This window comes from Aulonocara sp. 'chitande type north' Nkhata Bay, linkage group LG23, assembly GCF_057382095.1.
Source record: "Aulonocara sp. 'chitande type north' Nkhata Bay isolate Kocher_YH1m ecotype deep benthic linkage group LG23, A_spYH_male_GT1.1, whole genome shotgun sequence".
NCBI lineage: Eukaryota > Metazoa > Chordata > Actinopteri > Cichliformes > Cichlidae > Aulonocara > Aulonocara sp. 'chitande type north' Nkhata Bay.
The window spans coordinates 50,015,014-50,219,254 of NC_141365.1; the positions used below are offsets into that span (position 1 = coordinate 50,015,014).

The 204,241-nt window shown below is 41.4% G+C and overlaps 13 protein-coding genes across 23 annotated transcripts; 3 read left to right on the top strand and 10 right to left on the bottom strand.

Annotated features, from left to right (window-relative positions):
• The first annotated feature begins 8,734 nt into the window (after positions 1–8,734).
• On the top strand, positions 8,735–14,461 carry LOC147302926 (ribonuclease inhibitor-like). The gene is made up of 4 exons (XM_086283611.1): positions 8,735–8,796; positions 9,818–9,994; positions 12,370–12,543; positions 13,219–14,461. The coding sequence occupies exons 1-4, from the start codon at positions 8,735–8,737 to the stop codon at positions 13,226–13,228; spliced, it is 423 nt and encodes a 140-aa protein (XP_086139737.1). The 3' UTR covers positions 13,229–14,461.
• A 9,158-nt stretch (positions 14,462–23,619) lies between these two features.
• Positions 23,620–26,361, bottom strand: LOC147302927 (uncharacterized). Of its 2 annotated transcripts, none has more exons than XM_086283754.1 (5): positions 26,286–26,361; positions 25,779–26,090; positions 24,376–24,492; positions 24,064–24,122; positions 23,620–23,772 (listed from the first exon to the last, which is right to left on the bottom strand). In XM_086283754.1, exons 1-5 carry the CDS (start codon positions 26,359–26,361, stop codon positions 23,620–23,622), a joined length of 717 nt encoding a protein of 238 aa, XP_086139880.1. The 2 variants fall into 2 exon arrangements, with proteins under 2 accessions (XP_086139880.1, XP_086139881.1); XM_086283755.1 differs by having other exon boundaries at positions 24,064–24,109; positions 24,375–24,492.
• Positions 26,362–28,879: 2,518 nt separating this feature from the next.
• On the bottom strand, positions 28,880–31,891 carry LOC147302928 (uncharacterized). The gene is made up of 5 exons (XM_086283751.1): positions 31,815–31,891; positions 31,122–31,442; positions 30,706–30,838; positions 30,435–30,492; positions 28,880–29,855 (listed from the first exon to the last, which is right to left on the bottom strand). Exons 1-5 carry the CDS (start codon positions 31,876–31,878, stop codon positions 29,673–29,675), a joined length of 759 nt encoding a protein of 252 aa, XP_086139877.1. The 5' UTR covers positions 31,879–31,891; the 3' UTR covers positions 28,880–29,672.
• Positions 31,892–53,975: 22,084 nt separating this feature from the next.
• Positions 53,976–56,906, bottom strand: LOC147302929 (uncharacterized). Its single transcript, XM_086283752.1, has 5 exons — positions 56,775–56,906; positions 56,276–56,596; positions 55,823–55,961; positions 55,418–55,487; positions 53,976–55,333 (listed from the first exon to the last, which is right to left on the bottom strand). Exons 1-5 carry the CDS (start codon positions 56,836–56,838, stop codon positions 55,241–55,243), a joined length of 687 nt encoding a protein of 228 aa, XP_086139878.1. The 5' UTR covers positions 56,839–56,906; the 3' UTR covers positions 53,976–55,240.
• A 5,949-nt stretch (positions 56,907–62,855) lies between these two features.
• On the bottom strand, positions 62,856–64,275 carry LOC147302930 (uncharacterized). The gene is made up of 4 exons (XM_086283612.1): positions 63,957–64,275; positions 63,452–63,772; positions 63,151–63,289; positions 62,856–62,919 (listed from the first exon to the last, which is right to left on the bottom strand). The coding sequence occupies exons 1-4, from the start codon at positions 64,012–64,014 to the stop codon at positions 62,856–62,858; spliced, it is 582 nt and encodes a 193-aa protein (XP_086139738.1). The 5' UTR covers positions 64,015–64,275.
• A 4,999-nt stretch (positions 64,276–69,274) lies between these two features.
• Positions 69,275–70,897, bottom strand: LOC147302931 (uncharacterized). Of its 3 annotated transcripts, none has more exons than XM_086283757.1 (5): positions 70,803–70,897; positions 70,278–70,598; positions 69,824–69,950; positions 69,475–69,523; positions 69,275–69,390 (listed from the first exon to the last, which is right to left on the bottom strand). In XM_086283757.1, the coding sequence occupies exons 1-5, from the start codon at positions 70,861–70,863 to the stop codon at positions 69,325–69,327; spliced, it is 624 nt and encodes a 207-aa protein (XP_086139883.1). In that variant the 5' UTR covers positions 70,864–70,897; the 3' UTR covers positions 69,275–69,324. The 3 variants fall into 3 exon arrangements, with proteins under 3 accessions (XP_086139883.1, XP_086139882.1, XP_086139884.1); XM_086283756.1 differs by having other exon boundaries at positions 69,824–69,968; XM_086283758.1 differs by having other exon boundaries at positions 69,325–69,523; positions 69,824–69,968; positions 70,803–70,878.
• An 11,509-nt stretch (positions 70,898–82,406) lies between these two features.
• On the bottom strand, positions 82,407–84,801 carry LOC147302932 (uncharacterized). Its single transcript, XM_086283614.1, has 4 exons — positions 84,726–84,801; positions 84,195–84,515; positions 83,741–83,885; positions 82,407–82,518 (listed from the first exon to the last, which is right to left on the bottom strand). The coding sequence occupies exons 1-4, from the start codon at positions 84,784–84,786 to the stop codon at positions 82,407–82,409; spliced, it is 639 nt and encodes a 212-aa protein (XP_086139740.1). The 5' UTR covers positions 84,787–84,801.
• Positions 84,802–85,435: 634 nt separating this feature from the next.
• Positions 85,436–87,170, bottom strand: LOC147302933 (uncharacterized). Its single transcript, XM_086283345.1, has 5 exons — positions 86,870–87,170; positions 86,475–86,783; positions 86,271–86,394; positions 86,062–86,116; positions 85,436–85,926 (listed from the first exon to the last, which is right to left on the bottom strand). The coding sequence occupies exons 1-5, from the start codon at positions 86,931–86,933 to the stop codon at positions 85,729–85,731; spliced, it is 750 nt and encodes a 249-aa protein (XP_086139471.1). The 5' UTR covers positions 86,934–87,170; the 3' UTR covers positions 85,436–85,728.
• A 1,051-nt stretch (positions 87,171–88,221) lies between these two features.
• On the bottom strand, positions 88,222–91,435 carry LOC147302934 (uncharacterized). Its single transcript, XM_086283346.1, has 5 exons — positions 91,241–91,435; positions 90,769–91,077; positions 90,388–90,505; positions 90,077–90,110; positions 88,222–88,602 (listed from the first exon to the last, which is right to left on the bottom strand). The coding sequence occupies exons 1-5, from the start codon at positions 91,389–91,391 to the stop codon at positions 88,396–88,398; spliced, it is 819 nt and encodes a 272-aa protein (XP_086139472.1). The 5' UTR covers positions 91,392–91,435; the 3' UTR covers positions 88,222–88,395.
• A 6,037-nt stretch (positions 91,436–97,472) lies between these two features.
• Positions 97,473–99,748, top strand: gemin8 (gem (nuclear organelle) associated protein 8). 2 transcript variants are annotated; one of them, XM_086283927.1, is made up of 4 exons: positions 97,473–97,595; positions 97,858–97,922; positions 98,114–98,456; positions 98,590–99,748. In XM_086283927.1, the coding sequence occupies exons 2-4, from the start codon at positions 97,920–97,922 to the stop codon at positions 98,847–98,849; spliced, it is 606 nt and encodes a 201-aa protein (XP_086140053.1). In that variant the 5' UTR covers positions 97,473–97,595; positions 97,858–97,919; the 3' UTR covers positions 98,850–99,748. The 2 variants fall into 2 exon arrangements, with proteins under 2 accessions (XP_086140053.1, XP_086140054.1); XM_086283928.1 differs by having other exon boundaries at positions 98,117–98,456.
• A 1,865-nt stretch (positions 99,749–101,613) lies between these two features.
• On the top strand, positions 101,614–153,098 carry LOC147302936 (neuronal membrane glycoprotein M6-b-like). 2 transcript variants are annotated; one of them, XM_086284105.1, is made up of 7 exons: positions 101,614–101,718; positions 142,748–142,934; positions 146,080–146,239; positions 146,770–146,938; positions 148,913–148,986; positions 149,078–149,143; positions 149,790–153,098. In XM_086284105.1, exons 1-7 carry the CDS (start codon positions 101,715–101,717, stop codon positions 149,940–149,942), a joined length of 813 nt encoding a protein of 270 aa, XP_086140231.1. In that variant the 5' UTR covers positions 101,614–101,714; the 3' UTR covers positions 149,943–153,098. The 2 variants fall into 2 exon arrangements, with proteins under 2 accessions (XP_086140231.1, XP_086140230.1); XM_086284104.1 differs by lacking the exon at positions 101,614–101,718 and adding an exon at positions 123,540–123,720.
• An 832-nt stretch (positions 153,099–153,930) lies between these two features.
• Positions 153,931–176,173, bottom strand: LOC147302937 (ras-related protein Rab-9A-like). Of its 4 annotated transcripts, none has more exons than XM_086284107.1 (3): positions 176,038–176,173; positions 159,968–160,198; positions 153,931–155,954 (listed from the first exon to the last, which is right to left on the bottom strand). In XM_086284107.1, the coding sequence occupies exons 2-3, from the start codon at positions 160,172–160,174 to the stop codon at positions 155,370–155,372; spliced, it is 792 nt and encodes a 263-aa protein (XP_086140233.1). In that variant the 5' UTR covers positions 160,175–160,198; positions 176,038–176,173; the 3' UTR covers positions 153,931–155,369. The 4 variants fall into 4 exon arrangements, with proteins under 4 accessions (XP_086140233.1, XP_086140234.1, XP_086140236.1 ...); XM_086284108.1 differs by lacking the exon at positions 176,038–176,173 and adding an exon at positions 162,548–162,562; XM_086284110.1 differs by lacking the exon at positions 176,038–176,173 and adding an exon at positions 157,829–157,866 and having other exon boundaries at positions 153,935–156,060; positions 159,968–160,095.
• On the bottom strand, positions 160,185–176,173 carry tceanc (transcription elongation factor A N-terminal and central domain containing). 3 transcript variants are annotated; one of them, XM_086284100.1, is made up of 3 exons: positions 176,038–176,173; positions 166,127–166,337; positions 160,185–164,658 (listed from the first exon to the last, which is right to left on the bottom strand). In XM_086284100.1, the coding sequence occupies exon 3, from the start codon at positions 164,651–164,653 to the stop codon at positions 163,682–163,684; it is 972 nt and encodes a 323-aa protein (XP_086140226.1). In that variant the 5' UTR covers positions 164,654–164,658; positions 166,127–166,337; positions 176,038–176,173; the 3' UTR covers positions 160,185–163,681. The 3 variants fall into 3 exon arrangements, with proteins under 3 accessions (XP_086140226.1, XP_086140228.1, XP_086140227.1); XM_086284102.1 differs by lacking the exon at positions 166,127–166,337; XM_086284101.1 differs by lacking the exons at positions 166,127–166,337; positions 176,038–176,173 and adding an exon at positions 164,815–166,091.
• Positions 176,174–204,241: the final 28,068 nt, after the last annotated feature.

Below are 204,241 nucleotides of genomic sequence, written 5' to 3' on the forward strand. Positions count from 1 at the left end.
CTCCTTGAATGCACAACAAGTACGGTGCTGGTCTTTCTCGGGTGGAGCAGAGACAGATTGAAGTCTTTCAGGCTTTAGTGCCGACTTCCCTGACAGAGGCTGGACTCCATGGTCTGCACAGGAGGCTTCTACACTGTGTGGAGGTGACTCCTGGACTCGAAGACAGGCTGCAGGTACATGTGTGATGAAGAGGAGCTACAGCAGTGTGATGGAGCTGCAGGTCTGAAGGAAGTCCTGCTGTCCTGTCCCACCCTCATCTTTGCTTCCTCTGTCTTCTCTGGACTTGTCCTCCTGTTTCAGAAACAGCACTGCTTCATGCCGAGGGTGGACGGGAGCGTTGGCTCTGATTCTTTTACCGACCACCACAAGGAGACACTGATGCTGACCTCCTGATTCATCTGCATGTGTTCTGCTTCACACTGCTCACCTCCACCAAAGACTTCACAAACATCTTCTTTCTTTGAGTCCAGTTTGTCCCACAAACACTTCCAAATCTCCTCCTCTGAGATTCTGCAGCTTCTTGCAGTGTGACTCAGCTGACTTCTGACAGACCACAGACTGGCACAGCATCCACATGTGTCTCCTTTCAAACAGGCTCTTGATGTTTCCTCCGACATCATTCTGGCCTCTCAGTCTCCTTTGTTCTCCAGCTCTGTAACTCCAGCTGGTGAAGCTTCAGTTTTCCATGTTGGTAACAGTAAACTACAGCCTCTGCTGTCAGCTGGGTAACTAAACAGAGCTGCAGCACGTCTCTGCGGTGGTGCTACATCCAGCCTGCAGACGGCCGTCTACATGTTGTAGTGGTTTACAGTCACCAGGGGGCGCTGTCCCAGCCATGCAGGCAGTGGGCTGCTCTGCTTGTGCTGTTGTTGGTGAAGCTGAAGTGAAAGTGATAGGTTTGTAGTTTGAACCTATCCACTGGAACGTTAAGGACAATCTGCTACGCAGCAAAAAGCAAGACACAAGGCACCAAAGTTCTCTGGTTTACTCATGCATGAGGGAGACCTGGCTGGAGCCAAGCGTCGTTCCACCACTTGACCACCATCAGACTCTCAGCCAGGCTCCCCATAGCACTCCTTTTATTGTGGTTACATGAATATGCATAGGGTCATTAACATATAGCATCTCACATAGGTATACATGTGAACAAAGAATACTGTGTGTGTGTGTGTGTGTGTGTGTGTGTGTGTGTGTGTGTGTGTGTGTGTGTGTGTGTGTGTGTGTGGTACTGCTGATCAAAGGGTCATATAACATCCTTGGTCAGGAAGAGGGTAGACCCCCCTTCACCCTAGATGGTTCACCCTAGATAACATGGTGAGGAAGTCCAGCAGTTCATCTAAACAAAAAGCACTTAGACTAGAACAGACGTAGCTACGTTAATCCTGCCATAAAACAATAAGAGAAGGTACGACCTCTCTCGTGCTCCCAGGATGTGGGTGTGCATTCTAGTGTGGAATACACACCAAGCCCCTGCAGCCTGCTAAAGATCACACATCCTATCACTACACAATTGATTATACACCTCTAAGAATATATGGTTAAATATTTCCTAATACAAATGACAATAATAAAATCTAAACCCATCAGAAAGCGAGAGTTAAAACACTGAACAGTGTCCACTGAGCTTCTCATGCTATTCTCATGCTCAAAGAAGTTTAACAGGAAGGACGACTCGTCCATCAGGCGTCCAGCTGTCCGTGACCGTGTCCACAGCAGAGTGTGACCGAGGCTTCATGCTAACACGCACACATGAAGCTAATACCACCACGAGCAGCTGCTCAGTGGATTTGGAGGACAAATGTCTGCAGCTTCTCACAGGCAGTATGCAGAATGTGGCTCTCCACAAAGACTGTGGAGAGCTCGTCCCACACTCTAAATCCACACTTGTCTGCACAAAACTTCTCACACGTTCCCGTCACAAGTGTCTTCTAAGTGAAGCTACCAGGTTCAGGTCCAGCTTGTTTATCTGGAGCTGCAGGAGATGATCCATCCTCACAAAGCAACACAGCAGATATGCAAACACACAACACAACCAAAGGATTCTCTATGCATGTCTGTGGCTGATGCTGCTGGAACGAAGCTGTTTGAAACCTTGTTGTTCTGCACTTTGGGACCAGAAGAGGAAACTGAAGCTCTGTGCAGAGGGTCCAATGGAAGCAGCCAAGCGCTGTAAGTGTTTGCTGTACAGGGATGCTGGTTCAGCTGTGGCTCAGTTTCACAGTGTGACTCAATAAAAGCAGCAGGAAATCAAAGCTTGATGCTTTCATCAGTGTGGAAATAAGAAAGTTTCCTGTGACAGACGCTGGAGCTCTTTCACTCTCAGCTTCACAGTTTCAGCTTCAAACTTCTTGCAACATGTTTCTAACACGGCCACATTCCACCTTAATGGAGCTGATATCTTGTGCATCAGCACATTTTCTAAAGGCAGCGATCACATCTTTAGTTTTGGATGTTTAACTGCAGATTGTTTATGTGTTTATAGCACATTAATTACAGCAGCAGCGTTGACCACAGTGCTGTACAAGAATCCAAGATAACGATTAAAATAACTCCTAATATTAATATCACACATCAAATATCAAATAACTCTCATGCTGTATTAAAAGCCAGTGAATACAAATGTGTTTTAAGAGCAGATTTACAGAGACTGACAGCAGGAGCTGGGGCTGTTCGATAGAACGATGTATATATGATGACCATATGAAAACGTCTATCGTTTCATATCACGCTCTTTGTTTCCTGCTTATGTGTTTGTGTTTTCCAGATAAAGCTTTCAAAATAAATCTGAAGATCCTGTTGAGAGTTTTCAAAATAAACACAATACAGTACTGCGGTCGCTCGTTTATCGAGTTACGTTCTAAAAATAAGTCTCAGAATGAAGTAGCAGCTTTATGTTTTACAAGTATTATAGAAGTTTTAAGGCAGTTAAACCCTCACTGCACACTTTCTACACTTTTCTCAGACAGGCATGAACATTTTCACACTTTTCTCTCTTGTTTAAACAAAGTTCAAACCTTCATAGAAAAATAAGTTCATTATTAAAGAATGAAAGCAAAGTGTTTCTGAAACGTGTCAAATCAGCCTTTGCTGGCATTAAATGAGCTTCTGTGTGAGGAGCACTCGTCCATGGCCTGGGCTCCTCGCTGTCAGGTAAAGTTTCATAAAGCTTTTGAGTTTTTCTGCAGATAATGTTGGTGTCCAGCACGATGTTCTTTTTCCTGCGGTCACTGAGCCACAAAGCCAAAGCTGACTCCATCCTTACGATGTTCTTGTTGTGGACAGTTACAACCTTTTTGCCTCCTTGTTGAAACTATGATGGTCAGCATCTTCCTCTGCCTTTGGCTGCTACCACAGGTGCAAAACGTCTCGTCATCATTGTTGTTTGTTGGGACAAAACGTACAAACATACAGTGCAGCACTGCAGAGTCACACTGCTGTAAATTTGAACACATTCTGTACTGTACAGGAGACACGGCACGAGATTGGCTGACAATGGTCTACAGCCAATCAGGACGCAGAACACAACGCGCTGTACAAAACAAAAACATGCAAAATTGCACAAAAAAGATCAGCGAAACAGCGAGGCCGCCAAAGGTGAACTGTGTTACAGCGAGGGACCAGCGTATATGTGGTTGTTGGGACGATAAATGTCTTTGAGCTTGTGTCAGAAGACGAGCTGCAGCTTTCTGGACCAGCTGCAGTCTTGCCAGGCAGGTCCCACTAACTCCAACATATAAGGAGTTACAATAATCCAGCTGGGACGTCATGAAAACGTGGATCGCCCGTTCAAGGTTTTTAAAAGATAGAAATGATCTCACCTTAGATAAAAGCCTCAGTTTGAAGAAAGACCGCTGTACAACTAAGCTCAGCTGTTTTTCAAATTGCCGTCAAATATAAGCCCCAAATGTAATAATGCGATTTAATAAAAGAGCTGAACCAGTCTAATAGAGCGCCCTTGATGCCGCCATGCTCCAATGGTGAGGTCAAGATGCTGTGGTCAAGGCAGCGGTCAGATCCAAAAGCACAGCTGAGTCTCCTGATCATTGGCTGATAAAAGATCATTAAGAACTTTCCAAAGTGCAGTTTCAGTGCTGTGAAGAGCTTTAAAACCAGACTGAAACCTTTACAACAGATTGCAGCTGAACAAATATAATCTTTTACAAAATCTTCGACAGGAAGGGAAGCTTTGAAATAGGCCTGAAGTTTGAGCAGACAGAGGATCCAGATCAGGTTTTTAGTACAGGCTGTACAACAGCATGTTTAAAACAGGCTGTACAACACCTGAACTAAGACTGCTGTTAAAAATCGCTAAGATGTCAGAACCGACAACCTTTAAAATCTTTTTAAACACGTGTTGGAACAACTTCATTTGGACAAGATGATGTCTTTATAGCATCACATCGTTCCTCCACCTGATCAAACCACACAGGCTCAAACTGATCAAAAACAGCTGAGCAGGTGAATATTTTAGCCCCGGTGCGATCTCGGGCGAGAGTATCGATGATGGCCAAAGGGCAGCGTCCAGCTCTACGGCCGCTGAAGAGCAGACTCAACAGACGCGCGTGATGTGGATCCTACTGCTCTAAAATTGGAGCTTCTTCAATCCATTAAAGAGGACATTAGTACGCTGTTAAAAGAAGAACTCAGAAATGCATTGAAAGAAGATTTTGACAATATAAGGGCTGACGTGCAAGGACTGAGAAATGAGATCGCTAACAGCATGGCGGCGACGTGCGGCAAAGTTGATGGAGTAAAGGTTACAGTGAAAGAAGCTGAGGATGGGCTGTCAATGTGGAGCGATGAGGTGACCACCCTGCAGTCTACAGTAGAGAGTATGAAGGAGGAGCTGTCTGACCTGAAGGATAAATGTGATGAAGGCAGGAAGCGAAGAGCTAACATCCACATCATAGGGATCCCAGAGGGCCTGGACTCGAGCTCCTCCACGGCCGTATCCGTGCTACTACGTGAAGTGCTGGGTATGGATAAAGACGTTATTGTCGACCGCTCACACAGGAGCCCTATCCTGAGAAAGCCAGCTGGTGACCCGCACGCCGTCATAGCCGAGCGTCACTACTACCAGGATTGTGTGGCTACGCCGTGCCAGGGCCCAAGCCCCGCTTGAGTTTAACGGACAACCTATTGCAATATTACGACTGGGCGATATGACCCAAAGTTCATATCTCGATATTCTTTAGCTGGGTGGCGATATACGATATATATCTCGATATTTTTGAAGCCAGAAAGTTCGAACAAAAAGAGAGTTCTTAGTCAAAGCTGTGTCCCAAATCTCACACAGGCACATTTATTAACATACAGCGTAGATGTACATGAAACAATTACTCAGAAATAAATGATCAGCATTTATTAAATAATAATGCTCCATAAATAAAAGAAAACAATGTTGTTTTTGTGCATAACAAAAAGCTCACAATCGTGCAGTCAAAATGTAAACAGACGCTGAGCATAATAACAAGCAGCTGCTCTGTTCCCAGGTTCTACTGCGTGACTGACAGCCTGGAGTTTGAAACCCTCTTTGTAACCGAGTCAGGAGTGGACAAACATCTTGAGAAAGTTGAGGGTAAACAGGAATGTTTCCTCTGGATGAGTCTGACTCTACCAGAGGAAAAGGGGAAAGATGCAGAGAAGACAGCGCGAATGTAACAGGTGCCATTTATGGTCCTTATACACACTCAATACAGTAATATTACGTTGAAGCAGAGTACGTATCACTCCGCGAGGCTCCTCGTAGCTGTAATGCTCCAACAATCCATCAAGCGGTGCAGCCTCGTAGCTGAGCAAAGTCGTACCAAAACATCTTTTGAAAGGTTTCTGAGCGCCGTGTAGCACATAAAATCGGTTCGAGGTCAGTAAGCACAACCAGAATTCATCCATAAGCCGCACTGTCGATTTATGAGAAAATTACAGGATTTTAAGTGCAGAAAATATAGTTTATGGTTTTCCTTTGATCTTAGCAAATATCTACGCCTCTAATTGGGACGATCACAGATTTTTCACTAATGTCTTTGCGCGGCTCCCCAATAAGTCATCACACAATATCATCTTTGAGGGAGACCTAAACTGCTCATTATCTGCTATGGACCACAGTTCACACAAAAGTACACTTAGTCCAAAGTCAGCATGCGTCATTCAGAGCTTTCTTGATAATTATGGGCTGGCTGATGTATGGAGATTTCATAATCCTGCTTCACGTCAATACTCTTTTTTTCTAATGTCCATAAAACATATATTTGTATAGAAAAACGTCTCCCTTTAGTTACAGAATGTGATTATAAGACTCTGGTGATTTCTCCTCTTGTTTTTTCAATGTGTATTCCTGATGCCTGCTCCAACTATCAGCCATGGAGATTCAACTCAGTGTTGTTAGCAGATGAAGAGTTTGTCAGTTACAAAAGGTCTCAAAGACATTTTTTTTCTATCAATCAGACCCCAGAGATGTCATCATCAGTCATTTGGGAATCTCTAAAAGCATCTGAGAGGCCAAATAATTTCATTTTGTGCCAAACAGAATAGAATAGAATAGAATTAGAATAGAATTCAACTTTATTGTCATTGCACATGCACAGGTACAGGGCAACGAAATGCAGTTTGCATCCATCCAGAAGTGCTTTAGTGATATAGATATATTACAATATATATTAGCAATAATATAGATATGTGAGTATATTACAGAAATGGGTCTATTATGGTATGTTATAATGTACACGGTATGAAGTATGTTGTGAATATTCTATAACTATAAGTATGTACAGGCTGTAGTGAGTACGAGCTATGTACAGAATATGAACAGGATATAAATATGAAAAACTATACAGAATATGAAATAAATAACTTTACAGAATCTGGGATATACAGCTATACAGAAATGGGAACTATGCAAGTTGTAAACAGTTGTAGGATTAAAGATTATCGAATGTACAGAATGATTATTTACACAGAGCTATACAGTAGTGCAGTTAAGATAAGTGAGGGTGTAGATAGTTTCTACAGAGGCTATATAAAGTGCTAGTGGTTGTGAGTGGTGATTCAGTCCATGTTATTATTGTGTGTTTGAGGGTACAGTTGTCCATTGTGGGTGTGTGTATGTTCAGTCCATGAGTTTAACGTGGGTCAGATGTCAGGAGGCAGAGTTCAGGAGTCTGACAGCTGTGGGGAAGAAGCTGTTCCGGTACCTGGTGGTCTTAGTTCGGAGGCTCCTGTAGCGCCTCCCGGAGGGCAGGAGGGTGAAGAGTCCATGTGATGGGTGACTGGGGTCTTTGATGATTTTCCCAGCCCTTTTCAGACACCGCTTCCTGTAGATGTCCTTTATGGCAGGAAGTGGTGCTCCGGCGATGCGCTGGGCAGTTTTCACGACCCTCTGCAACGCCTTCCGGTCCGAGGCAGAGCAGTTCCCGTACCAGACTGTTATATAGTTGGTCAGGATGCTCTCGATGGTGCAACGATAGAAGTTCACCAGGATGTCTGAGGACAGGTGGTTCTTCCTCAGAGTCCTCAAGAAGAAGAGGCGCTGGTGAGCCTTCTTGACCAGCTTGGAGCAGTTGGTCGTCCAGATGAGATCCTCGGAGATGTGGACTCCCAGGAACTTGAAGCTGCTCACACGCTCCACAGCTGTCCCCTTAATGTGGATGGGTGGATGTGGGTCAGCATTCCTCCTGTAGTCCACGATGAGCTCCTTGGTCTTCTCAGTGTTAAGCAGCAGGTTGTTTCTGTCGCACCACTCAGCCAGACGATCCACCTCCTCCCTGTAGGCGGCCTCATCGTTGTCACTGATGAGGCCAATCACCGTGGTGTCATCTGCAAACTTAATGATGGTGTTGGAACCATCAGCAGGTCTGCAGTCGTGGGTGAAGAGGGAGTAGAGGAAAGGGCTCATCACACAGCCTTGTGGTATACCGGTGTTCATTGTGATGGTAGATGAGCAGTGGTTATCCAGCCGGACATGTTGGGGGCGGTTGGAATAAAATAGGGACCGAGCGCCTCTCTCAGTTAGCTGATGAAATGACTAAACTACATGCTGTGTACAGCCACTCTCCTGAGCCTGTATTATATACACAGCGGTTACAATGACAAACTGAATACAATCTCATATCTACAAAACAAGCTTAGTCAAAGTTGCAGCTACGCTTATGAACATGGAGAAAAAACAGGCGAGTTATCAGCTCACCAGCTACGACTAAGAACAGCTAACCAACTATCCTTGAGATCTACAATGACCAGGGAATAAGGTCTACAGACAACCAAACTATCCTTGAGATCCACAATGATTTCAATAAGGTGTTTTATATTCCCTCCTTGGGAGAAGATGCGATCGCTAGTCTGGAGGAACCTGTCTCTAATGTTGAAATTGAAACGGCCGTACGGAGCATGCAGTCTGGAAAATCTGCTGCCCCGACGGGTATCCATCTGATTTTTTCATAAAGTTTTCTGACCGACTGAATTCACTGTTAAAATCAACTTTTGAAGAATCCTTCCTCTCACAGTCGTTGCCTCCAACAATGCATCAAGCAGTGATGTGTTTAATTGTAAAACAGGAAAAAGACCATTTAGATTGTCGTTCATGTCGTTTAATATCTTTGTTCAACACAGACACCAAGATCCTGGCTCAAGTGTTGGCCCGTCGCTTACACAAGTATTTGTCCTCCATTATTTCACCAGACGGGCTTTATTAGGCACTCTTTTTTGAACATTAGAGCTCTATTAAATATCATTTATACCCATGTTAAAGGTGATACATTGGAAACTGTCATTTGGCTTGACGCAGAAAAGGCGTTGGATCAAGTGAGATGGGATTTTTTTTTATACGCTTAAAAAATGTGTCTTTAATTTTGTATCTTGGATAAAAGTATTGTATTGCTCCCCTCTAACAGCCGTCCAGACTAACAATAATCTGCCCCCCAGGACAGGGATGCCCTCTGTCTCCTTTTTGCCATTGAACCGCTAGCTGTTGCTCTGAGACAATGTGTTGGTGTTGAGGGAAAACATCGAGGGGGTATCGAACATGAAGTCTCTCTTTATGCCGACGACATGATTTTATTTATTTCCAACCCATCGAACAGCCTCCACAAACTTTTGGATAGACTTACAATAATAATAATAATACATTTTATTTATAGGCGCCTTTAAGAGCCTCAAGGTCACCTTAATGCATACTTAAGGAATTTGGGACAATTTCTGGATATAATGTGAATTTTGGGAAGAGCGAGGCAAAGTCTATCTGTACGACAACTGGGGAGTTTTGTGTATTTTAGCCCCTTTTAAACCCAGCTATAACAAGTTTAAGTACTCGGGCATCTGGGTGACAAGAAAACCACAAAGACTTGTATAAAACTATCTTCCTTTATTGTCGAAGCTTAAAGAGGATTTTGGAAAATGTGAGTTTTGCCTCTTTATATTTATGGTGGGAATGCAGAACAAGGAGCAAAGATGAATGTGATGCTGAATCAGCAGCAGACTTGGACTCATTTGATTCCAGCTTTGATATCATTGATTTCAATATGTCCATTTCTGTCACACTTCACCTTTAAAAGTGAAGCCATGTGGTTCCTGGAAGGAAAAACACGACTTTTTCAAGTCTTTGTCCTGTTTTTATGAGAAATGTACGACTTTAATGTGAAACATTCAGAGTTTTTTCTCTTGTTGTGTTTGTTTGAAGCTGCTTCCTGTTGGCTTCAGCTGTTTGGAGTTTCCATTTTCTAAACTTCTACATTCTGAACCTTCTTCAGCTCTGAACAGATGATGAAACACTGAATGATTTCAAGCACTTTGTCTAATAAACTTACATCTTTCATTCTTTATACAGATTGATGGGCTGTGGTTTGTCAGAGATCAGCTGTGATTATCTGGCAGCAGCACTGAAGTCCAACCCCTCCCATCTGAGAGAGCTGGAGCTGAGCTACAACAACAACCTGCAGGATCCAGGAGTGAAGCATCTGTGTGGTTTCCTGGAGAGTCCAGGATGTAAACTTGAAACTCTGAGGTCAGTCAGCATGTTTTAGTTGTGCTGAGATGAATATGATGTGAAAGTTGTGCTGACACTAAACTGCAGACATCAGGCTGATATTATACTGATCCACACTGAGGATCTTCATGGTAAAGTCTGTTTTCTTCTTCTCTGGTTTAGTCCATTGACTGCAGCAGAACAATGTTCACATTTCAAACCTTCAAAGAAGAAGAAAAATCCTCCACTGGAAAATTCACTGTGAAACTCTCAAACTCTTCATTGCACCTTAAAGTCTGTCTGACACTGAAATCCAAAGCAAAATGTGCGTTTGCTTTACAGACAGCAGTCCAACACAAACATACACACATCATCCAAAACACAGTCCAACATCCAAATCTCCTCCACTGCCAGCATGAATGATGGGAAAGAGAAGGAGGAACACTCTGACATTCAGGGTTAGAATGAGTTTCATCAAGCAGACTGTGAAGATCAAAGCTGCATTAGAAAGCTTACATGAATGAATGAGTGGACAGAAGTGGACAGAGATCATCTGAAGCACTTCAAAGGCTTTAAATCAGCACATTTCTCTTTATTCTTTATCAACTCTGTTAGTTTCTCTCAGTTTTCTGTGGAATGAAGCTAACAGCAGGCCAATAAGATGCTGACCAATAGGTTTCTATTAAAGGTTGTAATTTGTATATGAAAAAGTGCTTTGGCTCAGCAGGGATCAGCTTACAGGTAGAATACAGCTGCTGGATGGGATTAGCATGTCATAGCTATCTACCAAACTGCTAACTGGGGGATTTCAGGCCATCTATGGATCATTTTTGCTAACTGTTTATTCAGCTTAGGCTCACAGGGCTGCAGCCTGTGCCCTAGCTGTCATAGGGCAAGAGGCGTGGTCCACCTGCACAGGTGAGCAGTCCATCACAGGGCCAACAGAGAGCGACAGAGAAGCACTCCCTCACATCCACACCTACAGCCAATGTAGAAGCACCAATGAACCTAAGCAGCATTTCATTGGACTGTGGGAGAACATCCAACCTCCACAGAAAGGCCCAGCTGACCAACAAGCTTCAACCTACAACCTTCTTGCTCTAAGGCACTAGTGCTAACCACTTTTGCCCATTTCAGCCCAAATCCTGCATCTTCCTGTTTCTGACTCCAGGCCAGCTCCACTAACACTTTCTCATCAGACACTGCCACCTAGTGGAGGAAGTCTTAGTTCCATTTGAAGCTTCAGATTACAGTTAGTTCCTTTACAAAGAGGTGGAGGTGGTGGGGCCACAGCACCATCATCACTGAGTGCCATAGGACACTTAACCTTTGTTTCCATATGCTGGGAACTTCCTGTTGTTCCAAGGAGGACTGGAAAATGTGTGAAAATCTCCCAGTCAGTTCCTCACAGCACACTTCAATCATTTCCCTCCCACAGCATCAGGACCAGGGCTTTTTCTCTCTTTGGTCCCACTAAGAGATTTCCACACAAACACCTCATCAGTGGGACTCTCAGAGCTACCAGCCCTTTGCTACAATCACAAAGCTCTTCATTGAAATCAATGATATCAAAGCTGGAATCAAATGAGTCCAAGTCTTCTGCTGATTCAGCATCACATTCATCTTTGCTCCTTGTTCTGCATCCCCACCATGGACTTCGTTCCTTTCCAAGCCAGCCTTGAGTGTCCTTTATTCAGCTCATCCTCTGCTTTACTTTTACACCTGATTTTAGCTGCTTTATCTCTCTTTCAACAGGTTTCTGTGCCTCAATCTTTTTCTTCTCTCCCTCATAACAAGACAGCTTCTTCTGCCTGAGAACATGTTGGAGTGATTTACTAATCCAGGGCTGCTTATTGGGGAAAATACTTCCTGTTTGCAAAGTAATCCCCATTTTTCCCAGAAAGAAATGTCAGTAGAAATCGATGATCTAAGTGAGAACATGAGCCTTTCAAAAGTCCCAGTGGGTGCAGTCAAAGCAGTCCCTCAGTCCCAGTATAGAGTCTTTGGTCCAGACTGGAACAGCTGTGTGCCCAGTTTGAGCTCTCTTCAGTGCTGTGACCTGACAGACCCAGAGGGGCCATCACATCACATTTAGAAGCTCCCCTGATGGAGCCACAACACATGTCCAATACTTAGTCTGTCTTGTTGGACCAACTGGAAGAAATGATTCAAGGACTTAGTCACAGAACAGAGATTCAAATCTCCAAAATCCAACTGGCTGCATCAGGACATATAGTCTGAAACTCTGCACAGTTTCCTGTTTGAAGCTGCTTCCTGTTGGCTTCAGCTGTTTGGAGTTTCCATTTTCTAAACTTCTACATTCTGAACCTTCTTCAGCTCTGAACAGATGATGAAACACTGAATGATTTCAAGCACTTTGTCTAATAAACTTACATCTTTCATTCTTTATACAGATTGAGCTGGTGTGGTTTGTCAAAGATCAGCTGTGATTATCTGGCAGCAGCACTGAAGTCCAACCCCTCCCATCTGAGAGAGCTGGACCTACAACTTAACAACCTGAAGGATCCAGATGTGAAGCAGCTGTCTGATCTTCAGCAGAGTCCAGACTACAGACTGGAGACTCTGGAGTAAGTAGAGTGATGGAGTGAGTGGGTGGTGCTGTCAGCAGTATTGTACTAAACACAGTCAGTATGAAACAAAGATCCAGTGTTTCCTGTAAAGCTGCAGCTTCTCAGTGAAGCTGTGAGAGGAGAACGGTGACAGGCTTCAGGATTGGACACAAACACTTCCTGTTTCTCACCTTTATGGTCACCATAGTAACGGCTGACACGCTCTGATCAAACACTGTCAACAGCCAATCAGCTCTCTGAACAAAGCAGCACGCAGACCAATGACTGCATTGATTTCCAAGTTTAAAGCAGTGAAGAACACAGTCTGTAGGTGAGGAAGAATTTAGTGAGAGCAGATGTTTGGATGGAATTCCTCCAGTTAACAGCTGGAACCGTCCATCTGGATTGTTGGGCTTGTTGTTGGGGTTCCTACAGAGCTCAGAGTGGACACACCAAGGTTCTTCTAATGAATGAAAGTCCAAACTCAAACTAGGAGGGAAAAACATTTTCAGCAACTTCAATAAAAATCCAAAGATTAGAAAAAGTGAAGCAACAATGAGTCCTAGTACAGTCCCAGCACTGACGTCCCTGCTGCTCTTTATACTGGATGTGCTGCATCACTGACTGACAGCTGATGAAGAGTCTCTGGAAACACTCGTTTATCTCCTCTGCTCTTCCTCCTTCTCTCTGCAGGTGGAGGTGATGATGGTAAACAGGACGGTGTGTGTGCTGAGAGAGGAGCAGCTGTGTCCTGATGATCCAGAGAGGTTGAAGCAGCAGCAGCTTGTGTGTAGAGACTAGAGATGGACCGATCCGATATTACGTATCGGTATCGGTCCGATACTGACCTAAATTACTGGATCGGATATCGGAGAAAAATAAAAAATGTAATCCGATCCATTAAATATCATGAAAGCACCTCACAAAACTTGCAACACGCCGTAACTCGCCTCAGAACGTTAGCATGTCGGAGCAGTATGCATCACGTGATAGAGCAGCTGTGGCATGCGGGACCTGTCGGTGGTCTGGATAGCATTTGGAGCTTCGCTAGCAACCCGGCATTTCATCTCCGACAAAGTTATCCCCGAGAGAAGTAAAGCAAGTGTGTAAGTCCATCTCTGAATGTTTGTAAAGCATTCCCACGTTAAGCTTAACGAGCGACTGCCTCTCGCTCTCGCTGCTACTTCAATCATGAAACTGCTTAAATGATCAGCTGATCGGCTTTTCTGTCGTGAGTCCGTCTCTCTTGTTTGTTTTTGGTCCACTTTGCGCCAGAAAGAGCAAACCAGCGGCTGAACAACAGCAGCATGTTTAAGCTTGATAAGCTGTTGTTAGAATTTATTTAATATTTCTTTCTACACCAGGATCTTTTTCTACAGCTGACGCTGGTAACTGTGCAGGGGCGGATCTAGCAAAGTTTAGCCAGGGGGGCCGACAGGGCATTAACAGGGAAAAGGGGGCACAAAGACATACTTTTCTTTCTTATTCTCATTTAAAATGTCGAGCTTTTAATAAATAATTATCTGACACCCAAAGTTTTAATTTGATGCAAAATAAATAGAAGTCCATTACTGTATATAGTGACTATTAAATCTAATATATATACCCTAGTAAGCTATAGTACTTTTTACTTTGGGAAGGTACCATCTGTGCAGTCTGCAATTTTGTTGAAGAAAGATGTTGAATCTATTTAATATTTCTTGAAAAATAATTGATTTCTGTGCCTTTTTTTTCACACTGCATCAAATTAAGGTTGATTACGTCGATTAAGCATCATGCTACAACTACACATGTTTCTTTTCCAAATATTTATTTATAAGTGACTTATGTATGTATGTATGTATATATATGTATATATTGTACTATTCTTAGTTAGCGTATTGTCTGTCTTGTCTTAATGTTGGTTTAAAATGGAGCACTGTAACAAAAAATAATTTCCCCCAGGGATCAATAAAGTATTCTGATTCTGATTCTGATTCTGATGAGGTGGCGCGTGAGGGGTGGTTCCCTATTTTTTATTTATTTATTTTTGTTGTTGCTGGGAGTTGGAACCCTATTAGTTAGGTTGCTTAATATTTACGCTAAGTACTCTTTAAAATACCAGAATAGGGAGGATGGTGTAGGTTTATGTTTATTAGATTGATCAGTATTGCTGAACTATGAAATATTTTTTTTGTATACAGGTATAACAGAATAGCTTTAGTGTAGTTGTTGTTTTAAACTTGAGTATGAACTTGCAGACTTGCAAAATGCAGCAAGATATTTTAAAAAACAGTTTTGTTGATTAAAAAACACTATATCGGATTCATATCGGTATCGGCAGATATCCAAATTTATAATATCGGTATCGGACATAAAAAAGTGGTATCGTGCCATCTCTAGTAGAGACGCTCTGACTGGGCCATGTTACTGGGAGGTGGAGAGGAGAGCTTCATCCAGCAGTGACTGACAGAGGAATGAAGTGCAGATGACTGTCAGTGCTGCAGAGTGAACTGCTCTGAGAACAGCTCCACTGTCAGACACAATGTAGAGTCCAGCATCAGCCCTGTGTGTCCCTCTGGATCTGACAGAGGATCATCAGTGTATCTGGACTGCTCTGCTGCTGCTCTGTCCTTCTACAGTCTCTGCACAGTCTCTGTCTCACTCTGGAAAGATTTTACAACTTGTTGTAATTACAGAACGTTAATATAATATTCAAACATGTGATCTTCTCTTTATTTCTGAATCTTTACCAAATAAAGAAAAACCAAACTAACAAACAGAAGCTGTCGTGTCCTTTTTCACCACATCTGTGAATCTTTTCTGTGTTTTTCCTCTTTTCCTCCTTCCTGCAGCTCCATCTTCATCATTCTGTGTCCAGTATATGTGAACACGTCCAAAGCATCTGAGCCTCATGTTACCCGTTTGTGTGAGTTACGCCTGTCGTTGTGTTGTGGTGTATAAATAAGGGGCAGGAGACAGCGCTGGATCTCTGAGTTCTTTACTCTCAATTTCTGCAACATCTGCAATATCTAGAAATGCAAACCTGTGAGCTGTGTGTGTTGTGCGTCTGCTCGGCCACCTCTCCTCCGGCCGTGCTGGAAGCAGCTGTGCGTTTGACAGTTTTATCGACTCGACAATAATCGAACAAATTAAATGTTCAAAAATATCAACTTAAGCACTTCAAAGTCAACAAAAAGCTTAAAACAATGAAATAATATTTCACTGACAAAACAACAGCTCATAAGAACGATACACAAAATAATACAGAAACAAACAAATAAAAGTTATTAACCAGGATCCATGTTTTTGTCACAAACACTGAATCAGCTGATTCACTCTTTATGTTTCTGAGTTTGTTTTGTGATTATAGTTCTGGTTTCTGTTTCTGTGTCTTCACTGTGTCCCACGTCTCCTTACTTTGGACTCTGTGTTATATTTCCTGTTTTACTTTGACAGTCCTGTGTTACTGTTTCCTGTCTCGTGTGTGTAATTGGTCCCAGCTGTGTTTCCCTCCTGTCTCCCGTTCCCTGATTACTAAACTGCGTCCACGCCGCCGTCGCTCCTCTCCACAGCTGGATTCCAGGATTTCAGAGCATCCAGCTGTGGTGAGTGATGGAGACACTTTCTCTGCTCCCTCAGTAATCAGGACAGTTTATTGAACATCAGAGGACATAAAGGACTGTTTTTCACCTGCCCGTTCTGAACCTGGACATTAAAGACTGCTGGCTTCAAGGACATTAATCCCAGTGTCAGCCAGCCAATAACAGCCTGTGTTTTTCAGCTCTTTAGGAGTCAGAAATGAGAAAGACACAGACTGCTAACCGCTCCCTGCAGGAAATAAGCTCCGCCTCTTCCTTTCCTGTATATGAGTGATTCTGACATGAGACACAATGAGTTTCCTGTTTATTGTGACTTAAAGCGAGCAGCAAAGACACTAAACTGTGTGTTTCCAGCTGAAGCTGCTTTTTGTGTTGCTCCCACAATCCTGTCTGAAACAGTCAGTGAGGAAAACTCAATGTGACTTCAGAGTGACAGAGGTAAGCGACTCATGTTGTAACTGACGTCAGACGCCGGAGATTTTGGCGGAAAATTAAAGCGAATGGTAGTTTAGAATTGAACAAATTCCTTTAAGCTTCAGTATTACCAAATACACTTATCAATAGTCTTCTAACTAACAATATTTGTCTAAATCATCTCCAACACCCTGGAGAACAACGGGGAGAGTTTAGAGGCTCTCCAAGATTACACTGATCAGTGCTTCCAGGATCTTGTGATGAAGAAGGCTCAGAGTGCAAAACCTTCATCAAAACCCACCTGAAGCTGCTGGAGGACACGGTGAAGAACATGGCCTTTGATAGAGTGCATCGCATCGGCCCCATGCGGGCTGCGACCAGGAGACCACGTCCTACTGTGGCCAAGTTCGGCCACTTCAAACAAAAGGAACAGGTGAAAAGTCTCTGTGTCCATCGGTGTTTCTCCACGTCTCTCTGCCTTCTTCGTGTCATCTCTGTGTTTCCCTGCTGCCCTCATGTTTTCTGCTTTGTCTGTTAGTTCTTCCCAGTTTAGGTTGATGTTCACTTCTTCCCTCACCTTTGTTATTTTCACTGTAAATAAATCTCCACTCGCATCTCCACCGCCGTCTGCATCTTGGTCCTCATTCACTCCACCACACGACTGCTGCCCCAGCCGTGACAACGTTTGATGTTTCCTCTACATTTACCTTTAAAAATTATTTACTTTGCCTTGTTTGGTATCTTTTGGCATCAGATGGCCGACTTCTAAATGGCCACCATGGTCACCACCGAACTTGAGGAGTTTGCCCCCTCACATATACTAATGTGCCACAAACAGGACTTTAACATCACCAACCATTCCTATGTTATTACGGTGTATCCATATAACTGGCCCACCCTGTACAGTTATGCTTTCATGTTGACATACTGTATTAACACAATTCAGGGAGGATTCTAGGATCAGAGCTTCGGGGGGCTGAGCACCCAGAGAGCTGCCCAGCCAGCCAAGATACACTTTACTCGTCACAATGAGACTTCTTCCCCGTCTCTGTCCCTGCATCCTCCCTGTCCTCATCGTCTGTTGTCTTCATCTCCTTTATCAGTCATCATAATTTTACCATCTCTGTGCAAGTCTGCAAATTTCTTTATTAAATCAAAAGATTCTTAAATCCATCAAGTCTCTCTGTGCCTGGGTCCTCGTCACAAAACATGACATCACTGTTTTGTACTTTTTAACAATTTAATCCCACATTTGTGAAAGAAAAGCAAAACACTTTTTTGAAAAGTCTGTAACAAAACCATCAATTCTGATCAAGGTTATTTAAATGCTGCCAAAGAAGAATGGATTGGAATAAAAAAAATACATATCCTAACCTTAATTACTGGAGGAGAATAATGAATGATGCTCATAGTGAGTAAGAAGTAAACTGAGTGCATATTTTGGACAGAGATTCACTTTTAATGTGTTTGTATAATATAATACAGATGCATAAAAACACTCCTGAAACAGAATAAATTATTACAAATAAATTATTACAAAATATTAAAAAATATTATGGATACTTTTGTTGTTAAAATGTTACCTCTCAACCAAGTTCTGCCTTTTATATTTTTAGTAGTGTGTCACACAAACAGGAAATATTGTCAAAAAAAAGTAAGTAAGTGCTGAAGCACCCCAAAAATGAACCAAAGCACCCCAAAAATGAACCAAAGCACCCCAAAAATGAACCAAAGCACCCCAAAAATGGGCTAAAATCGCCCCTGTTAACAAATAATAGCCCAACAGTAACTTTTATGCTTACTGTAGCTGTTAGCTAAAAACACTAATTTAGCCTAGTTTGCCCTGAATTCAGCTTTGACAGACATGATCGACTGTTTCCAGTAGAATTCCTCGTTGTCATCTTGTTCCCTCTCAGAGCCCCGTATGCTTGCAGAGACCCCTACAGTAGGGAAATGTGCCAAAGAACGTCCAAAACATTGCATTTTAGGTTTATTTATGCCTTACACACAATCCCAACTCTTTAGCTAACTTAACAACTTTGGCTAAAGTCTATAGTTAGTCTTACTCGTTTGTACAACATTTCTGGATCGCCACTGTTTGAAATGATATGACATATGACTCTCACTGAAACAGCAAACTTTGTAGAAAACACAACACTTCTGATTCTCTATCTAGCTGTTTGGTCACAGCTGTAGATTACATTATAAGTGGTTGTTCACTCTTGTCAATAATTACATTTCTAAATTCTATTTGTGCAGTTACATGTAAACAAAGTCCAATATTGTATCTAAATGATTGTGTTATGGTGGGACAGTTTTCAATTTTGTTGTATTATTGCACTAGGTATGACTGTGCAAGAGTTATCTTATCTTCCTTGCTTGCACCACACTCTTTGCAGAAATGGTGCACAGCAGCACTGCATCATGTTATTGTGTTGTATAATATACCAGAACTAATACAAAGCAATATCCATGTACACTATAGGTCCATGCCAATGTGCCCAAATGGGACCTCCATAAATGGTAAGGGGCGCAAAGGCACTTTAAGACCAGTGGGCACACCGTCGGTGCACATCCGCTCGGATGCTTTTTTCTATTCATTTATTTCCCTGTTTATTTATCGATGCACAAAAGCAATTATCTCAGAGACACCATCCTCTTAACAGAGACTCAAATCAGGAACCTGCAGATTATTAGTCAGCAGCTTTAACTTCCTGTCTTTGTCTCACTAAACCTTCCACGTGGAAACTTGAGCTGCCCACTCAAGCACAGTAGGCTTTAACTGGCTCTGCTCAAGTCACTTCAGTATCTGAGAAACTGCCTCGATGCATGCCAAAGAACACTTTGACAATACGCTTGTGTTGAGTCAAATCCACCACAAGCATATTCTATGGCAGTTTAATTCCACTCCACATAAAAATAGTCACGTATTATTTCCCCCCACCACACTTCCTGCCAGTAGCTGGTGCCCCCACCCACAGTGCATTAGTGGTTCTCTGTGTTTAGTGGCTCACTCTGGGCGGCTGCTCGGTGGGGCCCGGCCCCCTGGCTCTGTTGGGCCTGTGCTGCGGGTGGGGTGCCCTCAGGTCTCGGCCCTCTGGGCCCATTTACTGCTCAGTAACATTTAATATCTATTATTTACTACTACTTACTAGCCTACTTACTGCATATTATTGGTTGTTGCTGTGGGTTCCCCACTGTGTTGGTTTTTCCTTGTGTTTTTCAGCAGATGATGAAATAGATTTTCAGTATGTTTTCTCTCTTCCTCTCCATCTATTTCTCTTCTTCTCTATTTTTCCCTCTTCTTCTGTTAACTTTCTCCCCAGCTTATCTTTTTTCTTCTTTCCTGACCCCCGTTCTGATTCTAATGACTCAAAATAAAGTAAAATCATCATCAAATATGACTATCAAGTGGACCAGTATAGCAAAAACCATAATGGTGGCAGAGGCCACAGAGCCAAGTGGAGGATTTTCAACGTTCAAACCAGATAAAAAACAGAAATTAAATGGTGTTAAAAGCCATGAATTCAGGCAATTCATTCACAACATAATTACAAGTTTTACTGGACGTTAATATTTTTCTCTTTTTTCAGTGCAAAACAAACTAACAGTACACATGATGCTGGCAAGTTAAAATGTCAGTGTCTTTTATAGATAGCATGTCTAGCATCATAGTTTTATAGATCACGTAGTCAGGGTAAAAACTCCATCTCTGATTATTATTGTACATGACTGTGACATGCAGTGGCCTCAGCATCATGATGAAGGCGACCGGAGGAGATAGTTTGGTAGACATCGATGTTTTGCTGATGAAGGCTCATGTAGCGGTCCTCTTTGTCCTAAACAACAATTTACACTGTCATTTACATTTAATTAAAGTGCAGCTTAAAACACAGACATAATGCACTGCAGCCTCGGCACAATTAAGTGTAAAACAGAACTATGGAAAACTGACAAACATCTGGCGAGTTTCAGATCCTGTTAAGTTAGTTAGACCTGATCTGTTTTCTCTGTTAGGATAAAAACATCAGAGGTCATGGGGTGAAAAATACCTCAAAAACAAGACTAGCTATGTCTACAACTAATGTGTGGTGTTTGAAAAGAACCTATGAGATACTTTGAACACCACAGTGGCTGCTGTATGCAGTAATGTGCTCAAGTGATTTCAAAGGGTCATTTCATGAGTTTAAGTGCGTCAGTAAAAGTTTTCACCTGCGAGGATTTCTCCTCAGGCTGTAACCACAGGTTATCACAGCCACACTGATGAGTGAAGCAGCAGCAGAAATGATGGGAACTGTAGCCATGAACTTCATGCCAGAAGAATCTCCATCGTCTGTTGAATGTTGCCACACACACAAAAAAACTTCATTTTGAAAACATGAAAAGTCACGAAATTTGCATTAGCCTGTTATATTAAAGTGGAAAACATGTTTATCTTTTCATTACATTAGAGTTACAATTGCATCATTCAAACATTTCACTGATGAAATAACACCAAAGTTGTGATTGGAGCAGTTTTATAATGAAATTTTAAACAAATTAGCCAGAAGAACAGCTTAAAAACATTCCAGATGTTCATCTCCTGACTGAAACCTTTCATTAATCCGCTGCAGGCGGGAATGACGACCTCAAACCATGTATGACAGAAAAGAAAGTGTTAACGCAGTTCCAAACATCCACCTTGAATCTGCGGTGTGGGTATAAATAGAAAATGTTTTTACCTCTCACAGTCACACTGAGATGGAGAACATACAATCCACCACGAAATCCACACTCACAGGTGTAGTTCCCACTGTCTTCAGATGTTAAGTTGAGCAGGTGGAGAAACACAGTCTCATTTTCTTTGATCAGTGTGAACCTGGAGTCACAGCCATGAATAAAGCCTCGGTCGTAACGATAGAGCAGACGACGCTGTTCTCCTCGGCTCCTCTCTGTGCTGATCTCACACAGTATCATCACAGTAATATTCAGAGTTGTTTTGCTGCATATTTGAGTGGAATCGGGTTTCTTTCCAATTGTCTTCACAAGAGTCTCTATAAATTGTTCCAGTTAAAATTAGAGATGGACCGATCCGATATTACGTATCGGTATCGGTCCGATACTGACCTAAATTACTGGATCGGATATCGGAGAAAAATAAAAAATGTAATCCGATCCATTAAATATCACGAAAGCACCTCGCAAAACTTGCAACACCCCGTAACTCACCTCAGAACGTTAGCAGTCGGAGCAGTATGCATCACGTGATAGAGCAGCTGTGGCATGCGGGACCTGTCGGTGGTCTGGATAGCATTTGGAGCTTCGCTAGCAACCTGGCATTTCATCTCCGACAAAGTTATCCCCGAGAGAAGTAAAGCAAGTGTGTAAGTCCATCTCTGAATGTTTGTAAAGCATTCCCACGTTAAGCTTAACGAGCGACTGCCTCTCGCTCTCGCTGCTACTTCAATCGTGAAACTGCTTAAATGATCAGCTGATCGGCTTTTCTGTCGCGAGTCCGTCTGTCTTGTTTGTTTTTGGCCCACTTTGTACCAGAAAGAGGAAACCAGCGGCTGAACAACAGCAGAACGTTTAAGCTTGATCAGCTGTTGTTAGAATTTATTTAATATTACTTTCTACTCGAGGATCTTTTTCTACGTAGCTGACGCTGGTAACTGTGCAGGGGCGGATCTAGCAAAGTTTAGCCAGGGGGGCCGATAGGGCATGAACAGGGAAAAGGGGGCACAAAGACATACTTTTCTTTCTTATTCTCATTTAAAATGTCGAGCTTTTAATAAATAATTATCTGACACCCAAAGTTTTAATTTGATGTAAAATGAATAGAAGTGAATTACTGTATATAGTAACTATTAAGTCTAATATATACCCTAGTAAGCTATAGTACTTTTTACTTTGGGAAGGTACCATCTGTGCAGTCTGCAATTTTGTTGAAGAAAGATGTTGAATCTATTTAATATTTCTTGAAAAATAATTGATTTCTGTGCATTTTTTTTCACACTGCATCAAATTAAGGTTGATTACGTCGATTAAGCATCATGAGGTGGCGCGTGAGGGGTGGTTCCCTATTTTTTATTTATTTATTTTTGTTGTTGCTGGGAGTTGGAACCCTATTAGTTAGGTTGCTTAATATTTACGCCAAGTACTCTTTAAAATACCAGAATAGGGAGGATGGTGTAGGTCTAAGTTTATTAGATTGATCAGTATTGCTGAACTATGAAATATTTTTTTTGTATACAGGTATAACAGAATAGCTTTAGTGTAGTTGTTGTTTTAAACTTGAGTATGAACTTGCAGACTTGCAAAATGCAGCAAGATATTTAAAAAAACAGTTTTGTTGATTAAAAAACACTATATCGGATTCATATCGGTATCGGCAGATATCCAAATTTATGATATCGGTATCGGTATCGGACATAAAAAAGTGGTATCGTGCCATCTCTAGTTAAAATGAAACAAAATCAGGATTATAGTTTCTATATATTTGTTGTTGTGGGAAAATCAATCACATATATTATTTCACTAACCTAACTAAAGCTTTCTTCTTAAACACCTGGCTTTACAGCTTTTCTTTTTTAATTATATATATTTACCTTCACTGCTAAAAACCACAAGCAGAAGCAGGAGAAAGCAGAGTTTCCGTGCAGTCATGCTGGTGAGGAAGTAACTGTGGCTGACAGTGTGAGGTAGACTATAGTGAAAGCAGGAAGACTTGCACCCTCCTTATTTCACCTCTTGTGTCTACACTGAAACTTTTACTATGTCTAAAATAGAAGTGCATAAAAGTGGAAGGACAGTAGAAGGTAAACCACCAACATTGTTTAAGCCAGACTGATCTCTCTGTTTATCTGGATGGACATTGTGTTCAAATTATGATGAGATGTTTGTTCAAAAACAAAACTAGTCTGATACAAAGAGTCATGTTTGCCACAGTTTATTGTGTTTGTATTGTATTAAATCTGAGAGCCTGAGTTGGAGTATTATGACTGAATGGTCTCCATTACTGGGAAACAACTATCCAGTGTGAAAAGATGGACGTTTATTATAATATATGAATATTATTATATTAGTATGTCACCTAAAGTTTTATATACTTTAAAATGTTTCATAGAGCTTTATTATCCACTCCCACAGTTCCTGTGCTTCTTGCTGAGCGTGTCTTGTTGTCGTGTTGCTGGTTCACTGAGATGATAGTCTGGTAGGAATCACTCGATGGCTGCTGAAGGTTTGTATAGGGCTGATCTGGCTCATCGTCATCCTTTAGAAAAGTGAAATATTTTAGGTATTAATCAAGTTCAACCCGGTCTACCCACACACTCTATTGATCTTTAAATCTCTCCATCTGTTGCCTGGATTATTTAATGTTTCTGCTCATTTCTGTAAGAGCTTCTTCACAAAATAAAGGACACTGAAGTTGGCACTAATAGTATTATAACACTAATCTGTAATTATCTATATAAGTAACATCCTAAAACATAAATGTACATGTTTTATGTTTACTGGCAAACTTTTAACTAGCTGCTGTAGATCGTAGCAATAAATTGCTCACCAAACCGTTGGGATTTTCAGGTACAGACACTCCAGATGTTCCTGACCTTAAGCAGCCACGTTGATAAGAAAGGATGTCAGCATTAGTGTAACACTATTCACATTCAAACAGAGAAAAATCAAGTAAGAACATCTACATTTATATTATCTTCTCTCTTAATAATGATAATTATTTTTGGAAGGATAAAAAGTGTTCATTCTAGACATGATGTTTAACATACACCGAATTCTCATTTATTGAAATGTGATGTTTCCTTTTACTTTCTCTACATCTATATCATCTTTGAATTACTGCAGCAAAAATAGTCTCACCCATTACTTTTCCTCCAGTAGATAAATCCCACGATAACTCCAGTTATAAAGATGATCACAACACCGGGCAGATAAACGGAAAAAGATTTGTCTGCTGAAGTGTGGGCCTCGTTTGTGTCTAAATCATTGAAAAGATGCATTTGTCAGTAAAATCATTTACTTTCATTTCCTGGAAATCAAAACACAAATCAAACACAGTTTACGTCTACTGAAACTCTGAGTGAAGTAATGAAACCCCAGTTTTATAACCACAGAGCTTTAAATATTGTCACTGTGCTCTTTTCTTTTGTCTTCTTCTTCTTCTTTTGCATCTTTTCTGAATATTACTATGAACTGAAATTGGTCCAACTGCTTATATACATTCACTGGCCACTTTATGAGGTATACTTGTTCAGGGTGTAACACAAATATTTCAGTGTTCATTTCATTTGTCAATCACATGTCAGCTTCATCTTCCTGGTTAAATAAAGGTTAATAAAATAATAAAATGTCAGCAAATCAATGCTCAAACAGAGCAACATGGCACATGTTACTGGTCCCAGTGCTTCACAAACTGCTGATCTGCTGGGATTTTCCCACACAATCATCTCTGTTCACAGACAATGGTCTGAAAAATAGAAAATATCCAGTGAGCTGTGATTCTCTGGGTAAAAATGCTGTTTACACATCAAACCTTGAGGCAGAGCGGACCACACTGGATATCACTGCTGTCCTCTAACAACAGCAAGCTGAGGCTACAGTTTGCAAGTCTGGACAACAGAAGACTAAAAAAACGATGCCTTGCCCGATGAGTTGATTTCTAACAGTTCAGACTGCTGGTGGTGTAATGCTCTGTGGGGGATTTTCTTTGCAAACTTTGGACCCTGTAGTAACCACTGAGCATCATTTAAACACCACAGCCTGCCTGAAGGTTGTTGCTGACCACATTCATGTCTTTATGCCCAAAAAATACCCATCGTCTGATGGCTGCTTCCAGCAGGATACCACACCATGTCACGGCGCTCAAATCATGTACGGCCTGCGCAGTCACCAGATCTCAATCCAGCAGAGCACCTTTGGGATGTGGTGGAACGGAAAGTTTGCTTCAAGTAAGAGCAGCTGACGAATCTGCAGCAACTGTGTGATGATGTAATTTCAATATGTCTTGAGAATCTTTGAGGAATGTTTTTAGCGCCTTGTTGTGCCACAAAAAATGAAGACATGTTTGATGGCTGAAGGTGGTCCAACTCGGTTCAAAGATGTACCTGATAAATGAGTCAGTGAGAGTATTTAAACTGCTGTCAGTGAAAATAAGAAGAAAAGAAATGAACAAATTACAAGAATAAAAAACACATAAGCAGGTCAATACAATGCTAACACAGTGCTGAATAACTGTGTCAAATAAAGAAACCAAAATGCATTTACCTTCCACAGTGACACTGATATGGACAATATATGTCCCTTCAGTGTTTGTACACTCACAGGTGAAGTTCCCACTATCAGCTGGTGTTAAACTGGTCAGCTCCAGAAAGGCAGTCTGATTTTCTTTTGTTATTGAGAACCTGGGGTCACATTCCTGAGTAACGTTCTCTCCGTGTCGATACAGCAGATGACACTCTCCTCCTGTGTCCCTCTGTCTTTTGATCTTACAGATAATCAAAACAATAGTAGTCTGACTTTCCTTGTTGCAAATCCGAGTGACATCGTGTTCTCTCCTGACTGTCTTCACAACAGTCTCTGTAAACAGGGACAGCAAAATACGGTAAATACAAGATTCAGCCTGTGTCAGAGAGGACTTTAGTTTCTATATTTTGTGAATGTTAAACCATCTTTTTAATCCCATAATAATGTGTTTAGTTTAAACTAAAAGCAAGGAGGTTATAAATTTAAAAATATTAATAATGCATAATGAAAATAGTTTCCTTGTATTACCTTCAGCATCATGGGACACAGCTAGTGGTAACAGCAAAATCAAGCAAAGTTTTGATACGTCCATGCTTGTTAACATGTCTATGAGCCACCGACAGTGAAGAGGAAGATGTGCGGAAAGAAACAAGCTGAAGCTTTCCTGGCTAAGCAGACGTCAGACTGTTGCCCTTCACGGGGCAAGTGTGAAATGATGTAAAAAGGAAGTGTACTGACAGGACTTTCATATTAAAAGGCTGTAAAGTTGAAACACTGTGCCAGCTCCCACACAAAAAGAAAACAAGCTAATTTTTCTTTATCACAGAGGAATTATTACACTGCTAACTGTCATGTTCGCTGAAACTGAAGGATGGATAATATTGTAAAAGTAACAACAAAACTACCATTTATCATAACATTATAAGCATTTTAAACTAAAATAGCGTGTTACGTCATCAAACCGCTTCATCCAATCACTCAGATACTTACAAAGTTTTGACTGCATTACCTTTAAAATTTGTACGAAGATGAGCATAAAATGAATAAAACTGACATGCTTGCATTTGTTGTGTAGTGCAACAGGTGTATGTGGCTGAGGGATTCCCATGATGCAATGCGTATTTCTTCTTCAGTCACCTTTCCTACTCACTGTGTGTTAATGCAGCTCTCTGCATTGAATCATACCTGTTATTAACCTCTGTCTCTCTTCCACAGCATGTCTTTATCCTGTCTTCCTTCTCTCATCCCAACCAGTCGCAGCAGATGGCCCCGCCCCTCCCTGAGTCTGGTTCTGCTGGAGGTTTCTTCCTGTTAAAAGGGAGTTTTCCCTTCCCACTGTCTCCAGACTGCTCACTCATAGGGAGTCATATGATTGTTGGGCTTTTTCTCTGTATGTATTATTGTAGGGTCTGCCTTATAATATTGTTGTGATTTGTCGCTGTGCAAATAAAATTGAATTGAAAATTGAATTGTGAAGGCCACACCAGAAGCCACACAATTGGGAAGTCAGTAACGTCAGACACCAGCATCTTTATTTTAATTTTAATGCACATTTCCACAAACATAAATAACAACACATGTCCCATAAACAATTTCTGGTTAATGTTTTACTGGTGCTGGAGGTCTGTTGGACTGCTGAGGGTAACTGGAGAGAAAATGATGTGTTGTTTTCAATGCAGCACAGCTATCACTGCTACAGGAAGTTTTGTTTACGTCATTTCTCATTGGGTGGGGGGGGGGGGGGGAATCTAAACCATTCATCTTAAATATATTATTTGGGGTTTGTTTTTGTTTTTTTATTTCTGAGTTTGATATTTGGTCAGTTTTGTGTTTGATTACTTTTAATTTGAAGTAAGTATTAAATTAACAGTTGGTTTTCATTCTTTGTTTTTAGATAATTTTTTCTATTTGTATCCCCTCGTGTGTTTAGCTGGCCAGTTCTGTCCAATTTACTGTGGGAAATATTTAATCTGAGGTAAACATTTTGCTTTTCATTTGACCCCTGACCTGTCTGCTGTAATGCAGGAGGCAGGTTTATGACCTATACTGCAGCCAGACACCACAGGAAGCCTTCCTCCATGTTTTTTAACAGTAATTCAGCCAGTTTAAGTCTCCTTTGTTTTTGTGCATTAGATCACTGTGTGGGTTGTGTTGAGTGCTTATGTATTTGTAAGTAGCCATTATGACTTGACTAGTGGTGTTTATCTCTTTTAAGGGTCTAGTATCATCAGTTAATTAGTTTTTACACTTTGCAGGCACTTTGCTGTAAATACAACAGCACTGCTGAAAACTCTAATTTAAATAATTACTACTGATGCACCTATCAAATAAACTAACATTTGCACAGGTGTTGAAATGCTGGACTCTTCCTCTCCTAAATCTGTGGCAGAGAAAAAATGTTGCAGGAGTGTTTTTTTTACATGATATGTAAGAAAAATAAGAAAAAGAAAGAAACCCTGTGATTTTAATGTGAATGCATTACTGACATCTTATCCAAACACACATTGTGCACACCACTTTATCCCCTATTACAACTGCAGCTTTTATTAGTGCATGTTCACGGGACTTCTGATTCTATAGGGTCTTGACAAAAGTCTCTGCAATCAATTGATTACAATCAAGTGATTCAATTGAAACATGGAAATCAGCATTTCACCATTTTATACTATACATACATGTTTTGCTTTCAAGACTGGACAGGAGTGGCATGTGGGCGGCATTGTAGAGTGTGTTGACAGGAGGAAAACTTACACGCTCAGTAAATCACCCCCGTCACTACCTAAACCTCAAAGTCTCTAAACAGGAAGTGCATCTGCATGAAAGCTTCTGTTTTATATGCAGACAGATGACCTTTTGATGTAAAACCTTTCTCTGTATCTAGAGAAACACTTTAACTATATATTCAACTATATAGTTTAACATTTGGTCCGTAACTATCATTTAAAAACAATAAAAAGGTTTAAAAGAATATACATAGGCGGCTATAAAGACTGCAGGTCAAACATCGTGCAGATACAGAAGGACCTCCTGGGGTCCAAAATGTCGCACTATTACAGAGCAATGCTTACAATAGTCTTGCATGGTTAGCCAGTTAGACAGATGCAAATGTTAAAGTGCTAAAACAGACATGTAAATAAAATACAACATCATGTTAGCAGCTTATTGGTATTAATGTCTTTTGATAAGAGAACTAACTGTCACACAGTGTTGTTGTAACTTAATATCGTAATGGTGGTAGTGCAGTGGCAGTCTCCGGGCAGTCTGTGGTCAGCTTCAAACCACCCGTCTACCTGCAGAGAGCGTCTGTTGTCAGATGGGTGCAGTGTTACAAATATACGGCACAAACGGTCTGTGGGCTGCTGTTGTTGGTCCATCAGCCAGCCATGGAGGAGAGTGAAGTTATAACATACAAAGCACTGAAGTGAAACTGAGGTAAAAACAATGAAAATGTCTGCTGCAGCTCTTGTCTGTGACTCTCATGCATCTTTTTTGATCTGTGATGTTTTTTTCACCCGTTTTGCTTCATCCACATCATGCACTGTGCAGTTGGTATTTTGGAAAACTGCACAGGAGAACATCTGCATTCACTGAAAACACTTCTCTGTTGACTCTTTGACACATACCTCCCAAGCTGGACACAAACTTGTTAGTATTGAGTCAATGCCTCTGTTGATTGTTGACAGCTACTCCAGTTTTGTCCCACGGGCCAAAGACATGCCTGGTTTAGGTTAAGTGCACTTCTAAATTGGCCACTTATTGTGAGCATGAAGATTTGTCTATTGTCTGCTCGCACTTTGACAGTGTATCCAAGAAGTACCTTGGCTTTTGGCTTTGCACAGCTGGGACAGGCTCGAGCACCCCTGTGAACTTCAACTGGATGACTGAAACAAACTAGAAGTTAACTTGAGTTCTAGTTCAAATGTTTTCATAGTCATTAGACACCTGATCCATTTCCAGATTATCCTTGCAGACATTTTCAGCACGTCTTGCTGCATGTGTCCTGATGTTACGCTGATAGCGGACTGAGGCGATATTTTGATAGAGATCATTTCCTGGCTGCCGAAGGCTTCTGCACTGGTCCCCCAGGTCATTGTCATACTATAAGAAAATATATAAAAAATTATACTGCATCACAATGCAGTTCAATTTATTTATTGAGCATCAGTTCACAACAGTTGTCTCAATGTGTTTATATTGTAAAACACTCTAAGGCCCTGCAATATTAAAAGCAAAACCAGACGACGTCCTATAAGCAAGCACATGGTGACAGAGAGAAAGGACAAAAGGCAAAATATGGGAGAGTTTAATTATTACTAATCGTTAAATTCAGTCGTATAAAAACACAGAGAGTGAAAAGAGTTTAGTGAAGAAGAAACACTCTGCTGCACATTAAAGGACATCTCCTGGTCCAATATTCATCTCAGTGACTCTGGAGGCCAAAGTACTGCTGTCCGGGGTAAGTATCTCGTTAGAAACCATGTTCCTGAGACTTCTGAATTAAATAAAAACTGGTGGGTAAAAGTGCTTTTGAAACCTCAGCGTTCCAACTGTGTGCACAGAGTGCACTGTAGATATACTGTAGATACTTCAGTTGTACATCTTTGTAACTAAAATGACAAACATTAAACGTCTCACTACTTTGACTGTACAGGTAAAGCTTAAGAATCGATTACTCACCACAGAAGATGAAGTTTTACGTACAGATATTTCAATTGTTTCTGAGCGTGAACGGCAACTTTGGATAAGAAAGGATGTCAGTGTTAATGAAACATGCAGTCACATATGTGCAGAGAGAAATGCTAGAAAACCATCTGAGAGATTTACAGAGTGAATATATCTGGCACAAATTTTTATTAATTTCATCTATTTTTCACTTCATCTGCCAGCAATTTGTGATGAACACAATAAAGTAATTCTTCAAACTATTACAAGAATGAAAGTTTCTCACCCACGACTTCTCAACCAGTAGAAAAATGCCAGGTTAACTCCAGTTACAATGACGACTCCTGCTGCAGTGATCAAATAAAGAGAAATAGACGTGTCTGTTGAATTGATGTTCTCTTCCTCCTCTGAGATTGGCACTGACATTAAATATAAAGAAGCATAACAATGATATTGTGCTGGCATCATCAGGACATCTGTAATCACAGCAATGAATATAAAAACGATCCACAGACAGACGTAAACAAGCTACACAAATCAAATACTGTACTTGGGTCCACTTTCTTATGTTTGACTAGCTGTGAATGAAAATTCTTAATAATCCTCATGCAATTAAACGAAGTATGAAAGAAAATATATCTAAAAAGAAAACTGATTAAATACAACATTAGCGCAGCAGGAAATCACATAAAACATTCCTACCTTCCACAGTGACATTGAGCTGGAGCTTATATGTTCCTCCAGTCTGTACACACTCACAGGTGTAGTTCCCGCCGTCCTCTGCTGTTACATTTGTCAGGTGGAGAAACACAGTCCCGTTTTCTTTCATCAGTGTGAACCTGGAGTCACATCCATGAAAAAAGTTGTGTCCATGTCGATACAGCAGCCTGCACTCTTCTCCTCTGCTCCTCTGTGTGCTGATCTTACACACTATCAGCATGATCACGTTCAGCGTTTCGTTGCTGCATATTCGAGTAACATCTGGTTGTTTGTCAATGATTTTCATAAGAATCTCCGCACCAGCTGAAATATGTAAAACTGGAAGTCAGTTCTGTGTGATATACAGTTGCTAAGTTACCAACATTTATTGGTAAATACAGGTAATAAAACCTAACACAGATTAACTGTAAAAAAACAACAACAACAACAAAACAATCCTACATAAATAAAAGTAATGTTGCTGCATATTCGAGTGACATCTGGTTTCTTTCCAGTCTTCTTCACGAGCATCTCTGCAATCATTCATTTACAGTAAATATACAACCAAGTCTGAGTTCATCACTGCTATAATTGATAACATGTGATTATGTTTTTGTGAAAGCACATCTCTTTTTTATGTAACTGCAAAGAAAGATAGAAAATAACTGAAGACATGATTAATAAAAAAATATTTACCTTCATCACTGTAACACACAAGTATAGGCAGAAGCAGGACAAAGCAAAGTTTCCGTAGAGTCATATTGGTCAGGAAGTGACTGTAGCTGGTGTCAGTGTACGGTAGATTATATTGAAAGGAGGAGACTTGCCCCCTCAGTAATTTCTTTTCTGTGGCTAACTGAACCTCAAAGCCTGTTTAAAAAGGAAACGCATTTAGAAATTAAAACTGTGTCATGACATCAAAACACACACTTGACGGAAGTGACTTTGTTCACACACTGACTTCAAAAGTGACTGGAAAATTAGGCCCCACTTTGTGCGACTTCGTATTTGTGTGATTTTTTGAGCAGCAGCATGGCCTACTTTCAAAACATAATGCTTTTCCCTTTGCGCTGCATGCACACTCCACTGCACTCCACAGGCCAAATATGACCTATGTAGACCTATATATCAGGGAAGGCCAGAGGTAAGGCACAATACAGGATAATGCAGCATCTCTGATTCTCAGTGTGCAACACGTTACTGATTTCCAGCAGTGGAACAGATGGGGCACAGCCAACCGCAATGCTCTACTTGATGAGCTGAATGCTTCGCTTGCTTGACTAAACACCAACCAACGTAGAGACATTCTACTAGCCGAGGCAGCATGGAGCTCTTCACACACTGACTTTGACTGAGGCATCCAAGGGTATGAGGAGAATTCACCCCCAAAAGCAGCTACCCAGGCAATGTCTGTAATAGGTTTCTCAGTCATTTTGTGCCTGCATGCTTGAACCCCACCACCACAGTGCCTCTCTCTGGAAAAAAACAGCATAACCTGTTTGAATGACTATGGCCCTGTCATGCTCACTTCGATTCACCACCTTTGTACATGCACCAACCAGCACGCTGCTGCTTTTACTAGTTTAGCTTTTTTTCTTACTTATTCTTTTTCTTACTTGTTCTTTCATCTGTTTTATTATCGGTCCCTCAATCATGTGGATTCAGAGAGTTTTTGTTCCACATAATTTCTCTTGGGAAATTAAGCTCTTTAGCCTTGGACTACCACCATCCGTCTGCTGCTAGTTCCTGAACTTCCTTATAGATAGACTTTATGTAGCCATAGCTGGTACCAGGACATCAGGCACAAAGACACCGAGAACAAGGATCCAAAGGATCCACAAGGCTGTGTGTTCAGTCCACTCCTGTACGTGTACAACCTCCTCGCCCAAAGAAACACCTCCATCAAGTTAATTGACTACACAACCGTCATCTGGCTTATTATTGACAGCTTACAGGGTAGAGGTGGCACAGCTGGTGTCCTGGTGCAAATAAAATGATCTCTCCTTAAAGGCTGAGAAGACTAAGGAGATGATTATCAACCCAAGGAAGATACAAGACCAGCTCACCCCATTTTACATCATAGAGATTCAGGTGGACTGAACTGATCACGTGGTAGTGAGTCAGCTGGCGGGAGAGCATGCTGGACAGACCTTGTGCACTCTCTCACACTGGCAGAGACCCTGGTCTCTGAGACCTTTAACTCCCACCTCCAGCAGAACTTCAACAACTTTCAGAGGATGGGCAGGGGCTGGGGACACTGGACCAAGTTCTGCACCTTTGGGGTGGGGTGTTGCTGACTTGAACAGAGGATGTAGTCAGGCAGTGGAAGGAAAACTGACACACCCATCACTGGGGGTAAGGTCACTGAGGCAGTAGCTGAGCATCTGGGGAGGATGAAGTTTGCCTTGAGATGGGGTGTCTGGCTCATTTCAGTACAACCATTGCAGGAACTTGGTCCACATTGCCAACAATTCACATTCAACATTCACAATCCTGTGTGAAGCTCTGAGAATGAAAATCATCACCAGGTCTGAATTGCTGTCCACTTTTAGAGTGATGCAGACAAAGCACCAGTCTGTGTAGTAAAGAGAGTGCTGAGTATAAAGGTGAGGCTCTTGGTGTAGAGGTTGATCTACATCCCTGCCCTCACATATGGTCACGAGCTAGTAGGTAGTTACAGAAAGAACAGGATCACGAATGCAAGCGTCAGAAAAGAGGTTCTGATCACTGCAGGTCACTTATAATACCCTGTTTATAAAAAGGGAACACAACATCATCAAGGACCTCCCCCGGTGTATATGACAATAAACTTCTTGATTCTTCAATATTTTTTCCAACTAGCATTTACAGAGACACAGAATCAGAGAGATCTGTGAGTAACTGTGCACAATTGATGATCATGAAAAAAAAGGAGTCATATTCCAAACATTTTGTTGTATTTAGATTGCATTACGAGTTTCACCCTGTGTTATGAATATTGGTTCATATAAGTGTGTGGTGAAATGTTTTGGGCTGGGATTATTTCAGTCGATCGGGTCTAGGTTAACAACATTTTACAAAATTCTATGCCTAAAGAAATGAGGTCAGCTAAATGATCAGTGTTTCAGGAGCATGAGACATTCCCCATAATCAATACTGCAGATGGAAATAAATTTGTTGTCAAACTGGTGTTTTTGAATAATGAACAAAGGAAGACAGATTTAAATACACACAGGAGGTGATCAGGGGGAACACATGGGGAAACAGCTGACTGGAATAAACATAATGATGCCACAGGGGGAGTGAACCTAAACACAATGACAAAAACACACTAGACCCTTCAAAATAAACCATGAAACAGAGAAAATAACCATAATCAAAGAATAGAACTGAAACACACAAAACACTGGGTCATAGACCCAGTACCATGGCATTTGTGACATTGCCAAAGTATATTTTAACGATGTGGCAAACAACAGTCCGTAGTAACCGAGCTTTTGGTTTGGGACAGTTTCTGTGCTGAGTGTGTCTGGGTGTGATGCTGGTCAGAGGAGAGTGTTTGGTGGAGATCATTTGCTGGCTGATGAAAGCTTGTGTAGGGGTCATCTGGGTCATGTTCATGTTCTTGAAAAATAGCATATAATGCTTGTTGTCACACATACATAATCAACTCACAGCCACTTCCTATTTGTGCAAGTAACCAAGCTAAAAAGTCATAGGCTGAGGTAAGCGTGGGGAAACCGCAATAGTCGATTCAACAAATAATTATATATACTTTATAAATATACACGTAACCATGTAACCGTAGTGTGTTAACGCAATGCCACGATCATAACAGGAGTAGAAATCCTGACAAATTCACCCCCGAGGTCAACCAGTGCAATGTTCAGAGAAACAGAGCTGCACCTCAGACTCTAAAGGCTTCAGTCAGGATCTGCATATTTTAAATTCATGACAGTACAATTAGAAAACACTGAGCAAGTACGGTTCATTTGGGTGAGATGCTGGGAGAAATCCTCTTTTGACTGAAAAGGCCATGGCAGCACATCTTTGCAAAGCTGCTGCTGAACAAACCAAAAGACTTTATGCACCTTTGGACAGATGAGACCAAACTGAAGATGTTTGTTCATAATGCAAAAAACCAACCACAGCATATTAGCACAAACACCTCAGACCAACTGTTAAGGACGATGGTGGCACTGTGGTGATTATGGCTTGCTCTGCAGCTACAGGACCTGGGGCCCTTGCAGTCATTGAGTTGTCCATGAACTCCTCTGTATACCAAAGTATTCTAGAACCATCTGTTTAACAGCAGGAGGTTGGGTGAAACTGAGTCATTTGAAAGAACAATGATCCCAAACACAGCATCGAATCTGCAGCAGAGCGGCGGAAAAAGAAAAAATGGAGTCAAAGTTCAGACCTCAATGCTGCAGTGTGACCTGTGCTTGCAAATTTACCTACATGGTTCTACAAGCTACTAAATCATGTGTGTATTTAGTTTTTCAGCGGACTACATCGTCTTTCGTTTTTTCTTCACAAGACTGTAAATGTGCATTTCTGTGTGTCTAGTAACAAACTTTAAACTAGCTGGTGTTTAGAATATGAGAATATGTTACAAAGAGCTGTGAGTTTCATGCACACACTGTCCGGATGCTTCTGACCTCAAACAGCGCCTTAACAAAAGACGTCAATCAAAATGGTGTAATGAGCTTTAATACCATTACAGTCAAAGATTATCTCACCATAGGCTTTTCACTTGGTAGATGAATCCCAGAATAACTCCACTTATTATGATGACGACAACACCACACCAATCAAATAAATGGGATTAGTCATTCTTTCTGATTTAATCTTTTCTGACTGACATCATCTGTAAATCAAACACACATCATGCACTGCGTTATCATATCAGACATATTTAAAACAAAGATTCATTCATTTAAACAAATATAAATTTAGTCACAGTGTGGTCGATTTAAACAAAGAACAAAGTGACTTTACCTTTTACGGGGACATTAACATGAAGATTAAATGTTCCATCAGGTTTTATGCACTAACAGGTGTATCTCCCACTGTCCTCTGCTGTTAAACCAGTCAGGTGGAGAAGTACAGTCTCATTTCCCATCATCACCGTGAACCTGGAGTCACATTCATTAACAAAGTCCTGCCCATGATTTTACAGACAATCAGCGTAATAACATTCTGAGTTTCATATGGAGTCATAACCGGCTCTCCTCTCAATCTTTTCACAAGACTCTCTGCAATCAGTGACAATGAAATACAAACAGTGAAATGAATCTGTGTCAGAAGTTATTGCGATGATTTTAATCCCACCACAAAATATTTACATTTTCACCTTTTGACCACACTCATCGAGACGTCTTTACGCTACAGTGTAACACGTGCCAACAGTGCAGAGGATTAAAGAGCACGACACTGGTGAACCTGAAACGACCACTTCTCACAGACGTACATCTAGGTGAGACTTTTCTTACAAAGGAAGAGCATCTGCAGTAATTGTAGACTGAAAAAGAAAGCAAAACAGCAGATTGGCGCAGTGATGCCAAAAAGTGACATCACTAAACACCAGGTCCACAGTCATATGTTCCCACTACTGTCAGAAAGTAATCCCTTTCACTTTCACTGTCGTTTTAACAAGATAAACCTCATTTACTGGAAAAAGGTACAGAAAGTATAAACCTATTGCTAAGAAAGTTGGGATGCTGTGTAAAATGTAAATAGAAGCAGAATGCAGCATTTTGCAAATCACTATAAAGTTATTTGTAGTTATTGTTTTCTGTTTTAGTAAAACATAAACTTAATAAATTTCAGCGCATTCAGAAACACGTGGGAAACTTTAATAGTGTTAAAAACTCAGGAGATGAAATATCTGCCAGCTCACGAGGTCATTGATTGACTATTGAAAAAAACAAAAATAACATCAGGGCCGTTAGTTATTATAAGTACAGTATAATAGGTACCACTCCAAGCCTCAGGAAGAGTGAACACAGTTATCACTGAATCCCTAAATGCAAGATAAAACTGTTGCATGCAAAGAACAGGAAACCTGCTGAAGTTTAAACCAAGCATCAGAATCAGGAAGAAAAGCATTTTGAACATGGCATGGTTGCTGGAGGTCTTTGTACATCACAAACTGCTGATCTACTGGGATTTTCACACAAACCATCTCTGGGGTTCACAGACAAATGGTCTGAAGGAGAAAGGCCAGAGGTGAGAGGAGAATGGCCACATTGTGTGGGGCTGAGATGAAGGCAACACTTGATACAACCAAGCTATGCAGAAGAGTTCTCTGAACTCCTTGTAGCAGATGTGCCACGACAGCAGAAACCCACACTGGGTACCACTCCTATGAGCTCAGAATAGGAAACTAAAGCTACCGTTTGTGCAGCCTCACCAAAACTGGACACCAAAAGTAGACAGTAGCAACATTCACAGTTTAAGGTCAGAGTTTTGTGTGCCATAATTGTTCATGCACTCGTGGTTTGAGCTGCAGGTGTGAGTTGGTGATTTTCTGGGCATCCGATTCGCCCTTAAGTCTCATCTCTGAATTTATAGCACATATGCAATTCAGTGACCGGCTCTTTTAATTTGACATATTTTAAATTGCTGTCAATAAATTGTTGTTCTTACACCTTGTCTGAGGTTTAACAGACCTGAGTGAATTCTTGGTCATTAGCATAGTTTCAAACAAGATATTCTCCAAGTGAATGTCCCAGGGTGGCATTGTCGGGTTTTTCCCAATAATTTTAAAAGTGCCAGGATTCTAGTTTTCTGACATTTAACACAATTTTGCTCCTTTTTTTTTTTTTCAAACAATAAGAGCAAACATTTCAGGTTTAAAACTGTGACAGTAATAATGTAGGGTTGTCATTTGTACTTAAAAACATATAATCATTTATGCTTAGAGATATATAATCGTTTGTATGTTGATAGAATGTCTCATCCTTAGTAGGTCTGCTAAGATTCTGTGTGCACCATGAGATGGGAGGACGTTCACTCCCTGTGGTGTTCTGGCATACCTCATATGCATCTTAAGTCCATGGGAAGGTCGCATCCTGTCTTGTGACATATGGTGTGGTGGAATACATACTCTGTATCTGTTCAGTTACAAGAGTCCTTTGTTTAGGTGGACTGCTGCAAGGAGGACTCCCAGGAGACTCCTGGTGCCAGCTATCTGGGGAGTCATTCACAGGGTCATATTGTGACCCACACACACACCCACACTTACACACAGACAGGTATACTCTGCTCACACACATGCCTGTGTAAGATGTCACATATTCATGTAACCACAATAAAAGCAGCGCTACGGTGAAGCCAGCAGAGAGTTTGACGGGGTTCAAGTGGGAGGAACAGCGCTTGACCTCAGTCGGCCTCGCTCATGCGTGAGATTACACAAAGAGCTTGGTCATGTGTCTTGTTTAGCTGCTGCAGTAGGTTGTCTCGTTTGTTCCAGCAAAGGTTTGTGCTTAGATAAACCTAACGAAAACTATTGAGACTGGTCTCCTCACTCCCTTAAATCTGATGCAGTGTTGCAGAAAAACAGTTGAGTGATGCTTTGTGGTGCATTTTTTAATTTGCTAACATCAAATTCACTATGAGCAACTAAAAAAATTAAAAAGTAACTTTTTAATGACCAAGGGTCTTACCATATCTGATGAGAAAATAAGTGAGATGTTGCTGCGTCAAGTAAAGTGCTAAAACTGACATGTTTGCTCTGGTGGTTTTCAGCTAGAGGCCTAAATTTGATCTGTAAATAGAAGTCTGCATCCTCTATGCAGCTCTTTGCAAAGTCACTTTCATATAGCACCCTTAAAACACAAGTGCATGATAAAAATGCACTCTGTGCAATGCAATGGCTTAACGTTTATCAAATTAAGATTTCATGATTAAAATTATTTTGCATGCCTTCAAAACTTAAACATTAAAATCGTTTGGTTTATTTTCTTCTACAATAGTGATTACATATGAGTCATTTATAGCCAACACAGCACAATCATGATCAGAATGCTCAGACTTAACTCTCTGTTATATTCATGGAGTCTGGCAGTGACGAGTCTGTGGGAGGCAGATCTGAAGATGATTATACAGAACTGAAGGCATGAAACAGCTTCTGGAGCGAGTTATATTTCAGTTTGTTGTCTTTGTATTGTAAGAAAGAGAATATGTGATCACAGTTTAAAGACGTTTTCCACTAGAACAGGGGTCCCCAACCTTTGTTGCGCCACGGACCGGTTTATGCCCGACAATATTTTCACGGACCGGCTGTTCTAAGGCAGCGGTCCCCAACCCCCGGGCCTCGGTCCGTGAGTCGTTTGGTACCGGGCCGCGAGAGTTGAGGCTCAGGTGTGAAATGTCTGGTTTTCAGGGTTTTTATCGGTTTTCAGTGTTATTTTGTTATCGTTTTTATCGTTAACTCGGTTTTCCTGGGTCTTTTCACGTGTGTTATGAATAAATCTTCTTTTTTTCAGTACCGGTACTAGTTTTGATTTGTTGTATTTATCCGTGACACCTTAAAGGCCGGTCCGTGAAAATATTGTCCGTGGCGCAAAAAAGATTGGGGACCGCTGCTCTAGAATATTGTGTTGAACTTACCGGTCACTCGTCATATATATACATATTTGTGAATGGTGAGAATAGTGGTGATAGAAAATGCTCAGATGTTTATGAGGGGCCGTGTTGGATACTATATTGACTTTAACTTTGAATGTTTTCATAGACACTGTAGTCTGGATCATTGTCCTGATCATCACAGCAGAAATTTTCTGTGGTTCTTGTTAAGTTTTTCCCGAAATTGTGTTGATGATGAACCGGGCTGATAGTTTGGTAGAGGTCATTTGTCGGCTGCTGAAGGCTTGCGTAGGGGTTCTCTGTGTCATGTTCATCCTGTAAGAAGATTTTTTTAAATTCTTTTGAATCTTATTTTTAATAAACCAAAAACAAGACAAGGACATAGAATAAGGAAAGGGGGGAGAGATGTAAATGAAATCAAATGACATAAGAAAGAAGGAATATCCACGGTGATAACAATCATTAACCTGACATCGAAGTTTATCCACATATATACATATATAACATGTAAATATATACCTGTACATATGTGCACACATACATGAACATTTATACAAATATATAAGTAATAAGGAAAACAAATAAATTAAATGTCAATATTAGTAAACAACAGAGGAAGGGATTTGTTGGGAGTATCTGAGAAGAAGAAGAAAGGAGCAGCTCATAACACACAAAAGAGCAGCTTTCGGTGGCACGGGCCAAGAGGAGAATGAAGTGTAACTAAAACAGTTAGAGATTTCCAAAAATTGACACCATCACTATTTTTTGGACAGCAGTCAGCCAGCTCAAAGGATGAGCACCACCAAAAACACCCCCCATACCCTGGGGGCCTCTTTATATATCAGTCACTGGGACTAGGAACTACCATAATTGGAGGTATCCCAACGTACTTCGTTGTACTGAAGTATGTTTAATTTTTTATTGTTTTCAAAGAAGAATAAAAACAAATACACTGAAAAAGAGAAAAAACAAATAAAATAAAATAATAGAAATAATAATGGAGCAGTGTGGGGAGAATCTGGAAGTCGCTTTTCCACCCAAAACACAATTATAATAATTGCATTTTAAAAACAAAATGCCACTTTGCACACATTACTTAATGTAAATAATTAACTAATCTTAATTATGTTGAGAAAAAGTTATTGCAGTCTGCATAGTTGTCCCTTATGTGTTGCATATATTCCGTGGTTATAGGAAAACAAACTTTAAATGGACAGAAAATGTATATAGTACATGGCACGACTGCTTTTGTGTCAGAGTACGCTCACACACAGGCTTCTTTCTACTTTTCACTCACGGTGTGTTAATCAGTTGATCATTTTCTAATGCTCATTGTGCCACTCAAAGAAGCATCAGCTGAAGTCAAAATCTAAAACTTTATTGTCTTCTTTAACCCAAACTAGACTTTAAATACATTACTCACCAAAGAGCCGGGACTTTCATGCACAGATAGTCCAGGTGTTACTGGTACTGAGTAGCTTTAGATAATAACAGAGGATAGTGTTAAACGTGAAACGTGAAACATGCACATGCATGAAAATCAAGGTTTAGAAGAGTAACTTGCTCCAGAAAATTTTAAAATTAAAAACAAAAAGGTTAATATTCAAATTAAGCTATTGCAGTAACACATAAATAAATTTGAAGTCTGTTACCTGTGTTGAGTTTTCTTCCAGCAGGTAAATGCAAGAATTAATCCGGTTATAATGATGGCCCCTACTGCACCAAGGAGTCCAGACGAGATTAAAGTTAATATTTTTGTTGAACCGGTCGACTCTTCCTCGCCTGAAAAAAACATCAAACCATGTATGAGAGAACAGCTCAAATCAAAAGATTAATAATGAAAAAGAGGTGCAACACATTAAGCATAATGTTAACCTGTGTTCACCTTCCATGAGAGCCCTCTATGTTTTGTACACCCACACATGTAGTACCAGTACCCACAGGAATACATTAAGTCTGGATTGAAAGGCGTTTAATAAATCCACACTTTACCTTCCACGGTTACATTGAGTTGGAGCGCATATGTTCCTCTGTTGTGTACACACTCACAGGTGTAGCTTCCACTGTCATCTCCTGTTAAATTCGTCAGATGGAGGAACACAGTCTGATTTTCTTTCATAAGTTTGAACCTGGAGTCACATTTGTTTAACACCTCTGGTCCATCTGGATACAGAAGACGACACTCTCCTGTCCTGCTCCGCTCAGTGCCGATCTTACACACTGTCTGCGTGATATTGTTCGGCGTTTCCCCGGAGCAAATTTGAGTAACATCTGGTTCTCTCTCAATAGTCTTCACAATAGTCTCTGCAAAACATTACAATAAGCATGAACTACAGCGTGGGTTAGCAACTGCTGCTGCTGAAATGACAGAAAATGATGTCATCTGAATAAAAGAGATGAAAATAGAGGAAAAACCTCATTACCTTCACTGCTAAAATAAACCAATACTGGCAGAAGTAGGAGAAAGTGCCGTATCCATACACCCATATTGGTTTAGAATTAACTAGTACAGCAGGTTTTAGCGTACTACGTCTTATAGTGAGAGAGGAGAGGACATATAGAGGAGGACAGTAACGCCCATCTGTGCTGTTCTCTAGGGACCTGAAATTAGTTGCATCTCTAAAAAGGAAGTGCTTTGACAGGACTGCTTACTTGTGCCATATTAAGACAACTGCAAGCAAGCATGTGAAAACAATTCACTAAAAGTCAGAGGCACACAGAGGCAAAAGCAGAATTACTGTATGTCTTCGGACAAAAATATGACAAAAAGGTTGAGTGGGCATTAACCATCTAAGACTGTGTGCACTGCGCTCTACTTAAGAGACAACGGAAAGTACAAACAAAGGTTTTGCTGCCAAAACCTCAAACTAGCACCTTTTTCTGTAGGTCAATGATACAGCTTCACAGAAAGTACAAGACACAACAGATTCAACTTTCACGGCGATCTGACTGAACTGATGGCAAGGTTCTTCAAATTTTTCTATATTAAACATTTAAAACTAGCCGACGCCTGCGTCTTTCTACTTTTCTGAAGAAGTGGGGTTCTGCCCTTGATTCACATCATGATAAATTTTGGGAGAGGTTTTTTTAAAAGGAGGAAAACACTCTGATATTCTAAAAGCTAATTTCAAACCTTCTTTCCAAAGAATGTGACTCTTTTTCAATTTGAGAGACAGTGACACACAAGTAGCTTGGTCTAAAGTTTCCTCTGAGAGCATCTAAAGTCTTTGACCTTACCAGTTCAGCATCAGTATAGAGTGGGCCATTTATATGGATACACCGTAATAACACAGGAATGGTTGGTGATATTAAAGTCCTGTTTGTGGCACATTAGTATATGTGAGGGGGCAAACTCCTCAAGATGGGTGGTGACCATGGTGGCCATTTAGAAGTCGGCCATCTTGGATACAACTTTTGTTTTTGCAATAGGAAGAGGGCCATGTGACACATCAAACTTATTGGCAATGTCACAAGAAACACAATGGTGTATTGGTTTCAACGTAACTTTATTCTTTCATGTGTTATTTACAAGTTTCTCTTTGTTCACAGCCATTGACATGTCGAAGAGGTTAACACATCATTGCAGCAGATTTCAATGCAAGACACCCTACGAGACCACCCATCTCCCATGCTACAGTTAGCAAACTGCTTGCTAAGTTTCATGAAACTGGTTCAGTGTTGGATTTGCCAAAATGTGGACGCAAGGAAACTGTCACTAATGAAGAAACATCAGTGGCTGTCCTAGCTTCATTCAGCAAGAGCCCACAGCGTAGCACTCGCCGCATGTCACTGGAGAGTGGCATTAGTCCAACATCCCTTTGGCGGATATTAGCTACTCACATTTGGCACCCTTACAAACTCCAGCTGCTGCAGCATCTCAATGAGCACAGAATTTGCAGAATAGGCAAAAAAAAATTGGAACAGGACCCTCAGTTCACGCAGAAGATTTTGTTCAGTGATGAGGCAAACTTTTATGTGAATGGTGAAGTTAACAAACAAAACCACTGCTACTGGTCTGACACTAACCCACAGTGGATGGATCCCTCCAAGACTGTTGGAACAACAAAAGTGATGGTTGGGTGTGGTATATGGGGCACAACGATAGTGGGTCCATTCTTCATCAATGGAAACCTCAAGGTCGCTGGATATTTGAAATGCTACATGATGATGTGTTTCCCTCTTTATGCACTGAAGCTGGCACGTTCCCTGAGTTTTTCCAGCAAGATGGTGCACCACCACATTATGGGTGCAGGTCCAAGCATTCCTAGATGAACAGTTTCCTGGAAAGTGGATTGGTCGTCGTGGGCCAGTTGAACGGCCCCCAAGGTCTCCCGATCTGACCCCCTTAGACTTTTATCTTTGGGATCATCTGAAGGCAATTGTCTATGGTGTGAAGATACGAGATGTGCAGCACCTGAAACTACGGATACTGGATGCCTGTGCTGGCATTTCTCCTGCGGTGTTGCTATCAGTGTGTGAAGAGTGGGAGAAGAGGGTTGCATTGACAATCCAACACAATGGGCAGCACATTGAACACATTTTATAAGTGGTCAGAAACTTGTAAATAACTCATGAAAGAATAAAGTTACGTTGAAACCAAGCACACCATTGTTTTTCTTGTGACATTACCAATAAGTTTGATGTGTCACATGGCCCTCTTCCTATTGCAAAAACAAAAGTTGTATCCAAGATGGCCGACTTCTAAATGGCCACCGTGGTCACCGCCCATCTTGAGGAGTTTGCCCCTCACATATACTAATGTGCCACAAACAGGACTTTAATATCACCAACCATTCCCATGTTATTACGCTGTATCCATATAAATGGCCCACCCTGTAGATTCTTAGACTTTATTCAGTGAATCTGACATTTTCACCACATTAAACCATAACTACAACTATAGTGAGTAATATATGGTCTTAAACAGAGACCAAATTTGCTCTTGGTGACCAAATTTGCATATAATCTAAACCTAGGTCAGTGGATGATGCTTTAAAAATAGGACTGGCTTACATCCACCAACATCCCAACTGCCCAGGGACATATGTTAGCGTCCTGTTTGTGGACTTCAGCTCGGTGTTCATTAGTAGCAATAGTCCTGCACTCCAAATTGTCTGTGAACTACAAACTTTCTGACAGATCCAAAAGCTGGAGAGAATCACATCCAGAACCTGTAGAATCAGCAAAGATGCGCCCTCTCCCCTTTGTTCTTCTCCCTGTACAAAAATAACTAAACCTCACAAGACCCATCTGGTGAAACTGTGATATCTGCAAATGATGGTCATTGGACTCATCAAGGAAGGCCATGAGTTTGCAAACAGATGTAATGTTGAACAACCCCTGTGGTGCACTGTCCCAGCTGAGAAAGTCCAGCTTGCCTCTGAATTCCAATCTGCAATAATCCAGTCTGTTCTCTGCACATCCATCACTGTGTGGTGCGTACCAGCCACAAAATGGGGAAAGAACAGACTAAAAAGAACAGTCAGGGCTTGATATTGTCATGTCCTGACTCAAGTCCTGACTCATTTGATGAACAGATATTGTCTACTCATCAAATAAGCAGACATTATCACTCCAGATCCATCTCACCCTGTACACAACTTGTTCCAACTCTTCCACCTCTGGGAGGCGCTAAAAAGCAAGTTTCTTTCCACAGGCGTTCCCTTTTATGAGCACTTAAATCGCTCACATAGTGTCTGCACTAAACAGTCACAGTCCTGCTGCTGAACCAAATGCATGCTGCTTATACTGCATGTTGTACATACCTGCACAGTGTTACTCACCGTTTTTTTTGCACAGATTTCTGTTGTTTCTGCTTATTTAGGGGCTTAGTTTCAGTGTCTTTGGTTTGGTTTTACCACTGAAGAATTAAGTATATTTCATTGAAATATCGCTGATTTTGTTTCCTTTTTTTTGGCCTTGTGTATTGAAAGCAACACCTTTAACTGAAAACTTCTCATTACACTGTGGTTTGAGGAGCTGAGGGGACTTCCTTTAAACCCTTAGTGGTAGACATAACGCCTTATTTGCAGGGTTTTGTGTTTGTTTTAATGTTCACAGCTTTTCAAAATGTTTCATTGTGTGTATCTGTAAGTAGCATTAGTTCTGAAAAACATGCAGAATTCTCAGATCCATGCACAGGTTCACAAACTGATAAAGGCTCCTTTTGTGCCAGTTCTGTCAGCATCCTCCTGACCAACTCTGCACATTATGTACGTGTACATTAAAAATGCACAGTATAGAGTATGGAAATAAAAATATTTATTCATGGACGTTAAGTAGCTTTTGCTGGGGAGTCTCTCTTTAAAACCTTTTGCATGCGAAGGAGCTGAATGCATGTATCAGGACAGGAAGCTGATGCAGGAAGCATCATGATGGTGTAAGGTCAAGGTGACAACCCATCAACCGCTGCTGCTATTGTTTTAGAGAGAGGCCGGAAATCCCACAACCCCCTCTTATGTCACTGATGAAGAGATAGTCAGTATTGTTTCACAGTATTTTACAGTGAAATGGAGAGATATGAGTCAAGGAGTTGCAAGGTGTTTGTGAACACTGATAGGCAGGAAGTCCGACGTTAGGTGGGAATCTATGTGAATTATAAGGTTTGACAATGTCATTACAATTGTCCCGATTCTCAAAAATTGTGATCTGTAGTGAGAATAGGGAGTGGGTGGAAGAGGGCCTGGAGAGGTGTAGTAGAAGAACAATGAAAGTCAGTAGAGCAGTAGAGAGATTGAGCATTTTGGAGACAAAGTCAGAGAAAAGCTGAGATGGTTTGGACATGTGCAGAGGAGGGATACAGGATATTCTGGAGAAAGGATGCCGAATATGGAGCTAACAGGAAGAAGGAAAAAAGATGAGTCTCGGAGGAGGTTCATGAATGTAATGAAGGAGGCCATGCAGAGGTTTGGTGTGACAGAAGAGGGAGCTAGAGATACAGATGAGCTGCTGTGTTGACCCCTAAAGAGAGCAGCTGAAAGAAGAATGCTTGTTTACAGTGAAATCTCACTGTGCTTCAAGATGATATCTGGGTGGCGCTGTTTTACAAATAATTAACATGTAATCATGTTCTCTTTAATCAAGGTAAGATAAACATGATTACATCAAATCTTATGCAACAGAATTCACATTAGATGCAATTTCTATACTGTAGATGTAAAGCTTTACTACTGATCAGTCTATTCCCATCTGTGCTATAACAATACCATTTAATTTCTGTAGGTCAATTCCAGGATAATGCTGGACAGATATGGCAAAGAAGGTTAACTTTACATTTTGTGAACTTGGGGGTTCCTTCGTTTGCTGCTTCAAGGCAACAATGTGCTACACAGGTGCACCAGTTCTATACATACTCAAGCATCTGATTCAAAATGTTTACTTTTATTTTTACAAACTCATTTTCATACAAGCATTTATAAAATATCTGTGTGTGCACAAGCATGGGTTAGTGAGCCTGTGCCTGTTTGTGTGTCTGACACTGAAAATGATTCTTTCAGGAAGAAGTTGCTGGGGGATGTGAAACTGACGTGGATGTCACATTTCTGGTGTTTCTAATGTTTGGAAAAGCATTTCATCACACTACCTTTCATCTCCCTTCATCTCACTCTCTGTGCTCCAGACACAAAAATCTGTAAACACCATCATCACCCACATACGCACACTGTTACTTGGACAAACATCTCATGTTTGCCCCTTAACTGCCCCCTGATCTCCTAACTCATCATCCGACCTGAATCTGAAGGGAATCCACCAGCCTCACTGTCTCTCTCATCACAAGGAATAACTCTGTCCTATTCTCTTATTTGTAATAGTGTTGCATTTTACTGTCATTTTATTGTGTCATTTAGAGATTGTTAATCACCATTTTATGAACATCATCTGATAGCATCTCTGGTTAGAGTTGGTGACACGAATGGACAAATTGTACCTTTGCATTGGATGAAGATGTTCTGTCCAGTGTACATGTTTATGTGGATATTCACATCTTGGATGTGCAACTGACAAATCTGCAGCAGCTGTGTGATCCCATCATGTCACTATAGACTAAAACCTCTGAGGAATGTTTCCATCACCTCATCACTCTATGTCATGAAGAACTCGGGCAGCTCTGAATTACAGGAGTGGCACTCAGTGTGGTCTTCAGCTGCTGTAGGTAAACTGCTTGAAGGTTTAATGTGTGTTCAGAAATGCCCTTCTGTATTGCTGACTTTCTCTCAGCTCGAAGATGTTAAGCCATTCTCTTCTGACCTCTGACCACTGATATCAGCAAGGCGTTTTCACCAAGAGGGGGATATTTTCTCTTTTTCAGGCCATCCTCTGTCAACACTTCCACATCCTTAAACTCAGTCTAAATTCAGTAGGATACCATAGTCATGTCTCCAAGCCTAAACTCATCGAGTGTCTCCCATATGATTGGCTGATTATTTATTTACATTTACGTGCAGGTGAACAGGTGTGCTTTGTATCTGCATGCCTTATAAGTTTTAGGATGACCTGTTTTTGTGTCCATGAACTGAGATCAAATGATTGTTGCTCAAATGTGCAAGAAAAGGCATGGTAACAAACTTACAGTACACGGAACAGTAATGTGTTGCATCACCATTCTGCAGATAAATGCAGCGATACTTTGCATCACTTTGTAATGAGGCATGAATAAAAGGTGCAAAGTTTCGCCAAGCAGTGTAATGACACAACATGTGTGATTATCAAGTTACTGAGATGAAGTAAAGGGCTGAAGCTGATCCATTTGCATTTGTGGTTCTCTCATATTTGGAGGCCTGAATTTGATCTCTAAATAGAGAACAGCATCTGCTGTGCAGCTCACTGCATTGCACATAATAAAAAGCAGTGTGCAATTTTTTGCATCACAGCGTTATAACTTAGTAGGAAACAAAAACTCTTTGTGTAATGTTACTTAACTTTGCTCAAGTGAAACTTCCATGAGTAAAATATAGGCCAGTTACACATTGATGTTTAACAAACATTACTCTCAGTTCTAAAAATAGGAGACAACAATACTTTCTATGTATTCAAATCGATGCAGTCATTTATTTTCTTTCTCAATAGTAACACAGTGGATGATTAACACATTTCATTTAATACCAAAACTTTGACTGAAAAGGGTAAATAAAGGAACAGACTCAAGGCCACTGTATTTGTTGATATTTGATATTGGACTCATTTTTGGTTTACATGTTTTCATAGTGTTCATGATTCAGATCAGTTTCCTGATCATCCAAGTCAACCGTTTCTGTGGTTCTCACGAGACGACAGTTTGATCGATATCATCATGTCCTGGCAGATGAAGGTTTTTGTAGGAATATTCGAGATCAACATCATCCTATAAGACAATAACACGGATGCAATCAATAGATAAAAAAAAATGAATTCTGGATGTCAGTTAGAATAATAACCAATGAGAGAGTCACTGCTGGGTCAGGGATCAATCTCTGCTGAATCTAAACCGCACACACTTACTGATCCTTAAAACCCTCTTCATACGTTCCATTGATTATTGGGCCTTTAAAATAAAGTCTTAAATAGAAAGGGAATGTAAAAGAAATCAGTAGAACTCACAGTTATGTTTGTGCTATAAGCTAACCAGAAATAATTTCTTCGGTTATACTAGGAAGCATAGTCATTGGGCTCTGGTTCAATAAATAAAGATCAATATTCACCGGCACATCAGGGCAAGACGAGGTGGATTATTCACCCATCATCTCGGACTTCTAGCTTCAGCAATGCCATGCATCAAAAAAAAAAAAATAAATAAACTGACTGAGTGACCAGATTTCTCCATCTTGGATTTTTTTTATTCCCAGGTTGGCACACAGTTACATTGAAACCAAGCACACCATTGTTTTTCTTGTGACATTACCAATAAGTTTGATGTGTCACATGACCCTCTTCCTATTGAAAAAACAAAAGTTGTATCCAAGATGGCCGACTTCTAAATGGCCACCATGGTCACCAACCATCTTGAGGAGTTTGCCCCCTCACATATACTAATGTGCCACAAACAGGATTTAATATCACCAACCATTCCCATGTTGTTACGGTGTATCCATATAAATGGCCCACCCTGTAGTATCCTGTTTGTGCCAGTTGATGAACTTCCTGGGCTTTGGGACTGTTTGCTGTCCCTCGGCTCCTCATGTGTGCTCCTATTCCTTGGCATCCATGCTGCCTGGTTGGGACTGGCTTCTGCTGTCTGGCCTCTGTTGGCTCTCGGCGGGGTGCCCTGGGGATCAGTGGAGACCTTCCTGCATGTTTCTTGCTCAGGATGCTGGTCTCCACAACACTTTGGTCTTCTCTCGGTTTGGACATTTGGGGTTTCTGTGCTCATGTGGTTCTCATCACCCACCCTGTGTGATGAGAACCACATGAGCCATCACCCTCAGCAGAGCCATCTCTGCTGGGGGTGTGGGTGTCCTCACAAAATAAAAGACCACACTGCCTGTCATTGTTATTGCTTATTATTGCTTGAGTGTTTTGTTTCTGGGTTTCTCTGTGGTGCATTTTGCTCTCTTTGAAGGGAATTGGGATATCACTGATAGCATACTGGGGAAGGTCAAATTCACATGTTTACAAAGGCAGGAGAGGACGTGAGTAAATCCTGTGACATATTGTGAAGATTACTGAAATGTTGCCAAAAGTGGCTAAAGGTAGGTAACTAAAGCTAAAGCCAGACAAGCAAATATTAGAATGTTTTACTGTTTTATTTCTTTTGGCCAGATGGTGTACTACTCACCAAAATGTGCGGCGTTTCATGTATATATAATCCCGGTGTCTCTGACCTTGCATTGCCATTTTGGAAGAGAAAGAACGACATCATTAGTGAAACACGTATTCACAAAAATAGAGCTAAAACTTGTAATAAAATTTTGATTTACTCTACATTCTTAAATAAAATAAGTAAATCGTCCTGTCCTTTTATCTGGTAGATCTGCACTGTGAATATTTTTTAAGTCTTTTACCTGTGACGTTTAAAACAGTAGATAACTCCCAAAAAAAATGGAGTTACAATGAAGACTGTAGCTGCACCAACTGAGGAGAGTAAAATTACAATTCTCTTTAGGCTGCCGCCACCATTCTGGACGTCGTCTGCAAAGAAAAACATTAACATTAGCTCAGCTAGTTTATTACAGCTGATGTTTCTGTCTGCAGAAACTATGCTACAAACACAGCAATGAACATAAAAAGCAAAACCTCATGAATTTTAACTGCTAACAAAACCTTTAAAAAACCATGTAGTACTACCTTCTTATGAAAGCGTGGATATCACATCACTGAAACACTTGATAAACACTGTTAAAGCAGTGGAAAGTAACAACCTTAACTCACATGAAAAGTAAGGAATAAGTTTGCACAGTGTTACCTTTGTGCTTGTGTTCACCTTCCACGTTCACCTTCCTTGAGAATGCATCAAGACCTTTCACGGTAACAATGAGATGCAGAACAAATGCTCCATCAGCAGTTCTACACTGACAGGTGTAGTTCCCGCTGTCCTCTGATGTTAAATTGTTCAGGTGGAGAAACACAGTCTGATTTCTTTTTATCAGCGTGAACCTGGAGTCACAGCCATGAAAAAAGTCCTCTCTGGTCTCATACTTCAGGAGACACTCTTCTCCTCGGCTCCTTTCTGTGCTGATCGTACATGCAATCAGTTTAATATTCAGTGTTGCACTGGTGCATGCTGGAGTTTGGTCTTCTCTCCCAATAGTCTTCATAATAGTCACTGCAAACAATCAATTAAGAGTTTATGTATTGTGCAATATAGTCTGGGTTAACAAACCCAATAGTGAAAATTACAGATAATTGTGCTCGATGTGAATGAAAGATGGGCTGCAAATTTGTAAACAGAAAACATTACCTTCACTTTTAAAACACCCAGAAAGCGGCAGGAGCAGGATAAAGCACAGCCTCCATTGATCCATATCAATAAAAGAAATAAACACTAATGCAGCGCACATATGCCCCCTCATATACTGAAAACTGGAGGACAGTGATGCCCACTTTAATACTTCTCTGACTATCTGAACATCAAAGTATTGGCACTTCAAAAAAGGAAGTTCCTGTGCAGGCGTGCTATAGTAGGACACTGAAAAAGTAAATAGCAAGCACGTGAATACAAAAATAACCCCATTTAGACTGCACTAAAATGACCTGCGTAGACGTAGCTTTTATATATAGATATATATAAAACTAAGTTTTACAAGCTAGATGTGTGAAAAATAGCATGCAATAAATAGCCTCTGTAGACAGAGGGGTAAATAGCTTCAGCTTCATTTGCTCCATATTATAACAAAGAAGTTCAGTGAGCATGCACATCATCTGGATTTGTACACATTATACTTTATGTAACTGATAAGCGGAAGTACAACCACAGATTTTACTGCCTAAACCTCAAACTAACACCTTAATATGTCTGTGACGCTGCATCTTCTCAGAAAGTGTAAGACTTAAGTGTAAGTTAAACTTTCCATTAATAAAGGTTCACAATTCACATCACAAAGTCATTCATGGTCTTTCTTCAAAAGCAGAACAGCACTTTGATGTTTGGTCTAAAAGCAAATCTCATGACAATTTCATTCAGAAGGTAAACATCTTCAGCGTGACACAAACTAAATACAACTAAAATGACATTTTATATACACCATTACCTGTCAGGCCTAATAATGTATAATGTATTGTGTAATAATGTGTTGTATAGTATCACCACGACTTCATGGAATAAATGAAAAATATGCTTTACTTGCTGTTTCAGGATGTTTTTCTCATGTCTTGTTTTGTGTTTCACTTCCTCTTGTTGTTCTTTTTCTTCTTTTGGGATTTTCTGGCTTTCATTGGTTTCACCTGAGTTTGCTTCTCTCTGCTGTGTATCCTCACTCTGCCTTCTCCTCTTTCCTGTTTTCAGTTCACTCACTTTTTCTCCTGTGCTCTTCACATATGTTTCCGAGTTCACGGCTTTGTTTCCTGTGTTATTTTGACTTATTTTTAGTGTATTTTTGTATCTTTTTTTACTCATTTGGAAAAAAAGCCAAACCTTATTTTAAGATTGAGTTTCTTCATTTTCCATCTCTGACCCGTGGTGGATGACCCATCCAGTGTGGCCCACAGAAAAGAAATATTTATTTCAACTTTTTGATAAAATGTGCGCTCCCATTGCTATTGTGGGGATAACAGCATCACTATATAGGAGTGCAAATCCATGAAAATGTTAAATTCTGAATCATAAAAATGTGAAATACTTCAGTTTTAGTTTAGTCAAAACACTAGACTAACGGATGTCCTGTGCATTTGTGGATACACTTTGATCTATAAATTGTAAAGCACATGTTGTGGTAAGTTGTTAAAGTTAGGTATGGAGTTCAGATTACTCATACATTACAGTAAGTTATGCCAGGACCGTGACGGTAAGACATTGCACCATGAAACAAGTTCAACATACCCAGGACGTCTTTCTGTTATGGGGCTTCTCTCTCTAACTTCAACAATCAGGCTAAGCGGTCACTTAAAGGTGGTTATAAACGCCATAAATGAATCCAGGGTTTGTTAATCTAGGTGCTACCATGTCCACATGGAAAAGGTAGCGAAGTGGCTAATTTTACAAAGGGAGCAAGCTACAATGTTAGAAAAATTATGCATAATGCAGAGTGAAACTAACACAGTTTCTGAAATCAGCAGTATGATTGTGCTGTGCAGAAGTACAAAGTGCTGCACAAGTGCCCCTGTGGCTCATTGGGTTGAACCAGTGACCCACATGCTCAAAGACAAGCAGTTACCTGGGTTTGACTATGCCCCAGGCAATTTCCTGTGTGCCATTTCCCCTCTCTCTCTCTCTTGACTTTCTTAAAAATGCTACAAAATGCCCATAAAAAAGCCCAGTGTGTGGTCTGTAAGCGCTTCAGTCAGCAAGACCAGAAAAACACCATGATATGCAAAAAGTTGAGGCAACACAAAAAGCATTCAGAAATGCCAAATGTGTAAAGTAACATTATGTAAGTATCTATGCTTTGTCATCAAGACACAGGAGAATCTGATAGATTATAATTAAATTAATAATTAGATGTGATTAGTTTCATTTTCCTCACCTGTAGCCCTGGTGGCATTCAACAGACTTAAAGGATGAATATAAAAAGTTTTTATGTAGGCTTAGTATATGTGCAGCTTTGGTCACCACGTGCAAATCTGAGAAATAAAATGAATATGATTGTTTTAAAATTGTTTGCAGTTGACAGGCAAAAGAAAAAGAAAGAAAAAAGTAAAGGAATAACTTTGCGTCTAACATGAGGTATTTTATTAGGGTCTTTTTCAGATGATTTCTTTTAAATTACAGGACGAAAAAACAACAAAAAACCTGTTATGTACAGATGCGTGCACAATTCACGAAACAATAAAGGCCTTTTCTTTCAGACACAATATTTTCCTGTTGGCCTTTTCAGTAGTTTCATATATATTAAATTCCAGGAAGAGAGCCTGGAAAATGCACTTGTGTACAGAGGTTTGGTGGTTGTTGCTGGGGAGTCCCTGTTTAAAACCAACTGCGTGGGGAACATTGGTAAAGTGCAAAAGAGCAAAATCTGTCTGTGAGAAGAGGAAGTTGATACAGGAAGCTCGACGATGGTGTGAGGTCAGGGTTATGGCTCATTAACTGAAAAAGCCCTGAAACACTCAACGACCCATACTTAGATAACGATAAGCGGAAATGCTAATTATTGTTTCACATAGCGGTTTAAAGTGGGTTACAAATCTCAGCGTAGTGAACTCGCACCATGGCTCAAAAAAGATTTTTGCATGACGCTGTTTGACATAATAACTTGGTTTTGGATTATCATTATTTTTATTAACTGATATATCAGCTGAGCTTATCTATCAGTCAATATATTGTATTTATATTAACTAATAAATAAAAAAATTTAAAAGTAGAGACGGGAGATTCATTCAACATTCAACCATGACTGTTACATAGTTTGTCCATAACTCTGCACTCTGAAGATCCCCTGTTGGCTACAAAGTGCAGAGAACAAACGAGTAATCCATGACCTGTTAATATAAAAAAACAGGATTTTGTTTTAGACTGTATTATGATATTATCTTAGTGAGGACTCACATATAGATCACCCTTAAAAAATGTTTGGGAAATTTGTTTGTCTTTGTGTGTCTCAAAGACAACAACACCAGAATAAATATCTGAGTTTGAAATTATTACATATTGGTATCAGTATCAGTCTTAAACATCCAGCATCAGTCAAGATCTAATTATTGCTATAAAGCTATTACAGCTCTGAAATCAACAAACTGAATATGTATAAAAGTCTATTTTGTCACTCTAGACAGTGTGACTTGATATTTAAGTTTCAGATATAAAACGTTACTCTTAAAAGATTAAAATAAACTGTACTTCTACTAATGCAACAATAAGTGAAACTAATAGTAAAGCATCATTGCTTTGGAGATTGCAAGTCCAGCTTCACTGTTTATTCACTAGGAAATAGATACTTATTATAAAAGTGCTGCAAATTCATACCTCAATTTACATCAAATGTATTTCAAGTAATATGATTTAAGTTTATTTTAGAAGTTGAATAAAGCCCATTTTCTGTTTGGATGAAGATACTGTATGGCTCAATTTCTCCCGCTGCCTGTAAAGTGAAACACACTCAGTTAGAAAAAAGTTCTAAGTCAATGAAAAGCAGGTACAAAATGCAGTAAGTGCAACATTTTACCATGTACGCTTCTGTGTTTCCAGGATCAGTTATTATTTCAGGACTGGTTATTGGCAGCTGTCGTCTTCTGCTGGGAAAACAATTCACCAAAAAAATGTTTTTCAAAAGTTCTGCATTTTCTTAGAACCGAGATAAAAATATTTATTTTATATATGTGGATTTTAAATAAAGAGCTTGTGCAGGAGAATTAAAAAAATAAAGCCACATCGACCATAAGATGAGCGTCAGCGTAACATAAATGTTACATTAAATAATATGTGACAGAGTTTGCATGAGATGTTGTGAATGCCTCAGTAAATATGATTATATAATATGATTATAATATGGTTATACTCCCTAACCGTGTTATAATACTGAGAACTGACTGAGAACCTTCACAGACATTATAATATAATAATCTCTTACCTGCTGCATTTTGTTACGTATATAAATCCAAGGATGACTCCAGATATGATTAAGACTACAAGCACTCCAAATAAAACATAGAAAGACCATTTAAAATGTATTTCTGTAGGACTGGTGGTGACTTCATGGCTTTCAGTGCCTAGAAAAGAAAAAGAAATGAGAAAATCACCAGTGAGTTAATGAGTTAATTATAAAGCAACATCATGATATTAACCTCTGTTGCTATAGTGTCATATAATATGTTCTTGAAATTAAGTGATTTTTGATTTTATTGTTTATACTGTTTAACAGCAGATTTTGTTGATTTAATTGCTTTTTTTTAAAGATATGTGGGCAGTCGTGAGGTGACCCCAGCTTCATACAAACCTTTGTTGATTGATATGATACCAGTTATCAATAACCACAGTAATACAGTGAGGCTCGGTTATAAAAAGTATTAAATCCACACTTTACCTTCCACAGTGACATTGAGCTGGAGCTTATATGTTCCTCCAGTCTGTACACACTCACAGGTGTAGCTCCCGCTGTCCTCTGCTGTTAAATGTGTCAGGTGGAGAAACACAGTCTGATTTTCTTTCATCAGTGTGAACCTGGAGTCACATCCATGCTCAAAGTTTTGTCCATGTCGATACAGCAGCCTGCACTCTTCTCCTCTGCTCCTCTGTGTGCTGATCTTACACACTATCAGCATGATCACGTTCAGCGTTTCGTTGCTGCATATTCGAGTAACATCTGGTTGTTTGTCAATGATTTTCATAAGAATCTCCGTACCAGCTGAAATATGTAAAACTGGAAGTCAGTTCTGTGTGATATACAGTTGCTAAGTTACCACTTGCACATTACCAACATTTATTGGTAAATACAGGTAATAAAACCTAACATAGATTAACTGTAAAACAACAACAACAATGCGCTGCATAAGCGATCCTACATAAATAACTGTTTTGCAAACCTTTGTTGTCCATACAGGAAGTGAGGAGCAGAAGCAGAGCAAACCCGAGTCTCCATTTATCCATACTGGTCAAAACATCTAAATAACAGTGCCACTGCTGCTGACAGTTGACACTGTAGATCACTGTAGGGCAAAGGGTTTATGCACCCAAGCCTCAGATTCTCAGCCTTCACTGAGGTCTGTGTTGGTGTGGAGGAAGGAAGTGCTGACGACGCTTCTGTTTTCATGTGAGCGCTGGAAGAGAGAGCCGGCGCATAAACACAGAAAATATATTCTGGCTGAGGAAAACAAATAGCAACACTTGTATACAGGTTAATTTAAAGGACTTTATGATCACTCTGATAGTGATGTCTGATAGAATTGAACACAAAAGCTTTTGAGATTTTGCATCTGCGAGCATGTGCCTTTCAAAGTCATACTGCGTCAGTAATCTCCTTGAAGATGCATGAAAGACAGATGAAAGAATCTCATGTTTGAACAAATAGACATCACTGTCCCATTACCTAGAAGTATCTGAGTTTCCTAATCATGTTATCTTGACTGTTGACTGATGTGTGATTTACTAGCTGGAGTTTCAGTATCTAGAAGGTTGCAGTGTTGCGCAATTCCAAAATCCACCGAGAGATAAGATGGAAACACGTTTGCTTCAGCCGGAAGGCAAATTCCCTTTTTTCATTTATTTACAGATTCCTCTGTAGCTACACGTTGTATACTAAGTGAGCATTGTATTCATTATAACATAAATGATTAAACATCCTTATCTGACACATGGCTTGTTGTAAATCTACATGTATGAACTTTGAAATATGTTAAGGACCAGTATAGAGATTCAAATCAACTCTGCAAAAACACACTAAAGACAGACGAACGGTTGATGAAGGATTTTGTATGCATCATCTTGATTGACTTTATCCTTTTAAAAATTACAAATAGATGTTAAAACAATGTCTCTTAATCACTTATTAAATACTTTATCATTTGTACATCTCATGGTCCTCATACCAGAGGCTCCAAGCCAGAGCGGTCCCTGACCTCCTCAGTCTCAATGTCACTTGTGGCTTCCAGGTCCAGATAAGTGACAAGGATACAAAGCTCCACTCAGAAAAAGAGTCTGATCACAGACACGGGGGCAAGTTTACATATCATTATGCCAAGCTCCAAAAAATTAAGTTTCCAGACTGAGACACCAAACCGATATCATGTTGAATAATATGGTATCGGTGTTTATTCCACGCTTTGACTCTTCAAAACCTGAAATGGGCATGCATGCTGCAGAGGTGGCATTACCAGCAGAGGGAGACAGTATATTCAAAGCCAAGAAGTCGGTAGTGAGCAAGGTAGGTATGATTAAGCACATTGCAGAAGCAATGATGGTACGCAGCAAATATGTGTTTACATGTAAATGTGTAATAATGCCTCAAACACTTTCCTATGATTGTTTTAATGTTGGCTTCAAATACAGTATCAGCCTCTGCTGGTACTGCAGCTCACTACAACTTATTGCAACTTCTGCCTCTCCAAAGTGTGATACGACACAGTGGACTGGCGTGTCTATTACACGTTTTGTCGTGATACTGGGCTGAGGACACACTGCGTGAAGTTGGCTCATTGTACAAAATGCAGTTTAGTCTTAGAGTGCAGTGAACGGGCACTGTACATCCCCTTATAGTTACAGGACATCTTTTCTGTGAAAGCAGCTGCTTCCCAGTTGGGTGATGTGACTTTCAACAAAGAGAAAGACGCCATGCAGCACAGAGACGGCACAAAGTTCCACATCTATGAATACAACAGACAGCACTACCTGCATACAGCGAGTGACCAGTGTAAGGGTTGATATGTTAAGCAGACACAGCGTGTAATACTAGGGCACTATAATTATGATGACATTCAAAAATAGGAAAATGTTGTTGATGATATGACAATCAAAGGTAACAAACAAACCTGCCCTACAATGTGAGGTGTGCACACAGGGCCACACACAGACCTAGCAGGACCAGCAGGACCAGAGATGGGTTTGCATTATCATTCACTCATGATTATTCCAGTGCAAAAAATAAGAACGACCAAGTGCAAGCTACAGAGAAGTTTCTGTCTGATACCCTGTATGGGCAGATTAAATGTATCTGAGTTTATGGTAAAGGATAACCAGGCAAATAATGTCATGAAGCATAAGACTTCCACACCATACTTATCACATCAAAATGCTACTGCTGAGAGAAACTGCTGCACACCGTTTAATAGGGATGGGTACCGCTATCCGGTACCATTATGGCACCGGTTCTGACATAAACGATAGTAACCAGACCGAAAAGCAGCGCACATTTTGGTGCTTTTTTTTTTCCTGAGATGTCATACACTTTAGATTCTAGCCAATCATTTTACCTTTGCGAGCATAGTAGGCAGGTCCAGGTACGTACGTTCTTTTAGAGCAGAGCTACAGATTAAAGCGAAGCTGTCAAAGTCTGGCTGTACTTCACAGCAAAAGATGCAAACTCAGCAGCAACAAGTGCTTTAAGCTGATACTGTGATACTGTCAAAGGAGGTAACACCTCAAATCCGATGAAACACCTGGCGACGCATAGCGTTTTTTTAAAAGCCGAGAAATGCGCCGTATTTGACAGCTTGCTGCGAGACCTCACACCGAGCACATCTACTGCGGGTGTGGTGCCTGTTATTGGACCCGGAGTTAGCAACATCCCCCAAGAACCCGAAGAGGAGAGTCCTGGCCCCTAGCCCTGCCAGTGTAGCAGAAATGATGAGGATGATGATGCAGCAGCAGCCGTTCTTCTCTGCGTGAGTAGCTTAATGTTGTTCGTGTGTAATTTACATTGAGTAGGCTAACCACGTTATTACATTAATGCATGTAAGGTGAACTAGCAAACATCATCATAGCTACATGCGGCTGTCTTCTTGTTTGATGGCAGATACTCCCTTCACCCTGGCTAAAAAGGCTAAAATGACCAAAGAAAAAGTGGAAAACAGTTAAACATGAGAGGTTTTTGGATAAAGTTTGTGTTTTTTCCATTGTTTAAGCTTCCAGCCAAGAGTGATACCATATATGCCCCATAGCTGCAGAATCCATGGATGCCTGGATGTTAAACTTACTTGTTAGACCTGGTAAAGCAGCCACACTGATGTTTTTATTAACCCTTTAAGACCTACCATAGAACCAAGTCTGCCAGAGCTCATATTATATTTTTACATGCTGTAGGGCTATTTTTGGGAGCATTTCAAGTTGATATACATCAATACAACCATTATAGCCCAAATTCTAATAATATGTCTGCATTAAGTGCACAGTAATTACATAAATTGCAAAAAACTGCAATAAACTACAAAAAAATTGAAAATCGTTTTTGTTTTTTAACATATATTTCTAGTTAGAGAAATTTAAGAGGCTTATCCCTCAAAACTGCAAATACAAAAAAGTTGCACAAACAAGTTTCCCACCACAGGAAATTTATTTTGAGTGTCTTCATAGTTTTATTTTTGAAATACACCAATTTTTATATACTGCAGGAAAAACAAAAATAAATATTATAATGCAAATTTGCAAAATACCAGCATATGCATCAAAATAAACTATTTCCAGCAGTGCAATATGAGTCCTAAGCATCCCAGAAACGACACAGAAAGTCCTAAAGTCAAACATAACTTTTAAAAACACAAGTATAGGCTCATAAGGCACCGATGATAAAAAAAAAACTACATTTCCGCAAAATGACGTCACTTCCGGTTTTGGGCAGGTCATTGCAGACATGCATAGTTCACGCCGATGGACGTAGGAAGTGTTAGGAACAGCTGATCGGATCGGCAAAGCGTGTTTCTGGAATATTATGTTTTTGTTGCTGCAAGCGCTTTTTATGCAGTTTTTGCAAAGCTTTATGTGGAAGGAAACTGTGACCGAGGACAAGCTGATGCCATAAGATGCAAGTACAACTGCTCCGGTTTCATATGCAAAAAAAATTATTGTGCTAGCTTACGTGGTTGCAGAGCTACCGGGATTTAAAAATAGTTACGCAAAATGGAGCGTGTCCGCTCTGGCCTGCTTTAAAGGGTTAAAGATGGGAGAATTTAGACAATTTTCCAACTCTCAGTGATGCCGCAGTGATTATTTGACTTTGGGACCTGCAGCGGACTTTAAGCCCAGACATGGCTAATGACTTCAGTCTTAAAGAGCGGATACCTGTAGACTGGACAAGAGTAAACTGGACTTGAGATGTGAGAAAAGAGCTTTTGTTGGGGATGGCAAGGCCAGTCCAGCTCACATCTTCTTCCAGTGGGAACAGTGGGAAAGTGTAAATGTAACTTGTAAATATGACAGATATACGTGGATTTTATACAATAAACTGCTTGTGTAGGAATAATTACAAAACGAAAGATACACATCAATCTCTTCTAAGAGCTCAGTGTAAGATAAACGGATTGCATTTAATATTATGTGATAGAATAATTTCATTAGATGCTGTTTATAAAGTTGTTAATATATGTATATATTGGTGGATGTCAACAAAGTTTTTACTAAGGGGTTCAAGTCCAAAAAAGAAGAAAGCCACTGTGTTTATTCCTCTGTAATCACTGCCGGTGGGAAAAGGGATGTGACCCTAAAAATCATCAGCTTTAGTTTGGAGCGGTTTTACAACTACCTTTGGAAAGTGCTCTGGCAGATACAGATGAACTTTGATTTTGTTTCATGAACTCATCAAGAGGAGGTGGGGCCAGGCCATGAAGAATTTTATATACAAGTACAGTAACTCCAAATGTGATCATGTTTTCCCAATTTAAGAAACCGTACTTTGTTAAAGGTTTACAGTGATAGTATGAAATTGTCTTTTTAACAAACTGATTTTAGTGAATTCTCATCTGCTATTGTTGTTTCTGTTTACATTCAAGCATCAGGTGGTGCAGAGGTACAATGTGACATCACTGTAGACTGTAGACCGCCTGCTAACCCAGCATCCGCTGTTTTTACGATTACTGCTGAGCGTAACCACATCTCACTGAACAGATGCAAAGTTTTTGCACAAAGTATATCAGTTACCAGGCCTGCTGTATGGAAATACTAATACATACAGTCCAATCCCCTTCTTCTTAACAGGCATTACCATAATCTAGTCTAATGTGAGTTACTGCTTTCAAATGACAACTTGTATCCACAGTGGACAGAAGAGGAACTGGAGGCACTGCAGGGCTGCTTTGAGTCTACAGGCAAATTACATATACTCTATTTTTAGGACTAGTCTCAAGACTTTCCTTTTTCATGAAGCTTATACTTGGGCAGGGACGATGTGATCTTTTAGTAATGCTGCTATAGGCTCAGACTACTGTGGGCGTTCTTGCAATGTACTGTGTACTTCTCCACTCACCCCTGCAGCATGTCAGTACATTTTTGTCTTCTTTCTTCCACCGTCGGTTCTGTCCTGTCTTTCTATGGTCGTTTTTCTTTCCTTTCCCTTTCCCCTCACTCCCCAACAAGTCACAGCAAACAGCTTTCTGCCCTAAACTCTGAGAATATTTTGGTTATAAAGCCACTACAGTTTGTAGATTGTTGTTTATAGATTAAGCAAAATCACTGAATCACTGTGTGATATTAAAATTTCATTTTATTTTTGTTACAGAATCAAATCAAATCACTTTTATTGTCACATCACATTACTGGTGCAGCACATGCACACATGATAAAACCAACCTTTATTTGTCCGGTTTTAAACATTCAACATGAACCGTAAAACAAACTGTAAAAAACAACTATTTCCTCAAACAGCTACAGATGAGTGAAATGTAAAGTGAAGCAACACAGATATGGACAAGAAAAACCTGCATCTTATAGAGGTAGATGTTACATAAAAAGATTACAAATACAAATTCTTCAATTTCAATTACTTATTAAGAAAAATCCCTAAATTTGGATTTTTATTCAAACACTGAAATAAGTGGTACATGTGTTGACTTTAGAAATGAAAAGAAGCTCACTTTCTGTTGGCATGAAGACAGACGGCTCAGTGTATTCTGCACGCTGCAAAAGAAAACACGTCATTAAAAAATACTTTTAAAACTAAATTAACAGCAGACAAACGTGCACTAGGTGAAACATTTTACCGTGTACAGTTCTGTGTTTTCATGACTGGTGGGCACCTGCTGTCCTCTGTGAGGGAAAATACGCACACATTCAATTGTCTTGGCACTAAGATAGAAACCGTTTGTTTAAACTAATGTACAAATAAAAGGCACCAAAATACATAAACAAGTCAGGTATAGATGGATTTTAAGAAGCCAAGTTAAGATTAACATACTTGACCTTAAATAATATGGGATAGAATTTGTAGCCATTTCTCTGACCATTATCTAACCTCTCTGAGCTACAATAATCTCTTACCTGTGGCATTTCTTTGTGTGAATAAAACCAAGGATGACTCCAGATATGATGATAACTACAAGCACTCCAATTACAGCATACAAAGAGAGAGATAAAGGTGTTTCTGTTGGACTGGTGGTGACTTCATGGCTTCCATTGGCTAAAAAAAGAAAAACAAATCAGAAAAGTACGATAGGTGCGCTTATTTATAAATCGAATGTGGGCACAGCTCACTGTCCACAGCTTCATTGTTGCTTCTTATGTTACTAGTTATCAATAAAAGTGACTCACAATTATAAAAGGTATTAAATCCAGGGTTTACCTTCCACAGTGACACTGAGCTGGAGCTTATATGTTCCTCCAGTCTGTACACACTCACAGGTGTAGCTCCCGCTGTCCTCTGCTGTTAAATTTGTCAGGTGGAGAAACACAGTCTGATTTTCTTTCATCAGTGTGAACCTGGAGTCACATCCATGAAAAAAGTTGTGTCCATGTCGATACATCAGCCTGCACTCTTCTCCTCTGATCCTCTGTGTGCTGATCTTACACACTATCAGCATGATAACGTTCAGCGTTTCGTTGCTGCATATTCGAGTAACATCTGGTTGTTTGTCAATGATTTTCATAAGAATCTCCGTACCAGCTGTAATATGTTCCAATAGAAAACATTATTAAATAATATCATTTGCTGTATATCTATAATACATGACCAACATTAACTGCTAATATATTCCTTTTAAAAACTTTGACAAGACAAATTAACAGCAGAAAAACAACTTTACATGAAAGTTATACATTTTAATAAAAAATGAGTTCTTACACAATACCTTTGTTGTCTGTACAGAAAGTCAGCAGCAGAACAAACCACAGTTTCCATCTACCCATACTGGTCAAGACATCTAAACAACCGTTAACTGCTGCTTGAAGTGTAAACTGTACTCTACTGCAGGGTTAAAGATATACACACTGCACACATACACCCAAACCTCAGATCACCAGCTGTCACAGAGGTGAGTCAAGGAAGGAAGTGCTGATATTTCTGCTTTTTATGTTCGAACTGGAAGAAAGAAGAAATGCAAAAAAAGAAAAAAGAAAACATACAAACATACATATTTATTTGAATTTCCTTATGGTTACTTTCAACACCTCGTCTAATGAAATTCATGAAGCAAAAAATTATTTTCAAAATAAGACCTAACATTAGTAAATGTAACAATTACATATGATTGCTCCGTTACCTACGAACAAACACAACACAACATCAAACACACACCCAAAATACAAGTAAATATGTAGGCCCCCCCACACCTTTGTGAGCAAGAAAGCTGCATGCACCTCACTGCACCATGCATATCTGCATCTGTGAGTGTGTGTCTGCCAGAAAACAGTGTGGTATTAATCCACCCTTGTCATAAGTCAAACCAGTCAAACCAGGCACAAACACGCTCTACGATAGTTTAAATGTCAGTCTATGTGAATTATTTCACATCCAAGAAGTGGGGGGGATGTCCTATTCTTTTTGTCAGACAGACAGACCACAGGTGGTGAGGATGGGAGGATGCATGTCTGCTGAGCTCACCGTCAGCACTGGATCTCCACAGGGCTAGGAAGTGTATTACCACCCTCTCTGTACAGTGTTTTTGTACATAGTAAATACTATGATTCTTCCATTCATTGTTTTATTTCTTTTTCCTTTTTTTACTTGCTTTGTCTTTATCTTTAAAAAGTGTAACTGACCTGGAGAGCTCTGCACAAGAATTCCAGTGTGCACAAACTGTTGGTCCTGTGCACAAATGGCAAATAAAAATCTTGAATCTTGAATATTCTAAACTGTCAGGGATGTAAGAGATGACATTTTTGTATTCAGCCTCATCAGTTTCCTCCAAGGTTTCTCTCTGGACTTCTCATCTAACTCAACCGGTGCTGGTGTGTTCTTAGGTGAGTGACTTTTAAGCTTATTTGCTTTAGATGGGGCAGCACAGCGGCACAATAGCTAGCACTGTTAACTGATAGCAAGGAGGTCCTGAGTAGTAATTGGTAATTCTCAGTTGCCCAGTGGTGAATGTGAGTGTGTATGGTTGTCTGTTTCTATGTGTTGGCCCTGCAACAGGCTACTCTAGCCCTATGGTAGCTGGGTCGCCCCCCCCAGCAACCCTGACAAGGACAAGTGGAAGAGAATGGATGGATGCCTTCGACCTACTGACTACACCACATAAACTCTTTTCCCTCTCTGCTATAAGATCATACAATAGGGAGACCTGTTCCCAACAGACTAGGGTAGAGCAATTTGGGAGCTACACCTATTTTTAGCAGATAGACCTGATTATTGACCTCTATGTAAATCTCACCGTTCCTTTTCCTCAAACTTAAATTGATATTTGATGGTTTGTTAGATGTCAATCATAGTATGTTGTTAGTCTGAGAAGATGAACTGCTGAAAGAACCACTCCTTTTCCCATACTCTCTGGCTTACCCTTCACCTGGCACAGCAGTCCAGCATATCGATGTGTTCCTGGGCCTTTCTGTGCCAAGAAGTAGGTATCCACTAGTTTTCCTGCCTTTGTTGCTGTGTCAGGGTCATGCTCCTTGACCTACATCTTCACTTCTAGATAAAGCGCTCCAGCACAACAGCTACCATATTTTCCTCTTTTGTGTATGTACAATAACCAACACCTTTGCAAGTCCCTCAGATGGGTGTATATCTTTTGGGAGATTTTTTCGCTGGGGTGTCAAGGGACCTGGATCATCGTTATCAACAAATATCTCTACAGAGTTCATATTTATTCAACACTGCTTCTTTCCGTCTGTCATAGTTGTAGAATGAGCTGGATCCATGGCCACAAAGGCACTCCTAGCTTTGCATGTTAACAATTGAATGAGACGAATTGCCCACTCATGCTTTGGTGATTTATAAACAGTTTCCAGCCTTTCAAAAGTTGTCAAAAATTGTTCAACATCATCATCTTCCTCCAATCTCACCAGTTTAGGCTCCCCAGGTGGCAATCTCGTGGTTCATGCTGTGGACCAGCCTACCCTGCTTACCTCTGAATCCGTTTAGAGCTGAGTAACCTGGAGGCTGAAGACCCTGAGCTCCTGTTCTTGTTTTTCTGTTTCTTTCTCTTTTATCCTTCCCAATGTGAAACTGCATGAAGGTCTCAAATATCTTGGCTGAACTGGAGGGTCTTGCTTCTGATGTTTTATCAGGGTTCACTGTAAAATGGCAGTCATCCTCAGTGGCTCGCCGTACAGCCCCTTCTTGCTCTGTTATGGTGGCTTGTTATACTGTTGCTGCTTCTCCTGTCGCATCTGTAGATTCGTAGGAGGCATTTTTAGAAGTTTCTTCAATGACATCTACAGGAAGCGGTGTCTGAAAAGGGCTGGGAAAATCATCAAAGACCCCAGTCACCCAGCACATGGACTCTTCACCCTCCTGCCCTCTGGGAGGCGCTACAGGAGCCTCCGGACTAAGACCACCAGGTACCGGAACAGCTTCTTCCCCACAGCTGTCAGACTCCTGAACTCTGCCTCCTGACATCTGACCCACGTTAAACACATGGACTGAACATACACACACCCACAACCACTAAAACTTTATACAGCCTCTGTAGGAAGTAGCCACATATTTCACTGATCTTAACTGCACTACTGTATTATTCTGTATAAACAATCATTCTGAGCAATATGATAATTATAATTCTACAGCTGTTTACAACTGTTCATAACTTGCATGTTTCTGTATAGTTTCATATTTATATCCTGTTCATAGCCTGTACATAGCTTGTATACCCACTACGGCCTGTACATACTTATAGTTATTGCATATTCATAACATACCTTCATGCTGTGTACATTGTAACATACCCATAATAGACCCATTTTTGTACCCTCAGACCTATAACAGACCTATTTCTGTAATATATCTACATATATATTATTGCTAATATGTATTTTGTAATATATCTAAATCATGGCTAAAGCACTTCTGGATGGATGCAAACTGCATTTCGTTGCCTCGTACTTATGACATGTGCAATGACAATAAAGTTGAATTGTATTGTATTGTATTGTATAGCCAGTGGCTCCTCCCACTCCTTGAAATAACAATTAAATATCAATTAAGGATTACATAAGTTAATAGCAATGCTTAAGCTGTCGTTCAAATATAATGATAATGAATTAACACTGGGAACATTAACACCAGTATATTTAGAAAGTGCTCCAGTTCCGTAAACATTTAAAATCAACACACTCTTTAACCCCCCCCCCCTACTACACTTGGCACATTCCCTCCCATGAACTTAACCATAGAAGGAGACCAAAAAACTGTTACTGGGTTTTTGCCAGATGGAGGAGAGGTGAGAAACAGATTAGACAGGAATCTTACAATCTTAACCAATTCTCTTCATGATGTTAAAATTAATGTGGCATCAATATAACAACAATTAGATTTACAACACTGCAGTATGCTTAGAGATCACAGGACTCCCTGTGACATTGTTTACCATGTGAACCTCCCACTTTAAGTACAAATCTAGGTCATAAGACTCAGTAGTTGTTGATTGATTTTAGAAGGAAGTGGCAGTGGTCAAGGGAGGGCTCCTAGGTGTTTCATCATCTGCAATGGAGACTAACCTTTGGGAGATGGAAAGTTGCCTCTCTGGTGCTACCAACAGAAGTTGGTATACTTGTATCCTCCCAGTTTACTTCCTGTACATTGGAGGTGGAGGTCTTGTCATGTGTGTTACATATTATTACTATTATTTCAACTGCTATTAAAAAAAACCCTGAGCAATAACTTCTTTTTAGCAGTGTGTATGATAGTGGTTTCTGAAGCCTTAACGTATAGACTGCAAAACTGGTTCACACAGGCCGGTCCAAGTATTGTCAGGAAACCTGAGTCATACTGAAACTCTGAGCTTATCGCTTCACCACAGCTCCCTCGGCCTCTCTCACTCCTGACCCACAAAAACCTCTGTGTCTTTAACGTATGCATGCAGGCGCTACTTCAAAAGCCATATTTGCTTGTCTTTAGTAATCTCCTCCACAACACAATATGGCCATCGTGTGGCTTCAAAGCATTGTATTGTATTCTGCAATCCCCACAAGTTGCCTCAATCTTAAAATCAATAAATCATAAATATATAAATGTATTAAAAACCTGTTTGTTTGATGGTGTTGAGACATTTGAGCTTTTAGCATCTTCAGTATTTTATGCTATGTAAAAATTATTGCCACACCATCCTCTGACAAACTGAATCACTTGTAAGTCATGTAATCATGTAAGTTCTAATGTGGCTCAGTTTGCCATGTTAATTTGGGTAAGAGCACTTGCAAGATGCCAAAATATGAATGTATTCGTATTGAGTTTTAAGAGTTTAAACAAGAATAACGAATGAGCAGGTTAATGCAGTGTTTACCCTGTGACAGACTGACCACTCACCATCCTGCAACCCTGAATTATTATCATTATAAGCTTTTCTGTATTTATTTATGTAATGGCATGTATGCTATTGCTAATTGTTGAAGAGGGGAAAAAAGTCTGAAGAATAAAATCCAGGGGCCATCAAACATTTGTGCTCAGGGGGTCTGTAGGTGATGATCTGCATGTTGAAGGTAACTGAAGTGCAAATGAGTGCGTAAGGACAGGAACTTGATACAGGAAGCATGATGATGGTGATCAGTCAAAGCGACAACTCATTTACACCTGCAAAAAAAACAACAACCTCTACATGTGTCACTGGTGATTATTGTTTCACACAGTGGTTTACAGTGAAATCTCAAAGTGCGTCAAGATGACATCCGGTTTCTTAAAGTTTACATTAAACTTTAAGAAACTTTTGATTATTACTGTACTGCTACCACAGCATTGAAGGTATTTGACAAACTGAATATGTGATTTTTAAAAAGTCCAAAAGACCAATTGTTTAATTCTGTTATACAACACAGTACGCTTTAAAACACTTCAGCTTTAATTTCAAAGTTTGAAACATTAAACATGAACTTTAAAACATTAAAATAACATGTAGTCATACAAAACAGATAGCAAAGCAACATTGATTTGTATACAGCAGCTTCTGCTTTAATTTGTATTGTGAAATAATAATAACAACATTAATAACAATACATTACTCCTTAATGTGTATCACCCCTCTTCAGACATTTAAATAAATAGTATGCATGTTAAATTTTAACATGTTAGAGATCGTAAATTGAATTCTCTCTTTGCATGAAGACTTCGTATGGCTCAATCGGTTCTGCTTGCTGCAAAAGAAAACACGAAGTCAAAGTGAAGCCAAAGTAAAGTAAAATGCACATTATGAAAAAGTTCAACGTGCAACATTTTACCGTGTACAGTTCTGTGTTTTCAAAGATGGTTATAGGGACATGTCGCCTTCTGTTGGACAAATAACATGAAAACATGGTGATTGAACCTTCTGTATTTGGCACTCAGATAAAACAAATGTTTTATGCATTATGTTATATTTACTTATGTCAGACATGCATGGATTTTTTTTTAAAAGAGCCTTTGCATGATAAAAGCTCACGTCTCCTAAAAACTACATTTATTAAAGATTTTTAAAAAGAAAATTTCATTAGATATTATGTGAAAGAATTTTTATTAGATGATATTTAAATGGCTGTTATGCTTTACTAATGAGTCCTTCCCCCTGCCTGGGTAACAAAAATCTCTTACCTGTTGTATTTCTTGCTGTAGACCAGTCCAAGAATAACTCCAGATGTGATGATGAATACAGCTGATCCAGCTGCAGCATAGAAGAAAGTTACTTCTGCAGAACTGTTTGTGGTGGCATTGACTCCGTCTACATTATTTAAAAACTCTGAAAAGTAAAACAGGTTCTAATCAATTATAAGGGAACATTAGGATGCTACGCATTCTTGCCTGTCATGTAATATTCATTTGTATTAAGTGTGTTGTCATATATTTAAATTCTGAACATTGTTTTATAATTGGTTTGGTCAGATTAACTGCTTCACATTTTTCGTTAAATAAAGCAGTTTGATTTCTTTGACAATTACAGCAGACGTGTCAGTGATGATTATTATCACAATGTCACCACTGCAGAAAATTAACAGAGAAATACATAAAGTGTAAATCATAAAAGTTATTAAATAAATCCACACTTTACCTTCCACAGTTACACTGAGATGAAGCTTTATTGATCCTCCAGTGTGTACACACTCACAGGTGTAGTTCCCGCCGTCCTCTGCTGTTAAATGTGTCAGGTGGAGAAACACAGTCTGATTTTCTGTCATCAGTGTGAACCTGGAGTCACATTCATGCTCAAAGTCGTGTCCATGTCGATACATCAGACTACAGTTTTCTCCTCTGCTCCTCTCTGTTTGAATCTTACACACTATCAGCAGGATAACTTGTGTTGTTTCATTGGTGCACAGTGGAGTGACATCTGCTTCTTTACTAATGGTTTTCACACGGTGCTCCTGCACAGCTGCAGTACAAAAAAATAAAAGTCAGTTCAGTATGAATTACAGCTGCTAAGTTAGCACTTCCTGTATTAAAGTAAATAAATAAATAAAACATTTATTGGTAAAGGAAATATTCTCCCTCTAAAAACAACATATATTAACCGTTCAACATCAAAACGCTCTACATAAGCGATCCTTTAGAAATAAAAGTAACTCGTGCACGATACCTTTTCTGCCTGTACAGAACGGCAGCAGAAGCAGAGCAAACCACAGTTTCCATCTACCCATACTGGTCAATACATCTAAACAACTCTTTAACTGCTGCTGGTTGTGTACACTGTACTCTACTGTACTGCAGGGTGGAAGTCAGATACACCCCTTTGCATTTATCTGCAGCAGTCAAAGAAGGAAGTGCTTTTATGGATTCAAATGTAGCCTCACCCATTTGTGTCAAATTAAAATAACTTTAACTATCTTGTTTGAAGAAATTCAAGAAGTAAAAATGTTGAATGAAGATCAAACACTGATAAATGAAACTATTATATGTGGTTGATGCGTTAACAAATAGCACTCACATCACATCTCTTACACGAAGGAAGACGTCTGTCTTAAAATAGCAGCTTAGAAGCTACGCAATGACTTTATAGCAAACAGAACAAATATGTATGAAGACATTAGTGCAAAACAGGCATAACTTGATGTTTACCAAACATTTCAAAGCAGCAATAACAAAATGTCACTCTGCCAAGAATAAAGAAGACAGTGGGTTTGAAAAATAAAATCTTCCAGGCCCTGAAATGCATATGAAAGATTCCCACTCAGACCTCATGTCAGTGTATAAATTGGTTGAGTCGGGGTTAAAAATTAGTTTGCAATAGAAACTTGTCAATTAAATTTGATATAATTTAACACATTTTCAGTTTTCAATTTTACCAAAATACAGCATGACGTAAAATGCAAAAAGTTGTTTTTGATGGAGTTGACAGAGATATTAATTTATATACACTACCAGTCAACAGTTTGAACACACCTTCTCATTTATTGATTTATTGATTGAATTATACGACTGTCTACACTGTAGATTCATAGTGAAGACATCAAATATATGGAGCGAGATACATGGAATTATGTAGCAAAGAAAAAAATGATAAATAACTCTAAATATGTCTGATATTTTAGATTCGTCAAAGTGGCCGCCCTTGGCTTTGTTGACAGCGCTGCAAACCCTTGTCCTTCTTTCAATAAGCTTCATGATGTAGTCACCTGATATGGATTTCACTTCACAGGCGTGCCTGTCAGGGCTCATTTGTGGAATTTATTGCCTTCTTAATGGAGTTGGGACCATCAGTTGTGTTGTGCAGAAGTCAGGTTGGTACACAGCTCACAGTCCTATTTGACAACTGTAAGAATTCATAATATGGCAAAAATCATCAGCTAAGTAAAGAGAAGTGACAGTCCATCATTACTTTAAGAACTGAAGGTCAGGCAGTCTGGAGAGTTGCTTTGAATGTGTCTGTGATGGTTGCAGTTAAAGCCACAGATAGTGGTAATATCTACCAAACATCACAGTGCTACAACAGACTTATACATAACGCTACATTTATATTTTTCTTTCTTTAAAAATAGCAATTAATTTACAGGGTAATAAAACTGGTTTTGGTTTACAATTATTTTACTTGTACAATGACATGATACTGTATTCTAAAATAAGTGTGCACATTTTAGTTTACACTGTTATGTGTATGATTTAGTCTTTTTTTGACTGAGTGACCTCAGTAGCAGCTGCTCCCAGTAAAAGGGGCGTACAGTATATGGAGACCTGCAAATCATATCACAACTCTGGATCATGGGGGGTGGGACGTGTCATGGTGGTTTCACCTAGGTTTTTGTGTGTTGTACCCCTTTTTGTGTCTGTCTGGGCTGATCAGCCACTATTTAAATTTCACTTTTGTCTCATTTAGATAGGTCAGTTTGTTTGAGTCTCTAGTATTGGTTGTTGCCAGCTTTTGAGAAGAGTTCTGTTACTTCGACCTCTTTTGTGGGCCCCAAATGTATTTATTATTTGTATAATTTAACCAGGTTAGTTTTTTGAGTTAAATTAAAACTTAATTAATTAATTAATAAATAAACTGGACTTTAACCTGTGCCAGACTTTCCTTTACTGCTCGGTCCATCACAGTGTCTCCAAGTGCAGTAGCAAAAACCTTCAAGCACTACGATGAAACTGGTTCACATGAGGACCGGCCCAGGGAAGGAAGACCAAGAGTCCCCTCTGCTGCTGAGGATAAATTCATCTGAGTCACGAGCCTCAGAAATCGCAAGTTATCAGAACCTCAGATTAGAGCTCAGATAAATGCAGCACAGAGAGTCAGTAGCAGACACATCTCTATATCAACAGGACACTGTGTGAATCAGGCCTTTATGATCAAATAGCTGCTGATAAACTACTGCTAAGGAAAAGCAACAAGCAGAAGAGATTTGTTTGGGCCAGGAAACACAAGGACCAGATATTACTGGTAGACATCTGTGCTTTGGTCTGATGAGTCCAAATTTGAGATCTTCTGTTCTGTTCCCCATGTAATGGTCTGCAAGAGGATGTAGCGAGCTATAGCCCCGTCCCCCAGGGCATGAAGCAGGCATGCAGGAGATCCAGGCTCCAGACATCCAGAGGCCCCAGAGTGCGAGAGCCCAAGGAGGACCACCAGAGGGGCATCCGTGCCACCCTCCTGGGAAGAGCTGAGGAGAGCCCCAGATGAGGGGTCACCCAGTAGCCACGGAGCAGAAGCCAGAGGGGGCTGGACAGGCGTGCCCTCCGGCTCTGCCGGCAGCCAGCTGTGCCAGAGTGAACCGAGCCGCAGTGCTCAGAGGCCGGAGGCCCGAGGGCCCCCCGCACCCCAGAGGAGGCCTGACCGAGCAACAGGCGCCAGGCCCCGCCAGGTAGCCACCGGGTGTGAGCTGGTACATACCTGAGCGCCCAGCCCCGGACACCAAGAACCACCAATGCACCGACCCCTGAGGGCATCAGTTACCGGCAGGGAGTGTGGTGAGGGGAGATAGGCCTTGGAGGGCCTGGGAGTTCCCAGAGAGGTGGAGTCTAAGACCCGACCTGACATATAGACACAGACAAACAGGCACACACAGACACAAACATGCATTCCCACCCTCATGCACACATATACAAATACTTAACACTCACCCAACGTAGGGATAGACATACATGGACATGTACACACAATCACACTCCCCAAACATACTCTATACCCCGGGTCCAGGTACCCTCGCCCCGAGAGGGGGAAACGGCACCCAGACCCAGGAGATGTTACCCTTCCCCCGGGGTGGAGGCAAGCAGACCGTCCCAGGCTCTGCAGCAGCAGGGAGGCCCCGCATCCCAGATCCCAATTGGCCGGCCAACACCTTCTCCCAGCCCCCCCGCCCCGATGGCCAGCAGAGAACAGAGGTGTGTGAAGACCCCAAACCTCCCTCCTCCCGCTCATGTGTAGTGTTGCTGCGTGTTGTTCTAAGGTGCATTTAAAACACGGGAGAGCATGGTGCTGCTGCCAGAGAGCAGCAGGTGTTAGCACAGCCCCTCCCGAGAACCCTCAATGTCTACATGGATTTAAAATTGAGAGGTGGGGCGCCAGAGGTGGGGTTGAATACACAGACCGTTAACGTGCCCACCCTCAAGGCCCTATATGTATGTGTTATGAGAGTGTGAGTAATGTGGATGTCTAAGTTGTGGAATAAAATTGAGGCACCGGTGGCCAGACGGGGACGGGGACGGGGGGGGGAGTGCCTCCCCTGCACCCTGGTGACACACCCGCACCTAATTGTGTGGGTGTGTTGGAGCGGGAAGAGGGAGGCAGCCGGGGATGGGGAGGAAAAGAAGGGAGGGGCTAGATGCCCCTTGCTGGGGTCAGCTCCCCGCTGACCCCAATAAATGGTAAGTGGCTTGTATTTGTATGGCGCTTTAATAGTCTTTACACACCCAGTCATCCACCCATCCTCACACACATTCACACACTGGTGATAGCAAGCCACAGCCACCCTGGGGCGCACTTACAGAGGCACGCCCGTCCTTCGGCACCCACCAAGGCAAGGGAGCCCAGGCCCATCCAGACCGGGGCCAACGGCAGCAGGACCGCCCAGCCCCACAGGACCCGGAGCAGCCCACCCGACCCCACCGCAGAGGAAACTGTACCCACCCTAACATTCAATCATCTCCCAGACTACACAAGACAACAGACACCCAGGTTAAGTTTACTCTCCACCTCTCCTATGTCTCTCCCCCACCTGCAGAGTCGCTTGACCTAAACCCAGTACACATGGTTTGGGGTGAGATGGACCACAGAGTGAAGGCAAAATGACCAACAAGTGCTCAGCATCTCTGGGAACTCCTTCAATACTGCTGGAAAACCATTTCCGGTGACGACCTCACGAAGCTCATCGAGAGAATTCCAAGAGTGTGCAGAGCAGTAGTCAAAGCAAAGAGTGGCTATTTTAAAGACTCTAAAATATGAAACATTTTTTGAGTTATTGAGTAAATTGACACAGTGAGCATCATATTTGATTTCTCGAGTTCATTTAACACAATCCAGTCACTGTTTCTGAGACAGAAACTACAGAAAATGTCAGGGAACTAGTCTGTTATCTCACAGGTTACTGATTACCTGACAGAAAGGCCACAGCCTATAAGACTAGACAGCATTCAGGCTCCACAGGGGCTGTGCTGTCTCCACTCCTGTTCAGCGTGTGCACCTCACACTTTAGATGTATTACTGGTGGGCAGGTGGAGGAGTACAAAGAACTAGTGTATGATTTTGCGGTGTGGTCTCAGAGGAATCATCTGGCCTGAATGTGAAAAAGACCCATTAGTTGGTGATCGACTTCAGAAAGAAGACGATGATTACATGGCTGGCATCTATAATAGGACAGGATGTTGATTTGGTGGTGGAATGCAAGCACCACTGACAGCAGGCTGAACTGGAAGACCAACACAGAGGCTGTAGACAAGAAGAGTATGAGCAGTCTGCTTACTAATGAATTGGAGACTTTTTAGCATATACAGTAAAACTGGATAAGCGCACTCGCTAGATGCCTAAATGTAAAGTGCCATTCATAATGATTTAACACTGCATGACCGTAATGTTATAGCCAATTGTTGAAGACGGGACAAAATGTCTGCACATTAAACTTCAGGTGGTTTGGGCCCATCAAGCGTTTGTGCTCAGGTGTCTGTAAGTTGATGGCATGTTTAAAGCCTAATCAGTGCTGAACAGTGAAAAAGAGTCATGTGTGTTTTAAGGACAGGAGCTTGACACAGGAAGACTGAAGATGGTCAAGGTGACGACTCATTAATTACTGGGGAAACACTCAGCTTGAATCAATCATAAACATCACTCTTAAACAAAACATGAATATTTGTTTAAGAGTGAAACATCAGTGTTCCTCCAGATGACGTCTGCGTGAGCCTCTTTTTAATAAAACCTTTAAAATATGCAGATTAGTAACAGAAGGTCACTAATGCTTTGCAGGTAATAGACAAACTTTGTGGTATGAAAAAGATCAACAATTTATTTTTGTTATAGACAAAACTTTCTTTGTAAAACTTTGAATGTTTGAAATATTCAACATGATCATGTAAAACATTAAAACAAAATTTACTCAAACATCTACAGGTGAGTGAAACAGGTAGCAAAGGAACAAAGGCAGCAAGCCTGCCTCCGTTTTTATCCACCAGAAAACCATTCATCATGTTATACTAAAAATAAATCTCTTTAAATGCAATACCTTAACAACAACAACAACATAACAACATAATAATAATAAAACGATAACAACAATAATAACGTTCCCTAATCATGTCTCTTCAAACATTTACATAAATAGTAAGCGTGTTGATTTTAGAAGTCGTTGTAATTAAAGCCCATTCTTCGTTTGCATGAAGACACTGTGCGGCTCGGTATTCTGCTTCCTGCAAAAGAAAAGATGAAAAAATACATTTTTGAAGTAAAACGAACAGCAGAGAAAAGTTCGGCAAGTGCAACATTTTACCGTGTACAGTTTCCATGTGTCGTTTCCACGACTGATTATTAGTGCATGATGTTTTCTGCTGAGAAAAAACACAATTAAAAAAGAAAAGGTGGTTATAAATTTGCTATTTCAGACTATTTATACAGCCGTTAACTATTTGAGCTATAAAAAGCTCTTACTTGTTGTATTTCTCGCTGTAGACCAGTCCAAGAATAACTCCAGATGTGATGATGAACACAGCTGATCCAGCTGCAGCATAGAAGAAAGTTACTTCTGCAGAACTGTTTGTGGTGGCATTGACTCCGTCTGCATTATTTAAAAACTCTGAAAAGTAAAACAGGTTCTAATCAATTATAAGGGAAGATTAGGATGCTACGCATTCTTGCCTGTCATGTAATATTAACTTGTATTAAGTGTGTTGTCATATATTTAAATTCTGAACATTGTTTTATAATTGGTTTGGTCAGATTAACTGCTTCACATTTTTCGTTAAATAAAGCAGTTTCATTTCTTTGACAATTACAGCAGACGTGTCAGTGATGATTATTATCACAATGTCACCACTGCAGAAAATTAACAGAGAAATACATAAAGTGTAAATCATAAAAGTTATTAAATAAATCCACACTTTACCTTCCACAGTTACACTGAGATGAAGCTTTTTTGATCCTCCAGTGTGTACACACTCACAGGTGTAGTTCCCGCCGTCCTCTGCTGTTAAATGTGTCAGGTGGAGAAACACAGTCTGATTTTCTGTCATCAGTGTGAACCTGGAGTCACATTCATGCTCAAAGTCGTGTCCATGTCGATACATCAGACTACAGTTTTCTCCTCTGCTCCTCTCTGTTTGAATCTTACACACTATCAGCAGGATAACTTGTGTTGTTTCATTGGTGCACAGTGGAGTGACATCTGCTTCTTTACTAATGGTTTTCACACGGTGCTCCTGCACAGCTGCAGTACAAAAAAATAAAAGTCAGTTCAGTATGAATTACAGCTGCTAAGTTAGCACTTCCTGTATTAAAATAAATAAATAAATAAAACATTTATTGGTAAAGGAAATATTCTCCCTCTAAAAACAAAATATATTAACCGTTCAACATCAAAACGCTCTACATAAGCGATCCTTTAGAAATAAAAGTAACTCGTGCACGATACCTTTTCTGCCTGTACAGAACGGCAGCAGAAGCAGAGCAAACCACAGTTTCCATCTACCCATACTGGTCAATACATCTAAACAACTCTTTAACTGCTGCTGGTTGTGTACACTGTACTCTACTGTACTGCAGGGTGGAAGTCAGATACACCCCTTTGCATTTATCTGCAGCAGTCAAAGAAGGAAGTGCTTTTATGGATTCAAATGTAGCCTCACCCATTTGTGTCAAATTAAAATAACTTTAACTATCTTGTTTGAAGAAATTCAAGAAGTAAAAATGTTGAATGAAGATCAAACACTGATAAATGAAACTATTATATGTGATTGATGCGTTAACAAATAGCACTCACATCACATCTCTTACACGAAGGAAGACGTCTGTCTTAAAATAGCAGCTTAGAAGCTACGCAATGACTTTATAGCAAACAGAACAAATATGTATGAAGACATTAGTGCAAAACAGGCATAACTTGATGTTTACCAAACATTTCAAAGCAGCAATAACAAAATGTCACTCTGCCAAGAATAAAGAAGACAGTGGGTTTGAAAAATAAAATCTTCCAGGCCCTGAAATGCATATGAAAGATTCCCACTCAGACCTCATGTCAGTGTATAAATTGGTTGAGTCGGGGTTAAAAATTAGTTTGCAATAGAAACTTGTCAATTAAATTTGATATAATTTAAAACATTTTCAGTTTTCAATTTTACCAAAATACAGCATGACGTAAAATGCAAAAAGTTGTTTTTGATGGAGTTGACAGAGATATTAATTTATATACACTACCAGTCAACAGTTTGAACACACCTTCTCATTTATTGATTTATTGATTGAATTATACGACTGTCTACACTGTAGATTCATAGTGAAGACATCAAATATATGGAGCGAGATACATGGAATTATGTAGCAAAGAAAAAAATGATAAATAACTCTAAATATGTCTGATATTTTAGATTCGTCAAAGTGGCCGCCCTTTGCTTTGTTGACAGCGCTGCAAACCCTTGTCCTTCTTTCAATAAGCTTCATGATGTAGTCACCTGATATGGATTTCACTTCACAGGCGTGCCTGTCAGGGCTCATTTGTGGAATTTATTGCCTTCTTAATGGAGTTGGGACCATCAGTTGTGTTGTGCAGAAGTCAGGTTGGTACACAGCTCACAGTCCTATTTGACAACTGTAAGAATTCATAATATGGCAAAAATCATCAGCTAAGTAAAGAGAAGTGACAGTCCATCATTACTTTAAGAACTGAAGGTCAGGCAGTCTGGAGAGTTGCTTTGAATGTGTCTGTGATGGTTGCAGTTAAAGCCACAGATAGTGGTAATATCTACCAAACATCACAGTGCTACAACAGACTTATACATAACGCTACATTTATATTTTTCTTTCTTTAAAAATAGCAATTAATTTACAGGGTAATAAAACTGGTTTTGGTTTACAATTATTTTACTTGTACAATGACATGATACTGTATTCTAAAATAAGTGTGCACATTTTAGTTTACACTGTTATGTGTATGATTTAGTCTTTTTTTGACTGAGTGACCTCAGTAGCAGCTGCTCCCAGTAAAAGGGGCGTACAGTATATGGAGACCTGCAAATCATATCACAACTCTGGATCATGGGGGGTGGGACGTGTCATGGTGGTTTCACCTAGGTTTTTGTGTGTTGTACCCCTTTTTGTGTCTGTCTGGGCTGATCAGCCACTATTTAAATTTCACTTTTGTCTCATTTAGATAGGTCAGTTTGTTTGAGTCTGTAGTATTGGTTGTTGCCAGCTTTTGAGAAGAGTTCTGTTACTTCGACCTCTTTTGTGGGCCCCAAATGTATTTATTATTTGTATAATTTAACCAGGTTAGTTTTTTGAGTTAAATTAAAACTTAATTAATTAATTAATAAATAAACTGGACTTTAACCTGTGCCAGACTTTCCTTTACTGCTCGGTCCATCACAGTGTCTCCAAGTGCAGTAGCAAAAACCTTCAAGCACTACGATGAAACTGGTTCACATGAGGACCGGCCCAGGGAAGGAAGACCAAGAGTCCCCTCTGCTGCTGAGGATAAATTCATCTGAGTCACGAGCCTCAGAAATCGCAAGTTATCAGAACCTCAGATTAGAGCTCAGATAAATGCAGCACAGAGAGTCAGTAGCAGACACATCTCTATATCAACAGGACACTGTGTGAATCAGGCCTTTATGATCAAATAGCTGCTGATAAACTACTGCTAAGGAAAAGCAACAAGCAGAAGAGATTTGTTTGGGCCAGGAAACACAAGGACCAGATATTACTGGTAGACATCTGTGCTTTGGTCTGATGAGTCCAAATTTGAGATCTTCTGTTCTGTTCCCCATGTAATGGTCTGCAAGAGGATGTAGCGAGCTATAGCCCCGTCCCTCAGGGCATGAAGCAGGCATGCAGGAGATCCAGGCTCCAGACATCCAGAGGCCCCAGAGTGCGAGAGCCCAAGGAGGACCACCAGAGGGGCATCCGTGCCACCCTCCTGGGAAGAGCTGAGGAGAGCCCCAGATGAGGGGTCACCCAGTAGCCACGGAGCAGAAGCCAGAGGGGGCTGGACAGGCGTGCCCTCCGGCTCTGCCGGCAGCCAGCTGTGCCAGAGTGAACCGAGCCGCAGTGCTCAGAGGCCGGAGGCCCGAGGGCCCCCCGCACCCCAGAGGAGGCCTGACCGAGCAACAGGCGCCAGGCCCCGCCAGGTGGCCACCGGGTGTGAGCTGGTACATACCTGAGCACCCAGCCCCGGACACCAAGAACCACCAATGCACCGACCCCTGAGGGCATCAGTTACCGGCAGGGAGTGTGGTGAGGGGAGATAGGCCTTGGAGGGCCTGGGAGTTCCCAGAGAGGTTGAGTCTAAGACCCGACCTGACATATAGACACAGACAAACAGGCACACACAGACACAAACATGCATTCCCACCCTCATGCACACATATACAAATACTTAACACTCACCCAACGTAGGGATAGGCATACATGGACATGTACACACAATCACACTCCCCAAACATACTCTATACCCCGGGTCCAGGTACCCTCGCCCCAAGAGGGGGAAACGGCACCCAGACCCAGGAGATGTTACCCTTTCCCCCGGGGTGGAGGCAAGCAGACCGTCCCAGGCTCTGCAGCAGCAGGGAGGCCCCGCATCCCAGATCCCAATTGGCCGGCCAACACCTTCTCCCAGCCCCCCCGCCCCGATGACCAGCAGAGAACAGAGGCGTGTGAAGACCCCAAACCTCCCTCCTCCCGCTCATGTGTAGTGTTGCTGCGTGTTGTTCTAAGGTGCATTTAAAACACGGGAGAGCATGGTGCTGCTGCCAGAGAGCAGCAGGTGTTAGCACAGCCCCTCCCGAGAACCCTCAATGTCTACATGGATTTAAAATTGAGAGGTGGGGCGCCAGAGGTGGGGTTGAATACACAGACCGTTAACGTGCCCACCCTCAAGGCCCTATATGTATGTGTTATGAGAGTGTGAGTAATGTGGATGTCTAAGTTGTGGAATAAAATTGAGGCACCGGTGGCCAGACGGGGACGGGGACGGGGGGGGGGAGTGCCTCCCCTGCACCCTGGTGACACACCCGCACCTAATTGTGTGGGTGTGTTGGAGCGGGAAGAGGGAGGCAGCCGGGGATGGGGAGGAAAAGAAGGGAGGGGCTAGATGCCCCTTGCTGGGGTCAGCTCCCCGCTGACCCCAATAAATGGTAAGTGGCTTGTATTTGTATGGCGCTTTAATAGTCTTTACACACCCAGTCATCCACCCATCCACACACACATTCACACACTGGTGATAGCAAGCCACAGCCACCCTGGGGCGCACTTACAGAGGCACCCCCGTCCTTCGGCACCCACCAAGGCAAGGGAGCCCAGGCCCATCCAGACCGGGGCCAACGGCAGCAGGACCGCCCAGCCCCACAGGACCCGGAGCAGCCCACCCGACCCCACCGCAGAGGAAACTGTACCCACCCTAACATTCAATCATCTCCCAGACTACACAAGACAACAGACACCCAGGTTAAGTTTACTCTCCACCTCTCCTATGTCTCTCCCCCACCTGCAGAGTCGCTTGACCTAAACCCAGTACACATGGTTTGGGGTGAGATGGACCACAGAGTGAAGGCAAAATGACCAACAAGTGCTCAGCATCTCTGGGAGCTCCTTCAATACTGCTGGAAAACCATTTCAGGTGACGACCTCACGAAGCTCATCAAGAGAATTCCAAGAGTGTGCAGAGCAGTAGTCAAAGCAAAGAGTGGCTATTTTAAAGACTCTAAAATATGAAACATTTTTTGAGTTATTGAGTAAATTGACACAGTGAGCATCATATTTGATTTCTCGAGTTCATTTAACACAATCCAGTCACTGTTTCTGAGACAGAAACTACAGAAAATGTCAGGGAACTAGTCTGTTATCTCACAGGTTACTGATTACCTGACAGAAAGGCCACAGCCTATAAGACTAGACAGCATTCAGGCTCCACAGGGGCTGTGCTGTCTCCACTCCTGCTCAGCGTGTGCACCTCACACTTTAGATGTATTACTGGTGGGCAGGTGGAGGAGTACAAAGAACTAGTGTATGATTTTGCGGTGTGTTCTCAGAGGAATCATCTGGCCTGAATGTGAAAAAGACCCATTAGTTGGTGATCGACTTCAGAAAGAAGACGATGATTACATGGCTGGCATCTATAATAGGACAGGATGTTGATTTGGTGGTGGAGTGCAAGCACCACTGACAGCAGGCTGAACTGGAAGACCAACACAGAGGCTGTAGACAAGAAGAGTATGAGCAGTCTGCTTACTAATGAATTGGAGACTTTTTAGCATATACAGTAAAACTGGACAAGCGCACTCGCTAGATGCCTAAATGTAAAGTGCCATTCATAATGATTTAACACTGCATGACCGTAATGTTATAGCTAATTGTTGAAGACGGGACAAAATGTCTGCACATTAAACTTCAGGTGGTTTGGGCCCATCAAGCGTTTGTGCTCAGGTGTCTGTAAGTTGATGGCATGTTTAAAGCTTAATCAGTGCTGAACAGTGAAAAAGAGTCATGTGTGTTTTAAGGACAGGAGCTTGACACAGGAAGACTGAAGATGGTCAAGGTGACGACTCATTAATTACTGGGGAAACACTCAGCTTGAATCAATCATAAACATCACTCTTAAACAAAACATGAATATTTGTTTAAGAGTGAAACATCAGTGTTCCTCCAGATGATGTCTGGGTGAGCTTCTTTTTAATAAAACCTTTAAAATATGCAGATTAGTAACAGAAGGTCACTAATGCTTTGCAGGTAGTAGACAAACTTTGTGGTATGAAAAAGATCAACAATTTATTTTTGTTATAGACAAAACTTTCTTTGTAAAACTTTGAATGTTTGAAATATTCAACATGATCATGTAAAACATTAAAACAAAATTTACTCAAACATCTACAGGTGAGTGAAACAGGTAGCAAAGGAACAAAAGCAGCAAGCCTGCCTCCGTTTTTATCCACCAGAAAACCATTCATCATGTTATACTAAAAATAAATCTCTTTAAATGCAATACCTTAACAACAACAACAACATAACAACATAATAATAATAAAACGATAACAACAATAATAATGTTCCCTAATCATGTCTCTTCAAACATTTACATAAATAGTAAGCGTGTTGATTTTAGAAGTCGTTGTAATTAAAGCCCATTCTTCGTTTGCATGAAGACACTGTGCGGCTCGGTATTCTGCTTCCTGCAAAAGAAAAGATGAAAAAATACATTTTTGAAGTAAAACGAACAGCAGAGAAAAGTTCGGCAAGTGCAACATTTTACCGTGTACAGTTTCCATGTGTCGTTTCCACGACTGATTATTAGTGCATGATGTTTTCTGCTGTCAAACAACACAATTAAAAAAGAAAAGGAGGTTATAAATTTGCTATTTCATACTATTTAGTTAACTATTTGAGCTATAAAAAGCTCTTACCTGTTGTATTTCTTGCTGTAGACCAGTCCAAGAATAACTCCAGATGTGATGATGAACACAGCTGATCCAGCTGCAGCATAGAAGAAAGTTACTTCTGCAGAACTGTTTGTGGTGGCATTGACTCCGTCTACATTATTTAAAAACTCTGAAAAGTAAAACAGGTTCTAATCAATTATAAGGGAACATTAGGATGCTACGCATTCTTGCCTGTCATGTAATATTAACTTGTATTAAGTGTGTTGTCATATATTTAAATTCTGAACATTGTTTTATAATTGGTTTGGTCAGATTAACTGCTTCACATTTTTCGTTAAATAAAGCTTTTTGATTTCTTTGACAATTACAGCAGACGTGTCAGTGATAATTATTATCACAATGTTACCACTGCAGAAAATTAACAGAGAAATACATAAAGTGTAAATCATAAAAGTTATTAAATAAATCCACACTTTACCTTCCACAGTTACACTGAGATGAAGCTTTTTTGATCCTCCAGTGTGTACACACTCACAGGTGTAGCTCCCGCCGTCCTCTGCTGTTAAATGTGTCAGGTGGAGAAACACAGTCTGATTTTCTGTCATCAGTGTGAACCTGGAGTCACATTCATGCTCAAAGTCGTGTCCATGTCGATACATCAGACTACAGTTTTCTCCTCTGCTCCTCTCTGTTTGAATCTTACACACTATCAGCAGGATAACTTGTGTTGTTTCATTGGTGCACAGTGGAGTGACATCTGCTTCTTTACTAATGGTTTTCACACGGTGCTCCTGCACAGCTGCAGTACAAAAAAATAAAAGTTAGTTCAGTATGAATTACAGCTGCTAAGTTAGCACTTCCTGTATTAAAGTAAATAATAAATAATAAATAAAACATTTATTGGTAAAGGAAATATTCTCCCTCTAAAAACAACATATATTAACCGTTCAACATCAAAACGCTCTACATAAGCGATCCTTTAGAAATAAAAGTAACTCGTGCACGATACCTTTTGTGCCTGTACAGAACGGCAGCAGAAGCAGAGCAAACCACAGTTTCCATCTACCCATACTGGTCAATACATCTAAACAACTCTTTAACTGCTGCTGGTTGTGTACACTGTACTCTACTGTACTGCAGGGTGGAAGTCAGATACACCCCTTTGCTACCCAAGTTCAGAGGACTGAGCTGCTGTTAAAGCAGGAAGTACTTTTATGGATTCAAATGTAGCCTCACCCATTATTGTTAGTTTAAAATTATAATTCATGAAGCAAAAACATTGAAGGAATGTAAATATTACATGCGACTGATGTGTTACCAAATAACACTCACATTACATCTGTCAGCCAAATCCACTCAAACCTGCAGTCCTCTAGTGGTTCCACACTCCCACTTAACATCTAAAAGTGACACACCTTTCTCCATCTCTGGAACAGTCATCCCTCTTTTATAAAGTTTTCCTTTTTTTAAATTCAATTTGAAGATCTACCTATTTTCAAGTGTCTTTCAGGTCACTTTAAAACCCACCCCAGCGGGGCACATCTTGATCTTTGTAAAACATTTCAAAGCAACAACAGAGGATTAATGCACACATGTCAAACCCGACACATGTACAGCCTCTGGTAGTTTGTGGTGCTGTACAATCCTCTGGTCTTTGAGATGCAGCTGTGTGGATGAGGTGATTGATTTGGGATTAAAAATACTTTATTAGAAATTCTGTATTTATTAAATGTGATTTTAATCAAACAAACAGACATGAAGCAATATAATAATATAGATTTGTCTGAGATTCACAGTTGTGGAGTTGATGGTTTCACACAGAATTACATAAAATGCAAAAACAAAACAACAGAACAAAAAAGGCCTCTAAGCACATTTTCTACCCTCTGATTGACATGTTAGTCTATAGGACCCATTTTCTGTACAACAAAATATCTCTCTTTACTTTACAGATATTATAAACAGATATTATCTGCACCTTGTATACTAAGTAGATATTGAATATTTCCAACTTAGTACTTGATAGTTTCATAGATTGCATAATCAACATGTAACTCTTTTCCTTCTATTCCCTGAGTATTAATGTACATCACTGTGACATCACAGGTAGCCGGACTGGAGTTAGCATCATGCTGGGGGCGACCTGACGAGATAGTTTGGTAGACATCAGTGGTCGGGTGTTGAAGGCTCATGTAGGGGTCCACTTCATCCTAAACAACATTTCGGATTTAAACATATTTAATATTTATTATAATATTTAATTACAGTGCTGTTTGAAAATAGACACGCTGTCACATGACCCTAAACATTTTGAGAAGTGTGAAACAGAACTACGTCAAACTCACCAAAGTCTGCAGAGTTTCAGATCTGGTTAAGTTAGATGGTCCTGGTTGGTTTTCTCTGTTAGAATAAAAACATCAGAGTTTACAGGGTGAACATTAAATACCTCCAACCTGCTGATGTGGGCATCTCTTCGTGCTGCTTTCAAAGAAGCTAAAAAAATCTGACATTTTTAAATCATGAAGCGTTATTTTACAAGTTAAAAAGTTTTCACCTGGGAGGATTTCTCCTCAGGGTGACACAGCACGTTATCCCAACCACAATGATGAGCGTAGCAGCAGCAGAGATGATGATGACTGTTGCCATGAACTTCATGCCAGAAAACGTGTCGTCCTCTACTGAACATTGACGCAAAATAAATAAATCAGAGACGATCAACATTATCTTGAAAAGTATAAAAAAGACCAAACAAGCTTACATTCCACTGTGATATTAAGACTTAAAACCTGAGTTTCTCTTTCATATGAGCATTCGCAGGTGTAGTTGCCACTGTCTGCTGCTGTTAAACTGGTCAGGTGGAGAAACACAGTGTGATTCACGTCTATCAGCGTGAACCTGGAGTCACAGCCGCACTTTAGTGGCTGCTGTAGTCTGTATAGCTGGCAGCAGGTTTCCCCTGTGTGTCTCTCTGTGCTGATCCAACATTTCACTAAAACCAAAGTCAGGTTCTGACTGGTGCACACTGGAGTGATGTCTGGCCCTTTTCCAGTGGTTTTCACAAGAGTCACTGAGTGAAAAGGACAAAATTAACATTTTACCAACATCAGTACAAAAAGTAGAGCTTTCTATCGTAAACTAGGTTTAGTGCCGTACCTCTGCTGTCAGCGCACACACACAGCGGCAGAAGAACGAGCCATCCACGTCTCCATCCGTCCATAGAGCCAAGAGATCAAGCTCAAGTCTACCTGCTGTTCTTTTAATACTCTGTGTTAAGGCACAGTAACCTGTACGTGACCTGATGTGACGTGGATTGAAACAGAAGTGAACCTGACTGCTTCTACTTTCCTGTTAAAATACATCAGTTCCTATAAGTCTCATATACAGTGATGTGATTTAAAAGGCTTTCACAGCACTCTACACAGACCTGTGAAAAAATGAACACACTCTTGCTTTCTCCGTGGGACAGGTTAGCAGTCACGTACTGCTGATCAAATGCACTCTAACAAATAAAGTGTGAGCACTTATATAAAAACAGATGCTTTGACACTTTTCAGGTCGGGATCACTCAGGTTTGTGCTGATACTCTGCCACAATCCTCTCAAGAAATTCACCTCAAGTTCAGATCGTGCGAAAAATGTAAAAACTCGGTTAGCATGTTAAATATTAAAGTTCATGACAGCACAGTTAGAAAAAGACTGAACAAGTATGGCTTGTTTGGAAAGCTTGCCAGGAGAAAAGAAGATGGCAGTGCACCCGCAACTTTGGTAGCAAAGTTGCAAAGCCAACCAGCACAAACACCTCACACCAACTGTCAAGCACGGTGTGGGAGGAGATGTTTTGCACTTGTTTTGCAGCCACAGGACCGTGGCACTCTGAATCGACCATGAACCCTTCTGTAGCAAAGTATTCTACAGTCAAATGTGAGGCTTTCTGTACAACAGTTAAAGCTTGGCCCTAACTGGGTCATGCAACAGGAAAATAATCCCAAGCACACCACAAATCGAGACCTAAGCTCAACTTAAATGCAGCGGCAGGACCTTAAGGCCTAAAAGAAAGTCCCCAAACATCAATGAACTTAAGCAACACTGTAAAAATATAAAAATGATTTAAACGACCGATACAGAAAACGGTTACTTAGTTATTTCAGCTAGAAGTGTTTCTACAAACTATTTGATGGGGGCGCGTAGGAGTGCAGAGGAGTCCTGAGAAACTCTCTTTTTCACAAAGGCTGATGGGTAAACTTCAACTTCTCAGTTCTCACTTTCAGGTGCATGAATGCAAAAATGTTTCATGTCGGCTCTTATTTAAGTTTCATATAAGACGTCTGTGGTCAATTTAGTTTGTGGTCGACGTTTGGTGATTTTGTTTTTTTGTAAACACGTGCATATGTGTGGGAGTAACATCTGACACTGGCCACAACAACACAACTCACACGCAGCAGTGCAAACAGTTAAAAACAGCTGCTTTTAATTGAATGAATATAAAACCCTAAAAGCAGATCCCATATCTTATTGCATTGAAATTGAGGGCCTAGAGGCACATAGCAAAAGAAATAATGATTTAATGATATAAAGCTTGCTCTGTGGTTTTCTTCCATTGTCTAGTTTAACGAAAAACTTGCTGAAGATATGAACACATCAGTAACAAAAAGAAAAAAACAGAAAAGAAATCGTTGTTTCTTAAAAAGTTATATTCTGATATATGTCAAAACTTTGATCTCTCTTTCTTTTTTCTATTTCCTGTTTCAGCTGGGCGGTCACCGTAGTGATGGCTGCATCTCTATCTGTCGCCTCCTCGCTGTTGTAAGCCTGACGTCGCACAGTCTGGTAGAACTCATCTGACTCCCGGTAAAGGCTTGTGTATGTAGCATCATAATCGATTTTACCCTGTAAAAACATCCAAATGTGTAAGGTTTTTGTGCTCATAAACAAACTTTCCATATATATTTGGCAGCCAGTGACTCACTTTAAAAAACACGAGGTCACATAATAGTTCACACTATGAGCTTATGCACTCGGGCTGTGATCAGGAGACCTGTGCTGCTGCTGCTGAGGTTCGCCCTCTCTCTGTGGGCTTTGGCCAGCTTCATTGCAAGCAGATGTTACATGAGCAATAATGGCTGCTTCCCAACTTCCTTCTGCTTCTGCCAGATTAAAGTTAGCATAAAGGTGGGATTTGGGAAGTGATTGCAAAGAGTATCATCAGCTTAAATTCAAATTGAAGACTGTCACCTTTGACCTGCATGCAGGCGTGACCCCATCTGTGTTTGCTGAGCGAGGATCTCGGTGGCCTGAGCCGCAGGGAACACAGACAGCTCAACCAACAAGAGCTTGCTTTATATTTGTAATATATTAAGGTGACTATCAGATTTAACGTCTCCACATCATTTTGGTCTAAAAGTTAAGCTTGATTTAGATTAAAACGAGTGTTTAGGGTCAGTGACTTGAATGTAAAACTGAGGTTTCTTTATATTTTGGTGCTTAAACCTTTGGACAGTTGTTATTCTATTGTAATTACCGAGTGCTCGGTCTCTGTTCATTTTGCACTTGACTGTCCATTGATTTCCTCGCTGCGTCTCTTATGAGTTTTCCTCGGCCTCTTCATGCCCTGTTAGCTGACATTACCATCCGCCTCACAGTGAAGCTTGGCTTTTGTTCTGCTCCGTACTCGCGTTTGTGTCTGACTTTAAGCCAAATCGTGACATTTCGAGCATTTTAAAGGTAAATAAAGGTTTCCACATAATTAAGCTGGAAAAAATGTTTCATGTCCTGCTACAAGTGTTGTTGCGAAACCTGAATCATACTGAAAGTCTGAGCTGTTCGCTTTACCAAAGTCCCCCTGGTCTTTCTCTCTCACTACTGACCCTGAACGGAAAGAAAAATCCCTTTGACTCTCAGTTCTCTGTCTCTAAGATGTGCATCCTTTAAGAGACATCCTCGTTTGTCTTAAGTGGGCTCCTCCAAAGCATTATGCTCTAAACACTGGCAGCATAACTGTCAGGCAATGTTTTTGAGAGTGTCGAACATTCATGAGGTTTTATCGCTTAGTGCCAAGTGTAACTTTTTTTTTTACACCATCTCTCTGAATTACAAGTGCACTGCTGCAGTGACATGTGCACATGGTGAAGTGCCAGCTGCCAACTAACTGAGAGGATTTTCAAGTGGTTTCATTTCCCAACTTATATTTTCTGACTTATACAGAATTTATGCATCTCTCCAAGTGTTTTATGTTGCATTGGATAAGAGGGCCAGCTAGATTTCTAAATGTATAGTTTGTAGGAATGCACACAATAAATTTGATTCTTTTACTGTGTTATAAGAACGCAGAACAACAGAATAAAGAACAAGAGGATTCACTTACTATTGACACAGGTGGCTCTTTCCTTGTAGGGTATCTGTGAACAAAAGTGACAGTTAGAGCCATGCTTCAGTGAAACAGATGAGGTAATCCTAAATCTATTACAGGTTCAGTTACATACAGTTTGATTGAAATTAGTGTCTAATGTTCTCTCTAATCTCTAATCTCTAAATGTTGACATGCACAATTAAATCATCTTTACAAACTAAAATTGTTTGATTACTGATTGTCCAGTTGTTTAAGTTACAGTTCTTTTCTCTGCGTGTTGTAAACACAAACTGCTTAAATTTAAAGTGCAAGAAACAAATTTTCACCTGCAGCGATTTTGTCTCAGGATAAATCCGAGGACAACTCCGACTACAATGACAATTCCAGTACATATACAAATCACAGTGATAGACATCAGCTGCCTCACTGGAGAAGTGTGAGCTTCTAGAAAAAAATCACAAAAGAAAAAGTTAGAAAACGTAGAAAAACAGAGCAAAACCAGACTTTAGACATTACCTCCAGTTTTAATGTTAGGATCAGTACAAGAGCTAATGTCCCTCAATTAGTTTTCATTTTAGTCATGATTCAAAAGAATGAGTCTGTGATGCAGGTCCGATTTATTCAACAGCAGTCTGCGCACAACTCGAACAGCAGCACAGGAGGCAAACAGAAACAGGTATGAGAGAAAGAACAAAGCAAACACGCACCTTCAGCCGAGATAAGGAGATGGATAATATCTGTCCCATCGCTACGGGAACACTCACAGGTGGACTTCCCACTATCCTCTGCTGTTAAATTGATCATCTGGAGAAACACGACTCGGTTTTCTTTTACCAGCCTGAACCTGGAGTCGCACTCGTTCTCAAAGCCCCGTCCATGTTGATACTGCAGACGACAGCCTTTTGGCCTGTTCCCTTTTGTCTTTATCGTGCACACTATCCAAATGTAATCCACTCTAGACTTGGAGCAAAGTGGAGTGACATCTTTTTGTTCCCCAATGGTTCTCATGATCGTCTCTGCAATTAAAGAAGATGTAATGAAGATCTGTTTGGCCTAATTGCGCCAACCGTCTCCAAAAAAGGGGTTAAAGGCTACTTTAAGAACAATAGGTCAGTGCTATAGTCTGCTGTTATTCTACAAGACTTTAAAACTGATGGGATGTGTGTAATCATACAGTACCTTCAGTGTCAAAACTCAAAGACAGAGGCAGAAACAGAGCAAACCACAAAGCCCTCTGGTCCATAGCTGCAGCAATGTCCAAACAAATCAAGACGTTATACCCAGAAGAAAACGAAACCTGCTGAATGCAATCCTTTGACACACTAATCATCAAACCACAAGAGAAAAAGTATCAAGTAGAAGTGGAGTCAAGGTAGAAGTGCCGAGACAGGGAAGCGCAACAAGCAACTGCTTCTAATTGTCAAGTAACATTCAGCCAATGACTAAACTGGAGGGTCTTCATTTTAATCACAACATTAGTGCTAAAGCACATTGGCCACAGTGTTTATACTCCTCAGAGGCTTTCACATCAAAGGTTTTAGATATAAGGATATAATAATGTATCATAATAACCCTTTACACCTTTAAAAAATATTTTTTAAGTCTCAGATGAACGCTAACAGCCACTTTTAGCCACAGCAGAAAGCTCTGCTGGTTTGTTTTGCCAGCCTTTTACATGGGATTCTTGATGTAATCCCAAAGGGATCTGTGCTTCCTCCTGGAACTTAACTGAGGTGCTTGTCAACCAAATGTGTAACCCACACGTGACCTATTACACCGTGTCATGATCTCTTTAACAAACACTCAACGCACTCTTACTGCTTCTGATTGTCAAAGATAGCAGCGAGATGCTGCTAATCATCAACTGATCATCAGCACGTGTGAGGGCCTCTATAAAAGGGGGCTTTGCTGGTCTGGAGCATTCAGGTGTGTTTTAATACATTATGTTCTCATGAGGTCTGTGACAAAAAGTGTTACATCTCAGACGCTACAGGCCTCAAGTATCATGTTAAACGTTAAAGTTCGTGAAAGAAAAGACAGCGAGTATGGCTTGATTGGAAGTGTTTCCTTAAAACAAGCCCCTCTTTTCAAAGAGCAGAGCAGCTTGGGTTAGCTTTGCAAACTTGCATCTCAGCAAACCACAAGACATCTGGAACAAAGATCAAAGTGGAGATGTTTGGTCATAATGCACAGCACCACGTTCGGCTAAAATTAAACGAGCATATCACCACAAACACCTCATATCAACTGTCAGCACGGTGGCGGGGGGGTGATGACTTGGGCTTGTTGCAGGCACACGACCTTACCTTGGGTACATTACCTTGGGTTGACCTTGAACTCTGCTGTGTACCAAAGTATACTCGAGTCGAATGTGAGGCCACCTGTCTGACAGCTAAAGCCTCGCTCAACCTGAGTCATCTAACAGGACAATGATCCCAAGCACAACTCAGCAGCAAATCTACAACGGAAAGTAAAGAATGAGGTGTCGCAATGACCCAGTCCAAATCCAGACCTCTGATCTTGTATGAAAGCTGCATTAAAACATCCTCAGCTACAAGCAGACAGTTGAAAACTGAAACTGCGACAGAGAGACAGGTAAACAGACAGAAATGTAAAATTAGACACCAGACCAAACAAGCAAAGACACAGAGCGGCTGTTGCTGTTGTCTTCAGTATAGATCTGAAAGGTTGTCACGGCGGTAAATGTGCATGTGATGATATAGTTGAATGATATGGTCAAGTAGTGAACAAATGAAACTAGGTCAAAACATCACAGTAATGCATGCTAGCTGCTATTTCATTTCTGCTTTCAGCTACTATTAATAAACAGAATCATGTACAGGATTGTGTTAATGCAACGCTACATGTATTACAGAAAGAAGCACGTTAAAGTCAACGTGGCTGTCTGGGACAGATGTTGCTCCTGAGCGAAGCATGCAGGCTTTAAATGATGAGCAAAGCACAAATAGGACGGAGACAGAAGCAGCGTTTAGGGTCAAACATTAGAAAACTCCCTCCATGATCATACAGACACATGTGACTGTCCAGTGCTCTTACAGTATGGGAGGTAATAAATCTTTGAATGTTGTTTATTTTAAGGTTTCTACTGTCCGACTTTGGTGTGTTGTAACCTTAGTTTTCTGTGCTTAGCTAACAGGAGTGCTACCCAGTGTGCTCTTCTGCTGCTGTGGCCCAATGTGCTGTGCATTCAGAGATGCTCTTCTGCCTACTTTGATTGTAATGATTGGTCATTTGAGTGACTCCAGCCTTCAGCTTATAGCAGTCATGCTCCCCTGACCTGTGGTATCAGAAAGGCCTTTTTCCACCCAGAGAACTCCCACTCACCTGATATTTCCTCGCTCACACTATTCTCTGTAGATCACTGTGTGGGAAAATCTCAGTAAATCAACAGTTTTTTAAAATACTCAGACCAACCAATCTGACACCAACAATCATGCCAAGTTCAAAATCACTTAGATCGTCTTTCTTTACCATTTTGATGCTCAGTGTGGACTTCAGCAGGTCATCTAGATCGTGTCTACATGCCTAAATGTTATTTGCTGATTAGCTACTTGCATAAATGAGCAGTTGAACATGTACCTAATAAAAATAGAGCAGCATGGACTATAAGGCTCGCAGTGAATAATGGTCAGGTTACAACAGATGTTTTGATGGAGGCGTTTGTATCATAACAGCTGCACCATCAGCTGAAAGCAAACAAGTCATGAGCCTTTTTAACAGGATGCAACAGATAGCACCCCAGAGCGAGACCCCCTCCTACACAGACAGTGGCAATGATAGTCCATTGTTCCAAGATGCAAGATGCTTTAGCAAAGGCAAGGCTATGTGCACATAAGGAGGGGGCGGTAATACTCCAAAACATACGAAGCTTACAAGAACTTCATAGGAAGAAAGCAAAATAAGAACAAAACCGCAGCTTCAGGAGCCTCTCATAGTTTCAGGTGTGGGTTTTTGTGGCCTCCTCTTTGTGCCGTTTGCTCTTGTTTGTTAGTAATGCTGGTTAGATCGCTGTCTGATAATGGCTTTTCTTTTTCATCTGAGAAATGCAACCAAAAAAGAAAAAAGGGGGAAAGCAAAGCTCAAAATCAAGTATAACAGATGCTGCCTGACCAGCTTCAGCCTTGTTCTATACATTGTTGTGGGTGACACATAAACAATTATCTCTGAGACCTGCCAGCAGAAGGAGAAGAAAAGGCAATCGCAGATATGATTACAAACACTACAGATATCGGAACATAAATCATGCATCACTGGACACAATTAAGTTCTCATTAATTGTGTCGACTTTTGACACTTTGGGGATGAGGCAATGAAATTAATCCAGTTGTTGAATGATAAAATAATAATCCAAACTACTAATCCTCCTCTGTGCGATTCACGAGGTATTATCACTCAGTCAGCAGCATGGGGTGATATTTAAGGAAGCGTTGACAACATATTTGATGATATCCAGAACCACCGAAATAGAAAATGAAGTACTTATTATTCTTTTTGCTTGTGCTGTTAACACATCCATGTGAACAACACTGAAAAGACACATCTGTCTTTTTGCATTTCCTCTGAAAGCTTTGAAGCCTGAAGCCAATGCATGACCCACTTATACAGTCAGACATCTCAGCAGCACTCAAACACTCTCTTCGGCTTTTACACCCCCTTACTCAAATATGACAGCGTCCTCGCTTGTATAAGGTCACGTGTGGCATTTCTACAACTCTGCGATCAAATCTTCATTTCCAAATCATATTTAAGTTCATTCAAACTACTCCAAACTTTATTTTAAATCAGAATCTTTTATTGTCATTAAGCCAAAAGCACAATGAAATGATATCCTGATTCATTCAAATGCGAGGAAAGCAAATCTAACTATTGACAAAAATAGAAAATGAAACTCTTTCTAATAAATAAATAGATATGTGTATATACTGTGGCTTGCAAAAGTATTCGGCCCCCTTGAACTTTCCCACATTTTGTCACATTACAGCCAAAAACATGAATCAATTTTAATGGAATTCCAGGTGAAAGACCAACACGAAGTGGTGCACACGTGAGAAGTGGAATGGCAAGATCTGAAAACTGCTGTTCACAAACACTGCCCATCTAATCTGACTGAGCTGGAGCTGTTTCAAAGAAGAATGGGCAAAGATTTCAGTCTGTAGATGTGCAAAGCTGGTAGAGACAGACCCTAAAAGACTGGCAGCTGGAACTGCAGCAAAAGCTGGTTCTACAAAGTATTGACTCAGGGGGCTGAATAATTACACACACCCCACTTTGCAGTTATTTATTTGTAAAAATGTTTGGAATCATGAATGATTTTCGTTCCACTTCTCACGTGTGCACCACTTTGTGTTGGTCTTTCACCTGGAATTCCAATAAAATTGATTCATGTTTTTGGCTGTAATGTGACAAAATGTGGGAAAGTTCAAGGGGGCCGAATATTTTTGCAAGCCACTGTAAGTTACTGCTTGAGTCATTATTGATTGCAAAGTTCATGAATTCATGAAAAAATTAACTTGGTGTGTTGCTGCTCTGCCTGCATGCATGTAACAGCATGTCCTTGTGCATAATGTGAATTAAAATGCAGCATCTAGTCACATAAATAAATTCAGTGTACGTAATACTGCTTTTCAAAATAAAAGCAATTTATGGAAGAATGAAAAATATTTATTATCGCTTTGAAAAAATAATAAATGCCTATTTTGGCCTTTTGTAACCGCACAATCACACAAAACGTCCTTAAATATAATTCAGTACCAGTGCAGACACTGGTCTATCTAACGGCAGCCCCAAAAGTCAATCCTGATGGACTCACATGTTAAATAGCCCCACTAAGCACCATCAGAAATCATGTGCAACACCTTGGATTTTGCTAGCTTGCTGAATACATGAGTTGCATCTGCAGGCTACTAACCAACCCGCAACCCTTAGCTGACAGCTTATAACGCCACGCTTTCATGCAAGACCTCTGTCTCAACAGTGTACTTTAACTGGCTGAATTTCAAGTGTGTCCCTAGTGAACATAACTGGCCCTGAAGCATAAGCAAACTGATAAGCAGGTTGGAGCCCCCCAAGAGCACAGGAAAGATCTATAAATGTGTATTTATTGTGTATGTGTTATATTTATAGCAGAACGTAAAATATGGGGGCCTTTCTGTGTGGCGTGCATGTTCTCTCCATGTTTGAGTGGGTTTCTCTCAGTCCACAGACATGCACTTAGTGGGGTTAGTTGAATTGTTGATTCTAAATAACCCATAGGTGCGAATGGTTGTCCATCTTTTTGCATCAGGCTGGCAGTCAGTCCAGAGTGTACCCTGCTTCTCGACCTGTGGCAGCTGGGATAGGCTCCAGCCCCCTGAGACCCTGATAAGGATAAGCGGAAGAGAATGGAAGGATTTTAAGAGACTGACAATTTAAAGCTACTAGTTTAATCATTTTCATTGTCAGAGCTGGGGTCACATGCATGCACAAAGACACACAAGATGTGTGTCTTTGTGGCTGAAAACAAAAAAAGGAAAAAGAAAAAAAGCAGCAGAATAAATTTCAGTGAACCGTTTTAAAACTGCACCATCTGCTGGGTCATTTTATTTCAGTCCAGCACAGTAAGTCACAATAATGTTTGTGCCAGATGTATTATGAGCAAGAACAGACACTATATAGTCAACATTGTTCATCGGCGTTTGCATTTCAAAGGTGTTTTCACCCACCTGTCTCCCAATTGCATGTCGCTGTACATGGATGATCTGCAAGTCAGATGCTGATTGGTTGACAAGTTGACCAGAATAGGGAAAGAAGTATAAGTGGAGTTTATGGGGGATGGAGAAACCTGAAAGTACAGTGGCTGTAGTGGGCATTGTTGTTAACACTCAGTTTCATTTCATAACTTTGCATGTTAGACCAACAATAGCACAAGCAACACTTCCTCCATCTGACAACAAGCACTGTCTTCAAGTAGATTTGGCCTTCACACTGCACCTGCTGAAGCATAAAAGAAGCGTTAAATGTGGGGCGGTCCCTGAGGCCTGGCATGGTCTCGCAAACAGCTTTTAGATGAGGGACGAGAATAAGGGCAAGTGCACAAATGACATCAACAAAAACAAATAAAAACCTCTAAATTATTTCCTTTACTTACCTTATTTACTTCATGACAAAACACCTTTGTGTTTCACAATGTTGGAGTGAGATTTTGTATTAGATGAATAAATGTGTAATTTAATAAAAACAGCAAAGCGAGTGTCTCTTGTGTAAAGCTAATAATTCAAAGCCAGCGAAATAAACTAATCTTACCGTTTTACTAGCATAAAAAGGAAAGAATGAATAAATTCACCAATAAATGTAATATGCAGCGGCGTTTTTATTGTCATGTGCGACGTCCAACTGTTGAACGTGGGTGCATGTTCGCACAGGATCCACTGGGTGGCGCCAAATAGCCAGCAGTTATTGTGCAGGGACTCAAAGGCTGCTGGGAAATTTTCTCCGAGGAAGTAAGATAGATGCTAAAGTAGCTGGCTCCACAGAGGTAAGAGTTTGATAATGTGAGGCATTTATCGGGTCACAACGCTTACACTGACACATTAATGATGTGAAAAGTCGGAGTGTGTTGTTGGCGTGTGGCTGGGTGAAAAGTGACGTACGTAGCGTCCATTTTTGTTTGCCAGGTGTCAGCACGCGCCTCGCTAACCCGCAATGTGTTTTTGAGAGTTTCTCAAACACCTGCGGTGTTTACTTTACTCTCTGTTGGCTGGTTTGCCTTCGTAAACCACTTTGTTCATAAATTGCAGGTTTACCGATGACGAAACATTAACAAAGAGGAACGTCTCAGAAGCTGCAGCTGTCTGCAGTCATGGTCAGTAAACTGAGATAGAAATGCTTTTATTTTGTAGGATCACGCCACTTATTCTACCCTCAACTGACAAACGAGGCTTTTTCAGGAGCACTCTTTAGCTCATGTTCTTGTATGCTAATCACTGCGATCAGTCAGAGAGGACATTTTCAAATGATCAAGCTGAGAAGACCTTTGCTCATCTTTCTCATCAGCAGGAGGACATAAGCACTGTGATGTCCTGGTTTTCCAGCCCGGTGTACAGCCGATACTGGCAGCACTATCGGCAGGCCATGGCATGGCATCAGAGGCACAGGCGCGCCTACAGAAAGGCCTTGGAGGCTGCCTACGGCCCCTGCTGCTACCAGGAGGAGGGGCCCGGTGACCGGCCTCGCTATGCTGACTGGAGCTCTGCAGAGAGCAACAGCGAAGACGAGGCGGACGATGCAGAGGAAAGTAGCTCGGAAAGCGAGATTGAGTGTGATGTGAGCAACATGGAGATCAGCGAGGAGCTCCGGCAGTACTTCGCCCAGACTGAGCGACACAGGGAGGAGCTCAGTAAGTAAACAAAGGGGAGCAGGTGCTTTAAAAGGTCAATTTTTTAAAAGCGCAGCCTCTCCAGATGTTTAGTCTAAGGTGAGGAGCCTGTCTGGTATGTGTCCAAAAATGGTCCGTGTTGTCGTTCTTGCAGAGAAGCAGCAGCAGATGGAGGCGGAGCAGCAGGGCAGCTACGTGCCGGCCGATCAGGACCTACACAGCTTCTCGTTGCGGAGCAGTGTCGCCCCTCCCTTGGAGCGACCCGGCGAAAGACGCACGGCCGAGATGAAGAAGCTGTACGGCGGGGATGCGGCCAAGATCATGGCCATGGAGGCGGCGATGCAACTCAATTTCGAAAGAAACTGTGACCTGAAGCAGCCCAAGTACTGGCCCGTGATCCCGCTGAAGCTATGACGCCGTAAACAGTTTGATCTGGAGACGATCCATGCTCTGATCCCTCTGCGAGCTGCTGATGTAGAACTAACGGGTTTAGGAGGTTTGAAGTTATTTCAAGGAAGAAAACAAAACTTCTGCTCGGCCAAACACGAACATCCCCGACCTGTCGGCTGCTGCTCCAGATTAAAAACCTCTGGCTGTGGCAGTACGAAACACGAGGTTTACCCTACTGCATAAATTGGTTTTTAATTTATGGCATGAAACACCAGCACTTAGTCCCCCAAAACATCCTGTTGGTTCGGCGCTAAAAAGTGAGAAGCAGCGTGAGCGGAGGGTCAGAGTTGCAGTAAATTTGCCCCCACAGGTGATGCAAATGTATTCAAACAGGCTGCGCCTGTGTTTCCTCCTAATCTCTTTTTGTTTACCCTCTGGCTCGGTGATGTTTCATGCTGCAGTAGCTCCTCTTATGCCTGTCAACTTAGTTTAACCACAAAAAACATTGTCAGCCCCACGTCCTCCCCCTCCCTCCCCTCCCTGTGTTCAGATTTGGGAGCGTTCCTGCATGGCTGCCTCTGCCTACACAACAAGAGTGATTTGTTGTTGCTACTTCTAAAGTGCGGTTCTCCGATTCTGACATTCACTGGCTTCAAAGCCACTCGTGTGAGTTCTCTGGGGGAGGGGGGGTGTTGACTATTCTGTTTTATCTTGTTTGTGTTTGCACCAAGCTGCTCCGTTTTTTTTTAAACGGGAGGATGTGTATTTTATATGATTTCTGTTTGTAATAAAGTGTTTTCTGTCCACATGAAACTTCCTTTGCTTTCAGTCATTTTTAGTGGCATCGCTGTGAGATGGAAATCCGATTATATAACTGCTCTTCAGCACATTTCTGTACTCAGAAATAAAACTGTGTAATTCAAGTTGGTTGGTTGTTTAATTAGAATTTTTATTTTCTCAACATACATTAAAGCTTTTAGTGTCAGACTTGGAAGTTTTATTTCTGAATTTTTGGGGTAGTGGATGCAAATGCAGTTTTATTTTTCATTAAATGTAATGATTTAATTATTAAGTGTTGACACTAAAAAAAATGCAGGCATTTTGTGTTTTTCTTACTTATCAAAAAAGAAAAAGGAAGTGAAACTGTGATGCTAGCACTTTCAGTACTCTGTATTCAGCTGCTCAGAAGGGACGTTTGGTATTTCAGTCCTCTGATTCCCCTCTGCGGGGTCATGAGATAAATCGGATGGGTCGCGAGATTAACGGGAGCGGATCTCTAATCTTTTTGTGAAGTACTGGATACTTTTTCCCCCTCAGTGAGCTTCTAAAGAGCTTTTAAGCACCTTGAGCGACTGATGTTGTGATTTAGTGCTATATAAATAAAATTTAAATTTAAATATAGAAAAATTACATATTTGACCAGTCTTCTTCGTTGAGTTGGTAGACTTCATTTAATTTGTTTGGTTTCCCAGCATGGACCCAACCTTTAAACATAGTCCTCAAATTTTCAGAATGCTTGAGGTTGAGGCTTTCAGAAGGGCTTTTCGGAGTTCAATGTTAGCCTGCTTTTCCATTCCAAAACCAGTTTTGATGTATATTTGGGATCATTGTCCTGTTGGAACACCAAACTGGGTCCACATTTGAAACCATCTAACTGTTGATTTAAGGTGAAGTTGGAGAATATGGAGGTAGACTTCGTGCTAAAGAAGTACCAGTAGCAGCAATACAGCCCCAGAGCATGATGACAGCTGATACACTGTTGTTAGGTTGGAAAGCTTCACCTTTACTACTGCAAACTGTGACCAAACACCTCAACTATAAAACTTTTCTCCAGATGGTGTTTGGCTCGTCTACGTGGGCAACTGCAGATTTTATTTGAGCTTAAAGGTGCTGGTTTTGGAGCAGTTGCTTGTATCTTGGTTGGGGTTGGGTTGCTTCTAAACCTCGTAATCAATTTCCTAAAGATGAAGGTTTGGTTCTTCGTCCAGGTCTTTGTAAAGTGGTGACACATCGGAATGACTTACACTTGTTGTTTTAACCAACTGATTAGCCAGTAAATAGAGTAAATAAATGCAAATTAATTTTAAAATCACATTTATCAATAAATAGATACATGATTTAAAAAACATGTTATACAACAAAATAACATGTTTGTTGTCTGCAATTCATTATGATTATGAAAGTCACAGGAACACATTAGAGAACATCGGGTAATTAAATCTTTTCAATTATTTTCAATAATTATTCAATTAAAAATGAAAACTATAAATAAAAACAAGCTCATGTTAAAATATACTATTTTTATTGACAAATAAATATTGAAAAAATGTAAATATTTTTCATATAAGTTGTATATTCAAAATTGTTATTATGACTCATGAGTCAGTGATTATGGGCGTCACAGGAAAAGTAAATGACATGATGATGTGATGATATGATCATTTCATGAGCAAAAAATAAAGAAATATTTTCATGAATAATTTATTTATTTATTGCCAGTGAATAAATAAATAAATAATAAGCTATTTAAAAAGAAAAAACACATACATAAATATTCAATGAGCGAACAAACAAATGTAAAACAGATTTAAATTAGTTAAAGCTGGGCTGCGCTTTGTTAAAGTGGACCTCTGTCTTATAATTAGGCGAAGAACTGACCAGGACACTTGTCTTGTGCGTTTGGATTAATGAAGCCTTATCCATTTCTAACCCCGGGGTGACGTCACCCCCCCTCCTCCTCCTCCCCCCTCTGATTCCAGAACGGGCCGTGCAGTTGTTTTCATTCTGCCTCCCCCCTCCCCTCTCCTTCCCGACCTCTCCAGACAACCTGTGGACATCACCTTACAGTCACTTACAGTGTCCGGACCAGCTTCCACAACAGCTGAAAACATGGGTAGGCGAACTGTGTTTTTACATGTTTGCTGTTTTTGCTTATTTTGCATTTCAACTCTTGCACAGGGGAGCGGGTTCATTTCGTGATGGATGCTGCAGAGATCTGTCCTGGCCGTGTTGAGCTGCGTGTTGTCGGTGTGATTCTTATTTGCATGTCTGATTATCACTTTGAAGCCTCGGTCTGTTAACTTTCACCGTTTCACTCTGAATATCTTTGCAGCCTTTTGTCACACGATCACTCTTCTGACGCTCATTAAGCAGTTATGGTTTCAAATCAACGTGCCCGCGCTCTCCTGCGCGGTCGTGTATCTGCTGATTGATGTCACACTGTGCCATCAGAAGACGCTGTTGGCGTCTTGGCAGTGGTGCACGCGTGTGAGTGGAAAGGGCATGGATTAAAGCTTTTACACCTTTAGAGAGAGGGTGGATGTAGATTTCATTTTAGATTTAGACTAATTTTCCTTCCAATAATCCGGATACATGTTCCAGATCTTTTTAAAGATGTTTTATTAGAGTTCAAAATGTACAAAAATCCCATCCTCGCCAAATCACGTGATGCATTTCTCCTGTTGCAAGGTAAAAATGTGACATTCCTTGGCTCTCGGCTAGCACACAGCGGTTACCTCTCCCCACCTTATCTACTCATGTGAGAGTCGATGTTGATTGGATTAAGAGGGAGTGATCCGCTCCCCGCTGTGGATTAAACGGGCTGGACACGGAAGACAGTTGTTGCGTAGAGGTGGATGCTTGTTCCAGGGTTTTTGCACATTGTTCTTTTATTAGCTCAAATCAGATTGGTAATCTCATTGAGATTAAGATTTGCTTTGTTTTCAACAGGAAACAGAAAGTATGGCACAGGAAATGAGAAGAGAAATAATAATAATAATAATAATAAACTTTATTTATAAAGCACACTTAAAAACCAAGGGTATGCCAAGGTGCTTAACAAGTAAAATAGAGTATAGGAGGAGGATAATAGAAATAGGACCAAAGCAAGTACTAAATATGCAAGCAGATAACTGTCACTAATACATAGGAAAGCAACAGGTACAGAGCAAACAAGAATTTAAATGAGCATAGAAGTGCATGATATAAAATCATAAAAAAAATAAAAGAAATATTAACTAGAGGGAAAGGCAAGAAGATTGAATAAGTGGGTTTTTAATCGTGATTTGAACAATGCAATGGAGTCAGATGCGCGGAGGTCGAGAGGAAGGTTATTCCACAGTACCGGGGCAGCCAGAGCAAACGCACGGTCACCCCGGGACTTCAGTCGAGATCTGGGTTGGGTCAGAAGTAGTTGAGTGGCAGATCTGAGTGTTCTAGCAGGAGTATGTGGTTTGAGAAGTTCACTAAGATAACTTGACGCTAATTTATTAATAGTTTTGAATGTAAGGAGTAATATTTTAAATTGAATACGGTACTTTATGGGCAGCCAATGTAAGCTAGCTAGAACAGGAGTAATATGGCAAAATTTCCTGGTACCAGTCAAAAGGCGGGCTGCTGCATTTTGGACTGTTTGCAGTTTAAGAAGAAGAGAAGAGGGAAGACCATAGTACAAGGAGTTACAATAATCCAACCTGGAGGTCACAAAAGCGTGAATAAGCTTCTCCAGGTCCTCGTGCAGAACATAATGCCTAGCCTTAGAGATAAGGCGCAGTTGGTGGAAGCTAGATCTCACTACAGCAGACACTTGCTTATCGAGTTTGAGCGAGCTATCCAGCAGTACACCCAAGTTACTGACATAGTCACAAGAAAAACTAGCAAAGGAACCCAGGGCAGCACAGAGTTGGGCACGAGGGATTTTACTGTTGAACACCACAATCTCAGTCTTCTTATCATTTAAAACGAGGGAATTACTCAGGAACCATTCTTTGACCTCCCGCATGCATTCTTGAAAGTAGTGCAGGGACACAGCAAGGTCGTCAGTAAGGTCAAAATAGTAAGTAAGTAAGTAAGTAATAGATCTGTATGTCATCGGCATAACAGTGGAAGGCGATATTGTATTTTTCAAAGATTGTGCCTAGAGGGAGCAAATACAATGAGAAGAGAATAGGGCCTAAAACTGATCCTTGAGGCACACCACAACAGACCGGAGCGGAGGAAGAGGAGAAGGTGCCTAAGTGAACTGATAAGGATCTATCAGCGAGGTATGATTTAAACCAGTCGAGGGCAGTGCCTCTAATACCCACAGTGTGCTCAAGTCTTAGTAATAAAATGTTATGGTCTACCATATCAAAGGCCGAAGAGAGGTCCAGTAAAACTAGGACCATAGAGCGTCCAGTATCAGTGATTACAAGAATATCATTAAGAACTCTAACCAACGCTGTTTCAGTGCTATGCAATGGCTTAAAGGCAGATTGAAATTTCTCAGCAATATTGTTCGTGTCCAAGTACGCCTGGAGTTGGGAGAGAACTAGTCTCTCCAGGATCTTGGACAAGAACGAAAGCTTAGAGATCGGTCTATAGTTTGAAAGGTCATAACAGTCAGAATTTCTTTTTTTAAGAATCGGGTGGACTACAGCATGCTTAAAGGCCAAAGGAACACAGCCTGAGAGCAAGGAAAAGTTCATAAGAAATAGGATACTAGGTCCGATTACATCAAAACAGTCCTTAGCTAAACGAGATGGAAGAATGTCAAGCACAGTATTGGTGTTAAAGAAAGACAAGAATTATTCAGAATTAAGGGGTTTTATTTAAACAGTGGGAAGGGAAATATCTTTGTAAGTAGTTGTGCAAAGACAGTTTGATGTTCTCCTCTTGACTCATAAATTGGAAGAACTGATATAAATGGCCACCATAGTTGTATTACTAATGCCATGTACACTATTTAGTTTTATTTTCTAGCTGAAAACAATGAATGTTCAATTTTGGCACACAATTGGACACATTGCCAGTTTAATTTTTTAGGACTTAAAGAGCAGAAATTAATAAATTTTATTAACAGGCCTAAAAAAGCTTTTTTTATTTATTTTTTTTAAATATATATATATATATATATATATACATTTTTGAAGAATTAACCACACATTTACATAGTATTGGCCCTCTTCTGCCGTGCGCATGGAGCGTTTAATTCTCTGAGGGGCTGTAACTTTGGTTTCTTTTGGTCAATTTACATGATTGACACTTCTTTTTAATCGTTTGAGCCAATAGGATCACAGTAACGGCTCATTCAGTGAATTTTGGTCTGAACATGATGAAACTTGGTGTTTGGAGTCAGTAAAAGCTCTGGAAGCAAACCAGCCTGTCTTTAGCCGGTTACATGAAGTCTAAAGAATTTCTTGTTCATCTACAAAAGTTGATTCTGTTAATCTGGACGTAGCGTTTTGTGGGAGAAACGTTTCGTCACTCATCCAAGTGACTTCTTCAGTCTCAGATGACTGCAGGTTTCCCCAAATCTTATAAACAGTATATTTGCATAATGACTGAAACCAGCCCACTGAAGGAACAGTGGGCTGGGAGGTCAGTTCCTTAATCATTAATATGCAAATTCGACAACCACTGATCAATGGTCTTGAGTACCATTCACAGAGAGTTGGGAAATGTCTGCAATCACAGCATTAAGATGTAAGATGGCAAAAGATGTACCCTTAGGCCCCCTCCTAGATTCAGAGATGGTTTTTCCCTTTTCACGTAAATGGCGTCCTTGACTCCGCGCTCAAACCAGCGTTCCTCCCTGTCCAGGATGTTACATCCTCATCATTGAAAGAGTGTCCACAGGCCTGTAGGTGTAAATAGACTGCAGAGTCCTGGCCTGATGAGGTAGCTCTTCTGTGTTGTGCCATCCTCTTAGCCAGAGGTTATTTGGTTTCCCCGATGTATAAATCCTGGCAATCCTCCTGGCACTTAACAGCGTACACTATGTTACTCTGTTTGTGTCGGGGGACCCCATCCTTCGGGTGGACCAATTTTTGGTGCAGCAAATTTCTTGTTCGGCTTTGTTTGTTCAGCGGCCTTCTGCACATTTATGTGACTGCTTGTTTAATCGTGGCTTGTTTTCGGTGTGTTTGGTGGTTGTAGAAATTGTTTTTATGACATTTTAGCTGAGATTCAGAGGTTTCTGTGGATACCACACATGTCTTTCTCCCCCCCGTGATTAACATGATCTCCTCCTTTTTCCCCCGGTACCGGGGGCGTGGGGCTTAAGGCAAAAACCTTGTAAATAAACCATGTTGCTCTATTATGTTTGCTTGGGAGGACCATCCTGCTTTTTTGTGATACACAGAATCAAGAGGCTTCAAAGTGGACAAGCATTTAAACAATCAACAGATTTGCATATGTACATTGTATATAATGTGTACAAAGATTTGTGTATCTAAAGTGAAACATCTACATAATGTATGCCAATATATACATATTGTAATTTTTTGCTAGAAATTGACACCAAAAAACTATGGCACCAATACTGGTTAGTCCCAACTTATACTTGCTGTAGTCATTTAGAATTATCTAAAATCAAAATGAACATTTTCTCTAATCTAATGCAGCTTACCTCTATGGGGCACCGTTTGTCAAGTGAAACACGCTGAAATTAACGGCAACATTTTTCCACATTTAGCTCAAAGCCCCATATACCTCATGCTAAGGTTGGTATATTTGAAGTCTAGGGTCCTTTGCTTTAGGAAGAAGATAAACTGAGCTCTGTGATATTGAACAGAGGTTATATACCAAGCAGTGTATTTATAGTATACAGTATTAATTCATGGGTGCAGAGGGATAGCTGTTGACATGCTAACACTTCTTCTTCATGGCATGAAAAGAAAAAACAAACCGAGGACAAGGCGCAGTCTGGACTAGTGCTCACGTTCACGTGTCTTTTTTTTCAGAGGAGAAACAGATTTCAGAAAAACTGCAGAGACGCATGTTTCATGTTTTTGTTAAACTGGCAGTTTCGTCTGTTTGTGTTTTACTGGAGGCTGACCTGAAACCAGCAGCGTTCAAGTTGATCTCATTAGGCCACTTATTCAAAGTGTTTCTACCTCTTACTTCTCTGCCTATTCCCTCCACGTCTGGATCTCCCCCTCTCTCTTTCTTTGCTTTTCTCTCTCCCATTCATAACATCTGTTTCCAATAAGCCAGCAGGTCTGTTTATCTCCTTTAGGCTGGTGAGAAGTTGAGAACAGACAGGATGTAGCCAAATGACATGATTTACTGCGATGGAGAACAGGAGCCATTTTTCTACAGGCAGCCGTCGTAAACTTCTCTACTTTCAGCTCTCCAGTTTTGCCTGTTATTTCCCCCCAAACTGCTACTTTAGTCCCATCATCGTCAGCATCATCATCCCATCTTTCATCTGCATCTGCTCCTCTCATCATCCCCCTGCTTATTGTCTTCATCATTATTCTTTCCACCACCACCCCTCCTCCCCTCCGCGTCCCCCTTCGTGAATCTGCTCTTTGTGCTCGCGTTTTTTTTGCTGCAGTTCGTCTCTGCTCGACTGCGCGTGGAAACTCGTGTCCTCTTCCATCCTCTCCTGTGGATTTTGCTCGGCGCTGATCTGCAGAATGGATACTGAGCACCACAGCCGTCGAGCAGACAGACTTCAAAGGCTTCAGATTTTCAAGGACTGTTTTATTCTGAAGGAATAAATGATCACTGAGCTGGCAAAAAGGGAGAAAAGTGGACCGATCCACTGAGCTGATTAGAACAGCAGAGTACTGACACTAAAGCACTGCTGTCATTATGACAGCTTGACTGTGCCCCAAAACAGACCACAAATACTTGTTTTTTTAATCTCTGTTTATTAACTTTGCAAATATGAAGTCACTGCATGGTATGCTTGTGTAGAAAACTGAATAAAGTAACCAACTATGTAATCTCTATAAACAGTTACTATATGTAAATGCATAAAATGTGCACCAATCATTTCAGCAGATTGTTTACCTGCACGCAGGCTAGTTGCGTGCAGGTAAACAATCTTTTGCCTGGAGAAAAGCAGGGTGACCACCTGATAGTCATTTAGCTTTCCTTTTTTTAATATACTCTTGTAAACAATGGCTGGTGCACAGATATGGGAATCTCCAAAGACTGTAGTTTGCTGAATGCACAGGAAGCCCCGTAAAATTGTCCGTGACGCCCAAAGGCTAAGTCAGCAGAGTAGCTGATGGGTTCCCAGATTTTCAGCTGTGCATGTGTACTCAAGAAATAGCCCACTTCAGATGTAGTCGCGCTACTGGAAACGCCTCAGCTGGAAATGCCTTAGTTGGAAATGCCTTAGTTAAGCGCACAGGAAGCTGCTCACATGGTTCCCACTTGCATATGGTGCCCAGTGCTGTTTGCACATCAGCACAATCCAACATCACATGAAATTTGCACTTGGAAGCTAGCAGGTCAAAGCGACTGATCTGATCTACCGATGCTGGATATTTGCATTCTCATTTGCACCTGTGTTGGATGATGTCTAGAGAACTTCAGGGCTGCAGTGTCTGTTCAGAAACAGCAGAATGCTTCCTGTGTCTGCATAGGTTTGCTCCTTGTAGTCCAGCTTCCTCAAACTATGGAAGCTGGTTTCCACCACTGGAACAAGAACATTTGTGATCTGTGAGTCACAATTTTGAGTTATTAACTCAAAGTTTCAACTTAATAACTCTTTTTTTTTTCTTTTTCTTTTTTGGTAGTTTTGACTGATTTCTTAAGACTTTTGAGATAGCAAGTCAAAATTTTGAAATAATAAACCAAAGTTGTGGGGAAAAAATATTATGTTTTTATTACTTCTTTGGTTTTTTTGCAGTGTTGAAAAATGATTCATGAAGCAATGATTTTGAGTAAACTGCAACTGAAATATATTTAAAAAAAAGGAAAACTTTATTCATTCCGATAGTTAATCATGAAAGAAAATGTGCTTGGCAAAAAAAAAAATTGAATGTAAATTTCTGAATGAACTGGAACAAGTAAAGTTCATTTTACATTGTGCTCCTGCAACAAAATTACTCTGTGGATAAAACAGCCGTAAGTGTGGTCACAGATTTTATTGCAACCTATTGTAGCAATGCGTTTCTGTCACACTGTGAGGAAAGTCCTAACATTTTAGTGCCAGTCACACCTCTCCAAGCACCTTTCTATTGTGCCGTTATTCCCTGTGGCATGTTGTTCTCAGGCTTGTGTCGTTTTTGTTCAGTCAACAGAGTCAAGGAAGACGCTTGTAACAGTTAGGTGAAAAGCTTGTATGCTTTTAACTCCTGCAACTACCTAAAACAACATCCCTCCCTCTTGAAACTCTTAGAGGAGGTTTGATTTAAACTGACTGGAGCAACGCAGACCTCAGTTTTTAAAGCTGAACTTTGATGAGGTACTGTGGGGCTGGTGAGAGGATTGGTGCCGAGAGCATGGTGGACTGTTGATGATCACACGTGGAGCTCGAGAAAGACAACAACAGTTGACGTGGTTTGCTGAGAGTTAATAAATACCTGTTTGTAAGCCTTCATCGCAACTATGCACAAAGCGCTTCTTTACAGTCTCCTGAATGACGAGAATTAGTTCCTCAAAAAGATTTGCTCATTGAATCGTGCAGTGCTTGATCGGAGCTCCAGCTGTGCAATCACACTCGCTGAGCTCACAAACAGCTGAATGGTTTACACTCCTCATGATTCATGGCCTCCAGGTTTCCCTGCTGAGTATGAGAGAGATGGTCTCTGCTTTGTAATGACTTTTAAGTGTTTTCTATTTCTTTTAAGATTCAATCAGTTTCACTGTTTAACGTGTTGAGCCTGATTCCAACAGATTAAGTGGCCCACTCTCACTTTGAAGTGCATTTAGTAAACTAGCTGTACAGTGGTTTGTGTTTATCTGACAACCTTTAACATCTCAAAAGAGAGGAAAGAACTGCGTATGTGTAAGCACATGAGAGGCCATTATTACCTTGTTCTAACTCCAGACTGCTCATTACCAAGAAGAAAGAATTTAACTCTACCCCTATGAACACATGACTTGAATCTTTTCCATTTTACAAGAGATTCTGACTTCCAGTGGTTGTGAAAAGAAGATCATCTAGAATTACTTGTTTGTATTCATTTTCACTATAGAGCTCTCATTTTGTCTTGTCTTTATGTTCAAATATAGTGTGCGCCTTTTTCTGAAAGAGAGAGAGAGCTGAGTGTAAAAGCAAAGCTCTTGATTTACCGGTCTATGTCTCTGCCCTCACCTATGGTAATGAGCTCTGGGTAGTGACCAAATGAATGAAATTGTGCATACAAGCAGCAGAAATGAGCTTGCTCCGAAGGCTGGCTGGCCTCTCCCTTAGAGATGGGGTGAGGAGTTAGTTTTGTTTTTTGTTTTTTGATTTTCGGATTATGTGATGGTTTCAATTACTTCTATCGTTGTAAGTATTCTTCCCTTATGACTTGGATGTAAATTAAAATACTATTTCAGTATTTAAGGCAGATAACCTAAGTATGAAGAATGCTTACATGATGTACATACTGTGAATGCCTGCTTTTGAAACCTTAATAAAAATATGAATTAAAAAAAATAAAAAGAGATGGGGTGAGGAGTTTAGCCATCAGGGAGGGTCTCAGACTAGAGCAGCTACTCCTCCACATCGAAAGGAGCCAGTTGAGGTGGTTTGGGCGCATTCTGGGTGAGGTGTTCCAGGCATGACCCACTGAGAGGGCAGACCCAGGACACACCGGAGAGGTCTGGGAACGCCTTGGAGTTCCCTCAGACAAGCTGGAGGACGTGGCCGGGGAGAGGGAAGCCTGGGCTTCTCTACTTAGGCTGCTGCACCCGTGACCCGTCCCTGGATAAGGGAAAATAAATGGATGGATCAGCTGCAGCCCTTATTGGGAACGGTCTTCACTTGGCTGACTAAAACTGTTGCCAAAGTGCTTGCTCATAGGGGGTCATATGATTGTTGGGTTTTTCTCTGTATCTATGAAGCGCCTTGAGGCAACTTATGTTGTGATTTGGCGCTATATAAATAAAATTGAATTGAATTGAATTAAAACGTGTTTGTCCTACTGCAGCCTCCATAGCTGGGATAGAACTGAAATAGGTAAGAAAACTGAATTCAGTTGTCTTCAATCTACTGGCATCTAGTGATGAGATTTTACACACTGTAACTTTAAAAACTCCTAAATAGTTACAGATAACAAATGTTTGGGAAATCTGTTCATGTTTAATTCGTCTAAAAGAAAAAAATATCAGCCTTTGGAGATTTTTGAATCACCAAATATCAGTAACAGTCTTAAAAACTATCATTATTTTGCCCATAACAATGTAAGAAATGAACTAGTAGTATTTGTTTTTCTCTCTTACTACGCTTTTTATTGATTTTGCTATTGTTTGAAGGCATCTTACTCTTTGTACAGTGTGTTTTAATGTTTTGAAAGCTGTTGCTTAGTACCCGCCCCACTGATTCGGCCTTGACTGAGGCCAATATGTAAACACAGCCCTCACACTTGCTTTCATATTCAGGCTCCTTAAACTCAGCTCAACAGCCACTTTTTATGTGTCGGAATCAGTCGGCGTTGAGAGGACCTGTTGCCTTGACAACGCACTGATGCACAAAGCTGCGAGGCGGGCGTCGTTTCAAATCCCGGCACATGCAAACAGTCACACATCAGATCTCATGAGCCCACTCGGGCAAGAAATAGACAGTACATAAAAATACATACACATGACCCACAGACAGCAGGGGATGCCATTCTGCTTCACCTCCCCTCCCTCCCCTGCTGTTCCCCCACCTCTGCAGTGATGATGATGGTGAAGAAGATGATGATCCCACCCTGCTTTGCATTTCCTCCACACAGTGACTCATGGCGCGCCTGCACACTGTAGATGGGAAGCATCTCTTATCCCACATTGCTGCCAGTGTGTGCTGCAGTTCCGGACAGTAGTTCACAGGTGCAGCAGTCACATGACTCTTGAAGGAGGGGGGGGTCATATGATGCAGGCAGGCAGTCTGAAGTGGGGTGGGGGTGTGTATATATATATGTATGTTTGTTTGTGCGTGGTTGAGGTCGAGGCTGGGTGTGCGCGCAGTTGTTTGGATGACGATGACAACGTAACATCATGTGGAGCAGACTGTGGACCAAATCTGGGCCAGCAGGATTAGTGGCTCGTCTGATAAATTGCTGAGCGGAGGGTGCCCTGGGGGGATGGGCGTGTAGACGCGTGTGTGTGAGTGTGTGTGTGTCTCTAGGTGTGTGTAGGTTAACCCATGCGTAGTGACAGGAGTCAGCTATTGTGAATAAAATGAAATGTATGGGAGATGCTCTCCCAGTTAGATTTTATTTCTGCACAGGAGAGGGTGGGCGTTCGGTCAAGCATTTTGATTGTGTGAGTGAGTGTGAGGATGAGGGTGAGATGCTGAAACAGAAGCTTCAGTGCTCTGTTGTATTGCAATTAAGACTAAGAAATCACAATCGCAGGGAAAACTCTGAGCACAATGACGTGCAGGCATTTCAGCCAGCATGGATGATGACGAAGCATGACGGGATTAGTTTGCATGAATTTGCATTAAAGTTGCCCGTGTGCCTGTTTCAAGTGTGGAGTGGAGCTAGAGATGGAGGGGACAGGAACATGGAAAGAAATCCCATTTGTTTGGAACATTCCTTTAAAAATCCACAAAAACACTGGCCTGAATGAAATGTTTGTATTTGTGTTGACATCTTTAGAGTTGTGTGTACGTGTGTGTGTGTGTGTGTGTGTGCATTCAAGGTAGATTAACCTTTGTCAGCATCCAACGTTTTGATTCAGGAATGAGAGGGAAGTGTCTCCTTGGCGACCGACGGCAGAGGGCGGAGGCGAAACTGGGTCATCATAACCACAGATTAAGAGACCAGATCTGGACGCACATGCACACACCAATGAGCAGACACACACACGCAGATGAATAAAGCCAGACAAGTCACAAAGGCACATTGTTTCTACTGATAAATTAAAAGGATTGTCTCAGGTTAGAGATGAGCAAGGTGCAGAACTTCAGCCTCACTCTCTGGCAAAGGTTTTCCTTTTAGGGGAAGCCAAAAGCCCATTAAAAAAGCAAGGATTAGACTAAAGCGACAGCGGGAGGCTCATAAAGCCGTCGCTGAGACAATGTTTGTGTGTGCGCGCGTTAGTGTTTGTACCAGTCTTTGCATGTTTTTGCTCGCTTAAGTGATGGTCTGTTTTCAGCATTAGTGATACAACTCTTATATTTGACTAATGGAGGCAAACACCCAAACATCAGCTGCTGTCACACATGAACTCTGGACAGTGTCTGCAGAGTCAGAGTCTCTGGTTGCCCTTTCTCGCATTTAGCAGCAGGAGATTCAGACACATTAGCGCATGCAGGAGGCAGGACAAGTCACACCCAATCACTGGCTCTGAATTTGGCCGACAGTCACCCACTCTGTCCTTATATGGCCACATTGGATTCAACCAGTCTGGCTGAGTAATGTAAAGAAAAATCAGTGCTCCAGTGTATGTGTGAAACTGGTTATTGTGGGGTGAAACAAGCAAGCTGTGGAAAGAAGAACGAGTACACAATACAATTTGATTCGTGAGCCCAATAAGTAAAGTTTACAAAAAGTAACTTAATCGATGCTTTCTATTTACCTTAGAAGTTCGATTTCGAAAACTTTAAGGTGATTGCTTTGGTTGCAACGGTAATATACATCCATCCATTCTCTTTCGTTTATCCAATTCAGCGTCGCAGAAGGCTGCAGCCTATCCAAGCTGTCATAGAGCGAGGGGCGGGGTACACCTTGGACAGGTTGCCAGAAACAGACAACCATTCAGACTTATATTTACACCTATGGGCACTTCAGAATCACCAGTTAACCTGACCTCACTAACTGCATGTCTTTGGACTGTTGGAGGAAGCCAGAGTACCCGGAGAGAACCCTGACAACCACAGGGAGAACATACGAACTCCACACAGAAAGGCGCAGTCAGAAACCCAGAACATTGTTGCTGTAACAGTGCTAACCACCGTGCCACCATGCTGCCAGGGCTGAAAATGAAGCTAAGACAGAAGTGCCATAAACTGCAGTTCCTCTAATGGCTACTTGAGTGATTCAATTTCCCATCAACTCTGATATTAAAATGCACAACTATACAAGAGATATAACCATGTTTGCAGCTTGGTACAAAAATGGCTTTGGTCTGAATAATTAGTATCCTTCTTCATATTCTAAAAGTTTGGCAGCCACTTACTTCAGTTCAGTTCAACTCATGTCAAAGCAGTTTGTATTGTACGATTAAAACCTTACAATAATAGAGAGAAAAAACCCTAACCCATGAGCAAGCACTTGGTAACAGTGGGAAGGAAAAACTCTCTATTAACAGGAAGAAAGCTCCAGCAGAGCCAGACTCAGGGAGGTGAGGCCATCTGTCACTGACCTGGTGGTGCTGTCTTTCTGGACAAATATGGTTGGTTTGTTTTTGTTGCATAATTCAAGCTGAACTGAAACTGTTCAGTTCTGGTATTTTATACTCCACCCTGTCATGCCCTTGTAGTCCATTTTTCAGAAGTTTGTTCCTATGAGCTTACTTGGTTGGCATGGTAGCTACGTACATCACTTAGCTGTAGCTACAGGCTACTAATAACTGTGTCATCATTTCAGCTAAACCTTTTGCCATCACTCAATTTTGTAACAACAGTTATTATAAAATAGGTATGTGTCAACCTGAAACTGAAAGCTTTATATCCATGCAACCAAAAAAGTCGACACAACTGCAAAGCAGAAGAAATGGCCCACCTTTAATTCTCCGTATACTGTTTCTCCTGAAGGATCATTTCATTCCCACTGACATAGAAGTTGCATTAGACAAAGACAGGCACAAATAGCTCTGAGTGGCGCACAACTGATTTCTCTAGGCACGGACCAACAGATACTGCAGGTCATCATGAGGCCATCCTCTGGGATCGGAGCTCATGGCTTCATAGCTCAACAAAACAGATGCTTAATGGTGTTGAACAGCGTGTCAGGAAGACAGTTAAAAGGTCAACGCGATGCCTGTAGTGAGACTGAGCGTCACACACAAGACAAAGGAGCAGATTATGGAAACAATAACAGGCATTTGAACTTTAGTGCTCTTTGTCACTGTACATTCATCCTGCAATTTGTTTGCATTGGTCTTTTGACAAAGTGATGCAACCGTTCAGATGTATTTATTTTGCAGCAAATCATAGCATAAATCATCTCAAGGCAGTTGACACAGTAAGGTCAAGACCCTTTTAACTCTTTTCCACATAAAGACAAACTCCCCTGTACCCTCAATGACAGTTGTGACCTCAGTATATATCAGTAAAGGTGTGGTTTAATGACCCTTAGTATAGTTTCTGGGTTTTGAAAAGGCCATGGGCAGACAATAACTTCTGATGCACACACAGTCATTTTGTTCCAGATGGTCAGTCACATTCGGTGACTCAGACAAAAAAACAAACAAACAAAAATAGTTATATTTATTTATATAGCACATTTAAAACAACAACTGTTGACCAAAGTGCTGTACATGTAAAATAAGATAAGACAGGCCTTCTTTAAACTGCAGCTCAATTCATGTTCAAGCCTTTCACCTCTATCTACCGAAACGCTGTCAAACCTAAAATGAGGACGTGGGCGCAGCGAGTGAAAGATTATCCAGGCAACTTATCAGCTACCTTGGCTTATCAACAACCTTAGGGTTGCCAACTGTCCTGTTTTAGCCGGGCCAATTCAATTCAATTCAATTCAATTTTATTTATATAGCGCCAAATCACAACAAAAGTCGCCTCAAGGCGCTTCATAGATACAGAGAAAAACCCAACAATCATATGACCCCCTATGAGCAAGCACTTTGGCAACAGTGGGAAGGAAAAACTCCCTTTTAACAGGAAGAAACCTCCGGCAGAACCAGGCTCAGGGAGGGGCGGGGCCATCTGCTGCGACCGGTTGGGGTGAGAGAAGGAAGACAGGATAAAGACATGCTGTGGAAGAGAGACAGAGGTTAATAACAGATATGATTTAATGCAGAGAGGTCTGTTAATACATAGTGAGTGAGAAAGATGACTGGAAAGGAAAAACTCAATGCATCATGGGAATCCCCCGGCAGCCTACGTCTATTGCAGCATAACTAAGGGAGTATTCAGGGTCACCTGGTCCAGCCCTAACTATATGCTTTAGCAAAAAGGAAAGTTTTAAGCCTAATTTTAAAAGTAGAGATAGTGTCTGTCTCCTGAATCCAAACTGGAAGCTGGTTCCACAGAAGAGGGGCCTGAAAACTGAAGGCTCTGCCTCCCATTCTACTTTTAAATACTCTAGGAACAACAAGTAGGCCTGCAGAGCGAGAGCGAAGTGCTCTAATAGGGTGATATGGTACTACAAGGTCATTAAGATAAGATGGGGCCTGATTATTTAAGACCTTGTATGTGAGGAGCAGGATTTTGAATTCAATTCTGGATTTAACAGGAAGCCAAAACAGGAGAAATCTGCTCTCTCTTTCTAGTCCCTGTCAGGACTCTTGCTGCAGCATTTTGGATTAGCTGAAGGCTTTTCAGTGAGTTTTTTGGACATCCTGATAATAATGAATTACAGTCGTCCAGCCTGGAAGTAATAAATGCATGAACTAGTTTTTCAGCGTCACTCTGAGACAGGATATTTCTAACTTTAGAGATGTTGCGCAAATGGAAGAACGCAGTCTTACATATTTGTTTAATATGTGCGTTGAAGGACATGTCCTGGTCAAAAATGACTCCAAGGTTCCTCACAGTGTTACTGGAGGCCAAGGTAATGCCATCCAGAGTAAGAATCTGCTTAGATACCATATTTCTAGGCTTTTCAGGGCCGAGTACAATAACCTCAGTTTTATCTGAATTAAGAAGCAGAAAGTTAGCGGCCATCCAGGTCTTTATGTCTTTAAGACATTCCTGCAGTTTAACTCATTGGTGTGTGTTATCTGGCTTCATGGACAGATAGAGCTGGGCGTCATCTGCATAGCAGTGTAAATGTATGCTATGTCTTCTAATGATGCTGCCTAAGGGAAGCATGTAGAATGTAAACAGAATTGGTCCTAGCACTGAACCCTGTGGAACTCCATAATTAACCTCAGTGTGTGAAGAGGACTCTCCATTTACATGAACAAACTGGAGTCTATTAGATAGATATGATACAAACCACTGCAGTGCAGTACCTGTAATACCTACAGCATGTTCTAATCGCTCTAATAGGATATTATGGTCGACAGTATCGAACGCTGCACTGAGGTCTAGCAGGACAAGCACAGAGATGAGTCCACTGTCAGAGGCCATAAGAAGATCATTTGTAACCTTCACTAAAGCTGTTTCTGTGCTGTGATGAGCTCTGAAACCTGACTGAAACTCTTCAAATAAACCTCTGCAGATGATCTGTTAGCTGTTTGACAACTACTCTTTCAAGGATTTTTGATATGAAAGGAAGGTTGGAGATTGGCCTATAATTAGCTAAGACTGCTGGGTCTAGAGATGCTTTTTGAGTAAAGGTTTAACTACAGCCAGCTTGAAGGCCTGTGGTACATAGCTGATTATTAGAGATAGGTTGATCATATTTAAGATCGAAGAATTAATTAATGGCAGGACTTCTTTGAGCAGTTTTGTAGGAATGGGGTCTAAAAGACACGTTGATGGCTTGGAGGAAGTAATTATTGAAGTTAACTCAGAAAGATCAATTGGAGAAAAAGAGTCTAACTTAACATCAATGGTACTAAGAGTAGCTGTAGATAATATTACATCTGTGGGATGATTATTGGTAATTTTTTCTCTAATGATAAAAATTTTATTTGTGAAGAAGTTCATGAAGTCATTACTAGTTAAGGTTAAAGGGATGGTTGGCTCAAAAGAGCTCTGACTTTTTGTCAGCCTGGCTACAGTGCTGAAGAGAAACCTGGGGTTGTTCTTATTTACTTCAATCAGTGATGAATAGTAAGATGTTCTGGCTTTGCGGAGGGCTTTCTTATAAAGCAGCAAACTATTTCTCCAGGCTAAATGATGATCCTCTAAATTTGTGACACGCCATTTCCTCTCCAGATTACGAGTCATCTGCTTTAGGCTACGTGTTTGAGAATTATACCACGGAGTCAGGTACTTCTGATTAGAGACCTTAGTTTTCACAGGAGCTACAGTATCCAGAGTCGTACGTAGTGAGGAGGTGAAATTATTAACAAGATAATCGACCTCTGTTGGAGTAGCGTTCAGATAGCTGCTCTGCTCTATGTTGGTACAGGGCATTGAAGATGATAACAGTGGTTGGATTATATTCTTAAACTTAGTTACAGCGCTTTCAGAAAGACATCTACTTTGATAAAGTCTACTCTCCACCGCTGTGTAATCAATAATTGTAAATGTAAATGTTATCAGGAAATGATCAGACAGGAGAGGGTTTTCAGGAAACACTGTTAAATGTTCAGTTTCTATGTGACGAGTGATGATTGATCACTTCCTACGTGGATACAGCTTAAATCTTAACAACTTGCATTTAAACTGTTGTGCAGCTATGCTAATGGCTCTGTTAGCTCACAACACAGAAGTGGTGTGTGCCAAATGCTAATTCCGAATTAACATGCTAATGGAAAGCAAGATGATGAATAAACACAAGATATAGCTGATATTTAGTATAACTAAAGTACAGTATAAATTAAAGAACACTGACCTGTCAATGATGCTGAATGAAAGTTATTACCGGTCAAAGGAGCTTGCAAAGAAAAGCGTCTGGACTTCTTTAAGTTGCTTGAAGACGTTTCACCTTCATCCGAGAAGCTTCTTCAGTTCTAAGGTCAAATGGTGGGGAGTCCCAGATATAAACCTAGTGGGAGTTTCCCCCCACAGAGGGACAAAGGACCCCTGATGATCCTCTAATCACATGAGCCAAGGTGTGAAAGCGGGTGTGGGTCCCAATCAGCCAGAGTTTCGGGTGTGTTCATTGTGAAACCTGGCCCCACCTTATCATGTGATTTCCTGAGGTCAGATGGCCCAGGATGTGAGTGGGCGTTAAGGCGTCTGGGAAGGATCTCAAAACTGGATTATAGATGGCAGACAGTTGGTGTCGTAAACCCCGCCTCTGTTCAAAGATGGTCGCTCACAGTGGACATAGAAGCTTCTTTCACTCCTCTTTCAAACCATCTGTCCTCTCTGTCCAAAATGTGAACATTGGCATCCTCGAAAGAGTGACCTTTATCCTTAAGATGCAGATGGACTGCTGAGTCTTGTCCTGTGGATGTGGCTCTTCTGTGTTGTGCCATGCGCTTGTGAAGTGGCTGTTTGGTCTCTCCGATGTAGAGGTCTGGGCATTCCTCGCTGCACTGTACAGCATACACCACATTGTTAAGTCTGTGTTTTGGCTTAAAGAAGTCCAGACGCTTTTCTTTGCAAGCTCCTTTGACTACGATGACCTGGGTGACTGAGAACCTTCACAGACAGAAAGTTATTAACATTTCTCCTAATGGGGAAATTTAGAGTGAACTATCCAGCAGTTGTTGAGAAATTTCACAATCATCAAATTGCTCTCCTGATATTTAGACTGTAGTATTGATATTTTAACCTTTACTGGTGGTGATGAAAAACAAAGCTTGCTGAAGTCAATAGGAGTTATCCTCTGGGGATCATGAACATCTCTGGGAAAGTTCTTCTAATCCATCATGTAGTTGTACAAAGATTTCAGTCATCTCCATAAATGTGGTTAAGGGTGCTTCCTGCTGCACTTACAGATGTGCACTCAGAAGAAGCGAAGCGTCTTGTGGGTGATTCACGCTAGACAACTTGCTTATTTATTTACACGCACTCTAACAGTGCACAAGATGATTCTTCCTCACAACAACAGGAAGCGTTCAATACACTGGCTGCATGTCATCAACAGTAGCCTTCGGCTGAGCTGGTCGTGGGAGCAGAAACGATTTTACTGATAGCACACTGAGAACTTTCATGTCATGGTTATCTCCTTGATTAGATTTTAAGTTTTGGCTGATGGGACATAGAGCCACAGCCACATGAGAAGTTTTCTAGGAACTGATAGGATCGCTAAAAGATCTCAATCACTGCAGCCTGCCGGCAGTGTTTCCCATCTCCATGGAAACAGCAGAGCCTGTATCACTCTGAGACAAGACTGCGCTGATAAAGAGGATGTGACCACCTCCAGAGTATCACGATGGTGTAGAAATATTTAGATTGAAGTCAGTTTGAAGCTGCTCATGGCTATCGTTGCAGAGGCGCTCATAGGCCCGGCGTTCTCCTTTTCTTCCTTCTTTTATTCAACATTAGCTGCACATCTGCTCCCATGAAGGAGCTGCAGTGTGCTCGTTACTGTAGTACGACCCAATTTGAGCGCCACTTTCCCTTCTGTGTCGTTCTAATGAGGGAAGACAGGCAGTCGACAGGCACTCATGCCTTTGCCTTTAATGGACTGAGAGAGTTGTGCAGGCAGATAAGAAAGTTTCTGCAGTGCTGCAGAAGCACAGAGGCTTTTTTTCAAGCTTAACAACTACTTTAAAATGACCTAGATGTTGGATATTTTCCAAAATCAGCTGTTGCATGGGTCACTTCTGATCACGGGCTTCAAAAGTTTGCATTTTAAATATTTACTGGCGTCACTGACATTTCCCTGCATGCCCACAGAAACAAGCACACTGTTTAGGGTCCAAACTACAGTCCTAGTCACACTCTGTTGTTAATCATTTCACAATAATACACAGAGGCACAGTTCTATACCTGACTGCCACCCCAAACACACAAACACAGTATGCATCCCTTGCATACTGTCCTTTGTACTGAACTGATGCGTCAGTTCAGTACAAAGGAGCACGACTCTAAGGATGGCAACATGGCACAGTTGGTGCACCCTTTTCCTTTCATTTTAAATGAACTGCCATGTAATTTGGTACAAATATTCATTTTTCAGATCCTGCTGACTTTGGTAATCTCCCCCAATTTGTTGTTTTAGTGAAATGTCTGAACAATGAATTCATGCTGTAGAACCACCAACAGATTTTAGCTGCATTTGTGAAGGTTTTGGCTCATTCTGTGACTCACACACTTAATAATGTTACACAATAATCTGTGAGGTGAAGTAAGAGAAGTTTGGAAGAACTCTGTCTTAAGAAATCCTGCTTGGAATTCCACCATAAAAAGAAACAGTTTTGTTGCGCCTTACTTGGTAGGAATTATGAGGACTCTGACTTTCTGACGTCTCTGGAACGCCAAACGGCATGTTGTGTGTGTATGCGTGTGTGTTTTTAACATCGTGCACATGTGCATGTGTGTGGCAGGGTGATCGTGAAGAGTGCCAGGAAGCACTGTATCTCATCTTGTGGACAAGTCCTTAATCTGTGTGACCCAGCAAGGGATTATGGGGGTTCTGAGAGAAAAATGGGACTTGAAGCTCACCCTTCCAGCCTGGTAACTGACAGTTTGAGTTTGTGTGACTCGGTCCTTTTGCATTTCTTCCCTCCTTTCTTCCATTTTTTTTCTTTTTGTGTCCCAACGCATGACTGTGTTTTGCTACAGATCAAATTAACTACAAAACAGAATTATACCATTTACTGATTATTCAATATCCTCATTGTATGAGCTCTCATTGTTCTATATGGACTACAGAACTGCATAGACTGTAGTGCTTGGCAACTAGTACAGCTAAGTGAAAAGGAATAATCCCCAGACTTAAACTGAAGTCATTTGGTTAATTTGACAGTGAATATAAATGGCCAACTTAAGCATAGCAGCCCAGTAATTTCACATTATGTGTCCGGAGGGAAATTTGTTTAGAAAAAAGCTTCATGTTGAGGTATTTGGATACATTTCCCAAGGTTGTTGCTGATCCTGTTTCTACTGACTTTAGTGGGAAATGCTTTGTTTTAACAAGATGATGACTTTAGCCTCAAACTATCAGTGCTTAGTGGGCAATAAATGCAAAAATGTATTTATAAATAATCACTTGATGGTCATTAAGGTGGATTTTTTTTTTTTTTGGCTACATTGTAAAAAGAAAGAAAGAAAATTTACTGGTAATTTTCAGCCAATACATGATCCGTTTTTTTATGGATGTTTGCGTAAATGCAAAAATGGTAATTCAGCTCATAGTTTTTCTTTCCTTTCATTTAAAATGTTTTTTGCTGATTTTTTTATTTTGTATTTCTGTGTCTAAATTCCCTTTTAAAGCTGTATCCATTCATTTTCTCTCACTTTTTAAGCAACAATGGCAAACATTTGCTGTTTCAGGTTCTCGAGCAGAACAGTTTCCTTCATGAAATTATAATGATTAACTTGTTAATTAAAAACTCCAGATGAATCATTATGGGAGCTATTCACAGCCTTTGTATCACTGTGGATTTTTATTTATTTTTTTTGTGGACCACACAAAGAAATAATTATGCTCTATGATAACTACATGTTTTCGTATGGCAGAAGCTCAACTAATCATCTGGCTCCGGTGCTGAAGTGTGCTGTCATTAAAGGGAATAATACTTCTTACCAAACTCCCTTGACTCCTACATGTTTTCGTGGTGTCTCGTTGGGTGGTCATTCATTTATGCAGCAGGCTCAGGTTTCCTCGTGGTGCTTAGAGCCATTCAAATGTCAAAAAGTCAGTGTGATTGGAGACCCTCTTGCATATGGTGCAGGGCAGGGTGTTAATTTCAACCCTCAGGGTGAATGGACCCACTAAATGTCATATATGTCACGTTAGCCATTCTGGCGTCTGATGTTTTGTTAGATGAAAACATCAGGGGCTGTTGGGGTGGGGTGGGGTGAGGGGGGATTTCCTAAACTGTTTTTGTGAGCTGAGCTTTGTCTAAAACAGGGACGCGTGGGCTCAAATTAAAATCTTATTTAAGAGGATTCGGGACAGATGGTGTCCCATTGTTTGGGGATGTGTTTATTATTAGAAAATGGGGTGAATGATGAAAACTGCACAACACACTCCCTCGACCCCCACTTTGCATAAACACCCCCACTTTGTAGGCATTTCTCTGGGATTCAAGGACCCACCTTGATCGGTTTTTCATTAGATTGTGGGAACAACTAATCAGCAGTGAAATGCAGAGGTGAACGTGTCGCTTTGTACCAGTTCGGAAGCTCTAATTGGTCAAAGATGGTTCGGTCAGAGCTCAAATGAGTTTAATTGAAGCTACTTAAACACAAGAGATTGATTTTGAATGAAACATAACCATTATGCAACACACAACCAAGCGTGCTGGCTGTTAATGAGAGCTGGCTGGTTGCTCAGAAGTGTTAAAATAACTGATGTTCAATGTGAGAGAAAGCTGAAAATCAGTCACTACCCCCTTTTCCCAGCCTTCCTGCTCAGGTTCTTGCTCGCTTTTATTTCACACAGTTACACTCTGTTACAGCATCTCCCTCTTTTCCCCTCTTCACTCCCTCCCTTCCTCTTTCTGCCTCTTTCCATCCTTTCCTTCCCTCCCTCATTCTCTGTTTCTCTCTTAGCTCACCAGATGGAGAGGGGGCGGTGTGTGTGTGTGTGTGTGTGTGTGTGTGTGTGTGTGTGTGTGTGTTTGTGGTTGCATGGTTACTCGTGAGTTTGCATATTGAAATCACCTGCACATTTTGTCCTTATCCAAGCAAACAATAAAACAAATCAAAATCACAGGAATCCACAGATGAAACAGTCTGACAAGATTTTATTATTATTATTAATTTTTTTTTGCAATAATATGTCACCAAAATATATTTAGAGAGTAATTTACATCATGAGGATGATTTTGGGCGCCAAAAAGGGAGTCGGCAGCCATTATTTTGGGGGCATTGTTCTGTAACACCGATGCGTGTGCATTTGCATTTCGAAACTGAATTGTTGATATAGACAGAGAGACGGTGGCGAGCTTAAACAGAGAGAAGGAGAGATAGCGGGAGAGAGAGAGGGAGGGTGTGTACGAGAGAGAGAGACGGAGAGAGAGAGAGCATCCAGTCACCAGGATAGGCTCCATCATCCACACACTGTAAGGTACAAGTGCAAGTAGCCTGCAAGGAGACTATATTCCCCTAAAATAATGGACGGGACAAAGCCTGCCATGGAGTCCAACGCAGAGGAGACTCAGGACGAGGGGCAGGAGAGCAAAGGTACGCTCAATCCGCAGCTGGCATTTGCGCGTTTTTGGCATTTTTTCCCCCTGTCTTTGGAGACATTTGCGTCTGCGCCAGCGCGAGCGGGTTTAACCTACTTGCAATGGCTTTCTCGCTTGCGCGCGACACAATAGCATGGCTTTTTTTGTTCTGCGGCCGCACACCTATTTGAGGGCGATTTGGCGACGTGGGAATATGGTGATCGAGATTATTTCGCGCGGTTTCGAGCGCAATTTAACGTCTTGGTTTGCGATTTCAAAGAATGTGTGTGCGTGGGGGGGGGGGAGACGGATGCAGGAGGGAGACAATGAGGGGGTGGGCGGCTTGATGCGCTCGGGAAGGTTGCTCGTTCTGGTTTTATGGAGCATGCATTAATGCCAATTTGCTTTTGCGTTGCTGCACGATCGTGAGCTCATTCCTGCCTAATGAGCGGCTGATAACGGGGCCGCGCGCCGTGCACGGCTGCATTATTGTTTTCCGCCAGGTGGATCCTCCCGCCGCAGCCGCTTTGATTGTTATCGGCGGTCTCCATGAGGGCTGAACTGTCAGGAGCGCGATTAATCGAATATAGAAGAGATTCTTATTTGTTGTTGTTTTAAAAAAAATAATTAAAAAATCAGCTTTTATTAGACGAACCGGAGGCTACGAAACAATCAATGATCCTATTGGCGCAAAAAGATGGTCGCGTCCATCATTTAGAACCCAGGCGCACTCGAAACAGAGCCTCTGTGTGATGCACGCATGCCGATTTGGACCCCTGCGCCATGCTCGTTTTTATATAATGCAATGAAAATGCAACAATGTATGTCACACCATCAGTGGTTAAAATACATTTAGACCTTTACATGCACATGGAATTAATTTACAGGCGCAAATGTGCAAACAGCCTGTCACCTGTCAAAGACAAGCAAGCAATTAGATATTTTTCCCTCAAAATCGTGCTCAAACTGTTGCTCATACTGACTCTGTGTAGGCGTTTCTTTGTGCGTCGGAGGACTCGACATCCATACAGAGTGGATGTGACTGATTTGTTTTCGTTGTGGCCTGGTAGTAAAAATCACATCCTGCAGTTTGGGGGCAGCTGAAAACAGGCCCTGGTGATTATAGACTTACTAAAATGTGAATGTGCAGCACAAACAGTCTGAGGTGTAAGTCGTAATTTAGTCAGTGATGGGTGTTTTAAAGATAAACACCTTTTTTATGTTTACACCTGGGGAAGGGTTGTGTTTCAGCTGATCAGACATCCTGCCCTTAGGCCTCCTTAGAGAGGAGGATAGGTGACACCAAGTCAGAGTGCATACGCCCGGAGGGCTTTGCACAGACACTCACCTCACAGCGCCATGCAGTGTCTTCTGCAGATTGCATTCACAGTTGTGTGTGAACCCATCTTAAAATGAAGTGTTTATGCTTGAAAACCGGCTAAAAATGACTAGATTGGAAGCAAATATTTACATTTGTACTTTTAGTATTAGATTGGATTCGGTAAGTTTGGAAGGAAATCTTTATTCCTAGTTGGAAATCAAACTAGAAGCACATTCTCTGTCAGTAAGTTTATGTGGTTTTGCTGGAACTCTATTTTATTCCTTGGTCCTGTCTCGGTGATATTGCTGGGTCACCGTTTGTCTGTGACGTAAAGTTCAAAAGTGTGGGGTGTCCCTCAACAGTAATGTTTCAAAAAGATATTACATCATCTTCTCCCAAGGCATCCTGTCACGCGCACGCCCATGTCCAATGAGAGCCTTTTGTGTGACTTCAGCTGAGAGAGTGGGCGAAGCCTCTTTAAAGGCCTCTAAAGATAGAGAGCCATATTTATAGCTATCGATAGATCCCTTGAATTCATTAATGACTATTTTCTGAATTAGCGACATTATAACACAACTGCTTTCTCCCAGTTCTGCAGCCTCGCTGCTGTGCTCCAGGTGTGATGTTGCGCAACCAAGTCCACCTACACCAGTGGCCCAAAATAGACCAGATTGGAGGATGGCCTATTTGTTGGTGTAATCATTTGTGTGTGCCTTTGACATCTGGAATGTGACCATAAGCTTGTAGCATCCCTTAAGAAGCTGAAGACTTAAAGTTGGGGCAACAAGGCGAGCGCTGTCGTGTAAGGCGCTTGTGTCCGTGTGTGCCAGCATTTCTGAATCAGGAAGCACATGTACGAAGTTTGGAGTAAACACTTAAACAATCCCAGATGCTTGGTGTCACAGTCGGAGGCTCAAGGCAGGATTTGTGCTTAAATTGTGATGCTTGAGTTCCTATTTCTGCAGCGGATTCTTCGTGTTTAGTTTTAAACGACTGATTAAAGAACTGCTTATGTCAGCTGATTGCGGTTACATCCATTGTGGCACCGTGGGTAACAGGAAATTGTAGCAAGAGCAACAGAAAGTAGAGTTTCTTCTCTTTGTAGAGGCTTACACTTTTTTCATTGTAACATCCACTCAATGTCATGGACACATTTCGTGAAAATCTAAATGAATGCTAAGTGCTACCTAATAGAATACACCGCAAAAGCAATGGGGGCCTCCACCCCAATGGAGACAGCCACCTCCCGCCAAATAGCTTGAACAGCATCTTTGTGATAGTTCTTATTATAGCAGGCGTTTCCACCTGTACATAAAAGACAGATTTACGAAGTGTCTTAAACCTGCATTCTCTCTAACGGCCAGCAGAGGGCAGCTCTGATGGAATTCCAATTGTATAAAAGGCAAAAGGGAAACTGCCGTTTGTTGCCTTGATCTGTGACCTCAGGAAATTTTTTTCTCATGAGTTTATGGGCTCAAGCACTAATTTAAAGTTTTATTGAATACAGCACAATGCTCATTTTTTAAATTAGCCCCTTATTTCTGTCCAAAGAGATGACCAAGAAGGATATGTTTGAGTGGGTTCTACATTGTGACTGACAAGTTACTATTGAATGAGCACACAGCATCCTTCTGAGCCTGAGTTAAACCCACCCATTTCTCATCCGTTCCAAAACTATGCTAACCAAAGTCCATCTTTTATATACAGTATGTATGTCTTTAGGATCATTTCTGCGACAAACAGAGAAAAAGTGAAAACATTACAATTTAAAAATCTGTCCATAATGTAAATATTTTGAGTTTCATGCTCAAAAGTTCTGTACTTAAGAGGATGTGTAGTTAGATATAATTTTTTTAACTTTCTTGCCAAAGTCAAGTCTGTCAGTTAGCGTTTAGCATGAAGACAGGAAGCAGTGAAGCAGCTGGCTTTCATGGTGTGTCTAGCTTTGGTTATTCTTAGAATATTATAAGTGAACTGAGTCATAAGTATGATATTTTAGCACATACTTTGGATTATTTCTCTTCACATTACTTGCTTCCATTAGCTACATGTTCCCTTAGCTTCAGCTCCATTAGCCAATCATGGCAAACAGAGTCTTGTTCTTAATTGAACCTTCATTGTGTCTGTCTGCAGGGTCTCTGTGTGACATTTCGCTGAGAGTAATTACAAACTGGAAAATGAACACAGAACACAGACGTGGTTTATAATCAGGGGGTGGGTGGCGGGTGGTGTTTGGGTGGGTTCGGATTGATCCTTTTGCTTGATTGCTTCCTATAATCTCTAATCTGTGCGTGTGCGTTTGTGCATTGAGGTGCTCTGAGCTCAGATAACAAGACATCATCTGTGCTCTCTGAGGTGCAATTATATCAGATTTCATTAGGCTGAGACAGTTTGATTAGCGAAAGCAAGCATCTCTTTTTTAAAAACATTTTTTTACCTTTTTACCTTTTACTCCCTGAAGTGGCTTTAAGCGCTTGAAAGTGCCCCTGAGCGCATTTCAACTTGCTGCTTCTGTCCTGCCCTTTGTTGTAAATGCTTGGCCTGTTCACACACACACACACACACACACACACACACACACACACACACACACACACACACACACACACACACACACACACCGTCCTTCCCTCTCCTGCTTGTGTGTGCGTGCAGGCCTGCTCTTACATAACCCAGTGCCGGCTCGCCGTCTTTGGTTATGATGTTCAGATCAGAACCGTAAGAGATTACATCATTGTCTGGAAGGATACAGGTTTAGTCGAATTTTCTGCATGGAAGGGCAGAGCTGCTGCTGCAGCTTCTGAAGCACAAAGCGAGTTCCTCTTAATCAGGCTTTGTTTTTTATTTTTTTTGCTTTCTGCTGTCTTACCCGCATCTGCATTTAAAAATTCTGAATCTTACAAGACTCTCGCGCTAAAGCAGACTGAAGGGTCTGCATGTCTTTGTGAATTTCAAAACGCTCCTTTTCTTGCCTAGAATCCAGGCCAGCGAGAATCTCTCCAGATTTGACAGCTCATTTTAGGAAAAAATAAAATTTATTTTAAATCAAATCAATTCACTTCAATCCTTTCACTCTTATTTTGAAAGTTCTGTTTCCGCTAAACAACCAGTCCTGGCCCTTCCTGTCACATGTTTCCTAGAGAATCTCTCGCCCCATGGTCGACAGACTCCAGAGCAACCATAACTAGTTTTCTTTCTGCTCTAGGAGTCTTCTTTGAGCTGAAAAGTCAGTCTAAGCAGGCCCTGCTGCAGGTAGAGAGCTGCTTTGCTGCACTAAGCTCATCCAGGATGCAGTAAGAACTGGTTTCTAAGACCATCGACCGGGCATCCAATCAGAGACTGTGTGATACTGCAAATTTTTTGTATGGATCCGGCACCAAGTAAAGGCAGTGCCAGTAATGCCAATTTGCTCATTTTTAACACATTTTTACATCACAAAAGTAACAATCTGAAAATGTGCTTCAGTTTTATTCATAAAGTGACAGCAAGGTTGCACAAAGAGGAAAATAACCACTGTGAGGTGTGATGACATCCTGGCCTTATACGTGTATATATTTGGGGGGGGCAGACAGGGGTCACTGGAGAAAAAAAGCTTCAGTGCTACAGTCCAGCTGAGCCCAGGCTGACACCTTGAATTTAAAGGCCAACCTCTGTTTGATGATCCTCAATCAGGTGAGGCGGCGGTGAGGAGCCGGGCGGGGCTGTTCTCCCTGCTGACATTTGGTTTGTGCTTCTCGTGAATATCGGGGTAGTTTCTCTCCCCAGCTGTCTTTACTACATCTCGATCAAGCTATTCTTTAATGTCATATTAAAAAGTTTGGGCTCCTCTCTTGACCTCTCATTTTTTATTTGTGTGTGGATGTAAAGCACCAACAGAGGATTTATTTGCCAAGTAAATACACGTCCAATGGAGATTTTTGCTCCTTTTTTGAAGGAGCATGCCGCCTGTGTTCAGTCTTTTTCTGGCTTGTAATCCACTTTACAGACCAAATCAAAGCTCTGCTGCCACACACACACACACACACACCCACACATACACATAAATCTTAAGAAGCTTCCTCTCCACACTTGTGAAGGAGTAAGATTTACCAGAAAGCCACTCATTATTCAGCGCTTATATTTGTCTTCAGGGCAGGAAACTGGTAAATTCATCACTCGGCCTACACGCATTTATCTTCAGCGGCTTTGTGGAGCATCCCAATATTTTTCTCTCTTGCAAAGTAGAAATTAGATAAAGTTCAGGTCACGATATACCAAAGTTACATTGATATGAATATTTTTTGAGACGTGTTGGTGTAAGCCATGCTTACAGGTGCTGCTTCCTTTATCGGTGCTTTGACACAGTGTTTCAGTCACCATTAAACTGGGAGCTGACACCTAACAGTCCGGCCAAATGCAAACCTCGCTCTTTCTCTCACACACCCACGTCTACTCGAATGCACAGACTCGCCTGAGCTGGAATCGGTCTCCTACTCGACTTTGTTACAAACAGCCTCCTCTCACTAAGGCTTTTACTCCCTTCACTTGCTTTTTATGGCAGACAAAAAAGAAAAAAGCTCCCACACATCAACTATATGTAGTTATGTCCTTGTGAACTTTTAATCTGTTTGTTCATCAATGCCAAAAATATTATATGAACCTGTAACACCAACTGCATCATATTTAATATGAATTTTTGAGACCTCTACATCATCAGTATGACTTTATTTTTTTATAACCAGACACATTTAGAGCCACTGAAGTAGCAAAAATTATACTAATTCAAACTTGTACATGCAAGTTGGTAGTTAATGTCTTTTATTTTAAATTTGTCAGAAAGTTCAGTTTATTTCATAGTTCAGGCTTTACAGGGTTAAAACAAGGACAAGTTACATTAATAGTGATTCACGGCTTTATTTATTTATATAGATAAGCATCAAAGACAAATAAGAAAAACTTAAGAAGTATAGTTTGTCTTTTAAAAAGTGAAATCTTATTTGCTAGTGCCTTAAACCTTAATTCTTTCTAATGGCCAGCAGGGGGCGACTCCTCTGGTTGCAAAAAGAATAGAAGTGCATGGGAAGATGACTCTTTTTCCCACTTGATTTAATGTCACAGCAGGAATGTTCCTTATGGGGTTATGGTCTCTATCACCAGTTTAAACTCTGTATTTGGCGACACATGAAAATATGGTCCCATTTTAGTCAAATAGACAATATCGCAGCATTTGCTTTCAGATCGGGCTACCGTGTGATTCTCTGTCACAGAAGCGTCCTGTGTGCTTCGTTTCTCAGTCAGATCCTCTCAAGATAGTCAAAGATGCCAAAGTTGAGGCTTCAAAATATCCATAAATGGATGATTTTACATGCATTTTTATGTAGCTGGTGATTTGCTGTGCTATCAGGTCAATGTTGCATGCAAGGAATCAGCAAAACTAAAGGAAAATCTTTTTTTTTCTGTGCAAAACACAAACTACACTTGTGATTCTGTCTTTACATGCTTTAAAAATCCCTCTGACAAATCTGACCCCACGTGCTCTGGCATCTTCACTGTTCCCACCGATTAATTTGTCATTAATTTTTTTTCTGCTTCTCTCCTCTGCTTCTTCTGTCTCCTCTCTTCTCCTCTTTGTCTTGTCCTTTTCCCTCTCTCTCATTCCCACATTTACACTAATGCGCACACACCCTTCGCCTATCCTCCTCCCGCCCCGGAGGTGTGTGAGGTTGTGGGAGCATGTGAAAGCCGTCACACAGAGAGAGGCTCATGTGTTCCTCATTTGAAGCCATTTGCCCAAAGCATGCTGTCAGCCTCCATCTGGATATGTGTGTGTGTGTGTCTGTGTGTGCGCTTGTATTTGTTTACGTGTCAATGACCAGGAGTGGTTGAGGGGAATGTCTGTGTCAGTGCTTCGCTTGCACTAAAGGAAAAGCTCTATTTTTGGACACACATGTGGGCGAGACCGTGTGGTGCACCATTGTGCTCTTACTCTCGGTCCCTGCACTGTGGTCACATTTTTTTTATTTGGCTCTGATCTCTGTGTGTACACACAAAACAAGGACTATGTCGTGTTAGAGTGCCTTGCTATTTATTGTCTGCATGAAAGCGCGCTGCACTGAGGAAACTCCCTTTAAAAGAGCCTTTTGTTTCTCACCTTAAAAGGAATCTTTGTATTCGCTGCGTCACAAAGGAGTTTTAAAAAGAAAGCATGGTGTTTTACAACATGTCAACAGAGTTTTGATATTGTTAGTTTAATTTCACTTGGTTTCTGGAGTGGGTTAACTCATTTCAGCTTAGTTTTTATTGTGTGACTTACAGTGGCAGGTCCAGTCTTTTTAATTATTAAAATATGGACATCAGGTGATTTAGGAGATTTTTCTACATCAGCATGTAAATTTGCCCAAAATGACTAAACTAAACTTGAGAATGTGCCATAATTTCATTCAGCTAATCATATGACAGCAAGTTAATGCATTCAGAAACAGTTAACATGACTATGAAGTTAGCACTTGGGGGAAGGTGATTTATGTGGCTTTGAGCGTGGTTGGTGCCAGACAGGCTGGTCTGAGTATTTCAGAAACTGCTGATCTGGTGAGATTTTCCCACAAAACCTCTCTGGGGTTTATGGCCAGAAAAAATATCCAGTGAGCAGCAGGTGTCTGGATGAAAATGTCTTGTTGATGCCAGAGGTCAGAGGGCAATGGCCAGACTGCTTCAAGCTGATTGGAAGGCAACAGGTAACTCAAATAGCCACTTGTTACAACCAAGGCATGCAGAAGAGCATGCTGGGTGTCACTCCTAAAAACAGATGTTTGGAAAAATGTTGGCTGGTCTGATGACTTTCAAATTTTGCTGCAGCATTCAGATGGTAGGATCAGAATTTGGCATAAATAAGCATGGAGCCGTCCTCCCATGTGTGTCATAAAATTGGTCATCAGACAGTTTGTCTGCAACTATTCTGTAAACTGGTCTTTTAAGTAAATGCCATGTTTGCTTCCTAAAATGGATCTTGGGAGTCACAGTTAAATTTCTTGCCCCAAAAACCTGTACGGAAAACCCTAAAATTCATTATCATCATCATCATGGTTGCACTGGTTTTGTTGTTCCGACTGCATCTTGAATATTATGTTTTTCATGGTGATGTTTGACAGTATACATCCTACCATTCTTAGCTTTTCTTCTTACTCTAAAGTACGCTACCTACCTCGCATTAAATACCTTGTTATCCCCCAGAACTTCCCTGGATGAGGTCCTACTAGGGCCAGTTCTTCCACAAACACCAGTTCAGTTCAATTTTAGTTAACCAGCACCAAATCAGAACAACAGTTGCTTCAAGGCGCTTTATATTTTAAAGTAAAGATCCTACAATAATAGATAGAAAACCCCAACAATCACACGACCCTCTATGAGCAAACACTTGAAGCAGTGAGTGGCAGCCAGCTGGTACAATTGGTCTGAGATGAGGGGTCAAAAGACAGACTGTGAAAGAGAACCACAGATTAATTATAATGAATGAATGAATGCAAAGTGGTGTGTAAATATTAGTGAAGGTGCAGGCCTTTCTAAGACAGCTAGCTACTTCCTACTGTGGAAGACGGACCTCTTAGCTCGCATTAGCCTCACAATCATGCCAACATTAACCAACATTATCCGCTAATTCTAACATTCTGAGGACTAAATTAAAAACAAAATTACACCCAAACTGCTGATGTCTATAACTGTGTTGCCCTAGCAAGAAGCAACAGATTGCTAGAATTTGGAAACACATACCCCTGCTAGTGCAAAAAAACTGTAATCTGAACACATCACCCTCCAACGCTGCATCTATGTTTGAATCCCAGACTGCAGTGAGTGTATGACTAGCAGCAAGTGGCAGGTTGGCGCAGCATGTCTTGTTCCTGAGTGATGCCAACCTCCTCTGGCCCCCGTCCATCACCCACTGATGTCCAATCTGCTTCTCTCATCCATACCTAATAAAATTCCTGACGCCGATTAGCGCTTGTGATCATTAGCCACAGCTGACATCAACAAGTGACTCGCCGGAGTTACGTGTAGGTCATTCTGTGGCTCGATTTCAGGCAAGAGTCTCAGTCCTGCTTTTTTATGTACGATTCATCTCGTAGCCTTTTCTTTTTATATGTATAAGAGATGTAACTATGTGAAGTCAGCCACCGCAGAACGTGCTTTTGTGTTATACTAAATCAGACTTGTAGCTCATGTTTTAAAGTTCATGCTCAGTGGTGCCTTTGTGCCACACACACAGACTTAACGTGCAGAGTCCCTGAGGCGGCTGAAAGTGAATCTCCATGATCACATCGAGTTGGAGGAGAGGCGAATGGGCCAGGGGAGGGCCACTGACTTCTTTGACGTCTCAGGGAAAGTGACATTAGCCAAGTTGGTTGCGTAACCGCTGAGCCATTCACTCCAATGGCACCGCACTTCTGGCCAGAGGGGCCATTTTACATTTTGGTGGAACAAGACTCAAAGTAATAGCTTTGACTGCGCTCCACTGAGCCAGCAGACGGTGGCTCAGGACAGGTGACCCTGCCTCTGCATACGAGACGATAGGAGACAATGGAGAGCGGTTTAAGTAGTTTTCACACAGGGTATGAGGTCAGTGAACTATCTGCCATCAGGCTTTAAATCGTGTCACTGCACACTTAAGGCAGGTGCTTTTAAATGAACTCCTTTAGTGCTGTGCATGTTAATTGCACTCGCCTCATTATGCCAAATAGCCCCAGAGGAATACAGTGTTCTTTCATCATATTGTGCGATGAAACGCTCCAAATGACGTGACTGCCTGAAGATAAATCAGGGGTCCTAAACTTCATGCTGCTCATTATTTTTGTCCCCTTTTTGGAAGCGTCAGTGTCAACCGTGGTGGTTTGGATGCAAACTGGCAACAAGCTGATTTTGACAGTTTGTGTGTTTTGCTCTACATCTGTGTGAGCATCCGCTCTCATGTGCGCCCCATCTGTGTAGGCATTTCTGTAGAATTTATTTTAACATGGGTAAGTGTGTTTGCTATGTGTGTCTTGGGACTTGCTTCTCCCTCTCTCTCCCAGCTGGCAGCGTTTAGCTCAGATTGACTGCTGAAAGAGAGAGAGAGCTTTGCAGGGGAATGAACACGGCACAGATCAGCAGGATAAAAAAGTATTGATCACGCAGCGGAGTGCCGAGAACGGGATTTGAGCGTCGCACGTTCCATCAAGCTCAGTTACGCCAGGGCAGATGCTGACCCTGTGGCCCTTCGTAATTCTGCAAAATCAGCCAAGGGTTTCTCACAAACACAAGATTTGGGTCAGTTATGTACCGTGGGAAATAAAACAGCAAAAAAAAACCCAGCATGTCCTTTTAATCAGCTACAAGCTGGTATATTCCTCAGAACAGAAATCAAAAGATCAGAAACTATCTCCAACATCAGGAACTTATCATTCCTTTGAACTAAATGCAAATGCTTGTGAGGAGTCCACACTTTCCACATATGAAAGTTCATGTCCTTCTCAGTTGAACGTACTCAGACATCTTCTGGGTAAGTCCATTAACGCACAATGATTAAGCCAGTTGCATATTTTGTTTTTCTGCAAACATGACCTGATGTGACCAAGTCATCGGGATGCTGAAAAGAAAAAAACAAAAATGAAAGATGTCTAATAGTTGCTCTACCACACACAGGTGATATGTAACTTCTTGCTAATTTAAGACGAAACCCCTCATCAGAAAAGCCCTATCCATCCATTTTCCAGTTCAGAGCTGCAGGGGAGCTGGAGTCCACCCCAGCTGTCAAGGGGTGGAAAGACGGGTTGCCAGTCTGACAGACATTTATGCTCACCCAATTTAGAAACACCACTTGACCCACACATGTTTTTGGACTGTGGGAGGAAGCTAGAGGATTTGTGCCCACAAAAGCACAGAGAGAACATGCAACCTCAACACGGAAAGCCCAGCCTGGGGTTGAAACCAGGACCTGTTTGCTTTGGCAGTGGCTCTAACCACCGCACACTTAAACTCTGTTGCACTGACAGGATGGTACATTTGTCAAGGTTCTGACACTGATTTGTTCACGGAAACAAATGTTTTCTTTTGAGCAATAAGTGAAACTTTTTGAGTGAATTACAGGCTTTTTGCGGGCAAACCATTATGTGCTGCTTTGTTTCTTATTGTTCTGAAAAGCGACCGAAAACAACTTCAAAGTGTCGTTTGACAGATGGAGGCAAAATGAGGAGAAAATCGAAAGAAAATAAAACAAAATGAGTATTCTCGTGTTGTTTCTTTGCACAGAACGGTCTGCAGAAGACACATCTGACGAATCATGCAGATACAGCAACTGTGCATGTGCTAATAACCTGCCAGATAATCCGTGAGATAATTATTTTTTTATTACAGAGATGAGAGAATGCAGATAGTCCTGTTTATAGTATATTAGTCAAATTTGATTAAAATTAATTGCAGTGAGTAATTGTTTTGGCTTCTATTTGCATCTACGCCACAGTATACTGATTATCTTTAGATTCAGGACCACGACAGCTTATCATCTGCTGTCTTTTTGATCAGTCCAGTTGCTAAAAGTGCAAGAAATATACCCTAAATTCTGCTTTTTAACATTTTTATCTGCATAACCACTTAAATGGCTTCAGACAAAATGCATATGGCCTACACCGAGCACTGTGCTTGATTCAATCACAGGTAGACACTGAAAGGACTGACATTGCTGCTGTTGTGTAGACAGATCCTTTGTAGAAAACTGTCTGGGCTCCAGGAATTTCTCACGGTAATTTTTTTCTAACATTGTATAGTCAGAATTATTAAAATGTTTACCCAGAACATTACTGGCACATCACAATGGTTGCAACCAATCAGCGTTTGCAACTTTGTGCCAATGTGCATAATCTGGCCTAGCTGTTGGCTTCCTTACAACCAGGCTGATTATCCAACTGTTCATGTTTCTTTTTTGTTGCGGTGATGTAGCCGTGTTCCCAGATTTAGTGAATAATGTTGGTGGAAAAAACTGGTTAAAGAAAATACTGAGAAAAAGCGAATTGAACTTCGTAATGCTGCGCTTTTGATGTTCTCTTTTGCAGTTTTGAAGAAGCTCTGAAGAACATTTTATCCCTCTCCACAAAGTGGAACAATGGAAATCTCCCAAGCTGTAGTTTGTGCGTGGCTGTGCCGGGAGTCTGCAGCCATTGAGCAGATGGGGCTTTTTTTTTATTTCCACCAGAGGAGGCGCAGTCATCCATCCCCCCCTCCCATCTCTTTTTTCTTCCTTCACTTTCCCACACCTTTCCCACTCTCTTCTCTCTTGTGGGAAACTACCCATAATGCACTGTGAGGAAATTGCCCCATAATGAATACAACACTTCTAAATTTGAATGGAGCCTCAGGCAGTGGCCAGATCGGCCACTGAAATATTCACAAAGCTTTAATAACGCTGTTATTCCTGGCAGATGCACTGTGCGCACTCACAGTTGGCGATAATCATGCTGTGCCACTAGGTTTATGGCAAATCATTAACTATCAGGACAGTGGGACACCTTTACTCTCAGTTTATATTTAAATCTGATTTATAGAAGCACAGAAATCGATGTAGCCAGAGAAATATAGTGCATAAATCAAGGCAATATTAACTAGACATTAGCAGATCCTGCTACCGACTGAGAAAACAATGATATATTGACCTCAGTTATTTTTCCCTTCATACCTACTTAGATGTCTGTTATTAAAACCAAATGCTACAAAATGTGACAAAGTTTATAATGCGAAGTGTATTCGAGGGATTATTTCATAGCAAACGCTCTTCATTTTGTGTCGTGGGTGTCAGGTGATTGACAGGAAGCGGAACGTAATCACAAAAGATGTCAGCAATCTGTGACAGCTTCTGTCTCCAACCACATCCATTGCGTGCCAGGCCTCATTTATCCAGTCAAAGAGCCTCAAAGGCTCTCTTGTCCAATAAGACTTGGGTTTGAATATGATGAAAAAAATAAGGCTTTGGTTCTAAAACAAGGCTAACTGTTCAGAAAACCTGAAATGAGGATGAAGAAATGCCACTGTTGTTAAATATTTAAGGCCTCAGCCACACGGGCCTAGCGACCAGCTGGTGAAACCCTCATAACCTGTGGTTCCTTGGGGAAAATGTGTACTCTTGGTGTATTACCAGTTGGCAACTCTTTGCTGGTTATTGTTGGTGCTGCACCAGAAACCTCCTGTTGATTGCTGTGTTAGCTGCAGTTGATGGTGGTAGGTGTGCCCCACTTTGGACTGTATGCCACTTTTAAAATATTTGCATTGCTTTACACTGACAGTAGGCAAATGGTGGGTAGTGGAAGTTTTTACATCACCAGCTTTCAAGCTTTTCGTGATGATAGAGGCACTTTTACCTCACAAGTATCCGATTTAAGGATGTGCTGAAATAGTGAAATAGTTCGAATGAATCCACATTAATGTCCCGCTGTAACACAAACAGATGTAGCAGCTGACTGTCAACTCCCATGATTTGTTGGAGAAAAGGCGCTGTTTTGGTCAGAGACATCTTTGGAGAACATAATGGCTTCAGTTTCCCTTCATAAGAGACTGCAAAACTGTGAAAATGTTCAAAATCTTAAAATACTCTTTAAGGCTGCACATCTACTGCTGCAGCTCGTGCTTTTCTAAACTGGGGGCTTGCCAGCTTTCACTCACTGTCATTAATACACATGAATATAGACGAGCATCTCACGTACGTCCACTTCAGAAAACTAAGCTTTAACTAGTTCCTGGTGAAGCATCTGTTAGCTGAATTTCCTGCATCACTTAATGAAAGGTGTAACTTCAGACCATGAAAGCTTATCATGGTCAGTAGTTATAATAGTTACAAGTTATAACATGTGTGAGTGGGGCACGATACTTCCACATCAGCAGTCTATGTGGCTTTTTGTGGCATGTACTAACAGTATACTATTCTTACTTGCAATTTCTGTTTGACCCAGTTCCCAAAAAGCGACTTTAGAGTAAACCAGATTGCCTTCCCTCCGTATTTCCTGTGTTATAGCTCCAGTTGCTTTAACGTCCTGCAGCTGGTTGTTATTTTTGTTTTGACTTCCATTAAGCACCGATCTCTGGGTTTTGATTCAGGCTACATCACTCTGAGTGTACGTGTGAGAAGAGCGCAGCGGCTGCTAAGGACTACGCTACCGCTGAACTGGGTCGCGGGTAACACGTTGCTATGGCAACTGCCATTTGCAGCCCTGGGGCCAAGAACTGCTTTTCACTTACTCTTTCTCATTCTTCTCTCTGTTGTTTCTCTCTCGCGTTCCCTTTCTTCACCTCCTTCTCTCTTTCCTTTTTCTTACTCATCCCTTTGTTCCTCTGCTTGCTTTTATCCATCTTGTTGCCGCTCTTCATCTCCATTCACCCTTTTCCTTTTTTTTCTGAAACTCCTGACTTTATGCTGCCTTCAACTCTTTTATTCTATCCCTGTGTCTTTAGCCTTCGCTCTGTGCAGAAAGCAAAAAGAGCAGGCGTCTGTTATCATCCTTTCTCTTAACTCTTACCAGCAGCCACAAATGTATAGTTTTGCACTGTAGGCCGAAGCAGCTCACTTGGAAGGAAAACAAGCTTTTTAACAGTAGGGGGATGTTAATCCTCAGTGGCAGCTTTGACTGTCATATTATTTGCTGCTCTGTTGTTTGACAATATTAGCAGAAAGTCTTTTGTTCTGACTTATTGGTGGGGCACCTTCACAGACAGCCTGTGAAACGTCCCCACAAACTGATGCGTCGTCCTTGGTGTGAGATTGTTGAGGTGATATATGATGCAGCATCGTAGCGGGAGCGTAACATATTGTCTCAGCGATTAACTCCAGCTGGCTCACTGTAAGTGCTGCATGGGCGTGCAGTCATATTTCAGTCGAAGAGCAGAGAAGAAGGCAGAGATAGATGCAGCGAGCTATAAACCAAGAGAGATGGGCCAGCCTCGGTGTTTCACCTAAATTCTACTCTAATGAATAGCCCATTGATTTCCATTAGGGCTGGCTTGAGCTGACCACTCTGGCCTGTCTGTTTCCCATTAGCGCAGTTTTAAACTGAGGCTGACAAACAGTCATAGCCAGAGGCAGACCAGAAGAAGCGGCCTGACCAGTGTTTAAAGAAACCTATGAATTCATCCATGACGCTGCATGGAGCCAAGGAAAATACAGAGTTAACAGCAGAATATAAGCCTTAAAATCCAATCACGCTATCTCAGGATTTGCCTTAAATGAACAAAGTCACCTCGGTCACATCCATGAATAGACCTGGACGATAATATCTCCCGGAAGTTCTTGATTTGCATTTGAAAAAGCAGGGTTATCACGTCTCTTTTGGTTTTATTCTCTTTTCCAAATTAAAGAAAAAGAAAGAAAGGTCAGAAGACTTGCACACTAAATTGCCTGTTGACACAGACGTTTTATAGCAGGATGAAGTGTCAGCCGAGAGCAGCTTTTAAACCTCCTGGTTGTCATTGTATCGACCACCGACTCCATTGCAGGCCCCCTGAGGCCTGGCCTGCTTCTGGGCTCAGGAGTTTAGAGCCATCCAGCCTTATCAGCTGAACTTCTCCATCAGCCCGTTTTCTTCATTAACATTAATAGGATTTGGATCTATTACGCAACGAGGCTCCGCTGCGTTATGCAACGTAGAGTCTTCATCAACAGCAACACTCTTTGGAGGGGAGCAGTTGCATCTTAGACTTATGGTTCAGTTATGTTCACGCAGATGTAGAGTCTCAGCTTTTAAAGAGGGACATGGGCATTGACCAGAGTGAACATTTCTTTTTAGATCAGAGAAAAACAAAAAACTGTGTGACGTCTGTGCATAAAATCTATTTCAGAAGTTGTTTAAAAATGTGTGTAAGCTTTGTAAAGTAATGCTGTTTATTAAATTGTGAAAATATATGTATGTATATAATCTTTTTTATAATTATTCAAGGGGTGGAATAAAAGTCACACTAAACATTTTTTGTCATTACGTATATGTAAGGATATGTAATTAAATTCAATTTAATTTTATTTATATATCATAAAAACAGTTGCCTAAAGGTGCTTTAAACTGTAAGGTAAAGACCCTTCAATAACAGAGAGATATGTAACGGTTAAAAATGATGCTTGCAAGCTTTTCCTTTATTAGTTTCTACAGTTGAGATTTTTACTCTAAATTCCGCAAGAAGAAAAATTCCTTTTAAACTGTAACAGTGACAGGAAGTGCACATTTTTATACTTGTGCATAGAACAAATCATGTTTCTGGTAGTGAAAGTTTGCTTCATCAGCTGCAAACACAAATTCTCATGTCAATGTGACATTCCCGTGTTCAGCAGGAAAACCTTTTCCCCAGCAGTTTAGCGTGTTAGCATGCTAATCCTTGCTAATAATCAATACTAACAACAGCAAACTACGATAACATACTGAAGCCTGGCTGGTTCAAATTCTAACATTTACAGTAGTCACAGTGTAGTGTGTAAGCAGGTCAACTTTTGGTTTTGGTTTAGAACTAAACCCTGAAGAAATCTGAGGAAGCTAAAATGTTAGCTTTGAAGGCATTTGGTTATCAACTAAAGCATTAATCAAGTAAGATTTGGTGTGAAGAAAGCATATAAGGGATCACCAGTAGTCACCAGCACATGTCACATCGGTTAGCATCATCCACTCTTGTTAAATAATTTAAGTCTGGAACAAATTAATATCCAAAAGATAAGCATTACCATCTGGCTGCACCACTGCATGGATGAATAAAACACAATTTATAATATTCAGGTCGTGGAAGTCAAAGCTAATCCCCGGTCTATTTCAGGAAGCAAAGTGCTATTGTTGTTTTTCCTTTGTCAAGTTATTTATAAGTTAATTAGCTTATTATATAAGTGACTTAATTAAATGGGAACATATAATGTGATAACTAAATTTAAAAGGTAATAATCGCCACATTTAGCTTCAGCATGGTGGAGTATATTTTCTCCCAGCAGTAATTTTATTGATGATTCTTTCCCCCGGGGAGGCTGAAATCCAATCTGCTCCTTTAAGCTCATCAATAACGAGTGTCCACAAGCTTACAACCCTACCATGCTCTCTACTGTGTAGTGGCAGAGAAGGTTTTTTCACTATAAAATGACACTCTTGTTGCATTTTGGTGAAACTTTCTTCCCTTCCGGCCAACCTTGAGATGGTCTTGTGTCTTTCTGCGTATGCACGCATTCAAGTGTGCGGTTTAATTGCTTTGTGTGGGAGGCTATCACCTCGTGTCATCACCTGCCAGAGTCTATTGATTGAGCTTGACGTTGATAGAAGCTGTCAGAGAGTCTTAGCGCCGGCTTGTGTGGATGTTGAAGTGAATTTCATGTTCTGATAGAATCAACTGTCAGATGCATTAAAGAGCTGCGACTAGCACGAAGGGTGTTATTCTCTAATGCTCGCTATCAACTTTAGTAGCAGGGGCTGTCAGCTATAGATCGTCCGATCTCTGCAGACCTTCATGTGCAGGTTCTGAAACACGCGTAATGTGATAAATCACATTTCCAAGGTTTCACATACAGGAATGTCTGAATTGAACAAACTTCTGAAAATAAAATTATGATGCTTCAAAGCTTCCGGTTGGAGCGGGTTGTCATGGAAACAGCAAAGTGGCACGCACAAGACATTTCATTTTGTCTTTTTTCCTGAGTAACTTCGTGGTTTATTCGAGGAGTTATTAAGATTCGAACTCTCGAGCTCAACACAGTGTTTTATTTGCCCTCTTCATCATCAGTCCTTATCCTCTTGATTGTGAGAGGAGCAGAGGCAGCAGGGTGCACAGTGTTTGCAGCACCTGTATCTCCCAAGCCCATAACTCATGCAGGGAGCCTCACACACTGCTGCGGTTAATGGAAAACAAATTTACTAATTCATCATCATCACTGTGTAGAAACTGCTCGTGCACAAGGGATAATTTTAAATTATTCATCACTCTCTTTTGACTTCTGAAAAAAGGCAAAATCAGCTGCAGAAAGCTGGAAAATATGCACACGGGCACAGGCAAATCTCAGTCGTTTTCCGCCTGCCCTAAGAAAATGTCCAATTTGTCAATTTCTTGTTGCATAGAAATCCCAAATACTTAAAGCATAAGAACTCCAAATCTGTTGTAATCATTCTGGTCTACAAAAATAACGTAGCTCATAGGAATTTATTTTAAACCCATGTAGATTAGGTCATGAGTTAATCTTGCAAGTTGGTCATAACAAAGAAAATAACTAAGTAGTTTTAAGATTTGAGCGTGTACAGCATGTACAGTAGCACAGCTTACATGTAATATTCAGCTCAAAGTGAACACACTCTTACTGTGAATGATGCCGTGATTAGCCGCTCGACATTCCCGACATGGAGAGGTGTTCTGCTCTGAAAGATGAGCATAAAGCCCTTGAAGCGTGCACGCTTGATTCAGCCCCAGCAGTGCAAACATCCATGCAGGTTTCTGCCTGAGTAAAAATCAAAGAGCGGTGGACAAAAAGGCCCGTCGAGTGTTGCGCTGAGTGTCATCAGCAGAGGCGAACAAGTCTCTATGTGAGATGTCACGTTGCCACAGTCAGCTTTCGTTGCTATCATTAAAATCATACATTTGAATTGCGATTTTGCCATGTGTGTGCTTTCAAATCTGACCTATTTGCTCTTGTATCCTTCCTTAAAGCTTTCTGTCTTTGAAGCTTTCTAGCAGCTAAATGCAAAAGAACACCTATGGCTCAGGCTCTCTTTGTCTCCCCCTATAGGATGCTTCGAGTGCTGCATCAAGTGTCTGGGCGGGGTGCCCTATGCCTCGCTGGTGGCCACCATCCTCTGCTTCATAGGTGTGGCTCTGTTCTGCGGATGTGGCCACGTAGCGCTGACTGGGACTCTGACCATGCTGGAGAATCACTTCTCCAGGGTATCTAGCGACCACGCCACCCTCACTGTGGTGTAAGTCCACTGAGTTTCTAATCCAAGTGTAGTTCATCACTAAGGCGTTCTCTTACTTATGATTTTATCACATGTCACTTATGGAAAAGATTAGACATGGATAAGTCCTGTCACTGTATTTCACTTACTCCCCTTCTTTTACTTAAAAACTGGTATGACCAGAATTTACTGATATTATGCTTGCAATGATCTGCTGAGAAGAACCCGCCACATTGTGTGCCATAACTTAGAACCCTTAAACTGGTAAACTGGTCATGTTAGAAACAGTCAGAAAATTATTACTTAAAAGGTCAAGGTTAGAATTGTATGGAAGAGGATTAGGGCCACTGAAAGGGGGGGAAAAGGGATCTGAGATTAAAATCTGGAAAACAAAAATCCAGCCCCAACCCCCTTTTTTGGCCCTAATCTTCTCCCACAGGACTGAAATATATTTTTTGGTGATTATATTTAAAATGGATCCTGACATAAATATAAATCTTGGGGTGCTTATACACTCTGTAATGTCAGGTATTCAGAAATCTTTATCTAACTTAAGTTAGGCCCACAATGCTGACCTGGATAATCAGCAAAGAAAAGGAGTCGATGGACCGTATAGTTCTGTTTTCATTTATTCAGGTTTTGCAGTTATATGACTGCTAACCACATGACATAAACTATTTTGGATTTGTAAACCAGGTTAAGGTTAAGCAAAGAAAGAAGAAGGAAAAGTTAATTCCATAAATATTTGCTACAGGTTGCTCGCAGCCACGAGGTGAAATTGGTCACAAAGAGATGCAAAACCCAAGAACCTCCTCGTGATTACCTTTAGCTGTGATCACCCAGAGTTTATGTTGAACATGACCCGTCTGCAAACACTTGCCAACTAATTCACTGAGTGATCATGAAACTGTAAAGCCCATGACGCAAAGCAAAAAGGCAAAAAGTGGCATCTACACTAAGCCAACCTCAGGCATGTTTTTATTCACACCTTGTCAGGTGTAGATAATAGACATTTATGCCTTGGAAACACCCAGAGAATCTTGCACTGCCACTGTAAGTTGAGTTGAGTAGGGGTTGCAGAGGGCCATAACAGCCACCGTCTTTCATGCAAACTACATGCATTTGCAGTAATCTGTAGCAACAAGGGTTTTTTTTGGTGCAGCACACTCTTTGTGATGGATTTCTCCCAATTACAGCCTCCGATAATCAAACACCAGCTAATCAGAGAATGCAAACCTTTCGCCAGCAACCAGTGGTTGTATTTTGTCCAATATGGCGAACAACTCTCATCAATGTGCCCCACAAAAGAAACCTCTAACAAATCCCCCTAGTATTTTGGTTTAAACATGTTAAAAAAATAATCCGAAATATAACAAAAGCTCTCATAAACCATAAGTTAGTGGATAGAACTGTCTTTGATTACCTTTCACTATAGTCTACATATCATCATAAAGTTCAAACTCTAGTCAGAGAAAACAGATTTCAGTACGATGGTTATCAACATGGTCTGTTAAGCCTTCCTTTCTGCTTCCTGTTCTCTACTTGTACACATAATAGAATAGAATAGAATTCAACTTTATTGTCATTGCACATGCACAGGTACAGGGCAACGAAATGCAGTTTGCATCCATCCAGAAGTGCTTTAGTGATATAGATATATTACAATATATATTAGCAATAATATAGATATGTGAGTATATTACAGAAATGGGTCTATTATGGTATGTTATAATGTACACGGTATGATGTTGTGAATATTCTATAACTATAAGTATGTACAGGCTGTAGTGAGTACAAGCTATGTACAGGATATGAACAGGATATAAATATGAAAAACTATACAGAATATGAAATAAATAACTTTACAGAATCTGAGATATACAGCTATACAGAAATGGGAACTATGCAAGTTGTAAACAGTTGTAGGGTTAAAAATTATCGAATGTACAGAATGATTATTTACACAGAGCTATACAGTAGTGCAGTTAAGATAAGTGAGATATAATTCCTACAGAGGCTATAAGAGGGGTGTTTCATGTGTCATCTGACTCTTCGTGCTGACAAAGTCATCCCTATGAGTTCTGTCTAGTCCACTCAGAGATGTCGTCAGATTATGATGATAAAGTGGTGATTAAAATTTATAAGGAACATAAAAAAGAAAGAAAGACAAATTCATATTTCGATCTTTATCTATCGTAATCTTGGGATTTAGTGCAGAGCATTAAAATAAACATTTTAACTTAAATTCATGTATTTTAACGCTGCTGTTTCCTTCTTACGTGATGGCTGCACGTTAGAGCTGTGAAACTTTAAATATAAACATTAAACATTACTGTCCCGTAGTCTAACAAAAGAAAAGTTATTATTAAGTTGCCTGAATAGGTGTTTTTGAAAATAAATACCCTAATCCGTTTTTTAATCTAATATTCTAGCTTCAGTTCCAGCAGTGGAGAAAAGACTTAGCAAGAGATTAGAACCAAGTATTAAAACATATATATATTGTCTGCTTCACCAGCTGCATTCAAATGCCAGTGACACTGTGCTGCCGTTCTGCTGCTGTAACATTACACTTCAGCTTCATTCTGAAGCTGCACATATCCTACAGTAGAGTATTTATATTATACTTAAAACATGTTGTGGATAGTAGAATCAGCGAAACTGTGCGATCTGAATCTATTTTAAACTGAAACTCAGAACATAACCTGAGTTATTACAATGATTTAGTCAGGAAAAAGACAGACTGATAGAAAATTCTTTAAGCACAACAAAGCTTCCTGACCAATTAATCCAGCTCTGTATCACATCCCTTTGTCCCAAAAGTCTACATTTTAAGTAAAATTTAAATTATGTATCACAAATGTCTAACCTTAACCAACTTTAGCCACAAAAACTGCATCTAACATTAGCTAAGATGAACCACCATGAGCTAATGGTACTATTATCTAAGGTTACCCAACGATAGTCAATATAATACAATATAATCTTGATCTTTATCTCTTTAAAAAAAGGTAAAAGTAGTTAAATGAAACATAAAATAAAAAGGGTTTTAGCTTACACGAGCTAACATTAAACAGCATAAAACATTAGCTTAGGGTTTCATTGGTGCAGGTTCGTATAACCTTGATGTTTAAAGCTAATTCCTTGCTTTGCCTCTGTTTTTGTTCAGGATTCAGATTTTTCAGTACATCATCTATGGCATTGGCTCCTTCTTCTTTGTGTACGCCATCGTCCTGTTGGCTGAGGGCTTTTACACCACCAGCGCCATCAAGAAGGAGCTGCAGAGTGACTTCAAGACCACCGTCTGTGGACGCTGCATCACTGCCTTCGTATGTGAACACACAAATACACACACGCACACATAAGCAGCTGCAAATCATCACACCCACTGACCCAGTTAGACTTCAAATTAAAGCCTCCAAATGAGACTTAATGACTTTGATGTGTATTTTAAAATGTTCCTGCTTAAAGTAGTTTAGTGGCTTAAAACAACAAACAGAAAACGGTCCTTCAGTATGCTTTACATGCCTGAATAAGGGTCATCAAGTATTTCAGAGACCCAGTCACACGCATTTACACGTTTATGAGCACGTGCGCATGACGAAGACAGATATAAACAAATACTTGCACATACACAAATGCTTAAAATCCCACTCGAGCCTTCAGGGTAACTCTGGCACTGTTTGTCCTTTCTACCCTGATTACTCTAATTGCTGCAGATGTCGGCTAACATTAGCGTAAACCCTGATTTGCCTCTGATTTGTGTCCGTATAAACAATCTCAGCCTTTAAAAAATATTCTTTTCTTTTTTATAAAATCACAATTTTTCTCTTTATTTCCACTTGTCTCCTCTCCTCAGTTCATGTTCCTGACCTACATCCTCTTCCTGGCCTTCCTTGCCATCTTCGGCTTCACGGCGATCCCGGTTTTCCTCTTCTTTAACATGTGGAATACCTGTGCTACCATGAAATCTCCCTATGCTAACATCACTTCTCCTGACTCCATCTGTGTGGATGTCAGGCAGTACGGTCAGTAACTTAGAAATGACGTGAACTGTATTAGTTAAGTTTATGTCTGATGCATTCTTTCGGTGATTGAATGAACCGTACATGTGTGGCATACGTAGATTTTACAAGTGAAATTGGCTGACATTAGCCCATTTGAGCTAGGTTGGCTAGCTAGGTATAGGCTAGCTCATAATTCTCTGAACTTTTATGAGATATTTTGTATCTTTCTGTACTAATATCATAGTTTTCCCTATAAAGGATAAACATTAGTATTGAGAGGCTAAAAAATCGTACATAAATTAGCACTGGAACAATAATAAATGTTCAGATACTGACGATGAGAAATCTGTCAATTTAGTTGTTTTTGAAACATGCAGCCTGTCAAAATAAATTAATCACTTAGCACCAATAAATCTTTGAAAGCCTGGTTTTTATTCTAATAGTCATTGCTGTAAGGCTTTGCAGTTCCCTAGCATTGTTTCTTACCTCCTTCTCCAGTCAACAAGGCCAGTCTGCCCTTTATATTTTTCCTGTAGCTCTTGTTCTGCCCACCTTATGTTATCACAGCTGACACATTTTCATCACAGTTTGTGCAGGAGTAGTACCTGCCAGACAGGTGGGCCTCCATTACTTGGTTATAAACAGTTTGCAAATAATATGTACAGATGATGTGTCGTTTGTAACTCAACAACCATTCCTTGTTGCTCCAAACTCATGTTAGCTCATATGCAGGGCTACATGCAGCCTGAAGGAGAGCTTGTTTATTCAAATGTGCTATATGTAAATTAGGAATAACAAAGCTAAACTGCCTCCTCCTAAACCTATTAGGCTTATTTTATTCTTTTTTCGAATCACATGTAAAACCACATACTGACAATGTATACACAGTGGTTCTTCCTGAGGCAAATGGCCGACCTCACAATGAAAAATATACATATATACACTGTATCTGTTTACTATGTACAGTATAGTATGTATGGAAACATCCAAGAAGATATGCAACATTTGGAAATCATAGGTTATGAAAATCTGTACAAAATATTTTAAAGTGCTGTATAAAATGTAATAGAATTGTGGCATTGCTGCACCAGACCAAAGATTTAGATGATGAAACCTGCTTTCATGCTAATCAGTTCACTTTAAAACCATCTTCAAAAGATGTCTTAAAAAATAATAAATCTGTCATGGTACCGGTCTTTAAAGTTCAGGAGAAATTCCCCTGATCAAGAAATATTCTGGCTAACTTTAAAAAGTCTGCAGCAAAATAGGAAAAACATCCAGGTGCCTCTCTCATTTCCACACAGGCGTTACCTGCAGGCAGAAAACTCTGGAACAATTTTTCAGGCTTATAAACGTCACCTATTCATCTCCAACCACTTTAAATGTCATTGTCTATGCACGAAGAGGTCAAACGAATACATTTAGATTATTGAGAGCGTGACTGGATCTCTATGAAAATCCACCTCAAAGCAGTGTTACAGCACAGCAACACTCCCCTGTGATTGCGTGTGTGGTCATCAGTCTGATGGCCCAACGTACAGTACGTGACCCACATTTGAAAGACAGCTGGCTCGCTTACAAAGTAGGATGAGGATCACATATGCTTCATTGGCTGCGGTGCTGCACTAGCACGGCGTGTGAAATATTAACCCCAATTACTCAGTCGTCAAATTATTGTCAGCAGTTTTGGAGCTCCAGCTGATGAGTGATTGAGGAAAGGTTTTAGAAGCTAAAACAAGCAACTGCACACAGTTTGTTTTTTACAGATAGCAGCCTATAGCAGCAATCCCCTAAAGTGATTCTACAGTAAAAAGAAAGAAAGAAAGAAAGGAAAAAGGGATTCACAATGACCCACATTTTTCCAGCAGCAGCCCTGTTTCCTTTAATCTTTATCTGCGCCTAATGCATAATGCCTTCAATCATATCACACAGTCTCTGGGGAGGAAAAAGCTTCTTGTCTCAGTCCTGTGACGTTTCATCTCTCTGATCCCGCAGGTGTTATTCCCTATAATGCCACGCCAGGAAAAGCTTGCGGAGCCACGCTGGGAGAGATTTGTAACACCAGTGAGGTGAGAGGATGCTGACCTCCTTTGTTTTTTTCCTTATTCCCTCGCTCTCCTTTCCTCCCTTCACTAACCTAGCTTCTCTTTCTCCCCGCAGTTCTACTTGTCCTACCACCTCTACATCGTTGCGTTAGCCGGCGCAGGAGCCACCGTCATCGCACTGGTAAGCTCCTCATGATCCCACCGATGCGGTAGTGTGCCGCTCAAAATATGCATGTTGCTATGGCATGATTATCTGTTTCCACGGCAACCTCTCCGCCTCTCACATATGTCCTTCTATGGGTTTCTGCAGCCCGCCTCTGTGCATGCGCTCACCAAGGGTCAGTGTTTTACTCTGCTGCGGAGGTGGGCTTTTTTGTTTTGAGTCCAGGGAGATGGAGATGCTCAAAAAAAGCATTAAGCAGTACTCCAGATGTTGGCACAGGGTCAGCTGGAAGCTCTGTGTACTTTGATGTGTTACAAAAGGTGGAAAGACATGCTAGAAAAAAGTCACTGAGGAAAACTGGCTTGTACAGTAATGTTGCTCTGGAACATTTTCATTGTTCTCAGGTTGGTTTCTATTAATATATTTGGATGTTTTCTACATTTAGACATCGCTAAACTTCAGTGGGCACAAATCAGTAGTGTGGGATGAGACACTTGGGGATTTGGCACACAGATGTAAAACAGGGTGTAACAGGACATACCAAAAACATGCACGCAGAGGTTTTTGAGCACATTTTGAATGCATGTAATAATAGAAGTAGTAGTAGTAGTATGGAGTTAGTTCCTGTGCTTGAACATGAAGAAAAAATCTTGTATCTCTTCAGATCCACTACCTGATGATTTTGGGGGCCAACTGGGCCTATCTGAAGAGCGCCGCCTCCACGCACGATTACCAGGACATCAAGACCAAGGATGACCAGGATCTGGAGGCTGAGGCACGCTCCAAGGAGGGCCAGAACTCGTCCTCCTACTCATAAGGACAAGAGAGCCCAACACCACCATCCGTCTTCTCTCCACACCACAACCCCCCATCCCCTTGCAACAACTAACACCCACCCTTTCCCTCCGTTAAAACAAACCACCTCGGTCATGTTTGATAGTCCCAAAACCTCCTGATTCTCCATCCTCTTCCCTTCCGCAGTGTTCATTAAGGGTTGTGGGCACGTCCTCACACCTGAGGGGAAGAGAATAGAAAGTCAGGAGAAGTGGCAGGCCCAGACGGAGGCGGATGCTTTCAGAATGGGAGAGCTCGCCCGCGGGGTCGAGCTCAGGTACAGTACATCAGTTCAGAAGCGTCTCTTCCCTCGTGCTTTTGGGCGGCGACTCGTGAACGTGGCCCGGCTGTGATGGCCTCGCGCCCTGAGCCAACACAGCCTCTCGACACACAGCTCCTAACAGCCTAAAAAAGATAAACATTGTTCACTGCCTGCATCGACCATAAAAAGCCAGGCAGTGATCAACTTCCTCTGTTTTTTTGGTGTTTTATATGCATATATATATGAATATGAATATATTGTGCGAATGTGTACGAATGTTGTTGTTTTTTTTAATACTCTCTGAAAAGTATGCCAGATACTATTATGATCTTTTTTCTTCTTTATGTTTTTGCGCTCATAGGTTTTTCTCCTTTACTTTTCTTTCCATCTTTAACTTCTTTTGCTAATGCTCGTTGTTGCACTATTAAATAAAGAAAAAAAAGGGACAATGAAAATCCCTTAAAAAACATGAACCACTCCAATCCCTTCTCTCATAGAAATACCTAAAATTATGTCAAATCATGTGGTATCTCAAGGATTATTATGCATTTACATGATAAGAGTTTATTTACTCATTAAGGCACTCACAGTTTATTTAAGACCGGAGAGGTAGCAACCTTTGAAGCAAGGAAAAGCTTCGAGGAATACGCTCATTTGCTTTCAGGTCAAGGATTAGAGGAAATGATTAAAAGCTGTCTGTATGATTTGTAAAAAGCTTCATCATAGCGCTACGGTTAGCATAAAGACTGGAAACACAAAGACTGGTATTGTGTCTGATTTAAGATGTTTCACTTCAGTGTAGTACACAGTGTACATAATCATGTAGTGTATGAATTTTGATTTGTTTCAGCAAGTCATGCACCTACAGAAACAACAGTTGTAGCGTTGGATCAATTGTTGCGCTAGCTAATGTATTTTGTGAACATTCCTTTTTGTTGAGATGCCGACCAAATATTAACCTAATTCACTCTACAATGAAGATGATTAAGTAATACAAAATGCAAAAATCAATCCAAAAACAAACACAAAAACACTAATGCAAGCAGCTGAAGAAAGATATCTGCTGCTGTTAGCTAGCTAGCTACCTAGCATTGGTAGGGCCTGCTGGCTGAAACATTGTTTGTAAAGCCCTCCTTTTCCAGTTCATAGCTAAAAATTGTTTGATGGGTCCTCCGTTACCACTTTTGGGCTAATAATTAATTGAAGGGCCTTGTTTTTCCAGTTCTTGGCTAATGTTTGCTGGTTCCTCTTTTTCTGTTATTTTTCCGCTACAAGATGGTGGTCATTATTAAAAGTGAGAAGTTCAGCCTTACACACTTCCTGTAGCCATACTTTTTAGTATTAATGCATTTATGCATTCAAAACAGCAAGTGCAAGTAAAGAAGTACATCATTTTAGTACTTTCTTACGCATTTTAGTGCTTGATGTTTATTTACTGACAAAGGTGGTATGGATCTACTCATCTAGCTCTTGGCAAGAAAACATATTAGCATACTTCTGAATATGAAACTGATCTTTTGAAGACCAAAATGGGGTTTTGCTACACTCACCACCAGCCGCAGCAGAAATCAAAGATAAATCTGTCCGGGTCTTAAAAAACAGACACACACCTCAGGTATTAAACCAAGTCTGATTTTCCACCAGTTGTGTACTTTTCCTAAAACATCACCATTTAAACTCTTCTCCAGACTGCAGTCCTGTGTGAATTATACAGTAAAAACTTCTTCTTTCACTTCCTTATTTTGAGAAAGTTCACCTGTAAATAGCCGAATGACCCTAAAAACATGAAATAGCTCCGTTCCCAAACCAATGAGAACACAATCAGTCATTTGCCATGCAATTTTTTTCCCACCAATATATGTAAATGTACCCTTTGAGATATGTGTTTAGCACTCAGATACTAGTTCTGCATTTGATATAATAATTGTAATGTAACATCTTAAATGATATGTCGTGAGAGGGATAAAGTGCAGTCACATGATATGATGGATTGAGGTGCTTGTGACGTATACATTTTAAAATGTGACAAAAAAAAATATAGTGGAAATTGATTTTTAATGTTTTACCAGTTTTAGGCAGCTGAGTTCTTCTTGTAAATTAGTACTAATTATTTTATGGAACATGTCTGTGCTTATTTTTGTTCGACGGCCGACCAAGTGAGTGACTCGAGACATGAGTGGGAGTCACTCTTTTCTTCATTTCTCCTATTTTATTTCCTTTTTTTTTATACGTCATGCCTCTCAAATGAGCCACAGAGACTGTTTTTGGATGTTTACACTGAATAAAACAAGTCAGGAATTTTCAGACATTAATTTTATAACCAGATATTGTTTAATAATCATGAACTATATTCTATATCAGTCATTACTGGTTAGTTCACCCTCAAAAAACACTGAAGAAAACAATTTTTTGAACTTTGATGAGATGAAGCATGTCAGTATTGTCCATGTGTGCAGCTGTCTATTCTGTAAAAAAAAGGACTATATTGCCATGTGTGTTATGTTTGATAAATATACGTGCTTTGCCGCCAGGTCGATGTAAAGGCAAACTTCAATTTCCTATAAGACGATGCGTGTCAGGGTGTTGTTGTTTCCTTGTTATTTGCATGAAGGAGACATGACTGTGTCTTTGCAGTTTTTCAGGTGATGTGTAGTCAATTGTAATGACAACTATGGTAGGCGGTGTTTGCCCCCTTCCTTCCTCCCCTTCCACCCACTCTTTTCTAAAGAAAACTCCATTGTACTTTGATGGCATTGTAGTCCCTGTAGGTGTTTCATTATGGTTTTATTTTTTAAGTTGGAAATAGTTCTATGACTCCTATATAGTGATGATTTTTGTAACCTTCTCTAGTAAAACCGATATTTTTTATTATCGTGACACCGTTGCCTCCCGCCTCTTCCTTGTGATTTTTATGGACACTTATTTAAAAAATTAAAGTGAAAGTATAGATAAGAGACTTCTCTTAAGGCTCCAACTGGTGATTTGAATCAAAAATGTATAAAAAAAAAAAAAGAAAAACACAGCAGAATAGCGCTTGGAGTGCATTTTTGTACAGTAATGGGAACAAAATGCAAAGCTTCAGCTTAAATATCAAACATTTCTCTAAATAAAAAGCAATGTTGAAGGGAAAAGGGTACACATGAGCATATTCTCTTAATGTCGTTATGCTGTTTTGTTATTTTTAAAGAGTGATCTGGATTGATTTGGGATTTAATCATTTTTACTGATCATTTAAACTTTCCAAGTTCATCTTGGTATTTTTTGTGTTATCGTGATGGCAAACAAATGGCATTGAACACTTAATACTTCCTCTTTGGATCGTGCCTTGGCATAGAAATTAATCTTCTGTTCACTGACTGTTCCAATGGATAAATAATCAGATCATCTCAAAATTTTAAGTCAGTAACCTGAAATTTTGACTTGGCTGCCTGTTAAATAAATACATTTTATCTATTTATTTATTTTTCAAGTGGCATGAAGAAGCTTCAATAGTGATCTAACTAAACATTTTAGCGCTAATTAAAACAATCATTTGCATTGTAGCCTTTTTGATCTAAAATAGTAGATAAACACAAGCGTTAATAATTACATTAATTAAGACTCTGTGCCAAATAGCATTAGTAACACCTGTTTGTCTATTATTCTAGCAATGCATACATCAAATTAAAACGTTAGATTAGTTGAATCTTTGAAGTCGTTTCCAGAGTATAAAAATCCTACATGACTCATGAGCTTGGCAGCTTTGCCAGCAGGACAAAAAGAACAAGTCATTTCTGAAATCACAGGTAATTCCAGCTGAGATAATTGTATGCTGCTGCCACCGTCTGTGTCACGGGGAGAGAAAAGTAGATGTTTCTTTCTCAGAATGCCAAAGGAAATTAGCAGATATGATCATTTTTTTCAGGCAAGCATGTGGTTCTAAATATTTGAGCTGTGAAACTACTGAACACCTACAGTTCCAGACTATAAAGAAACTGAAAGACGCCACACAAACTCAGTCTGCCCACACGGGTGTTTTCACTCATGTTCTAACAAAATTGCTGCAAAACATTTTTTATTATTTAATGGATATTATTTAGAGTCCAAGGAGAGCTCTCCTAACATTCAGCCTAATTTCTAACACATCTGAGGTCTAATGCTAACATACAGGAAGAATAGTGTGACGCTGGAACGATCTCACCATTTTCTGACACAGGGGCACCACCTCGTGGATTAAAATGGTACTGCAACACAAGTGAACCGTACAGATACCAGGTGTTTCTCCAGTTTTGGGTTCTGTTTTATTATCAGTTTAAAAAACACAAACTCCTTTAACCATAATTACAGTAATTTAAGCATTACAATAGCTGATGAAAAAATACTAATAAACACAAAACATTAACTCCAGCTAGCAACATTTTGAAAATATCTGGTTTGGCATTATGACGCTGCCAAAATAGAAAATAATATCATTTAGTTTACATCCATTTATGTGTTTATATAGATGGAAAAGAAGGTGTGTCGTGTGTTTCTAAGACAAAAACATTACTAGCTTTAAATTTAGGTTGTTTTCTGAGAGGTATGCATCTAACTCGCAGGTCTGTTTAAGGATAATTAGTATTAAACTGCTGTAAAAGCCATTTTGTAGCTTAGGTTTTACTCCTTCATATTGAGCGCAGCGTCTGCTTCGGTGTGCAAAAACAATCGTAAAGGACTTTCTGTGGCTTCCAGACGCAGCTCGATCAGTGACATAAAAACCATCAGCGAGTCTGAAACACCAACTGGTGGAAATCCTGTGTTTAGTGGTTTAGAGGTGACACAATTTAGCTTGTTTTCTTTGTTTTTTTTAATAAATTGAAAACCCCATTTGAGTTATTCACAATTTATAAATCGAAACATCCAAATGAGAAATGTTAATGATTCAATTTGTTTCTGTGAGAGACTGAATGTAACCGACATCATAACGTGTAGAAATCATGAATAACTGCACAAAACTGCTGATTTGCATCAAGACTCCAGCCGAGGACGTCACAGGCTGCGTTGTGGAGGAGCTGCTGAGCCACCGCCAGTTCCCATTTTCTGCAGAAAACACACTCCCTGTGTGCCCTCTGCAGGAGTATCACATGATCTCCTGCTCGCTCACTTCCTGTCACACACTGAAGGCTGAGCTCAGCAGCAGCTGTTCTGAGCCTGACTCTTCCTCTGTAAGTCCACCGTGTTGGTGTCAGTGCTGATGAGGTGACCATCTCTGTCATCTGTCATCTGAATGCGACGCACTGCCTCCTCAAAGGCCGACGCTACATTCGTAGCGTCCCTGGCGCTCGTCTCAAAGTACGGGTGTCCGCCGTTTTCGCGACACCACTTTCGAGCGTCCTCCCCAGACACCTGACGCTCAGGGATATCCAGTTTGTTTCCCAGCACCACAAAGGGGAAGCTGTCGGGGTCCTTTATGTCAGCATAGTAAGTAAACTCCTTCTTCCAGTTCGCCAGGTTTTGGAAACTCTGTCCGTCGTCCAGGCTGAAGGTGAGCAGGCAGCAGTCGGAGCCGCGGTAGAACGGCGTGCGGAGGCTGCGGAAACGCTCCTGACCCGCCGTGTCCCAGATCTGCAGGGTGACGCGGCGCCCGTCCACCTCCAGCTCTTTGTTCAGGAACTCCACGCCTATGGTGTGGAAGAGGTGCGAGTCGAACTTGTTGGTGACGTATCGGTTCATGAGTGACGATTTGCCCACACCACCGTCCCCCAGAAGGATCACCTTTAAGAGAGCGGATTTGGACATCATGAAGCCTGGTGCTTTGGACTGACTACTCTGAGCAAGGAGACCGCACGGGACGGCCGAACGATGAAGGAAGCAGTTTGACCTGCAGAGGAAAAAAGTCACGATCAACTCAAAGAATCGTTTTAAATATGGAAATGTTCAAACAAAAGAAAATAAAAACAGATCTATTTATTTTACTTAAGTTCCAAATGTTCATGGTAATATGATGAATGAAGGTGGTCATACCAAATATTCACCCTCAAGCTGGTTGGAATTGCACATGCTCTGTTTGTGCCTCATCTACTGTAATCGCATGTATGTTTGCATCAATTCAGTAAAACGCCCCATTTTCCTAGAGAAACTTTCACAGCACTGCACAATGATATAAAAACGAGACAAACAGACGAATTCGTTCGGCTCTGCACTGCAGTATTAGTACTCTACCAGTATATATGTGCAAAAGTGGGGTACACAATGTAGCTCCAACAGCAGGCGGAGGCAAAATACCTTCATTTAAGGTCATAAGTACAAAAGTATGTTATTGAATGCGCTTCAGAAACATTGTGTTCAAGAAGCCATTCAGCTAAACAGTAAATAAAGGTAAGAATTATGAGGAAGCATGAGAATGAGGAAGGATGAGGCTACCTGCAGGGTGTGGTTGTTTGCTCCACAACACGCTGCAAGGTTCAAAACACTTCCAGTTAGTGACCTTGTGCTAAACAATACTCCCAGTGACATTAATTCCCATTTTTAGCTGCACAATTTATGTTTAAACAGGAACTATTGAAATGATTTCATATTGTTATTCTTGGATTCTACTAAAGTAGCTTTGCATGATTTCAGCGTTCAGAATAATCCTCATTTATCTGATATAGGGGCTTGGAGCAGCCTCTCAGTTCATCTTCTGTGTCCTCTTGTTCTGATTGGCTGCCCATCATAGATTCGAGTTTTGTGAAATTTAGATGTAAAAGAAGTCATATGTGAAAAATGCTAACAGGCACTGCACGTTTACAGTTTTCTAATCAAGAGTTCTTTAAATAATCGAGGAAATAAACTTGCAGTTCAATTATTAAAGAACAAAAGGTGAATCTCACACAAAAAAACTTGGGTTACTCATAAATTACTAAAGAGAAAGCCGAACCCTGGGGTGTGCATTGCTGTTGGATTCAACACTATCAATCCTGCAAATAAGAGAATATCGTCGATAAATCGTTGCACATATGAGCTGGAAACAGCAGCTGAACCAAAGGAGAAGGAAAATTTGTCACATTTGCTTTCTTTGTTTTTCTGTATGAGCATCTTCCACACATTGACACGTTGCTTTACAAATACTTTGAGATCAGATGAACTGTGGGTTGCACGGTCACAACAAAGGAAGGTCCAAATCCATCCTCTGTGGCCTTTCTGTGTGGGTTCTCTCTCAGCACTGTGGCTTCCTCCCACAGTCCCAAAACAATCACGTTAGACTAACTGGTGACTCTAAACTGGCTGTAGCTGTGGATATGATCATGACAGTGGTTTGATCTGTGACAGACTGACAACCTGCCTGCGTATCACAGCTGGAGCAGACTCCTACCACAACCCTGAATTGGAGAAGTGGAAGAAAATGGATCATTAAAACTTCTCCAAGTTCTTTTGTGGCCTTCAAGTATTATTTGCACGATTTCCAACTTGGACCACGTGAACATCTGATTCAAGTCAGTAGACTAGCTAATCCTATTAAACCACCACAGCCCCCTCATTACTCTATGCAACAAATACACTTGCTACTATACCATGTGCACAATGTTGTGCATGAAATGACCCCTGCTAAACATCACATGGACATGATCACAGGACTGCTGAGTCATTCACAAGAGAGTTTTCCTCACCGTTACTTCTGCACATCGATCACTTCAGCATCAGCTGCCTGTAAGACAGACAGAGAGTCGCAGATCGTGAAGTGGCCAAGGGTTTAACCCACGAAGGCTCAGCGGCAAAGACAAAAAACAGCCTAATGAGGATTTAAGTGCAAATGTAATCCTGTCCCACACACTGGCATACTTTTCATGCACCTTCAGGATAACAGTCTTCAGGATCATCTCTGAGGCAAACGTGGGCACTCTAACGGCTTTGTCACACGAACACCATCACCTCATCTATCACAGCCACGGTGAGACTGCACCGCCGCATTACTCACACAGGTACCAATCCTTATGTTCTACGTTTGATGTCATGCATGCAGTGGGTTTCAGTGGCTGAAACACTCCTTCAGCGTAATACAGTCTGTCCTCAAATCCTTTTTACAATGCTACCATTTTGTTTGATTATTCTAAAAGTACACTAATTATCATTTGTAGTTTTCTGCAGGATTTTGATCCTTTGACTGTCAAGAGAACAAATATGGTAGTTCAACCACTGCAGAGACGACAGAGACACAGAAAAGGCGGCATGAACACAACAGGGGACACAGCAGAGGAGGAAGGAGCAAAGAGAAACATTTAAGATTTCATAAAGCACACGTGAGACACATAAAGTGGAAAAAGTGGGTGGTTTTGACTGGTTTAACGCTCAGTTTCACTTCACTACAAAGTCTATTATGACTTCTGCCTTCTCCACACACGGGGGTGAAGTAAAGGAACCAAAACAGCCCATGCTGCTGTTCCACATGTCCATGATGCTGCTTCCAGGTGACGGTGCTTGCTAACGGCTCTAAATAACCATGACTGTGACTTTAAGTTATTGCTCAGACACGTTTCTGAGCATTGTTATATAATATGTCCTACATGTAAAAATCACGTGCTGTCTGCAACAGTTTAGGGGAAGAACGGACTAAACCCACCGCTCCATAGGAAAGTTTGAGTTGCAGAGTCACCTCTGACTGAAAAATAGGCTGAAGGACCAAAGTGGGGCAAATAATGTCTTTGCAATTAAAACTTTAAGCACAGAGCTGCTCAAAGAACCTGTGACAGTTCTAAAAGCAGCAATGCAGCAGAAAAAAGAAACGGGAAAGAACCCACACACACACACACAGTCACTCACTCAAGAGTCATGTGCTTCATTCAGCAGGATACAATTTGAAGAGAGGGCTGCTATGCGTCTGTGTGTGTCTGTGTGTGTGCGCGTCTTTATTTTTCCTCCATGAAAATGTGCGTTTCCTCCCAATGTTGCACTTCTGAGCCTTCAAAATAAAACAACCTTGTATCCTGCATCTTCAAATCAAAGCAGCATCCATTATGCTCAGTCAGCAGGGTAATCATCAGCCGTGAGTCACGGCAGCACAGGCCGTTCAGGTGACACACCTCAGCTGAGGGAGAGCTAATAATTGACAGTATTATATCCGTAAACAACACGAAGAGCTGAAACAGCTGCAGCCACATGTGATACCAGTTAAGCCCTCTCAGACAGCTGGCTGTGTGTAGGCTGTAAACGTCGCCGTGAGAGGCACAGGAAGCGTTTGCACTATAAGTTACTACATTATAATGACAGCACAGAGTCAGCATTCTGGGGCTTTCCAGCTGGCAAACACGCACTAGATCCATTTTCGGACACGCAGGAAACCTCGAGTAACGCTTATGTTTTTCATAGTTTCTTTATTATTATTATTATTATTATTATTATTATTATTATTATTATTATGATTATGATGATGATGATGATGAATAATGTTGTCATTTGTACCACTTGCTGACAAAACAGCATTAAACAGTTAAAGGAAACACCTCGATGAAACAGCCATACACTAAGTTTGCTTTCAAATTAGGTGTTCATCACTGCAGAATCGGCGCACATGACGTATGAAAATGTTATTATTGTTACGCGTATTTAGTCGACGTCAAAATCTGGAGACAAATCCTTTTAAAGAGAAGTCTGAGCTTGTCCGATAATGGAAGCCTCTCGTAAAACTGTTGCTGTCCGATAATGGGCGCGCTGGTAGTTGCACATTCCCGACTTTCCTAATCCAATTAAACCCACAGAAAGTTGGTATTTTCGCGGTTGAAACTGAACTTTTCGCCTTTCGGTAACCGTACCTGTCGATGTGCCAATCGGTGCTGGATTCTAGCGGTTAAATTCCTCCCGTTTTCCCCGATGGGCCGCTGCTGATAGCCGGTGACATGGCGCTGCGGTGTCCCTGCCGCTGCTCTCTGGCCCCGCAGCTGCGGATGACGCTCATATGACCCGGCAGGGGCTGTCACGCCTCCCGTCACCAGGCGCGTTCCTGGATCAAACCGACGCATCCACAGTCTAGTGTGAGTTTCTCACTGTGAAGAAATGAAAGTGAAATATACAGTTGGCAGTGTGTGTGTGTGTGTGTGTGTGTGTGTGTGTGTGTGTGTGTGTGTGTGTGTGTGTGTGTGTGTGTGTGTGTGTGTGTGTGTGTGTAGGTTTGAAATAGACACTGCGATCCTCCAAAGTGTTCCAGAATAAGGCAGAAAATGACAGAAAGCATAAGAAAATCAAAGATTTCACAGTTTTATTGAATTATATTAAGATTTTTGTCTTGTTTTTGTTTCGTTAAATACACGTTTACTACTTCAGGCCTCTACAAACCACCACTATGACATGTTTGTATTAAGAGGTTTTAAGCAGATATGAATCGTTTGAAGGGATCATAATCCACAAACTGCAACACCGTCCCTCCTGCACTACAACAACAAGTGCAAATATTAAACATTTATGCACCTCTGTAGGTTTATTCGTCTGCAGAAGTAAAGAGCTCAGACTAATGTTTTGCAAATATGTACGAGAAGGAAAGGAGGTACAGCTGTGGTAAGAAGCTTACATACACTCTTCATGAGTCACATGGCCATTCTGGGCTTTTAATTATTCGTGGGGCTGTTGAATGATTGTACTACACACATGTTTGATGAGTTTAGAAAACTAAAACTGGGTGCAAAAGTTCAAATTTATTTTGGATTTTCTCTAAGCCACACAGGGTCAAAAGTATAAACACACACACTCATATTTGGTTGTTGCTTTGCCAGTTGTACTTCAACCAGATGCTTTTCATAGCCATTAACAATCTTTGGGTATAATTCTGTATATTTTATTAATGATTCTTCCCAGAGGAGTGGAGTTCATTTAAATTGGTTGGTTTCTTTGCACAGCACTGGCTTTTAGTCATAGTCCACACATTTTTAGGACTGAGGTCAGGACTTTGAGAATACCTAAGATTAATGTTAGCCTGCTCTATCAATTTCAAAGCGAAATTTGATAAACTTGATGTGTGTTTGGGATTATTGTCCTGCTGAAACACCCGACTGTGTCCAAGTTCCAATTTGAGGTTTACTTGAAGAATTTGGAGGTAATAATCCTCCTTCTTCATTATTGCATCCACCTTGTGCTGTATACAGAACCACTGGCAGCAAATCAGCCCAAGAACATGATGCTACCACCACCAAAACATACATCATCGGCTTGTCCATGTGAGCAACTGTTAAATTTCATTTGACCTTAACAGTGTCAACTTTGGACCAGGGGATAGAACTCACTTTACCTTGGACAGTGACACTGGTGTTCCAGGATTTTCCAGTCCATTTCAGGCTTGAGCCTTGGTGGTTCCTGGGCTGTTCTGGAATATCCTAACCAATTTCATCCTAACAAATCTGACATTCTGGTTCTTTTTCCAATGGTGACACATCTGTACAATTGTTTGAACTGACAATTATGGAATCTGCAGTTGCTTAGAAATGGCTCCAAGAGACCTTCCCAACTTGCGTATCCATCCATTCTCTTCCTTCCTTCCTTTTAACCAATTCAGGGAACCAGGAGGGCTGAAACCTATCCCAGTTACCATAGGATAGAGGCGGGGTACACCCTGGACAGGTTGCCAGTCTGTCGCAGGGCTAACACAGAGAGACAGACAACCATTCACACTCACATTCACACTTACGTGCAATTTAGACTCATCAGCTAACCTAACCCCTCTAACTGGACTGTGGGAGGAAGCCGGAGTAACCAGAGAGAATCCAAGCAGACTTGGGGAGAACATGCAAACTCTACACAGAAAAATGGTTGATTCAAACCCAAGACCTTCTTGCTACAAGACAGCAGTCCTAACTATCTCGCCAACAGCTGCCACTCCAACTTATGTAAATCTACAAGTCTCTTCAGTGAGTTCCTTGAATTTTCCAGTTGTTCTGAGTATTCTGAGTCAGTCCAATGAGTGCTGTCAAACAAATCCTTTTTATGCTGCAAAGATAAACTCCCTGCTGCACCCAATCATAATCCCTAATGAGGAGCTAATAGGCCTTAGCTTTGTTAAGACGTTGTAGAACCTGCAGCACATGACTGTTCTTTAGAGTAATTAAAAATGGATTCCATACAATCGTTCCACCCTTAAAACAAAACAGCTCAAAGAAACCATTAAAAGCCCAAAACTAGCATCACAGCCATGCCCTTGATGAGCAGATGTAAACTCCTCACCACAGCTGTATGTGGCTGCAGAGCATCAATCTGACAGGCCACGCCACTAAAATGCTCCTTATCTACTAAAAAGATAAGGAGCACGTGCGAGGAGATGGATTACAGACAAATGCACCAGTGTTGAGACACCAAACACTTACTGGAAAGATATGGTTTGTTTGTTTTTTCATATTTGGCCATTTTACCTTCGGCCATCCTGGAATGAGTCTGCTGCAAAGATCAGAAAAGCTGCAGTGGGCCAGGACGTGACATAAATAATGACGCAGGAAGAAGAGCTGAGGATAAAAATAAGTGATTTTCTCTGTAATATCTTCACACACACATAAAGACTGCTTCATGTGACATCACAGTGACGTGTATGTGAGTCATTGTGCCACGCTGGCTGGAGCACCACGGGATATCCGCCCCTCCGGCTGCTGGGGAGGGCAGATTACTGGCTCACATGCTCAGAGTACTTCGGGGGTCACATGTCTCATCTGCTGGATTCAGTTTGCCACAAATGAATGGGATACTGTAGAGCAGAGGCATGTTTTAAAGAATTCCCCGCCAGTGGTCAAGGCATTAATGGATCTTTAGATCAGTAATGTAAGAGAGAGCGGCCAGTAAAAGCAGTTAAATGAGCTACTGTAAGTAGAAATAAAACGAAGGGCTATTACAGAGAGTAGAGACACAGGAAATGATTCAGCGGGAAGAAGATGACGACAGCTGCTTCTTGAAAACCCATGGTTTCAGTCGGAGACTGCAATGACTTGGCATTTCAGCCAGTAAAGATACAGTTTATGCTTTCAGCTGTGGGTTTGAGTGGTCACTTCATGAAAGACAAAGCACAAATCCTGTGGGAAAAATCTGGTTTAAACCACAAGTTTCCACTCTGCATCCCATGTGACCAATCCTCCTGTTTCAGAGCTGAGTTTATGACACTCAAATCATGTAACTGGTCACAGGAAAGCCTTTATAATACCAAATGATGTACTAGGGGTGCAATTTTACAGCAGGCAGAACAGCTGAAACAACCAATCAACTAAATGGCTGGTGATTCATCTGCAACAATGGCAGTTTAAGTCAATGTATTATGTAAATGTGTAAAGAAAAGCCTTCAAAATGTATTATTTCAAAACTAGCAACACTGAGTATCTGAGCTAGGAATCTAAGAAGGTCATGTTCCAGATTTCTGAACATTTTTAACTCCATAGACGTCAAAAATAAGAAAGTAAATCATTAATGAAAGTTCTACACAGCATGACTGTTAAAAATCTGTTATTTTCATTATCAGTTAGCCTGCTCTTAGCTGCTGAGTCATGTATGTTATCCATGTGGATTCAGAGGCAGACCCAGCTGCTGTGGTACCACTGCTGGCCACACCGGCTGCAGGTCACAAAGGTCATTGCATCCTCGTCTGGGCCGCCCTGCCTCACCCACGCAGGCAAGAACAGAACCCCTCTGGACACCTGCGTCACCCTACAGTCGGACCCCCCGCATCTTTTGCAGCGAATCTTCTCCGTCCGCGTCCCCTCTATCCCTTGAGGAAGCTGCCTCTCACTCACGCCCTGGGAGGAGTACTCCTCCCTCAGCTGCCGCAGCTCTGCGCTGGCCATATCCTCCGCAGACATGCGGGCGAAGGCCTCGGGGGACAGGGAGCCGCTCAGGAGGCCCTGATGCAGGTGGCCGCTTTTGGGATTCCTCAAGTTGGCCACCTTGCTCCTCACACAGGCTTTATATTTGACCTGGTTGTGTTTATGAAGTTCGTGGACGTGCCGCTCGATGTCTCGCGCCAACTCAGCAGCCTTGTGCTGATCGGGGGCAGAGGGGCAGAGGGCAGCAAGGAGGAGCTGCACGCATTTGGTCCTCACGTTATCTGGAGATGAAGCAGAAGTATGAGCTTTGGGTCCAGGTTTAGCCTGCATAGATGACTGTTCTCCTGCAGCATTCCCCTCTCCACCATCACATGTTTGGGCAACAACCGCACCACCCACGGCCTCTTTTGGTAAAGAAACACCGGCAGGGAGCTCAGGATCCTCACTCTCCTCTGTGCACTTCACCCCTTGCCTGTCCTTCGTGTACTGTCTCTTCCACTTGGACAGCAAGCTCTTGACTGTCTTCTTCACGCTGTCATCATTGCAGGTTCTCAGGAGCCTGTAGAGCACTTTGACGATGTCCGTTGTTTCCAGCTGTTCCGCTGTGACGTGAGACTTCTGGAGGTCACCAAGGAGGGTCATGATGTTCCCATAGCTTCTGTCTGCACTGAATTTCTCTATCTGAAGAGCACAGCGGAGCATCTCCTTTGGATCCATCGTGGCTGCAAAGACACAAAAGCAAAGATGAAACAATGAATGTTTTTTTCTTAATGTGGTGATGTTTGCCCCTCACTGCAAAATGAAGCAGTGCTCTCCTGAAAGCACAGCAGTATGTACCACTTAGAAACACATTAAAATAGACTTTTGCACGTGTTTACCTGAGTTCCTTCATGGTTTGCAGTTTCTTCCTGCTAACAGTGAACCTAGCAAACGTCTACACGGGAGCAGCCATGTTGAATGTGTCTTCACGGGAGAAAAATGCCAGCATTCACCTCTAGATGGAGCTGTAGCCTCACAAAGAGAGGGTAGTGCAGGTAGTTTCCCATCAGTTTCTTAAAATGGAACTATATGTATATGTATGTATGCAATCTTTTTTCCCTAAAAACAGGGATTGATGCAATATTATAAATGAAACCTCTTTGCAATGAAAGTGACCCTGAATCCCCGAATCATCCTTTGAGTACACTGTGGCCTGTTTAATCTGAAAGTATCCCAGCAGAGCCTTCCAGCTGTGCTGTCAGTCTGTGATTTATCTAAAATGTACTGTGGGATTAGTGCTTTATGTGAGGATTTAGGTGTGTGCTTTTGGATTTTGCAGGTTACTCCCACGGCCAAACTTCTGTCTATTTTAACGCCTCTTTCCTGTTTTTCCCACAATAACAAATGTGGATGAACCTGCGCTAAACCACACGAGGAGCTGAGGGTGTTGTCCAGACAAAGTGTTCGATTTCAAATGTGTGTTGCATTAATGGCTATTATTATAGCCTTGTGTTCCTTCTTTTCAGCCCCTGAGATCGAGATGAAAGATATTTGGTTCGGCGTGCAGAAACGTGTAATCCTCGCATCCAAGCAGCCAAATGACCTGCAGACAGGAATTTAGTGGAACACATCTCGTGACAAGATGAGGCAAGTCTTTCAGCTGTGCTGCAATTACATGTTGTGATGGAAGAAGATGATTGAGTGTTTAGGATAATTCATGGTTGTGGAGCTAAGACCAGAAACGTTCCAGCGGACGTATCCGTTCGCACGTAGTTGTTAGTATTTCGTGGAAACCTGGAACATGGTTTGATGTAATCACACCATCGACGGTGACGTGAATGAGAGAAAAATGGAGGCTTAATTGCATGGCTGAAAGGTTGATTATGTATTAATTGGATGTTGTCTGAATGGGAGCATATCTGAATATTGACAAAACAATTCAATAATACCTTTAGGGATTTATGGAGTGTACGGAAATTGCTGACGTGATGAGGGAGGCTGATTTAGTCTGTGTTTGTTTTTTAGACAGTTTGCCTATTTTGCTGCTTTATTCCCTTTTTCCCAACAGCACGGCATATTCATCATCATTTTTTGTTTCCAAACATGCAGCACTGACTCACTCGAACACACTCATACTAACTACTAAAATAATATAACGAAAAGGAGTTCGTGCTTTTCATGGTGAGCAAAGAAGACCAAATGTAAACTCACCGCTAGGACTGGTTTGGACCCTCTTTTGGCTTCAGAACAGCCTCAGTTCTGTGTTGCACAGATTCAACAAGCTGGTGGAAACATTCCTTAGAGTTTTTGATCCATATCGACATGATAGCATCATCCATTTGTTGGCTGCACATGGCTCCGTGATGTGAATCTTCTGTCTAACCACATCTCGTTGGTGCTGCATTACGCTGGGATCTCATGACTGTGAAGGATATTTGTAACACAGTGTTTAATCCTGGAAGCAGCCAGCAGGAGATGGTACACTGTGGTCATGACAGCATGAACATGGTCAGCAGCAACACTCAAGTAGACTGTGGTGTTTCAATAAGGCTCAGTTGGTACTCAAGGGTCGAAAGGCCTGCCAGGAAAATATCCCCTACACCGTTACACCAACACCAGCAGCCTGAACTGAGGCTGGATGTTGTTTGTGCTAAATTCTAAACGCTGGAGCAGAAACGTTTGGTGAACTTGTGAAAATCTTAGACTCAGTTTTCTGTTAGCTGGCAGGAGTGGCGCCGGGTGTGGTCTGCTGCTGCTGTAGCCTTTTTCTTTTACCTTTACATTCAGAGATGCTGAGATGGTTGTAATGAGTGGTTATTTTAGTTACTGGTCATTCTGACCTCAGCCATCAGCAAGGATCTGAATGCACAACACATCAAACCTTGAAGTAACAGAAGACCACACCCAGGGTCGCCGAGGCTACGATTTACAAACGCTCACCAAAAATTGGACATTAGAAGATTGAAAAAACGTTGACTGATTTGTCTCAATTTCTAACGCAACATTCAGATAGTAGTACACATTTGGAGTAAATAACATGAAAGCATGGATCATGCAGGCCTGTATCACCAGTTGGTGGTGTAATGGTGTGGGGGATATTGTAGAGACGATTATAGCGACTTATCTTGCAACATAAGGCTAAAGGTAAGCATAAAAATAAACGATGTCAAGAGGCGTTCCTTTACACAAGAAACAAATCATAAAACCCTCTACGTTTTCAAAATCTTAATTATAAGGACAAATGTTTTTGTACAGTCCTTTATAAGTTACTTGAGAATATATGTATTTTTCTGCCCATGTAGGAAGTATTATTTTCACATCTGAGGTGCTGGTTTCAACAAATTTGGCGATAGCTGCAGTGGCAGAAGTTGTAAAGCCTTCCACGACTCCTTTGACTGTGAATTGCATTCATAAATTAGAGATAAACAGAAACCACGAGCTGCCTTTATATCAAAATGAGCTTTTTATTCACTGAAGCACTTTTAATAGTCCTGCCAAACCATATATGTTATTATTCACACAAAAGCCCAGATGAAATGTAATTAGACGAGCAGGGCGCCATTATGCAACTGCTGGTGTGACATCACCCTCCTGATCTTACATTAAAATGTGCTTTCAAGATTCACGCAGCTGGGGCCGATAGCAGTGCAGGCCTCAAGGGAAAATTGATTTGGCGTCTCTTCGCATAAAAGCTTCTGGTTCTCAAGTTCAAAGAGCTGCTTTTAAAACCCCAAATGGAAGTTAAAGCTTCCAGGAGGCTTTTAGCAGCGTTAATGTTTAACTTTTCTTCTCTGGCTTGAGGAGTTTTCTTTGAGCGTGTGAGGAAATGTGCCGTGTGGGATATTCGAGGTTCTGTGAGCGAGCTTTCTTTTGTTAAGTGCATTTTGTGAACTAAAACTCCAACCTTTTACTCAAGCAGAAGGATCCTGAGTGTTGACCCCCTCCGAGGTTTGGATTGAGATGGGTGGGGTCCGGCTGAGCCATCAGTGGATACGTGTAAAACTCCTCTTTCTGTGGTTAAATACATTAAACCTGCTAAATTTTGAACCCTCAAACACATGCGACTGATTTCCATCACAAGAGTCACAAGACTCCTTGCATCTTATCAAGTCATATCAGTGCGGCCTGCTTGCACTTGTGCACTTTCTTATAAGTGGGAATGGAATTTTACCAGCACGCAGCTGCTGTGACAGCCGAGCGCCGAGAGGTGGCGCTCTCTGCACTGCGCTGGTTTGAGCCCTATGAGGAAGTGGAGTCCTGCTGTATCACATCCTGCTCTTGTTGTCCCCGCCTTCTAGATGGCGTGTACGCATGAGCGCACACACATACGCGCACACACTACCCCGCCCTGAGCTTGAGAAATTCTGAGGAGGAGCAAGGCCTTCTTGTTAGAGTGATCAGCTTTTTCATGGTCAGACATTCATGACAACATGGTAAGTCCCTGCACCCGCAACCACGACCTGCAAATACTCCCAACGCTGCCAAGTGCATGTGTGACAGACAACAAAGTGAAAAAGTGTTCAAAGCAATCGTGAGTCACATGCTGCTGAGTGAGTGTCAGTGCAATGATAAACCTTGTTCTTCACAGGGTGAGAGGAGGTTAGAAAACAGGAAGAGCTACGCATATTTGCTTTTTCTTGGCAGAAGTCTGATCGGACTTTTCGGTGGAGGAAGAGGAAATGTTTTTTTGTTTTCTTCCCATTTTTGACATTCCAAAGGAAAAAAATGCGAACTTTACCACAAACAGCAGCATATTTATTGTTACCTATTTGTTTAAAGTGAAACGAGTTTTATCATGTAATGCTCTATAATTAGAGTGCTTTGCCTTTCAGATGTTATTAAATATGATGAAAATGATGTGTTTTATTTATTTATGTGATCTCTCTGTAAAAGCACATGCGACAGAGACTGTGGGGTTTTTATGCTGTGAGAGCAAAGTCAACTCTTATTTTGTATCCATGCTTAATGCTCCTGACAGGTCGTGTGTGTGTGTGTGTGTGTGTGTGTGTGTGTGTGTGTGTGTGTGTGTGTGTGTGTGTGTGTGTGTGTTGAGAGGGACTCTGGCAGTACCCTACCCATCATACCCTTCCCATCCGTCATTATCTTGAGGGTAATCACTGATGACTGGATTGGATTCTGTTTGTTTTGCCTCAGGGTTCATTCTGTTTCGTCTGAAGCGCTGCAAAGATTTTTCTTCTGTTTGTGTGTGTGTGGGAGGGGCAGGAGTAAGGGGGGGGTTAATAAATGTTATAAAGAGGCAAAGTATAGACAAAGTGTTGTTTTTTTAGCTTGTGCTTATTTGGAGTCCTGCAAACCCCGAAGCAGGAAATGAGCCTCCCCAAACATGAAACCGCTAAGAGCACAGTTGCTATGTCTTCTCTTGCTGATCATGAAAATTTTCCCATTTGATTAAGAAAAAACCCCTCTGTTTCATCAGAAGCGATGAGGAAGTGCAGACGATTGTGACTTGTTTGTGCTTTGCTCAACAGCAGAGTCAAAGCAGAATCACGAGACTCACTCGAACCCTTTTCTTGATTATGGTGAAACAATGCTGTGCAAGGTACTTTTTTAAGCAACTCAATTTCATAGCGTCTCTTGGGATGTGACGCAGCACTTGATAGCAGTTCAAAGCAGACTTGGGGGCTCAAACTGTGCACTCTGAAATAGTTTCATTAAATTGTTTCCTTTTGTATAACTGCCTCTGTTAACCCTTTGTACCAAAGAGAAAAATTTAGCATTGATTTTGCTATTCTGATCCTCTGAGGGTTCAACCATATGTTTCCTCCCCTGTACAAATAATTATCCACATTGATTCATCACATTTGTTTTCCCATGAACGCCCCCTTCCTCTCTCTCCCACACACACACACACCAACTGGACGCATGCTCTGCCTTATGGGAAATCCACCAGCCGGTGGGCCCGGGTTACAAATAACCACATCCTCCCCACGTTGCTCACAGTTGTGCAGCATCCACTGGACTTTTGTAATGTGATCACAGCGGAGGTCTGAGGCTCAAAGTGTGCACAGGTGTGAGGTCCTGCTCTTTGCTTTGGTTCAGCTGCGTGTGACATCAATTACACTCAAATTTAAGACACACACCAAAAGACGAGTCTAAGGGATTCAGAGCAAGTATGTCTGATAGATGATGACACATGTTACTCACGGTAACCACATGACGTCCAACTGCAACTGAGCAGAGAAAAGAAAAGAAACCAAACTTCTCTGCCCAACAAATACAATTTCGGTGACTCATGAAAAAATGCTCATATAGGTCTCAACTAAGCTCGCCTGTGTCACTCCTGAAGCCCACCAACAATCACAAATAAGCATCTAGTGTTGGCTAACATCGTCCTTAACCTTGTTCTTCTACACCTCACACAGTTGGCAGAACAGTTTATTTTATATAGCATTTTAAAATAAATTTCACTTGTGCTGCTGGTGGTTTATTTTTAGCATTTGTTGTTCTGTGCTCATATTTGGACATCTTAGGGCAACAAGAGCAGGAGCAAGAGCCCAAAGAAAAGGGCAGCCATTAGTGGCAGCAGACAGTAAGGAAATGGGGTGGAAGTGGGTTGCAAAGTGGTTTGCAGTGTAGCAGAAACCTGCTAATACTTGCTTAAACCACACGTCCTATATATGATTGAGTAATAGGATGACCAAGTGTAACGCAAAAACATCAGCTGACGGGCACTGACACTGAAATCAGGCGACTTTACATAATATTTGTTGCCATTCACAAGCCCTTCGTGTCTACATTTCAGTGTTTTTTTTGTTTGAAATATTTTTTCAATTCAATTTTAACAGCAGTCACCTCAAACCACTTCATATTTTAAGGTATAGACCCTACAGTAATACAGAAAAAAACAACGATCAGACAACCCCCTATGAGCGAGCAGATGGCAACAGTGGGAAGGAAGAACTCTCTTTTAACAGTAGGACTCGGGGGGGGGGGGGGGGGGGGGGCAGCCTCCTGCTGCGACAACTGGAGGGTTCCTTATTCTGCTTTGAATTTCCCATTAATTTAATTTGATTTATATAAATGTGTCATTAGATATAAATATCACACGAGGTTGGCTCCGGCCCACTGTGTGTATAAACGGTTCCTATAAAAAATAACATTAAATAATGCTGGAAAAGGTTGACAGTGCTAATTATTTCTGTTCTGATTCGTTGACTTCTGCAGCAATTTTGCAAATCATCACGCACACACATCAGAAAGATTTTTCACTTTCTCATAAAATGTAAACCCGCACATAACCGCCCCCCACACACAGTTAAACATCTCTTTGTAAACAACATTTAAATAGGTGTGACAAAGTGAACGATAACAGCTGAAAGTGCCTTTATCTGGGAGGGCGCTGCCTTGTGTGTGAATGGAACAATAGAAGGCCTTTGTCTGGTGTGAGCCATAATATCTTCTTTCACCCCGACATGAAGCAGAGGCAGGACATATCGAGCTGTTTCAGGGACCAGCTTTGGTATAAACTCCTCGGAGTCTAAATGTCCCAAGATAGCTCTGTTACTTTTTAACATGAGAAAGTTCCCCCGCGAGAGATTAATGATTCATCCAATACGCACTTTTAGCTTTTAGGGGGAAAAGGTTAACACAAGGTAGGGGATACACGCAACAGTCAAACTTGTGATTTATTGTTTTTCAAAAAGGAAAGGACAGAGAGTGCACGTTCTGTCCTTTTTTTTTTTTACATTTTTAGCCGGCCTCCCCCTCCCCCTCCCCTCTCTGGTGATTTCCGTTGGGTGATTGAGCCTGAATTCCTGATATCCCACAGTTAAGATTCATAGCCCTGCGGTGTGTGTGGACAGGACACTTCTTAACCCCTTAACTTTCTTTTACCTTTCCCTTTTCCTCGATTTTTGCTTTTCTTTCTCCTTCCTTTTCTCGCTCTCCTTCACTTTGCTGCCCCCACCACCACCACCCTCCAAAAACCCCCTTGTAGATTTACTAAATGCATTCCTCCCCTCCCCTCTTACATCCTCCTCTCGGCGCCTGTCCTCCACTTCAGCTGTCTGCTGGAGGCACGATCGGGAGGCGCAGTGTGACACAGAGTATGGAAAGCTGAAGGTAGAAAAGAGTGGGGAAAAGAAAAGTGTGGGATGAGGTGTGCTTGTGAGACTGTGCCTGGGCACAAGCCATGGGAATGTACACACACATTTTGAGTTCATGTGTTTGTGTTCACACACACAAACGCGCATGCATGCTCTTACAGATTGCTGATTGGTCATGTGTTAAATACAACAGCAGCCAACGGAGTGCAGGAGTCATCGCCACTCCCTTTGAGTAATCAGTAAGGGGATGTACAGACACACACACACACACACACACAAATGTATGTATGCACACAGACACACACAACAAACACAAACTGTTTTATTCGAGATGAGAGAAAGCTGTGAATAGAAAACGTGTTATAAGCAGTGGAATCACACCTACAGTTCTGATTGAACAAAAATAAAAACATTGAAAAATCATTGCGTTGTTGGACTTCGCTTTCATTATCATACAGCAACACAATATAAGTGAGCAGCTGTTAACACAACGCCGCATTCAGTCTACGTAGAGAAAAAAAGGGTTAACATGAAAGCAGTAAACGCACCTTTACTCGTTTCATTACTTTTAATATTTAGTCAAACAGTCTAACTAAGTACGGTGCGACTAGTAGCTCAAATCAAATCACTTTTACTGTCACATCACATGTGCAGGTACACTGGTACAGTACAGGCGAGTGAATCCTTGTGAATCTGAGAGTAATAAATATCTGTGCAATATAAGAGTGTATGCATTACTGGATGTGTATACTAAATATGTTTTTCTACGTGTGTGTGTGTGTGTGTGTGTGTGTGTATACATATTTTACAAATTAAATAGAGTAAACAATAAATAAAATATATAAAATATACAGAGGTTGGTAGTTGGATATTGTGCAAAACAAGTGGACATACATACAGTGTGGAGTGCATAATGTTGAAAGCTCGTGTTAGCTACAGACGTGACTGTGGTCACCGAACATGAAACGCATCTCTAAATTCAAAAGGCCGCACGGCCAAATTTAGCCGCAGTAACTCTTTTTCTGTATGACTTTATCGGCCTGTCGCATCGCTGTGGAGGCTCAGGGTTATGGTTCTTTACAACGTTGCTTCAGTTGATTGAGGTTTGCAGGCATTTGTTTCTGCATGGCTCTTGTAAGGTCCCACCACAGCATTTCATTCTACTTGAGGTCTGAAGTTTGGGTTATTGCAATTCCTTGATTCTTTTCTTTTTCAGACATTCTGTTGTATCTTTGCAGCTCTGCTTGGGATCATCGTCCTTTTGTGTGACCTAATCTGGGCCAAGGCTGCTAAGAGTCACATGACTGTAGTGTTAGCAAAGTGTGGATGTCTTTGATGTACCGACTGCAGCAATAACAGACGCTGAAAACAAACAGGAGGGGATGAAGCATTGCGGAATTAACACAGTATTTATAAGATCAGTTGCAAGGAAATCCATGTTGCTAGACGCCAACCTACACATTTGCCAAACCACAGTGAGTTTGGACCAATCAGCATTCTACAAGGAACTACTGGCCAATAAGGCTGCAGTTCATGTTTTATGTTGCTAGGATTTTTTTTTTTTTTGAAGGTGAGCTCTTATTACAAAGATAAGGAATAAGCTAACATTTAAGGCTTAGATGGTGACAGACACATGGTTCAGCCAATCATCTGCTAGGTATCTAAATGGAAAACTTCTTAGATGTTTTTTTGTGATAAGACTGGATCAGGTAACACCAGATATGCAAAACCAATCTTACCAAACAGTAAGACTGACTCGTTGAACCTCGACTCGTGTCCCATGTGGACTCTTAGTCACCCGCTGCGTGGTTAGATTCAGGAACTAAAACTTGTTTTGGTTTAGCAGAAAACCGTGATGATACCTGCTCATAATGTTAAAAAAGTCACCAAAGGCATTCACACGCAGGTAATGAACATTCATCCACACGTGATGAAACTGGAAACTTTATGGGAAATTCATGTGAGCTTGAAGATACCTGATGACATCAGCACAATTTTGCAGAGCTGTGTTCATGCCTGTATATTTGGAAGCACCAAACAAATCCAGTCAGGACTGTACTTTTAGTTCAGACAGATAATGGCATTTTTGTCCCAAGTTAACCTCCAATTTCAGGTTCAGCCACTTTAATTCTAGTCAAGAGCCCAGAGTGCGTTTCACCAAATTGAAGATAAAGGCGTAAAGGCTTGCTGTGCACAGGTCAAACAAACCTCTCCAAGCACACACCCTTAAATCTGGACTCCTCCAACTCACGCATTTGATGACTGCCTGTCTGAAAGTCGTGTCTCCTTCAGTCCTGTCAGTTCTACGAATAGTTAACCTCTGCACTGCTGAAGGTGTGGAATGTGTAGTGTGATATGAAGACGTGTCAAACGGAGGAGGCGAATCTTGTCTGCAGATAAAAATCTATTCAGGGGATGAAAGCTGCTCTTACAATGAGACTGGTACAATAACACACCGAGCAGGGGGAGGAGGCGACATCTGAAGACAGAGTGCAGGTCATGCTCCTTTTAATCTCCTTGGCTTTGAACTGAGTGCTGAGCTACTTGGTTGAGCTGAGGTAAACCACAACATTGCGTCTCACTTCCTCGCATTGAGGCAACACGCGGCGCTTCTCTCATTCCAAAAGGGGAACTTTAGAGTAAAAAAACACGCACACACAGTCACACACAGCTTTGAGGAAGTAACACTTGACAGGAAGATGGTGTATAGATATCCAGCCCGGGGCTTGTTTTACTAAAATCAGGTGGAAATAGTTGCAAGCAGGGAGGAATAACGCAGCTTATTCATTTTTGCTGACGCCACCACATTTGCATCGTGACAGAAAATGTACATTTTGTCTCAGTGTTGTCTCACAGGTGTGTCTCCGCACAAAAGTCTATCAAAGCAGCAAGATGCAGACCTTCAATCTTCACGCCAGCCTCGGTTGCTTCTCATATCAACTTCCTTCTACACATCAAACTATCTTATAACCTCTTTAAATCCAGGCACTTACATCAGCTCTGGAGACTTACTAAATGACCATTTTAGGCCATCTTATTTCGTCGCATAAGCTCAAGAAAAGACATGTGGAGACTGTTGGGTTAATTGTGCGCACTCTGACAGTCCGTGAAACAGCAGCTGTGGCCAGGGGTGGAAAAGGGGAAATGTTGTCTGCACAAGGCAAAAAAAAGGTTCACAATTTCACCCTGGCTGCCTCGACAGACTTACATAACAGTGAACATATGAAAGCAAAAAAAAGTGCAGGAGAATTTAAACGAGGGAACGATAGAGGAGAGGGAGAAAAAAGAAACCAGATGATGTCATGGCTTTCATAGTAAAAGAACGCGATCAAGTCAGCAGGGCAAACGCACAAACACCAAACTTTTTTTCCCCTTTTGTCTCATTCTTTCGGTCTCATGTGGAGACTCTGAAAGGCAGCTACAAAGCAGCCCTCGAGTTTCAGCAGATGTGGCAACCTGGCCTTATTTGGCATCCCAGGAAAGGGGGGGGGAAGGAAGGAAAGAGGGCGGCGAAGGCCAAAATTCCACATCAGGTTTTTATCAAAGACTGATCTGGAGTCAGCAGCAGGCTTTAAAGCACAGCGTGAACGCAGAATAACAATATCTGGAGGTTATCAAGGCCGCCATTTTGAAGCCTGAAGTCTTTGCAACACAGACAGGACTCATTGCTACCTTAGCTGCTCTTCCTCTGCTCAAGCGTTGTGGCTAAAATGTGTTAATGTGAAGAAAGTGCAAAATCTGCCATGCAAACTCATGTCGGTGCCCATGTAGAGGTTTCTCTGTCTGTCACTGAGTATGGTGACCTCGGAGCACAAACAGTTCATTTTGACACATAAAGACACATTCAGCCGCTCACATCTGACAAAACAACCAACAGGAAGCAGAACAGACACCTCCTTGTCTGCTCTGTGCTCGCCGTTTTCAGAAATAGCCGCCCCCGCTGTTATCAAGCCTGGGTCACACTTCCTGCCTTTCTGCTGCTTGAATCCACGCGATGGATTCTGGGTAAAGGGACCCATGATGAAGTAGGGTCTGCCCCCCCTTATCCCCGCCCACCTGTGTTAGCAGCAGGAAGTCAGCGCTCCCACTTCCTCCTTGGCGAGGGCAATTGCAGAAGTGCAGAGGGTTTCGAGAAGGAGAAAGGTCGCTCTCAGTTCTCATTCAGAAACTCTTCACCATCCTCTTCCTCCCTGTTATCAGAATTCACAAAGACAGGGATGTTCCACGTTGTTATTATCAGTTTTGAACTGTCTCAACCTACAAAGCAAAGAAGTGACAAGTGTTAATGTTTGTTCTTCTTTTGCAAATTAAAAACATATAAATAACTTAAGACGCATGGAGCTCATATCTGCCAAAACGCAAAGATAGCAGTCAGAACACAAATAAGACAAACAAGTTTATACTTGAAAACGATGATGCATGTTCACAAAAAGTCAGCACAGAAAAGAAACACCTGCCAAAGTGGGATTTCTGTTGTTCAGCTGCAGGTGCATCTTACTCCACTTTCACAACACCTTTAAATATCTTTGCTTTCACATGCTGTCAGATAATGCCTTGCATGAACTAGCTAGCTTGACCATAAGGCAACCTTTATTCGTCATTAGCGATGAGGTGTTATTGTTGTGGGACACTTCCTTCTATGACTGAAATAACACCTGTGGTAAAATTATTTAGACGCACTGTGAGAAAATGCTGTAAATGTTGTTGCTGTAAACAGTATAATACAGTGTTTCTATGGGAACATAACATATAAGCATTATACTGCAAAGCATATGTTGTGTGAAGCAAAGTAAAATACATGTTTTTATAGATCAGATTACGGTAGGCGCACTGTAAAATATCAGATGTTTGTTTTTTATTCATGGTTTCTTTTTATAGGCACACGTGTGTTACATGAACCAGCCATGCACCACCTTTTATAACCTCAGCTAGTTTGCAATGCTTGTCCATAGTTGGGCCCCTTGTTAGCTTGCAAAGCCAGCTGCTAATACTTTTGTGTAATTTAACAGGGGAGCTTCTTTCCAGTGTATTTAGATAAATGTTGGCAACTTCCAAAGTATATATTTCACCTGGCTCGGTGCTCGTACTGTAGCTATAAACTGTTAATAATGTTTGTCCCAAAGGTCACTAAGTATGATCTATGACCAGCTATGAGTCAGCTCCATGTCAGGCGTGTTTATACTTACAACGGCAGAACTAAAACCACCTCCACCAAAAAACAGTGACAAAAAAACAGGCCGACATATTAGAGAGAAACTGCAGACATTAAGCACCATATGCAGTCTGATAACAGATAACCTTATCATAACAAACAGACTGGGAAACAAGTTTCCTGTTGTTGGCATTTCCATTTTGACGACCACAAAAAATTGCACGCTGTTGGAGGACTCTTCAGGGCTCCAAGCTCATATCCTCGCCTTAAAAAACACATCATCCCTCCCACATTCCTGAAACAATGGCTGCTCTCTGTACCAAATACAAAGGTTCCTCAGCTCAGAGATGTGTGGTAGAGAGAGAAAAATTCCCTCTTGATGTGGTAGCATATTGTCCTTGTAATGGGTTTCAGTGTAACAGAGGAAGGGGCAGCCCACATTCTTTAGAGGTGAGCTCATGCTTGAAAACCTTCAATACTTGCTTTAAAATCCAACAACCAGCTGAGACTGAGGTGGATAATTTGCTGCAGCGCACGTACCCGTTTTCCTTTTACCTTTAATTCATTCCTGCCACCCAGCACCAGGGTGTTGTAAATATTGCAGTCATACCCTCACCTGCAGTTTTCACATTAAAAATGTGTGAAGAATGAAAGCTTTTCACTAAAAACACGCAGAGAGTCTTAATGGAGGTTCCTCCTTTCTGCAAACAGTGAGGAAGATAAGCATATATTTAGCATTGCTTGGTTTTCGGTGAGCTTTGTTTCTTCCTCTTTCTTTTTCCCCAGGAGATTCTGAGCCAGAAGTACGTCTTATCATGGCATCGATTACCACAGAAGAAGGGACACATTAAGAAAATTCCTGAAAATGGGAGCATGTTCGTTCGTGTCCAAATAAGGCTGCACGCTGGCACTTGGCACAAAAGTGAAAACATGAGGTAAGAACGACAAATCTGAGCCTGGACGTGTGTTCCACACAACACACAAAAGGAGAGAGCTCGTTTTTCAACGCCCACGTCACAAAAACACGAGAAGTGACCTCCTGAGCTCAGGTGTGGTCACAAAGAGTGAGAGTTCAGACTGTTAGGAGGACTTAATAAGAGCTCTGTGCTCGGCACACCTGCTGTGAAGTTTGTTTTCAGTCCCAGCGATGGGAAATTTTCTGGCTTTCTGGGAAGTCTAATGCATATTCATCCTGCGCCTCTTACTTTACCTGCCACAGTCAATTCATCACCCAGCTTTGTGCGCACTCACACACACACACACACAGACACGCACAAAATGAACAACAAAGACTGCTAATGAGCAGGAATGCCCACAGATCAGTGGAACAGCACGGCAGCTGTCGCAGCAGGGGGTCTTCTTGTTGGCTGGCTGTTGTCCGCAACCAACAGTGCCCCTTCCTCCCCCAATAAGACAATGGCGTTTCCCGCCATGGGTGTGTTAACACTGTACAGTGAGAGACGGGAAACAAGAATAACTGGCAGTGAAGGAGCAGAGGGAAGACAGGAGAGGAGGCGGGTGATGGTTCAGAGGGCACGGGGTTGAGTCGCTTCAGCTAGCACAAGCTGGCTTTCCAACATTGCTGTCCAGTGCTAAAAAAAAAAGGAAAGAAGAGAGAGAATCATGGGGGAGTGTCATCAGCTGAATACCACAGGAGCAGGCGTAACAGTGTCGAAGATAAAAGCCCCACATTTGAAAGCTGCCTCCCGTCTTTGTAAATTACAGGGTGCGATACAACAAGTTAGGCTATAAGAGTTTAACTAGCACAAGGTTTGAGTTAATTGCACCTAAACCCAACCTCCTATTGGTGAAGAGAGCTGCAGGTGAAACTGTGCAACTTATCGCCGGACATCTTTTTTCTTTTTCATGTTTTTTATTTGTGGCCATGCACAACTTTAATGAACATGTAGGCAAAAAAGCCTTTAAGATGTAGGAAAATAAGCCACAGGATAGCTGTGCCTCTGCTATTAGCATGTAAACATATTCAAAGATTTAGAGCAGGGAGGGAGTGCATGCTGGAAAATGGGCTTCAGTTTTGCTGCGGCCAGAATAATCCATTAAACAATTTTACTGCCATAATCCCCCCGGCTGTATAATAAAGAGCAGTTTTACTTTCCACATTCCTCGCCATGCAGCGCACATTACCACCTCACAGCATCAACAAAACAACATCGTCATTCAAAACATCCCAAACATGCGGTAATTTATACTTCACTCTTAATTCACATACGATGTGTGTGATGACATAAGTGGAACAGAAGCGGTTACAGTAATTCCCATCTGCTGCAGCGGCTCAGTCTAATGTCTGAGGAATGTGCAGCAGGAGACGCTGGCTCGCGGAGGAGGAATGTTCAAATTACTCTGGTCTGGATTGAGTGTGTGTGTGTGTGTGTGTGTGTGTGTGTGTGTGTGTGTGTGTGTGTGTGTGTGTGTGTGTGTGTGTGTGTGTGTGTGTGTGTCAAAGGATTGAAATACTAAAGAATAGAAGAAGAGATGAATATGTCTTGATGGACAGTGAGAAAAAGCGTAGTGTAGTTCAAAGGGAAAATGATGGGTTAACTGCATTTGTGTGTGTGTGTGTGTGTGTGTGTGTGTGTGTGTGTGTGTGTGTGTGTGCGCACGTGCGCGCACCCACATGCACACCTCTCCTCCACAATTTGTCAGCCTGCGCTGTGCTGCTAGATGAATGCAGGGATTACATAAGATGAGGTCTGATTGGCTGCTTCTGAGCACGATAACTGGACTGGCCTGGCCGGTGGATTATGGGTAATATTGGAAAGTTGCATTAAGGGCAGACTGTCTGTCTGACCGACTGTTCGCTCTCTCTCTGAACTCCATTGATAATAATACTCGTATTTGTGCTGCAAAAAGCACTGTATTTTTCAAAATAAAAGCTTTAAAAATTGTGTTTGCAGGTAAAAGCATAAACGGAACAAAGTTACTAATGAACACTTGGGACAGGATTACATATTAAAAAGCCATTTCAGGTGAAGATGATTGCTTGTTTACTTGGTTGTCTCCAACTGGATGCTTGAATTTAGTCAAACTGAGTATTTTATCATTTGGGCCTCTGGCAGGCAGGTGAAAAACAGTGATTTCCTCCATTTGAATTAATTTTAGCCCCGTGTTTACAATATCTGAGAGACCATTGTGCTTCACTTTGTATATTACTTGTTAAGAGGGAGCTGATAAGCCAGCTAGCTACCAGACAAAACAAAGATGCTCGAAAGGCCTGCTAATGTTTTGCTCAGTCGCTGGCAGCTCTTCCACAATGAGGTATTATATAAACATTTAGCTGGGGTTAGCTTTCTATCTCTCATGGGTCATGTTGTGGTGATTGAATAAGACTAGGCTGTAAAGCCCAGCCATCATGTGACCCTGCCCTACAGGCATGGCTGAAAGCATGGATAGGTCTCCCCAGCTAACTGCCAGAAGCAACATAAAGAGCCAAGTATTCACATTTGTCATTAAAAATAACTTTTAAAGGCAAAAAAATATATATTTCTTCAGGTTTAAGCAACCATTAAATGTGTATAGTGTTGATTTCATGTTGGGAACGTCTCATTCCAAGCACCCTTAGTGGAAATATCTGAAATGTCAGACAAAAGTAGAGGTAAAAGACAATAATCTCATGCTCTGGGTGACTGTGGCAGGCCTGTACACGTTTGACCCCAGCTCGCACTGCAAAGACACACACCCACACACGGCGGCACAAACACAAGCTGAGAGCGAGCCCAAACACTCTCCCCCTGGGTCTGAAGCAAATCAGCGGATCAGCTCGTTTGAGTCTCAGCCATCGATTTCTCGAGCCATCTGCTCACTTTTGGCCCTGGTGAACATCTCCATGACAACGTGGTGTTGATAAATGGAGGGGAGTGTTATTTAAGTCTGCAATCTGCTAATGTAGTGAAGTCAGTCCTGCTCTTCTTCCTTTGTATGTTTATTAAAAAGGCCGTCGCTGGCTGATGCAGTTGCCTGACAGAGATTAGCTGTAATCCTTGGATCAAAATTCTCATAACTGAGGGGAAGTTGCTGAGGATGGGAACACAAACACAGATTTTTAAACATTATCAACATCAGGAATGAGAAATAACTTTGCATCCATAATATGAATAAGTGGGGATTTTTTTAGATCTTAAGCTGAAAAGTCACCAAAATAGGATCTCGAGAAACATCCTAAAATGGTTCTCACCCATTTAGCGCAAACCCAAACCACATCACAATATCAATTTGATTTAGAGGAAGTTTACATAGTGGTTTTGTAACTGTACTCTAGACCCAGCAAACAAAACACAGCGTACCCACTGCTACTCCAGTTCCCATGAAAACAAGTTGTTCGCCTTTTGTCTGCGAGGAGATCCGCTTTCCCGTGACCTTTACATTTGTGCTATAACCACAAGTTTTCAATTCCTCATAGGTTTGTCCACTCCCACTCGTGGCACTCATGTTTTATTATAGATTTCAACCTTTTGTCAGACTTGATAGTACAGTGCTATAACCTGCTGAATGAATGCAGAATGAAGGCTATAAATCTCCATCACAATGCTGCACATACTGTAGCATGACTTCAAAAGTGACCAGACAAGTTGTTTCAATGGAAAACTCGTGTTTAGGACACGCAGACAATGAATTACAGGGTGAGGTTTGTCTCTTCTTTCAGGAATAAACAGACCTAATAATGGGTTTTACCACTTTAATTTGCTGTTAATTACAGACTGCATATTTAAAAATAGGAAGTAGATAAAAATACTGCAGCTCTCCATATTAACCATATATAAACTTCCTTACTGATTGTCGAGACAGCACTCTACTTCAAAGACTATTGCACTTCAAAGTAAAAAAAAAAGTGTTATTACAGTTCAGAAGGTACCACAGATTTTGCCTGTTTCACTTGCAGATTTTAAATGCTTTGTAGCTGACATCAGCTTTTTGTCTATTTCTTTCTGCTACAGGGAAAACATGTACATAAAGTACAGACAGCACAGACCTTCAGGAGGCTTCCAAAAGTTGACACACTAAAAGAAATGGGGCTTTTGGAGAGTACTGACTTAACAAGACAAGACCTGAAGTGGTGGACTTAAACATAGGTTTAAGTGAAGCGCAGCTAAAGAGCACGTGTATAAATATAAAGCATTTTTTTTACTCTGAATCAATCAAATGCAAAGCTCATGCAAACTGAAATACCGAGCCTCCCTAATTATCTTTTAGAAGAACCAGGTTATTTATTTCCAGTCCTTAGTTCCAGTACCTTAGTGGGTTACTTTAAGCCTCAGTAACACAGGCCTAGAGACTGGTTTGCAACAACTGCTGGTAAAAAATTAATATTCCCGGACTGGTTGGTAGGTTCTTGCTTGCTGTCATTGGGTAAAATTAATCTCAAACAGAGATATGAACTGCACTAAAGATATATAAAAGATAAAAAGATAAATGCTGCACTAAAAACCAACAACCTGCAATTACTTTGACTGCTAGCAGTTTGCTGTGGTCACCTGTAGTTTGTACAGCAGACACCAACTTGGCAGCAAACACTTGCCCAGTACCGTATTTTTCAGACTATAAGGTGCCCTTAAAATCCTTTAATTTTCTCAAAACAGTGCACCTTATAATCTGTGCCTTATGTATGAATTCTGGTTGTTCTTACTGACCTCGAACCAATTTTATGTGGTACACGGCGCTCACAAATCTGTCAAAAATGCTTTAGTACGACTTTGGTAAGCTACGTAGCCGCACCGCTTGATGGATTGTCAGAGCATTATAGCTACCGTAGTCAGGAGCCTCGTGGAGTAATCTGGGTCTTAAACTCCGTCTGCTTCAGGTCCCAAGTCAAACGAACACAGCAGGAAGTTAGCTCGCTGGTTACCACCTAAACATGATATAGCATGTTCTGACTGACAGATTTCTGAGAAAATTCAAACGTACAGCTCGGCTATCACTTAACTAAACAGCAGTGACTTTTGTAACATTACTGAAGTTGGGCTAGCTGGTATATAATGATCGCTAGCGACACAGCTATGTTAGCATAACATAAACACAGTGAAGCTGGAGGATAAATGCTAACTTTTTTCCACTCTATAAAAGTTAATGTGAGGGACAAATGCAATCGCATGGCAGGATGCTGTAAACGGACCAAACTTCAATCAGGAGAACCACCGAGCTAATCCATCCACAATACGAGGTTAGTCATTAATATACTGCAACAACATGGGAATAGAGCAGAAGTGGAGGAATCTAGAAGAATGAGTTGAGTAAAGTTTGACTTATCTGACTGTTTTGTTTCACTTAATGCGCCCTATAGTCCGGTGCACCTTATGTATGAAAACAGACCCGTTCATCGATAGTGCGCCTTATGGTCCGAAAAATACGGTACTTGCTAAGTGAAACTGTGACGAGTGCCGACCAACCCTGAAACTAAGAACGCCTGACTTCAAAGTAGAAGCCGACATTTTTAAAACATGTTAGTTTCAGCAGTAAGGAACAGCTTTTATTTTGAAGGCCAACATCATCCTTTCTGTCTGAGAAGCTTGGAAAGAACCCACACAGATATACATCTTCCAACGCGCTTTTACTAGTCCCTAAGCACCCCAAAGCACTTTACACAACCAGTCATCCACCCATTCACACACACAAAAAACAGTTAGCCTGAATTCCTGCATATATTTAGCATCTGTACTGATTAACTGGATAGAAAATGTAAGCTTTAGATGCTTGTAAATGTATTACTTTAGCTTACCAGAAGCAGACTGGCTAATTGCAGGCTGTAGTTCTCAAAAAAAAAAAAAAAATAGAGAAGTGTATTTTCTAAAAGACCTTTAACTGCAAGTTCAGTTTTAACTTCAGTCATTTTATTGCTACTTCAATAAAAACGAATGTTTTTTCATCTCTTTTTTTAGTGCCCTTGCCGGGACCCGTGCCTGTTATTCCGCCAACATTTCAATCTGTGAGGGTGTCAAATAAATGCTTAAAATGTAGGAAAGCCATGTCAGCTCTGCAGAAAGCAGAAAACCTGGACTGTATTGCCCTGGGGTACCTCAAACCCAATCTGTGTGACTGTGTTTCTTTCTGTCTGTCAGTCATGAGTTACATAACATCCAGCCTGAAGTCAAACACACACATACATACACTGCATGAGTCTGACAGGGCCTGCATGTCTTGTCTGAAGTATCTGGCTGCAGTCTGCTCTATCTGATCAGCATCTTGTCAGAGAGGATTAGCGTGTCTGAGTTTCAGTGTGTTTTCTTTGACAGGCTGGTGGGTGCCGGTGGAGTAGTGCCAGTTAAGATGCACTCTTCTTCTTGATTTTGCTCATTTAGCAATAAATATGTGGCTAGATTTACTTTCCTATACTTCGCAGGCAAAACACAATTATATCATATCATCAAAATGATGCAATACAACAAATTCTGCATTGTTTGGCTTTACTGGCCAAGGCTAGCTTCCAGTGACTCAATTTGTATGAAAACACTATGCTTAAGCCAACATGAAAAATCTTCTTAGCCGTAAAAGCATCCTAAGCTCTGTATGCTGTTAGGAACATGTATCAGCATGTTTTTCTGTTCAGGGGAAACAGGGAAAAAAAAGTTAAGCCATAGCTGTTCAGAGAGCCTCCCAATGTGCAGCATTACTGTAGCTAGGAGCACTAGTTGTCCTATTTATCGGCACCAAGCCCGGCCTCGCAATCCAGCTAAAGCATTTCAACCCTCTGGCAACTGGGTGCTCCTGCTGCCGAGCCCGGGCAAGCCCTGATATGACACAGAAGTACAAAAAGCAGGAGTCCATTTAGCAGAGCTGTTCCCATCAATGTGAAAATAGATTTGTTTCGCATGGCTATGAGCTGTCTATTAGGCCACTTGTCTGGTGGATGCAGGAATGCGAGAGGCTGCCAGTTTCCCTATTGTTTCCATATCAGGAGCTGGAGAGTTGACAGACCTTGCATTGTCAGGGAAACTTGATGTTTGATTTCAACACTGTCTAATCTCATTGCCCTTTTAGTGCGGAACTTTAAAACTACTCTTGCACTTGTCTCCACTGAGTCCCACAATGTCACCAAACCTATCAAGCTATCACTGTTTCCTTTTCATGACTCAAAAGTTAGCAAAGTCCTTGTTCTGCATAGTTACACTGATAACACCACTATGTTTGCATTAAGTCTATTCATTTTAGGTACTTGAAAACTGAAAATGGAAGGTAATTACTTCAAGAGCCTAGCTTTGCCTACAGGCTGCATCGGTAAGTATTAGCATAACAATACTGTCCTACAATAGATTACACAGGTAGATCCAATACAGATGTTCACGTAGGGTCTGCAGAGAGTCACTGTGCTTTCATGCTCAGTTTACCATCAGCCACAATGAAGAGTTGACCTAAGATCATTGGAGATGATCCTGTTTAAGCTCAATCCTCCCATGGCTAGAAACTCATATTTTATCCGAAAGCCCATCTGAACCATAGCTGGCTCACATTTGTTGTTCATCTGCCAGAATGCAACTGAAATCTGCCCCCAGGTCATTTACATCCAAAAACAGAGGTGCATTTCAACATCCCAAGATCAGAATGTTGTTTCAAGAACAATCAAAATGATCCAAGAAATACAATTTGTAACTTTACCATACAAACAGAAGCTAAAACAGTGCAGAGCTTTTTGTAATAGGCACAGGATTTAAACCATGTTAATGTTACAAAGCAACTGGAAGCAATACCAAGCATAGCAATACCAAACTGTAATCAGTGAAAAACTGTCCATGCTCAACATTTCACTAAAGGTTTCTCTGCACTGGCTTTTTTTTTTTTTGATTAAATCTTTTTAAGGAGTGTTAATATCTACCTGCACATAGCTGAAAGGTCCAGTTATTTCAGTGTTTTAAACATCAGAATTCGACAGGATCATCAGCTTGCTTCAGTGTAATTGTTATAATCAGTTATATATTGGCACTTTTTTAGTATAGTATTAGTATTTAGTATTTATTTATTTATTGTCATTGTCAAGAACAATGAAATTGCGTTTGGGTAGTAGAGGCGCTGTTGGGCCTTCCGTACAACTGAGGTGATATGGTTGCCCCAGGACAGGTCACAGTTACCCCCAAGAATTTAAAACTGCTCACCCTCTCCACCGCCTCACTGCCAATGAAGAGAGGCAGATGGTTGTTATGGCCCCTCTTCCGGAAATCTACAATGATCTCCTTGGTCTTTTTGGTGTTTAAGACCAAGTTATTGTCGTGGCACCATGACTCTAGTTGTTGCACCTCTGTCCTATAGTTTGTCTCATCATTGTTGGATATAAGTCCGAGCACTGTAGTGTCATCTGCAAACTTAACAATGAGATTGGACGCGCAGGAGGAAATACAGTCATGGGTGAAGAGAGTGTATAGCAGAGGGCTCAGAACACACCCCTGAGGGGCACCGGTGTTGACCACAAGGGTGGAAGAGGTGTTCTTACCCACTCTGACACTCTGTCTACGGTTAGTGAGGAAGTCCACAAACCAGTTGCACAGAGAGGAGTTAAGTCCCAGTTGGTGGAGTTTGGGACGGAGTTTGTATGGCCGGATGGTATTAAAAGCCGAGCTGTAGTCTACAAAGAGGAGCCGTGCATAGGTGTTCCTGTGTTCCAAGTGCTTCAGTAATGTGTGCAGCACTGTGGCGATCGCATCCTCGGTTGACCGGTTCTCCCTGTATGCAAACTGGTGCGAGTCCAGGGATGGTGGAAAAGCAGCTCTGATGTGTTTAATGACCAGTCTCTCCAGGCATTTGGCGGGAATGGGGGTGAGTGCCACAGGTCTGAAATCGTTCAGACATGTGACATTTGACTGTTTTGGGATGGGAACGATGGTTGCTGCTTTGAAACAGGATGGTACCAGTGAACAGGACAACGAGGTGTTATATATAGAGGTGAAGACGTCCGCCAGGTCCGCAGCACAGTCTTTTAGCACCCGGCCCAGCACTCCATCCGGCCCGGCCGCCTTCCTGGTGTTAATGCTCCGGAACACACGCCTCAGCTCATGAGTGCTCAGGACCGGAGCAGGGTCGGTTGAGGGGAGAGGGGACAGGACAGGGTCGATGTTCTCCCTGTCAAAACGGGCATAAAAGAGATTTAGATCCTCAGCCAATAAATATCAAGGTTCACTTTTGTGAGTTTGGAGAAGTAAACGAACCCTGTTGTCTACTAGCTAGCCATCACACAATGTTGACTTTTCAGAGAACAAATCACGCAGTCATCATGGAAGGAGAACCAAAATTGACCACAAATATGGTGAGTGAATGGAAATAATTCACTTGGCACATGATCCAGAAAATTCAAGCTTCTGGGATCACTTCAGCACCAATTGCAGTCTAGGAACTTTTGCAAACATTTGAATGAAAATGGAAAAATGTGCAATTAACACTGAATTTGCTGCTCATATAAATGATGTTAGAGTAATCTGAAAAAAGTGGCTACAAATTCACATGAACCCTAACCCCTACCGCTCTTTTGGCTTTATGGTAGTAAAAACACTGTGGAGGAAAGTCAGTGGTGTATACAAAGAAGCTTTTGACTAATTCTCCATATTTACACCTGTCATATAAATTTTTTCTAAAACTTTAAATTGTTATGAGGTTGTAACCATTTATTGCTGGTCAAAGGTGCTACCTAGCTAGAAACTAGCTAGAAATAGCACATAGTAGCAGGCACCCTGAAAATATGAGAGCTAAAGCGATATTTGAATACTATATTAAAGAACTACCAGTGTCCTATTTTGGCTTAAAACAGATGAATTTACTGAAGTCAAAATGAGGTAAAACAAAAGAAAATGAATGATCAGCATTGCGGTCACAGTTAAGCTAATTAGCTAGCACACTAACTAGCTTTTGTTTCCTCTTCAGTGAAACAATATTGAGTAAGAACAAAACATTTCTACAGACAAAATACAAAAAGACCCAGAGAGCTGTTGTGACTAGCAAAATGGTGTTACTCCAGTCTGCTCAGTTAGCAGTTAGTTTACCAGCTGCAGTAATCCTGTAAGCTATCACAAAGCTTTCAGCACCACAACAAGCATTGTCTGCTTGTTTGTAACAGCTTACAAGAGCACCAACTCTGACAATGAAAACTATTCAGAAATGCGGTTGTTTGAGTCACACCAACAACCGACTTCCTAACACAGGTAAGCAATCTGACAGTGAGCTTTGTGTACCGTAACAAAAAGGATGACAGGACCTCACACAAATTCGCACAGAACCTCAACCGTACACACTGCAGATGACACATATCACTCCTCACACACACTTGAAACATTCCTTAGCTGTGTGTAAACCATCCAGCTACATCAGGCGCACAGTTTTTGTTGCCCTCGGGGCTACGAGCGCTCTTGTGTTTGGGTGGATTTGTAAGGGAAAGACAGAGAGATTGAGGGTCGGCTTGTTTCTGGGAAGCAACCCCGTGCTGACCTCTGAGGAGGAGAAGCTGGGGGAGGGTGGATGTACAAGGAGAAGAGGATTCTTTGGGGATTGTGGCAGACCTCTTTCAACACGCCCCCACCCCACCCAGCTTTCTCTCCATCTCTCACGTTGATCCACTTCTGCTTTGTCTCAAATTTCTCATTGGAGCCGAGGGCCAAGCAATGTTCATAACAATGCCACGGGGTGGAGAAATACTCCGTCTTAATCAAATAAAAACAAAGTTTGGATTGAGTGGGGATTCACTGCACTGGCTCCCACTAGTGATTGTTTTGGCTGCAATGGTGGAGTCTGTTCGATTTTACATATACATCCCTGAGTTAGGGATATACTCAAGCTTCAATCAGCTGCTTTGGTTAAATTAAATACCCAAGAAAAGCGAGCCTCTGGGGTAAATGTTATCAGACCACCATTTGTCTTGCTCATGAATTCATTTGCCTGGCATGGCGGGGGCGCTCGAGCTCACAGCTGACATTCCCTCCCAGCCCACATCAGTTTTCTCCCCACCTTCATCCAGCGAGGTCCGAACTCCATCGGAATGCTAATCTGCTGTGTAACAGATGGGGGTGGGGGTGAAACCTCAGCTTTCTCCTGCCAATCTAAACATTTACATTCTGATGAGAGCAATTGCAGAAGACGAGGCGATATCTGTGTTTTCTCACCTCTTCGCACAAGTGGTGTACCACTTTTTATTGCCTGTATTCATCCATGCTACAGTTAAAAGGGGAAAAAAGAACAAACTTCAGCTCTTATCATAATGTTTCTGGAGAGGAATGTTGTTATGAGGTTGCACAATTGCAGACATTTGGTTGACATTTGAGGCCTCATTAGATCTTGTTGTTTGTGGTGAAATATGGCTTTCCCCAGGGATTTTTTGATGCTTTTTTTTGCATCATGTGGTTTTGGTTTTGGTTATATGTGTGCACTATTTTGTGTCATATAGTGAGTGTAAACAGGCTTTTAGCCTTTGAACACTTTAAAAAAAAAAAAGATCAACATGTATGTCATGTTTCATTACATTCAATAATGTTGCAAATGGGGATCTCATTGGTTTCAAGATGTTCGAATAATTTGTTGTAACAACAATGCTGCTGTGCCAAATGAGGCAGTCGCAGCGCACGCATTACACATGAGCACTGACGCCATGATTGTTGTTGTACCCGTCTTGGCGGCATGCCTACGCTTGAGAGCAGGGAGTTTTTTAGGGGGTAAAAAAAAGGGCACGGGGAACAATAGGGGCGTGGGTGGCGTTTGGAACTCGGCCCACCGTGCCAGTTGCCAGAGCCGCTCATGCGCCAGATCTGCAGACAAAGAGGGTGAGTCGGTGCTCGCCTGGGCAGGGGTCCAGTCGAACTTACGACGTTGGAGGTGGAGTGGATGGAGGGGGGTGCAGGCACACGTCTGAACGCAAGGAGGGGGCTTGAACGGACAACAAAGACACAGGGGCCAGCTGTTTATCCCTGCTAAAACCAAGGGGCACTCAAGCATCTGGGATTCTATTCACCCAACAACGGCTAAAATCTTTAAAGCAAGCATTTTGGACGATTTAGATTTAGAAGCAGTACCCCAAAAATCAGAGATCCTTACGAGTCCCTTCATGGCTCATTGTTGTGCCTAATGACTTGTTTTCATTGGAAATATCTGCTACTATAAACAAGTGTTCTGGCCATAAACCTTCATAATTCACTAATTCAGACCTCAGAACAACGTGGCCTCACCTTTGATACACAGGTGGTGGAAACTTGGCAGAAAAGAGTGCTGCCTGGCCCAAGCTTTGAACCCAAAAACAGGAAGAGCAATCAGCTCCTTGACTTCCTTGTGCAGAAGCACCAGCACAGATACTCCAGTGGGTCGAGAGGGAACCTGCAAAACTCAACATAACAGAACATTTCACCGGCCCACACGAATAGCTCTCATACTTTGAACTTTTGTTGTAAACACGAGGACAACACTGACGTGTTGGTTTGTGCGCACACAAACAGAGATATAATCTCCCAGGCCTCAACAACAGTAACTGGCTGTATCTTTATGATTGAGATTATAACGTACACACTGTAAGTAAATCTGGTGTCATTATCTTTATTGACTGGATGTTGACCTACATTGCTTGCACGATATCAGTGACTCAGTCTGCTAAGTCTGTGACTGGAGCTACTTTATCTGACAATAAAAGAGGTTTGACTGTAGCCTGCAGTTTTTATTGTGATAAAACAGCAAAAAATAGATGACCTAAAATGTCCACTGTTTCCTCCCTGGTTCCTAGAGTTTACAAGCAGCATTGTGTATCAGAAGTGAAAGAGAGAATACAGTCATTTCCCCCAACCATCAGTTTCCATATTAGTTACCCCTTTGTTTAGATTGATTTCATTTTCACAACAGGCTCTAATGAGAGGAGCACTAAAGCTCTCTAATTAAACACATTAGGTAAGATATATTTAATAGTTTGCAGTGAAGATTAAACAGACAGGCTGCAAGATTTTGACAGTGTGACTCAAACCACATGGGACTGGGACACAATGGTAGACTGGCATATCCACTGATATAAAATGTTTTGAAAATCTATTAGTGTGTCAATAATTCTTCATAACTAAGTCGTCCCATTATTCTGTAGCTTCTAGATCAGTGGTGTATAAACCCAGGCCTCGAGGGCCAGTGTCCTACAGGTTTTAGATGCGTCCTTGATCCATCACAGCTGATTTAAATGGCTAAATTACCTCCTCAACATGTTTTGAAGTTCTTCAGAAGCCTGGTAATGAACTAGTCATTTGATTCAGGTGTGTAGATCCAGGGTGAGATCTAAAACCTGAAGGACACCGGCCCTCGAGGCCTGGAGTTGGCCAAGTCTGTTCTAGATGCACCTTTAGCAGCAAAAACATGAAGTCTCACATCATTGTGGACCTTTGGCCCATCTTTCTTTGGTCCTACCACAATATTTTAACTGGATTGAGGTCTGGACTTTGACTAGCCCATTGCAGCACGTTGATTTCTTTTCTTTTTCAGCCATTTTTTTGCAGGTTTGCTGCTGTGCTTAGGATCATTGTCCTGTTGCATCACCCAATTTGGACCAACCTTTAGCTGGGGCGATCGTGGCTCAAGAGTTGGCAGTTCGCCTTGTAATCGGAAGGTTGCCGGTTCGAGCCCCGGCTTGGACAGTCTCGGTCGTTGTGTCCTTGGGCAAGACACTTCACCCGTTGCCTACTGGTGGTGGTCAGAGGGCCCGGTGGCGCCAGTGTCCGGCAGCCTCGCCTCTGTCAGTGCGCCCCAGGGTGGCTGTGGCTACAATGTAGCTTGCCATCACCAATGTGTGAATGTGTGCGTGAATGGGTGGATGACTGGATATGTAAAGCGCTTTGGGGTCCTTAGGGACTAGTAAAGCGCTATATAAATACAGGCCATTTACCATTTAGCTGTCAGCTGGCCTTACCTTTGACTCTTGTATACAGAGTAGCTCATGGTCTGCTCAATAACTGCAAGGTGCCTAGGGCCTGTGGCTGCAAAACAACCCCAAGTCATCATGCCTCCACCACTGTGCTCACAGTTATATGTGTTTGTGGTGGTGTAAATGTGGTGCTCCACTTTGGTCTCATCTGTCCAAAGGACGTCGTTCCAGAGGTTTTGGCTTTGTTCAGATGGAGCTTTGCAAACATATGCCATGCTGCCATGTTCTTTTTAGTCAGAAGAGGCTTTCTCCTGGAAACTCTGCCAAACAGTCCATATTTGCTCAGTCTTTTCTTTTTCTAACTTTACTGTCATGAAATTTGACATATAACATGCTAAATGAGCCCTGTAGAGTCAGAGATGTTCTTTGGGGTTTTGCAGTTTCTCTGAGCACTGCATGGTCTGACCTTGGGGTCCACTCAACGAAAGAATGGTAACTGTCTTGAATCCTTTCTACTTGTGAATAATCTTGCTCACTGTAGAATGGTTTACTTCAAATTATTTGAAAATGCTCTTATAACCTTTCAAACAGATGCTTCCATAAAGCTGATCCTCAAGTCTTGCCTCTTTGGCGTTGCGTTACCATGAACGATCCAGACAGGCAAACTACCAAAACTATAAAGGTCTTCACACTTACTATTTCATTAGCAATATCTGGTTGCAACTTCCCATCTTAACTCTTATGGTAGCATTAAGGGTGCACTTAGCTTTTCATATGACTGCATTTGCATTTTGGTTTAATTTTTGTTAATGAAATGAAACAGTGCCACGTGTCATCTTCTGTTGTTAACCTGACCATAACTAGCTAATTTATGGCTAATACTTGAAGTTATTACTAACAGTATGAAGAGAATTATTAGCTAAACATAACAAAGAGTTGAACTACAATGGACAGTGAAAATGATTAATGAAAAGTGGTAAACTCTTTAGTTAAAGGTCTGCCAGCAAATTAAACTGCTGTCAGGTAATAGTTTGTGTTAACATCTTAAAATATGATTTAACAGCTGACATTGTTAGCAAACAGTAAAAATAAAACTGTTAGCTCAACATAAGTCAGTGGAATTGGTTGCTAAATTGCTGTTAGCAGCTAAACATTGGATAAATAGCTGAAATAGCACAATAGTTTAAACATGGATGCCTGAAAGAGTTAATAGAAATGTAGAAATGATAAGCTGTCTGTCTGCTGAACGTATTTAAACATGACATGAGTAGGGAAGGGTTGTTTTTTTTAGTTCATATGGCATGACTACAACATATGAAAATGGTATAAACTTCTGCTTTAAATAACTCTTGACATTTTAAATTGGTGAAACTTTTTTTTTTGTACAGTTTCATGTATCACATTAACTTACTCTGAAACTTTCCAACTAAAAAGCAGTGAGCACAAGTCATTACTGAAAGGAAGTAAAGTGTAGCCAAACTCAGACACACAAAAGACCTTATTCAACCACACGCTGAAAGGCATGCTGGGACATTCAGGAGGCCAAGGAAGTTGTGCACATCTTGGCTGCAAGCAGGCCTGCGGGTTTGGTTGCTGAGACGTACAAAATCCAGTTTTGTAAACTGCTGAAATGATAATGAATCTCATACTCAGTTGATCCCTGTTGGGAACCAAAGCAGGGGTCAAAGGTCAGGCACCAGTCCTGGAGATTTGTTTCTAATGCCTTAGGAAACCGCACTGTTTTCTCCCTCAAGGCACGAAAACTATTTATTACATGTTCTTGAGGTTTCAGATGTTAATATTATCCTCATGGGGGAGGCGACAATGGGCTATGTTCACTAACCTGTTTGTTAGCAATAACAATTGTGTTTTGCCAGCATGAGCGTTGACCTCGTTTAGACAAAACAACATGTGGTGTGCTGCGGCATCAAAATTCCTCAGATGCCGCAGAAGCTGGTCTGTGTCGGCGTCCTTGACAGTGCCGGGTGGTTGACGGGAAAGAAGCTGACCTCAGATTCACAAAACATGGAACAAGTTTTAATCTCTGCGGTTATTTTTTCAAAAAATTATTGTTTTCTTTGGCAATTTCAATCATAATGTAATCTGACACTTGCATTAAAAGATTATGAACGTCACAAGAACATATCTTTCAAACATCGAGCCATAAATATTAGTTTTTACACCTGGGCTAATCTTTGGATTTGCACTCTCTCGGATGATGGCAGAGCTCCAGCTTCCTTGTTGTCTTACCTTGTACGTCAAGTATGCTGGGCCTTGCTGTTGTTGACACGGCTTAATGGCGACCTTGGCCCAGAGTGACTCACTGCAATACCAGCAGCTGTTATCACCACTTAAATGACCTCAGAAAGGGAAATAAAAACTAAACACTGTGACAAGCAACTGCAAGATACGTTAAGTGGATTACGGGTGTGGAGCTGGTGCTATCACCCTGAGATTCAATCAGAGTCTGCGTGAGAGAGCCCTCGATTAAAACATATTGAGATCGATCGTTTGTGTGAATTTCAGACCCTGGCTGGGTGTTGCACAATACAGCCTTTGAGCAACATTGTTTGAGCAACTCTGCAAGTCTCATGTCACACACTCCATATGATGTAACACTCGGAGGAGGCCTGAGAGACGCCTTGAAGTGGGTTAGGCAGTTTTGAATGCTATGTCGAGGAGGTGCATGCCATAAACCTTGGAGCGTCAAAACAAAGTTAATGAACAGCACATTATTCATCCCTCTCCTGTACTCATGTGCACAATAATAAACGTTCCTTCGGGCAAGAACAACTGAGATGTACTGTTGCAAGATTGAACGAGACACACACACACAGGCCCAGACAGATTAAATTATCAGTGCAACCCCACCCTGATAACACGGGCACAAATTGACCAACACTGGCACCTCTACTGAGAGATACCATTCATGCCAGGTTTAATGTGTAAGTGGCAGCATGAGGCAAAAGCCCAGGAACTTCTCTTAATTACAGCAGGAGAAGAGTAGCTTTATTCAGTCGCCCACAGTTTGAGTCAGGACAGTGTGAAAAGCTGCAGCATGCCTTTCTAAAACTGAATCATCAATCAGCATTTGTGCCACACAAACACTGTGGGCTGAAAACGGAGTCCTCGGGCATTTCAGCATCATGTTCAGCTGGAGCGAGAGAAGAATTTAACAATAAATAGGTTTGATCTCCAGATGTTTTAGGTGGAGGCGTACACAGGTGGCAGTGCTTGAGGAAACTTATCTAATCGCTCTCTTTGTTTTTCTCCCAAGGCTTATCTGGGTCTTAAGATAATGGCTCAAGGCAACAAAAGACTTCCAAGTCAAACATCTACAGATAAAAATCAAAAGCCCTAACTGGTTTCAGGTGCGCTGGCACATGGGTTTGTTGGCTACACCAACACTTTACTTGGCGTTAGTCGCACTTGCTAGATTTTAGTCCTTGTAACACTCACAGAAGAGATCGAACCAGAGACCACATAAAAGATGGACAAAGTGCACACTTGTATTAAAAATGGAGCCAATGCGTTAGTGCCTTAAGGCTGCATTCTTCTTAATGGCCAGCAGGGGGCAATTCTTTGGTTGCAAAAGGCGTCTGGGTGTATTTAGGTTTTGGAATCACACACCGTCAGTGTTGGGGAGTAACGGAATACATGTACCGCCGTTACGTATTTAAAATACAAAATATGAGTAACTGTATTCCGTTACAGTTACCGTTTAAAAAGGTGGTATTCAGAATACAGTTACTTTGTTGAAATAAATGGATTACACTGCGGTACTTTCCTGTTTCATTTTGTCGCGGGTCAGGACTGTTTGGGTTTTGTTTGACAGCTACGTTCTGTTGTTCCAGGCGGCAGCGTTACGGTTGCCATGGTTACAGGGCTACGCTCTCTCTCTCTCTCTGCGACTGTGTGTTTCCTGGGTGAGAGAGCGCCTTTTCGTTGTTGTTGTTGTGCTAAGCTAACAGGCAGAATGCTACAAGCATAGCTCTAAAGAATGTAGCATCATGGGCAGTGTAGTCCGTGCTGCAGGGAGAATGGACTGCCATACACGTTATGTGTCTGTGAGCGCGAGGAGGGAGAAAAAGGCGAGTGGAAAGGTACGAGTTGTCATCGAGCAGAAACGGGAGCTGGAAGCATGTAAATATAATAATAACCACTGCAGCCAAGAAGAGAGCCTGACGAGCCCAGTTGTAAGTAAGCTATTAAGACTCGACTGTACACCGTGTTCGTGTTTTCCTCCGAAAACAATAAGTTCCGTTGGAGCAGCCTTTCAACGCCTCTCTCTGTCTCTCGCAAGAAAAATTGACCCACACAACAAAGTAAAGCTATTTTTCGGCTACGAGCCGACAGGGACCCCGCCGTATTAGTCAGAGGTCCCTTTACTACAGTTTGGAGTCGCGGACCTTCAGTAATAGTAATAAATCACACAGCAATAGTACATTCACGTAGTTGTAAAAAGCATGATAATATATTAAGTAATCCAAAGTATTCAGAATACGTTACTGTCATTGAGTAACGTAACAGAATACGTTACAGAATACATTTTGGGGCATGTATTCGGTAATCTGTAATGGAATACATTTTAAAAGTAACCTTCCCAACACTGCACAGACATGACATTAACTTGGCCATTATTGTGGATGTGTGGTGTTGTAGAGTAACGTGAACAAGGGCCCAGTTACACTGGGCAACTACTGGTCACAAGAGACAAATGTGCATTCTCCAGCTAGTTGGCAAGTGGTTCCTGGAGGTTCACAGTGGTGGCAAGGTGAAATTAGTACTGAAAACCTACTTGTTTTGGTTGCTAACAGGTTGCCACAGTCACCTGTAGTTTGCATGGAAGATGGCAACTTGTCTGCAAACACTTGCAAACTCTCCAAGTTGTAGTGAAACCTGCACTTTTTTAACATGTTAGCTGGAGTGCCAAGGCACATTTACATTTACTTCTCTGTTTCTGGTTTGATTTGCACTTTTTCCAGTTTCACTACCACTCAGAGAGTGAATGTTGAATGTTTGCAGACAAGTCGCCATCATTTTATGCAAATTATTGGTGACCAAGTAATTAAAAGGTGTTTTCTGGTGCAAACCCCTAAGACTGAGGCTGACTAAAGGTGGAGGGTTGCTAATTTCACAGAGGAGGAGATCCAACCGTAGAAAGTATGAAAGATGGTTTCCAGGTCCAAAAAGATTTAGTGATCTTATCTTAAGCTGAAGACGAACCTTTTTTGCCAAGCTTTTGAAAACTTCTGATTTCTACAAATATGATTTAAAGTCTGGTTACTGTTTGGTTATTTTGTGTAAACTTTGTGAATGTGTGTACTGTCAATCTTATCCGCCTCTCCCGCAACACATCTGATTTCAAAACACCAGCTGGCAAAGTATAAAATGCTCATCTTGAGGCTTGACTAAGCACTGAGTCATATCACACTGGTTTATACCTCCTATGCATCCAACAAGTATCGTAGAGGACACAAGTGGTCAGGATAGTACTTCTAGAAAAGCTCTAAAAATAGTTGCACTAAAAGTGACACAATTTTGCAATCAACCCTTGTACACAGATGGATCACATATGTGGTGGTCAGCAGGGAGTCCTGCACAAATACCAGTAATAATGTTGGGTAAAAATGATTGCTGTCGTTCCCATCATTTCGCCTTTTTTCTGTGACTCATCATACTGGCAGGAATAGCTGTTCGCTCATGCATAAAAGATTTTTTGTCTTCAAACATGGTTGCACAAACTTGTTCTTTTTCACCCTTAAGGAATATTTGATTTCAGTAACAGCCATCAAGCTCCAAAGCTTGTGTACAGTCTGCATGTGGTTCAACTAGTAAAACCTTGATTCTATTATAAAAAGCACAACAAGAACTGGTAGTGAGCATGTGAAGCCAGGCAGATGCTTTCTTTCTTCGAAAGGTGGTTTCCTGAGCCTCCTGTGCTGTGCTGCTTCATGTTGGTCTCTTGCTGATTAATAAAACCCAAATAAGGGCATGACATGTAAAGCTTGTTAGTTGCAAAGGGCCAGTAATTAAGCAGATCTCTTCTGGGATTAAGAGGGTAATTAACGCTGATGATCAACATTCTCCTAGCGATGAGCTTGGCCTCGGAGAGTCTCAGGGTGCCACGGTCTGTGTCGTTTCAAATTTCATCAGGGTTCAGGGATCATTTCAGATGTGCCCTTTTGCTGCAAATGCATTCCTTGGGTTTAAAAAGTTAGAGAGTAAAAATTGCAACATTTTGTGTAAATTGAAAATTTTTCACATAAGTGAAAAAACAGAACAGCACCGTAGACCGAGTCACAGTTATCAAATGCAGAACATTTCTCTGCTCTTTTGCAAAGTAGAAACCAAAAGTGTCAGGTGTCTGCTTCAGGGAGGAGGAAGAGGAGATGCAGAGAGTGCCCCAGATCTGTGCCCGTGGCAAGGGAGGAAGTGTTGCGTCTGCAGCGTGGCAGCCACAGCCTCTGCGCTCTGAGGAAATGTCACGGCTGTCGCACTGGGTAAGCCCTCAGGAGAGCAGTCGCTGAGAGCTTCTCCCTGTTTACACTTCACAAGTGCACCAAGGTGACTCACCAACACATCTCTTCATGCGATCATGTGTTGATCATGCATGCACTCACACATGCATGCACGGCTATATGTAACCTGCAGGACCAGCTTTTATTCACACTCACTTGTGGTTGTCACGTGAGAAATTATATTTACAGGAGGGCCTCATAAAGTCACAGTGAGTCAGTTTGACACTCTGATGTGCTGCACTGAGCTCTACTGCCTGTGCAGCCACATTGATTCTCTACAATGCTAGGGCTAATGCATTCACAAGCAATGGAGAGCGTCACCATCATTTAAACACCATTGATCGAGGCCCCACCTGGGGCCAGGCTAATAGAGCATGTCTGGAATAATCAACCCAAGCTATAGACAGGCAGAGCTGCCTGCTGCACTCTGTAATACGGGCCCACGCCCGCTCAGTGTGTGGCTGTGCTTTTATGCATCAGTGTGATGGTGTAATTAGGGTCCCGTACAACTGTTTAACGGTCTGTTACCAATCCATGGGCTCTGATGTAATTATGATTTTGTGCAACAAGAGCGCTAACTCTGGCTTTATGGGGAAGAGAACATGTGTGCTCTTTTTTACAGTGTCATGTTTTACTAGACTTTTTTTTACAACACTCTGTGTCTTTGTTCAGAAAAATGCTATAAAACAGTTCCTGCTTTCCTATAAACCCCAGATGCAGAACATCACTTATCTGTAAACACATTGCACAAAGAGGACATGACTGGTAAAAAAAAAAAAAAAAGGTTTTGACACCTGCTTGAAATATTTCAAAAGAATATTTTTATGTAGGCCTCCTTGTATAGGAGTAACTTTCGGGAGTAGCACAGACAGAACAGACCATCTGAGCACTCTGTTCCTTAAAAATGTCTGTAAACTGATTTCTAGTCACAGACTCGGGGTTAATTTTCCAGGAAAATCTGAAGGGTGTGCCCTGCCTTAGTTTCTCTCTTCCGCTGAGCTGCACAGTTTACTGAAACAGTAAACTGTGCCAACTATCACTACCTTAAAAATGGAGTCCACTAATCACTGCAGTGTCGACGAAAAAGCACCTTCCAGCACGATACCCCAACACAGCCTCCTCATACGGACAAAAACAAAACCTGATTACATTTCCAGTAGCAAGGTTTTGCTAGTGAGGAGCTACGTATGTTGTTATGTTCTAAGCTGATATCTTGGACAGCTAAGGGCTAGAGAAAAAATGTGCATTCAGTCACCATTTTGACAGTTGTGCCTGGCTGTAGGTGCAATCAGTCACAAAGATACCAAAAACCTCCTTGTGATTCCTTTGTTCTGCAGTAGTTTGTCAACTTTTCTGCAAATCACTCGCCACTTTTTGCCAAGCCATGGTGAAACCAGAAACACGGGGCGTTTACCATCAAAGTAAGCATGCATTATCATTGCAACTGACGCATTTTAAATGGTGCCAGGCTGAAGGCAAATGCTCCCCGTCTTCCAGTTCGCGTGGCACTTTTCACAGTTTTGCTTCTGCTTGGCTAGTTTGCGAGTGTTTGCAGAATGCATGCAAACTACTGGCATCCAATCTGCAAGCATCAAAAGAAATCACAAGGAGGTGCAGCACTATAGTATTTGTATTTGTATTCTATTTTTATCTTATTGTATATTTATTTTATTTTATTCTACTGTATATAGTATTTTATTTTATTCTATTCTGTACAGTTGTGTACTGTATTTATTCTTATTGTATTCTAATTTTTGCCTCATAACTTTTGCACTGTCCACTTCCTGCTGTGACAAAACAAATTTCCCACGTGTGGGACTAATAAAGGTTATCTTATCTTATCTTATACACCTCTTTATGTCTAATCTAACAACCTCCAGCAAACACTTGCCAACTGGTCATGGAATACATACTTTTCTCTAACAACTGGTGGTTACTGGGGGAGTCACTGACCAGTCCCTAGCAATGCTTTCACAACCACTGCTAGTGACCACTCACCAACCAGTCAGAGAATAAACAACCACCAGTTGCCAAATGGTTGCCAAGCTGGTTTCTAGGCCTGTGTCACTGGGGCCTAACATTAGGACTAGAGAAAAGCCTGTTTTATCTACCAAGGCCCAAACAGAAATATTACCATTGCACAGAGAGCGCTTAAAGACTGACGAAGCCACCACAGACGTACCTTACACCTGCATTCTTTTTATTGGCCAACAGAGGGCGACTCCTCTGGTTACTTCTGGTTGTAAAGAAAGCCTATGAGGAAAAGGTCCTTGGCTCTCTTACTCTGTGTGCTCAGTAAAAAGCTTCCTGATGATATTATGGGCCTCATCTGTAGTTCCAGGATTATCATGGGGAGTCCTCACTGGCTAACAACTTTTCATTCATAAATTGTTAGCCAGTGAGCATGCAGTGTTTTTTGATTTTACATCGATTGTTACAGTGCATTCAAACTTGCAGCACAGCAGTGCAGGACAGTGTCATGTGCATCTCTTTGTTCCTATCAATAACAATTCATTTTTCTTTGATTTCTTCTTAATTTCTGTGGTTAAACCATGTCGGGTTGTAAACGTGCAGCCCTTGATGACAAAACATCCCACAGTAGACCACGCCCACCCCGCTATGAAAAATGCAAGAAGCCCTTTTAAAAAAGGAAACCATTTTCCTAGTCTAATCTTTATTAATAAAATATTAAGTTGACCATTAGTGCATCGGCGCTGTCCAGACCAAGCCATGTATCATCATCCCATTTGGTGATTTGTTTTACTGGGTAACAAAATCCAGCACTCATTGTCTCATAAAAACATCATCACAAGAGTAATTCTGTCGCCTCCCTGCAGATCGCTGATTTAAGGACATTTTCTCCACATTATAACCAGCTAAGAAAATAAAGTCTTGTTTGATTTCATGTGTGGATGCTGTGTCGTTTGGTTTACTGTTACGAGCATGGCCAGAAAATCAAATAAACCAATAAAGTTTTCATATTACTTCTCATTTGTTTTCAGGATTCCATCGGCTTTAGTTTCATCCATATGACCATGTGGGAGTCCCCGGGCACTTTGCTAGCTGTATTAAATTACACTCTGGAGTCACATACTATGAGCTAGCCTGGTAGCCTCAACACTACCACATGCAGAAAAAAAATCTGTGGGGAGTGATTGCATTCAGTGACCTTTAAGTCGCAGAAGCAGAGAAGGAACACATGCTATATATTAGCCATTGTCTTCATGTATGTGTTTTTACTTCTGGAGGTAAAGCCAGCACACAACAATGACACCACAGATAGTACAGAGAGATACGCTTTGGACAGGAAACCACAATCATGACGCTCACAGAATGTGTTTTTCCTGTTTAGCCCCCTCCGCAGCAGTAACAGCTGAAGACACAGCAGATATGATTAATGATAACGTGAGAGCCACTGCAGGCAACAGAATATATAGCTCCTGGGTGGGTAGTTGCCATGGAAATCCACAGCAGACCCAGTGTTTGACTCAGTCGGCTCAGTGGAAAACCTAGCTGTACCTGCAGCTCTCGGTGAAGGTGCTGCAGTAATACGTGGCTCCTCGTTTCTTTGTTACCTGCTACGGGGGACATTGGATCTGGATTTTTGGGGGACTAAGTGCTTATCTTGCTGTGCAGCAGATGCCGGTGTCATAACAGGAAAAGTAAACTCATTTCCAGGATGCCAAATATCGATGTTTTGTCAAAGCTGTTGGTGCCTCGCTGATGTGCAAAATGTGTCTTATAGAGTTGGTGCCACTGTACAGCGTGTTGAGACAGCTTTTACTCAATTTGCCACATGCAGATGCTTGTAAATGACCTTGTGCCATCTCGCTTAGAACGACATCAGTTTTCAACGTGCATTTGCAGTATTTGTGGGTTTTTTGGATCAATCTGTATTTTTACGTGCAAATAAATAGACCAGACCAATCAGACCACTGCATCAGGCAAAAGGTACGCTGTAGCATAAAATGTGTACCAGTACTGAGTATATACCAAAATGATCCTACCTTACTCCAGACACACAACTAAAGGCTGCTCTGGGTCAATCAGCTCTCTGAAATTATTTCTCTGCCTCCTCCGATGTGGTTCAAACTGCATCACTGACGTCCTGAAATATGTACGAAAGCCAGCTCCTGGATCATGTATGAAATTCTCCCTGTGGGCTGTCTGCTGCTGAGAATTGGATGAATCCAGAACGTCTCTTGGACCAGCTCATCACTGCTTGATGTCAACTGTATATTTTTTCACAGTGTGTTTTTTTAAGGATGAATTTTCCATAAAGCACAACACGTTTTGTGTGCGTACACGTCACACAACAAGTTCAGATCTGAAAAATTGTGAATCTTGCATTGCTCTTTGGCAGCACGCTGTGTAAAATGACCTTTAGTGTAACCAAGAAATGTCTGGGGCCTTCATTTAACCAGCAAGTTAAAGTGAAAGTAAAAACAAAGTGCAAAACAAAATGCTCTAAACAGGATACGAAGCACAGATTTCTGGCCGACAGACCTGTGTGACTTATAGACCGTTATCTCTTCCTGCATATTGCAATGGTTGGTCCATTAAGGCACTCCCGCCTTAACTGAGGACTGTTAACGTCTTGTGCAAATTTACATGCAATCCATCCAGCCGTTTAAAAACAAACCGCCCTATTTGTGGCCACAAACAAGTCACATCCAGTAACCGTGTGTCCATTACTGCTAAGTGTAGGGGGACGAACAGCCTGCTAATAGAGTTGCAACTATGGAGCACGTCCACTGAGCAGCCATTAATCAATCACTTCCCTCTGTTAATTAGGCCAGTTTCAAAGACATGCCTTTAGTTTGAGTCACCGTGCTGCAAGGCCAGATGGTTGAAACGTCTGAACAGAAACAGCACAGCAGAACCCGACGCGTTCATAATCTCCCAAGTGTTGAAAACGCGCCAGGAGGACAGGTTTGATGTCGAGTGCGTGCCAGGGAGAAAAGCTCTCCACGAGGACAACAAGCATCCAACCGCCCAACCCCCAGGACGTGACTCAGCAGCAGCTGTTGCCATGGCTTACCAGGCAGGACACCCATAGGTTCCCAACGAGCTCACAGTGCTGACACATCTGACGCACCCCTCCCCTCAAATCTCCCCTTTCCCCTTCATCCCTAGACAACAGCGACTCCACCCCGATTCTCCGTCACTTTCTCTGGGGGTCCTGATGCAGGCCCGAGCGGAGGCGCACAGCATGCTGTTGAACCGCAGGCGGCTGTAATCCCATCCGAGTGAAGACCGGGCCCGCTCTCCCTGCCATAGCCACTACCCCTCCTCCTCAATGCAGATTAATACCTTATTAACAGCCTCTGACTTAACACTAATCCACTTACACTAGCACGTAAGATCTTCGGACTGTTATATGGCCCGAGATCAAGCCCGTCTTCGGCCTGAGAAGAGGCAAACTCTGACGATGACGATGTCTCCTCTTTGCATTTGTCTTTAGTGATTGCGAGCCCCCACCCCGGGGAAATACACAGAGTCAGTCCTGCAGCAAAGACTCATCTGACTTATTTGCAGAATTCATTAGCTGATAGTTCAGGCATTCATCGCTACGCCCGTGCTAAGCAAGCCAATGAGGGCTCTGCTCCTCCAGAGCCTGAATAAAAGGTCTCTTGTGAATTATGTCCACCTTTACAAATGCAGCAGGTTCTCTGCATGCATGCTGCTGACGGGAAGTCTTACAGAAGTCATGGTAATAACAGTAAGGCTGTGTAGGCGGTGGCTAAATTAGGATTAATGCAGTTTAGGGTGAAGGACTGAGCA

What these genes read in the sequence shown, in the direction of transcription:
- LOC147302936 (XM_086284104.1), top strand. Translation starts at nt 123,651, where the DNA reads ATGGACGGGACAAAGCCTGCCATGGAGTCCAACGCAGAGGAGACTCAG. An exon ending in CACGCCACCCTCACTGTGGT is followed by an intron (nt 142,935 to 146,079) that starts GTAAGTCCACTG and finishes GTTTTTGTTCAG; the next exon opens with GATTCAGATTTTTCAGTACA. An exon ending in GACGCTGCATCACTGCCTTC is followed by an intron (nt 146,240 to 146,769) that starts GTATGTGAACAC and finishes TCCTCTCCTCAG; the next exon opens with TTCATGTTCCTGACCTACAT.
- LOC147302931 (XM_086283758.1), bottom strand. Translation starts at nt 70,863, where the DNA reads ATGGGTAGATGGAAACTGTGGTTTGCTCTGCTTCTGCTGCCGTTCTGT. An exon ending in TCTCAGTGTAACTGTGGAAG is followed by an intron (nt 69,969 to 70,277) that starts GTAAAGTGTGGA and finishes TTTACTTTTCAG; the next exon opens with AGTTTTTAAATAATGTAGAC. An exon ending in TACAGCAAGAAATACAACAG is followed by an intron (nt 69,524 to 69,823) that starts GTAAGAGATTTT and finishes TTTGTCCAACAG; the next exon opens with AAGGCGACATGTCCCTATAA.
- LOC147302934 (XM_086283346.1), bottom strand. Translation starts at nt 91,391, where the DNA reads ATGATTAGTGTGTCAAAGGATTGCATTCAGCAGGTTTCGTTTTCTTCT. An exon ending in TCTCCTTATCTCGGCTGAAG is followed by an intron (nt 90,506 to 90,768) that starts GTGCGTGTTTGC and finishes ATTTTTTTCTAG; the next exon opens with AAGCTCACACTTCTCCAGTG. An exon ending in AAGAGCCACCTGTGTCAATA is followed by an intron (nt 88,603 to 90,076) that starts GTAAGTGAATCC and finishes ATGTTTTTACAG; the next exon opens with GGTAAAATCGATTATGATGC.
- LOC147302929 (XM_086283752.1), bottom strand. Translation starts at nt 56,838, where the DNA reads ATGGATAAATGGAGACTCGGGTTTGCTCTGCTTCTGCTCCTCACTTCC. An exon ending in GCTCAATGTCACTGTGGAAG is followed by an intron (nt 55,962 to 56,275) that starts GTAAAGTGTGGA and finishes TTTCTTTTCTAG; the next exon opens with GCACTGAAAGCCATGAAGTC. An exon ending in TACGTAACAAAATGCAGCAG is followed by an intron (nt 55,488 to 55,822) that starts GTAAGAGATTAT and finishes TTGTTTTCCCAG; the next exon opens with CAGAAGACGACAGCTGCCAA.
- LOC147302933 (XM_086283345.1), bottom strand. Translation starts at nt 86,933, where the DNA reads ATGGACGGATGGAGACGTGGATGGCTCGTTCTTCTGCCGCTGTGTGTG. An exon ending in TGTGTGCGCTGACAGCAGAG is followed by an intron (nt 86,784 to 86,869) that starts GTACGGCACTAA and finishes CTTTTCACTCAG; the next exon opens with TGACTCTTGTGAAAACCACT. An exon ending in CTGAAACTCTGCAGACTTTG is followed by an intron (nt 85,927 to 86,061) that starts GTGAGTTTGACG and finishes AATGTTGTTTAG; the next exon opens with GATGAAGTGGACCCCTACAT.
- tceanc (XM_086284102.1), bottom strand. Translation starts at nt 164,653, where the DNA reads ATGGATCCAAAGGAGATGCTCCGCTGTGCTCTTCAGATAGAGAAATTC.
- LOC147302932 (XM_086283614.1), bottom strand. Translation starts at nt 84,786, where the DNA reads ATGGGTAGATGGAAACTGTGGTTTGCTCTGCTTCTGCTGCCGTTCTGT. An exon ending in GTTCTGTACAGGCACAAAAG is followed by an intron (nt 84,516 to 84,725) that starts GTATCGTGCACG and finishes TTTGTACTGCAG; the next exon opens with CTGTGCAGGAGCACCGTGTG. An exon ending in TCTCAGTGTAACTGTGGAAG is followed by an intron (nt 83,886 to 84,194) that starts GTAAAGTGTGGA and finishes TTTACTTTTCAG; the next exon opens with AGTTTTTAAATAATGTAGAC.
- LOC147302927 (XM_086283754.1), bottom strand. Translation starts at nt 26,361, where the DNA reads ATGTTAACAAGCATGGACGTATCAAAACTTTGCTTGATTTTGCTGTTA. An exon ending in TGTGTCCCATGATGCTGAAG is followed by an intron (nt 26,091 to 26,285) that starts GTAATACAAGGA and finishes CCCTGTTTACAG; the next exon opens with AGACTGTTGTGAAGACAGTC. An exon ending in TATCAGTGTCACTGTGGAAG is followed by an intron (nt 24,493 to 25,778) that starts GTAAATGCATTT and finishes TCAATGATTTAG; the next exon opens with ACACAAACGAGGCCCACACT.
- LOC147302928 (XM_086283751.1), bottom strand. Translation starts at nt 31,878, where the DNA reads ATGACTCTACGGAAACTTTGCTTTGTCCTGCTTCTGCCTATACTTGTG. An exon ending in TGTGTGTTACAGTGATGAAG is followed by an intron (nt 31,443 to 31,814) that starts GTAAATATTTTT and finishes TACATATTTCAG; the next exon opens with CTGGTGCGGAGATTCTTATG. An exon ending in TACTGGTTGAGAAGTCGTGG is followed by an intron (nt 30,493 to 30,705) that starts GTGAGAAACTTT and finishes TCTTATCCAAAG; the next exon opens with TTGCCGTTCACGCTCAGAAA.
- LOC147302930 (XM_086283612.1), bottom strand. Translation starts at nt 64,014, where the DNA reads ATGGGTAGATGGAAACTGTGGTTTGTTCTGCTGCTGACTTTCTGTACA. An exon ending in GCTCAGTGTCACTGTGGAAG is followed by an intron (nt 63,290 to 63,451) that starts GTAAACCCTGGA and finishes TTCTTTTTTTAG; the next exon opens with CCAATGGAAGCCATGAAGTC. An exon ending in CACACAAAGAAATGCCACAG is followed by an intron (nt 62,920 to 63,150) that starts GTAAGAGATTAT and finishes TTTCCCTCACAG; the next exon opens with AGGACAGCAGGTGCCCACCA.
- LOC147302937 (XM_086284107.1), bottom strand. Translation starts at nt 160,174, where the DNA reads ATGCGTCGGTTTGATCCAGGAACGCGCCTGGTGACGGGAGGCGTGACA. An exon ending in ACCGATTGGCACATCGACAG is followed by an intron (nt 155,955 to 159,967) that starts GTACGGTTACCG and finishes GCTCTCTTAAAG; the next exon opens with GTGATCCTTCTGGGGGACGG.
- gemin8 (XM_086283927.1), top strand. An exon ending in GCGACACAGGGAGGAGCTCA is followed by an intron (nt 98,457 to 98,589) that starts GTAAGTAAACAA and finishes TCGTTCTTGCAG; the next exon opens with AGAAGCAGCAGCAGATGGAG.
- LOC147302926 (XM_086283611.1), top strand. Translation starts at nt 8,735, where the DNA reads ATGTTAAAGGTGATACATTGGAAACTGTCATTTGGCTTGACGCAGAAA. An exon ending in CAGAAAAGGCGTTGGATCAA is followed by an intron (nt 8,797 to 9,817) that starts GTGAGATGGGAT and finishes TTCTTTATACAG; the next exon opens with ATTGATGGGCTGTGGTTTGT. An exon ending in TGTAAACTTGAAACTCTGAG is followed by an intron (nt 9,995 to 12,369) that starts GTCAGTCAGCAT and finishes TTCTTTATACAG; the next exon opens with ATTGAGCTGGTGTGGTTTGT.